Below are 229,919 nucleotides of genomic sequence, written 5' to 3'. Positions count from 1 at the left end.
GCAGGGAGGGCAAAGCACTGGACAGGAGCTCCTGTTGGGTGACTGTGATGAGTCACAAGAGTTTGGTCTCTTGGTTTCATCCTATCTCCCTGGGGAGACGAAAAACTTAGACTACTGGGCACACATGAGGTAAGGGCTCTGGGGGGCAAAGAGATGATGGGCAAACCCTGACACATGGGATGAACACATGTATAGACCTGAGAATTTTGAACTTCCGAGTTTCCTGAGCCTCCTATTCCCCCAGAAACAGTCCTTCTCCTTTGTCTGAGGACACCAGTCCTGTTTGAGGACACACAAAACCCTTTCAATGACTAGACTGGGCCAGGTACTCCTTGAGCTGATGCTAAGTCTGCTTGTTCCTCCCCTCACTCCGTCTCCCCAAACACCTTCATTCTCACCAAGTGTAAATGAGAGTGGAGTCAGGTCTTCCTTCTCATGCTTCAATGTGCCTGGGAATCCTCAAGGGATTCTGTTAAAACACAAATTAAACTCAGTAGGTGTGGGGAGGGGCCTAACAAGCTCCTGACGCTGCTGCTGGGCTCTGGACCATGGGTTGAGCAGCAGAGAGGCAGGCTCAACATAGTCCTGCTGGGGAGGAAGGAGGCAGTCTACCCACCGAGAGGCTTTAGGACCTTGACAAGTTGTCAGCAGGAAGATAGAGGAGCATGTGTGAGGGGATTCTGATGGTGTAAGGCCAAGTGGGGATATGATGCTCAGAAAGGCCTACCCACTGACCCAGTTGGGATGGGAATCATCTGCAGAGCCTGAGTGCCACCTCCAGAGATTCTGATGTAATTATCTGGGATAGGATTTGGGCATTAGGAGTTTTAAATATTCCTCAGAAGAGTCTAATGGGCATCCAGGGCTGGGAACCACTGGTTAAATATGATTAAATGTATTGTCTTTATCAATAGACGACTAGATTGATCCTCAGAGCCTGAACTCAGTGACGGTCTACAGAAGGTCTGGGTGAGCATGTGACTCTGCATTTCTAAGAAAAATCCTGGAGTGGCCGAAGCCAAGTGCTTACCCATTAGAGACAAGTGGACTGCACTTCCATATCCAAACAGGAAGGGTAGCCATCAGAATGTTCGGACAAGTAGCACACGCAGCAATGGCTAACTGATCATGGAGTCACTAAAAATGGAACAGGTGAACAGGTGAGCAGCCTCTCAAGAGATATGTATGTAAGGAAGAAAATTCCATGCCATCTGTCTATGTATCATGTATCTATCATCTATCAACATCATTATCTGTTATTTATCTATATTGACCGGTCTATCTATCTGTGGAAAATTCAAATTCTAAATTGATAGGGAGAGATCCAACTTAATCACCACAGTAGGGACTCATGCCCCAGACCTGGACCTAAGGCCAATTCATAGATCTGTGTCCCTCTATTGATGGGGAGGCTGTCTCCCTTTGAAGAAAGGTGCTGCAGTGAGGCACGGGTGTATACTGTGGGACTTTCTTCAGGCCTTCCCTGGGACCAACACGATGGCCAACCCTCTGGGCATTATTAGATATCGATTTGGAACATATACTGATCCCCAGTGGACACTGTGATCCACTAATAAAGATGGAAGCTTTTGGCACAGTGTTAATGGAGTCTTGGCTCAAGTTCATCTCACGTGGAGACTACGGGAATTTATTCCTAGGGGAATAAATATGCTTAATGTCTTAGCTTGGTGTGCCATAATAAATACTATAGACTGGGTGGCTTAAACAGTAGACATTTATTTCTCATGGTTCCGGCTGGGAATGAAGGACCTATGAGGCTGGGAAGTCTGAGATCCATGTGCCTACAGATTCAGTGTCTGGTGAGGCCTGTCTCCCTGGCTTGCAGAGGTGGCCACCTTCTCAAAGTGTCCTCATGTGGCAGAGAGAGAATCAGCTCTGGTGCCTCTTCCTCTTCTGATAGAGACATTAATCCTGCATGGGAACCCACCTTCATGTCCTCATCCAAACCTAATTATTTCCTAAAGGCCCCATCTCCAAGTACCATTGCACTGGAGGGCAGGACTTCAACATATGAATCTGGGCAGGGGGGAAATACAGCCATTCAGTCTATAACATTTAGCAACTGGCCAAATGCCCATATTGGTGGAAGGAGCCAAGGGAAGCCCTAGAACTGCCCTCTACACCATACCTTGAGAAATAATGAATCAAACCAAAACCTTATCCTAGGGAAACTGAAAAGTTGGGGCACTAGAAGACTTGGGAGATGTCAGGGTGGAGATTTGTACCAGGGGCCCATTTAAAATACATTCATTTAGGTGGTACAAGAGTCAGATGGATCCTAGAGCATGATGTGGGTTTTCACAAACTTGGTCGGAGGTAATGGTGACTAGGGTTCAGATATGACTTTACTGGAGCATAGCTGCTGGCACCAGATTTGTAGCTATTGCCTGGAAAATGCTTTCTTTTCAATTCTGATCAGTAAGGAGACTCATAAGCTTCTGCATTTACATGGCAGGTGGGGAGGTATGCACGGGGGTCCAACCACATGGTCCTCCTTTTCACCAAAGCTGACCTGGTTACTACCACTGCTGAGTGCTGACCTGAGACCAGTGCTGAGTCACCCACGATCCTCGTTGGGGTGAGCTGATGACCTGGTGGCCAGCTAGTTACACCAAGCCTACCCATCACAGAGGAGCAGCACTCTTGTTTTCATAGGAACAAAAACTTTGCCTTCCCTCCCCTGTCCCCCAGTATCTCCGAGCACCACCGTTCTTGTTCTGTAGGATGTCCCAGCCATTACTGTGGTATTCACACTCCATTGCCTCCAACAGTAACACATTTCATGGCGAGCAGGTGCTGCTACCCCTGAAAGAGAAGATCACCAGCTGGTTGTGTGGCTCAACCGTGAAACTGGATACACACAACAGAATTCCATTATATGATGCAAGTTTTCATGGGGACGCTGGGCAAGAGTAGACCACAAGGCACACATATATTGCATAAGCAGGGAGCTCAGACTCTATGGGACCCGTGTGCTCCTTATTCATCTTTCCCTCAGCCCATACCTGTGGCCATCAGGGCCATTTCTTATGGCCGGGTAATGGAGAAGGAGCAGCATGGGCCTGGTTAGTGGAGGGGTCTCCATGCTGTGCTGGCACCAGCTGGAAGTAGTGGCCTTGCGGTGCAATCAAGGCATAGCCCTAAAAGACAATGATGAAGGGAAATCCTCCCGTGGGCACAACTCCACGAAACACATCTAGTTGTCTACCTCATGGTCACCGAAGGCCCAGGTCTCTGTTGATTTATGAGGAATGGCAAAAGGGTTGGCTGGTCTTCCAGCTATGTGGAAAGAGCACAAATAAAAGCCTGGTGACAAGGTGGGTCCTGGGGAGACATTTGTGGGTCTCGTGGGAAGGGCAGAGTGTGAACATATTTGTGTCTGACATAAATATCCATTGGGGGATGTGGGGGCATCCCAATATTCAGCAGTCATGGGTGACCCATCTTATGGATATCAGCTCATCTCTTTCTTCAACCAGTCCAGTGCTTGATTGGATCCATGTCAAAGAGGCCACAGATTTTAAAAATCAAAATTAACGCCCCCCCAAAAATCCACAATAAACAAAACATCAAAGTTTAAAATAACCCCCCCACCAAAAAAAAAAATAAAAAAAATAAAATAAAATAAAACCCAGGACAACACCAAACCATATTGGAGCCTGGGACCAGGAAAGGAACCCCAGCTGGATTACTTTCCTGGGGCTGCTGTGACAAGCTAGGCAGCTTAAAACAAGGTAAATAAATGTATATTCTCCTGGCTCTGGAGGGAGAGCCCAAAATCAAGGTGTCGCAGGGTTGGATCCTGCTGGAGGCTCTGAGGGAGAGTCTGCTCCAGCCTCTGTGCCCTCTGCTGGTTGGTGGCTGGCAGTTCTTGGTGGCCCTGGGCTCGGGACTGCATCAATTCCATCTGTCCTCCTTCTTCACATCACTGTCCCCTCCCTGTATCTCATCCCCTTCTCTTCTCTTCTAAGGACACCTGTTTTGGATTTAGGGCCCATCCTGACCCAAGATGGTCTCATTTCCAGACCTTTTTTTTTTTTAAATATTTTATTTTATTTATTTATTCATGAGAGACACAGAGAGAGAGAGAGGCAGAGACACAGGCAGAGGGAGAAGCAGGCTCCCTGCGGAGAACCCGACATGGGACTCGATCTCAGGACTCCAGGATCACGCCCTGGGCCAAAGGCAGGCACTCAACCACTGAGCCCCCCAGGGATCCCCCTCATTTCCAGACCCTTAATTCAAGTACATCCACCAAGGCACTTTTTCCAAATAAAGTCATAGTCATAGGCTCCAGATAGACCTAGATCTTTTGGGTGGGTGGGGCCACCATTTGACGTACGACATCTGGTTGTCTTAAGCAAACACATCAGGAATATACCTGATGTTGGCTTGTTCACTAATCTGATTTTTTTTTTTTTTACTAATCTGATTTTTAATGGAGAGAATTTCCCTGTTTGATGATTTCTCTTCACTAAGTGGTGATCTTAAATAATTTTTATTTCACTTAAGTGAATATCATTATAATAAATTTTGTTTCAATAGAAACAAACGAGGAGTGTTGTGGCTTTTAATATACCTCATTTTCAGCTTTTCATTATTTTTTTTTAACTACTTTAATGCTCTGGGGGAAAATAACCATATTCAGCCATACAACACACGTATACGGGGTGCACGTGCTTCCTTTCATCTCAGGCTCTAGCCCGGGTTGGCTCAGGTAGGATCACGCAGGTGTGGGCAGCCAGGCTGGTGGCCTGCAAGGGATGAAGGCAAAGACGAGGGGACGGCGTTGAGGTGTCGTTTGGACTAGACTTGAGGCCAGTGCTGCCACGGCCCAGGGCTTCCTCACATTTTTGGTGTCTTTACCGCAGCAGGCACATCTCGGAAGGACTTCCCCGCTTGGCAGCTTGCAGAGGAACGAGGACCTCACCACGGTTAAAGGCCTTAGAGGCTGTGAGAACAGACACAGCTGCCAGGCTGATTCCCGTTGGGGCTGGGTGGCCTCCCCCATCAAACCACCACAGCTGAGGCCCTGACGGGGCCCGAGACAGGCAAGAGCCAAGCCCCAGCGTGTGGGGTCCCCCCAAAACCTCTGTTTGGCCATCCGTCTGGGCTCGGCTTCCTGGGGCACCAGTGATGTCTTACCCTCAGAGCATCACGTAGGTGAGGGGGCCTGAGACATCGCGAGTCACTTGATGATCCTCAGTGGGGAAGGATCACAGGGACTTTTATGTAAATACACGCTGAGAAAATATAACGTGAACAGCTTTCACCTTCGAGCTGCCTCTCTGAGGGATTTGTAAAGGCTGAGCAAAGGCCTCCTTCCTGATTTGACAAACTGGGCCCTAGGTGTCCGCATGAAAAGATCCTGGGAAGAGAAGTATTGTAGGTGGGGCTGGTGATCGGCTCTGGGGCTCCCCAACTCTGGTGAAAGCCAAACTTCTGCGTGGACCCCAGTGCCCCACTGAGAGAGGAGGGGCTCCAAGGACAGGTTTAGCACCCGCGGTTCAAGGGTGGTCCCTTCAACAGACATGTCCACCCTGCGGCTGTGAACATGGCCTTATTTGCAAAAGGGTCTTTGCAGATGTAATTGCAAAGTTGAGGATCTCGGCGTGGGCTCATCCTGGATTTAGGGTGGGCCCCAAATCCGATGGCAGGTGTCCTTATGAGGAGGGGGACCCAGACACACAGGGAGAATGTCACGTGGAGACAGAGCAGAGATTGGAGTCAGGTGTCTGTGAGCCAAAGAGTGTCAAGGATTATAGGGACCCCAGCAGCTGGGAGAGGCCTGGGAACAGAGTCCCCCAACCTCCAGAAGGAGCCAACACTGCCGATACCCTGATTTTGGGCTTTTGGCCCCCAGAGCTGGGGGAAGATGAATCTCTGTCACTGTAAGCTCCCAAGTCTATGGTTATAAGAGCCCAAGGAAACAAATGCAGTGTTTAAAGGATTTCTAGGGGATCCTTGGGTGGCTCAGAGGTTTAGCACCTGCCTTCGACCCAGGGCATGATCCTGGAGTCCCGGGATCGAGTCCCGCATCAGGATCCTTGCATGGAGCTTGCTTCTCCCTCTATCTGTGTCTCTGCCCCACTCTCTCTCTGTGTTTTGCATGAATAAATAAATAAAATCTTAAAAAAAAAATAATGGATTTCTAAAAATCTAACTTTTATTTATGACCTAGAGTATCGGTCCTGTTCAAAGGGGGAAGGAAGGTCTTTTTTTTTATTTAAAGATTTTATTTATTTATTTATTTGACAGAAAGAGAGAGCATGCCCAGGTGAGAGAGAGACAGAGAGAGAGACAGAGAGACAGAGAGACAGAGAGAACGACCAGGGGGCGGGGCAGAGGGAGAGGGAGAAGCAGGCTCCCCGCTGAGCAGGTGCAGACGTAGGGCTCCGTCCCAGGACCCTGGGATCATGACCTGAGCCAAAGGCAGATGCTTCACCGACTGGGCCACCCAGGCGCCCCTAAAGGGGTGGGAAGGTCCTAACTGGAGGGGCCTCTCAGAGACCCAGCCTGGGCATGCGTATGGGGCCGGGTGGGCGAGCGTCGCTGGATGGGGTTGAGCCGTGGCCCCAAATCCCGGACATGGAGGCTGGGAGTGAGCGAGCGCTGCTCCAGGGGCCTCGGGTCCAGGTGCTTCTGCAGAGCCCGTTAGAGGCAGGCCCCGGGCTACGCGGTGCCCCGACCTGCCGGTGCAGCCTCTGCTCCTCCCCCCCGTGGTATTCCACACGCGGCGTCAGGGCTTTAGCTCTTTCTCATTGCAGCCCATATGCTCACACGCATGTAAAAATGGTGTATAAAATCCCGTTGTTTGCATGCTTCGGTAGAAACCGTTTGTAAAAGGCTGCACGCGTGCCGGGGTGGTGCGACTCCCCAGTCCCTCTGGGACGCTCAGCCCCTGAGCCACTTTCCCTGCAGAAGCTGGGGCCACGTGAGCACAGGTGAGCCCCGCAGGTGCCCCTCACGTGGACCTTGGGCTCCGAGCGTGGATGACAAGCAGCGAGGAGAGGGCTCCTTCCCGGGGCAGGAGGCAGCAGCATGGGGTTGCCAGGGCTGTGGGGCGGTGGTGCGCGGCGTCCAGGTGGCAGTCGCAGCTGCGTCCTCCGCAGACCAGGTCTGAGGCTCTGGCTCCTGCTGGCTGCTCGCCTGGCTTCGGCTCGTTTTCCAGGCCTTCCTGCAGCTGGAGCGGGCTGCCCAGTGTCCTTTCAACATCCCTTTCTGGTCACATCAGCCTGGGGCGGCTGGAGTGCAGGGCCTGGCTGATAGGACACGCCGAGCGCCACACCGTGCTGGTGGCCGTCCTGCAGGCTCCTTCGGCCGCACCACTGACCCTGCTTCCCCTACCAGGACAGCCCTGAGCAGCCCACCTACTCAAGGGAGCGCCGGGTGCTCTGTGGGGCTGGCTGTGGGGCCCGCGGCTCCCTGGAGGGGGTGCAGTGACTGGGGGGGCCGGGCGGCATCCCGGGGGTGATGCCCTCTTGCTCGACCTGGCCGCTGGTTAAACAGGTGCATTCACGGTGTGAAAATACATAAGACTAAACACTTAATGATTTGTACATTTAGCTTTAAGCAGGTTATACATCAATAAAGAGTTAAAAATAAAATACAATAAAGGAGGAGATGAATTTGGGGATTGGTGGGGGGAGGACGGAGAGTCGGGTGTGGGTAAACCCTGAACACCTCCTCTCCCTCAGGTCCTTAGCACTGTCACCAGGAAGGCATGGATGAGGAGGGGGGGGGAGAGCAGGAGGAGGGGGAGGGGGGAGAATGAGGGAGGAGGGGGAGGGAGGAGGAGGGAGAGGGAGGAAAGAGGAGGAGGATGAGGGAAGAGGTGAAGGGAGGGAGGAGGAGGGAGGGTGAGGAAGGAGGAGAGGGGAGGAGGGGGAGGGAAGGAGGGGAGGAGAGTGAAGTAGGGTGAGGGAGGAAGGGGGAAGAGAATGAGGCAGGAGAAGAGGGTGAGGAGGGAGGAGGAGGGGACAGGGAGGGGGAGGGAGGAAGGAGGAAGGAGGATGATAAGGAAGGAGGAGGAGGAGGAGGAGGAGGAGGAAGGCCATGGAAACCGCTCAGTCTGTGTGCTCACTGGAGGAGACGTCCCCCGGAGGCTCTGGGGGCGCAGACAGGTGCTGGTGACCCTCGGCCAGTGTCCCCCGGGGAGCGCGTGGACATCTGACTCATTTCCAGTCTCTCCTCCGAATCTGGCCTGGGCCCTGCCCCTCGGTGGGCGGAAGGTGTGATTTCAGGGCGGTGCGGGCATGCAGGGTGGGCGCCCTGCCTGGGGAGCAGGAGCAGGCTCTGGGGGCCTGGGGTTGCTGGCCCCTGACACGGGGCATGAGAGCTGCTGTGAGCCTGCCTCACCCACTGAGGCTGGCGGAGCTGTGGGGGGACGAGCACCCCCAGCCTAAGGACCAAGTGACCCCAGAGGAGGGACCCCATCTTGGAAGCTCACAGGGCAGATGGGTTGGCAGGGGACCTCCAGAGGGACGAGAAGAGCCGGGGGCTCAGGGGACCCTGGTGGGTGGGTGAGGAGCACAGGAGTGTCCAGGGAGGGCCTGGAGCAAAGCCTCAGGGGAGGGGCGGGGGGGGGGGGACCTGCCCGGCTGCTCCCTGGTGGCTGGAAGGGGACAGTTTATGGCCCAGGGAAGGAGCAGCTAAGCCGCTGCCCCTCAGCCAGCCCTGTACCCCTTGCCCAGGAAGACACCTATCTTAGGTGCTGCCTGTCACCAGCGCCCCGGAGCATGTGGCCCCCACCCCTGCCAGCCGGCTCTTCCCAGGGGCGCCCCGAGCCCTGCAGCCGCCGTGCCCACGCCGTCCCCTCTGCCTGTCTGGAGTCCCCCTGCTCAGGGCCTCGCTCTGGCCAGCCCCCTAACCCCGGCCTCCCGGCTCCCATCCCAGCCTGGGGCCCCCACAGCCTGGGTGTTGGGGGGTCCTGGGGTGCTGTCCCGCTGACACCCCTGAGGGGCTCCGAGGCCGGGCAAGATCCCAGCTCGCCTCCTCTGCAGGCTGGGTCGGGAGGCCTCATCCCCCTCGGCCTCCTAGTCTGTGCCCGCCCCCGTGAGGACTGGAGAGACACACTGGGAGGCAGCAGATGCCAGTGGAGGGGGCCTGCGGGGAGAAGCCAGAGGAGCTGGGGCAGGGGAGCCCAAGGGGCAGCAGGGCGCAGGAGGGGTGCGGTCAAGCCGGGGTGGGGGCTGCGGGGTGCTCCCCTGGTGCCTCCCCACCCCCACTCCCACCCCCGCACGCAGGTGGCAGGTTGGCGGTGGGAGATGAGGGGGCCGGAGAGGTGGGCAGAGAGCCCTCTTCCTGAGCCCCCCCCTAGCTCCCGGCCGGCTCCCCACTGCCCTTCAGCTCTTGCTCGGGACACATTTGCAGTTCGGCAGCGGCTGGCTTCTTCCTGCATTTCCTCTCTTGTGCTAAATGTGAGGGTTTGGGCGCTCTCCAGGCTGGCTTTTACACAGAAAACAGAATTCACAAATTGCCTTTCGTTTTGAAAAAGTCATCTCCATTTTATTAAAGTGGAGAATTTGAATAACTAGTTCTTCCTTATATTTAAGTTCAGCTGGTAGTTGGGTACCCGGAAGCGATTCGTTTAAGGAGGATTTTGATTCATACAAGCAAACCGGGAATCTCTCCTATTCCTTAGTTCAGCACAGTGGATTCCCTTGGTGGCGGCTTCAGTTATTTGATTAATAAAGCGGACTCGCCTGTTGGATCCGATTACCTAAGAAATTCACTTTTTAAATACAGACATTCTTGGGGCGCCTGGGTGGCTCAGGGGCTGAGCATCTGCCTTCGGCTCAGGGCGTGACCCCGAGGTCCCAGGATTGAGTCCCACATCGGGCTCCCCGCAGGGAGCCTGCTTCTCCCTCTGCCTGGGTCTCTGCCTCTCTCTGTGTCTTTCATGAATAAATAAAATCTTAAAAAAAAATAAACAGAGATTCTCAAGTTCTTTTCAACGTTCCCATGCTGGAAATAAATTTCGTAAAATTTCTACTTAACATCCCCGGCCTAAATCAGTTACTTCTGTCTTAATTGAAATAAAAAAACCAGGCACAGCCTTTTGCGATTATGAACACAGCAAACTCCAAATATCTGTAAATCCTTTCGTTGTGAACGTATAGATTGTGAGGTTGGTTTTCTTAAAATTTCTGTACACGATTCAAGCACGTCAGCCATTAAGAGGTCCTACGAAGTGATCCCGAGAAAGGTCACTAAGGAGGTGGTGACAAATTCCCATTCTGGGGACAGTCGGGTTGTGTCCCCGTGATGACCAGTGAATTATTTCCGACAGTGCATTTGGGCATGCTGAGCTCCGCTTGTAGTCTATAAAAGGGGTGGTTTCATTTTTTTAAAATTCCCTTATTTTAAGAGTTCTGTGTTGTTTTCATATCCCAAAGGTTTACGTCAGCCTGGCCAGATTCTTCTGTTCGCTCAGGAGCCTTCAGGTCGCACGGTCTCTGCTGCTTCTCCCTTGCAGGTGGCATAGGACCTCCCCATCTCTGGTGCTCGGGAAACCACAATTATGAAAGTTTCCAAATTCACACAAAAGTAGGGAGAACAGGGAGCCCTCTGTCTCCACCTTTAACTTCCAGTAACATAACATATTAAGCACATTTCCGTCCCCACGAACTTCATGGACTCCTGCAGTTCCTTTCCCGACCCTTCTCCTTCCTTAGGGATATTGAAGCCATGCACTGTAGGAATCATCTCTGCCCGTCTCTCCTGGCTTGTTGCTTCTTTTCCCCTATTGGGTTACAACCTCTACAACGAGAGCAAACCATCATGGAAAATCCCGTAGAAGTGCTTGGGAGGAGGAGGGAGGGGACGTGATGGCAGCCAAGTGGAGCCTGGTAGGTCGCGGCCTGAGCACATCTGCGGCCCTTCGGGCAGAGGGCAGGGCTCCAGTGACCTCGTGGGAAATGCACCGCGGGCCTGGTGGGGATCTCGATGGAGCTTCTGGCTCCTGCCTCACCTGCGCACTGACCCGTGGCTCCAGGCGAATCCTCCCTCCACGGGAAGAGTCCTGGGGCCCCAGCCTGGTCAGACTCCCCTGAAGCACACAGGCGGCTCATCGATGTGGGGGCAGGTGCACTGCCGGCCTGGTCAGAGCCCGCGGGACACTCAGACCCAGGTGTCTGCTCTTCCTGCCTGCACCTGCCACGTCGCGCCACACCACAGGACGAGGGATTTTGCAGCAGGAAGGAGCCTGGCTCCCCTCACTCTTTGGTCTCAGATGAACATTGAGGCCTGGAGGCTGTTTGCTCATCAGCCGGCCTGTGGCCACCTGACATCCTCCTCCACCGAGCTGACGTCCATGAGGTCACAGTGGAACACGTTTCCCCGCAGCTCCTTGTCTGAGTGACGCTTGCCTTTTGTAGATCCCCAGGAGCAGCTGCCCCTATACTGTGACTTTAGAGCTCATGTTTCATTGCAGGGACCTTTGAAATATGGGGGAAAGTTGACTCTCAGCCTTTCAGAAGCCACGCTGCCTGTAAGATGAGACAGGCTTGCAAGATTATACAGGACTGCTGCCTATATAAAGATAAAATCAACACCTCAGGCTTGCTTTTGATAAACCTTAAGGAGACCGAAAGACCTTTTCTGAAGATTGTCCTTCACGGCTTGTCCTCCTGCATTTGTCCCATAACAACATCGACCATCAGAGTCTAGGTTCTGGGAGGACAGGGGCTAGGTCAGCCTCAATTGCTGGTGGCCGCCAGCCTCCTGAGCAGTGTCCTCTTGATCAGCTTAGGTTGAAAACTGAATACGTAAGACAATAATTCAGGGGCCTTAGACGTGAAGGATAGCTCTAGTGGAAACCTCGACTCTAAGGGCAGAGGAGAGCCAGTGCCCCTCACGCTGGGAACTTGGGCGTGTGACTGCCAGCATCGCTCACCTGCAGAGGAAAGCAGAGCATGGCTCCGAGGAAGGAGATGCTCGTGGGCTGAGCCTCAGTGCCTCCAAGAACTGACGGTGACCTGCTGTCACTCCATCCCTCTGGTCCCATCTCTGTGGCTGTAAAGGTACTGAGTTTCCTCCCTCTCAGGACCCCTTAGACCCTGTGTCTGTTTGTCCATTTATGATCGGCCATCAGCTAGGCCTGGTCTGGCTGGATCCTTGGGTTTTGGCAATGGGGGGGCCATGATACCAGAAGGGCAGTCAGAGCCACACCTAGGCAAGCCTTCACTGCCTGCTTCACGGTTGACTTTACTATGTAGTAAAAACCACGGGCAGGAAGAGAGCCATGCTGTCAGGGTGCATGGGTGGCCGTAACAAAATCCCATAGACTGGGTGACTCAGCAGTAGACGTTCATTTGCTCACAGTTCCCGAGGCTGGATGTCCAAGACTAACATGACAGCAAATTGGTTTGTGGTGAGAGTGCACCTGGCTTGCAGATGGCCACCGTCTTGCTGTGTCCACACATGGCTTTTCTCCAGTGTCTACACTGTGGCCGGGTCAGGGAGGGACCGAGGAAGCTCTCTGCTGCACTCTCACAAGGACCCTAGTCCTGCGGGATCAGGGCCCCACCATTAGGACCCCATTTAACCTCATTACTTCCTTACTCCAAATACACCCACGGTGGGGTGAAGGCTTCAAACTATAAATTTGGGTGTGGGGAGGGGACACAAGTCAGTCCACAGTTGGTGGTAGTTTAGGAAGGTTTACTGGGCAGCAGAGAAGGGAGCTGTTGGAGAGGAAAAATATTTATTGAGAACCTATTGTGTACCTGGCAGTTTGAGGGGTTTTATATACCTTTTAAAACATCATCCTCATTTACTAGTCTTCTTTTACAAGAAGGGAGACTGAGGCCAAGGAAGTGGAGGAACTGTCTGAAGGCATACAGCTCCTCAGTGGGGAATGAGCTTTGAATCCTGGGTCGTCCTACCGGGGCCTGGTGCTATCAGACAGCTGAGGAACAGGGATTGGAAGGGAAAATGGCAGGGGGCAGAGGCATGAGTTTGGGGATGCTTTAGGTACCCTGGGGCACAAGGGACAGTTTTCAGACCTGTCGAGTTCAAGGTGGGCCACTTTAGGGGTACACTGCAGGATCTGTGAGAAGGCCAGGTCTCACCCACAGAGAGCTGGAGAGAAGCCCGAGGCTGAATCAGTCAGCAGTTGCTGTGTAACAAATATCTGGCTGCGGGAGGAATCTTATGGTCTGAATGTGACTCCCAGAGGACACTCCTTGAGCAGGTGTAAAGGTCTTCATCAGGGGCTGTGAGAGTGGTAAGTGCTGGTGTCCCCACTTCTTTAATAATGTGGACATGTTGGGGTGCTAGCAGAGTGCCAGAGAAGAGGGGATGTTTGGTGGTGGGTTGGAGGGGGGCTGATAGAGGCATCTACAAGGTTCCCTGTCTCAGAGAAAGGAGAGTGCAGGTGCCTGGAATCTATAGAAACAGGGGCTGCAGCATGGGGTGTGGACCTGTACCTCATGTTCATTTAAGGAAGAGTGCCACATCCTTTCAAGCTGTTGGAAAACAATGTGCTCTGAGCACAGGCTTGAGCTTACTCAGGAGAGGGACGGTGGGTTTAAGACAAATTAATCCCCCAAGAAAGCAGAGGCACTTGGCACAGAGCTCTCTCTGAGCCTGAAGGAGTTTCCTATCCTTCCCCCAACACAAAAATGTATTTTCAGACCAACCAACCAACCAAACCACAACCAACCACAACCAACCAACTCACCAACTAACCACAACCAACCAACCCACCAACCAACCACAACCAATCAACCAACTAACCACAACCTGCCAACTGACCACAACCAACCCACCAACCAACCACAACCAACCAACCACAACCAACCAACTAACCAACCAACCAAGCACAACCAACCAAGCACAACCAAGCACAACCAACCAATCAGCCAACCACAACCAATCAATTAACCAACTAACCACAACCAACTCATCAATTACAATCAACCAACTAACCAACCAACCACAACCAACCATAACCTACCAACCAAATAACCACAACCAGCCAACCAAAACCAACCAGCCAACCAACCAACCACAACTAAACAACTAAAACCAACCAGCCAATCAACCAGTCAACCACAACCAACTCATCATTTAAACAATCTATTGTACAGTCTTTCACCCAGAGGTCAGGGTCACAACATAAAATAACTCATTGCTCAGAGACTCATATAACAAAAGGGGACCAGTTCCTCCTGGCAGGACGGTGAGGGCCTCATTCCCCAGGGATGTCTCCTGTCTGACCCTACTTCAGCTGCCATGGCCTCCTTCAGCCATGGTTTCCCCCCACCGAGTGTGGAGGGGTTAAGGGCATCATCCATGTTAGAGATGCAAATTTTGGAGTCAAAGGAGACTGCAGACAGCCTCTCCAGCTCTGTGAGGCCCCAGATGCTTTTCCTACAAGCCACACACCCTTGCCTTGGCCCAGGAATGACTGTTGGGACCATGCTGGTCATGCACAGGCTTCTCCAACCTGCCTGTCCCGCTGGCTTTCCTGTCCTGTGAGTTTACGCAGTCATACCCCCTTTCATTTGTCAGCCGGACTCTTCCCTTATTTCTCTGCTGCAGGCAAGGTGACAGAAGCCCTGCTCCCACCCTTAAGGTGTTAGAACACCTGTGCCTGTACCTGAGGTGACGATTCCAGAGTGGGGCAGCTCTTCATGTTAAGAAATGCCATGTTTTACCTTCAGGCTCTTTTTGCCTTTTAGGACCAGGTTGTTTTGGGATTCCTTGCTTTGGATTGGGTCCTGCGAACCCCACCATGTCGGTGGGGCACTCAGTTGCCCTGGAGTTTCTGTCCTAATGGTCTGAGAGACGGGCACTTCTCCTGCTGGTCATTGCCATCCGTGGTTGGCTGATTTTGTGAATGTTCCACGAGCGCCGGATAGGAGAAGGGAGCTACTCCTGCAGTTCCTCAGGCCCTGGCAATCCTCTTATATTTCTGAGCGGAAGGGGGCGTGACACCTGCTTCCAGGTGAGCTCTCTTCTGTTATTTCTTGCGCAGCAAGAAAACAGGCTTCTCCAATTCCACCCTGCGTGGGGCCCACTTCACAGGGTGCAGGGCAGACTTGGGGTCAAAGGCAGATTGAACAGAATGTAGGCGGGGTGCCCACATTAGTCAGGCTACTTCGGGAGAACAGATGTATTTGTGTTTAAGATAAGGAATCAGCTCACGTGATCATGAGGCCGAGAAGTCCCTAGACTTGCATCTGCAGCTGGAGATCCAAGCGGCAGGTGGTGTGATCCAGGCCGAGTCCAAAGGCCTGAGGCCTGCCAGAGCCCAGGTGGTGTGCGTTCCAGTCGAGGGCAGGAGTCCGACGTCCCCGCTAAATAGCCAAGCAGAGAGCAAGTCTTCCCTCTCCACCCTTTGCTCTGTTTAGGCTCCAACAGACCATACAGGACAGGACCTCCCACACTGGGAGGGGGCACTCTGCTTTATTCAGCTCACCAATTTGAGTTCTCATCTCACCCAGAAACACCAAGAATAATGTTTAGCCAAATACCCCCTGGCCCAGTGCAGTTGACACACATTATTCCTAATGGTGGTTTGAAGCCACCAAAAAGAGAGGCCTTTCCTGCTCACTGGGTCTGAGCCCAGGATCCATCCACTCTGGCCTGTTGAGAACTAGGCACCAGTGTCCTGCACTCAGGCAACAGGGCTGTTAGGGAAGAGGCAGCAGGCCTCTCACTGACCCACATGGGGTTGGGAGAAGATGCTGTGGTAGGCCCCTTGCTTTTTGAAATGTGTGCATGTCAGTTTACAAATGTGTTCACACGCTTGCATGAGCATTGTGGTGACATGAACTCACACGCAGATATGCACACTGTGACCAGGAAGTCATTTAACTCAGGCTCAGTTTCCTAGTCTCAGCAATGGAGATCAATGGGTGCCCATTCTTGATGGAGACCAACAGGTACCCCTTCCCGATGGAAACCAATAGGTATCCTTTCCCTATGGAAACCAACAAGTGCCCCTTCCCTATGGAGACCAACGAGTGGCCTTTCACACTGGAGATCAATGGGTGGCCCTTCACACTGGACACCAACGGATGGCCCTTCACACTGGAGACCACTGAGTGGCCCTTCACACTGGAGACCAATGGGTGGCCCTTCCTGATGGAGAGCAATGGGTGGCCCTTCCCAATGGAGACCACTGAGTGGCCCTTCACACTGGAGACCAACAGATCGCCCTTCCCAATGGAGACCAATGGGTGCCCCTTCTCACTGGAGGCCAATGAGTGGTCTTTCCCAATGGAGACCAACAAGTAGCCCTTCACAATGGAGACCAATGGGTACCTCTTCTTAATGGAGATCAGAGTGTGTCCATTTGAAGATTTGGTGACAGTGCTCTGAGATCAGCTGGATTTTAGCCCCCCTTGCCTGTATGCTGGTACCTTTGTGTGAGGCACAACCTAGCCGGGTCTATACAACAGGCCTGGTTGTGCTGCCATGGAAGACTGGGAGTAGGGTTGGGGGGTAGGGTGGCATCTAGCAATGTGTACTTATATTAAATACAAGCTTGGGGCACCTGGGTGGCCCAGTCGGTTAAGTGTCTGACTCTTGGTTTTGGCTCAGGTCATGATCAGGGTTGTGAGACTGGGCCCCGTGTTGGGCTCTGTGCTCAGTGTGGAGTCTGCTTTGGGCTCTCTCACTCTCCTTCTGCCCCTCCCCTTGTGCACTCTCATGCTCTCTCTGTCTCTCTGTCTCTCTCTCACATAAATAGATAAAATCTTAGAAAAATAAATAGGAGCTTAATAGGTGCTTCTTGAAGGAGGGGTTAGGGGATACTCCCCGACACCAGGTGGTGGCTAGGTGCAGACAAAGCACCAATGGTCAGGATGTCAGCGCTCTACAGGGCACGTGTCAGAGGCACGGCATCCAGACATCAGATCTGGGAGCATGCGAGGCTATCAGCTTCCAGCCATTCTCTGTGAGCCCAAAGGGGACAGGAGCAAATGGGAGCTGGTGCCCGATGTCAGGATGACAGCCAATCTGAGGGAGAAACATTTGTTTCAGGATCAAAAGTCTCCATCGATGCTCTTCCTTTGAGGTCAAGTATTGTAGGGGGAAAGCTAATGACAAAGGAGGTGTGGGTGACCTTGAGAAATGGGGATTGTGGGACCAGCAGGGTATCTGTGCTGGGGACTCTGCCAAGAGACCACATGGTTCAGCTTTCCTCCCCCTCTGGGTCAGCCTGTGACCACTGCCACACTCGTCACGAAGGATGCCCAGTTCTTCATGAATATCATCAATCAAAACAAGACAAAAAATAGAAACAATGAATTAGGGCATGGAGAAGCCATTGCCTGGGACAGAAGGACATACTGCAGTTTTAGCACCAAAAATGGTCTAACTGGGAACAATCAGCGATGTTCCAAATGGAATCCATAATCCAACTCCACATCCAGAGGGTCCAATTGCGTTTTCTACTTGAAGGTCTCCCATCACATGTGCTCAGAAGGCTTTGGCCATCAAAGGGGTAGCAGCTTCTTTGCTCTGTGGCAGAGGCTTGCTGGTCTGTGTGTCACCCACGTAGACTGGGGTAACCGGTCTTGGGATGAGGTTTTTTGTAGGGTCTGTGGAGTGTAGACCACAGTGGGTGTGAAGCAAGCTCCTCTGACTAGGGGGCTGTGGGGCACAACTCCTGCGTCACCATGTTGTTGATCCCAGCTCTGAGAGAGAAAGAGGGAGAGGGAGAGAGGTTTCAGGTTCCTTGTTCTGCAGGTGTCAGAAATACCACTAGGCACCAAATGACTTGGTTAATCTTATGACCAGTATGGGTATCCGTTTTATACAAAATCTCACTTTATATGTTTGTAGATACGAAAAACAGCCATTTTCTTACTTTATTTTAGAAAAGAGGTAATAGCCTCTCACGTGAAATAAGCTAAATAAGTTCGAGAATTTCAGAAGAAGTCAATATTTTAATTGAAGTTCTGAGGAATGTTCTCCAGACCTGGGAAGAAGCTGAGTCCAGGAGAAGACAGTTTGTGAGCACTTGGGATCCTCAGCGTGAGGAAAGTTCTTCCAGCACAGCAGAGGTTCTCAACTCTGGGCGCCCGTGGGTGCCTACTGGGGAGTATTTTAAAATGCTGATGCCCGGGCCCCACTCTAGACCAGAGGAGCCAGAAACTCTGAGAGTGGGGCTGGGAATCTGTATTTTTAAGAAGAACACCTGGGTGGGAGCTGAAAGCCACTGCGTAGAGATTTCTTTCCTTTTTTTTTTTTTAAGGACTTTTATTTATTTATTCATGAGAGACAGAGAGAGAGAGAGAGAGAAGCAGAGACATAGGCAGAGGGAGAAGCAGGCTCCATGCAGGGAGCCGACGTGGGACTCAATCCCGGGTCTCCAGGATCATGACCTGGGTCCAAGGCAGGTGCCAAACCGCTGAGCCACCCCGGGATCCCATGCATAGAGTTTTCTGATTGCTGCGAAGCCAGAGTCAACTGGGTGCAAGAGGTGGGGCTGAGCAGGTGCAGGGGGCAGGGTGGGCGATGCTGGTGAGGAGTGGGGCCCCCTCCGTGGCCAGGCTTGGTGGGAAACCCCCACTCTCTTTGCCCCTTGGTCCAGATTGATGATTGCCCTGCAGGGAGCTGATCAAGTTGACAAACACTAACTGGGCCAACCCCTTCTCCACGCATCTCAGTGCGGACAAGCTCTCATTAGCTCCTCTTCAATATGAGTCATTAGCCAGCTGCCCCTAAATTAGCCTGCGCATATCCACATGCATTTCAGGGAAGTGGTGACTGACAGCTTGTCCCAAAATGGAAAGGCAGATGACAGAAGCTTAATTAAAATAGAATAATCAGTATTTTTAAGACCCCACACTTTGAGGCACAGCTTGCACTGGAAAGGAAGCCGACATGGCCTGGAACCGGAGTGAGCTGCGCTGTAAAATCGTGACTCAGCTGTGCCGAGGGAGAGGCATCATAGCCTCTGGACTTGTCCCTGCTGGCGTCCCCGTCTCCAATCACATTTTAGTGGGCCGCACACACCTGTAGGGCCCGACTACGTCTTACCCACCTCAGTCGTCTTCATGGCTTCCAGCGTGACGGCAGACTCATAACAGGAATTCAGTCAGCGATGTCTGGGGTGTAGAAGATGAAACCAGCCTCTGTGGGGTGAGCGGGAGGCACATGTCCCTGGATGTGGAGAGACTCCTGCTGCCCCAGGATGACCAGGGCGAGGGGCACACGCCAGTTGGCATTTTCAACATGGCAGAGAGCCGTCCTGCGCTGGAAGGGGGGCGCGAGGGAGTGGGGGAAGCCACGTCTTCAAGGTAGACGCCCATGAGCATGTGACGGCGGCTGGGTCCTGAGTCTCAGACCCCTGCGTGGCGCCCTTGTGAAGGATGAGAGCAGAAAGGTGGAGGCGTCATGTGTTCACGCCCTTGCCCCTTCAGCAGTGCTGCTGTGGACACCAGTATGTGCCAGGCACCGAGCTATAACCACAGCTTGTCCCCGTAGAGGCCTCTGTGTAACGTGGACATGAACATTCCAACACCACTGGAGGATCGAGGTGGTATATGAGGGACGTGGGGACTCTGAGGAGAGACAGACCCTGCCTGGGAGGGGGACGGCCCACAGCACGTGGCCATTACTAATCCGGAGGCATTAGGACAAGGATGGGAGAGCTCTTTCTCCTGTCTGGCACTGTGACCACTTAACATCTGGCTGAATGGTGTTGATTTTAGAAGGCCAGTGGGGAGATGGCCCCGGGGTGGGGTGGGGAGGTGCAGGCCTCCGGAGCGTCCAAGCAGAGCTGATACCACGGATCTGCACTCCCAGTTTGTGATGAAGTCGGAAGAAAACATCTTCCTTCTACAGAACAACTCGGAAATGCGGCTAAGTCTCTCGTCCTGGGTAACAAGAACAAATGGGCTTGTCTTGGTTTCCCCGCAGTCAGGCATAGTGTACGCTGCTTGAGGATGGTGAGTGGGTCTCTCGTGACCAATTCGGTCGTGTTTACTCTCTAACCCGTGCCTTGTTTACAGGAAGTTCCTAATAAATTGCTGATGAGCAACGGCTGACTTGCCTGAGCACGCGCGGGCCCTGCGTTGGGACACTTGCTGTCGCCTTGTTAAATGTCCTTGCGTTTTAATGGTCAACGTTTCTTTATTTGTAGCTTTTAATCGCATTTCACTGGAACACTAATACAAAGGACGGTTTAAATTCTTGGATGTGCTCCGACGCGTCCATGTGGGAGATGGTGTGCCTAGAAACAGATGCTTACATTTATTCCTGAGATCTGTTATTTCTACCAGATATCTGCTGCCAGACCAGTGTCTCGTAATCTTCTGGAAGTAGAGACGCAGACCAGATTTTCCACCAGCATTATACGCACCATGAAGGTACTAGAAAGGAGACAGGCGATCTGATTCAAAGGGCACAGCTCCGTACTCGGGCGCCGTTTTCAGGGAGGCTTTGGGTTAATTCTTGTCAACTTGAGTGGCCAATGATTCCACTGGGTGATGGCCGATCCATCGTCACCTCTGCACTCCTTTGGACGAAGACGGGGGCTCTCCAAAATATCTGCTTTGAACGAATCACATTCTTGTTGGGCATGTCTCAGTAGGCCTTCTGCTGTGACAACAGGTCAAGTCTGAGCGTGTCCCCAAGAGAACAACATTGTCCCCTGCTGGCGATGAGGCAATGTGCACGTTTCCCCCGTTTTCAGCAGTCTGAGTCAGTAAATGGGCCCAGTGGAGATTTTTTTTGCTCACGTACACTCCTGATTCTCCACGGGGTCCTGTCTGCACATGACACCCTGCCATCTTGAAGACAACCACGTCAGATAACTTAAAATATGTGTTTTGTCTGGATCCCCGTGACAGGAAGTAGACTAAGCAAAGAGAGGGCTGGTGTCTGTGAGCGTGGGGGACCCTGAGCCCCCATGGGAGGGATTTCGCATCCCTGGAGCGTTGACAAGTGGTCTTGCGGTGGTGAAACCCACTGTAATTTGTGTCTCCTTCCTAATCATTTTGCAAGAGGTGATGCCTGGTGGCAACGATGCGAGCCTGTGTACCAAGACGCACTCGGAAGGTAATGAGCGTGCTGGGGGATGGAATGTTGTGTTGTGACACAGGGGACGGCCAGTGTGGAGAGTAGCTGGGAGCCCTTCTTCCCCCTTTGACAATGGCCGTGGCCCTCTTTCTGATGAGACAGGTAACCCCAAGAAAGCACTTGTGTGACAAAAATCTCTTTAATAAACCACTGAAGAGTAAAAGACGTGGATCATCACCTTTAGGTTGGGCTGCAACCCAGAAATGAAGTTAATTACTCCTGCACGTTGGCGGGACTGTTTGTGGCTGTGAAGAATGGTACAGGCAGGATGCCCAAGTAAGGAGGCGTGATAAAGACCACTGTTTTTGTAATAGTATTTAAAAATCCCATGACAGGTATTCAATAAATGTTCATCGGAAGAATGAATTATAATATTGGGCAGTGAACAGTTATTTTAGATACGAAAATATCATCTTTAAACCTGGACCATGAGATCAGCCCTGTCGAAGGTTCTCCCACCAGTGGTGATGCTCTACTTCAGTATTAATTTAATTCTTTAATGTGGGCAGGCATTGTAGGCTACTAGTGCCTTTTTTTCCTGGCTGACAATCCTCAATTTTCTTTGAGTGCAATTTTCCCTGGCCCTGGGATTAAGTATTTTCTGATCCAAGCCAACCATGGCTTCCTGTCCATGGGTCCCAGTGACCATCTCTACAAGTTTGGATGTGACCGACTTCTGGCCAATGAGATGTACGGAGAGTCAACTGGAGCATTTCTGGGAAAATGTTCTCTCCTTGATAATTCAAAAAATAAATAAATAAAAGGAGAGCTTTGTGAAGATGGCTTTTGCTTCCTTGCCTTTCGTACTGTGGATGCCATGCACAAGCATGTGATGTTGCTGTTGTGGGAGACATTGTGCAACTGTGGGCAGGGCACGCTCATTCTCTGCGCACAGCAGGCTGGAGATGCAGGGGGGAGCCTGGGCTCCGTGATTCTGTGAGTCCTGATGGCTCGTGTGTATGTGTGTGTGTGTGTGTGTGTGTGTGTGTGTTTGATGTCAGGGTTAGCTGCTAAGCTGAGAGCTTATAGGTCACAAATTTGCAAGGCCTCCCTGTGTTAGGCTCACCATCTAGAATGAGCCGGGGACATGGAGACCCCACTAGCCACCTTTTACAAATATTTGCACGTTACAGGAGTGTCTTTGTTCCAGCTTCGAAGACTAAAATCCCACAGCCTGGGCGGGTAAACAGCAAACCCATATTTCTCACAGCTCTGCAGGTGGGACGTCCAAGGGCAAGGTGTCAGGAGTTTCAGTTCTCTCTGGGAGGTCCTGCCCGGCCTGCCCATGGCCACCTTCTCGCTGTGCACACGTGACCTCTTCATTGTGTGCGGGGATGTGAGGGCTCTGGTGTCTCTTCCTCTTCTTATAAAAACACGAATTTCAGCGTGGGGGTCTGCTTCCAAATGTCACCCACATTGGAGGTTATAGCTTCACCAGTGGATGTTGGGTGCATGCAAGCATTAAGCCCATGACAAGGAGGTGGTAGGAAAATGTGGCAAGATCAATATACATCCATCCTGATTTCTGGAAAAATGACTCTGAGCACTCAAGGTGGTGTCTCAGGCTGCGTTCTCAAGAAGCAGAGTCTGAGGTGGGGATTTTTGTGCAGGCGCTGTGTTAAGGGCACGCTCTCAGAAGAGGAAGGAGGAAAGCAGGACAGGCCAGGAGAGCCACGTGGTCTCAGCTGAGGACTGGCTGCAGCCTGACACCCACAGAGGAGCCCAGGAGTGAAAACTGCTCCACACACTTCATCTGCCCTTGAGTTGGGCTGGCTTTGGAACCGTGGGCCAGCCATGGGCCGTGGCTGCAGGGGCAGAGGAGAACCTGACGCAGGGGTGAGGTGAGGCCCCCTTTTGACCGCAGTAGTTCTTTGGAGAAGATGGCACCCTTTGCTATGCCCCTCGCCCTGGGCCAGCAGCCCTCCCTGCCGCTGTTGGATGCGTACACTGTCGCCCTCTTTCCTACTTGCCAGGAAGCCCAGGGCTGAAGCAACACTGTCCACCGTCAGCCCCTTCCTATGGAGGACGTCACCCCACTGACCAACAGGGGCTCACGGACGCATTTCTGGGACACCTAGAAATAATGTCACCAATGGCTATATGACAAAAACTTGTAAATAGCTGCAGTGTATGTGATGCAAAGAGCACTTTCAACTCAGCAGACAAAGTGCAGAGATGGGGCAGTGCCGAAGAATAAGGAATGTGCCTAGGAGTGAATTCATCAACAGATCTGTGAAAACATCTTCCACCTCGCTGGTAAAATCCTGTGCACACAAATTAAAAGAACAATCTGACATCAGGCTTTATGTCTCAAATTGGCAAAGATCAAAGACAAGTTTAAACACATTAAATTTGCAGGTTGCTTAAAAGGCTTCGAGAAGATTCCCCGACATCACCCTTCCGTGCTCGGTGTCTGTTTCACAGAGGGCTTACTTCTCGCTTCGTCTCCATCATTCTGTTCCTTTCACGGCCGCCCTTTTGGGAGCTTTGCCAAGTTGTGTTCAGAAGCCAAACTGTCAGGGCGTGAACTCTTGTCCAGACCCACGGTGGATTATAAATGTCAAATATCCCCTCATCTCTGTGAAGCCCAGAGAAATTCCTTTTGGAAAAAATATTCCAAAGTTTGGTTGCCCCAAAATAGCCCCTTGGTGAATGCAGTTTTCTACTACAGACACTTGGATTAGAGAAAACCCTGTAAAACACGAGAGCAGACTTTTAGAGAGAAATGCCGATAGTGCGGTGCGGCTCAAGGGAAGTGCTGGACTTGGGTCGGGAGCCCCGGCTGGCTAGCTGTGACCTGGAAGGGATTCTGGCTTCTTTTGTGTGTAAAGTGGGGAAAGCCCCATCGATGGTCCAGGGGGTGGGGTGAGGGTCACACTTGGCTAGGTGTAAGGAATTGCGTAGCTCCAAGGTGCCGCGATGAATGATCCTCCACCTTCTTATAACATGTGCTCCTCTCGTGGCCTCAAGAAACTCAGAAAGTGAGCTGTTTTATGGACAAATTGAGTGCAATGGAATTGTCCGTTAATGTAAAGCATAGGCAAGCCGATCCTGCCAGGAAAGAAAATTTGATTTTGATTTTTCTTTAAACTGATAGCAAAAAGGGAAAAAGAAAAGCAGCGCTGTACACAAACATATTTGATTCATCTGAAGCAAAAACTGGAAAGTGGGACTCCAGAGAATCCCAGTCTACAGATGTGTAAGGGGAGGCCCTGCCCTCTGCTACCCCCCATCTCCTATCACTGGTCCCCTTTGATACAACACTGACAACACTGCATTATGGGGCCAACAGAAAGATATCTAGACTTGGAGCTTTCAGAGAGTCCTGTGCATCGGAATTGATGGGAGGGAGGGAGCTTGGAAAAGTAACACCTGAAGAAGGGAACTGAATAGTTAACATGACTCCTCATTAGCCTTCTCCTGTTTTCTCTTTTCCCAAAATAATTTCACCAAGCGTCCTGCAAGTTTTCTCTCTGCTACCTGGCCTAAGATGATAGGGTCACTTGTTACGACAGGTGCATCTTTAAAAACTTCAAATACAACAGGCAGAGTATTCGAGTGCACTAGGCACAGAGGTGTCTTGCCCTCAGCTCTGAGCCGACAAGGCCTGCAAAAGACTTTGAAGTTTTGTTACAGGGAGAACAATGAGATTAATTGGGAACATGGAGAACTTAGTGAGGGACAGGCTGGATGAGACTCTCCAGTGGGTACTGGGGACCCCAGGAAATCACAGGGTGCCTGGAGCCTGGGGCCTTAGGACACAAAGGGTGAATGCTTAAGGCAGAGCCTATTTAACACTTTCCCCTTGGGCCTTCCTCCTGCTGAGTGAAGAGGGGACATGCCACATCTCTTCCCCTGGTGCTTCTCCTCCTGTGTGCACCCCAGATTCCACAGAATGGAAATTCAGGCCATGGCTGGGGCCTCAGGTGCTTCGGACTTGCAATGGGGCTCTTGAGGGTTGTCCTGTCCTGTAGGGGAACATACATTCTGAACTCTAGATAACCTGCTTACAAATGGACTTTGGAATGCAACCTATTCAGAGTTTTAGGTCAGCCTGTACTCAAGCTTCTCAACTTTTTGGAGAGTTTGACTGAGTTTTCTCCCATTTGTATTCAGAGTATAGGACAACATAGTCAGGCTGCCAAAGTGAGCATATTGGAAGCTCTGATCTCTTGGTGTCGGAAGAACGAGTTATTATTAAATTTATGCTGAGAATAACGCATATGGATTTCTGCTTCCAGTAATAGTGAGCTAAGCAGTTTGGACCGACCCTCCCTCTGAGGACAACTAGACATATTTGAACAAAATATCTGAAAAAAGTACTCTGGAATGCTGATGAACAAATCAGACAGTGAAAACATGGGGCCAGCATTAGGGAGAAGATAGGAATTTGAAAGATGAAGATGAGCCCAACATCCAGGGCGTCTGTTCCATTGGGAGCATTTGGAAATTATGGAAGAGGCAGCTGAGAGGAGGAGCAGCACCCTGTGTTGTTCCACAGGGAGAGAGGACAAAATTAAAATCCAAGTTCCTCCAGGTTTGGAGGTCTTAGCAACCCTTCTTCTTTGGTGGGGATCCTGAAGTGTTTCACCTAAAGAAAAAGGTGAACTGGAAATAAACAAGTGCTCACAAAAACTTTAGCCTCCTTTTAAGACATCTGGATGTCCAGGAAAATCTCAGTCCATAAAGTTAGATTAAGATGATTCCAGATTGCTAATACAGCCAGGTGACTGGCAGCCAGAAGAATCCCCAGAGAAGATTTTATCAGTAAATTATTTCTACAATTTCCCCCAAATGCAATGTCCAGCACATAATCTAGAATAAGTAAACACATAAAGAGAAAAGACTGGTGACAAGAACCAGCAGAAACAAAGGACAATAAAATTAGACCTTCAGGGGCTCTCTCTAGATATTGTGATTAGCCAGGCAAAACATTAAAATAGGTGAGAAACGAAAGCTATAAAAAATGACAAAGTATATATGAAATCTCGGAGTACAAATTTGAGAATTGCAACATACAATTATTGAAACTAAAAACTCAATGGATGGGTTGAAATTATATCAGTTAATAAGAAAATCAATGGATTTGAAAGTGGGTTAAAAAAAATATCCAGAATAAAGTATGGAAAGAGATATAAGGATGGAGCATACAAAATAGGGGTTAAAAGGCATAGAGGATGCTGTGAAAGGTGTTATAAATATTTGCTGGAGTCTGAAAAGGAGAGGAAAAAAAGAATTGGAGGAAGCAATATTGCAAAGATATTGGCTAAGAATTTTTTTAATTGAAGAAAGACAAGAGTCAACATTTTTCTCTAAACGTTATTTTCCTGCATCCCACAACATTTGAAATGTAACGATAAAAACTGTTTAAAGCAAAGTTTTGGGGGAAAACCCCCCAAATAATGGGGAAAATGCCATGTAAACACAAAAAGAAAACTAGTGTATATATACGAATATCAGACAAAATTGACTTTAGACATAATGTCTTTAGAGCTGCAAATTTACTAGAGACAGAGATGGAAACTTTGATTCATCAGGAAGATATAGCAATTCTAAATTTGTATGCCCTTAATAATGCGATGCCAAAATATATTTTAAAGACATTCAATAGGGGCAGCCTGGGTGGCTCAGCGGTTTAGCGCGGCCTTCAGCCAAAAGCCTGATCCTGGAGACCCGGGATCAAGGCCCACATCAGGCTCCGTGCATGGAGCCTCCTTCTCCCTCTGCCTGTGTCTCTGCCTCTCTCTCTGTGTGTCTCTCATGAATAAATAAATAAATAAATCTTAAAAAAAATAAAAATAATAAAAATATTCAATAGAACGAAAATAAGTAGAAAAATCCAAATTATAGTGATAGTGGGAGATGTTGACTCACTTCCTTCATTGCTTGTAGACAACATGCAGGAAAATCAGTAATGATACCGAATATTTTAATACAACCAATAAATGACATAATAGATATATATGTGGAACACTGCACCAGAATCTGTTAGATATCCATTCTTTTCAAGCACATGTGAAGTATTTACCAGAATAGACCATGAAGTCAATCTCAACAAGCTTCACAAGCTAAGTCATGCAGAGTATGTTCTTTGGCCAGAATGTAACTAAGCCAGAAAGCAACAGTAAAAGAAAAATAGAAAATCTCTCCCATGTTTGGGATTAAATTCTTCTAAAAGCTTAAAGTTTGGAAGAAACATACCAGTGAAAGCTTTCAAAATATTTTGAATTCAAAGACAACCTTTGGGAAGCAGTTAAATAGCTTGATTCATAGCTTGATTATATACATTAGGAAAGAAGGAAGATGGAAAATTAATGAGTAAGAATTTTCTCAGGAAGTTAGGACGAAAAACAAAGTAGAAAGAAGGAAATAAATAGGAGAGCAAAAATAGTCAAAACAAACGCCAATGTGAAATAGAAAAGACCAACAAAGTCAGAAAACATCGTTGAGGGGACGCCCGGGTGGTTCAGTGGTTGAGCGTCTGCCTTCGGCTCAGGGTGTGATCCCGGGTCCCAGGGATGGAGTCCTGCACCAGGCTCCCCACATGGAGCCTGCTTCTCCCTCTGCCTGTGTCTCTGCCTCTCTCTCTGTGTCTCTCATGAATAAATAAAACCTTTAAAAAGAAAATCATTGAGAAGATTAGTAACATTGATAAAACTCTGAGACTGATCAAAAAAAAAAAAAAGTAATGGCATAGCAACGAATGTCAGAAATAAAGAGGACACTGCCACAGACACAGATGTGAAAGAAAAAGAGAAAAGAGTACTAGGATGATTTTATGAGCAACTTCATGCCAGTAAATCTGAAAATTTAGATGAAATAGAAACACTTCCAGAAAAATAACTTACCAAAATAAACACAATAATAGGTATAAAATGTGAATAGTCTTTATTTTTTAAAGATTTTTTTTATTTATATATTCATGATAGACAGAGAGAGAGAGAGAGAGAGGCAGAGACACAGGCAGAGGGAGAAGCAGGCTCCATGCAGGGAGCCCGACGTGGGACTCGATCCCGGGTCTCCAAGACCACGCCCTGGCCCAAAGGCAGGCGCTACACCGCTGAGCCACCCAGGGATCCCCCAAAATGTGAATAGTCTTACAGCCATTAAAGAAATGGTTAAATCATCTCAATAGATTGAGGGGAGGGGAGTATGAAAAATTTTCAACATTCATGTGTGATTTAGAAAAAAAAAAGTAATTCTGAGCAAGTGAGGCTAGGAGGGAGCTTCCTACGTCTGATAAAGTAGATGCCAAGAACCCTCCAGGGAGCATCAGAATTACAAGTGGTCCTTGGGGACTGGAAATGAGACCATGATGGTGGCTGTCGTCGCGTCTATTAGTATTGTCTGGACGCCCTACCCTGTGCCTTCTGAGAAGTCGGACTCCCTGGGTACTTCCAAGTAACCCCGGTGAATGATCGATGCTGGGGAAGCTGGCCTTGCCCCACCCCCACCCCTCGCCCCGAAACAGGTGCAGTGTCCAGGCCTCCTTGTGGTTGCTGGGGTCACGTGCCTGGCTGTGGCCATGAACCGTGACTCCAAGTGTGTCCGAGCCCTTGTTCCCTGTGGTATGGTTCTTCCAACCTTCAAAGTGGTGGCGATTCCATTAGCTGGGACCCCAGAGGTGGGGGTGTGGAGAAGAGCCCCCAAACTGCCGCAGACGGCATGCGGTGTGAACGAGAAATGAATGTGTTGCTGTGCGTCCGGGGTCACGGCACTGGGACACAGGGCTCGGAAGCATCCCGCGCTTGCAATTAGATGCTCCAGCACGATATGACGCATAGCACTTCCGCGCATGACTCTGGGCCATCACTGGACACGTGATCCCACTCAAGCAGAAGGAGTTCTGGAAATGTTCTCTACAGAAATAAACACGGAGAGGCACCCCGAGGTCCCATTTACCAACTCGTTGGCTCAGATGCCAGGAAGGCTGTCGGCAGCCAGTCTGCAGCCCGCAGCCACTTCAGTGACTGTCTCCGCTTCGGGGAGCCACCAGACCCAAGGTCGAGCCTCCCAGGCACCCGCATTCCGTGGCCAACCATGGCAGGGGCTGAAAGCGTTGACCATTTTGGCCCCCAGTGGGACCTAGAGCTTCCCCTGGAAGCCGGCTGAGGCCGTCTTTAAGCTCTCAGCTCACAGAGAAGGACAGAGAAAGCTGAGTCACAGCCAAGACTCCAACGTCATGACAGTCGAGCTCCAAAGAAGGTTAGATTTCTGACCCCAAGCGCGGCAGGTCTGCTATGCCAAGGCCGGGGCCCTGGTTGGGAGGAAATGGTACCGTGGCGCATGGAATTGGGGCTTTCAGATTGGCGCACCCGAAAATCCTCAATTCCCAACTTCCCCGGGACCCTCTGAGTCTGCACAAGTGGGCCGCCCCTCCCAGGTCAGATGCTAACACTGCTCCCCACCCCCGCGCCCCCCGCCCCGCTTGCTTGAGGACAATGTAAGATGACTCCCTTGTGTTCTCTCAAGCATCAGAATTTCATACCCCAGCGAGGACCTAGGAAGAGACGTCACGGACTTCATCTACTAGGATGGTCCCCGGAAGGCTGGAAAGGCACAGGCCACGCAGAGTGCGACGGGAACCCACGACTGCCACGGCAGGTGGTGGACGAAGTAACCCCTTCTCCAAGACTCAGGACGTGGGCTGGCTGGAATGGACACGCTACATAAACCCCAAAGCCCGCCAGATGGTTAGGTCCCACAGCAAGTCCTGCCGGGGTCACCACTGACCGTGGGCTTGTGAAGTGCATTGCTGGGAGGGGCACCAGCCCCACTGAGACGTCGGTGGTGGCCTCCTCTCCTCGGTGCACCATCTCCCTGCAGGACAGGCCACTGGGACGGGCTCACCATGGGAGGGGCCCCGGGGAACCCGGCTCACGGAGACAGTGGGAATAAAGAAATTAGAACCCCAGGGGCCGCCGTCCGGGCCGAGCTGTCAGAGGACAGCGGGGTGTGATCACTGCGGCGAGCGGGCAGGCTGGCGTGGCGAGCCCATTCGTAGCGCTATGAAGACAGCTAGTGGGATGCAGCACCCGTGGAGGGCGACGAGGGTAGCCCTCAGCTCAGACCAGAGAAGAAACCAGGGTGGGTGATCGGAGGGGGAGGGGGGTGCACCTTGAGTCACGACCCCTTGTCCTGTCTACAAGCCTGGGACCACTGGGACCTCTTGGCTAAAGGGCAGGTTGGATCCCCAGGGGGAAAGGACGACGAAAGACATAGCCGGCGAGCTTGGTGACAACCGTCCCGTTCCTTCCCCAGTGAGACGGATGGGCATTTACTTGGGTAATTACACGCTGGGAAGGGAGGGACACCCAGACATCTTGAAGCCTGCTGGGTCCATGGCTGGTTTGTCCTGGTCCCTCGGGACCCAAGGCCTCCTCATAGGTCCCCATTGAAGCGGGGGTGTGTGGACGCCAGGCAGTAATTGTCGTCTTGCCCAAGCACTGATTTATAATGGGTGCATGGGGTCTGCACCCCTGCCCGCGAGGCCGTGTCCCCCATCCCCAAATTACAGTCTTGACACCCTTGGAGGTAAAAATCAACTGTCACGGGCCGGGGCGGGTGGGGATGACAAATGGAAGCCTCTGAAAACACCCCTGACCTCGGGCAGGATGGGAAATACAAACAAGGTTGCATGTGCCCCCGCGGAGGGTGACGGCGGGAATTAGCTTCTGTGCTTAAGGAGCTGAAGCGTGGGGGTGAGGGGCGGGGGGAGGGGGGTGGGTGGCCGCCCCCGTCACATCTCTGCTTGCTGTGCCACCCTGGCCCTTGCAGAAAGCAGGAGAATCCTGAGAAAGGACGACAGGAGGCCCCACAAGCTACGTCAAGGGGCAGCCTCCACTGTCCCCGGCCCAACAGGTGCAGCCGGTGACCCCCCCCCCCCAGGTCCACCATTTGCCCCCCCCCAGCTGGCCAGCGCCTCCTTTACTCTCCCCACGGGGAAGCAGTCCGCAGTCACCCGGGATGCATGACAATATACCTTTGTGCTGTGCTCAGGCCTGGGCCTCCACGTAGCCCGGGGGTGACCTGGGCATCTCCATAGCACATTGGGCTGTGCTGTGACACTGACGCGACACTGAGGACACGACGCCACAGGGAGATAAGCAAGAAGTGGCAAAGCCCACTGGAAGTGCTGGTAAGACGCCCGAGCTCCAGCAGGTGGGAGACGAGCCCGAAGAAGACTGAGGGAGGGGCCGCGGGTCTACGGGGACTCCCCCCCCCAGGGAAGCACCACGCACTGCATTTTGCGTGTCCTCGATGAAGAGACCAGTGGAGCCCAGGCTGGTGGTGGTGGTGCTAGGCTGGTGCTAAGCCTGGAGGGATGGGGAGGCCACGGCTGCAGGGGCGCCCAGAGCGGGAGGGGGGCCCTGCAGCCCCAGAGAGACCCCAGGTTACCACGGGCATGGGGGGGCGGTAAGAATGCGAGTGGGGGGCATGGCCAGGCCCTCTGTAGGACCGCAGCACCCTGTGCCTTGTGAAGAGCAGCTGCCCATGAGCTGCGGCCCGGGGCGGCTCGGGGCGGGCCCGCTTCTGTCACACTGTTGTGGTGGTCGTCGGGGGTGTGGGGGGGTCAGAGACAGCCCCCCGCAGGTGAGCGTGTCTGCCCCGGGCGGGAGCAGAGGGCCAGCAAGCCATGCGTTGCCCGGCACCCCCCCCCCCCCGTTCCCCCCCGTCGTCCGGGGCACAGGATGGCCTGATGGAGACACTCCACTGGGCTGGGGGAGGAAGGAAAAGCCCCAGCTTGGAGGATGGGGGGCCATTCAACCTGTGGGACCGGCCTCAGGGGTGTGGCGACCCCCCTCCAGCCCCACTCTGTCCTCCTCTAAAGAGCAAGGGGAAGGAGCGGCCTCCCGCGGGCAGGGCTTTGGGGCCCCTGGGCAGCCACACACCGAGCTCCGGGGCTGGAGGCACCTGAGCCCCTGAGCCACCGGCCAGAGGGCGGGACAGGTGTGCAGCGGAGGCCGGGGGTGCACCTGGGGGGCACAGGAGGTGTGGAAATCCTGGGCAGGCAGGTTAAGAGTCCCACAGATGACCTGCCAGGAAGGGGCACCAGCAACCCGGGAGGGAGTGCAGGCTTGGCTGCTGTGGACCATGTCCCAGCCCCGTGGGGTTGCTTGGGATCTGGGGGTGCGGGGTGTGTGCTGAGGCCGCGTCCCCTCCGTGCTGCAGCTCCACCCTCTCCCAGGGCCCCGCCTTCCCTGGGCGGCTGGTCCCAAGGGAACCTCCTGATGCGCGTCCTGCGGGCTGGGCTCCCGCTCAGGGCCTGACTGCCAGGAACCTGCCCTGCCGGGAACCTGCCGGCGACATCCGGAGCCGCCCTGATGCCCGCCTCCGCCCCTCTGCTCCCGACTCCCGCGCCTCACACGTGAAACATGTTCCCTCCCTTGGCACCCGACGTGCCCCACCAGCCCGGCACCATACTCCCAGGCTCTCTGGGTGCCGTGGGGTGGTCCCTGTATTGGGACAGGGGGTGGGGGACGCCCAGGGCTCTGGGGGTGCTGTGGGGTGGTCCCTGCACTTGGGTAGGGGGCAGAGGGACGCCCAGGGCTCTCTGGGTGCTGTGGGGTGGTCCCTGCACTGGGGGGGATGCCTGGGGCTCTCTGGGTGCCATGGGGTGGTCCCTGCACTGGGGCAGGGGGTGGGGGGGATGCCCAGGGGTCCCCACCAGGCCCAGATTGGCTGCCTCTCGAGGTGTCGATGGACGAGAGGAAGAGACACGTTGCTGTCTCCCTGTGCCTCCTGCAAGGTGGGGGCGGGTTGTTGGGGGGCGGCCGTGACCCGCCTGGAGCTGGGCACAGTGACAACACAGAGGCTGCGGGTTTGAGGCCGCCCCGGGGTCCTGGTGGGCGGGCCGTGCTCCCGAGTGGGCCCGAGTCTGCTCCCTGGGAGGTGCCCCAGCCCAGGTCTCTGGGCGCGGCCTTGCCTTTCGGGGCCCTTCCCGCCGGATCTGGGCGTCGGGAACCCCCCTGAAGGCTGGGGGCTGTCGGCCTGCCTGCAGCTCCCACGGGAACGGGCCCGGGGTGATTTCCAGTCCCTCCCAAGGGGCCCCCAAGCGGCCTGCAGGGACCCAGGGGCCATTCGCAGTCGGGGGCGCCCACCGAGGAGCCGCGCGTTCCCGGCCGGGGCCCCGCCGCGTCTCGTCCCCACTGGAGACAAGGGTCCCTTCCACGGCCTGTCTGGCGTCACCTCGTGTGTTCCACGGCTTTGCACTTCCTGCTGGCGAGGCCGCCGTGTAAAATGGCCCGTGGCGGAGCGGCAGGTGCGGGCGGGGGGGCGATCGGGGCGCGCCTCCCAGCGACAGCGCGGGTGTAGACGGGCGTCGCTCGGGGGCACGTGGCGATGCCTCCGGCCGGGGCTTCAGCGTCAACGCACCAACACTGCGCGTGCAACACGTGTCTTTAGGGGGAGGCGCGCATCGACCGGGTTAGGTGTTGACGGATGACCCCGCTGTGACCAGAGGCCCGAAGGCACAGCCTTGGGTTTCCCCCGGGGTGGGGTGGGGTGGGGGGGCTCGCTCTTGGCTAGCTCAGCGTTCTCGCAGACGTTTCCAGAATAGAGCTGCTGCGCACGGCGAGAAGCGACGTCGCCCAGGTGTGCGGCTCCTTCGGGGGTGTCTGCACTGAAGGAGGCGGGAGGAGGCGGTGGGCGGCCCTGGAGCCCGGGAGCTCACCGGGGCCGGGCCCTGCCTCTGCGTCCCCATGTCCCTCCCGAAATGCTGCCGGCGGCCGCGTCCACGTCACCCGTGGGGCCGGGCTGGCGGCACTTGGGCCCTCTCCGTGTGGCCCCCCTGACGTTGGCTCCGCTCCCGCGCAGGCTCTGAGCCCTCGGGCCCTGCTCCCCTTCACCCGCTTGTCGAGCGCATCGCTGTTCTCCGGGCTCAGCTTTGCCGTCTAAACCTCTCCCGGGGCTCCCTCAGCCAAAGGACGCGCACTCCTGGAATCGGGGCCCCCGCCCCCACCCGTGGACTCACAGGCACCAGCTCTGGAACTGCCGCCCCTGCCCTCCCAAGTTGCGGGGTCCGCGCTGGCACCTCGGGGGGCTCCGCTTCCCCTCCGGTGGCTGGCTGCGGGGAAGAGCCCCGGGGGGCCGAGCGCGGGCCCTTAGATGCCCCAGCCCCGAGGGGACGCGTGTCCCCACCGTCAGGGCGCACAGGCCCAACGCGGCAGGGCGCCGGCGACTACAGCCACCGCCTGTGCTCAGCCGGGGGCACGCATGGGGCATCGTTGGCGGGAAGCCCCGAAGGCCCTACAGAGGCCCCAAGACACGAAGGGGGCTCAAAGGGGGGCGGGAATGTGCTCTGGTGCCCAGGGCGGGCGACGAGCCCCCAGAGGGGCGGCCACGGCGTGTCACAACTGTGCCCCGTGGGGCCCACGAGCCGCGCCCTCCACTCGCAGCACCTGGCCGGGGCCTGAAGGCCCTTAGGGCGCCCTCTGCCGCCCGCGCCGGGGCCCCCATTCGGGGAGCGGGTCCTGGATCTCTGTCACAGCTGGATTTGGGAGCCCGAGGAGCGCTAAGGCTTCCTTCCGGCTCCCCACGCTGCATTTGCAAATGATCCGGGAAGCTCCGGGGGGCGGGGGGGGGGGGAAGAGGGGGATCTGTCCTGGGGGGCGTCACGAACACCCTCGGCTTGTCATTGAACTGAAAGCCCTCCAGGAGTTCCCGGACCTGCTCAGAGCCCACCCCCGGGCTCCTCTGAGTCACTGGCACTTGGACGGGTTTCTTGCATTTCATATAATTTGGAGGCATCGATTTATCATTTCCCCTACTTGGTATTCTAGAGACTTCATTTTTCATTTCATGCTGCTGTTTCTAAAAATAAAAGTTACTGGTAACTTGAGTTTCTTACTCATTTCTCTTCCCTTTGACAGCAGGCGATTAGATTTATAAAATCTTGCCGCTGAGGAGATGGGCGGGTGACCAGCCACCCTGGGCTCCTTCTTGGCACTTGTGTCCCCCCCTTCTGCTTAGGTCCAGCTGCTAGGGGACGGCTGGGGGCGGAGGCCAGGCCTTCCCCTCCTGGGATGGGTCACCTGGCTGGACCCGGTCCCTGAGCGCTCCCCGGAGCTGATCCCGGGGGAACCTGCCGTGTGCAGTCGCTTGACTTCTCGGGGCTCCCATGACCTGGCCGGGTGGAGGCGAAGCAGGTGCAGGGGTCACGGACACACTGCTCCAAAACGGGCCCCTTTGGGGTATCGATCATTTTGAATAGAAGTACCTCATGAGCCAGCATGTGCAGGAGGGACCCAGACCCCCGCCCCTCCCCCACCGTGTCCCCTGAAGGAGGAAGTAAAGGTGCTTCACTGTCCCAGGAGGGAGGGGACCCCTCCTTGTCACCAGGGGTGGGGCCTCCAGAGCTCAGAATGCTGTGCAAACAGCCCTGGTCGCTTTTTTGCTAATGCAGTGCCCCAGCCCCCTCTGGCTGGAGTCCCCTACTGCCCGGGGCTCCCAGAGTGGTTTCTTTGTCCCGCCAGTCCCTCTGGGCTGCATGGTCTCCTCCTGGAAGAGCTGTAAAAACCTGTAAAAACTGCCCGCCTCGCTTGCTTCCTGGGCCTCAGTGTCCTTACCAGGCCTGGCGAGCAGGTAATGACACTTCGTCTTCTGTCTCCTGTTAACCTGCCTCAGGTCAGCTCGGTTCCCAGTGCGGTGACCTGAGACCGAGGGAACCCCCTCCCCTCACTAATGAGGCCGGTGACTGCTCCTGATGTGACCCCTATTTTCGTGTCCCTGATGAGAGTGTAAGAGGCGCTAAAGGCCCGTCACCAGGGGGCTCGGGTGGGAGGCAGTTGGAGGTGGCTGCAGGCTGGGGCCCTGGTGGGGGGGTACCCCCTGGCTTCCGTATGGTAACCCGAGTTCCTGCATTCCTCACTAGGGGGAGGGGTGACCCTGCCCGAGCCTGGTCGCTCGCCCTGCCCGTCAGCCTGCAGGCCTCTGGGCTTCTGGGTCGCTGGAAGCAGGACAGGCCGACTGGACAGGCCGAGGGAACAGCCCACACCCCCAGGGAGGTGCTGGGAGGGGTGGGCTGGGGAGTGGGACCCCCTAACGGGGCGGATGCTCCCTGCAGGGGAGCGGCCTTCCCCAGGTCCTTCTGTGGAGCAGCGCCGGGGGCCCTCTGGTGGCGGCAAAGAATCCCGCCTGTGTTGGAACAAAAGGAAACCAATCCCGGGCCCAGCCCTTGCGTGGGAGCAGCCCTGCGTGCCCGCCAGCGCCGGGGGAGGGGGGGGCGGCCCCTGACCTGCCATTAATGGCCTCACCCTGGTCATGCCCATGTCTGCACCCTCCCCGGGGTGTCTGTGTCAGGGGCCGCTGGCCACCCCTGTCCCCACCGCCCTCCATCGGGGCTTCAAGCCCTCTCTGAAGCCAGTGGGCTGTCTCGACCCTCACGCCACCCCTCCCCATCCCTACACCCCTCTGTTTCCCTCCCCTGGCCCTGCTTGTCCGGAGAACCCCAATCCTGGTGGCCTGCCAGCTGCCCTGGGTCTGCTCACCGCGTCACTGAGTTCTTGGCTCAACTACCCCCCCTAACAAAGGCCATCTGGCTTGGAGAACGCTGTGCCCTCTGCAGCGCCCTCACCCCAGTGAGTTGCTGCTAGAGCCTGGCCTCCCTGAACTGGGGTGGGTGCCCCCGCCAGAGCGCAGCCCGTGGGTGCAGGCCCAGGGTCACCCTGTTTGTTGCTGTCTGCACACTCGCTCAGCACTTGGCAACGTGTGTGTGTTGAGGGAATGGATGAATGAAGGGATGGATGGATGGCACCAGTCGACCTGTCAGGTTTGAAATCCTGCCTCCAGGCTCCTGGGAGCTGCCCTCCTGGGGCTTGGGTTTCAAGCACGAGGGGCTATAAAGGAGAGCTTGTAGGGCTGGTGATGCCCCAGGTCACTGAAGGGGGGTACTGGGCTCAGCAGGCCTGCTTGGGGGGAGCCGGGCTCAGTAGACCTGCTTGGGGGGGGGAGCCGGGCTCAGCAGGCCTTCTGGGGGGGAGCCGGGCTCAGCAGGCCTTCTGGGGGGGAGCCGGGCTCAGCAGGCCTTCTGGGGGGGAGCCGGGCTCAGCAGGCCTTCTGGGGGGGAGCCGGGCTCAGCAGGCCCGCTACCACACCGCCTCCTGGAAACACGCACTGCAAACACAGCTTCCCAGGAAACAACAGCCTGCGGGGCAGCTTTCTTCACTTTGTGGTGTTAGCCCCAACTTTTAAAATTAGTTTTGTTACTTCTTCTGATTATAAAAATAAGATACGTCGGCATCCAGACACGTGGACAGTACAGGAAGTCACGTCTACGTCAGGGTTCCCACAGAGAAACAAGCAGTAGGGGTCATGTCCGCATACCACACACACACACACGTGTATACACACAGATACACGTAGACATGCACACACACAGACATATATGCACACACATGCATACACGCCAGTCACACACCACATACATGCACACAGGCATGTATACACACAGACACATAATGCACCCACACACACATATACACAGATGCACACACATGCACACACAGTCACACACCACACACATGCACACACAGACACGCATGCACACACATACACACCACACAATACATGCACATGTACACAATGCACACACACATCGTATACATACACAATACAGACATGCATGCACACATACACACACACCTACACACAGACACACGCAAACCACTCACACACACATGCACTCACTCTCGGGCAGGAGTCAACCCCGCGGTCCACAGGCAGGATCTCTTGTCCGTCAGGAAAACCTCAGTGCTGTGCGCCAGGCCTTTGGGCGGATCGAGGCGCCCCAGCCCGTCGAAGGTAATCTCCAGCAGAGGGGAGATGGCCACACGCCACCAGGTCCTCCAGCCGCGCCTGGGTCAGCGTCGGCCACCTGACGCTGCAGCGCAGCCACGGGTCTAGAAAGTGGTCTGCACGTCAGGGGGCTGGCGAGGGGCAGCCGGCAGGGCACCGTCGCGCAGCCGAGGATGGCGCAGGGTGCAGCCCGTGTGGCCCACGGGACACGGAAAGACGCTCCGCCTGCCTCCCGGGCTAAGTGCAAACCAGTACGGCCAGAGCAATGCTGACTTGTGCGGGCGGGGGGCCCGGGGCTGTTTCGGGGTGCTGCTAATGCTTTATTCCTTGTGCTGGATCCTGGCTCCGTGGCCGCGCAATGATCATCTGTGACCCGCCGGGGCTCCCGGGCCTGGCTCTGGTTCTCTGGGCGGAGAGGACGCACCTGTCTGCGGGGTCAGACAAGGGGATGCCGTGAGCACTGGCCCCCGCGGCTTTCCAACAGGTCACCCGCTTCTCGTGCGTCCACCCGAGCACCTGCGGCTGGCGCAGAAGGCACGGACCAACGCGGGGCTCTCAGTCGCCACTGTTTTGAGGCAAAAGGACATGTTCTGGCCAGGCCTATCTGCCTGTTTTAGGACATGTGCTTAGTTTACTCACAGTAACAAAGCAAGAGTCTAAACCCACCCGTGGGTCGCGCGGTGTGTCCCAGCCCTGCCTGCCAGCCGACGGGCACCCCCGGGAGATCACCAGTCAGTAAGATCCAGAGAGCAGAGGGAGGAAAGGATGTTCAGGACCACGGCGTAGGGGCCTCGGCCTGGGCAGGAAGGGGGCGCACGGACACGTGTGCACGCCGAGAGGCCGTGCGTGGGCACGTCAGCACTGCTCCTGCACGCCGGTCAGCGCCCGAGCTCTCGGAGACCCTTCGTTGGATGGGCCGGAAATCGCCTTCCCGGCGCCCCGTCTCCTGGCCCGTGGAGCCCTGGAAGGAGGCGGATGTGGGTCCGGGAACCAGAAGGATCTACACAGCTGCCTCTGTCCCTTAGCCGGCGCCTCGACCCGCGACACCTGGGGCCTCTCGCCACCCGGTGGCTTTCCGCGCAGGTGCACAGCGGGCACTTACCTCTTACAGGTCACGGCAAGAGACTCCGAACGTGCTGGGAAACGGGCACCGTTGCCTCAGGTTAAACAGGGCGTCCTTCCCCGGGAAGTCAGGGTGAAGTCCGCCTCTGGGCCCGTGTGGGTGGCACATGTCCCCCCCGCCCGTGTGTGCGGCAGCCCCGATGGACGCTCTGCCACCAGGGTTGTGGGGGCGTGGGGGGACGGAGCTGCGGCCAAATCTGGTGGGTGTGGGACGGAGACCCCCAGGCCCATGCGGGACTCGGCCGTGCTTCCTGGGACAGCGTCAGCTCAGCGAGGTCTGCTGGGTCCGTGGACCCGGGACCCGTCACCTGCGAGGAGCGGGCGGGTAATACAACGTGACAGCAGACTTTGATGCCGCTGGGTTTCTTCCTGATACTTAACAAACGAAGGAACCCGCACGTCCATAGAGGAAGTGCTAGTTCTCAGACATTAAGCTCTAGAATTTTAGTGCTAAAAGGTGCCCTGGAGCCAATCTATTTGAAAACCCTCGTTTCAGAGGATCCCTGGGTGGCTCAGCGGTTTAGCGCCTGCCTTTGGGCCAGGGTGTGATCCTGGAGACCCGGGATCGAGTCCCACATCAGGGCTCTCTGCATGGAGCCTGCTTCTCCCTCTGCCCGTGTCTCTGCCTCTCTCTCTCCCTCTCTTTCTCTAACATGAATATAGAAATAAAAACATCTTAAAAAAAAAAAAGAAAACCCTCGTTTCAAATGCGAAGGGCCTGGGGGAGGAGGGGCTGGGGTGGCACTTAGTGGGCACAGGGTGACGAGAAGCTGTAACCAGAGCACTGTGCTTGCAGAACGTCGTGCAGGCGCCAAAAGCCGCCCGAGCACACGCTTTAGCACATTATGTGAATTTTCCCTGCATCTGAAACTATAAAAACGAAGTGCCTGAGGCAGGCACGCGCTGCTCCTTCTGGTGGCCTTAGGACACTGTGGGGTGTGGGCACCACGGCCCGAGACCCCCAGCCTCTTCAGGCTTTGGGCACGGTGACCTGTGACACGTTCAGTGTCTCTGAGCTCGTTGGCCCCAAATGCCATCAGGGGCAGATCAGACATGAATTCCGACTCAGGTTACATCTCCAAAGGGGGGCAGGGGCCTCTGGGGCAGTAACAAGTGAGGGTGCGGCCCAGCCCCCCACCTGTCGGGGCGGCGTGCCCCCTGGTCCTCCTCCCTGCGCACCTTTGGTGGCAATGACCCCACACTGGCTGGCGAAGGGGGTGGCTGAAAGCCGGCCTTGAAGGATGAGCTCAGAGCCCCGAGACTAAGCGTTAGTGGGAGGGGCATCTGGAACATTCTGGGAGCGGGAGCTCACGTGGTGGCACGTAATGTGAAATAGTGTGTCAAGCGTAGTGTCAACGTGGCACCACCGGGGGAAGGGGACGCCAAGGGAACACACCCCCGACACTGGCCCCGGGGGTGTCAGAGACAAGACTGGGACCAGCCCACCCTGCAATCTCCGTTCTAATCTCCGTCTGGGTGGGGTGTCGGTGGGACGGCGTCATTGGCACGTGACCCTGCAGCCGCAAGGGCCCTGCGCCCAGAAGGCCTGGTAACCGCGCTGCAATCCCCATGCGGACGTTCTGAGTAACGTGATCTCGGAGTTGTGGTTTCTAACAGAATGTCGGGTGGGACAGTGGAGCAGGTGCTGGGTCCCCGAGATCCCTCCTCCTGCCGCCTCCTAGAGCAGAAGACACGGTAACACTTTCTATCTCAGTACCTTGAACCGCACCGTGTTCTACCTTCTGAACAAAGGGCCCAGGTTTTCGTTCAGCATTGGGCGCTGGCTGGAGATGAGCCTGCAGCTCCCGGCCCGGCAGGCCCAGGGGTGCCCTGGGAGTCAGGCCACTGCGGCTTCTCAGGGACACTCCCTGTGACACCCTGTGAGTAATTCACAGCGGCTGCTGCAGCCTCTAAGCCCCGTGCCCTGCACCACGCTGGACCCCTGTGCCCCGGTCAGCACCCAGCATGGGCTGCCCGTCCGTGAGCCTCTCTACTGCTCACCTGCCAGCCTGCCAGCTGTGGAGGTTCACGACACGCAGAGACCGGAGCAGGCATTTACAAACTCCTACGGCAACGGGCATGGTGTCTGTTCAGTCTAACAGGTGTTAGGACTTGTGTTTTTCCAGTTCATTTTTTCTGATGATTAGTTTTTATTGGGTCTCATAAAGCAGTTGGAGAGGTGGTTCTGATTCCGGTCTTGGGAGGTGAGCTTCCGGGCACGTTACCTCAGAAGGGCTCTGCTCCTGCTCTCGGCTCTTTCACTGCCTCTATCACAAGCTTGCATTTCAGTGTTTTTTTTTTTTTTTTTAATTTTTTTGGTCGGATTTGAATAGGAAAATCTTAGGGACGTACAGATTCATGGAAGGCAGAGTCACACTTCCATGAGGGTGCAAGCCTGCACGTAACACAGCCCAGCTATTTGCAGAAGGAAATCATCTCGGTTTCTTGCTCAGGGTGAAACAAAGATGGATTCTTCTATTGAAGTCGGATACCTTTTCCTTTAAAAGTGACGATGAGAGCGTCCATTCACGGATCTGCATGCGTTTCAGCGGAACTGCTTTCCACAGTGGCTGTGTGTGTACTCCTCGTTTTCAGATGTCGACTCTGCATCTCGACAGGTGAGCCCGGGGCTCCCAGAGCCGGCTCCGGGGCGCAGAGTGGCCTTTCTCTGTGGGTGGTGGAAGAGTGCCTAACAGAGTCGGGGAAAATGGTCACCCCAAAGCTTCCTGTTGCTGAGCCACAACCGGCGGTGGCTGTGCTGTGGGACGGGGGCAGAAGTGAAGCGGGTCTTCCCAAGGCCTTTTCCGGGCATACAGGGCGGGGTGTTCAGGTCTCAGGGAGAACCTTCTGCGGGGCGGGGAGCAGGGGGGCTCCTGAACGTCACGAGAAAGGATTCTCTGTGCATCAGCGAATGCACGTTTGTGCCCACCTCCTCCCTGTCTGTGTTGAGTCCATGCTGAAACTGGGCACCCAGTACAGGGGCTGGGTGGCCAGCAGGAGGCTGCAGGGGACACAGCAAGGGGCCCTGGGGCCAGGCGGCACCAGGTGCTTACACCCAGGATGGGGAGGGAAGGCAAAAAGGAGTGGCCCCAGCGTGTGGGCTCGAGGTGAAGAGCAAACACAGATGGAAGGAACCAGAAGGAACCAGAACCCTGTTTGCGAAGTGGACCATGTGTTAGAAACTGCAGGATCCACCCAGTGCTGACCCGAACCTCATTCTAGTAGCGGGAACTTTCAAACGTGTACGCCACCTTTGCCATTAAACAAAGCAAGCCTATCTGGGGAGGGCGACGGACACCAGAAGAGCCCTCATCTCTCTGGCCCTCCCTTCTCTGCAGAGCCCGGAGCCGGCGCCTCCGTGGGGACGACAGGGAACCGGGCTGGACTCCTAGCCGTGGCCCTCTGCACTGTGGACGGACGAGGAGCCCGTTGCCCGTTTCTGGGGAGGTCCTCCGAAAGCCTGCACCACACCATGCTTCCAGGTGCAGCCCTGCTTCTCTCGTGCGTCGCAGGGTTTACAAAATACCCAGACTCTGGTTGCCAGGCGTGCGCTCAGCCGGCACCCGAGCAGGGTGGGCTCTGCTTTGCTGGAAACGGCCTCAGCTTCCCCGCAGAACTGCTGAGTGTGTTCTACTGCGAGAAAACCAAGGACACGTAGTGTTGGAAGTTCTTTTTTTAACATAATGGAAACGTGAGCAGACACAGTCAACACGCTGCTTGAGTTTTTTTTTTTTTTTTTTTTTTTTTAAAAACATTTTATTTCAAAGAGCAGATTAAGTATTTTGTTAGGCAACAAGTGGGAAACCAAGTGGCCAGAGGACAGAGTTTGTCTTAATAAATAACAAAATGCGATTTACATTTCTTAAACTTCTAAACCACGTACCACATCTTAAATAAATAAACCCACACTGGTGCTACGTCGCTAAAGAGAGTTCCAGGCGCCTGGTGCGTCGAGAAGTGAAACATGTCGGGGCACCGGGCCCGCCAACCCCCACCACGTCCTCCCTGAGACCTGCAGGGACGAGCAGTGGCAGCCGCCTTGGAGCTCAGACGTCGGGCATGTCCCCGGGCCTTGGCTTCCCGGCTGCTCGCTTCTTGACGCCTGCTTTTCAGGCCCGTGTAGACAGGGAAGTGGTGGGGAAGTGTCCCGGGTGACGTGAGGGCTCTGAGGCCCACCCTGGTTTCAGATCCAGGTGTCAGGGTTCTCCTGTCCCTCCAGAGGCAGGGCTCTGTGCTGGCTGCGTTCTCGTGCCCGTGGGGGTAGCCAGTCCCCACGCAGCTGATTCAGGCAACGCCTGGGAAGGTCCCTGTGGGCGCAGGGCTCACCTGCTCTAACAAACTGCAACACCTGAGAGACGCAGGCTCGCCCAAGCACCACCCGCCAGCCCCCGAGCAGCTGCCGTGTGTCCCAGGCTCCAACTGGGACGACAGTGGAAGTGTGACAGTGGGACGACGACTGTGGCGACAGCATTTCCCACGCACCTTCTTGCCGCTGTCGTGGGCTCCACGGCTCTCCTGAAATAGTACCTGGACTTCTCAAGGTGGCTTTTGGGTCTTTTCCAGGTGTGTGTGCAAAAGGCAAGGGTAAATCATTCTTTCCAACACAGGATCCTTTATTTGAACTTTTCCTTGACAGTTTGTGAAGGACGGGCCCAGCCTCCCTCCAGGGCATGCGAGTGGTCAGTGCTCCTTGGATCTGGAAGGGGATAAAGGAGCAGCTGGTGACACAGCCAGCAAGGGTCACAGGACAGACACGGAGTCTGCCGAACGCACACACCCTCCCAGGGCCAGCCTCTCACCCTTCCACTGGGGTCTTCCGAAGCCACCCGGCCCACCCCGCAGCCCTGGGGGACTGAGGAGGGAAGACAGGAGCGCAAGCAGGGCGCCCGGCTGGCTCTGGGGCTATTTTTGTTCTGACAAAGCTGCAGCTCAAAGACCACAAGGAAGGCAATTTCCCTGACGCTGGTCTCAGGTTCTGAGGAGGGTTATCACGATCGCAGGCGCATTGAGGCATTTATTAGGAGCAATGAGTGTGACCGAGATGTGCAAGGTCAGGGGCAGCGGGTGGGTTTTCTGTCCTCTGTCGGGTTAGGAAAGGCCAGGTGTGGAAGGCAGGTGAGCAGGGCAGCATTAGAGCTGCCCTCTGACATGGTGCGGGGGGCACTTACAGAACTTGGTCCCCGGTCGCTGACCCCGGGCAGCTCAGCTCCTTGTGAATGAGGCGGATCAGGAACTGCACCCAAAACGAAGAGGAGAGGCCGTTACTGTCGGCAGGGAGCCCGCGTCGGGCGAACCGGCGGCGCCCTCGGAAGCCCAGCTGCCACGTGGGGAGCAGGGGGGCTCCTTCTGGACATAAAGGGCTCAGAGGCCCACAGGGCAGCAGGAGCCTGAGGCTCGGGCCCCTGGGTGGGGCTGAGGGCCTGTGAGTCCCGCTGAGGCCGCGCGTCTAGAGGTAAGGCCATTAAGACAGATTTCAGCCTAAAACCTTCCGGATCAAGATAGCCTTGAAATGAAATGAGTCCGATCATAAAATATCCAGATTGGAAACAGAGAGTAAAGACAAGGTGGCCCACGATCACGGAGACACTGGGTGGGGGTACTGGAGAGCCGCACGCCGGACTCTGAAAGCCAGGGGACCACCTCCTGGGCCCGGCACTCGGAGGCTGACCAGGCTGTCTTTGGAGCAGCCGAGTTTCATCTGGAAGCTTCTGGGGGAGCACTTGGCTCCACCGGGACCTTTGCTCGCAGCCCCCGCAGCCGCTGTGGGGGTAACCCAGGGACAGCTCTGCCTCACCTGCCACCTTTCCCTCGAGCTCCTTTACACGCTCACGGGGCCGAGTCCGTCTAGAGTCAGACCAGCGACAAAGCGCCCCTCCGGGTAGCTGGTTTGCGGCTGTGGATCTGGTCTTTCTGCAGGTGGACGCCAGCCCCACAGGAGGCTCCCTTACGAGGCAGCAGGTGCCCTCAGGCCCAGGAGGGCCTAGTGGGCTGACAGAGGCCCAGCACAGGTTAAAACCCACACAGCCCCACAGGACCCAGCCTCAGGCCAGAGCTCGAGGAGACGGGGACATGCATCGTCCTCGCGCTCAAGTTTCAAGGAGGAGCCCAGGATGCCCTCTTAGACGGAGTTCAGGCTAGAGAGAACAGGTGTGTCCCCCACAGAGAAGTGCGGTCGGCTGCTGTGCTCCGTCCTGTGCGCGTACAGTTAGGGGAAACGGGGAACGTGTCAGGTGCTAAGTACGGGGCTGGCGGCGACAGTGACACTTCTGCTGAGCAAGCTGACCCTGGAGTCTGAGCCTCCGGCCCACTAGCATCAGGCTGCTCGGCCGGAGCTGGCAGCTGAGCGATACACATGCCACCAAGTGCCACGTGTGAAGGGTTAGCAGGAGGAGCCCAGGGTTCTGCTAAGCAGATCACAGGAGGGAAGGGGGAGAAAGTGACCAGTGTTTTGCGTGGCATGAAATACACTGCAGTAGCGACGAACCTGCAGATCAAAGGTCGTATGCCAGTGTGTGACCACGTGCTGTGTCTGCAGGCGGGACCAGCCACCCGGCGCCCCCGAGACACGGGTCCGCAGGGGTAAGCCTACGCATGTGACGGCATGGCCACCAGGCGCTGGTCATGCTCCACGGACAGTCCCGCAGGTGCCTGGGTCTGACCCCACAGGTGACCCGCCCGAGTTGTTGGGGTTCCCAGTCTGACTTGGGAGGTGCAACTGGTCTCTGACCAGCAGACAGAAGAGGTATGTCTGGTGTTTGTGCCGCTCCCGACTCCTCCCTGGGTGCGGGACGGCCCCTCTCCTGACACTTCTTCGTCTGGGTCTCTCTCACCTAACCCCGACAGCCGGTTGTTATTCTCCTGCCAGGTATTTTCACATTCCCTTTCTGCCCTTCCTGAACTGTGACGTGTCACGTGTGCTGTCCACTCTGCGAGCCCTGCAGCTGGCGGCCCGGCGCAGGCCGTTCACAGACCCGTTTGGACGTGTACACCCACCTGGGTTCCGCCCGCACAGCCCTGCTTTTCATTCCCGCAAACTGTCAGCTATTTTGTCATCAACCGAGCCCCATCCCATCTCCAGACCCCTCCACCCAGGGGCTCCAGGCAGATCCATTGGGTCTGTCCCGTCCTTGGTCTCTCTCTAATGCTGCCCACCACCCGCCTCTCTGTGCCGCTCCCTGGGGCTTCCTGCTGTCCCCATGAACTCCGTTCCTTCTCTGACATCTTCTGTAGCATCACGTATGCTCATTTTACGTCTATCTGATCCTGTCTTCTTGGACCAACGTGCCAGTGCTGCCTAATAAGCTGCCCACTGGAGCCCTTGAGGGTCCTGGTGTCCAGCTCCCCCTGGTGCAGGCCCGACACCCCACCTCCTCTCCCCGGGGGGCCCAACCCCTGGACCCTCCATTTCTGAGACTGACGACTCGCCCAGCTGCTCCAGCCAGAGCCTTAGCACTTATTTATGCTGCCTGGGTTTGGGGCCTGTGGCTACCCTCCCTTTCCTCAGGGTTGGCTGGGCTTTTAAAAGGAAGCGTGGTACATTTTCCCTGGCATTGGTGAGGGAGAGTTTCCAGTCTCTGAACAGCCCTACGGATGGAAGTCTCCTTGCCACTTAGGTCAAGTGATGTGGGGACTTAACTAAAACCCTAGAACAAATCCTCTGAGGAACAGCCTATGAGTTTCTGTATGAAACGGGGAGCTGTAACAGCCCCAAAATGAAAATACGGGACTTTCATTGGCTCGACAGAGCTGATATTTCCAAACCCTGAAGTCATTCTCCTTGGGTGTTTTCTGGTGAAGCAAGAGGAGGTGCCTGGCCCCAGGTCGGGGTCTCTGTGCACACCAGCCACTCTCAGGTATGCGCTGCATGCCTCTGGCTTGTGCCTGCTCTTTCTGTCCTGCAGCACCCCTGGGTCTTAGTGCAGCTGCCTAGAGAGTTGGGGCTGCCAACAGAAGCACCAGGTACCTGCACCCATCGCCTCTGCTCCTTCTTTCTCATCCCTCTGGGTGCTGGGAGTTGGCAACTTCCCCAGGGGGCTGCTGGATGCAGGAGAAGTGCTGGGGCGACAGGGATCACCTGGTAGGTGGTGGGTTTCAGCTTGCTGTCTCCCCCAGTCCCCTCGATAATCCTGTCTTGGGAGCTGTTGTCATGCCCATTTAACCAACGTGGAGCTGCAGAACAGAGTGGGTGGACGCACACCCACCCACAGACGACGCACAGGGCTGGGGTCCCACGCGAGGGCGCCCCTTGCTCTGTGTGTCGCTACCATGCTGCCTGAAGCTGCAGAGCCACGGTCGGGCCTGCGTCTGCTCTGACGTTTGTTCAGACAACGTTTTGTTCAGACCACAAAGAGGAATCATGAGCGCTCAGGGCAGTCAGGCTCTGCCGCAGGCCAAGCCTCCCTGAGGACCGCGGGTCCCCGGGAGGCAGCACCACCAGTGTTCGGACAACAACCAAGGAGACTTACCAGTAAGGCACAGGCGTCAGCAAACATCAGCATGTAGAACACGTTGTTCCATCCAGACGGGGACAGGAGCCCGGCCAGCAGGGGGCCCAGGGCTGCTCCTGAAAGGGGCAAAGGGACACATGTGAGCTGTGTGAGGAAGACTCTGGAAGGTGGCTGACTGGAGTACCCAGGCCCCACTGAGTACAGACCGGTGCTTAAGGTTAAAGAAACACACTGACACCACAAAAACCCAGGCTGCTGGGGGTGGAAAGCTCACAAATACCCAGTACCGTGCGGGCGTGGCTGGGAAACCTCTTTCTGGAAGCAAATCTAGAAATATGTTCTGACCTTAAAACATTCATCCTTCTGATCCAACAATACCAATTAAAGACTTTATTAAAGAAATCAATCTAATGCACAACCTTAGATATGATTATGTTACGAAACGTACACTTGGTAAAACATGAGTAAGGCTTGTAGGTGCTGATACTGCATCGGTGCTAACGCCCTCGTTCTGATAATCAGGTGCTGTGGTTGCACCGCGGGATCCTTTGTCTTTACGGAACACTCACTGAATACACAGTTCCTGGTGAAGGGGCAGAATTTGCCCCTAAGTGGTTTGGGGGAAAAATATGCACATACACTTTTCTTACGTGTATGTGTAACGTGTTACAAGTATGTGTGTGTGCGCACGAAAAAAGATGATGTGTAGGATATATGAATCTCCTGTTCTATTTGTGCAACTTTCCTGTAAGTCTAAAATTATGTCAAAATGATTTTTGAGACCCTATCAAGATGAAAGAAAGCAAATATTCTTCAAAATGCCCAAAGATCTCCAAGAATGTGGCAGCAGTTTGGGTATTTATTGTCCTAAGAGTGACAGTGAAAGATTATGGCCCGTGCATAGGATGGGTCGTCGTTTCGGCATGGTAAGAAGTATGAAGAATTTACACCCACTTATCCTGACACTTAACCCTGAGAGGTAGGAGTTCTGGGGTCTTTGCCACTTTGTACGTACTAATGTGGTCCCAAGTGTTTACAAGGAGCCCTTACTACTTTTACACCTGAGAAGTGCTTGCGTGTGTTTTAAGTCTCAGAGGAGCTCCCAGATGCACACGGTACACTGCTCACGTGTGCTTATCTGGGCACATCCCAGCACCACAGAATGGGCCACAAATGAATTTAACAACTTATAAGCCCACAAAGAGAAGGGCAGATGGGAGAAGGACCATTCTTGGGAGGATGGACTTTCAAGGGCACAACAAGGGCACGGGCTCCAGTCTTCTTGCTCAGAGAGAGACAGCCAGAGGACTCCTTGTTCACAGGCAGGCCTGTCCACGCACATGAGGCAAGGGGGTGGGGGTGGAAGGAGAGGGAAGGTGGGCAGCAGGTGAGAATTTTTTATGATGAACCATTAGGTCTGTCCCTCCACTCTCTTGATTCCAGGTTTCTCCTCCTCAACATCACTCCAGGGACCCCCCCCACCTCCGGCCACCAATGCTCACAGGACAGCAGCCCCTCAGCCTGGAAATTGTGAACCAGAGGCACTGGGCTCGGGGATCCGGGTGGAGATGAGGCAGCAACTGAGTCAGGGGATGGAGGGAAGGCCACCACTTCCACCAAGCAGGTGCCCACCCTCCCACGTGATGGCTGGTATGCTGGTGTGAGGCTCACACCCCAGCAGGCATTGAGGGGGGTTTCCTCCTCCAGATTCCAGGTGGATCCCACAACTGAGAAGACCAGTGTGGACACGCCATCCCACGCAGAAAGGGTTTCTAATAAGTGCTTGGTGGCTCATTCTTAAATACGAATCTGTGAAGGGCTGGCCACATTTATCTGTGTCTGAGGAAAGCCGCACAGAAGCGGGGAGGAGGGGAAACCACAGGAAATAAACAAACCAGGGAGGAGAAAATACTCAGGAAATTGTAACACCTTTGGAGAACTGTTAGAAAATTAAGTTGAACCATATGATATTCTCACATTTACACCCAAAAACCAGTATCACCAATTTCACGATTCAATCTAACACAAGGTGTACCCAAGAAATAAGGACGGGATGCACCAGGCTTTTCCTCTCCCACAACACCCTGTGCTCGCTCTTCCTTTCCAGCCAGGCCCCACAGAATGGCTCCTGCAAAGAAGAGTGGCAAGGAGGGCCGTCATTGAGGCAGTGACCAGAGAACACACCATCAATGTTCACAAGTGCATCCATGGAACGGTTTCAGGAAGTGTGCCCCCTGTGCCCCCAGGCACTCAAAGAGATCCAGAAATTCGCCACGAAGGAGAGGTGAGCCCCACATGTGCACACTGACACCAGGCTCAACTAAGCTGTCTGAAACAAAGGGATAAGGAATGTTCCATACTGTATCCACATGCGGTTGTCCAGAAAATGTAACATGGATGAAGACTCTCCAAGCAAGCTCTCTACATTGGTTACCTACGTTGCTGTCACCACTTTCAAAAATCAACAGTTAGTCTGGAGGAGAACTAACTGCTGATTGTCAAATAACGGCACAAAATTGCAAAATAAAAATACCCAAAACAAAACAAAAACAAAAACCCCACAAAAAGTGTGATGTACTACGGGGGCAGAAAAACACTAATGTGTGAGAACCAAAGTGAAGGTTGGAAAGTAAAGTCAAGAATATCTCTGAGAAAGCAGAGAAAAGAGAAAAAGACAGTAAAGAAGGGAAAAAGAAAAAAAAAATGGAAGGATTAACCTAGAAAGGTTAACAGATATCTGACTAATCAGTTTTCCAGGAATTAAAACCAGGCAGCAGGAGGGGAGCCTCGTCAAAGAAAACACAGAGCACAATTCTGCAGAGAGGAAGGGCATGTGTCTCCGGGTGGGGTGGGCCCCCCGGGCTCTGGGCACAGAGGATGAAGAAGGCGCCCAGGGGTTCCCGGGGGAAGCAGGCGGAGCGCAGAAATGAAGGCTGGGAGAGGGCGACAATGGCCTTCTCAACGGAGACCATGGAAGCTACAAGACACTGGAATCCTGAGGAAAAAGGACTTTCAGCCTGGGATTCGTATCCGCAAGTTAGAGCAGGATCCAGACCTCGAAGACTCCCAGCCCCCAAGCTCCACCTCCCATGAGCTACTACTCAGGAAGCCACTGGAAGTCTCCTCCACCTAAGAGGAGCAGACACGGAGCTAGAAGATGGGTCCTATGTGGGCACATGGTGGAAGGGGTCGCAGGATTTGGGGGAAGAGGCTCTGGGATGAGGTGCGGGAGCAATGGGGCCAGGGAGTCCCTCACTGCTGACGGTTGTAAGGGGGTGACGGGAAACAAAGGAGCAAGCATGACAGCAAAAAGTGTATTTCTTGGCTCAGAGTGAGCACAGCTAACACCACGCGAGGCACTGACTGAGGAGGATGAGGAAGGGGAGCGGGGCACAAGCGCCGAGCCCCAGCCTCCTTCCTAGGAGGACGGCAGACAGTGTCAGGCCGGGGACTGAGGCTTGTCGACTCGTATGCAAGTCAGACCAGAGGGAACAGCCGACGTGACTGCTTCCAGAACGAGGACTGACATTTTACATAATTAGCTCGCAGGGCTACCTGGTCTCGAAAGTTACATCACGTTTTACTTTGATAAAATGAAAATTAGCTGGAAAGAACTCAGGGCTCTATGTAGCTGCTCCGTGTAGGACATACAGACACCACAAGCCTCGCGTCCCACAGGGAGGGGACTCCAAGCACCCTGGGAACGCACCTAACAGGTGGACCGTGTCACTGGAACTGCATGGCCCTGGTGAGCTGCAAGACGACACTGGCTTGTTTACTACGAGCTGAGCTTTGCCTGCGTCAAAACCAGAATTTACGACACCGAGCAAACGAGTCCAGGTGAACACTCCGTGGGCAAGGTATTTGCGGACCGCTGTGCATTTCAGCTCGAGCCTTCTTCTGTCCAGCGTGGGCAGCACGTACAGGAGAGAAATGGCAGAGGGGCAGCCTGCTCCATCGCCGCTGCTTCCGGGGGCCCGCGGGCGGGGGGCTGGCAAAGCTGCAGGTGCCCCGTGGCCAGCGCGCTGAAGGTCAGTGGCCAGGTTGGAGGTGGTTCCCCTCTGCCGCCCTTCGTGGGGGGACGGTGCTCAGAGCTGTGCCTTGGTTCCTACTGGCGGCTCAGACGCGTTCTCCATCCTCAGCTGGGCACCTCCGCTCCCTCTTGTTTTTTTCGAAGAATATCAGGAAAGATGTGGTTTTCCACCTAACTCAATCGCCCTCCTTGTAAACCGTCACCCTCTGCTATCAAACAGCTCTCGGGGCTGCTGCAGAGGTGCAAGTGAGCTTAAAGAAACGGCTTCATGGTGGCAGTTGGGCTGATGTCCTCTGGGGACAGAAGGTGGTTCAAAGTCACAGATCTCCTGAGAACTGAGCTCCGCCCAGAAGCGTCCTGACTTCCGCCCGCATGTGCCCCAGCCGTGCTACGTGACGGGAGCTGTGCTGCCTCGTACACACCTGCCTCGGGCCCAGCACCACCTCCCTTTCTCTGGACGCGTCCCCAGCCCCTAAGAGGTGGCCCAGGAGGGGAATGTCTCACTTTAAACATTAGAGAGTGGCTTCTAACACTGCCCCCCAAATTCAAAGTCACCCCCAATCCAAAGATGGTGCAAAAGAGGCTCAGGCCTGGCCCCCTTAGAACGGTGACCTTGCCTAGTGCATTTTAGAACAAGCGGCACCTGTCACACGAAGTAAGCTGGGAGCCCTTGGGAACGGCAGCCAGGGCGTGATGGGGCTCCTGTGACCCAGAGGTGGGCGGTCCTATCCCAGCGAGGTGTGGGGAGCTGTGTGAGCTGCGGGGAGCCCAGGCCCCTCTGAGCTGGCCCTTCCCTGTGAACTCAGCAGCCTGGACAGAGGCAGCCTGGCCCCGGCTGCCATCCTGGGGGTCCGAGCAGTCAGGCATTTCGGTTCACACTCCTCTACTGAGTGAGCGCTATGTTCCAGGTGCTTCTCCATGCTGGGATGTCAGCAGAGCACAGAGCAGAGACTCCTGACCTGCAGCAGCTTCTGTTCAGGTCCACGTAGCAGACACGCAGAACATGCTGTGGAGACGAGACACCAGGGAAGAGGCACCTGGAGTGTGGGTGACGTGGGTCCACCTTCCAGACAGCCGAGAGTTCTCATGGAGAGGGTGGTGTGATACCTGAGCCAAGACTCCAAGGGCCAGGCAGGAGGTTCCCCGAGGGGCGCTCCTCGGGCCCAGGACACAGCCCGTGCAAGGGCCCTGCACAGGCACACACTGGTATTTGTGAGCAGCAGCAGGGAGGCCACGTGGCTCTGGAGAGCGGCGGGAAGGACTTCAGATTCTGCATCAGTAAGACAACAGTGGGCGTCCAGGAGTGGACGGTGGCGGTCTCTATCCTGCTAGCACACAGGGCCACGGGCACCACCGAGAGAAACCTCAGCTTCTCACAGTGCTGCAGGACAGCCCCAGGTGCCAGGCTCAGGGGGAACTGTGTTCTTACGGAGCCGCCTGAGTCTGGTAAGGGCTTAGTTCTACAGCTATGACGTTGTCCCACATGCCCAGGTAGCCCTCCCCACCTGGCTTGCCCTCTCTCACCGTCGCCCTGCTGAGGGAGCCTGGGGCAGCAGGTGACCTGGGCTGCAGCTCAACATCCTCCCGGGCAGCCGTGGGCGCCACACCAGCCAACCTCCTGAGCCTCAGCTTCCCACGTCCGGAGAGGGACCAGAATAGGATCACAGGAGCCGGGTGCAGGGCAGGGGCCCTGGCGGGAGCGGTCACAGGGACGTGCTCCTTGCACGAAGGCTCAAGTAAGGTCAAGAATGTTGCCCTCAGCCTTCTAACTTGCCAGTAAGAACACGCTTGTCACTGTATCAGTTCCCATCTGCCTGTCTCTGAGTGAAGGACTTGCTTATTGTGCCACTTTTCTTTCCTCCAGAATATGCTACTGAATGCGCTTCAAGAACGCTAACGAGGGGTGCCTGGGTGGCTCAGTCGGTTAAGCCTCTGACTCCTGGTTTCAGCTCCGGTCATGATCTCATGGGTCCTGGGATCGAGCTCCCATCGGGCTCCCTGCTCAGTGGGAGACTACTTCCCCTCTCTGTCCCTCTCCCTGTTAGTGCTTTCTCTCAAAAATAAATAAATAAATAAATCCCCCCCCCCCCCCATGAGCCTCTTAAAAAAAAAAGGAACCATAATGAGGCTGATAACACCTGAATCTTGTATGCCTGGGGACCTATCAGTGTTCCTGCCCTTTGTGTTTGGTTAAGATCCTGTCCATCTTGAAATGGGAGTGATAAACAGGGGACCAGCGGCCCATGGGCCGAGAGGTAGCTTAGGTGAAAGCCCGAGCACGCGTTCTTTCACACAGAGGCAGAGTATTACCAACGAGTCCCGTCTGTCCTTCCTCTGGAGCCATCCGACCAGCGGACAGACGCCTACGTGGCCACTTCCCCCAGATGTGCGCATGCTTTCCATCTGCTCATATTTTACAAAGCCCAGCCAATCCCTTATTTATAAATTTATAAAAAAAACTTATTTATAAACTTTATTCGTCTTATAAATACGCTGTTCATCTGTTTGTGAATGGGGACTGAACTTTTTGAATATTGAAACCGATCTGAATATTGTATTTTGGAATCATGTTTTTCTACCTGAAATCTTAAAAATATGGTTGATGAAAATTCTATAATGTACTGGAAATGTTATGGTTGCATCACGGTGAGCCGGTGTTCTGCTACGCAGCGTCTAGCCCCTCCACTGAACGTGGGGATGCTGTCCTCACCCTCCCACCCGTGGCCCTCACTCTTTGGCTGCACATATGAGCTCTCCTGTGGTCTGCACATGTCATGGTTCGGTCTCAGAAAAGATTAGGTTTTCACAGTAACAACATCTAGCACTTCTTTTCACATTAAGTAATCTAAACTTGTCAGTAACAATTACCTGAACTCTGTGGCAAGTACATTAATCAAATTGCTCTTAACTGGTTTTTATAATAACTTATTAATATAAATTAGCAACTCCACTGAAATACTAACTGAACCCCAAATAATTATGAATACTATATTTTTCTATTAGTAAAAACTATTAGTATTATTAAGCACATGTAAGTACCGTATTCATGATGTGAGTTTTCCATTTTGTCAAGTTAGATTTCACATATTTATTATGTATGAAGATTAAATTTTGAATTAAGTCCCGTTTGTAAAATTAACTAAGAAAAGGGAGTTTCTGTAAGTCTTCGTTACATTTTCCTTCCCTGTGTCTGTAGAGAACTGTCACATGGCAGCTGCTCTTTCTTCTGAACTCTGCCATTTTTAAGACTCTGATGCCCAAATCCTGTATCAACCTTTGTGTTTTTAAGTTGCAGTGTTGAATTCATTTGTGGACAAAAAAGATATTATAATTATATGATTATACACCATCCAACTAAAAGTAATCTTTGAAAGATTCAACAAAAATCTTTTTTTTTAATTTCCTTATTATTTATTTGTTTATTTTCATTATTTATTTTTAAAGTAAGCTTTACGCCCAACACGGAGCTTGAACCCACAACCCTGAGATCGAGAGTTGCTCTACTAAGCCAGCCAGGTGCTCCAATAATCTTTTTTTTTTTTCTTTTTTTTTTTTTTAGAATAAGCATTATAACAATACTGTAGAGTGTTTCAATGCAGGAAAAAAAAAAAAGACCAGTCAGTGCTGTATTACCAAAGCAACTGAAATCCTTGACATCTGTAAATGAGGATGTGACAATGTGGTTTCCCTTTGACCACAATTAACCTCTTAGAGCTAAAAATATCCACTCACCTACAGAGCCAGTCCCGTCAATGATGGCAGTCACAGTGGCGAGGGCGTGGGAGTTCCCCTTGAGACTTTTGTGTGTGCCCTAGAAGAGAGCAAAGAGCAAACGTGAGCAAAGAGCAAACCTCTTGCACCATCAGTGAGAAACAAGCCTGCGCCTCCTTACAGCAATTTACTCGAATAACTTGGCAAAGCAATTCAAAGCATGGGGTGTTTTCCATCCGAAAAATTAAACTCTGCTCCATTCCAAACTTACTTTGGAAAGATACACAAAGTTTAAGGGTTTTCAACAGTAAGAAATCATCAGAAATATCTGTCCAAACATATTCTGCTTTAAAGAACTCTCAGAATGTTCCCTTAAGCAAATATTTACTCACAGCACACCACACTAGCCAATGTGGAAGATAAAGACACAGATGACACTCGTCCCTGTCCCTGAGCCGTGCCAGCATCAACGCCCACTTCCACATTCCCGTGAGGGGCTTTCCGTGACAACATGCCAGATGGCTCTGCAGTACCCGAAAACCAGTTCACGGCAAATGCCAGGGACGATGGGGAAGAGGGCAGGCCCCAAGGGGCTGATGTGAGGGTCACCAAGTCCTAAATGACAACCCATCAGGAGCTCTGGTTCTCAAAAAGCAATACATGTAAGCTTGAGAGAAAGCAGCACACACTGAGGACAATAAAAGAAAACAATTAACGGGAGATACAGTGCTTGGAAGCCTAAAACTACACAAATAAACCCAGGCCTGTAGCAACAGATGCTCGTGTGTGTGTACACAGAAGTATACAAAATAAAGCACACACACAAAGTGATAATCACCCGTAAGCCACATTTTCTGGAGTCTCTGTTGTCTGATCCCACGGGGCAGATTAGGGGTCTGGTGTGGGGCCTTCTAGAATTTTCTGTGCCTCGTGCAAACAGGAGTGTGGGGACTCCCTCAGCACAAACGGGGGGCCCGCTGCTGGAGGTCTGCGGCCCGGTGGACTCCCCGGCACCCCTCCCTCTGCTCCTCTCTGCTGACCTGTCAGGGCAGGGCCTCTGGCCGTCTTGGGCGTGAAAAGGCCTGGGTGCTGAGGACAGTGCACTGAGCCGCTGGGCAGGTGCCCTGCCCTGAGAGGAGGGGTATAAGGGGTAGGGGGCAGGTGCGGGGCCCACCGTGGTGTGGGGTCCGTAGCCACACGGGCTGGCCGTGGTTTCCCAGCAGGAGAATGAGCGAGTGGTTGGAGAATTCTGGGTCTGGTTCTGGGAGGACTCTAGAGAGGTGCAGGAGGGAAGCCATGTCCCTGCAGGCCAGGAAAGTTCCAGGGGCCTCAGGAGCCCGTCGGGGAGGCCGGACCAGAGGCCTGAGGAGGTGGCCACCCTGCCTACGAGACTACAAGCCACCTCTGGGGGACTGCTTATGAATTTAAACAAGCTTTTAATTTTAGAGTAATCCTGGGTGCACAGACGCGCCCTGCACCCACCTTCCCTGGGTCGCAGCGGATGCTGCTGGCTCTATCTGCCACAATTAAGGCCCAGCATGGATGTGCTAGGATTACCTATCACGTGGGTTCTTATCTAACGTCTACTTTGGTCTCTTTCTGTCCAGGACACCACACGATGTGCGGCCATCACATCCCCTTGGGCTCCCCCTGGCTGTGACAGTCCTCATACGTCCCCAGTTTCTGATGATGCCAAAGCCTGGAGTGGGATGTCCCCACGCTGGGATGTGTGGGATGCTCTGCTCATGATGACACTGGGCTGGGGGTCTGGGAGGGAGGCCACAGGTGACGTGCCATCTCCGTGGGACATGTCCTGGGTGCATGCTGTCACACGCACTGCCACTGTCGGCGCTGACCTTGGTTCCCTAGCGGGGGTGTCTATCAGGTCTCTCCTGCAGACCTTGAGAGACCTCTCCCCTTGAGAGGAAGTCGCTGTGTGCAGCCCACACCTAAGGAGAGTGAGGTGTGTTCCCTTCTCCGAGGATAGAGTACCCACAGAAATTCTTTTATGGAGGGGATTTGTATCTTTTCTCCCATTTATTTAGGGAAAAGACTTTTTAAAGAGGATTTTGTATCTTGGAGCCTGGTTCCCTATAGACAGTGGCATCTGATGACTGTGTCAACTGACCCTCGTGTCAGGTGGATGCGGGTGGCCCTGCCTCCAAGGGGTCCAAGGCCACCTTGTCAGCAGCCCCTTCCTCCGGGAAGAGTGGGTCAGTGGTCCCCGTGGACCCCAAGGCCGACCAGCAGGGGGCCAGGCACAGAGGGTGGCAGCTAGAGGGTAGAGCCGACCCCACTGGGGCTCAGATCTGGGCCTCCAGGGCGGGCTTGGGGGTGCACGTTCACCAGCCCCTGGGGTTAGGCAAGGGTAGCACCGCAGGCTGGCTTCTGACCTGGGGCCTCACATGAGCCCCCTCCCCTGGGCTCGGCACCATCGTGGATGAATGGAGGGGGCAGCGCCGCTCTGCACTGGCTTCAGAAGACTCTTAAAAAAGCATGGCTATCAGTCATAGGCAGAAAGCTGCTTCTACATAGACACGTTTTTTTTTTTTTTTTTTTTTTTAATTTATGATAGTCTCACAGAGAGAGAGAGAGAGAGAGAGGCAGAGACATAGGCAGAGGGAGAAGCAGGCTCCATGCACCAGGAGCCCGATGTGGGATTCGATCCCGGGTCTCCAGGATCGCGCCCTGGGCCAAAGGCAGGCGCCAAACCGCTGCGCCACCCAGGGATCCCCCATAGACACCGTTTTACTAAGAGTGACCACCTCTGTCGAGAACGGCAGAGATGACCTGCGCCTGCCTTGGCTCGGTGCTGAGACGGGTGGCCACTCACCAGGTCGGCGGAGACGGCGGTCGTGATCAGGGCGTACGGCCCGCTGACCAGGGCCCCGCTGAGCAGCAGCATGGCTGTGGGAACCAGAAACCAGAAGGACAGATTTAGTAGTAAACAGTGGCCTCTGGGAGAGCCCCTGAGGCCTCAGCCACTCGTAGGGGAGCAGCCTGGTGCCACGCATGGGTGAGGAGTGGTGACCGCTGGGCCACGCGTGGTGAGCATCTTCCTTTAAACCTGCCTGGGTATGTGTGGAAGTCCTGTCACACTCCCCCGAAGGCTCTGGACGGGTCTGGAGGACCTGGTACTACTCCCATTTCCTTGACCCTCAATGGGCGGCAGCTGTCGACGCCCCAGGAACGAGCGGAACCACGGTGTCCCGAGCTTGGACGTGCCCTGGGGGTGCCAGTGCTCCCTGCCATCATGCCGGCTGTGTGCTAACACCAGCCACAGCCTTCTCTGCCACAGGGAGGGCTCTCTCAGTGCCCGCTGGTGGCAGCCCCCGTGGGGAACCCGGAGACCCAGCCCAGCTCCCGAGGACAGAACACGCTGATTTCTGAAACGCGTGTTTCTACACCGTCCTTCAGGCTCACTCTCCTAACCTAGCCTCTGGTTCACTCTGTGCAGAAGCTTCTGGACCCACGGGTCACAGGAAACCCCATGGTGCTCGCATCAGCAACCTGCCTTCTGGATAACTTCTAACGGGATCCCACACAGCCTGCTTCCTTCCCAATCGGCGCTGCCAGCTTGTTAAGACAGAAACAATATTTACCAAGTGTCAGAGCCATAATCGGATAGTGCTGCTTGCAGGACGTTAAAAATAGCCCTCCAGTGTCATGCAACTGCTCTCAGAATGGCAGCTGACGGATGCCAGCTGGGAGTCCGTCCCCTGCCCGGCCTGTCCTCACCCGCCAAGGGTGCGGGACTCGGGCTGCTGCGGCCCTGCCCGCTGCCTGCCGGGGGCACATGGCTCCTCTGAGGGCCTCCTCCCGGCCCCGGGGCAGGTGGCTTGTGCTCTCAGACCTGCGGATGGGCAGGTCTCACTGCGGGCGCAGGCGTCCCACCAGGGGAGGGACACGGGACTATTTTAGCCATGCCATATGCTCAGTGACACCAGCCAAGTGCCTCTGTGTTGATGTTTTACTTTGTTTCATCAAGCTGTGTAGACGAGCACCGAGTATGGAAGAAGGAAGGCCTCATGGACTCACCGATAGTGGCTTCTAGGCCCATTTTGCTGATGGTGGAGAATATGTAGAGCTGCCACGGGTGTAAAAAGAGAACTGGTTACTCCAGGAAGCTGAAGACTGCCCAGGAGGCTGTCCTTCTGAGAAGCCAGGCCGGGGGTTCTCAGGCAGCCAACCCGAGAGTGAAGATGCCCTGGAGTCCCCAGCCTCCTGCCCCCCATGCAGGTTCTGGTGGCACCTCCCACTCTCTGGGGGGTGGACGGCTGATGGATGGGGCTGGGGGTGGGGCGGCTCTCCCCGGGCTCACTCTGAACAGCCGTCCCCCTCCCTGAACAGATGTAGCTGCTCAAGGAGGTCCTGCGCTGGGGCCACACTGACGCTTCTTCAGCAAAGGTTCTATGAGGGTCTTTGTTGGGCTGCGTCCCAGGCTCCAGGGTGCCTGGCAGCTAGGCCTGTTCTGGGGACACAGCCCAGCAGGGTGGCAGACGGGCAGGTGCTTACGATGGGAGATGATGAGTAACTGCATTAGTCCCATTATTATCGTTACTGTTACACAGCACTGAGTGGGAAACCCTCACATTCACTCCGTGAGGGGGCACTACTGGCGCCCTCGTTTCTCTGATGAGGAAACAGGCCCAGAGAGAGAAGGTCACCCGCCCAAGGACATGTGCCATCAAATGCATGAAAAGCTGGAGTACACAGCGCCACAGTGGGCAGGGTCAGCACGGCCTGGGGAGGTCGGGCATCCTAAAGGCTGAGCAGGGCCTGTATGGGGAGGACAGGGATAGAGCACCTCACAGGGAGCCAGGGATGAGTGAAGAGGTGGCTCATCAACATGCTGAGGCCATGGGAGGTGTCCAGGGGAGTGGGCTGGGAAGGCCCGGAGGGGTTTGGAGGGGTTTGGAGGCTATGGCCAGCATCCAGAAACCATGAGCCATGAACGTGGCTGAGTTCGGGCCAGATATGACCGTGTTTGCTGGTGGGGAGGGTGGCTGCTTCTGGAGACTCGGGGCCCACACAGGGCAGGGGTGCGGCAGGGGCTGGGCTCACCGTCGGGGCCGCCAGCAGCAGCATCAGGCCGCAGGTGGAGGCCCTTTTTTCCAGTCGGTCTGAGATCACACCTGCCAGGATCCCACCTGCAATGCAGAGGGGCGAGTCCAGGGCTGCCTGGGTGCCCAGGGCAAGAGCCCATCCAGAGAAAGCAGACTACACAAGACAGCAGCAAGAAGAGAACCCTCTTCTCCACATCCCTGTCCACGTTCACCATGAGCAGGAGGCGCCTCAGTGAACCAGCCTCATGGGGCTGTAGTCAGAGGTGGGTGACCCGGGGGCATATCCCAGTGAGACAGCAGGGCAAGTCGTGGGTCTGGTTCTAGGCTGGCCCCGAAGCCAAGCCCCTTCACTGCTGGGGCTCTGACATCTGCAGCCTACCCTGAGGCAGGTCCCTGCTTCCAGAGGAACACTGGTTCCAGGTGAGTCAGAGCCGGGACAGGGGACGGTGCCCCGGAGTGACGGCCATATATCCACTCGGGGGATGCAACATTTTGGGGAAACGCGTCCCTCTCAACAGTAAGGCAGCTGAGAGAGAACACAGGCCCAGGTGCACACCTACCCTTGGCAGTTTCCGTCTAAGTACCACAGGGAGGGAGGGACTCACCGAAGATCCCGCCCACGTCAAACAGGGTGGAGAGCTCCCCGGCTTGCCTGGCGTCAAGGTGATCTAACAAAACGACAAGTATCCCTGTGAGCAAGTCGCAGCCACGTAAGACCACACGTGGCACTCTTTTGTTTCCTAAGCATGGCTTACACGGAGGAGCAGCTGAGTCGACTCCACAGTTCACTATGTAGGTGGACGCGCAGAAAAGACGAAAGCCAAACACTCTTTAGCAAGAAATGAGGATTTGCCTGTCTCAGCCTAATTACCATCCCTCTGGTTCAGTGTCCCCCAGGGGTAGCTGTAGGTTGGGCACAGCACAGAAGGTGCTGGTGCAAAGAACTGCCTGGTGCAAAGGGGCTCTGGCACCACGGGAGTGCCACAGGACCCTGAGGTCCTCAATCTGGAAGGGACTGCGCCTCCTCGTACGGCAGAGGAGGAAGCCACGCTGGGCTCTGCGGGGGATTCAGCTTGGCCGGCACAGGAGAAGCGGGCTTCGGGGAGCATCTGGGACCACCGGTCAAATCCAGCCTTTCCTGGTGTCCTCAGTGGCACATTTTTTTGTTTTAATCACTGAGACTGGAAAAGCCAGCAATTCATGACTAGAGTCCTAAAAATGTCACCCCTTCTGCAATCACAGGGAACAGAAGAAAAAAGAAGGTATGATGCTTGTCTACACTTCATGTGGCTTGCCTGCCCTAATGGAGTCACTCGACAGGGAGCAGCTCCTTACTGCCCCCCTCTGTCCCACAGACTCTGCACCCCTAAGGTCAGGGGGCTCCCCTTACTGCCTCAACTGCTGTCCCTATGAAACTCAGCCTTCTTGCCTCAGGCTTATGGCCACCTCTGCTTGTCCTTACCACCACTGGGAACATGCGGTGTCGGGGCCCAGGGCAGGCTGCCCCAAGACAGGCCACTTTGGCATAAGGATTATCTTGAGTGAAGGAGTGCCTGGGTGGTTGTCAGCTATGCATCCGACTCTTGATTTAGGTTCAGGTCATGATCTCAGGGTTGTGAGATCGAGTCCTGTGTCAGGGTCTGCACTTGGTGCAGAGTCTGCTGGAGAGTCTCTCCCCTCTCCCTGCTCACGCTCTCTTTCCATAGAAGCTTCTTGTTGCCTCACTGTCTTTGGAATGCCCCGTCTGTGTGTGTTTCCCGTGTGCACACTATCAAATGTGATTTTCTCCTGGCATCTGTCTCATGGTATTTTGATTTTCAGTCTAGCTCAAAGGACCACAGGGCAGGGGAAGGCCTCCTCCCCGACAGCGGTCTGCACCCTCTGAACCCACATATTCCAAATCTCCCTTTGTCGTCACGTTCTTGGGGACTCCGGTGTCCTTCCCTTCTCCTTGCAATCCCTGTTTTCTGGGCCCAGAGGCTCCAGGGCCCGCCCTGCCTGTCCGCCCCCAGCCATGGCTGCAGCCTCTGCACTCAAGCATCTTTTAAGAATGGCCGGTGCCAGGCAGCCCGGGTGGCTCAGTGGTTTAGCACGGCCTTCAGCCCAGGGTGTGGTCCCAGAGACCTGGGATCAAGTCCCACATCAGGCTCCCTGCATGGAATGGAGCCTGCTTCTCCCTCTGCCTGTGTCATGCCTCTCTCTCTGTGTGTCTCTCATGAATAAATTAAATCTTAAAAAAAAAAAAAAAGAATGGCCGGTGCCCCTCTCATCTTCCTCTCTGTGTCCCACACAGCACAGGGGTGCACGGTGCTCGTGGGCTGGTATGTTCCAACCTATCTACAGCTTCAGCCACAGCCGGACTTAGGATAAGGCCAGCTGTCAGCTGTCCCTAAAACTAGAGCCCATCTCCAAGGAGCAAGTTCCAGGTCAGATTACTCAGCATTTAAAATCTCAGATCCCCGGGCCTCCCCTCCTCATGGGAGGGTGTGACCTGAAGTTCTAGATTGAAATACAGGCTGCCCCAGATAGGAAGAGCCCCACGGAGCCTGCAGCCACAGCTGGAAAGGAACACGGGGTCCCTAAAGCTCCATCAAGGTTATTATCTGAGTTCTTTTTCTGCCTAAATTTTTCTACTAATCTACACTGTTTGTTCCAAAATATGTTTCAAATCATCATGCATCACGGGCACCGTTTCCTTCCCAGACTACAGAAACCTGCACATAAAAGGGAGTCCAGATCACGGCCACTGCACGGACTTCACACCGGTGCTTCCAGCAACAGGTACTCACCCACATTGGTGATGTACAGTGGAAGCCAGAAGAGGAAAGTGTAGCTGACCAACTTCGCAAACAGCAAACACAGAGAGAACTCGATCACACCCTGAAAAAGAGCGAGCCAGTCTTTACCCCAAATGTGTACTCAGCAGGTTTACTTAAAGGTGCAACAGAATTATGAGTTACTCATTCCCCTAAGAACAGCTGGCACCTCTGGGCTTGTGGCACCGGCAGATGCTGCCGGCAGAGGACAGGATGCCGCCCAGGGAAGGGAGAGGACCGGCCCACGGCCACTCCGGCAGCACGTCCTCCCTTTGCAGATTGACACCCAAAGTCTTGATGTCAGATCAGAGTCCCTAAAAGTACGCACTGATTTGGTTCCCGCACCACGTTGCTCTGGAAACTTAGCGGCTAGAGTTCTCAGAGCATGCCTGGAGGGCCACCTGGTCACCGCGCACTTGGTCCTCTCTCCCCTCTTGCCAGAAACTGCTGCAAACAACGCAGCAGCCGACACGCACGGGACAGGCCTTCTGATGGGCCCACACCTGCGCCCGCAGCCTGCCTGCTCCCCACAAAGCAGAGTGCTGGGAAGACTCCAGGGAGAGATGTAGGTCGCAAAAGGGACGCCGGGGCCTGCCATCTGATGGCGACTGTGAGAGTCCTGTGTTCTACTTGAGCTCTACTTTTACAAAGATGTGGCCTCACGGGACAGCCATTCCAGATGTCATTGGGAGGTCTGGGTGAGAAACAGGGTGTGACACTAAGGGTCACGCTATGTGCGCACAGGAACACCCACCAAACTAGGCAGGGAACACAATTCTCAACGTGCGTGATTCTGGAATTACCCGTGTTAGTGTTTCACAGGGGCCAGGCCGGGATGAGCATGCGCGCAGGGCTGACGGCACGAGGACCATGCACCCGGAGCGGTGCCCACTGCTGTCCTGAGTGACCCCGTGTAATCCCCAGAAGAGTATTACACCAGTCACAGAGCCCCACTGCCCACGAGGCAACAGAGGCTCAGAGTGGCTGACACACTTGCCTGGGACACCCAGCGTGCCGGCGGCAGGGCCAGGTCACGATGCCACTTCAGTCTGCAGCGATGTGCACCCCACCTTCTGCCGAGCGGCGCAGGGCAAAGTTACTAGCTGTTATTAACAATTTTAAAAGTAGCTTTTGGGGATCCCTGGGTGGCTCAGCAGTTTATGGCCTGCCTTTGGCCCAGGGTGTGATCCCAGAGTCCCGGGATCGAGTCCTGCATCAGGCTCCCTGCATGGAGCCTGCCTCTCCCTCTGCCTGTGTCTCTGCCTCTCTCTCTGTGTCTCTAACGAATAAATAAAATATATATATATATTTTTAAGTAGCTTTTTATTTAAAAGCAGCCGGCCCACATCCTCAGTGACTCTGGGAGTCCCGGCCTGGCCTTCCACGTTCCCCACTGGCCGGACGCCCAGCTTCATCTGGGTGCTGCCAGTACTTTCTGTTCTCAAGCAGAAGTCTCCGGAGTGCTTTCATTTCTGTGATGTCATTCTAAGGTCCTGGGTGTACTGTTTGTGTTTCCAGCCTCACCCATTCGCCAAAGGGCCTCTGGGCCTGCGCTCCCTCTGCCCTTTCTCTGCCCTTTCTCTGTGAGGGCCCGCACCAGTGGGGCCACTCTCCTCATGTGAGAGATCTGCGGCAGCTCCTTGCATGTCCCACCCGAGGGCAGGAGCCCAGATGTTTCTAGGTGTGGTCTATGAGGCCAGCAACAGCACAGGCCTGGACATCCTACCCCACGGGGGCAGTGTGTGCGATCTCCCCTCTCCACCTGCTTCTGCCCTGGGCTCGGCCTTCATCGCCTGCCATGGCTCGCCGTGTTAGAATACATCTTCCACGTGTCCTTTGGGAGGCCCCCAGATTCTCTGAGGGAGCCTGTGAATTTAATACAAGAAAATCTAAAGCAACGAGAAATGTCACCACTGCCTGTGTAAAAACCTCTGGCTGGACCTCCTTCCCGCCCTGATCCCATACCAGCATGCCGGCCAGCAGGTGCTACGTGAGCCTGTTAGCCCGGAGCTGGGGCCCACTGCCCGACCACGGACCAGCACCCTCATCTTTACACCAGTGCACAAGTGCAGTCTGCAGACCATCGGCTTTGTGTGTCCAGGGGCCTCGGTCTTCTCCCTTGGCTCTGCACGCTCGCCCCCTTACTCCTCCTGTTGGCACCTACAGCTCACACAGACCAGCTCTGTTCTCCTACAAGCGCTTTAAAGGGTAGAGAAGATCGAGTGGCCGCTTGCACACCACAGAGCAGAACTCGGGACAGCACCTCCCAGGGGCTCACCCTCGGGGTCTTCAGGGGCCTGGGAGGGGGAGCACCGGGGAGAAGAGGGGGCCCGGGGCACAGGCTTGCTGCCTCCAGATGTTCCAGTTTTCTGAGTGGAAGTGTGAAGCCCTAGTTGTCTATGAACTCGGTGACCTTCTACATGGAGGCAACCGACTTTGAAAAATTGAAAGCAGTGTGAGGCAAACACAGCCTGCAGCCTTCCCCAGGCCCCAGCCCGCCTGTTGGCAACTTCTGGGTTATGCCGTAGAGTCCTAACCCGGGGATTATCTAACCACGGATTTCTTTTTTTAAGCTCGATCGTCCGCAGCGGGCACAAGGGCCCCTTTCTGAAACCCCTCCCAGGCAGGCGTACTCACGGGGATCTTCAAGGCTCCAGTGAAGCTGATGGCGGCCATGCCGCCCCCGCTGTCGGCGGGGAGGACGACGATGTGGTTCTGGTGGACGGGGTGCTTCCCGTCCGAAAGCAGCAAGCATTGCATCTCGGGGTCCTGGAGGCGAAGCCCATTGGAAAGAGGAAAGAGAGAGAAGGTGTTACCAGGGAGGGCGTCTGGCTGAGCAAGGCCAGAAGTCCCGAGGAGGACGCCGCGCCACTAGGTCTTCGGGGCATCCTGCGTGAGCTTCTCACCAGGTCTTTGCCTTCTAATCCCAAGCACCGAAGTGTCTTTAAGAAATACTAACTAAAAACATGCAAAATCCTTTGACCCAGCCATCTGGAAATCTATTTCTGAAAGATCAAGTGGAAAAATACCAAGAACCATAGGAAAAAACAAATACTTGCAGATTCATTACTTTCAAATGAATTGATACCTAAGTGTAGTTACCAATACACTATTTTAATGAGATATTCTATTTTTTAAATTTTAATTCCTGTATAGTTAACATATAGTTTCAGGTATACAATAAAGTGATTCGTCACATACATACAACGCCCGGTGCTCATCACAACAGGTGCACTCCTTATTAACCACCACCTATTTCCCCGATCTCCCTGCCCACCCCCCCTCTCCTGACCACCAGTGTGTTCTCTAGAGTTAAGAGTCTGTTTCTTGGTTTATCTCTTTTTTCCCCCTTTGCTCTTTTGTTTTCTTTAATTCCACATGGGTGAGGTCAATATGGTATTTTTCTTTCTCTATTTTGCTTAGCATGATACCCTCTAGTTCCATCCATGTTACTGCAGATGGCAAAATGTCATTCTTTTTTTGTGGTTGAATAATATTCCTACACACACACCTCACTTCTCCTTACTCTGTTCATCTACCAATGGATACTTGTGCTGCTTCTATACCTTGGCGACTGTAAATACTGTTATAAACATCATGGTGCATGTATCCTTTTGAATTAGCACATTTGTGTTTTCTGGGGGTAAAGAGTAACGTGATTGCTATACTCTAAGGCAGCTCAATTTTTACCTTTCTGAGGACCCTCCATACTGTTCTCCAGAGCGGCTGCACCAGCTTGCACCCCCACCAATAGTGCAAGAGGGTTCCCCTTTCTCCACATCCTCACCAACACCTGTCGTTTCCTGTCTTGTTAATTTTAGCCGTTCTGACAGGTGTGAGGTGGCTTCTCATTGTGGTTTTGACTTGCATTTCCCTTATGGTGAGTGATGTTGAACATCTTTGCACATGTCCTTTGGCCGTCTGGATGTTGGAGAAATGTCTGTTCATGTCTTCTGCCCAGTTTTTAATTAGATTGCTTTTTGGTATTGAAGTGTGTAAGCTCTTCATACATTTTGGATACTAACCCTTTACCAGATGTGTCATTTACAAATATTTTCTCCCATTCCATAGGTTGCCTTTCAGTTTTGTTGTTTCTTTCTCTGTCTGAAAGTTTTTTATTTTGAGAAGTCTTAATAATTTTTGTTCATTTTTGCTTTTATTTCCCTTGCTTCAGGAGACATATCTAGAAACACGCTGCTATGGCTGAAGTCAGAGACATTACTGCCTATGCTCTCCTCTAGGATTTCTATGGTTTCAGGTCTAGGACAGGTGTTTATAAACACTAAGCAGGCTCTCCAGTGGGTGGCATGCAACCAGATAAAGAGAAAACACAAAACAGATCCTGCTCAGTTAAGAGAAGAGCATCTCTAGCCCAGAGCAGGAATTGCATACAGAAACCCGCCTGGCCCTCTCTGGTTCTGTAAGGCCCTCCTGGGCCACTTGCTGGGCTGGTTGGGAAGCCCCAGATCCGGCCCTTCAGCTATCTAAGCAAGCTTGATCTTTGTTGGAAAGGGCCTCCTGCCCACACCCACTCATCTTTATGCACAGGCTGGAGGGGTAGGGGGCTCCAGCTACCAAATTCCAGTCCTCTGCAGTGTCTGGAGGAGACAAAGGGAAAGTGGGAAGTCACGGTGGGTTTTCCAAAACAAACCAGGGGAACAACGCTGAGTCCTTACAGAGCCAGAGGCCCACTGGGTGGACCAGGTCATGGGATGCTGTGCATCAAGGACCCTATAGGATCTAAGAGCACCTGTGGGAGCCCTTGGTGGGGGGCAGGGCTTCTTCAGCCAGGGCGCCCCACTCCTGGGTGTAGGAGTCAGAGAGCAAAAAGGTTCCATCCACTAAAACACAGACACACACACACACACACACACACACACACACACACACAGGGCAGGGGGAGGGGAAGCATGTAATAATGCACTAACCTAAATGTGATAAGCCCATGCCACACACTGTGCTGCCTGCGGCTATGCTGTGCTGAAAGGTCCCCCCTAGAGATCTGTGGATTCCCACTGTGTGCCTTGGGGAATCACCTCTAGTATTTAAACATCCACTCAGTGCCCATTGTTTGTTGAGCCACAGCCAATCAAAAGATCCTCAGAGAAGCCAAGGATGGGCAATGACTCATGACTACAAAGTGACAAATTCTGACCATCCACAAGCCAATCATCATAAAGACCTGAAGGATGGAAGAGGGTCCTCCTGGCTCCATGAACGCCAGAGCCTCTTCCTCTTCCCTTATGCATTTCCTTTCCTTATGCACTCCTTTATGCACTCCTTTCCTTATGCATTTCCTCATGAAGTTGTTCAGAGTCAGGCCTGGCACAGAAGCGGTGGCGATGAAGGGGCTGGCTGACACTGAACTCTGAGCCTAGGGGATCTGAGCTGGGTCATTCTGGGAAAGGGGACACCAGGATGTCCTGCCGAAATTGGAGGACTCCTTTCTGGTGACCCGGGAGCCACCTCCAGTGAATGAGCCCTTCCTGCCACGTGAGAGATACGGGACCCAAACCAGCTTGGTCATGGGCACGTCAAGGTCAGCCTGTGGTGTGGCCAGGCCTGAAGAAACAAGACTTGCCAGGGCCTGTCAATGTGTAACAGTCTCTCTGGTGATATGTTAGTCAATAGGCTTTTGCAGGACAGGAAGGGGAAGAGGGAAGTTACACTCAGAAGACAGAGCTGGCTGTACTGCTCGTGCTGGGCTGCAACACAGGGCCCGGGGTCTTGCCTCAAAGGAAAAGGTAAGTCTTCAGTAGCAATCGGGGGAGTTACAGCCATTTGGACATTGATTAACTCCTGATGCTGCGGATCCAGTATCTGCGTTCCTCTGAGGTTCCTGTGGGGAGTCCCAAGCCCTGCTGTGAGGGGCAGAGCCCTGAGGACAGAGTCTGTGCTGTGTAAGGAGAGTCTCTCCCTGTGCTTGGTCTCTCCAGCGTCCCAGGAGAAGGCAGCCATCAAGAAGTGAGCCTCACCCCAGGCCCCACCAGTGCCTGGATCTGGGACTTCTTTCCTCCAGAAAGAAACGTGTCCTGTTTAAGACACCCAGTCTAGGGTATTTTTGCCAAGACATCCAATTTTTTAAATGCAAACTCAACAGTGAGGAGAGAGTTGAGCGCATTCCAATTGAATCTCCCTAAATTCCAAGAACCAAGATGTACGAAACATCATTTTTCCCTTTCCTGTTGTATCAACCACCACAAGTAAGTTTCCTTGGGCAGAAAAGAAAAACAAAAGTAAGGAGTCCATTCGGTACACTTATCCTTTAGGCTATTTGACTTAGAAAAGCTTGTAATTTTAAGAAGTCAAACTAAATCCGAGATGCCCCTGTGGCTCAATGCGGCCTGTGAAGCAGAGCCCCATGAAATACTGCTCGGGAGTCTCCTGAAAGGGAAGGGGTGGCAGCGCTGCCTCAGTTTCCTTGTCTGGAACGTGGAAGTGGCAGGTTGGAGGCCTGGGAGATGACTATGTTACTCGCTGGGCCCACCTCCCATGCCCAGCCCTCCCTGTGCATCCTTTGAATCCCTCTGGCCCAGGTCGGTGCAGACCCCGGCCTCTCCTCCTCCACAGCTCTACCCAAGCCACCTGCTAAAGGACGGATCCCAAGACTGGGCCTGCACCAGAGCCTGCTTACCCCCTCCCTCTGGACTCCTCGACTTAGCTGCTGTGGGAAACTGCTGGTTTCCATCTGCACCCCACCCCTGCCCCCCAGAATGGGAGTCCATGGGAGCAAGGGACGCTGCCGCAGATGATCCGGGTGTGACCTGACCTGGGACCCTGAATACTGGAAACAGTCGTAGAATGAGTGCATCACTTTCAAAGTTGACTAGAAACTTAAAGTCCAGCTTGCAGCCCAAAGAAATCGCACGAGGCAGACTCAGACTGTGCAGAGGAACTCCGAGACTCAGGTTTGTCACGAGGCAGGGCTCTGATTTCTGCGCAGCAGCAGGGCTGGTCCAACTCACCAGAGACTTGTTCTTGTCCATGAAGATCTGCTTCTGCAGTCTGACTCTCTGCGTGCCGTTCTCACAACCCTTCGGCTGCGGGGAGACAAAAGGAGAATTGAGCAATCACTGATCCGACAGCCGGCAGCCACAACCAACGGCACCGAAGTGAGGGTGCTCTGTGCTGTCCTCGCAAAACAGCTGCCGAGGGCAAGTAAGACACACAATTAAAATAAAACAAAGGGCTGAGGGGCCTGGGTGGCTCAGTCGGTTAAGTGTCCGACTCTTGGTTTTGGCTCAGGTCATGATCTCAGGGTTGTAGGATCGAGCCCCATGTAGGGCTCTGCGCTCAACGAGGAGTCCACTGTAGAGCCCCTCTCCCCTGCCCCTCCCGCTCCTGCTCCCTCTCTCTCTCTCAAATAAATAAAAATACATAAAACAAAGGGCTAACTGGAGGCTCTAGACCCTCAGATCAAAGATGTTTAAAGAAGATCCTTCCTGGAAGAATGATCCAAGATTGAGGTGAAAGGACTTATGAAGCCGCTAATCGTGGCAACTTCACTTTCATGTCTTCATGAACTTCACCTTCATGGCTTTGACATTTTTGAATGACCCTGAAAGGAAAGGCCTGTAGAAATAATATCGGGCAATATTTTTCTCCAACCTCCTGGGTCAGCAGGTGGATCAGAAGGCAGATTGTGTGCGTGCAGGGGACGCGTGGACATCTCTGAGTGCGGCCGCTGGGCCGGCTGTTAGGGTTAATTCACAGCACAGCTAAACACTAATCCGTTTAAGTTTTGAAACTGAAATTCATGCTCATGGCAGGAAAATAGCTTTTAAACTACTATAAAATATCAACTATGTTTTTTTTTTTAAACGTGGACTGTAACCTTCCTGAAGGCAGTGCTTTTTTTTTTTCTTTTTAAAAAATTTTTATTTATTTATGATAGTCACACAGAGAGAGAGAGAGAGAGAGAGAGAGAGAGGCAGAGACACAGGCAGAGGGAGAAGCAGGCTCCATGCACCAGGAGCCCGACGTGGGATTTGATTCCGGGTCTCCAGGATCGCGCCCTGGGCCAAAGGCAGGTGCTAAACCAGCTGCGCCACCCAGGGATCCCAAGGTAGTGCATTTTCAAAACTGATTCTTCATTTATTTTTTTGAAGAAGGTGCCAGAACCCTTCTTTTCAAATTAATTTTGCTCAAAAGCTCCAAGTGTGAACAAATGGACCAAAACCTCTCCTCCTGCATCATGGCAGGTGCTGTTTGGGGAGCGGCGGCCTGCGGGGAGAGCAAGAGGAGGTCCTGCCCTGGGGCTGCCCTGAGTGGGGAGACCAGCAGAGAGGGGCAAATGAACTTTATGCAGGGAAAAATGGGGAGCTGTGGGGGGGGTGTCAAGTCAGTGACATGCCCTGACTCCTGTTTCAAGAAAGTCTGCCCAGGAGGAGCAAAGGTCAACTGTCTGGGGAGGCTCAGAGGAGAGACTCGGTGCCCCGGGCCCCAGTGGTGGAGGGAACATCCCGCGTGGTGAGGAGGACACTCTGGGTTTGGCCTGCCCACAGTGAGGACAGGGGATCCCCGAATGAGAAGGAATGCTGGGGCTCAGCAAGTCTATGGGGTAGAGAGAGATTATTCCAGTTGTGACTCGTCTGAGACCCTGTGGGGATGGCAGGCGCACAGCGGCATGAGTGACGGGGAGCTCAGCGTGGAGGCCCTGCTGGGACTCCACACAGGGAGGTGCTGGCCACCAGGGCCTCCGTAGATCTCTGCAGGGAGGGTGTGGATGGGTGCTAGGGCATCTGGGGGTCTGGCAGAGATGTGGGGCCAGCAAAGCACTCAGTGTGGCCACGGCTGGACTGTCATGGGAGGCCTGGGACAGCTTGGCATCTGCAGGCCTGAGAAAGGGGGCACTTCATGGGAGAGGGAAAAATCACATCTGAGTGGGAAAAATTGGAGAGGGACACAAACCATGAGAGACTCTTAAGTCTGGGAAACAAAGGGTTGTGGAAGGGGAGGTGGGTGGGGGGATAGGGTGACTGGGTGATGGGCACTGAGGGGGGCACTTGTTGGGATGAGCACTGGGGGTCATACTATGTGGCAAATCGAATTTAAATAAAAAAAATCACATCAGCACCAGCAACAGGCCAAGTGGGACAGGGCCAGAGGCTGACTACATGTGGCCAGATGATGTTGCTGGGCCTGTGATGGTCTGTTTTTTGTTTTTTTAAAGATTTTATTTATTTGTTTGATAGAGACAGAGAGTGCATCAGTAGGTGGAGGGGCAGAGAGAGAGGGAGAAGCAGATGCCCTGCTGAGCAGGGAGCCCATCCCAGGACCCCAGGATCATGACTTGAGCTCACCAACGGAGCCCCCAGGTGCCCTATGGCCGGCTGTTTGGGTGGGACAGTGCAGGCCTGAGGAAAGGAGAGAAGCCCTGCCAGTGCAGTGAGGGAGGGGATGCCCCAGGGGTCTGCTCTAAGGCAAGCGGGGAACCGGGCAGGAGCGAGGGCCACGCAGGTTTCATCCAAGGTGGGGACGCCAGCTGCTGGGAGCAACGCAGGGAAGAGGGAGCGCGGAGACGCAGGAGCAGGTGGACGAAGGAGCAAGTTCCTCGCGGCCACAACAGGGCAGGCCCGGCCTCACGTCAGCCTTCTGGGGACACCGCCACCCAGACTGCACCCCGTTCCCGCTGTGGTCACGATGGGCCCTTCTCCAGCACTGCCTGTATTGTGAGGGCAGGCCCCATGCCCACACTTGTCACCCACAGACACCGCACAGACTGGACCAGGCTGGTGACAGTCCTCAGACACCGGCCGACGGCACACTGTCCCAGAGGACACGAGGAGCCGAGGGGGTCCTTACCGCCACCAGGGAGGAGGAGCAGGCGATGTCCTTCGGATCTGAAACATCAAAGGGGGACAGCGGTGAACCCAGGCCCGGGCGTGTCCACCACCCAAGACATTAAAACGAGACCCATCTGATACTTGACTAAGTGAGCAAGGGTTTCAGGAAAAGACGATGCCCGTGGCAGCACCATGCCACGCACCCCGCACGCCCCTCCTTCAGTCCCCGGGACACACGCTGGGTGAAGGGAGCCCCGGCAAAGGCAGACCATCGTGCGTGTGTAAAGGGCTTTGCACTATGGGAAAGATTTCACACGGGACAAGTACAAATGCGCAGAGGGTGTGTACACGACGATGACGAGCCACAGGAGGTACGTTTAAGGGCAAGGGTGCTCTGAGCCTGCACTGGGTTCTCTCTGGTCGCAGACACCCATGCACGGGAGCCCGGGCTCCAGCAGGCCGGGGAGCCCCAAGGCTACAGGGACGCCTCCTACCGTGAGGCCAGCCGGTGGCGCTGCCACCAGGGGGGTCGCTGCGAGCACAGGGCAGCGCTTGTCAAGGCCGCGTGCACAGAGAAGCCCCTCCTGACCACGGCTGCGGGGAGACGGGTGCATGGTGGGGGAAGGGGGCTCCCCAGAGAGTGCGACATCGGAGCAGAGAGGCCTACTTGGGGGTCCCCCTGCTGAGAGGTACGGGGTGGACGAGGCAAGTCTGGTCTGCACGCCAGAGTGAGGGGGCCACGAGCCCCGTTGACTTCCTCATGGCTCCTTTTGGGGGACCCTATCAGGGGCTCTGGGGTCCCAGGCAGGAAAGAGAAGGGCCTGGAACACAGGGGTGCATCCGCCTCTTCTCCCCTAGATGCTCGGGCCCAGGAGGGAAGGCGAGGAGGCTGGGGGCTGCGGCAGACGCAGAGCGAGGGAGTGAGGAGAGGCTGCGGTTAGGGGCCAGTGCGTGTCCCACCAGCAGCGGCCAGTCGCCCACTTTCCACCGTGTGGCAGGGGGAGGCTCGCACGGGGGAAAGATGGTGGCTGAGAAGTCACGGACGGGTGGTATTTCTCAGATGCTTTTTAAGAAAAGAGTTCCCACGGCCCCAGAGAATACTGTTCAAGTCCCTGGGCTCTAGGGAACCCAGGCTGGAGAAGCAGACTTCAGGAGAACCCACGCTCCCCCCGCAGGAAGACGGCTTTCAAACACATGTCGTCTCTGTGAGAAGAGACAGTGTTTATAACCCATAAAGTTTGTTTTTTAAAAATTATCACCTAAGTGAAAATTTTTTTTTAATTGAATCCATAAGAACACATCCCACGGACCCAGGGGTCCATGGCCAAAGTCTGAATGGGTGACCAGGCACCTGGTTACGCCTCAGCTTCAGCACTTCCTGTGTGACCTACAGCCCCGAGCCTGGAGACTTTGCCCTGGAAATCCACGAGATAACACCGCACTGAGCCTGGCACAGCGTCTGGGACACGGAAGCACTTGCTACGTGCTGGCCGCCTCCCCCCACGAGAATGTCCTCGCGAGGACGTGGAAGAAGGGCCACAGGGCACGTGCTCCCTGATTACTCGGAGAGTCTGAAAGGTGTGTGAACTCCAGTGCAAATAACAAGTAAACCTCAGATCTTAATACAAGAGGGTAGATGCCAACACTCGTGGGAGCACACAGTGGAGACGGGCTCAGAGGAAGACCCCCGGTGGGAAGGCAGAGAAATGCCAGGGTCAGGTGCCCATGAGCCCCATGAGCCTGGCGCTGGGGAGCAGCCCCCGCAGAAGCCAGGGGAGGAGAGCAAGTAGCCAAGGGTGGGGGGAATAGGGACCGCTGATCCCAGGACACGAGCCGTCCAAGGCAGCGCTGGGGGACGCTGGGTGAGGGCAGGGGCCAGGTGACGAGAAAAACCTGGTGGCCCTGGGCTCTGGAGGGAACCTGCATGCATTGAGACACCTGCCCCAGACCGCGAAAAGTGGGAGGAGAAGGTCAGGGGTGGGGGGCCGGGAAGGAGGGAGGAGGCACTGCAGGTGGTGCCCTGAAGGGGGACAGGGGAGCCACTGAGGATCTCGTGTCACCTGGAGCGTCCGTACTACCAATGGCCGGACATACAGACTCTCGGCACAAATCCACCCACAGCCCCGGGAATGTGACTGGGGGTGGGGGTGGTGGGGGGAAGGGGAGACAAGCTCCGAGTCCAGGCCTCACCTCACAGCACCCGCCCCGCCCACCCAGTCTCCCACCAGGGTCAGCACCCTGCCTTTCCCCGCAGGTCAAGGGGAACCCACGGAGCAGAGGCGCAGCGCGGGTGTGCAGGTGCGCATCTGTCCCCCACGCAGTAACAGCGGCCTCCCGGGACAGCCTCACACGTGCGGTCCCCTGGCCTCAAGGCCTGCTGGGCGGGGGAAGCTGAGGGATGGTGCTTCTGCCCCACAGTGACCGGGGCCGAGAGGCAGTGCTCCAGGGTCCCTGTGGGAACTGGATGGGGACCCCAACAAGACAGGGTGGGAAGGCAGCTCCAGGAGACCCTGGGGGGACCCTCCGCCGTGGCCCACCCCGTCGGAAGCCACAGGAGTGGGGCAGCTCGGTGGGAAGGAGGCTCTCGTTCGATCACAGAAGACGAACCGCAGCTTCCTTGTTCCTGGGAGCCGAGCCCTGAGCGGAGGACGAGGCCCTGCCCGGGAAACCAAGCTGATGGGTCTCAGTGCTCAGATCCCGGCCCGGCCGGCAAACAAGCTCACGTCTGTCTCCTGCCACACACCCCATCCCTCACCGCATTTCCTCTTTCCCCCATAACCAATCATCGGTAGAGGAAGAGAAGAAAAGGTACCGTGGATTCTCGACCCGGGGCAGGACACACCTGGGGCCCCCTGCACACGAGCAAAGAGGCGTGCATTGTTCTCCAGGTGACTAATGCCTAAGGGACACGCTGAGCGCCCTGGTGCCAGGAAGCCAGCCTAGAGAACAGGTGCCACCAGGGACCTTGCCTGGAACTCTGGGCCACCCCGGCCCTGCTGACGTGCCACAGCTGGCTATGGTGGTAAGTGGGCTCAACGGTCCCAGCCGTCTCATAGCTCACCTCACAGATGGCCCCCGGAGGACATGGTGACAGTGGGGTGAGCAGCCCTACCCCTCCCTGCTCGCCCTAGTGGACCATGGCCTCCCCTCACAGACGGAGGCTGGCCCGCAGCCTCACATCTGCACGGGTAGACAGCGGTCACTTTAAAATGGAAAGGTTTGCTTCAGCAACAGGGAAAGAGAAGCGAGAAGAGGAGTCAAACAGTCCTTAACGTCCTGGACGAAGCTGGCAGCTCGGAGCACAAAGCTGAAGCTGCCATGAATGCCCGGCACGGATGGCGTAACTGGGCTCCTGGGCATCCCGACCCGGGAGGGAACAGTAGGGAGCCGTCTAGCACTGTGTGGTGTTATTTTGCTTTTAGCCAAATTAAGGAAGCAAATGCCCAATACAACTCCTCAGAGCAGCTCACGGGATTAGAAGAGCAGAGCAGTGCTGGCTTGGGGTAATTGCCAGGAATCTCTGTCCTGCCAGATTTCTATTCTGAAAGTTAATGTCCAATCCAATTAAATCACAAGTTTGGTATTGAGTCTAGAACGGAACAAAGAATCTGATTTTCTGGTAGCACGCTCCCCACCTGCTCAGGATATACGGTCTTGAGTCATGCAATGATTTTATCATGTTGTCTCAGACCTATCTATCAGAAGGCAAACAAGCTGGTGAGATATGAGTTTGTGGGAGCGAGACGGGTGAGCAGGTGCAGCCATGTGGGCTGGGCGCTGCACCCCTGGGGGTGAGCGACGTGGCAGGTCTCGGGGAGACGTGACACTCCCAGCACAAGGCAAACCGTGCACACCTGAGAAAACAGAAAGCCGGCAACACCAGGGGAGAAACAGCTCATGGGAGAAGTCTACACCTGAAGAAGGACGCCTACCTGGCAAGGGGAGAGCCAGGGCGACCCTGGGCCCGCACTGGACGAATGTGGCCCATTCTCTTAGCAACTTGCACCCCGAACCTCTCCTGGGGCGTCCTCCCCAAGGCCGCGTGTACTTACGTTCGATGAGAAACAGAAAGCACACTATCCCCATGGCTGCCACGATGGCCCCGGGAACGATGAAGGACAGGCCCCAGCACGTGGACACCCAGTAGCCAGCAATCAAGGAGCCCAGGATGTTGCCCACCGAGGTGTGGGAATTCCAGACCCCCATAATCAAGCCTCGCCTGTAACACAACACAAGACGGCAAAGGACATTGAGAAGCTTCAGTGGGTCGGCAGGTGTAGGACGGACGGTGCCCAGGATGTGTAAGAGGTGACCTGGAAATCGGCAGGAGTGTGGATGCCGCTCCCGCAAGGCGTTTTTATTTTACCCCAGGCTGAATAACCGCACCTCTCTCCCAGGGCTTGGTGACTTCACGCTTACAGAGAGGAAAGAAACCTTTCCCTGAACGTCGTGGAAGGCCCCAGCTTTAAATTCGTGCTTCCATAATCCAATCATTTGAGGAAATATCTCATTATCAGGACCCACCCGATGAATGAATTGGGAGAACCTGAATGAGGTTCGGGTGATCAGTTCAGGGTCAGCCATGCAGAACGGACAGACTCGCCCCAATCATGACACGGTGGGGGGTGCCTCTCTGGGGAGGAAGTCCCAAGTTCCACAAGTTTCAATCACCTTCCTTCACAAAATAGTGAAAGTGACTTCTTCTGCAGGATGTCTAAAGAATAACTAAAAAGAAGGTGATCTGGATTTCAAAAATAGGGCACCTGGGTGGCTCAGTCGGTTAAAGCGTCTGCCTTCAGCTCAGGTCATGAGATCAAGTCCCCACGTCGGGCTCCCTGCTCAGTAGAAAGTCTGCTTCTCCCTCTGCCCTTCCCTCCTGCTTGTGATCTCTCTCTCTCAAATAAATGAAATCTTAAAAACAAAAACAAAAACCTCAAAAAATAAATGCTACTGGGAGTGGAGCCACCTCTGCTCACCTTCCTTTTCCAAACCAGTTGCTGAGGCAGGTGACGACGCTGGGCCAGCCGGTGGTCTGCACCAGTCCGTTGATGATCTGTGACAGAGGGGAAAGAGGGCTCACCGCTGGCGGAAGAGGGTGTGTGAGCCCCGTCTTCAGGCCAGGCTCCCAAAAGCTCACTCGTCTCTGTTCCTTGCAAGTTTGGGAGCACAGCTGGGACTCCCACTATAAGGCAGCACACACGCTCTGATGTGAGCCTCAACAGCCAAAGATGAGTTTTAAACTACACACACGAGTGTGTGCATGTGTGTGTAATTACAAAAGTAACCGAGTCCAGTGAAACTCGCAGACCACACGTTTCACTTGTATCCTGACCCCCTGTAGGGGGACCGGATGGACCCCGTGCCCAGGGAAAGCATTTCTCCACTTTCCAAGAGTATTCTGAGCTTAGGCTCTAAGTCCAGGGGTCAGGAAGGGCAGCAGGTTGGCTTCAGTCTCAGGAGCGGGGACGGCCAGCTCAGGATGACACGGGAGACCAGGTCCACCAGGGCGCCCCCTCCCACTCGGGAGTCGGGGGGCTGCAGGTCTGGCCCTGGGCTTCAGCCCGGCCTGCCTTCCGTCCAGGAACACGCCGGGACTCCGGCGAACTGTTCATTCCTTCCCTCTAATTTTCCATTTTATTACAAAGTGTGAATCACTGTTGTAATTAAAACAGCCAAACTTTTTCAAGTCCTGTGGCGACATTTTAAAAAGCAAATTACACAGGATTTGCTTTGATGATCTCGGTGCACCCCCCAGGCTATGTGGAGAGCCTCAGAGGCCGAGTCAGTACGTCTTGCACTTGTAGCTGGTACCTCCCCGGGGGCGTGTGGAGCCAGGGCTGCAGGAAGGACGGGGCCCAGCTGGACGGACAGAGCCTCACGGCCTGGCCTCTACTCCCCTCAGAGCCCCGGGAGGCTCTCTCCTTTCCTCCCCGCTGACCACCTGCAGCCCCGTCATCCTGCCAGCAGCTGCAGAGTCCTCCCTCCCTCCTACCCCCGCCACACCTCGAGTCCCCACAACGCGAGAGGTCAAATGCATCATAGGACACCACATCCCAAAGTCTTCCACAGAGGCGGAAGGGCTCCCCACGCTGGGGTGCTGATGGGGGGCGGAGGTTCTTGAAGAGGCAAACTCCTGGGATGAAGGGGGCCTCAGAGCTCCTGCCAGGACGGAGTGGAACAGAAGTGGCACTTCCTATGGAGTGCAGACGGCAGACAGGACACGCTGCTGCCCCCACCCTGCAGCTTCCTCCCGTGGCAGGGGTGGGACCTGCAGCACAAACACCCAGTTGGATTCAACACAGAAACCCTGTCCACGGGGAGCCACGGACCCGGCCCTTACCTGAGTTACCACGTAGAATCCAAAACTGTGGATATTGTAGAAATAGCCCAACCCAAACAGGGCAGTGAAAGCGCCACTGGCCAGCATCCCAAACGTGAGATAATACCGAATGGGCAGGCGTTCCCCTATGATGCCGCTGGGGACGGAGAAAAAAGAAGCCAACGTGAGAAACGAGGAGATCAACACACCCCTGATGTGAAGGGCCCATGATCTCTCCGGATGTTTCCACGCTGTTCTTGGAGTTTCCAGAATTCGAATGCACTGCAGTTTCTAGGAAGATTTCATCACAACTGTCTCCAGTAGAGCACTTATTAACCAGAAATTGGCAACGGGCAACATCTTTTAAGACTTTATTGCTGGTAAGAGCCACTGACTGTCCATAATAAACCTCAAACACTGTGACCTGCATGTGATGGCTGGCAATTAAGATCACCAAAATCTTGGGGCGCCTGGGTGACTCAGTGAGTTGAGCGTCTGACTCTTGGTTTTGGCTCAGGTCATGGGCTCAGGGGTGTGAGACTGAGCCCTTGAGTCTGGCTTCCTGCTTGGTGGGGAGTCGGCTTGTGCCCCCACCCCTCCGCTCTGCCCTGTTCTGTGAAATGGATAAATAAAATCTTAAAAAAAAAAAAAGAACCCACAAACTTGTCCCACTAGTTAATCCTGCTTTTATACAAACAACGTCCAATAAGTGTGCCTAGTGCTTAAAATGTTGATTTTCAGCCTGCAGACACGTGATCATGAAAAGGCCCTAGAGCGGTCACGGGGTCACCTGCGGTCATACGCCAGGCTGGATGGGTCTGCCAGCCGCCCTCCTGCTGCCACCACTGTGACCTGGTTTGAAGACAGTTTTTCTCTAATGTGAGGGCTGACACAGGGGGCTGCTATGCTCCTGTCCCCAGAAATGTCACTCGACGATGAGCTGGCCTCATGGGTAATTCCTTCCCGGAGCTGTCAGGGCGCTCGGATGAGACCGAAGTGGGCTAAGGGCCTGGTCCATGGTGGCTGCTCAATACGGCACACCTCATGCCACACGGAGTAGATGCCTGGCTGCCTGAGGAGTGTCACCATGGAGCAACTTGTCATTGTCACTTAGGAAGTGAACAAAACCCAGAATAATCACAAGTGATTGTGAGCCTTTTATAGTCATTGAAAACTGCTGATCTCCTTTCCTTCCACGTAACCATTCTGGGAGTCAAATAAATATGAAGCGTAATGACACCTGCCTGCCCGGTACTCTGGGAAGTATCCCCCAAATTCTGTCTTTCATCTCAAGAACCAATACATCCACCAGCTTTCCCTTTTGAAGTCCCTAAATAAGGAAGCTCTATCTAGCACCACGCAGATGACTAAAGCGGAGGAAGTAATTTAAAATTAGAAAGAACATTCAGGTCATGTTTTAAGTTGGGTAGAAACTTAACAGGACAGACTCAAGAGCACTCTAGAGCCAAACAAGTGATCCAGTTCAACTTGCTGGCATCAGGGAAGAGAAAACGTGTCTCAGAGGGGCAGGCTGACCTGCCTGATGTCACAGGACAGAGCTCGTGCCCCCGGCCAGGGCTGACAAATGTTCTGCAGTTTTGCTATAGGATATAATGGGCCCACGTTTAGTCTTTACTTCAAAGTTTTTGAAGGAAACGCCTAATGGGATGGACGCCATTCCACCTTACATACGATTCACGCGGAGACAAAAGGTCGTGCCGCACCTGCTGGGAAGGCGTCCGCTGTACACCGAGAGACAATTTTATAATACCCCTCCTGAGCGAGCTGCATGACAAATTACCTTTGTCAAGAAAAAGGCAACAATAAAACCACCTTATTTAAAGGCTTTTTAACCTCAACACTCCCAATACGTTGCATGGGGTCATTCTCTGTGGTGAGGGGCTGTCCTGTGCTGGAGCACGCTCAGTGGCCCTGATCTCTGCCCGCTAGAAGCCAGAAGCACCCCGTTCTGTTGTGACAACCAACCACGCTTCCAGCTACTGCTCAACGTTGCCTAGGGGACAAACTCCCAGCTGAGAACCACACGTAGATACTATTTTCTAGTAACTGAGAAAAACACCTTCCAACCTTTGGGTCTTTTTATCCTATAAGGTTACTGGTGTCCTGTAAGACTGTAGCCTTTGGGGTGTAAAGGTCTGACCTCAAGATGGAATATGGTGGCTAGCTGCCTGGTTGCAACTCCTGCCCTATGAAGCCTGATGCTTACACTGCCTCCTCCTCAGCTGGGCTTGTGTTCTGTTGTGTGCCACACACAGCAGGCTTCCGAATCCATCCTTATTCATTCGTTCAAACACGTTCTGCAGCGCTACGCAAACACAATAAAGCAAAGGGCATCCACTCCCTCAACAGAAACTGCCTGGGGGGGCACCGACCACCCACCAGCTGCCCTGAGCTGGGGTGGGGGGCAGGTCTAGATGATGCCACACTCTGGTTGGATTATCAGGGAAGGAATGAACCACTTACAGGGACCCCCAAGATACTCAAAGTTCTGTAGATCTCTCGGTTTCCTACAAAAGCTTCTTTTGAACCAGCCAGTCACGTGTGCCATTCCCACCTTCCTAGGTCAATTCAGAATGGGGTAATGATCACGTGTAGAGATGCTGGGAACACTCCATGGGCCGGCTCTGTTCTGAGAATCCTATGTGTATTAGCTCATTTAGTCCTCACCATAAACCTGTGAATTAGCTACCATTCTCCCCATTTCACAAATAGGAAACTGAGGCCCACAGAAGGTCAGTAATTTGCCCAAAGCCTTGTGAGCTGGTGCTAGAGTTGGGATTCACTCCCAGCAGCATGCTTCTGGGGTCCACGCCCCAAGTACACGTAGGGCGGTGAGGCGCTCCGTTGAGCCAAGCTGGGCACCCCGGGGCCATCCCCAGCGCACACTGTATAAACAGCTCTGACACTGGCGATCTGGGAGTGTGAACAGACCGCAGCCCCAGAGGCCAGAGGTGAGGATGCGCTCTGTAGAGCATCCTTGGGAGCTGCCAGCATCCTGTCTCTGGTGACCACATCGCGGCAGGGTTCACAGTGCATCTGAAAGCCCACGGCCCTAAGCACCGTCCATGCACGGTCCGCCCTGATCAGCACAATACCTGGGATGCCTCAGTGCGTAGCTTTGGGGTCATGCCTTGACCACCAGAGCAGTCTGCACACGCCGGCTTTCCCTTTGCCCTTGTCTCTGAGAAGAAACGGGAAGGGAAGCAACCTGCAGACACGTTCTGCACCGAAGAGACAGGAACCAGCAAGAGAACCCAAGTGGACCTACCTCAGGTACATGCCAATGGCATATGCGCACAGGAACGAGTAATCCAGGGCCCCGAGCAGCTGCTGGTAGTTATCCTGGTCTACATGGGAAACAAATCAACAGGAAGCGGTGAGTACTGTTTACTTTTCACTCAATCCTGGTTTATGTTCTGGGCCAGGACCATAAAACACAAACACGCGCCCTGTACAGTTGGGCGGTGTGCTCAGGAGGAGGATGGGGTCGTTTCAAGCACAGGAAACGTAGCGGAACATCTTCTGGTTGGCTTCTTGACAAAGGGAAAGAAAGTTGCCACATTTTCAAATACTAAATAAACACTATCTGGGTCAGAGGAAATCCCCACGGCTCACAGGCGGCCTGTGGTGTGTTCAGTTGGCCTCCCGCGTGAGGCTGGCTCCTCCTCTGCAGCCCCTGCCCTGTGCCTCTTGGGGTCCCCCTTCTGTCCACCACGGTGGATGCCCTGCAAACCCTCTCTCAGCTCCAACCCTCTCTCAGCTTCGACACGGACAAAACACAAGGTCTCTTCAGCAGATCTCCCAGGATGAGAATCTGTCAGGTGGCGGCGCAGATGCCACAGATACAGCAGCTGTGGAAGGAGGGCCACTTGACAGGCAACGGCTGTCCCGGGAGAGGCGGTCACACTGGAGCACGTGGTTACTGCGGCTCGGATGGGCCAGGCTGGGAGTCCGGCAGGGCCCCAGCTCTCTGCACACCCCCACCCAGCCGTGGAGGAGCCGGAGGATGGACGCTTCTGGAATCGAGTGCTCCAGGTGGTGGGGAGGATGGAGAACTCACCAAACGGGGCCCAGCTGCAGTCCGTCTCATTGTCTGCTGGCCGGTGGGAGGGGGTGCCACTGGCTTTCTGGCTCTGGCTTTTGAATTCGACCTCCTCCCCGTGCAGGGCAGTGCAGTACCTGTGGAGCTCGCCCTGGGACACCCGCGGGTGTCAGAGGCCAGACAGAGAAAGGGGACTCAGGTGAGGCTCGGCGGGCTCGCAGCAGAAAGCCCTCCTAGGGCAACCATGTCCCGGGGGGTGAGGCCCCTCCTGCAGGACCTGCAGAGTGCCCCCGGGACTGAGGCTTGTCGGACCCTCTGCGACACACACACACACACACACACACACACACACACGGCCCCAAAGATGGTGGCTCTGAGCAGCCACACAGCTGGAAACTGCCTGCCGCTGTCCTGGCACCACCTGCCCACGGTGAAGAATGGTGCCGTCCTGCTAGATTCAGACAAGCAAACACTGCCCAGCAAAGCAAGAGAACAAGCCACAGGTCCACACGACGGTGAGGACCAGTCTCCCCACAACAGAAGCGAAGAGTGCCAATGGCTGGACTCCTATGACCCCGGAGAACAGGCATGGAACCCTCGGTGGCGCTGGTGGGACCAGGAGTCACCTGAAGGAGCACAGTGATGGGGGACAGGGCACACGGGCGCCGGAGCTGGAAGGGAGCCTGACCTTAGGCAAGGTGACGACTTCCAGAGTGAGCATGTAAATATTTGACAGGCTAGACACTTAAGATCTGGGGACACTACTGTGTGCCAATCATACCTCAGTAAAACCACTAAACAGCCGGGGCAGAAGGCCACAGCCCAGCAGGCTGTCCGCGGAGCCGGCAGGCAGGCCAGGGGCACAGGTGCTCCGCGGGAAGGAGCACGAGGCCCGGGAGCTCTCCGGCTGACGGGTGTGGGGGCCCGGGCAAGCTGCTCTCCCCCTGCCTGTGCGCCCGCCTGCAGACAGGGCTGCCCCTCCTCACCCCCAGAACTCCTACGGGGACCCACGGTGCTGGACACCACGTTCCAGCACCGTGCTTGGGACTAGGCGCCCTCGAGGAAAAGTGGCCTTGGCACTGGGGCTTGGAGGTGCCAGGAAGAGTTGCAGGGGTGGTCACGGGGGCCGTGCACAGGGCACAGGGGATGCTCCTTAGGGAGAGGAGCCCCACTTCCAGAAAAGGGCCACGTGACACCGGGGCCCATCTTGTTACAGGGGAGCGTCCATGCACCTGCCAGTCTGCCATTCAGCTCCCTGCCACCCGCTGTGGGTTTTCTGGGTTTTTCACTCCAAGTGGCTCAGAGGAAGCAATCTTCCAGATTGAGGGCAGACAGAAGACATCCTCAAGGTCAGGGAGGTGGTCCTTAGTGGGAGTGAGGGCTCTACGGGGCATTCCTTACCAAGCAGCCACCTGAGAGAGGCAGGGGGCCTGGGGGGCATGAGGAAAGTGGGCACTTTCCAGGATACCAGGAGAGGGTATCCCTCCAGGTTGGGACACAGGACAGGGGGCACAGAGCTCCGCCGTGGTGCAGCGGTTGGGGGGCAGCCAGGAGTCCTGCCTACGGCCCTCCTTTGCTGGCACCCGTTTCTTCAGGAGGGAGTCGCCAAAGAGGTTGATGACTTCCGAACGGCTGCCCTTGCCAGGGCTGTGGTCAGCCTGGTCTGGACACCTCCTGGCTTTGCGTGGACACACGCCGCTGGGACCTGGCACGGCACATGGGACTCAGCCACCTTGTGGTCCTGTGGCTTTGTCGTCAGCACTGGGCGAGCTGCTGGAAATTCAGACTCTGCCCTAAAAATTAGCTGAGGGCTCCGCTTTACAAGCTCAGTTAAGTCTCTGCAAAATAGCTTTCTTGTCTCCGCCTGGGATTACTCAGCCTCCTCTGTCCCCTGCCTGTGCTCCAGGCTCGCCGGTTGGATGTGGCCGCGAACATGGAGGGAGGCTGGCAAGGCCGAGCCCCTCTTCCTGCACGTGTTCCCCATTCCCCTGATTTTATGCGTGGCTCCTCCTGTTCGCCTGCAGAAGTCAGCCTGGGCCCGACCCTGAGCAGCACGGTCCTCCTGGTTCACGTCCCACAGAGAAAGCTCAGGCTGGCTGGGGGAGGACCAGCCTGCTGAGGAGCTTGTGCGGGGGCTTACGTGGGTGCAGGGGAGGCTGCAGACCACTGCTCCACGCAGGGTTTCACATCCTCTCCCATCACGTCATTGTCCCAGGGAGCAACCGTAGCGAGAAATAGAGAACGTTGGAAAGGTCCCTTCTTGTTTCAGGAACAAGCAGAAAAGGGTTTCCGTTTGGTTCGTCCCGTGGTGAGGGGGCTCTGTGCTGGGACCTCGGTGCTAAGGTGCTGGCTTCCTGCCTCCGAGAACGGTGTGGGGACCAGTCTTCCCAGGGCCGCTCGGAGGGTGCAGTCATTGGCAGCCGTGGGCAGGGGGCCCCCCACTCACAGCCAGACCTCAGCCCCCACCAAGCCCCCTCCCCCTGGAAGCATGATCTCCGCCTCTCCGGGCCGCTGGAAGGCTGCACAAAAGCAAGACAAGTCTTCATATTGCTGTGGCACAAAGGGTCCTGGGGATGCTCGTATCGCCACATGCTGGTTTTCAATGACGCTACCATGTTTTCACATTTCAATGAGTTTTACTCCCAAGTCTGGTGTTTGAGGAAAAATTACGGATTAATTAGACCAAGATGAACTGATCAGAAAAATGCTCAGCAGGTGACAGGCTCACATGTCACAGTGTGAATCATTAGGGGGCTAGTCCTTCATCGTCCCAAAAGCAGTCGCCTTTGCCAATTTTTACGGAGTGCTTCGACAGATAACAGGAACTCATCAACACGTGACACCGGGCGGTCATTAAAAGCTGGGCAATCAGAAGACTACGTGGCGTGGAGCACTCAGGGTACACGACCCTCGAGGTCATCTATCACCGTCTGTGTGACCCACGGCGCAACAGCAGCAACAAAATACACAGCAGATGCCACAGGGACTGGAAGGTGGGGTGAGGGCGGAAGGGCATGGTGTCCGCAAGATGGGAGGCCAGAGAACAGCCACGGAGCCACAAACAATGCGGGTGGGGGGCAGGGGGGGGCAGGGTGGGGTGCGGGGTGTTTGTACTTGTCCCCTTCTGCAGATCCATCTGCAGCCCTAGCCCATCCCGCTGTCCCCACCCCAGCACTGGGCAGCGAAAGGGAACCACGTGGGACCAGCGGGCAACAGGGCCCTTCCAAGGCGACACTATTCTACACACATGCTCGTCCTCACAGCCACGAGGCACACACATCCTTACTCGGAGGTACATTTAAGGAAGACTGTTGTTTAAGCTTGGAACCCGAGCAACATCACAGAGCGACTATGTGTGCTCCCTCAGTCATTCCACAACTGGGTGGGCCACCTCCTGGGTCCTCAGGCCCGTCTGGCCCTATGGCTACAGCCACACTGCTGGCTCTGTGACTGAGCACTAAGCCAACCGGGCAGAGACCAGGCAGGGGTCACAACTGTGGAGAGGTGACAGACGGTGGGAAGGGCAGGTCAGAGCGGGATGCAGGCCTTATCAGCAACCCCAGGAGAGGGGTGGTGGATGCACGGTGAGAACTTAGAGTGTGTGCATGCATGTGTGCACATGTGAGTGTACATAATCCACATTGGGGGGGGGGCATGTGTAGTCAGCTTTCTGTGGTTCACCAGGTGGTGGGGGTCCTTTATACTTTTAAAAATCTCTGGGTTACAGGGGCGCCTGGGGTGGCTCAGCGGTTGAGCATCTGCCTTCGGCTCAGGGTGTGATCCCAGGGTCCTGGGATCAAGTCTCACATTAGGCTCCCCACAGGGAGCCTTCTTCTCCCTCTGTGTCTCTCATGAATAAATAAATAAAACCTTAAAAAAAAAAAAAAGAAAGAAAGAAAGCTCTGGGTTACAAAAACTTTTCAAGCATTCTCTGAAAGAAGTCCTGAAAGACAGGAAGTTTGGGTGTCTGTGGTGGTGTGAATGCCTATTTCCCCCAAATTCTTGTGTTGCAACCTGACCTGCAAGGATGGTGGTAGGAGCTAGGGGCCTTTGTGAGGAGAGCAGGTCAGGAGGGATCCTCATGAACGAGGTGAGTGCCCTTGAAGAGGGGACCCCAGAGAGCTCCCATGCCTCCTCCCGCATGAAGACCTAGGAAGGCAGCCAGCTGCAGGCCGGAAGAGAGCAGTGACCAGGACCCCACCATGCCAGCACCCTGGCCCGGGGCGTCCAGCCTCCAGAACTGTGCACCACCCAGTCCATGGGATGCTCAGAGCAGCACGAGTGGGAGGAGGACACACAGCTGGTTGCACCAAGCATGACCTGCATGTGGCAGGTGGTCTGAGGGAACACAGGTGCCATAGGGCAGCAGCGCAAACACACACCCACTACACGGGGGTACAGAACGAGGTAGGGGAGCTTTCTCCTTATTGCTAATTTTTCAAAACTGGAATCATTCCATACAGACTTAGGTACACCTTAACACTTCTTACTCAAAATATACCATTTTGAAATCTTTGTGTCAACTGGTTTGGCTCTAATTCTTGTTTTTCTTCTTTTTTTTTAAATTATTTATTTAGTTACTGATTTATTGTTTTTTTATTTTTATTTTTTTGATTTATTAGTTTTTTAAAGTTTATTTTACTTTATTTTTTGGGGGAACCTCTGTGCCCAACACGGGGCTTGAACTCACAACCCCGGGATTGAGAGTCACGTACACTCTTCTGACTGAGCCAGCCAGGAGCCCCCCTAATTCTTTTAAGTGGTTGCACATGTCAGAATACAGACTGGCCATAATTTACTCAAACTTGCACCTGATTAGGGTCACATAATATGCAGGGTTCCCCCCCCCCTTTGGCTTTTTTTAACGTAAGCCGTGCTACAATGAAGGCACCCATGCAGATTCTAAGAACGGACCCTTTCATTCTCATGGGTGAGAGTCCCAGGGCGGGCTGAAGGGTGCATGTTTTTTACTTTCAGTAGGTGTTCACAGAAGGCTCCTGGGAGGCCTGGAGCCCTGCATCCGGTGCCGCCGGTGACCAGGGCTCATGTGCGGTCAGGTGGGGTGTCAGGCAATCCAGTGCTCCTTCCACTGGCCTTTGTGATCACTCACAAGCTTGCACACGGCTCATCCAGTTTGGCGAGATTCCGAATCCTTGTCTGTGAACCACCTCTCCACCCGCCCTGGCCGTCCTCCTTCCGGTTTACCAACTTCACACCCCTAAGACGGACTTAATTTTGTTCTTGGATTTTTACTTATTTATTACACTTAAATCTTTACTCCAACCATTTTTTAGACAATAAGGATTCAACTTTACTCTTCTAGACAAACAGCCAGCTGTGCTCACGCCCTTTGCTAAAGAACCTACACTTTTCCCACCACCCCCATCAACCAATGCCGAATTTTCTATTCTCTTCCGCTGACCTCTTGGTCTATTCTCATGCAATACCATAAAAAGCAAATTACAATGGCTTAAAAATGCTATCTTTTCCACACTCTCCTTGGTCATTAACTCTTGGACATTTTTCCACATAAATTCTAAGATGATTTTGTTCAGTTAAAGAGGCACTGCTGAGACTTTCCACTGGAGCTGCCTTCTGCTGAAGCATTCACACGGGACGCCGGCCTTTCCAGCCAGCAGCTTTCCCACCCAAAGCCAAGGTGTGCACTGCCAGCTTTCCCAGCTGTCTTCCATCTGCTGCTGAGCTTTTCCTAGCTTCCTCCTTCCAGGCTCTGTGTGTGCAGAGAGGGCTGGGCGCTCACACTCAGCCCGTGGGGGCACACGGCTGCCTGCAGCTCAGGCTCTCCTGAAGCCCCCCGCCTCAGGAGGCGGGGCTGGGGCGGCAGGGGGAAGGGAGGAGGGCTGTGTGCGCACCCCCATGGGCTCCCAGCCTGTTTCCATCGCTGCCACCTTTGCTTCTTTTTGCTACACCAAGATGACGTATGTCATGTCCCTCTCTTTAAATGTCATTAAAGAATATGAACCATTTTATAATTCACAACAACTGGTGATCAATTCCAGGCAAGCAATACAGGCTACAGATAATTCAAAGTATTCCTTGGGTCACCAGAATCGTCCCTAGCTCTAGTTTTATAAATGAGATGCGCTAGAGCACATAAAAGCTTTGCAAGGTGTTATAAAGTTTAAGTTAAAGTACGTAGTGGGACATCCTTATCTATCTTAGGAAACTGTGCGTGCGGCCAATCCACGTCCAAGCACAGCTAAGGTGCAAAGTGTGAAAATCTGTGTGTGGCAGAAAATCCAGCTGTGGGGCTGCGGATGTACTCGGGTGCTTCCAATGCCCTGCAGGCCCCGGGGCACAGAGGTTGGAAGCAAAGTCCCTGCAAAATTCACTGGAGCTGGCACCACCCTGCATGCGGGGACTGGGCTCCCGAGTCCCCAGGCCGCTGTGGGGACTCTGGTAAGTGATGAGCAGGTGTGCTGTGTGGCGCCACGGGCTTCAACAAACCCTGGGACTGAAAGAATGTTTCCAGGGGGGCTGATGGGACCCTGCTTCATCGTGACACCACTCATCGGTAAGCCCCAAGCTCCTTACAGGAGCCGGGAGGGTGCCTGCAACACTGCTACATCCCTTTTTGGCTGAGTGAGGCCCCTCATGATGTCACATCAAATCCAAGTGTCCTGTCCTGCCACAAAGATCCTCCAGTGGCCAGTGGGCCTTCCCCACCCTGCCTGTGTCCCGTCAGAGCCTCTGCCCACCAACCGGGGCCTCAGGGTAAGGGCTCACCCTCCACCTCCTACTCCAGGTGTCCACCCCCCATTCCAAGCTCAATCCTGGAACCCCCCCAGACTCTGCAACCCCTCTTGCTCAGTCAGCCCCACAGCGCTCACTGGGACCTCCAAGAGTCTCTTCCATTTTTATAATTTGCCTTTTCTCGAGCTGTAAGTATGTTTCCCTAACAAGGAAGACGGAGAGTGAGTGGTAATATTTAAATGTAGTGGCTGGGGCACCTGGGTGGCTCTGTGGTTGAGCATCTGCCTTCAGCTCAGGGCATGATCCCGGGGTCCTGGGATCGAGTCCTGCATCGGGGTCCCTGCAGGGAGCCTGCTTCTCCCTCTGTGTCTCTCAAGAATAAATAAATAAAATAAATAAATAAACAAACAAGCAAATAAATAAATAAAATGCCTGTGTCTCTGCCTCTCTCTCTCTGTGTCTCTCAAGAATAAATAAATAAAATCTTTAAAAAAATTAAAAAGAAATAAATGTAGTGGCTGGTCCTTGGGGCGATGTTACAGTTCCTGGTTGGGTGCAGTAAAGCCCACTATCTCTTGTGCCTCTTTCAAAAACCACATTTTTAAAGTTCTGCAAACATTTCCACAGCCATTAAAACTCAGTATATCAAAAACTCGAGGATTCTGCAAGCGACGTGAAAGACATGGAAGCTTCTGGATTACTAAAGACAAAGGAGGAACTGTAGGATTCTTTGCATAGCTGGATGCTGTTTAAGTCCACTGGGTATTCCTGGGGAATGGGGAACATCACACTGTCCGCGGAAGCCGAAGCCTGGCTCGGCATTGCCTGTCCCATTGGCCTGAAGACAGGCGAGAGCAAGCACTCAACCACCAGTGGGAAGGGAGGAAGTGTGGCCACAGAGGTCAGAACTCCAGTGCTAGACCTGGGTCCCGGCCTATGACTAAGTGAGGGAGGGGGCAATTGAGCTGTCAATCAGCAACCTTGGCGCTGGACAATTTCCTTGTTCCTTCAACAATCAAGAGTCAAGCCTGTTGACACTTTATAGGCAAAATGATGTCATTCCACTGAGGGTGAAAGAATTATCCTGCTTCTTCCCCAGTTATAACTGGCTACCACGTAGGATCGTCTAATTTAATCTTCTTTTCTCACAGTGCAGTTAAATGCCTGCCGAGCACTTTCCTCCTCACCCATTGCTCAAACAGAAGCTCAGGGTTCTAAGAATAATAAGTCACCACCACAGCCAGACTTAGGATCAGAGCACAGCAACAGTAGAGGCACTCTGGGGAACGGTTTAAGATTGGATACATTCAGAGGGAAAATTCACAGACGGAATAAATATTTAATTAAGCTTGAGAATTCTGCAACTACCAACTAGTGTCACTGAAAGTATATCACCTCTAAGATGCTGAACCCTAAAAACATCTCCAAGATTTTCATTTCAGAAAAGAGAAACTAACAAAGCAGGATAACCTGCTTCTAAACCATCTGTTTCCTCCATTTATCTCACCGCCCTCCCCTACACCCTCCATATCCTCCCCCACACACTCCCCCCACTCCCAAACCAGCTCCTAAAGGGACCTCTGCCTCCTTACAGAAACTGCGGGCAGGATATGAAACAGGGTTTTTTTTTGTGATTTCTTACCTTAACTATGCTGATAGGCTTTCGGGACAGGTGGAAACTTGCATACAGCAAAAATGTTAAAATAAAAATGAAGGCTCTGTACCTGAAACACAAAGCAGAGGTAGGTAGAGGGTGACGTAAAATAAAATTCATTAAGAATACATTATATTCCCCTTGCCTCCAGAGACATATCTAGAAGCATGTTGTGAGGGCCGTTGTCAGAGACATCAGTGCCTGTGCTCTCTTCCAGGATTTTTATGGTTTCAGGTCTCACATTTAGGTCTTGCATCCATTCTGAGTTTATCTTTTTGTTTGGTGTAAGAAAGTGGTCCAGTTTCATTCTCCTTGCGTGGGGCTGTCCAGTTTTCCCAACATCATTTGTTGAAGAGACTTTTTCCTGTTGCATATTCTTGCCTCCTTTTTTGAAGATTAATTGACTATGTATAATTACGGATTTATTTCTGGGCTCTCCAGTCCATTCCACTGATCTATGCGTCTGCGCCAGTACCATACTGTTCTGATCCCTCCAGCTTTGTAGTGAGCCTTGAAGTCTGGGACTGTGATGCCGCCACTTTTTTCTTTTTCAAGATCGCTTTGGCAATTCAGGGTCTTCCGTGGTTCCATACAAAGGTTAGGATTGTTTGTTCCAGCTCTGTGAGAAATGCTGCTGATATTTTGATAGGGACTGCATTGAATCTAGATTGTTTTGGGGGGTATACACATTTTAATAGTATTTGTTCTTCCAATCCATGAGCATGGGATGTCTTTCCATTTATTTGTGTCTTCTTTGATTTCTTTCATCAGTGTGTTACAGCTTTCAGAGTATAGATTTTTCACCTCTTTGGTTAAGTTTATTTGTAGATACTTTATTGTTTTGGGTATAATTGTAAATGGGATTGTTTTCTTAATTTCACTTTCTGCTGCTTCATTATTAGTGTATAGAGATGCAACGGGTTTCTGGATGTTAATTTTATCTTCCTGGACTTTTCTGAATTTATGTATCAGTTCTAGCAGTTTTTGGAGGAGTCTTTTCAAGTTTTCTATACATAGTATCATGTCATTTGCAGATAGTGAGAGTTTTATTTTCTTCCTTACCAATTTGGATGCCTCATTTCTTTTCGTTATCTGCTGTGGCTAGGACTTCCAGGACTATGTTGAATAACAGTGGTGAGAATGGACATCCTTGTCTTCTTCTTTGCCTTAGGGGAAAAGCTCTCAGTTTTTCCCCCTTAAGTGTGACGTTCACTGTGGGTTTTTCATATAAGGCCTTTATTATGTTGAGGCATATTCCTCTAGACCTACTTTGTTGAGGGTTTTTATCATGAGTGGATGTTATACTTTGCCAAGGGCTTTTTCTGCATCTATTGAAATGATCATATGGTTTTTATAATTTCTCCTATTGATGCAACATATCACATTGATTGTTTTGTGAAAACTGAACTACGCTTGTATCCCAGGAATAAATCCCACTTGATTGTGGGATATGATATTTCTGATATTGTTGGATTTGGTTTGCTAATATTTTGTTGAGGACTTTCACATGTATATTCATGAGATACTGGTCTGAAGAGATAAAAATCCTTAAAGGGAGCACATGAGGTACTTTCTCTGACATCGGCTGTAGTGACATTTTTCTAGGTAGGTCTCCTGAGGCAAGGGAAACAAAGGCAAAAATGAACTATTGAGAGTTCTCAAAATAGAAAGCTTCTGCACAATGAAGGAAACAATCAACAAAACTAAAAGGCAACCTACGGAGTATCATTGCAAATGACATATCTGATAAACAGTTAGTACCCAAATATATGAAGAATTTACACAACTCAACACCAAACAACAAATAATCCAATAGAAAATTAGGCAGAAGACATGAACAGACATTTCTCCAAAGAAGACATACAGATGGCCAACAGACATGTGCAAAGATGCTCAACATCACCTGGCATCAGGGAAATGCAAATCAAAACTACAATGAGAAGCTACCTCACACCTGTCAGAATGGCTAAAATCAACACAAGAAACAACAAGTGTTGTTGAGGATGTGGAGAAAGGGGAACCCTCTTAACGCTGCTGGTGGGAATGCAAGCTGGTGCAGCCACTCTGGAAAAGAGTATGGAGGTTCCTCAAGAAGTTCAAAATAAAACTACCCTACTACCCAATATTGGCACTACTGGGTATTTACTCTCAAAATACAAAAACACAAGTAGATATGTGCAATCCTTACATTTATAGCAGCATTACCTACAGTGGCCAAGATATGGAAGCTGTACAAGTGTCCACCGATAGATGAATGGGTAAAGAGGTGGTATGTATATCCAATGGGGTATTAGCCCTAAAAAGGAATGAAATCTTGCCATTTGCAACGATATGGACGGAGCTAGAGGGTATTATATGCTAAGTGAAACAAGTCAGTCAGAGAAAGACAAATACCATATGATCTCACTTATGTGGAATTTAAGAAACAAAACAAATGAGCAAAGAGGAAAAAAGGAGAGAGAGACAAACCAAGCAATAGACTCCCAACTATAGAGATCACACTAATGGTTACTAGAGGGAAAGTGGGCAGGGGGATGGGTGACCTAGGTGGTGGGGATTAAGGAGTGCACTTTACAGGATGAAAATAAGTAAATAAATAATACACTGTAACTGTATTTTAACTTGTCTTATGCTGTGTATCATTCACTCAGCCCTGTATCAGTTATTAATCCTATTTGTAACATCACCATAATACATTTAAAAAATTTGCCATTTTTGCTTCCTGCAAATTGAAACTATTTAAATATTCATTTAAAAATATCTACAATCAAAGAGAAATTTGGGATGTAGATGAACAGAGTTCGCAAAGTAGACAGAAAGAAACCATTATCTGGTTTGTCACAGAATTAATGGCAAACTTCTTATAAGCCTGTATCCTGGGCATTGAAGATCATATCTATTTTTTACGTTTAGCGTCTGTGCAACTTTTTAGAAGGATGCAAGCAAGGCAGGAATATAACTATGTCACTGACCTCCATGAGAAAGTCAGTGATGCAGACATGCTGCGAACAAGGCCGATGACATAAGAAAGCCTCGCCTAAAGCCCCGCTTGATTCTTGATTTATGTGAAAAGCAGTCCATGAGTAAGACTAATGTGAATCAGAGACTAAAGAAAAGAAGATGCTGTAGCAAGAAGATAAAAGTTCATTCCAGCCTCAAAGTTTGAACCACTCTCTAGAAAAGTATTTCTTAGGGAAGGAAACCTGCCAGCAGGAAGAATATTTGGCAAAAGAGGAGAGCAGGGGCCCCACCAGGAAGGCAAGGCAGGCCCCTCGTTTCAGGAGGCATAGCCCATAACCCTGAAGAGCCTTCCTGGTCCCGGCTTAAAGAGGCCAGTGACTTTCAAACAGAGCGGCCACCGGAGTGGACAGTCACCTATGGCAGAGGTATGGGCGACAGAAGGCACGAGGCAGGGCTCCACCTCACCCCACCTCAGGCATGCACGCTCACCCCACCCGGGCAACAGGGTTCTCTTCTCCAACCTCCACAGAGCGAAGTTCTGGGACTGAGGCAGCCCCAGGACCTCCCAGATCAGAGTCTCAGAGAAGGTTCTGGAGCCCTCAAGGAAGCTACGTGACACCCGTTCACAGGTATATTATCAAGGAGGAGAATCTGAATTTCATCATCAACCAGCTAAGGATTTCGGAAGAGTGGCTCTACTTCAACGGCCTTGGGTTCACACTCTCTGGTCTCTACCTAGACATAAACAGAATATTCTATGCACAAATATTTGATTCTTATTAAATACATTAACAAATTTATTAAATAGACTAAATCCAGAAGTAAAGAGCTCCTCTGTGTCCAGATAATGTCTGCAGATCCCCAGGGGCCCTCATGCCCCCAGTATTCTTAGATGGTAAAGTCTAAGTTTTCGGGCCTTAGTGGCCAACCTGGGCCTCTACTCTCACCTCTGGGCCTCTGTCCCTCTCTTCTAATGGACAGTCCCTACATGGAGGTCTCACCAGCGAGGGCCCAGTGGGGTGAAGGTGGTTTCCCCGACTGCCCTTGTTGGGGGATGCCCCATGAGCACAGGGGCCACGGGGTGGGGGCAGTACATGCTTCTGGACTGAATTGCACTTTCCTCGATGAATCAGCCTCTTTGGGGAGGCTAAGTGCCTACAGGCTGGCAGGGCGCTCTGAGAGAAGCTGTCCCGCAGTCAGAGCAAAGGGTGAACCTACATAGCAAACTAGAATTCTCCTGGACACAGACTCTAAGTCTCCTACTAAACAGGAAGCCCTATCTTCTATTTGGCTGGTGTCAGGGCCGACCCTAGTTTCCCTATTTCTCTGTCCTTCCTTTCTTCCTTTCCTTACCTTGTTTATGTAGGATTAGAGGAAGGTAAGAGCCAGCGGTCCAGGCTGCCTTTTCCCTTCCAGAAGGTTCTGACCACAGCAGTCACATCGATACACCTGTCCTAGAGAGTGAGCAGATATTTCACTTCCGCGGGACTAGCCAGGGTTATGGGACCAGAGGCCTATACAACCCTCCAGACTCGTTTTCCCATGTTGTAATTAATTCTATCCTCGCTTTGTCTTCCTTTATCATTTATGAAGCAGGATTGTGGATAGTATTTATTTCCTATTATCCATTTTGCACTGGGCTAAATCCTGTCTGCCCCCCAGAATTCAAGTCCATCCAAAAACCTCAGAACCATGGAAACCGAGTCCTGTGGATATAATCAGTTAAGTTGAGGTCCTACTGAACCCACGTATGACCTCAGATCACACGAGATCCTAAATCCAATGACTGATGTCCTTATGAAGGCCGTGGGAAGACCTCCACATGACTGCAGAGGCAGAGCCACAATACGGAAGGCCAGGGACTGCCAGCACCCCAGAAGCTGGAAGAGGCAGGAGGGACCCTTCCCTGGAGCCTTCAGAGGTGCACAGCCCTGCCCACACCTGGATCTCTGACTTGCAGCCTGTGCCCTGTGAGGCCCCACCGTGGGTGGTGCTGTCCCAGCAGCCTCAGGACACTAACGTGATCCGATACCTACATGTTTGTTTGGTGTCACATTTAGGTCTGGCAATATAACACGTACGATTACAAATGCGCTACAGAACCCTTCCGCTCCTCGGCATGGCGCTTGCTTTGTGCTTATGTCTAGCGGTAGCCTTGTTCGCATCCGCAAGCACGCTACAAGAACAGCGCTGGGGTTCATGCCAAGATTCTAGCAAAAAAAAGCGCATCTCGGCGATGACAGCACAGGACAGGTGTGCACCCCAGACTCTCCTTAGCCGCGTTCTTGAACATCACACATGTTCCCAGGTGAACAACAGCATGCTTCAATCTGAGAGATGCGGGGCACAGTATCTGTTTCCACATCGGTGTTACTTATTGAAGTCACAGGCAAATGAGGAGGAATAAACGCTTTAGGTGAGAGTACCTGAGCAGTAGGATCCTGCATAAAAATTAGTCCAAAGATGTCCTTAATTGGGGAACAATGAAACCACACACAGCTATGATGTGAGTCCTTTCTGGAGCATCCTAAAGCAGAGACACGATGTCGGTGCCACCAGCACTGACCACCTGGTAAGGGGCTATCTGCCCCTGTCTGTCCCTCAGGGAAGCGACACTTTTTCCCTCTACGTGATTAACAGGGAGTCTGTGGGGACATACTTGGAGCTGACGTGGCTACCCTGTCCTTCCAGACTCCCCCACAGAGTGTGTTCACTGGAGACTGATGTGAAGCTGCGATCCTGAGGGTCATGGAACGGTGGCCCAATGCTGGCCCTGCAGCTCTACTTAGCAGCTGGCATCCTCTGGGGAGGGGCTTCCTCTCTCCCACTCGTGCATGAACTTATTCACAGCAGTGCCAGCTCACGGGGTTCTTATTTTACTCAACAGGCTAATCTGTCACCAGTATCATTTATTTTAAATCTCAAATCACTCCAGATTTAGCCAACGAGAGCCCTTCATGTTCTAGGATCTCCTTATTTTCTGGTACAAAATATTCCTGACTCATCCTACTTTGCCTGATGGCCCAGCCCTGACTTCGGCTCAGTGTCCAAGGACACCTGGCTCCCTGCGTGGGAGATGGCACAAAGAGACCAAGATCCGGCACCCGCTGTGCTCACCGCCGCCAAGGTACTGCGGGAACACCATGGGCCTCTTAGCAGGCAGAGGTAGGGCCTGACTCACACACAACCCACACAACCCCCACAGAGACAGCACACGACACACACGTACACAGCAAACACACCACACACCCCAAACACAACACACACACAAGCACACCAGACACACACAAGCACAGCACACGCCACGCACACATGCAACCACAGGTATCTATTTCTCCGCCCTTCTCTCCAGCTCTCCCTGATAACGTTATTTCCAAGCCAACAGCACCTGGTACATTCAGCCCCTCCTGCACCCACACTCGTAGCTCCTTCACCAGCAGTGAGAAGTTATCTCCCGTTTGTGGTGTTCCCGACAGAAAAGCGTGAGCTGAATCTAATCATGAGGAAATACTAGAAGTCCAAAACAAGGGGCAGTCTACAAAATAAATGGTTTGTACTCTTCAAAAATGTCAAGGTCATGGGCAGCCCGGGTGGCTCAGCGGTTTAGTGCCGCCTTCAGCCCAGGGTGTGATCCTGGAGACCCGGGATCAAGTCCTGCGTCAGGCTTGCTGCATGGAGCCTGCTTCTCCCTCTGCCTGTGTCTCTGTCTGTGTCTCTCTGTCTCTGTCTCTCTCATGAATAAATAAATAAAATCTTTTAAAAAAATGTCAAGGTCATGAGAGACAAAGAAAGGCCAAGAGACAGCTTCAGATTAAAGGAGACCAAACCCACAGGACAACTTGGACACAACATGTGATTGTGGGTGGGGTCCTGGACCAGGGGAAGCTGCACAAGGCATCAGGGCACATCTGCTAGGACTTCTGGATGTGGACTGTGGATTAGATCCCGGTATCACATCCATGCGAAGTTTCCGGATTCTGACCTTCATGCACAGTTACAGGACAGCACCTTATTCATAGCAAATCCACACCAATATATTTAGAAATAAAAGGGCATAATGCCTCCAAGTCGTTCTCAAACGATTCAGGAAAAAAATGTGTGTGTGTGTATACGTACCTCTACATACACACACACACATATATACACACACACGGGGTGGAGGGAGAAGCAAATGAGGCAGAAAGTGAAGGTGTGTCTGCTGGCTGAGCCCTGGCCCCAGCTGGACTAGCCGCATCCAACAGACCCTCGACCCAGGCTTACTCCACCCAAGACTCAGCATCACAGGACAGAGACCAGTGGCCACCCTGGGTCCCAGCCTGCCTCCTGGGGGACATGGGCTGTACGAGAAAGGCCATGGGAGCAGAGCCTCAGGCCCTCTGTCGGGCGCCACACTGGACCCGAAAGTCCTGAGACTTACCCACCTACTGAGGCAGGAAAACTAAAGGGACCCCATAAAAAAACTGCTTTCCCTCCCTTTTTCCTGCTTCTATTTTTGCTAGGACCCACACCCTGCCTTACACAGCTGTTACAGAACAGATAACAGATGTCCTCCTCGTAAACCTCAAGGAGTTAATGATTTCTTTGGAGTCTCCCAGCACAATAGATAACATCTGAGGAGTGACCGGGTGGAGTCGTCATGAACTTTCCCAAGACCACTGAGTCACCAAGACTCCTGGGTCCAGGGCATAAGTGACTTACAGGGGACAGCTAAGCACTTGTCTCTGTTCCGGGATTGCTGATAAGACACAGGCACAGACCATCAATAAAAACCCAGGCCCCGAGCAAACACAAGACTCACTCTTCTCTCCTTTCTGACTCTCCCCAATGCCCGGCCTGTCTCCACACTCTCTGTGTCTTTAATAAACTCTGTCCTTCCTTCCTCTCGGCGGCTCGTGTTTGATTTCTATCTTGCATGAAGCCGAGGGCCTTCCTGGCTGGTCCTGTGGGGGTCCCCCGCACCCCTGGGCACCGCATCCCCTGGGAAATGCAGACTCTCAGGCCCCACCCCAGACCTCCTGACTAACCATTTGCACTTTAACAAGTTCTCGGGTGATGCACATGTATATGAAGTGTGAGATGCCCTGCTTTACCAGTGCCTCAATCTAAAAAAAAAAAAAAAAAAAAAAAAGAAAGAAAGAAAGAAATGTGTGACACACGGTATCTCTGGTCTTTGTGATAGTCTTACAATTTTCTGTTAGTTTGAAAACTGTAACAAAATAGTTACAAAACAGACAAGGAAAGTGAAGGTAAGCACCCACTGGGTGAAAGTAAGTGTCTAGAGCTTGTGGCCGGGTTACTGGTAGACATGAAGTGACAAGAGAACTGCTCTGGAAGGGAGGCAGAGGTCTGGGGTGACATCTGGGGCCCTGGGGGTGCCCACCAACCAGCAGGGGCCTGAGAAGCAGGAAACGGTGTGACGGCCACAGTGGGCTGTCGTGGCAGAGATGAAGGGGTCCAGAAGACGCCACTATGGCAGAGAAACGATTTTGAATAGTTCAACTATTTTGAATAGTTCAACTATTTTGAATAGTTGGAATTATTTTGAAACTATTTGAACTCCAGAAATTTCTCACCTGCCTAAAAGCACAGCCACCTAGAGCTCAAGTGCCATAAAACCCTCCCTGGGGGCAACAAAGGGAGGCGTCTCTTCTTACTGGACATGAGAAGTATCCACCGCACCCCCAACCAGATGCTGCCATAGCACTATCAGATCTCCCATCCAGTCCCCAAAGGGCCCATTTAACCTTCCCAAAAGTCATTTGTTTTCCCATACACGCCCTTCTCCACCTCCTCTTCTCTATTTAAGACGGCATAGAAGCCCTCTGAGTCATGTTCTTCGGCGACCTCCCATACACACATGACCACATCTGTCTTTTCTAGTTTAATTTGCATGCCCCCAAGGAAAGCACATAAGAGGGTAGAGGAAGACTTGTTCCTTCCCAGTAGAGACCAGCAGGGAAGAGCACCCTTTGTGGGGTGGGGCGAGAGGATGGAGAGCCTGGCTCTAGACTGCCCTTGCCCTCTTCTTCCTCGAGGAGCGTGGGACTCCGGAACCTGCTATGGGAAGGGCTGTGAGAGCACGCAAGGAGAGCTTGTGTTCTGGTCTGCCGCTAACCTGTTTAGATTTCATTTTGTCTCAGCACATTCCGCCCCAGCTAAGCCACTTGCTGGGCTCAGTGCTCATATATTTATTTCCTCCACAGCCATTTTAGGATCGTGCCGGTAGCCAGTGGTCGTTTTTTCTGTAGAGACCGTGATGATTACGGAAACTACCAGAGACCAGGAAGAAGTCCAAACACTATCTGTCACTGCCAGAACCAAAGAGGAAGACAACTTAACAACGTTCCCGTCAGTTTCCACCACTGATAAGCCATTCGACGGTCACACGGGGAGGCCAGACATGCACACGCGCTGTATGCTGACGGCCCACATCTACGCACAGCGCTGGGCCAAAGGACCAGGGCGCCAGCACTCACCACTGATCCCGGGAGAATGAGATGATGAAGCGAATGCCGGCAGGGAGTGGAGCCATTTACGCCACACTGACCACGGAGCTCTGGTCAGAAGAGAGGACGCTTCATGGACAGGTTATCACCCTGGCTCTCCAACTATTTCTCTCTGGCCCCTGCAGCTCACACGAACCACAAAGTGCGTCGAGGTGTCCTGCTGGGTCTCGCTTGCCCTCTTCCTTCCGGCAGAGGCTCGGCTCTCTACGAGGAGAAGGAGGGGTGAGAGGTCAGGTGTTCTGACAAGGGCGCGGTTCGAGTGACATCCTGGGCGGGTGTCAGCCAGCCCCGACCAAAGCTGGACTTTCAGCACAACCCGAATTCCCAGCACGAGAGCTACGAAGTAGAAGCAGAGCATCTACCCTCGGGAAGCTTGTTCAAAGATCACAGAAATGACTTCCACATGGAGTTCTGATGACGGATATACAGACCCAGGGTCCACCTCCACCTGGGAGGCATCTACAGACCAACCCATTCGCTCTTGACCGCAATACTCTGCGGAGCCAACGTCAGTATTCACGTGAAGCCAGTATGTGCCCAGTGGTCACGTCCTGTGCTCAGTTACCAGAGTGTGTCCAGGGAACTGCACTTGCTCGATTCCACCCACTGTCGACCGGGCCACCTCCGAGCTGCACGAGCAGAGAAGCACACACATCTGGATGAGGTGGCAGGTCATTAAACCAATCATTTAATCGTGGTCTTGGAACCAAATTGAAATGCACCTAATGTGACGGGAAGGAGCCTGACTGTGTGTCTGCCTCTCCATGTCTCCTCTCCTGTGCCCACCTCAGAGGCCATGGAAAATGACCCCATTCCGAAGTTAGGACTGAAGGCAGAGCAAGACAGGAAGGAAGGGGCGGGGGGAGGTCTGAGATCGTCAAGGATGCCCAGCACACCAGGCAGGCCTGTCCTGTCCCAAAGCCAACCTCGTGGCGTGTTGTCAGTCTATCCTCTATGCTTGGCAACAAGGACTCTTTTGGACCGATGTGTTAGGTAACACGGGACCTGGTGCGTGCAGGGGCATGGCTTGTTGTGTCTTAACACTTACTGAAAATTCACTGGTTTAAAAGAAAGCTACTTTTGGGCAGCCTACGTGGCTCAGTGGTTTAGCACCGCCTTCAGCCCAGGGTGTGATCCTGGAGACCCGGGATCAAGTCCCACATTGGGCTCCTTGTGTGGAGCCTGCTTCTCCCTCTGCCCGTGTCTCTGCCTCTCTCTCTGTCTCTCATTAATAAATAAATAAAATCTTAAAAAAAAAAAAAGAAAGCTACTTTTGAGTAAACGTTAATCTCAGTTTTAAGCAGCTGAAATTTATTTAACGTCTTCAAACAACTTCCTTGGGGTTACGGGCAAGCAAAGCAAACAGTTCAGTGGGAAGGCTCCAGCTAAATTCTTTCGAGCCCGGGCCCTTCACACGCTGCACCTTCTTCAAGGGTCTCCCTGCACGCTTTTAGTCAAAAATTAAAAATCCTTGCTGCGTTTAAATCCCAGGACCCCGGCCCTGATCCCTCCATCTCTCTCAGGGGGCAAGGGAGAGGCTGTGCCTGCTCCAGCCAGAACTACACCTTTGCTTCCTCCAGCCCACCAGCCTGCTGCCGGCCCCCTTCTCCCCGGACCCACCGCAGCTGACCTCGGGCTGTGTGATCCCAGGTTCACCACCAACTGTCTGCTCCCCTGCTTGGCTAAAAAATAGGGATGATAGCACCTATGTTTTAGGGTTCTTATGAAGAGGAAAGGAGCTCATCCCAGGAAAGCCCTTAGCACCAGGCCTGGTGTGTGGAAGATGCTCAGTAAAAGGCTCCATAAGAAGGAGCCACGACTACAAGTGGCTGCCCCATTCCCATGACTTAGGTTCAAACTTAACGCCCAGCAAGTGCTCAAGAGATGTGTTAAACCGATCTCCACAAATGCTTCAAAAAAATGTTTTTGTTCAAAACCTAGCTTTAAAAACTATTTTACTAAAATTCCATTCAAAATGAATGGACTCTCGTTTGGGCCTCAATATGCTTTGAGAAACAGATTTTGTGACAATGACTTCAGAGTAAAGGATCTGATTTAAATTTTATAATGTCTGAAAATGGATGGTCAGAGTCCACTTTCTCCCTCTGTCCAAACACTGCTTATCTAGGCCTGGCGTGTCGAGGAGTATTCTATTGCCATCTGAATCAATCAGTCAATAAATCTCATTTCTGATAAAACCTGTAATTTAAAATAAAATCCAGAAGGCACAGGAAATCAGCAGAGGATTTCCTTTTTTCCTCAGAAAATCTGAATTTTTTTTCTAAATAAATGCTGGTTCTTCCCCTGTAAAATAGGTGAAAGCAAGTGCTATACTTCTCATGGTAAGTGCAGTTCATCTGTGGAAAGGCAGAAATTTTACATGTATGATGTTAAGGGCTCAATTTAATGAGGCTCCTTGCTCAGAGCCCAGGGGGCCCTCTGAGGTCCCCCGTGAGGCATGGTGCTCCCTCCCAACGAGGCCAGGTGGCTCGCCCAGGGGGTTCAGGTCCACCTTCTCTCAGCCCCATCCTCCTTCCCACCTCTTTTCCTCTGGCCTGGCCTGTCCCCTCCCGAAGAGCACAGGAGAACGAGGCAGGGCACTAGCTGGACACCCTGTGTTCGGCATAAAGCCCAATTCCATAGAAAGAAGACATATTCTTTCTGCCAGTTGCTCTTTATAGGCGCCCCTGGAACTCACTCCAGGGGAGAAGTCAGACCCCCGGTGTCACTCTGCCATTAAGGACGATGACCTCAGAACCCTCCCAGACAGCTCTGTCAAAATCTGTTAACTGGCACGTATACCCATCTTCTGAAGGAGCCCAAACCAGGCAACTAGAAAGGAATGACCGGAGGGAAACACGCATGACCGAGCCGCGCCCTCGGGGGTCCGCGGGTGACCGGCCGCCCGAGCAACTTTGAGTCTCCCAGACAAGACAAAGCCCGAAAGAAACTAACGGAACAAGTAAGGGCCTTTCCAGAACGGAGCGCTGCTGTAAATCATCTAAGCAGCCCTGTGCAGACTTTAAATAATCTGCTTAAAGACAAAGTTTTCAGAGTGGATCTTATTCTAAGGCAAAGATGGGGAGGGAGGTGCATGTCCCCCCCCCCCAAAGTTTTTTTTTTTTTTTTTCTGGAAAGAGAGAGAAGGGGGGGCGGGAATGAATACAGCTTCCTTTCCAGAGACAATACTTTCTATGGTTTGCCCTTTCAAGGCTCTATTTCACAGTAAGATCAAGGACAGCGGCCACCACCTCTTGCTGTGGTTTAGACCCCAAAGGCCCGTCCCTCCCGACCTGCAGCTTCCCCACCACCGAGCCCGCCCGAGGTCAAAGGCGACGCTCGCCGGAGAACCTGCAGAGGCGGCCGGACGCACCGTGAGACGCCAAGGTCGGGGTCGTGGCCCGGGAAGGAGCCGGGGGCAGAATCCAACCGGCCACCAACTCAGGCAACTTCCCAGGATTTGTGGTGCCGGGCGGGCGGCCTCGGGATTCCTCCCTCCGCTGCACATGCAAACCCGCGGCCGCGGCCGCCGCCTCCCCGAGCCGCGCTCAGACGCTAGTCGGGAGGGGCCGCGGGGTGCGGGGCCGGGGCCGGGCCGGGCCGGGGCCGGCGGGTCGGAGGCGGCGGCGGGGCTGAGCGGCTGTGCCCGGCCCGCGGCTCCGCGGGCAGCTCCTCCCCGGCGGCACGCCCACGTCCCGGCGGCGGCCCCCGCGGCCCAGCCCGGCGGGGAGGGGCCCGCAGGACCGCTCGGCCCGCCCGGATCCCGGATCCCGGATCCCGCGCCGCCGGCCCCGGAGCCGCGGAGGGAGGCGAGCCGGCCGGGCCGAGGCGCAGGCCCAGCACAAAGGCCGGCGGGCGGGCGGGCGGGCGGGGCGCAGGGACCGGGACCGCCGCGGCAGGTGCGCGCCGAGCCCGAGGAGCCCGCGGAGCCCGCGGAGCCCGAGGAGCCCGAGGAGCCCGCGGAGCCCGCGGAGCCCGAGGAGCCCGAGGAGCCCGCGGAGCCCGAGGAGCCCGAGGCCGGCGGCGCAGGGGGCGCAGGGGTGCGCTCGGCCCCGCTCGGCCCCGCGCCGCCCTCCCCGCCCTCCCCGCGCGCGCCTCACCTGCCGCCCGACCCGCCGCGGGCGCTTCCTGCTCGCGACTTCCTGGGGCGGCGCGCGGAGGCCCCGCCGGCCCGGCCGCCCCTTTCACTGTGCGGCCCGCGGGGCGCCGGCCCGGCCCTCCCCTCCCCCTCCTCCCAGCCGCCCCGCCCCCCCCCTCCCCCGGGCGCGCCCGGGTCCCCAAGGCGCCTCCCGCCGCCGCCGCCACCGCGCCCCGGGGCGACCCCGCTCCGCCCGCGTCCTTGCACCTGCCGGCGCCCTTGGCCCCAGGGTGGTCTCCCCAAGGCCCCCCCCCCCCCCCGGAGGCCGCGCTGCAGAGGGCTCCTGGGACTACGGGCCTTCATGCCGCTGCCCCTCCTCAGGCTCCGAAGCATGGAACTGGAGGAAGTGAAAGGGGCCCGCGGTCGCTGTGCTGAGCCTCTCAGTCACGCCTGTGCGCGCAGGACGCGCAGCTCAGACGCTTGGGCTGGAGGAGCCTGACTCTGGTCACCTGCGCCCCTGGCACCTCGCAGGTGCCCTCACGGACCCTTCCATTCCACCCAGAACAGTTGTTCCCTACCCCGCTCTCACCTCCGGCCCACAACTGACCAAGGGCCCGATTATATTCCTACAGGCACCCCCACAGCGCCCTAACTGGGCCCCGGAGCCCAGCTCCCAGAAGAGCACCTCCCAGGAAGAGCAAAGTGAAGCAGAAAACACATTTTGCAGATGAAATTCCAGGAAGGCGGCTGCCCCTGGTTAACACAATGCTTATGGCTAAAAGCAATCCAAGGCCCCGCGCTAAGTGCCCAGAGGTCTGCAGGGACAGTGGGTCTGGGCACAGCGACCTGCCCCGCCCCACATCTCCCTTGAGCCAGGAGGTTTCCTCCTCCCCTGCCAGGCCTCACAGTTTCCCCTGGGGCCCTGTTCTGTTTCTAGAACACTCTGCTATCCTCACTTGTGTAGAGTGCACCACTTCTCTATTGTTTTTTTGCTGGTTTTTTTGAGAGTGCATGGGGGTGGAGGGGTGGGGGGAAGGGGGGACGGGGTGGGCAGAGGGAGGGAGAGAATTCTAAGCAGACTCTTCCGCTGACCGGGAGCCAGATGCTGTGCGGTGCTCCCTACCACAACCCTGAGACTGAGACCATGAGCCAAAATCAAGAGTTAGACACTTAACTGACAGCCACACGAACGCCCCCATTGGCTTTTGAGAAGTGCTCTCGATGCAGAAAGGAAACCTGACAGCCTCAAGTGGCCCCAAGGTTTAGCCACAGGACACCAGCTGGGCCCCCTCTTCCACCAAGTGAGACAGCCCCAGGCCTCTCAACTTCTCTCTCCCTTTGGCTGGGTCTCTGTGGGCCAGTTCCTTCCTTTCCTGAGTCTCCGTCCTTGGTGATCCCCAGAGCAGCCCAGTCTGGCTCCCATCTCTCCCCCAGCCACCCCTGCTCTGGTTCTCCCACCTACTAGGTAGGTTCTACTAGGGCTCCCGGCCTCTCACGGAAAGTGTGCACCAGCCCCCCACCCCACCTCCAAGCTCTCCCTCAGGCACCCTCTCCACAGCTGCCTCACTGCCCTCCTGAAGCAGCTGGGACCCTGTCCTTCCTGATGGAAACCCTTCCCGATGCCCCCTGGCCCGCAGGAACAAGACCTGGTCCCTTGGTAGCTGGACAAGGCCTGACCCCACTCCTGCGGCTTCCTGCCCAAGCGTCAGGGCAGCTCTGTGGCTTCCAGGAGGCGTGCTTTCTCACACACTGACGTTTCTGCCCTGCCTGCCCCACCTCAGCCTTTCCTCCTGGGCTCAAATATCTCTGTCCTCTCAGGCAGCCCGTACTGCGTTTCCTGGGTGCCGCAGAAACCAGTTTATCCTGACTTGTCACAGTGACTCGGTACTAGTTATTTCTAAATCTAGCTGGAGAGAGATACTCAGGGTCTTGCCCTGACTCAGAAGGCAGTGGCCCCTGTACATGAGCTGCCTCAGAGGAAATGGTGTTTGTATGGCACACTGTGGACAACCAGAGGGGGCCGGGGGGCCTGTATGATATTTGTTGAAAATATTAGTCTTTTAATTTTAAGAGGATTAAAATATGAATCGTTCATAAAGTATTAAGCTTCTATACGATGATAAGAGACACCTAAGGTGTTTACCTAAGGTGACTGGCTGGCTCAGTCAGTGAAGTGTCTGCCTTTTGGCTCAGGTCATGATCCTGGGGTCCTGGGATCGAGTCCTGCACTGGGCTCCCTGCTCAGCAGGGAGCTTGCTTCTCCCTCTCCCCTTGCTTGTGCACTCTCTCTGTCAAATAAATAAATTCAATCTTTAAAAAAAAAAAAAAACTAAAAAAGTAGTAGAGCAAATACCACAATTTTTAAAACTTTCCAAATAAAACAGTTCACATTTGAAACGAGAACCTGTGGTTGCTTCAATGAACATACCAGGTTTGGTGATTAAGGCAGCTGCAGGGAGGCTCAGGACAGAGGGGATAGCTCAGATGTCACCACGGAGACGCTTGCTCTGGGCCACTGATAACTTTTTAAAAAATGTCTTAAGATATTATTAATGTATTTGAGAGAAAGAGAGAGACAGTGCAGGGAGCGGCAGAGAAAGGAGGAGAGAAGAAATCTGAAGCAGATTCCCTGCTGAACTCAGGAGTCCAAAGCGGTGCTTGATCTCACGACCCTGAGATCATGACCCCGAGATGACGACCTGAGCAGAAATCAAGAGTCGGACGCTCCACCGACAGAGCCACCCAGGTGCCCTGGGTAACGTTAGAGCCATTTTTTTTTTTTTACAATCATAAGTTGTACAATAGTAGAAATTATGAAGAATCTAACAGCTCTTCCTTTTCTTTCATTACCACATAGTACGGAAGTTTCTTGTGAGGGTAGAATGACTTCCAATCCAGTGGAACTTTTCAAATCCAGCGTTTCAGAATCATGACGAGGTGTGCAAGGCCAGAAGTGGTGTGTCCTCCGGCTGCCACAGACCCACCCCAGGGTTCCCGGTGGATGAACCCACGGGGGCCCAGCGGGGGCTGTCAGCCGAATGCTCCCGGCCTGGTGGGGCCTCTGCTCTAACCCTAACCCGGAGCTTCTGTGCTTGCTTTGAATTTGTTCTGATGTAACTTCAGTAAAGGGAACAGACCAAGTCAGAGGCACGTTCGTTTTTAGCCAACAGGTGTTTACCGCCTGCCGACAGGGGCCTGCCCCGTGCCAGGCTCAGGAGGCCCGAGTCAGCAAGAGGCCTCAACGGAGCAAAAGACGTAGCAGGAATAGGCCGATCCCCTCAAGATGAGATGCATGTGAGCGGGAGGAAGGGGCTCACATTCACGTCTTGGTGCAGCCGTGACAAAGCCCCTCAAACTGGGCAACTTCCAGGTGTTGCTGGCAATCCTTGGTGCTCCCTGGCTTGTAGATGCACGGCTCCCGTCTGCCTGTGTCATCACACTGGGTCTCCGCGTGTCTGTGTCTCCCCTCCTACCAGGACACCTGTCACACTGGATTGGGGCACACCCTGCTCCAACAGGACCTCGGCTTCATGGCTCGATTACATCTGCGGCCACCCTATTTCCAAATAAGGTCACGTTCTGAGGTACTGAGCAGGACAAGAATTTGTGGGGCGGAGGCGGTGTGGAACCGGCCTGTGCAGGGTGTAGGGAGGGTAACAGGAGCTGAGGCTGCGGCTGGACAGGAGGGGCCCTGGGAAGGGATGTGGCTGCTCTCAGGCGCTGGCCTTACAGGGAGGGTCACCTCATCTAGACCAGCTGATCACAGGAGGGGACATCTCAGGAGCACACAAGGGGTTGGCCAAGAGAAGGGACGCGGTCCATGCAGAGGGAAGTTGGCATGCACGAGAGCCCAGGAAGCAAGGCAGGAGGCTGGTCTAGGAAGCAGTGTCTACCCAGGCCCACGGGGATATGGTCGCCAGGGAGCACGGGCTGGAGAAAGGTCTAGGAGGCCAGAGCAAGGGGGCAAGGAGAAAAAGGAGCCAGGGCTGGCCCCCAGGTGTCAGGCTTGGGCAGCTACGGGAATGATAGTCTCCATGGAGAGGGACACAGAACATACAGACTTGGGGGGGCAGGTGGGAGAGGAATTTATTTGCACTTTGGAGCATTTGTTCCCAGGGGACCTCTCAGTGGAGATGCTGACTGGAGCTGGAGGTGTGGTTTAGAGTTTCTGGAAGAAACCCAGGCTGGTGAGGGAGGCAGCAGGGTATGGACAGCCATGGACGCAGGGAGGAGAAGCTGGCCCAGGCAGGAGGCGGACACTGAAGCCAGGGGTGCCCGCACTTAGGGGCCGGGCAGAGGGAGGAGAGGCTGGAAGCCGCAGACAGAGTAGTGGGAGAGGCCGGAACAGGGCCATGTCCAAGGGCCCAAGGAGGGCGGTTTCCAGGAGGGGATGGAAGGGGCCGCAGAGTCAGGCTGCACAGCAGTCAGGGTTCACAGGCTTTGCCTAGAAAGGGGGGACTGAAGCTTCCATGGGGGCGGGCAGGCCGCTGTGGGGGAGGACTGAGTAGGGAGGAAGAGGAGGCAGCATGAGCAGACGAGCCTTTCAGAAAGGTTGGCCGAGCCTGAGGAGGGCAGAAGGGGGGCACAAAGCTGGGGAGCAGGAAGCAGGCCTTAAACGTCTGGGCATTTTCAAGCAGGTGCAGAAGTTGAGAGAACACTAGGACGGAGCCCCAGGTACCCGTCACTCAATCTCAACTACCAGTATGTGGCCAAGCACGTTTCCTCCGTTCGACCCCCTTCCTGCCCCAGGAATCGCGAACGTTATTTTGTCTGTAAATTTTCGGAATGTATCTCTAAAAGACGTGGTTTTAAACATCACCACAACCCAATCATCACGGCTTGTCCCAACATGAATAATCCTGGAAGAGCATCAAATACCCAGCCTCTGCTCTCGGCCTCCCCGACTGTCCTACGAATGTTCTCGCCCTCTATATGGTTTGTTTTTATTTTTTATTTATTTTTTTAATTTTTTTTATTTTTTTAATTTTTATTTATTTGTGATAGTCACAGAGAGAGAGAGAGAATGAGGCAGAGACACAGGCAGAGGGAGAAGCAGGCTCCATGCACCGGGAGCCCGATGTGGGATTCGATCCTGGGTCTCCAGGATCGCGCCCTGGGCCAAAGGCAGGCGCCAAACCGCTGCGCCACCCAGGGATCCCTATGGTTTGTTTTTAAATGGGGATCCAAGCAGATCACACACATATTGCCCTGATGTGTCCCCCAGCTCTCCCCATCTGGACACCCGCCCTGCGCCTCTCTCTCTGCCCCTGCCACTTTGTTCCCGTGGTTGCAGAGGCCGGGCCATTTGTCCTGCGGTTTCCCACACTCTGTGCGGTGCTGGCTCCGTCTTCACGATGGGATCTAGCATGTTCCTCCCCCCACCCCACCCCGCCCTTCCTGAACTCGGCCGTGAGATCTGGAGGCGCGGTTAGATTTGGGCAGCGAGGACACGGCAGGGGCGATGGAGAGGTCTCGTGCCGAAGTCCATTCTTCACTGGAAGTTAGAATCCCAGAAGTTGTGAAGCGATGTCACAGAAGTGCTGTCCTAATTCCGCGAGTTCTCCTTATTTATTCGTAGCACACCTCCAGAGACAGACCTCTTACCAATTACTTAGCTAACTAATTAGCTGCCTGTGAGGTGCGGTGCAGGCAGGGAAGGCAGGATGAAGGCGGGATTCCTTCATCTGCCACTTGCTAAAATAATATCTTGATTTTTTAGCATTTTTTGAAAGTTATCAGTTTCCTTTCATGTTGTTTTGCCTTTTTTGTTATATGCACTAATGTCATTTGCCCATCTGGCAGGTAAGAGCCTCTTTTTCTTCTCTTTTTAGAGATTTATTTGAGGAAAAGAGAGAGCAGGGGGCAGGGGCAGCGGGAGACAGAGCCTAAACAGACTCTGCGCTGAGCACAGAGTCTGAAGCGGGGCTCAGTCTCCCGACTGTGAGATCCTGATCTGACACCAAGAGTTAGACGCTCAACCGACCGCACCACCCTGGAGCCTCCTCTAATTGGTTCCTGAGACCTTCTGCCTCCACCTGGTGCTTTATTAACATCCTCGCTTTCCAGTGAGACAGGATGTTCTGAGCTCGTCTCACACATGTGCCCAGACCTGGAACCAGGCATCTCTCTGGGGAGGCGCCAGAGAGAGGACAGGGTCGGTGTGCACGGGAAAGAGGGCTGTCAGCTCGAAGGACACACGTCCCTCCAGAGGCAGAAAGACAAGGAGTCCACACCAGAAAAATGAGCCCCGGGATGGAGAAGGGACAATGAAAAGGACATACGTAGACACAGGTCATTTTGTAGGTGAGTGCGCATGAGCTGAGGGTTCTTATCTACGTTCCTTTGGCGCAGAAGGTAAGGTCAGCTGCTCAAAGTGAAGAGGGACCGACCTCTGGTGTTTGAGAAAAATGAAGAGGGTTTAAGGGAATCTGCAGGGAACACAGCCTGGAGGGCAGCAGGTGCTGCTGGCCGTCAGGAGGAGAGTAATGAGATCATTAATTTCTATCAGTGTCCATCTGTGTGTGCGACAGAGTGGGTGTGTCTGTGGCCCGAGTGACACCGATAGAGGACAAAGGTGGGTGGCCCCAACCTGAAGGGTTAGGTTTTGCCCCCAACCCCTGCACCCAGATTTGCATGGAGGAGTCACTCCTTCCCCCTGGTATTGAGAAAGGGGCAACTCGGACACCTTCTGGAAGGTTCGCTTGTTCATGAGAAAGAACCTCCTGTGTGCAAAAGCAGCCCCATGCTCGGAGCTGGGATTGCAACGAGAAGTAAGGTTTAAAGCAAGGACCTTGTGTCCGAGAGCCCGGTGTCTGCAGGGCACCAGGAGGCGAGGCCGGGTGCATCTGGGAGAGGAGCAGACACCTGGGAGGGCCTCCCTGGAGGGAGCTCAGCGAGTCTGGACTTCAGAGCCTGGAAATGCCGCAGCTTAGAAAGCATAAGAGCATTAAGCATCATTCGGGACGTGCTGGGATGTGGGCTCTGCGAGGGCAGAGATTTTTTTACCTGTTTGTCCATGGGGTGAATGCTTGTCACCTAGAATCGAGCCTGGCACACAGGAGCCACCTGATAAACCCTGGCTGCTGAGTCCCTGGTCCCAGGTGTGCGGTGGCTGCTCCAAACCCCCCTCCCCCCCAGAAAGGCACAGCAGGTGGACGTGAATGTGTAATAACTTGTGGTCAAGCCCTGGGCACCAGGGTAAAAGGGAACTACAGAGTCCCTTTCTGCAGCATAGGTGGTTGGTCTGTCATTTTCTTCTAAAAAGAGAACTTGAGGGACGCCTGGGTGGCTCAGTGGTTGGGCATCTGCCTTCAGCTCAGGTCGTGACCCTGGGGTCCTGGGATCGAGTCCCACATCAGGCTTTCTGCATGGAGCCTGCTTCTCCCTCTGCCTGTGTCTCTGCCTCTCTCTCCACGTCTTTCATGAATAAATAAAATGTCTTAAAAAATAAAACACCTTTCAAAAAATAAAAATGGAGTTTGATTTCCCGCCCTTACCCTTAATATAAATCCTGTTAAGGTTTGGTTAAATGGCATAAAGCTAACAGGTTTTAAACCCAAATGTGCCTACAAAGTTCCTATGGATCACATCACTGCCCCCCTCCTGCTGGCAAACTCAGGAGCGTCTGCGAGGGGACAGGTGCTACCAGGTCAGGAGAGGGGACCCAAGTGGCTTGGCTGCCTGTGCCCACAGTCTCCCCACAAGGGTGCTGCCTGAGGTCCTTGCAGCACTTTCTCAGTATGTCACCCTGGAATGCTCCTGAACCTCTTTATGCCTCAGCGTCTCCTCTAACGTAGTGTCGCTGAGCACTTGGCTCCGTAAGACACCGACCGTGTTACCAACAGAACCCGGCCGGGTGCCATCCTCAGGGAGCTCACCGTCCATCTAGTTGGTACGAAACCACAGAGAGCTTCCAGCCACAAAACTCCCCCCGCCCCAAAGCCTTAAACATGTTACAAGTTCTCTGGTTTCAACTTAAACAATCTAAAAACTCTTTTAGAAAAAACATCACGTATTTTGGGGGTATTGTAACTTCTGAGAATCAAACAATACTTCAAACGTACTAAGAAACTAGTCAAAGGAACGCACTGGTGAGATGGAGCTATCTTCACCTAACTGACCTTGCTCAGTAAACGTGGATTTTTACCTTTCTATTCTTCTTCAATGGGGAACCTTTTAGGGTCCCTACACCGAGACTCTGCACCCAGTGCCAGAAACAAATCGCACTGAGCTCGTGGGTGGTCGCCATGCCCGGAGGTGGCAGCCCTGGGCCCAGTGTGGCCCAAAGTGGGTGCCAGCCTGGTTCTGAGTGCCAAGTTTCAGTGTTTGGATGGTGTGGACGCCAGTCCTGGGAAGCCTTCAACCACCAGCCCCGCTTAAAACCTTCCGGGCTCTGTTCCTTGTGGAGGAGGAAGGATTCCTGCAGCTCTCCCGACTACTCTATTTGGTCCCCAACTGCTTGGAGGTTTGCCCTGGCAGCCGGTCATTAAAAACCAGGTCGGGGGAGGAGAGACAGACACACACATCCCGGGGTACCAGAGCCATAAGGAGAGGAGCGGCAGGCACCTAGAGCTGAGGAAGTGCTTCTGTGGCTATCGAACAGTAGGGGTGAATGACGTACCCAGAGAAGACCCTGAAATGGTATCCTCTTAATAACGTAAAGGAGCACAATCTCCTTAAACGACGCTCCCTACATCCTTCAAGTCTGCATTAAACACTTCCATTTGTTCATCAAACTGGATTGAATCAAAATAGTTCTGACATATTCTCAAGATGAAATACAGTTCGATCATTTAACCCCTCCCCCCCCTTTAAACACTTCTGAAGAAGTTCTGGCGTGTCCACCGTGTGATAGTACCTCCTAACGGCAAGCGATAGACGAAACCATTCCAGTTAAATACAAGCATGTATGCATTTAGATGGCCTGGAAGGGGGACGCTCGGGTGGCCCAGTGGTTGAGCGTCTGCCTTCAGCCCAGGGTGTAATCCTGGAGTCCTGGGATCGAGTCCCACATCCCGCTCCCTGCAGGGAGCCTGCTTCTCCCTCTGCCTGTGTCTCTCATGAATAAATAAAAAATCTTTAAAAAAAATAGAAGGCCTGAAAGGATTCATGTCTGAACACCGATAGCAGCCCTCCCAGGAGATGAGGTTACGGGTGTTCTTCACCTTCTTCTTTATACTTCACTGCGTTTTACCAATTTTGCCAAAAGCACTTAGTACTGTTTACTAACCTGAGCCTTAACTTGGGGTCAGGCTCTGTGCTGGGCCGCGGGGCCAAGGCCCTGGGGCACGTGGGGACACGGAAGCACAAGTCACAAGTACGCCAGGAGTGCAGCAGAAGCAGAGGGAAGGGGACGTACCAGGGGCTCGAAGCACATAGGAAAGCGTCCCCCTAGGGGGTTACATCGGGTGAGGTGTGCAAGGAGAACTGCGCACCAGGTAGAGAAACTGAGAGTCGCGTTTCAGAAAGACAATGGCATTCGCTGAGCTAGGACAGTGTCCTGAGGAAAAACGATCTAAGTAATTATATACAGTTAATGTAGGGGAAGAATAAGCCGTGGGGAAAAGTGCTCATCCTCACAAACGATCCAGGAAATACAAAGTAAAGTCACCACGAGATGCTGTTTGCCCATCGAATTAGACAAGAAAAACAACTTACAGCAGGCGAGGGATTGGGGGCATCAATCACTCGGCTGGAGAGCGGCGTGGGCCGGCCATCCTAGGTGGCAACACGGAGAAGCACACATTTAGTCTCCCTGCTTCTCCTGCTGGCCCAGTAACCCTCCACCCCCACGAGGCTGAGTGCTGCACAGTGGATGTGAGGTGGGGACAGAGCTCTTTGCACTCAGGTGTGCCCAGTGATGCTGGTCATCCCTTCATTCGCTTCTTGGTTTCGGGGAGCGGGCTCACGGGTGTTCATCGCGGGTCTCTGCTGCGTCACAGACACAGGGAAACACGCATTCTGTGCAGATCCAGTGCTATGGGGTCAAGGATTTAAAACCCCGAGGTAAGTGTACATGTTCCATTTCTACAGCATGTGGCCTTTCCAGAGCATTTCATTCTCGTGAACTCATTTGATCCTCATGACCTTCCTGTAAGGTGCACAGGGCGAGCCCTACCCTGGGAAACGTCACTCGGCTGGCGGGCTCCTGCCCTGCAGCTGCCTCAGAGAACCTGATGCGTCCTCAGGTGCTGGAAGGTGCAGGCCCTTGTACCGCTTGGGAGGCATCTCCCTCCACCACCACTGACCCTGCAAGGTCTTCTGTACCAGCAGGAGATCCAGCCTCACATCCCCACTAGTAGGGAAGAACGACGTCCCATCTAGAGTAAGGGACCAAGAGAGCCACAGGGGATCAAGATTTAGATACATTTTTTAATAGCGTGGACTAATGCTGACTTTGTCCCAAACGGGTTTGTAAATTTTTCTCATTTCCTCAGAGTCCCTAGTATACAACCCAGGGGTTCAGCACACGCTCAGTGACAACTACTTAACCCGTGTATTCACAGAACCTTCGGAAAATCCAATCTGACTTAAGAATAAAGAAAGGAAGACCCTAAAGCAGATGAAAAAGGAATTAAAAAATGGACACGCTCTACTCTTTTGTCTTTCCCAAGCATCGCCTAAAATCACTGTGCTGCAGCAAAGCGATCCGTGGTGTGCAATGTGAGCAGCGTGTGTTGACCGGACGCTTCCTCTGTGCAGTGCCGGGAGAGGCTGCAGGCTCTTCCCTTGAGCTGCCGGGCTGCGGGCCAACATCAAACGGAGCAGCCGGATTCCCAGGCACCGGTCCCCGCGCGGCCGACTGCCACTGGCCTCCCCGCCTGGCTGGTTGTGTCGTAGTACTGGATGGTTTCATGACCGGAGCGGACGAGGACTGGTGGTGTCCTCCCATGCACCTCACGTGCACCTCGCATGCACCTCGCGTCCACCTGCCGTGCACCTTGCGTTCGCCTGCCGTGCACCTCGCGTCCGCCTGCCGTGCACCTCGCGTTCAGCCTCCCGTGCGCTTTGCCTGTACCTCGCGTCCGCCTCCTGTGTACCTCGCGTCCACCTCCCGTGCACCTCGCATGCACCTCCCGTCCACCTCGCATCCACCTCGCGTGCACCTCGCGTCCACCTCCCGTGTACCTCGCGTCCATCTCACGTCCACCTCGCATGCACCTCGCGTCCACCTCACGTGCACCTCGCGTCCGCCTCGCGTGCACCTCGCGTCCACCTCCCGTGCACCTTGCGTCTGCCTCCCGTGCACCTCGTGTGCACCTCGCATCCACCTCCCGTGCACCTTGCGTCCACGTCCCGTGCACCTCGTGTGCACCTCGCATCCACCTCCTGTGTACCTCACGTCCACCTCCCGTGCACCTTGCATGCACCTCGCGTCCACCTCACTTCCACCTCCTGTGCACCTCGCGTCCACCTCCCGTGCACCTCGCGTCCACCTCCCGTGCACCTCGCGTGCACCTGACATACACCTCTTGTGCACCTCGCGTCCACCTCCCGTGCACCTCGCATCCACCTCCCGTGCACCTCGTGTCCACCTCCTGTGTACCTCGCATGCACCTCGCGTCCACCTGCCGTGCACCTTGCGTTCGCCTGCCGTGCACCTCGCGTCCGCCTGCCGTGCACCTCGCGTTCAGCCTCCCGTGCGCTTTGCCTGTACCTCGCGTCCGCCTCCTGTGTACCTCGCGTCCACCTCCCGTGCACCTCGCATGCACCTCCCGTCCACCTCGCATCCACCTCGCGTGCACCTCGCGTCCACCTCCCGTGTACCTCGCGTCCATCTCACGTCCACCTCGCATGCACCTCGCGTCCACCTCACGTGCACCTCGCGTCCGCCTCGCGTGCACCTCGCGTCCACCTCCCGTGCACCTTGCGTCTGCCTCCCGTGCACCTCGTGTGCACCTCGCATCCACCTCCCGTGCACCTTGCGTCCACGTCCCGTGCACCTCGTGTGCACCTCGCATCCACCTCCTGTGTACCTCACGTCCACCTCCCGTGCACCTTGCATGCACCTCGCGTCCACCTCACTTCCACCTCCCGTGCACCTCGCGTCCACCTCCCGTGCACCTCGCGTCCACCTCCCGTGCACCTCGCGTGCACCTGACATACACCTCTTGTGCACCTCGCGTCCACCTCCCGTGCACCTCGCATCCACCTCCCGTGCACCTCGTGTCCACCTCCTGTGTACCTCGCATGCACCTCGCGTCCACCTCCCGTGCACTTCGCGTCCAACTCCCATCCACCTCGAGTCCTCCGCCCATGCACTTCGCGTCCACCTCCCATCCACCTCGAGTCCTCCGCCCATGCACCTCGCGTCCACCTGCCGTGCACCTCGCGTGCACCTCCCGTGCCCTCCCCCGTGCACCTCCTGTCCACCGCAGGATGGGCGTCTGCGCGCCGGCGGCTTCCTGTGTTGGCCGCCTCGAGCGCGGGAGGCGCAGCTTCACACTGGTCCCGCGCAGGCTGCCCGCCCGCGTCCGTGGCGCCGACGAGCCCGAGTCTTCACGACACCGACGCTCACAAGCGGCCGCCTGGCCGACGCACGTCTGCAGCCGGAGCGCCTTCAGGAAGACCCGGCGACTGAAGGGGCGGAGGATCCCTGAGTCCACAGCGCCCCCGAGGCCTGGCGGAAGGTGCACCGGGAGCGGGCCCCGCCGAGGGCTCCACCGCCGTCCGCACGCCGCAGCCCCGCGGGGCGGCCACTCTCCCTCCACCGTAGACACGCGCCCGCGGATTCGGGGGAGGAAAGCCGCCCGGAGGCCAGCCCGCCCGGCCCGCAGCGCCCGCCGCCGTCACAGCTCCACCCAAGGAGGCCGCAGTGCTGCTTCGAAACGTCCACCTGCTCGGCCCCCTGCACGTGCGGCGGCGCCGGCGCTCGCGTCCCTCACCCGCTGCTGAGCCGAGCCGTCGCCGCCGCCCCAACGAGGCAGATCAGGCCCGGGCGCCCTCTCCGGGGCTCCCCAGGGACAGGCTCGGACGCCGCCGGTCGCCATGGCAACTGCCGCCCCCCAGCCCCCTGCGGCAGGCGGTCAGGGAGGGGTGCAGTGGGGGCAGGCCCGCCCCGCCCCCCCCCCCCCCAGCCATCCCGAGCCGCAGGGGGCCCTCAGCGGCCTGGCCAGCCCGGCCCGGGCTCCCTCCACTCAGCCTCCTCGCAGGAGGGCGGCGGGTCTCCGTCACTCACACTCCGGGAAGGCGCGACGATAAGTTCTTTCTGGGGACACGAACCGGCGGAACTGTAGGCCCCCGCCCGCACTCACGCGACGCCCCGCCGCCTCGGCGCTCCCGCCTTCTCCGAGGGCTGCCTCTGCGCAGGCGTGCACTGGGGGCGGATGGGAAGGGCCGCTGGGCGTGATGGGAAGGGCCCGCTGGGGGTGGTGGGAGGGCTCCCTGGGGGATGATGGGAGGGCTCGCTGGTGGATGATGGGAGGGCTCGCTGGGGGTGATGGGAGGGCTCGCTGGGGGTGATGGGAAGGGCTCGCTGGTGGATGATGGGAGGGCTCGCTGGTGGATGATGGGAGGGCTCGCTGGGGGTGATGGGAGGGCTCTCTGGGAGTGATGGGCTGGCTCGCTGGGGGTGATGGGAGGGCTCGCTGGGGGTGATGGGAAGGGCTCGCTGGTGGATGATGGGAGGGCTCGCTGGGGGTGATGGGAGGGCTCGCTGGGGGTGATGGGAAGGGCCCGCTGGGGGTGATGGGAGGGCTCGCTGGGCATGATGGGAGACCTTGCAGGTGGATGATGGGCAGCATGTCCCTCTAGAGGTCCTTCGGGGGTGAAGAGGATTTCGTCCCTCTTTGCGGGGAAGAAAAGCCTTTCTGGTCGTGGGGAGGGCGCCCTCGCTTGGCCCCTCAAGCCTCCGAGGAGAGGAGGAGGAAGCCTTCGGAGTATGAGAGGCGGCTGTGCCCCCGGCGCTCGGGTCTCCCGGGAGGGAGGGCCCAGGTGCGTCGGGCTCCGTGCCGGCTGCCGGTGCAGCCCTCCTGGGACCGGCCGTGGCCGGGAGCGCCTGCCCTGAGCTGTCCTGCGGGGAGGGGTTCAGGGCAGGTCTGTGCTGCTGCGAGGGACGGGGCCGCCCGTTGTCCCCGTTCTTGCCTTATCTGGACAGTGGAGATGGGAGGGGAGAGCAGCCTGCGTGGGGCATCGGTCAGGTAGGGCTCGGAGGGGCCGGGCACCCGGCCGCCCGCTAGCGTGGGGTCCACGCCAGGCTTTGCTTGGAGCCGCTTCTGGCTTCCTCAGCCTAGAGCTCGAGGGTGCGCCGGGGGCTCAGCGGTGGAGCGCCTGCCCTCGGCCCAGGACGTGGCCCGGGGTCCTGGGATGCGGTCCCCCATCGGGCTCCCTGCAGGGAGCCTGCCTCCCCTCTGCCTGTGTCTCTGTCTCTCTGTCTCTGCGTCTCTCATGAATAAGTAAAATCTTAGAAAAAAAAATAGAGCTCACTGAGCCAGTGGTTCTCTGCTTGGTAGGTGCTTTTAAGGCCACCCCCTGGACACCGCAGCTGCTCCTTGGAGTCAGAGATTTGGAAGGCAGGGGGGTGTCACGAGGAACAGCAATGGCTGTGACCCCGCCGATTCTATGAACCTGAGCAATGACTTCACCCCCCTGGGGCTTCTCTCCCTTAGCTGTACAGTGTGTGTGTGTGTGTGTGTGTGTGTGTGGGGGGGGTGATGGGATGCAACAACACGATCCATATGAAGCTCTTAAAACACTGCAGCACACAGTCAGAACTTAGCAAACCTTAGTTACTGTCATTGATAGACCAAATCATTCTCACGTGCAAAAAAAAAAAAAAAAAAAAAAAAGCTAAGACATACTTGAATTATCATCACTGTTCCAGATTTCTGATCTCTAAAATATTTTTGACATTTTATTATAAAGACATGTTCAGTTGTAGTGAATGTGACGACATTTATAAAGAAGTATAAGGAAGATCATGATCACCCGTGTCCCAAAGACCTCACTCTTCCCCACAAGAAAAACTGTTAAGTTTTGTTACTTACGATCTTTTTTTCTTTGCATCTAACGAATAATGCTAGTTGTAGGTTTTTGGATGTTAATTTGCTTGTATTTTCTTTCTTTCTTTCTTTCTTTCTTTCTTTCTTTCTTTCTTTCTTTCTCTCTTTCTTCCCTTTCTTCTCTTTCTTTCTTTCTTTCTTTCTTTCTTTCTTTCTTTCTTTCTTTCTTTCTTTCTTTCTTTCTTTCTTTCTTTCTTTCTTTCTTTCTTTCTTTCTTTCTTTCTTTCCTTTTTTTGTAAGTGATGCCTAAGATTTGGGCCTGAGATTTGGTTAAGATCATTACCGTCCACTACGTCATTGTTTCCAAGGGAAAGGTTGCAGAGTATGAGTGCTCAGGAAGATCTGGGGGGCTTCCTCTCATGGGTTTGGCATCTGTAAGGTGGTTGGCAAGATCAAACTCTTATTTCCTCGCTACTCCTCCCCTTACCTCCAGGGCAACAACAAACAACATACCTTGGGATGGGTATGGGAGGAACTTTCTATTAATGATACGTGATTTCTTTGTAATATTTTTATTGTTAATATTAGGTAGCTATCATAATAATGCATTGATAAAATATTATCTTTGATTCCTATGGCAGCTCTTTGAGATCAGAAGAGCTTATTCTCCCCAATTTACAAAATAGGAATCCGAAAAAAACCCCAAAAACCAAAAACAAACAAAAAACAAAATAGGAATCCGAAGCTCAGAGGGCAGATGAATTGCCAGAGGTCACCAAGCCCATGGGGCCCAGAATTAGAACTTAGGCATTCTGGCTCTAGGAGAGTAATGTTTTTATTGAACAATGATGACTTTAAGACCCGTTTCCCTCCCATTTAGGTCAATTTTTTGAATACTTAAATATTACGTTTAAAGAAATAAGATGATTGGGTTATTGTTATTGTTCAAGGTTTTAAAATTCAAAAACCAACAATATGTAGATTTGAGAAGACACAGTTATTTGTGTGATTTTCAAAAACACATTAGAAATCAGGGTATACAAATGTACAATGGCCAAACCATATAGAAAAACAGAACTCTGACCCACAAGCCACAGCCTAAGAAACCAACCCATTATCTATAGGAACCGCCCAGGGAGCTGATGTGCTGTAAGTCAGACTTGTAGGAAGTCGGTCTGATCTAGGAGCAAACAACTGCCCTAGAAGCAAACAATAACCCCCATGACAATTGGCCAGGACTTGATTAATAGCTGAGTGGTCTCCACTTCCAGCTTAAGACCAACCAGAGAAGGTTCAGTCTGCTAGCCAATCACCTAGCATGTCCCACTTCTAGTTAGCTGGGCCAACAGCCCCCAGGTGAGGCACACCTGGCGCCTCCCCTCTCTTCCACTGCAAGCTCTGCCCCCCTGTGAATCTCTGCCAAAATGCAAGTGATGGCAGCTGACTCCCTGGCTATAGCAAGCTCTGAATAAATGGCCTTTGCTTGTTCATTTGAGTGGTCTTTATTGACACAAACAAAATAGAGATTCTTTTAAGTACCATTAAAAGAAAGACCTCTACCATGTTTTCATCTCACCAGGGATCTAAAGGCCCAGATGGACTGGATCTCACTGGCTTGGCTGAGCATCTACTGTGTGAAAAACCCTTTTCTAGGTGCTGTGGGGGTTGATGGCTAGCTGGATGGATGGTGGGTGGATGACAAGCAGGTGGATGATGCGTGGAGTTCAAGTCCTTTCCTCCTTGAGACATAGAGGAGACTGGACTCATCATGTTTGAGGTGGAGGAGGGGTGTCAAACCCCGAAGCGAATCAGTGTGGACGCGCCTCTGCTAAGAGGTTAGAGCTGACTCCCTGCGTCAGGAGGGGATGTTTATAAACAAGAGGAAGGCTGTCAGCGGACACGTTTCTCTGGACTGTCCACACTGGTCAGGAGAGCCCAGAAAGGCGAGGAGGAGAGGGCAGGGCCCGCGGAGGGACCCAAGAGGCCAAGGGAGGGGTCGAGAGGGGCAGCACTCAGCGGCGGGCAGAGGGGAGGCCCTGTCCAGAGCTGGCCTCTGTGCGTCTTCTGTGCACCCCCTCTTCACGGCCCTGACCCAAAGGTGCCTCCTCGTTACAGCATCATCCAGCAGCCGACGGCGGGATCCCGGCCAGCCCAGGGTGTCCAGGTCAGAGAGCTGGTGCGTACCAAGTCCGCCCCGAGCCCCGCCCCCTCCCTCTTCCCGGGCGGCGATTGGTGGAGCCCCTCCCGTTGCTATGACAGCACCCGGACGCGGCCAGTGGCTCCCGCTCCAGGCCACGCCCCCCTCCATTCCCGAGTCCCGCCCCCTCCCTCTCCCCGGGCGGCGATTGGTGGAGCCCCTCCCGTTGCTATGACAGCACCCGGACGCGGCCAGTGGCTCCCGCTCCAGGCCACGCCCCCTCTCCATTCCCGAGTCCCGCCCCCTCCCTCTTCCCGAGCAGCGATTGGTGGAGCCCCTCCTGTTGCTATGGCAGCACCCGGACGCGGCCAGTGGCTCCGCCCCGCGCCGGCGGAGGGGGCGGGGCAGGCCGCGTCTCCATGGCGACGGCAGACGCGGCGGTGCAGGCGGCGGGGACCTACAGAGACGCGCTGGTGGCGGCGAGGACCCAGACCCGGGCGAGGCCATGTCGGACCTGGGCTCGGAGGAGCTGGAGGAGGAGGGAGAGAATGATATTGGGGTGAGAGCTGGGTGAGGGGTGGGGGCTCCCCGGGCGCACCCCCGGAGGCCAGTGCGGCCAAAGCAGCGCCCAGTCCTGGAAGCTGGCGGTGAAAGGAGAACAGCTGACGTCTTCTCGCCACATCCCTTGTCGCCGCTGCCTTCCCTCCCGTCTCCTCCCCATCCGCCCTCCCGTGTTCCGAGGCAGCCTCTGGAGCGTCCCCCGCCTGCCATGCCCGCCAGGTGGAGCATCCTCTGCTGCCGCTCCATGCCCGCGGTGTCTGTGGCTGGCAGGGCCACCCCTCCTGCCGGGCGGCGATGAACAGTCATTCCTGCAGCGGAGCTCAGCTCCTCGGGATCAGGGGGACGGAGGACAGCTGCTTGGCCAGCCTTCAAGAGATGCTGAAGGCTGAACGCTTCCCCAAGGCATGCCCTAGAGGCCTGGAAGGACTAATGCTTCTCTGGGAGCTGAGCCAAGTCGTAGGACTCATCCCCTGGTGTAGACAGACAGTGGCGAGGCGGTGCCGGGTGCACCTTATCCAGTGGTGTGAGCTGGGCGCCGTGTGCACATAAACATGTAATCACAGATGAATCACTCTAGCCCAGAGGGTGCCATTTCTTGGCTGACAGTTGGGAACCCCAGCCATGGTGTGTGTGTGTTCAGGGTACAGAGTTGAGATGGTTTCCGAATTATTATTATTATTATTATTATTATTATTATTATTTTATGGTTTCCGAATTAACTGAAAAATCTGTCACCTCTTGCTGTGACCGATGGGTCGGTGCCTGCTGGGGCCTTCTTGGCAGCTCTGTGCGCCCGTCTCCCAGCTTCTGCCCTAGTTACTGCTCAAGACTAGCACCTCTACGAAGCAGAGCCGCCCGGCCGGCGGGCAGAGCCAGAAGCCCGGGATCTGCGTGCTCTCAGGACTGCCAGCCGCTCGTGCTTAAAAAGCAGGACAAACTGCAGTGATTTACACCCCAGAATCCCCTGTGCAACGAGGCCGAGTCTGGGACGTCTCCAGACATTCTCATGCTCCTCTTCCATATCTGTTTCCCCCTCCCATTTATTGATTTCCCGGGGAGCACTTTAAAAAAAAATCACTTGCTCAGGGTCTGCTTCTGGGGGAACCCGACCTACGACATCTGCCCAGGAAGACTTCAAGTTTGTCTCCTAGGATGGCCCTAGTGATTCGTAACTTTTTTGTTGCCCATAAATCCACAGCTGGGGTCGTTTTAAAGGGTTCCCTTCTATTCAGTCACCCCAGTGGCTCAGCATTGGGTGCACTGGGAGGGCTTCTGAGCGAGGGTGGGGGGAAGCTTTTATACATTGTGATTTAGATCTGTAAAGCCACACATTTTTACCTTCTGCTCTGAGCAAGGATTTCTGGGCTAGATCGTGCGAGGCAAGGGCAGACCCCAGAAGCATTTGTTTCCAAAGTCCTAGTGGCGTGTTTGAGCCTGTGTTGCAATAAGTCTTTGCAGATCCAACTCCACGTGAAATCATTACTCTGTGCCCCGGCCCTTTTATTATTTATTCTGTGCACTCTGCGCTCACGACGAGGTGCTTGAGGAATGTTTGTTTTGTGAAGGGTAAGGAGAAAAGAGGTGAATTACAAGCTTGTGTTAGGTTCTTTTTTTTTTATTGACCTACTTTTAAGATATGTAATTATTTCTGTCTTACCGTATTAGTCCATGAGTGTTTGAAACTCTCTTGATAAAGAGTTTAAACTTGATAAGGAGATGAGCTAAGTGGAGTTGGGGACTCTTGAGACAACTGAGCCCCGGTGACTCCTCAGTTCCCCCATGTGGCTTCCCCTCCCCCTGACACCTCCTGAGGCTGAAAGCTGTCCTGACATCTCAGGCACCCAGGAATCCAGGAATCCTTGAAGGAAGAGTTGGGTGGGGGTTTTTTTTTGTTTTTTTTTTGTTTTGTTTTTTTGTTTTTTTTTTTTTCATTTGAAGTCCTGGATTACTGGCGGCAGCAACAGGGAGGTATTTGTGTGGCTTGAGACCTATTCCCCCTGCATGTATTACTTCACATCCGTCCCCATAAAGAACACAATTTGGAATGCCTCTCGTTTTCCACAATTTGTTGGCTTCATTTACAATGTGAAGGATTATCATGATAAATTACCAGCTCAGATACCGGAGACAGCGAGTGAGGCTCCCGCCAGTGACAGGCACTAGGTGTGTCCCCTTGGACCAATGCTTCATGTCGCCCAGGTGTGGTTGCCTACCTCACCTGTAAGATGGGGCTGGGGATTGGGAGGGATTCAATGAAATACTCTTTTATGTAAAGATGCTTAAGACATCCTTAGTGACGAATACACAGTAGCTGTAATTATCCCTGTCTCCTCTGCCCAGGAATACGACGGGGAACGGAATGAGGCAGGCGAACGACACGGACACGGGAAGGCAAGACTGCCCAACGGGGACACGTATGAAGGGAACTACGAGCACGGTAAAAGACACGGCCAGGTCAGAATGGTGCCGCCGGGAGGTAGCTTATTCCAGTCAGTGCGCCAGCGGCGAGCACCGCAGGGCTGAGCACGTATCAGGAATGATATGAATCGTATATAATCAATGTATTTCAGGGGATCTACAAATTTAAAAGCGGCGCTCGGTACATCGGAGAGTACGTTAAAAATAAAAAGCATGGTCACGGCACTTTTATATACCCAGATGGATCAAGATACGAAGGTAAAACGTGCTCACAGAGCAGATTTCTGGGCCGTAAGCTCTTGTTTGGGGACCGAACTTGTCTGTGGATGCTGGGCCGTACGAGGGAGCTCCAAGTTCTCCAGGTCGGTCAGGCACTCTGCAAACACGGGCTGTGCTCCTGTGTTCTCAGGGCTGACGCAGAAACCAGGAAGCCCTGAGACTCACAAATTGGCCCCTGGTGCGGGGGGGGGGGGGGGGGGGGGGGATATGACTCTCCCTCGTGAGCCCATATGCTGAGCAGCAAAAGCAAGGGATGCCCTGGGGGAGCGCAGAGCCTCGTGGAGTCAGGAAACAGGTGCTCTGTGGTGCTCCTGCCCTTGAAGCTGATTTTGCTGTTTCTCTCTCTGACCCACCCTCTCTTCATGAACATGCGTGGTTTCTTTAGACTTGGGGGTTCCTTCGTTGAACGCTTCTGGTCGGGGGAAGATGTTCGGCCTCGTTAAGCTGGCATTCCTCTGCCTGCCACGATTTCTTGCCTGCCAGTGTCATGTCTCAGGAGGATCGTTGTTCCCTGGTTTCCGAGAATGCCCCCTGCTGTCCCCGCACACCGTCATCGCCCGGTGTGACTGCCGTGCTGGTCTGATCCCCATCAGGGGTGAACCTGGGAGGAGAGACAAGTGGGAAGTGGGTGTGAGGCCACCACACAGAACCATGCAGGGTTCTGTGTTCTGGACTTTTCCTGGGAAGAATTTATCCAGTTTGGGTCAGATTTCCCAGGAGGTCTGTGACTGCAACCCTGGAGCTATGGTGACAAGAGGTGGGCCCTCCTGCAGGGAGCCTCCCCACTCGCTGGCCTGGCTCTCTGGTCCGCAGATGAGGATGGTACCCTGGGCACCGTGCCTGGCAGGTGGCGAGCGCTCAGGATGGGCTGCCCGGGCAGCGCCGTGGTAGCGTGGCTTCCTGATGAGGATGTGTCCTTCGGGTGCAAGGCGGAGCTGCCTCTCTGGTTGCTAAATGGAAGTGGAACCAAGGAATTGCAAACCAGGTGTACTGCCAGGGTCCGAGGCCCCGGGGGAGGGTGCCAATGCCGTTGCTGTTAAGAGAAGAAGTTGCGGCTCCTTTTCATCGTTCTCAGAGCAATTATTCCAGAAGGAGCACCATCTGCTTTTTAAATGAACTTCAGACAATTTAATTTAGAGTTTGATTTAATGCCTTCCAGACGGTTATGACCCTAATCTCATTGTTGCCATGTTTTATCTTAGTCTAGATGTCAATACAAGCCGAACAACATGTGCATATATATAAAGGACGCAGGGGCAGCCCGGGTGGCTCAGCGGTTTAGCACCTGCCTTCCACCCAGGGTGTGACCCTGGAGTCCCGGGATCGAGTCCCACGTCGGGCTCCCTGCATGGAGCCTGCTTCTCCCTCTGCCTGTGTCTCTGCCTCTCTCTCTCTCTCTCTTTCTCTGTGTCTCTCATGAATGAATAAATAAAATCTTAAAAAAAAATAAAAAGGATGCTCAGAACAAGGGGTGGAAGGAGTTTTTAACGTGCAGGTTAGCCAACACACAGACCTTTGGAAACAGCCGTGAGTTTTCGCGTCTCCGAGTGGCTCTGTATCTTAAAGGGTGCAGGGTGTGGTCACTACTCAGAGGTTTCTTCTCCCGGGTCAGAAGCCACAATGTTAATTTTAGCTCCCGAGGTGAACCGGAGCTAAAGCTCTAAGTTGACATGAGGCTGACTTCTTTAAAACCCTGTGTTGCCCGGCTGCCATCCTAAGGGACGTGCAGAGTGGTTTCCTGCAGGGTAGCTACTGCGCTCGGCCCCAGCCCGAGGTGTGGGGTGCATTGGTGATCTCCCAGACAGGAGGTGGGCCCGGTGGGGGAGCCCAGGGATGAGCGGACACCCCTGCTGTGAGGGCCCCTTGGGCAGAGGCAGGGAGGCAGGGGTGCTTGGCGGAGCAGGGGATGAGGTTGGAGGGGAGCGGAGGGGGCCAGGCTTCGGAGGGGCATGTGGACCACCTCTGCAGACGGCCAGGTGTGGAGATGGAGGGCCGATGAGGCCTGGGAAAGGAGAGGGAGCACCCCTCTCCAGCACCCCTCTCCCATGTTGGCCCTGTTGCCAGCTGCAAGGGGTGAATGGAGATGAAGATGTTGAGTAAGGACATTGTGGAGAAATAAGATAATAGGATGGCTTGAAGCTGGCTATTCTGGAAGCTCTTGGGGGCAGGAGCCAAAAGAAGGCATGAACACTTGGCCCTTGGGGGTGCTTGTGAAGAGGGCATGGGGTTGGAGCCAGAGAAACCCAGATTTTTGTTTCGGTCCTGCTGTGCGGCCTTGGGCAATGTGCGTGGGTCCCTCTGGTTTTGGGTGTTGTCTCTGTAAAAATGTGTTGCGGTTATTACGTGTCCCAGCGGAGGTGGCCAGTGCAAAGCCCGTCGCTGTTGGGAACCAGCACGGGGGTGATTCCCCACCAGTGTCAGCTCCCGTCTCTCCGTGTCTATAGCTGACCCAGCAGCGGAGGGAGCCAGCAGGGCAGACAGTGACTAACCTGCATGTTAGTGGAAGAGAGCTTCTTGAAAGAGCATTTCATTTTCTTTTTATTTTTTTATTTTTTAAAGATTTTATTTATTTACTTACTTATTCATTTGAGAAAGAGAGAGAGCCCATGTGCATGAGCGGGGGTGAGAGGGCAGAGGGAGAGGGAGAGAGAGTCCCTCTGCCTTCGGCTCAGGGCGTGACCCCAGGGGTCCTGGGATCGAGTCCCTCATCGGGCTCCCTGCAGGGACCCTGCTTCTCACTCTGCCTGCGTCTCTGCTTCTCTCTCTGTGTCTCTCATGAATGAATAAATAAAATCTTTAAAAAAGAAAACAAGAGTCAGATGCTTAACTGACGGAGCCACCCAGATGCCGCAGAGCATTTCATTTTACATGGTCTTTCATCCCCAGAGCTCCAGACCGGGGAGCCCTGGAAGCCCTGGGGACCATGGTGGGGTGAACACCCGTGGGGAGCTTTGTAAGGGGACCGTGCGCCCCTGGGGGAAAACCAACCCGGATCACAGCCAACCGACCTGAACAGAAGTGTATGAGGATTTCTCCTGAACAGAAGTGTTAAAAATCCACGTCTGACGTGCCTGCAGCACGCCTCTTCCTTACCTTTCTAGCTCGTAATGGAGTGTCTATCTGACAACAATTTTGCGATGTCCCTTTCTATGGAGAAAATAGAGAATCCTGTCTTTGATCAAAGACATATCAAATTAGTTTTTAAAAATTATTCACAGTCTAGAAAAGTGTGATTCAGGGTAATAACTTGTTCTTAGCGGTGCCATGTGATTTTTTAAGGATAGTCATCAACTTTGGAAACCTCTATCAAGTTTCTTCCATTTGGGAGCTGTAAGATTGGAGGACGCCCTAAGTCTCCTGGTACAGGGATCAACCTTCAAGAATTGACAACATTCACTAAGCAGATTGCTGTTGTCATTACGGTAGAGGTGTTAGGAATTTTATGGTACCTTTGCCAATTCCAGTGTTTCTTAGGAAGCTTGCAGGAGATTAGCAGGACCCTGCGTGGAGGTGCATAGGCAGGGACCGTCAGGGAGGAGTCCAAGCAGAGGCCGTGGTTGGGAACCGTGCGGCGTCCACGTGCGTGGAGCTGGTGTGCAGGTGGGACACCCGGGGCGTCCAGGCCGGGAAGGTGTGCGGGAGCCAGGTGATGAAGTGGGAAATAGTGTGAGCTGTCGGCAAGAGGCTGAGGAGGGATCATCAAGCTTCGAAGTTGTTACTGGATCACTAAACACATGCAAGCAGCAAGGGTATGGGGTAGGGAGACCAAAGCCTGATCTGAATCCTAGCTCTGCCCGTGGCCAACTGTGATGCCTGCTGGTAGCGCGCACAAGTGACTGTGGCCCACCTGCATACACCTGCCCGGACCTGCCCCCAGTGAGCTCTTGACTCAGCTTCCCTTAACTAGCCCTCCCCCCACCAATGCCATGCCATTGAGCCAGAGGGGCAGGGGGACAGAGGGGAGTCACAGAGGGAGGAGGCAGCAGATGAAGGCCATCTCGTGCCTCTCACCCGGGCCTGCTTTTGTGTCGTCCCTTCCAGGTGAGTGGGCCGATGACCTAAGGCACGGCTATGGTGTGTACTACTACGTCAATAATGATACCTACACTGGAGAGTGGTTTGCTCACCAAAGGTTTGCGTTCTCTCTTCCGTTCTGTAGACCTATTTATGTAATGGGAATAGGATGATGCCTTAGCATGAAGCACAATCATGACAAAAGCCCACTAGCCAGCTTTGCCAGGCAGCTGCACCCCTTCATGGCTTGAAGATGAGCATGCCAGAGGTGACATTGCCAGGCAGGTGCAGACTTGCTGGGACAATACATGGTCCTTGGCTCAAGAGCCCCCATGGCAACGAGCCCACCGAAGAACCCTCCTGGGGACAGGGCCACAGCTCCCAGGAGCACCGCCTCTGACCCCCACACCCCCCGTGGCCTGGCTGATGTGCAGAGAGGCAGTCGCTGTGTGTGGGCACACAGAGCAGGAGCGTGCTCTGGTGGGGCAAAGACAGAGAAGCCAAGTGTAGACACCCTCCATTTAAATGTCTGTCTTACAGACCCGGAAGATTTTCCACTGTGTCGGAACAAAATGCACTCTCCTCTCTGTCTTAACCAGGCACGGGCAAGGCACCTATTTCTACGCAGAGACGGGCAGCAAGTATGTAGGTACCTGGGTGAATGGGCAGCAAGAGGGAGCAGCCGAGCTCATTCACTTGAACCACAGGTACCAGGGCAAGTTCTTGAACAAAAACGTAAGTCAGCGGGAAACAATGTGCGCCAATGAAATGCACGATAGCCTCTCCCCCCAGTCTCTGTAAATATGTGAATGAGGAATACCAAAAATCCAGAGAACCGCCCCCCCAAATACAGAGGGTGGGCAGCCATGCGTCTCCCCAGGTCTCTGATGCTGGCAAAGGGCGGCGTGTAGGGCACTTGCTTCTCTTCTCCGCATGTCAGCGACATCCCCACCCTCCCTGGGCTGCCATCCATCCCGTTGCTATAACGTGGGGGCATCCTGCCTCTCATAGGTGCTCCTCGTCGTAGGTAGATCGGCCGTGAAACATCTGCAGGTTGAGCATGTGTGTGTTTGGACTTTCTTTGCCCTGGGAGGCATGGGGCTGGGGCCCTGGGGAGGCCGACCCACGAGCTTCTTGCTGCAGGCCTGCCCACCCACCCTGGGCGTGGGCTTGGGTGTCACAGGTGTCCAGTCCGCGGTGCCCACGATTGGTCATTTCTGTGTGGCGGGCTCTACGGCTGTGCCAAGCCCTGCCGGGATGCAGAGAAGCCCTGCATAACTCAGCCCCACCTCGCTGGCACTCCTCGTGGCTTCGAGCTGGGGTTGGGCAGAAACTTCCCCTGAAGAGTTTGACGAGCAAATTAGAGGCTTTAGGAGGTGACATGGAGGGGGGCGCTTGGGTAGCTCAGTGGGTTAAGCCTCCGACTCCTGGTTTTGGCTCAGGTTGTGACCTCAGGGTCGTGTGCTCAGCTGTCTCTCCCTCTGCCCCTCCTCCACTTTCACTCTCTCTCTCTTAAATAAATAAATAAATAAATATTAAAAAAAAACAAAACAAAACCCAAGTTGGCATAGCGAATTTTGAACTGATCTAATGAAGTCGCCTCAGACTCTCTTAAAACTCAGTTTCCATTTATGTAGAATTCATGCCCCAATTAACAGATTCTACTCTCAAGTCTTTGTAAAGCAGCACATCCCCCACCCCCAAATCTATAAATTGCACGTGTAATTCCCAGCAAAATTCTCCTGGGGAGCTGTGTGGAGGGAAAGAGAATTTGGCAAAAGTGAATCTGGAAGCACCGATGAAGGCGGCGAGCCTACACTAACCTAGTTCTGCGAGTTAGTGAAAGCTATGCACATGACACGCAGGTACAGTTGACCCCTGAAGAAGGCAGGGGTCAGGGGCGCTGACCCCCGGGCAAAGATCCACATGGGATTTTGACTCCCCTGAAACTTAACTGCTGACGGCATGCCGTCGACTGGAAGCCTTACTGATCACATAAAGAGTCGATTCACACATGCTCTGTATGTTATGGGTATCACACACGTTATTCTTACAATAAAATAAGCCACATACTTTGTATATGTATTATATGCTGAACTCTTATAATAAAGTAAGCTAGAGGAAAGGAAATGTCATTAAGAAAATCATAAGGAAGCCGAGCACCTGGGAGCTCAGGGGTTTAGGCGTCTGCCTTCGGCTCAGGTCATGATCCCAGGGTCCTGGGATCGAGTCCTGCATCGGGCTCCCTGCTCAGCGGGGAGCCTACTTCTCCCTCTCCGTCTGCCCACCCCCCAGCTCGTGCTCTCTCTCTCTCTGTCATATAAATTAATAAAATCTTTAAAAAATTATGAAAAAAAAGAGAAAATCATAAGGAAGAGAAAATAAATTCACAGCACTGGTCTGTATTTATTGAAAAAAAAAAATCTGCCTATAAGTGGACCTGTGCAGTGTAGACCGGAGCTGTTGAAGGGTCGGCTGTCTCCAGGCACCCGGCCCTCCACCGCCCACCTGAGCTCCAGCCTTCCCTTCTCCCCCTGCTTCTTCCCCGCCGTGGCGTGTGACCCCGCCACGTTCTTCTGTGCAGCACGTCTGCACACACATGCAGCACGGGGCTTGTCACTATGTAAATAGGATCACGTTACATCAGGATATGAAAACACAGAGACACCTATCTTTTTGCGCATTTGGAATATTTACGTAGGTTAGATATCGCAATTGCTGAGTCTACAAATATTGACATTTTGAATCATGATTGCTATTGCCAACTGCCCTAAGAAGCTGTGCCAGTTCACATTCTGGCCAATAGACTCCGAGAGCCTCTGTTATACATTCTGCAACGTTGTACATCACTAGTCTTTAATTTTTTTTGCGAATCCAATGGATAAAAAAAAAAAAGCCTGGTTTTAGTGTGCATTTCCTGATTCCTAGTGAAGTCCAGCATCTTTACACACTTCTGCTACTGGTTTGACTTTCTTCCTCAGGGAATTGCCTTTTCAAATCCTTACCGACAAGTTGTTAAAAGACACTTTAAATAAAGCTTGATAATTAAAACTGAGATACCAGGATGGAGAAATACAGATCAGTGAAGCAGATTAGAAAGTCTAGGGACAGATTCACATGCATACGGTGACTCAGCTCCTGAAAAGGGGAGAAGTCGAGGAGTGATGTTCAGACAACTTGATAGCCGTTTTGGGAGAAAAATGAAGTCAGCATTCGTTGTCCATCATTAGATGAAGACACGCACTAGAGGGAGTAAAAGTTTAGATGTAAAAAAAAAAATTACAGATAAAATGCTCATTAACTTTAAAATGAGGAAAGAAAGAGGACTTTATTTTTTTTCAATTATTATTTATTCAATTATTTATTTATTATTTCAATTATTTATTTATTATTATTATTATTTTTGAAAGAGGACTTTCTAAACAGAAGCGTAAAGGAAAACCCAATAGATTTGGGTTGTTTTATTTAGATAAAAAAATCTATATTTTTTAATCTAAAATATCATATTGGGTCATTTGGGTTATTATTTTTAGATAAAAATAATACCTTGTAGATTAGAACACGTTATAAAGAAAATTTAAGACATAAATGACCAATGGGGTTAGGATATTTGTAACGTTACGTATAAATGTATAAAGCACTTGCGTCAATCAATGATTTAGTAGCTTAAAGATGTGACTTAATGATGAGATCCTGTTTTTCATATTTTTTAAAAAATGTAAAGATAGGACAAAATGTTAATGCCCAGGAAAGACAAGGGTTTGAATACAAGGGGCTCTTAAGTGATGTTGTGGGAAGGAAAATTATTAGAGCCTCATTGTCATCAATACATAAAAAAAGAGTGTGTCTATATATTTTGTGTACACATTGTGTGTTTGTGTATGTGCCAGAAATTCCACCTGTGAAAACTTCCCTGAGGAAAATCTCACAAGTGTACATAAGAGGGGACTCCGAATGTGTCTCCTGCAGGGGTCTTGGTCAAAGAATAACACCAGCACACCGAATATTAATGATAGTAAATGGGTAAAATAGATTATAACTCTCAAATGAGAGAAAATACCAGGCTGACAGATTGGTATCATGTACAATGATTTGCAAATATGGGAATTCATTTATGCCACGTTTCTAAGTAAAAATAGAGTGTATGAGTCAGTGTACGTAATTATGGTCCAACCTTTTTTTTAAAAAAAAGATTTTATTTGTTTACTCATGAGAGACACAGAGAGAGGCAGAGACAGACACAGGCAGAGGGAGAAGCAGGGCTCCCTGCAGGGAGCCCAACGTGGGACTCAATCCCAGGACCTCAGGGTCATGGCCCTGAAGGCAGAGGCCCAACTGCTGAGCCACCCAGGTGTCCCATGGTCAAACTTTTATTTAGAAAAATCTATATACTAGAAATAAGGAATAAGGTCTTAAAGAATATGTCACAATATTTTTTTATTTTATTTATTTATTTATGATAGTCACAGAGAGAGAGAGAGAGAGAGAGAGAGAGGCAGAGACATGCGATGGGACAGCTCCAGCACCGGGACGCCTGATGTGGGATTCGATCCCGGGTCTCCAGTATCGCGCCCTGGGCCAAAGGCAGGCGCCAAACCGCTGCGCCACCCAGGGATCCCACAATATTTTTTTTAAAAAGATTTTACTTCTTTGTGTATTTATTTAGAGTGTGGTGGCGAGGGGCAGAGGGAGAAAGAGAGAATCTCAAGCAGACTTCCCGTGAGCACGGAGCTGGGGGGGTGGGGCCCGATCCCATGACCCCGAGATCACGACCTGAGCCAGAATCACGAGTCAGACACTTAACCGACCGAGCCATCCGGGTGCCCCAAGACCATGTCACAGTATTATTAGCACTCCTGTCTAGCTTGTTAGCCTGTGGGTGACATTTTTGTAATGAACGCATCCTTTTTATTGAGATAAAACTAAAGCTTAAATAACAAACCAAACAGGCCCTATACTTGGCAATTCCATCAGCCGTTGGTTCCTAAAAGCTTTCTTTAACACACATGGGATGTCCCCCCTCCCTGACCCTGGGCAGGTGTTTCTGGAGGTGACATCTCCGCAGCATTTTGCGCGCTCCGGTGGGGTGGGGAACGCAAGGAGTGACGCGCTGCTTGGCTTCTCTTTGCTCGTAGCCTGTCGGCCCTGGAAAGTACGTGTTTGACATCGGATGTGAACAGCATGGGGAGTACCGCCTCACGGACGTGGTGAGTGGCGGGGCCACAGGCGGTTCCCTGTATCCGTGGGTCGGAGGGCTGCCTGGGATGTCGAGCCCCCCGATCCGAGGTCACACGGCTCTCGGCAGCCTCCCTGCCGTCATCCTCCTGTGCGCGCGGGCCGTAGTTTAGACCTGGATTTCCAGAACTAAACGGTATCGTTCACGGTTGCTGCTGGAGCCTACACGTAGCTTCGGCCAAGAGGAGCCAGCTGGCCCCGAGTCGGAGGGCTCTGGGCGGCGTCCAGCTCCGGAGTCGGAGGCCGTGGTGCCACCAGGTTTGTCCAGCAACAGCGCTTTAGGTGTGCGGCTTGCGCTGTGCGTGGTTTTTTTGCCTTTTTGTTCCAGCATGTGACGTCAACGTGAATACTCGCTCGGTGCTTCCCGGTTAGTATGAAGGGATCCCGATCTGCAGGCGATGGAGTGAAATAGCTCAGCACCCTCTGCCTCCCCCGGGCCTCCCCGGGCACCTCCTCCCAGGACACCCCCAGGCCCAGGCCTGCCCTCCGCCCCTCCTTTCCTGCTCCCCGTCCTCTTGCATTCCTTTGGTCGCTCTGCCAGGGGCCCTCTGTTCCCCGAAACAGCCTGTGATTCCCCGAGGTCCTCCTCCTCTGCCATGGCCAGAATGGCCCATGGGCTCCCGGTGGCCTGTCCCCTGGCCTTATGCCGCCTGCTTGTCTGCACCGTCCCTTCGGACCAGCTGCCGTGGACTGTGGCGAGGGTCGGTTTCTTAGCTAGCTACCCAATTTGAAGTGGCCAAATGCTTGACTCTGTCGCTAAAAATAGGCCCACCCCACCCCCCAGGATCGTTTCTGCCCGGATCCCGGGACGTGTAGTCTGAGTGAGAGGGGCTCCCAGAGGCCATGCATCTGGAGGAATTTGATGGGTCTCCCCTGCTCGGGTGACTGCTCCCCGCATTCCCCCTCGGGAGGGCTCCGCACACATAGTTGGGAACCGCAAACACGGTCGACTGCTGCGTTGTTAGATTGTGACAGCGCCTAGGGAGTCCTTGCTGGGCTCTCCCTGGGGCTGGCACGCCCCTACTGGGCCCTGAAGCAACCTGCTGGCTACACTTATTGCACTTCCCCCACCCCACCCCCCAAATCTGGCCATTAGGGTCTCGTTAGAGATTGAGCTGCTATTGTGATTTGTGAAGTGACAAGAGCTAAAACAGCAGAGTAGTGGGCAGTTTTAGTCTGACCTGGGCCAAGTTCTTAGAAGTGAGTGTTTCGGGATGCAGGGGAGAGAGTAGAAAGAACATCCTGACACCTAACGGGGGGGATATGGCCATAAGCCCCCAGCACTGCTCCCGTTCAGGAATGAGCCTGCGAAGCACCACATACCCTAAGGACCTAGTTCTGAGCACTGGTGCTTTCCGGGAGGACAACCGGGGTCGTGCTACGCAGATATACCGAGGGTCACACGCACAGAGGAAGTGAGACGGCAGGTGGTCGGGGGGCGGTTCTCCAGGTGTGGTCCTGGGCCTGCAGCATTCCACAGCACCGGGGCACTGGCTAGAAGTGATAGGCCCCCCCGCCCGACATCCAGACGCAGGAGCTCAGACCTGTGTTTCCACAAGTCCCCCGGGGGCTCTGCTGCGGTCCTAGGGCACTGGTGTCCCCTCGTGGGGGACGGAGCTCAGAAACTTTGAAACCGAGTCATCTATTTCTAAGTGACTCAGTGGAAGTAATAGGTGGGTCTCTGTCACTGTCGGACATATGATCCTCGACGTGACAGTGACATCTTCCTTATTTGTGGGATTGATGTTCAGATCTTTGGAATTTGGGGACAGTTATGAGATTGGGGATTAGGCCCCTATGCTGGGCCAAATGGGCACGTGCCGGCTGCTGGCTGTTGCCGAAGTTAGACTCTTACGAAAGATCCCCCAGTTAGAGGTGATCGACTCTCACTCTGCTTTTGTGGGATCTCGTCTTCCCCCCATAATCGTTGATTCTAGGGCGTTAGTTTCCAGGCCCTTCTAAGCTACATGGCCATCCTAGGATGTTTTCAGCCCTTTCTTCAGACCTGGAAAACATGACTGAGCAACTGAAAGCCACACGCAGCCTTGGTCACTGCTTAATGGCTCCAGAAGGCTGGGGATGTCAAGCCTGGATGCCGTTCACGGCATGAGCAGGGAGCGTGTGGGTGCCGCGCGGCGATGCCCGTCCGCGCCTCCTCTTGGTGCTCAAAGACACACCTTCAAGCCCAGATCATACCAGGGACAGCTGACAACTGGGCTGTCACAGTGCCCGAATGTCCCCTCGCTGTGAACATCCCGCGCCGAGATGTTGGTAATTTGACACACATGTTGGTAATTTGACATTTTTAAACTTAAAATAGGAAAGAGGAGAAGAGGAGGAGGAGGAAGAGACGACGATGATGACTCTGGTTCCAAAATGGAAAGCCACCAAAATCACGGAACTGGCTCTGTGGACCCCGACCCTCCCTGAGGAGCATCCACCTGCAGAGGCACCTGGCCCAGAAGAGGTTCTAGGAGCCGAGGGTATGGGCGCTTCTGGGGTATGGGGCACTTCTGAGGTGGGGTGCTGGGCATTTTCTCTTTGTGGGCCGCTAGTAGGTAGGGCTCTGGGAATTAGACTCTGGGCCTGTTTTGTGTGCAGGATATTGTCAGGGTCGGTTGCGGGGGGGCCCTAGGGAGGGGGTCAGAGCCTCGGGGAGGGGGGTGGAAGGAGGGGTGGGCAGTGGGACTGACTGGTTGATGGACAACCTTATTGGTCCCATGGGAAGCCCTGCAGCTAAAAGCCCGCTCACCTTGGTCAGTGATGGGCTGTGGGCGTAAGTTGGGGCCAGGGCTCAGAGCAGCCTGGTGACAAGTCCTTCCTAAGACGTGGCGGTAGCTCTCCATCCCCATCCCACTGGGCCTCCTGAGACGTAGCCCAGGCTCCATGGAGTCCTTGCATCGTGAGTGATTGAAAGCCAACTCAAACTGGCTCAAGTGAAATAATGCTAACTTATTGGGGTTCCTCCAGCTGGAGAGGTCGGGGTGGAGACAGCCCCAGGCAGGGCAGGGCTCTCCGGTCTCTGCATGTGGGCATTCCTTCCCTTTGGAGAGCAATGCTCTTCGACTTTATGCAGTAGAGCTGCCCCACCTGAACCCGTCGCCGAGCCAGGGGACAGCTCTCCAGATCTGGGCTGGACTGGGTGACTTCAAGCAGGGAAGGTGGTCCCCGGAGGGAGGCCTATCAGCAGGAGGGAGGGGCGCTGGCAGTGAGGAAGCAGCCGCCGGAGACCCAGGCCTGCGGGCTACGTGATAGCAGTTCCCGTGGCTTCATCGCAGGTGACGGGGAGCTCATGGAGGAGGGCCAGGCTCTGGCGGACATTTCCGAAGGGGAGACTGACTCCTTGAGGCCTGGGGAGGATGACGGAGATTCCACCAGGGAGGACAGCCGGGAGTACGGCCGGGACGATTACCGATATGACACCACCGACCAGGGTGAGCACGCAAGGGCCGGGGCGGGAGGCAGGTGCACACTGGGAAGGGCTCTTGGATTCTCCTGCCTTTGTCCTCGGCCTCCTTGGACCGTCCCAGGGACTGGGACGAGATCTCAGGGGCTGGCTGAGGACTTGCATGGGGCTGTGGGGATGTTGCTGTCTCAGGCCCTCCGACAAACCCCTTGACTGTAGCGGGGACAACTTGCTGCCCCGCGTGGCCTCTCTCTTCCTGTCATGTGCTAATTATTTCCATTTTTACCAAAAGAACAGCCTCAGGCTGCAGTCTCACTAGAGATTTATAACATGCCTTTTTTTTTTTTTAACCTGATTTTACCATGGTCAGATCACAGGAGTATGATTAGAGGTTAGAGGCCAGCGGTGCTGGGAATCAGCCCCTGTTAAGTGGGCTTGAATGTACCATTAATCTAGAAGCCTCTGCACCTGCAGGTCACAGGCCAGGGATTGACCTTCTGTCTGCTTGGGGCTTCAGGTTCCTAGAATCTTCTAAAACCTTCCAAGTGCTGTGGGTACCACAAGGAAGTTCGGAGAGGGCTTTCTTCTTGAAACCCAGTTTCTTACGTCTGGTTTAAGGCTGGTATCTTGGTGGTGAGGGAACCAGTGGTCTGGGAACAGCTGGCTCCAGACAGTGGTTGCTGGGTCAGGGACCCCGTGCCACTTGGTTTGTCTCTATTGCAAATTAAGAGCAAATCTCTTGTTTGAAGGTTCGTACTCAGCATTGTTTTGAAGATAATATCTGAAATAATCAACTCCTGTAAAACAGGTTACAAACTAAATGCTTTAGGTGCACATAGAATTATGGTTTTGTTGGCCAGTGGTTCTGACTACCCTAGTGGTGCAGCGCAGAAACTCGTGCCGGGAGCTGGGTGGCCTGTGGCTGAGAGCGCAGGGGCCAGACACCAGGCTTTCCCGTTAGCACCCGGATGGCCTCTTTCTCATACTCCCTGCATCCTGCTTCTGTATCATGTGCCCTGAGATCCGTGAGGATGGAGGATGCCTGCATCTGCAGAGCATTTAAATGGCACACGAATGCTCCATACGTGGAGGCGTTGGCTGAGGCGGGGCACTTCCGACAGGTGGAGCTGTGCTTGCCTGGCTGGGGGGAATTGGGAGGCACCAAGGGCCTGATGGGAAGTGAGTGGAGAATCAGTGACTTGACTGCGGTGTGCCTGCTGTGTGCCCACTGTGTTCCTGCTGTGTGCCCACTATGTGCCTGCTGTATGAGCACTATGTGCCTGCTGTGTGTTTGCTGTGTGACTACTATGTGACTGCTGTGTGCCTGCTGTGTGGCCACTGTGTGCCTGCTGTGTGCTCACTACGTGTGTGCCTGGTGACCACTATGTGCCCACTGTGTACCTGCTGTGTGAGCGCTATGTGCCTGCTGTGTGACCACTATGTGCCTGCTGTGTGCCTGCTGTGTGAGTACAGTGTGCCTGCTGTGTGCCCACTATGTGCCTGCTGTATGAGCATTATGTGCCTGCTGTGTGACCACTATGTGACTGCTGTGTGCCTGTTGTGTGCCTGCTGTGTGACTGTTGCTGACTGCTGTGTATAGGAAGGTGCAAGGAGCAACTGGGGCAGCAGCAGAGGTATTTCTGAGAGGACATACCTCAGGCGAGTTGCAAGGCTGGAGTGGTGCGAAGGGAGCAACCAGAGGGAAATCCCCCCAGGGGAGAGTGCAAGTCTGAGGACAGGGGGGGGGGTATGGGGAGCAGGGCAGGTCACTTGGCCAAGAAAGTGAGGAGATAAACCTCTTTCTGATGGACTTTTCTTTGAGGGCTCACCATGGCATTGGACTTGACCCTGAGTGCAGTGAAGGGGGCCAGTGGGGATGGGTGCCTGGGGGCCAGGCAGGCAGGAGGCAGGGGCTCCCTCGGGAGGTGAGGCCTTAGCACCCAGAAGCCATAGGGGTGGGAGCAGAAGGAGGGGACAGGCAGGAGCAGTACTGAGGATGAGAGTCTCTGGGGCCTGGCTGGGAAACTGGGCCGAGTCCACGCCCTCAGGACCAGCTGGCACCTGAGCTGCGGACTCGTGATTCAGCCCCGGGCAAAGGGGCGTTTCCTTTAGCTCCCGGGCTGTGTCCTTGGGGGACACTTGGCTCTGTCTGGAGACTTGGGGGCTGGGCAGGGCAGTGGGCAGAGGGGAGGGACAGTGCTACTGGCACCTTCCAGGTAGGCGCCAACATGTCAGAGTGCCTTAAATGAAAAACGGGCCTAAGTAAACAGTGGGCCTGGGTAGCAAACATCGCATGAGAATCACAAAAACTCAAGATTTAACAGGATTCCTATATTATGTCTGAGGTTCACCCTACTGATCTCTTTTCATCGCCAGCAGTGAGAGTTACAGAGTTTGCTTCACAAGAAAAAAATAACTCTGAATTTCATGATACTTTTGAGATAGTGTCTTATCAGAACGTAGCCAGTCCCTGCCTTTCTTTTCGTTGACGCGAGGGCCGCCCGGTGACGCCTCGCGTTTGTAAAGCTGGTCCTATTTGGACAGCGTGTGCAGGCAAAGGTGCTTACTGAGCTCACTCTCACACGAATATCCTCAGCAGTTTCTTCGGAGAAAGCTTCTTCTTCGGAGAAAGTTTGTTGCTGGTGTCGCAGGATTTGTGACCCCTTAGCCCCGGGGTTCTTGGTCACATCACTTCAGAGAATGAAGGGGTAGACGGGACGAAGAGTGCTGGGCAGCAAAGCAAAGTTTATTGAGCAAGAGTATAAAGCTCCCGGAGAGGGAAGGGGACCCGAGAGAGTTGCCCTTGGAGTTCCTAAGTTGAGGGGTGTTCATGAGCTCTTTTGAGGAGCTATCTCAAACATCAGGGTGTGCTGAGTCGTACCTACCTAAGCTAATGTCCATGTGCTTATGGTTTTATTATTATTATTATTATTATTATTATTATTATTATTATTATTATTATTTTGCTACGTTTGGGGGCTTAGGTCTTAATTGCCCCTTACCTGTGATATTGACAAATGATTTGTGGTTAATTGTCTTATTTTAGGACTTTTGCAGAAGTCACTTCTGCAAAGGCTGCAGAGCAGAATGCTAGTCTGGTCCCGTCTAAGCTACAAAATAGGATGTCGGTGCCGTTTTATCTTAGCTGTCCTGACTCCGTATTTTCTTGTTGGGGACCCTGGCCCTGACTCCCTGACTGCCCAACGAACTCCTAACTCTGGTACCAAAGAAAAACTACGAAAGTCTGTATAAGATAAAATTCAACGTTGTATTTTTTGGCCCCATAAGTGCTTAGTATTTATAATATTATTCATTGCAAAAGATTTGTTAGCACACAGAATTTCAAAAGAGAAAATTCTGGAATATACTCATGGTTCTTTTCTCCCCTTAGGCATTGTTAGTTTTGAAGAAGAGGAAAGTAAACAATCAGAGCTGCCAGAGTGAGGTGAAGGAAGCGGGAATAATAGGAGATCGTATCACAAAAACGCTCTGTTATTTGGCTAGTTTATGCTAATCCATTATTATTCTTTCTTTTTAGTTGTTAAGTAGTGTATGATATGAATAAATTTCTTCCTCATCCTTTGTTTATGGATGAGCCTCTGTGGGTTCCTTAAGCTGGAAGTCTCCAGGTTATTCGGCTGTGGTTGTGCAGCCCTGTTTTCTCCTGGGATAAAGAAAGAGGTCACGTACCCCCCGTACCCCCAACTCTGCGGGAGGTGGCTCATGGGAGTGACCTTCTGGCTGTGCTGGTAGAGTAACTACTGACTAAAGCTTCTCTCAAATCTGCCTCGAGAGAGCTACAAAGACACCCAGAAAGTAATTCTGTTTTTAATGTGCACAGAACACAGCAAGGTAGGTAGACTTTGGGTGGGGCACCTGCGGGGGCTCAGTTGGTTGACTATCTGACTCTTGATTTCAGTTCAGGTCATGATCTCAGGGTCGTGGAACCAAACCTCACGTAAGGCTCTATGCTCAGTATGGAGTCTGCTTATCCCTCTGCTCCTCCCTCCTCAGCTCTCTCTCTTTCTCTCTCTCTCTCTCTCTCTGAGGAAGGAAGGAAGGAAGGAAGGAAGGAAGGAAGGAAAGAAGAAAGGAAGTCTTAAAAAAATAAACTTTAGGCTTGGGAAAGAAACCATCAGCTGCTATTGGAGGGGGCGCTCCTGCCCATTCCTTTGGCTTCAACATCCTAGCGTGGATTTCAGGGGTCCCTGCAGATGGTTGAGGGGCAGGGCTACCCAAGGCATGGCTCTGCTCTGGGGTGCACACCCTTCAGGTCCCCCGATGGGTGGGGGGCTGACACCTAGTCCACACCCACACTGTCTGGGTCCCTCCTGGCTCTCCCAGCACCACTGTGAAGCCACACACTTCTGGAAGAGCCCTTTCCCACGTCTCCCATCTCCCCAGCTTCACATCACCCATCCTCCTCCATCCCCAGAGTCACTTGGAGGGCGGTGTCTTCAGTTCACGCAAAATGCTCTCTGTAGTTGACATGCCCAGCACCATACTCTGCATCTGGTCATTAGGTCCCCAAACATGGGCCCCCTTTAAGAACAATGCGTTATGATCCAGGCCTCTGTACAAAAACGCACAGAGCATTATGAATATAAAATTGCATTAAGACACTCTTTTAGAACTAGAAATTCCAAAAAAAATTTCACACTAAAAAAAAAAAAAGCTGGCAAATCCACAGATAGCACATGTAGAAAACTATTAGAATATTGATATTCTAACACTTGTACTTTTTTTTTGTCAGCATACTCTTGCCTCTTCCTATGACAATAATTTTGCAAGATTTCCCATAGGGAGGGGATCCCTGGGTGGCTCAGGGGTTTAGAGCTGCCTTCAGCCCGGGGCATGATCCTAGAGACCCAGGATCGAGTCCCACATCAGGCTCCCTGCGTGGAGCCTGCTTCTCCCTCTGCCTGTGTCTCTGCCTCTCTCTTTCTCTGTGTGTGTGTGTGTCTCCCATGAATAAATAAATAACATCTTTAAAAAATAAAGATTTCCCATAGGGAGATTAGTGAGGTCATCACAGCTGTTCCTTTAGTGTGGATTATAATTACTGACCTTCGAGGGGGATAAAGCATTGACCTTCACATCCCACATCTCGGGGCTCATGAAACTGCCTCAGGATTGTGCACCACCAACATACAGTCTGATAAAATCCTATTGTGTGTGATTTGCACCAATATTGTACATGCTGCATCATCACGTTCCGGACAGGAGAGAGTCCAACTTTATGTGTCTGGTGATTGAAGTAATATGCACAGAATAGAGCCTGGAGCTGTGCTCCTCAAACTTCAAACCTCGTTCCTCCACTCCCACAGATGTGGGGCTGGCCCCACGGGACAAAGGGAGATGGAGGTCTGACCATACTTAACTTACTTCACCATACTTACGTGTCGGAAGGCTGGGCAAGTCACCAAAATGGGTGGCAGGAGTATTTCTGGGAGCTATTTCCAGAGCAGGTGGCAAGAACTGAGTTACATGTGGAAGTTACTACAAACCAGGAACATACATATATTCTGGAAACCCACACGGTCAAACCCATCCCCAACTCAACTGACAAGGCACGGCCTTGGCGTGTTCCAAAAGTACCATCTCAGGACCCTTGGTGAAGACTAGAACTCTGTCTAGACTCTGTTCTATACATACATACACATAAGAAGGTTTAACTTATAACCCAGGCACCGTAAGAGATTAGCAATAGTAACTAATAACCACGTGGAACAATTATAACAACATAGCATGAGGAAAGTTGCGTGAATGTGGTCTCTGTCGCACGTAATATCTTACTGCACTGAGCTCACCCTTCTTGTGACGGCGGGAGATAATAAGATGCCCGTGCGTCGGGGCGAAGCCAGGTGAATGAGGTACATCCTGTGACCTGGGGTGAGGCTACTTTTGACCTTCCAATGACACGTCATCTGCTTCTGGATGGTGTTTGGCTGTGTCGACACAAGGTGAGCAAACCTTTTAGAATCTCTAAAAGAAAGAAGAGTTTTCTTCGAGCCCAGGTTAGGACAGCTGCCTAGGAAACACGCTCTTTGCACAGAAGAAATGAGAATGGACAGTTTTTACAGGGTTATGTGCTTTTTTTTTTTTTTTTTTCATCCTGTAAACTCTCAAAATTCATAGTTTCGCATACAGGCAGGAATCACGCGTTTTATCGTAAAGGAATGCGGGAGCAGGAGCATCGATAGGTATCTCAAGGACAAGATGGTTTTCCTTTCGCTTATTCACAGAGCAAGTGCACGATGCGTGGGCGGCGCACCGGAAGTCAGGCTTTTAGTTTGAACAAGATGTACGTACAGTCATGCTGACTTCGAAAGAAATCTAAGGGACGCCTGGGTGGCTCAGTGGTTGAGCGTCTGCCTTTGGCTCAGGGCGTGACCCCGGGGTCCTGGGATCGAGTCCTGCATCGGGCTCCCTGCATGGAGCCTGCTTCTCCCTCTGCCTGGGTCTCTGCCTCTGTCTCTCTCTGTGTCTCTTATGAATAAATAAATAAAATCTTTAAAAAAAGAAAGAAAGGAATCTAAGCTGGTGTTAAGCTCAGGCTTCAGAGGGTTTTTCTCTCAACTGCAGTAACTGCTGCAGAACTGGGTAGAACCACGGGGGAGGCGGGCTATGGTAGATGGTACGTTCTGCAGAATCATTTGAGGGTAAGATACGCCCAAGTGTTTCAGGGTATATTTTATGAAAATAGGAACATCCTCGTACGAGATCACCGTGTAAGCAAAATCGGGAAATCCCACACTGATATGATTTGATGGAATTCCCTCACTCCACACATCTTTATTCAGGTTTTGTCAGTCGCGTCCCCCTTGCCCTTTTCAGCTAACGCAAGTGATACTGCGCGTTCATGCACGTGCTTTTGGGGTGTTTACATGTCATGCTTTGTGAAACGTCTGTTCAAATACTGTTCCGGTTTTTAAATGGCTTGTCTTACGTTTTGGATTGTAAAGATCTTTATTCTGGAAATAGGTCCCCCACCAGAGGCGTGTTTTCAGTCATTCACTGGCTCGCCTCGGTTTTCTTGGTCGGAGTCCTTGATGAGCAGAACCTCGAAGTCTGGTCCATCGAATCGGGCAGATGTATCCATAGGATTTGAGTGTCTTCCTTTCTGGGTTTTTCTGCTCCTTAGATTCTGTGCTCATTTTCCGGGGCTGCGGCTGCCCCTTCGGGCCGGGCGGGGGCCGTGGAGGCTGGGATCGCTCTGTGCGGCTGCAGGCTGCGTTCGCAGGAATGGAAGTCCCGCTTACCAGCTTTTCCAGCAGCTCTCTTCTAGAAGCTGGCTGCCCTTTGTTCCCTCTCCACTGGCATCAGGGCCTTGTTTTGTAACTTCTGCGGACTGCATAGCTGTTCCCCAGGAGGGCTGGGTCCAGAAGGAGCTCACCAGGTGCGGAGCCTGCCGTGTGTGTGTGATGTTGGGGACAGCAGACTTCTGTTCGCCAAATGTCTTTGTCTCAAATGAAATGATTATGACATTCCTCTTGACCCCAACGTGGAAATGGTTCATATTCCAGGATTTCCAAGGCCGAAGGCAGTCCCCTGGCCTCCACCAGCCCCGTGGCTTTGTCTCCTTGGCCTTGGTTTCCTCAGAGCTGTTCCCTCCACTGGAGCCGTCCTGGCAGCTACATCCCTGCCCTGCATGATTGCCTTCCTGGGTGAGGAGGCTCTTGGGGCCCCATCTCAGACAAGCTCTTCCACCCGCCCATTCTTCTCTCCACCAACCCAGAGGGATGGCCTGGAGCCTGTCTAAGCACCCTTCTTTCTAACCAGGGATCCGGCCTCTCAGGGCTCTCCTGCCAGGTGCCCAGATGCCAGTTCTTGCTTGCTGATTTGGTTTGGTCTCAGTTCTGGGCCATCCGGGAGCCATCCCGAGCCACCTTGTTAGAACAAGAGATGCTCCTATCACCCAGAAACCCCCAGGAGATCTAGGAGCTTCGTGCCAGGAACCAGGGTCATACACCAAATATCTCCTATCACCTACGACATCACAAGGATTTTAGGATGATAAAAGAACAAAAAGTCAACCAAATTTGAAGGTCTAATGGGCTTTGTTGGAGGATTCACGATCAGGGCTGCATCCCACCTGACAAACGCAAGGGAGCTCCGAGGAGTTGTACAGAATGGAAGGCTTCTGTCGGCAGAAACGGACGGGACAAGGAAGTTATTGGAGAAAGATGAAGAGTCGTTTCAGGCAAGGTCACCTTCCCGCGCGAGGGCCGTGGGTCTCGTCATGCCGGCCGCCCACTAGCGCCGATCAGGGAGTTCCAGGCTGAGGTGGGAAAGCCCACCGCTGGGGAAGGCGGCAACTCTAATCAGCTTGGTATGAAATCTTGGCGGGGCACAGCTATGATTTTGCATAATTTACCTCTTGGTAAGTACAAGGTAAAGGTGACCTATGCTCATCATTTTTATTTTATCAAGACAGAGTCTATAATCAAGCTGAAGCTTTCACTGTGTACTTTGAATTTGGGTTTCTGTTTTACCTGGACTGTCTTGGGGTGGCTTTTCTTTGTCCCCTTGTCCTCGGGTAAGGAGAGCTTCCTAATGTATTTATTGTTATCATGGCCTGTGGAACGACTACTGTCCCCATGGGAATGGAAGTTGTCCTCAGACTGGGATCCGAGCAGGACACAGATGACACTCCCAACACAGGGCAACTCCTGGTGAAGTGTCTCCCCGTGAGACGTGTGAACAGGGTGTAGGAAACTGGCTTAGGTCTGGGATCTGGGAAGGAGTCACCGGTCAGGTTCCTTGTTGGCCGACCAGGGCTTCTCACACCTCAACAGGTCACACGGCGTTTTGCAGGCATCTCCTTCGTGTTCGGGGACCCTGTGAGCAAGGAGACAGCAGCACACGTGCCAGTGCGTCAAGATGCTGTTGCCTTGCTCTCCATGCGCCTTCTCGAGGGGTTCGGCTGGCCTGGTCTCTGGTGGCTGGTGGGGCGGGGGCACTGCTCCCCCTCTGGGATCCCATTATTCCTGCTGAGATCAGAATTTGGTGCCAGCCCTGTGCCCCCCAGCATCCCCTCCAGGCTGCAGAGGACCACCGCCCAGGGCTCTGTAAGGACTCCCCTGCAATCTTCTTGTCCTCTGGGCCCCCGCAGGGGTGAAGCTATGAGTCGCTCCCAAAGAACGGATCCATTTCCATACTTCTGTGTCCCCGAGCCTTTGACTTCTGTCCCAAACGGCAGGCCAGCGCCTCAAAGAGCTTGACCTCATTGACTCTATACAGTCTTTGTTCAGGTCTCAGGTAGTCAACCTGGTAACTTATTACCTGCACCTTCAGGTCTGTAAATCCCAACATGGGAATCCAGGCCAAGGCACCTGTGTCAGACACTTCAGCGAATCTCAGCTCCTTCCATCCCATCTGGTCTGGCACTTGCTCCCGGGTTTCTGCTGGTGGGTGTCCTGAGAACTGGCACCAGATCTGAGGCAGCCTCCCCAGGAGCAGGTGTGGGAAGGCTTTTGGGGGAGGGCAGTGGAGGGAAGCAGAGGAGAGAGGGAGGAGGGAGAGGAGAGGAAGGGAAGAGAGAGGGGAGAGGGGAGGGGATGCCCCTTTGCAGACAGTGGGGCTTCAGGGGAATTTGCTTTTCCAAATCTTCAGCCTCTTCCTCCATTTCTGCTCAAATGTCTCCACTGCGTGTCCACACCTTTCACTCTCTTCCTCCAGTACCCTCCCCTGGAAGTGCTCTGATGGGATGGAGCACCCCATTGGCCCTCGGCTCTGCCTCCTTTAAAATCAATCAGACCCATGCTTGGTCCTCAGCTCCTCTGCCGGGTGACCAGTGGAGGAGCACCGCTGACTCCCCACGCTTGGTCTTGTTTCTGTATCCACGGTTTTGGGTTTCTCTCTCCCTGGGTGTGTGCCTCCATGGCCCCAAGAGGCCCGGTGGCCACACAGTCTGGGTTATTACTAGTTGCTATGGTAACAGAGCCACAGACAGGGGTGCCCCCATCCCTTGCCACCACCAGTGCCACTGTGAGCAAGAGGGGTGCTACGCACGCTGTGGGGGACCTACACCCTCCCCCAAGCAGCAGGGAGATGACCACGTACCCGTTGCACGTGTGAGTAATCCAGGATCTGATAATGGGAGGGACTGTTTCTTGAGCCTCTCTTGTCCGGATGACAAGGTCGCAGCAGGAAGGAGCACACCCAGGTGAGGACAGTTTGGAAGGAACTATTTACAAAGATGAGGGAAACCTCACAAGGGAGCGAGCTGTGGAAATGGATCCCACTGCCCTCCTCCTCCACGCCATCCGCCCTGTGCTCCCCATCAGCCCAGAGGGGTGGGAGCCTGGCTGATGTGTCCAGACGGGTCAGCCTGAGGGCAGAGAGGCGACTGGAAGGCATCCAGCTCGGCCACAGCATATATAGCCCTTGGCACAGAGCCTGGCACAGTGTAGATGCTCCACAACTACAGCTAAAGGAACGTTTCTGGGAGGTAGAGTCTGGGGGGCGGCTGCCAGGTTCGTGAGCCCACCCTGTGCCCGCTGCATCGCTCAGGCCCAGCCCGAGCCGCGCCGTGCGTGCACCCTTGGGGCACCTCTCCACTGCCTGAGCCCTGTCGCTGGATGCACGTCCGTCCAGCGGTCCTCTTCCCCGGCCGTCGGGAGGACGGAATGACCACCAGGTGAAACCGTATCCACGCCCCTAGCTACCCCGTAGTTGGGATTTTACTGAGTAACAAACTGAAGGGAGGTAAGCAGTTTGCTTGGGATGAACCCAGGCAGCCCCACTTGCCAGGGCACCCCTGGGAGTCGCAGCCTGGACGCCCGCCGCTGGGACCTTGGCCCACCCCGGCCCAGTCCTGTGAGAGCGGAGCAGGCCGCCGTGGGCAGAGGCGCGCCCCCCACATCGCCTGTGGGGGAATGATGTGGTTTTTCCCCCACATCTGGATTGGGGCAGCAAGAGCTTGGGCTCAGAGCTCACGGTGCTAGAATGCAGCCTCTGGTCCAGCGGGCCGGTGAGAGGCCTGGGCCTCTGCATTCCTAACAAGCTCCCAGCTGATGCCCAACGGAGCACGAGTGTTTGAGAAGCAAGATAGTGAATGACTTATTTGGGGGTTTCCTTACCTTTCCCCAGGGCTGGTTATAGTTCCCCGGGTAAGGTGCTCTGGGGGCCCCTGCTGCTGAACCAGGGCACACGCTCAGGCCTTGCTCGCCGTGCCCAGATCAAGGACAGCAAAGGGGATCCCTGGGTGGCGCAGCAGGTTTGGCGCCTGCCTTTGGCCCAGGGCGTGATCCTGGAGACCCGGGATCGAATCCCATGTCGGGCTCCCGGTGCATGGAGCCTGCTTCTCTCTCTGCCTCTTTCTCTCTCTCTCTCTGTGTGTGTGACTATCATAAATAAAAAAAAAAAAAAAAAAAAAAAAAAAAAAGGACAGCAAAGCGGTCCAAGGACCCCTGAACCCCTGAGGGCAAATAAGATGCACATGTTCCAAAATCCGTCACTAACCTGGACTGCGCTGCCCTTCTGGGAGGCTTTTGGGGTGGGGGGGGCCCCCGGCAGCTGGCCGGCTCACGGGCATTTCTCCTTTGGGGTTTAGGTTGGTTTTGTGCGGTAGCTTCTTTGGAAACTACTTTGGTTTATTGCACTGAGGGAGTTTTCACCTCCCTAAGGATGGCACGCCATGAAAGATCAATGAGTTCAGGCGAAGAAACACACTTTTGGGGAGAGAAGGAGAAACCGGGTACTTGGAGATCGTTCATTTTCCGAATGTCTTCTTAGAGAGCTTCTTTGTTTGCAGCCTTCGCTATGAAGATGGTGTGTGTGTGTGTGTGTGTGTGTGTGTGTGTGTGTGTGATTCTTAGCTTATTCTGGGGAGCTTAAGTTTTAGGAGCAAATGGTTCTCAACAGCTGGAAGTGGCATTTGCTTGGAAGCAAACTGGGCTGAAATGTTCTGCAGCAACTTGCGAACACCTTTTGACACAGCTGGGTCCCGGTTACACGTGCGATGGAGCGTCTGTAAAATCCCCCAAGTCTCTCATAATTCAGCCGGACGCCCGCCTGCAAATTTGCTCCCAGCGTCCAGCGTGCTGGGTTCGTGGGGTTTCCTGATGTGGCAGAGCCAAGGGGGCTAGTAGAGGCAGAGGCGTCCCGTTGAACAGAGAAGCTGGGGAGACGATCGGGGGGGTTCCCTCCCAGGCATGGTCCAGGCGCCAGAGGCGCGGGCCGGGCAGGGAGCTTGGAGGGACCCCAGGATCGAACCGTCTGTCCAGACCCCAGCCTTTCCCCTGTGACCCGCACCCCCGCCCCAGCTCTGCTTCCCTCCTGGCTCCAGTGTCCCCCGTCGCTCCTCTCCTGACCCTGCCCGGGGCTCACATCTCGCTCCTTCTTCCCCCCTCTTCGCCGGGGAGACTGTGGTTTCCTTGGCAGGAGGCGAGCAGAGCCTGCAGTGCCCGCTGTGGGGGTCCCGGACCGGCCCGCCCCGGCGTCTCCTCCCCAAGGAACAACGCCCGTGCCTGCTGGCAGCCGTGGGCTCTGCTAGCAGCTCACCAAGGCTGATTTCCACATTTCCAAGCATTTTGGGAATCAGTTGTTGAAACGTCGGCGGCGGAGAATCAGCCCTGGAAAGCAGCACACCCCACAAACACGCTCACTGCTCGCTGCTTGGGCCACAACCCTTCCTCGGCTGTCGCCAGGCCCGCAGACGTCCTGCCTAAGGTCACGGCGGGCAAGAGAAAGAATGGGGCCACACTCGGGGCTCCCGAGGCCCGACGCAGCTCCTTTGAACACTTCTCTCGTCGGTGTTCATATACGTTGACCGATGAATGTCTCCTTTGTTAATGGAAACTACTTGTCGGGAGTCCACCCACCCGCGTGCGTGCACCATGTGTGGGCCCGTGGGACGCGTGGGAGGCGCAGGACGGGGACGCCTCTGCGTAGTGTTCAGCTGTGCTGGGATCAGGCCCCGGCCCCGGCCCGAGGACTCTGCAGCCTTCTGATGTTGGAGGCACACTTTCCAGATCTAGAAGCTGGGAGGTGTGTGTGTGTTGCGGGGGTGGGGTGGGGTTGGTCACACGGACAAAAATGCCACCAACAAGGCTCGTCTGTCATCGGATGCCGCAGAACGGCAGGCCCCGCAGACTCTTGCTGGGCTTGGCGCCCCGGCCCCCCACGCGTCCCCACCCAGGCTCGCGTCTGCACCGGCAGCTTCCGAAGGCCGGGTTCGTGTGCCTGGATGTCCCGTGTCCTCATTTCACAGAGCCGTGCCCTTCGGAGCATCACGCCCTCAAGATCGACATACAGCGTGCACACTCCGCAAGGCTGTGAAGGAGTTAGGCCAGCTCCCCCCGCACCCCTGTGCTGTCACGTGCGCCCAAGGGCTGGGACCAGGGCCCAGGGAACTCGTCAGGGGTTTTCGATGGGCACGATTTTGCTCCCCAGGGCGTGTTTGGCAAGATCTGGAGACATTTCTGGTTATTAGTGTTAACTGTCAAAGGGGCATCTTCCTGGGTCAAGGCCAGGGGTGCTGCTGAACACCCCACAGGGCACCCCCCTCCCCCCGCAGCACAGAATTACTGTCCCCAGACGTCCGCAGTGCTGAGGTCTTGAACCCCGGGACACACAGCTGTGCAACGAGTCATGGGCACCCAGGAGGCCTCGGTGAGCATTTTGTGGATTAATGTGGGGCCGTGTCCCCCTTACTGTGCTTGTCCAACCAGACCGGTCTCCTCTGTGCCCCACGATGGCACGTTTCTGTTCTCAGGCGTCTTCCATTCAAACGTCCTGGGCATTTCATGTCCTGATGTCGCTGCCGTGTACATGGGATGTCATCTGTCACCATGTCTCCTGATGATGCTGGTGTACATGAAACCCATCGACGTCTGAGCTTCATCTTGGAGCTCAGGCGCTTACTGGATGCTCTTCTTGTGGTCCTAGGATTTCGGTTGATTTTCTTGGGGCTCCAGGTCTGTGATCCTGGCATCTGCGGGTACTGATGGCTTGCTGTCAGTGTCTAAGCTGCAGGGAGGGGGCTCTGCTCTCTGTGCTCCCCACCTCTACCCTCCGTGGCTCCTTGGACTGAGCTGGGGGCCTGTAGGATGGAGGTGCCAGCTAGGGCTGTCTGTAGGGTTTTGTGAGCCCCTGAAACCAGGTGACAGAGTGGCTCAGGGTGGAGAAGAACCCCTGCCCCCGCTCCGCCCAGCTTGGCCCTGCAGAGGAGACAGCAGCTCTGGGAACACTGGGTGGTGACCCCAGGTGGGTACCTGGTCTTGCTCCCAATGGGCAGGTTGGCAAAGCCTCCATACTCGAGTACTGAGAAAGGCAGTGGGCTCTCTTCCATGAGGAAGCTTGGGGGCTGTGTGACCCCTGAGCACCTGCGAGCCCCTGAGGCTCCCAGAACACCCAGTGGCGGGGGGCAGAGGAGCCCACAGAGCCCAGCAGTAAGGCTCCTCCCCAACGCCGGGAGCAGGAGGGCGCCTGGGGGGCCCGCGTTCCTGCCTTTACTCCTCACACCGACCTAACTCGCCCACGGGAGGTCAGACTTTTATGTTTAATGCTTAAAAATAAGTCCAAAAAGGAAGGAAAACAAGAAAAGGTCAGGAGAGGAAGCGCGTGGAGGTGGGTATTTAACCTGTTGGGTGATGGAGCCGTTGCCGCACACCTTACGCCGAGCTGCACGATGTGGCCGGTGCCCAGCCAGCTGTTCAGAGGCTTGTATTTTGTGGTGTTTATGCCAACGTGTTTAATGCACTGTGTTGTCCTAGGGCTGCTGTGACGAAGGAGCACGACAGGAACGCGTCATCTCACAGTCCGGAGGCTGGAGGTCCGAGACCCAGGCGTGGGCTTCTCCCGAGGCCTCTCTCCCGGGCATGTGACGCCGTCTTCCCCATGTCCTCACTGGTTGTCCCATGCGTGTGTCCTGATCTCTTCTCATAGGGACACCGGTCAGATTGCGTCTGGCCACCCCGCTTCCCCTTACCCACCTCTTAAGAGACCCAGCCTCCAAATAAGGCTACATTCTGAGGAGCTGGGGGTGTGGACTTCAACTTAGGGATTCTGGGGACACACAATTTAACCCATAAAAGTCACCAACGTGGACCAGACCCCCCCCCCAGAAAAAACCCCAAATCTCAAATTTGGTTCTAAAATAATACTTGCTTCAGTGGGAAATTACGATGGTTGTTTCTCAGCACAGAGAGAGGGTGTTTCCAGGCGATGGTGGCCCCAGACCTGCGACCACAGACGTGTCCCCTGGAGGCTCCAGATTCCCCATCAGCCCGGGCTCAGGCTCCCGAATCCTTGGCTGCCTGGCCCCAAGGGCATCCCCCATCCCTTCCATCTTCTGAAAGAGCAGGTGGGGAGTCCGGGAGAGGCCTCCCTCCCTGCGCCACAGGCTCGGGGACACAAATGAGGGGAGGCAAGCAGGTGCCAACCGAGGACAGGTCCTTTCCAGGCCTGGTTTTCAGCCCCAGGGGAGGGAAGCAGAGATGCTGCGCGGCCGGGCGGCCCGAGCGTGTGCAGGCCCGTCAGCAGGGGGCAGGGCAGCCTCACCAGTCTTGGGCCCTGCACGCCCGGAGCCGCCGACCTTTGTTTCTGGGCTTCCCACTTGCTGGAAAAATTGAAAACTTGCACCAACCAGAGATGAACCCCAACCCTCCCTTTCCCCAACGCGGCTCTGATGCTCTGATCGCAGGGCCCCCTCCTTACAGGGAGGCCCATCCTGGGAGCTAAAAGGGACAGGACCGGGCTTTCCCTCCCTTGCGTCAGAATGGAGGGGCTGGTCAGACCCAGAATCACAGAATATAAAGAAAATGGAGCTTCTTGCTCTCCTGACCTTGGCATCTGAGATTCGAACCCATCTCGTCGTCTCTTGCAAGACCCCATCAGCAGCCCAGCAAGGAGGGTGGGCCCCCCTTCATTCCCCGGGGGGGCATGTGACCTCTGCAGCCTCACCCCCCACGGGGTGAACCAGGCACCCGGGGACCACCCCCCACGAAGGGGCCACTATCTAAACTCCACTTGCTTGAAAAAGTGAAGTTTTTATTCATCGTCCTGATTAGTGATGTTGGGGAGAACATGGGAGCCTTGCTCCCCACCTTGCACCTGCTGCAGAAAAGGGGCAGCTGTCCAGGTGCTCGGAGGCAGGTGCGGCCTCCGTGGGAGGGGCTGCCCTCCCCAGCCCCAGGGCCCGTTTGCTTCCTGGCAGCACCTGCTGGGAGGCAGGCAGGGTTATTTCCCTAAGCCTGTGACGTGATGGGGACCAGATGTGGGAGCCTGTGAGTGGGCTGTCCCCTGCTCTCGTTCTGTGTCACCTGCAGACTCCTTTACATTCAGAGCCAGAAACATGACATCACGAGTGAAGTGAAATAAGGGACGGACACTCTGTCTTTCTCCCAGGGTGTGGGACTCCAAAGCCAAGAGCTTTTGCGTGGCCTGTGTGTTCTTTGTAACGTGGCTGCTTCCCCGTCTGGATTCTGGGGTCCACCCTCTCTGCTCCTCATGAGCTCCCTGGACCCCGTGCCCCCAGCCTCGCCTGGGAGACAGCAGGGGGCAAGGCCCGCACTTCCCGCCAGCCTCCATCCTTGCTCTGTGAGCGGCCAGGCACAGGTCAACCACGGTCCCAAACCATGACAATGCAGCCATAGGCCTAGAGCACAGCGGGAGAGGAGGAAGGCCAGTCGGGGGTTCACTGGGCCGTGGTGGGATTTTGTCTGGGACGCATTGGTGGTCGGGACAGGTGTGACCAGCAGGGGGCAGGCGGGGGAGGACGCCACGGGAGAGACTCCCCCATCACCCACCTGGGCCAACTGTCCGAGACTCAGAGGCACCACTGGATTGACGGTATCCAGGCAGGTGTCCCCGTGCTGGTGGGTCTCTCCTGTGAATCAGGGCAGGACATGCTCCCCCCACTTGCAAAGCCACCTCCCTCTCCACTGGACCAAAACGGGGAAAGGGAGAAGCTGGGGCAGGCCTGCACTGAGGGCGCGGGGGTGTCTCACATCCTTATACTGGGGCCCCGGTACAAGCAGCCCAACGTGTGGGGCAAGGGGGATGGAGTTGGCCCCAAAGCCATATCCATCCTTATCCCAGACCTGTGATCGTGTCCCTTACAGGGCAAAGGGGGGGACCGTGCCAATGGGATTCAGCTGTGGATCTAGAGATGGAAGACTGGCCTCCTGTAATCCCAAGAGACCTTACAAAAGGGGGACGGGGTCGGAGGCAGAAGGTCACGTGGTGGTGGAAGCGAAGGGGGTTGGTGCTTGCAGATGCTGCTGCTTCGGAAGGAGGCAGGAGGGCAAGGGGCAAGGGGCCAGACGCCCCCACCTGCCAGGGCCTCTGGGAGGAAGGCAGCCCCCGACCTGTCTTTTCCTGACCCCTCCCCCCCCAGAGCTGTAACAGAACTCAGCTGTGCACGTGTTTTTAAAACTGTGTGTCATCCCTAATGGCTGCTCCGTGGTGATTTGTCCCCGCCGCAATGAGACACTAGTACCAAGGAGCGGACACCGAGCAGCGGTTCCCCGATTTCCAGCAGGGAGGTGGTTTCCTGTTGCATTTTATTGACTTCCATACCCCCTTGGGCCCGTGTGGAGGGAGCCAGAAGGTGATGAGAATAGAACAAGGACATCGACGGGGCACATCCATCCGGTCCCCCGTGGAGGGTCACGGTGGCTCCTTCCCTCCGGGCCACGCGGCAGGTCCCCAGGATACGAGGGCTGCGCTCACAGGGTGACAGTCCACCAGTGGCAGCTGCAACGGTGACCGCCGAAGGCAAACATCCGGGGATCTAAAAGTGCATTTCGTGCATCAACAAATCACATCGAGGGAGCGTCGGACACCGTCGGATGCCGGCACCGCCCGGGCTCCGCCAAGAGCTTGGTGCGCTCACGGCGGCACCGAGCGGAGCGTGGACGCGGCGCCTAGCGGCCCACCAGCCAGTTCCGCCAGTTAAACGCCGAGTTCGAGCCGTGGGTCAGCGTCTTCACGGGAGGGTTCACCAATTCCCATTTGCCTTCCTCTTTATTTTCTTCACAGAAGCACATGCCCAGAGAAGGAATCTAGGACGGAGTTTTTAATCACTTGTTAATATTTCATGGCAGGTCAATCGATTTTACGGTCACTCTAAAGCCACGCGGCAGGTCCTGCTGGGCCAGGAGGCGGGCGTGATGGGTCCACGCTGGCAGTGCTGCCTTAGCCACATGCCCGCGGCTCCCGCAGCCGTCCTGGGGCGGCCCCCTCCCATGGACGGGGAAACGCCTGCCGACGTTATTGTTGGTCGCACTGGGGTGCTGCTGGCAGGGGCAGAGGCCAGGGATCCCGCTAACAGCCTGCAGCGCTCAGGAAGGCCGTGCCCCCCGACACGGAAGCACCTGCCGGAAGCTCAGCAGGGCCCAGGCTGAGAAGCCCAGGCCTGAGGACTGACTTGCTTTCTCAAATTTAGCATCACAGAAAGGTACCGGCATTACGTTCAGAGCCCGGAAAAAAACCAGTAAATGAAACTTCAGACCTCAAGCTCTTCATCTGCAAAATGAAAGTGTTCGTGTAGATTTTTTTTCCTAAGGCTTTTTGTTTGCAGTTTGCATGTTTTGTTTTCTTTTTTTGTCTTCTCTCTTTTGATGCCTGGAAATTCCTTGGTGAGAGAAAGTTTGCAGAAATTCCAGCAAGCAGGGCCGTCCGTGGAGGCTGGTAGTGACTCAGGACGCTCTCTCCTGCTTAGAGAGACTGTGTGTGTGTGCACATGTGTATACATGTATGTGTGTATGCACGCACATGTATGTACAATTATGTGTGCATGTGTGTATGTACATACACGTGCTCAGGTGTGCATGCATGCACTGTGCACATGTGTGAATGTTTGTGTGCACGTGTGTCTATGTGTGTGCATGTGTGTAATGTGTATGCATGCACGTACATGTATGTATGGATGGCTGTGTGCACTTATATATGTGCACATGTGTGTATGTGTGCACGTGGGTATGTATGTGTGCAAGCATGTATGTGCCTGCATGTATACGTGCACACGTGTGAATGTGTCTATGTGTGCACGTGTGTGTGCGTGTGTACATGTGGGGGCAGCACCGTGTGGTAGGCAAGGGACAGTTGTGAACAGTCTGTTTCCACCTGCCCTTGGTTTGAAGGTCGGTGGTTCCCAGGGCCCCTTGGTAAATTTCTGGTACGTGCAGTAAGTCCAGCTTATTTGGAGGTGGGGGTGTGTGGACACCAAACCGTCAGGACAAGAAAGTCGTGGGAATTTGGAAATTCAAGGCTGGCATCTTGAGAAGCGGAGGCCAAGGACTGGGGGAGAGGGTGGAAATCTGGCCACAAAGACTAATGGGGTTTTGCAATAGCACCAGATTTGCCATTCTGTCAGCAACTGGCACATGCAGGGTGGCCGTCATGCAGGTGACCTGAAGCCCCAGGGGACCCTGGGGAAGGGTGCAGGATCAGGAGCGTGCAGCGTGGGAACACACGGAGGGAGACAGTGAGCTCCGCAGGGGCGAGAGCAACACTTGGGGAGCAGATGGTGCGGGGGCCACCAGGAGAACCCCCAGAAAAATCCATCGTCACCCAGCATGGCCTGGAGGCTTGAGCCCTATATTCAGTTGGTGGCCCAGGACCCCGAAGGGCTTGGGAATATCTGGGTCACATTTGGGAAGCCCCACCTTGGAGATACTTTGGAGGGGACTCATGCTTCCACTCAGGGCCAGAGGAAGCTGAACGAGAAGAGGGAAGGTGCATGCAGGTAGGGTGCTCTGACTCACCCCCCACGTGAGGGGGGGCATCGGGCTTTCACTGGCAGGCAGGGCCGGGCTCTGCACAGGCACAGAGCCCGTGTTGGCTGGCGGGGCCTGGGGTCTGTCCCTCTGCAAACAAGCGGTGGCCGCTCATGATCCTGTGACGATGTTGCCCAAGGAACCAGCTCAGGGACCCATGTCCCATCACAGCTGTTGTCTGTACCGCTGCACTCCCAGCCTCAAGATCATCAGTCAATTGATTTAAAAAGGGCAAGGACAGTAGGCTCCGTCTGGCCCTGAGTAGATGCTCAGGGCAGGAGCAGGGGGTGGGGCTGAGCCGCTCGTGTCTCTGCCTTAATTCATCTCTGGGCGATGGTCATCCAGCTGGTGCAAAGTTCCCACTGTCCTCTACATGCGGGTCACCCGTAAGTATCTGCGTAGCCCTGCCCGGCCCGGGGAACGCGGGCTCCTGCAAGGCCTGTGTGTTCCATGGTGGCCTGACTCCGAAGGCAAGAGGGTGTGGCTTCCTCTCTGTCCTCCAGCCCCCGGCCCTCGAGTCCCCAGAACAAGCCAGGCCAGCAGCTGTCCTTTCTCTTGGCGTCCACATGGCTTACTCCTCACTGGACCATTTGTTCAACTACTTCCAGGGATCACCAGGTCTTATTATATATATATATATATTTTTTTTAATTTTTTATATTATGTGGGCAGCAAATGGCCCAAGTTGCCATAATGATGTTAAAGATGATAAACAGCTCCCGTCAGCCCCCTGCTCAGGGCTGCAGAAGAGCAGGTGCGCACGTTCTCAGGAGACAGGGCGGGTGGGGTGGTCCCTGCTGCCCTGGGTGGGCCCGACTCCTGTTTTCACTCTGAGTAGGAAGCACGATGACCCTGTGTGCTCGGGGTGCCGGACTTCCTGGGCCAAAGAGGAAGGGGGCAGGCACGTACCTTTCTCACTAGCTGGGCGAAGTCTCCACTGTCCCGGGGCGGCAGCCCAAGGAGCGGGCGCGTGCAGGAGTCCAGCGCCGAGCCGTGGCTCACAATCAGGATGACGCCCACTGGAGAGAGAGAACACCTTGGGGTCACACGAGGCACATGGAGTGCCTTTTTCTTTTTGTTTTCTTTTTTTTATAAAAAAAACGAGGGTCCCCAGAGTTGTCAGGGGAAACACCTTGTGGCACACAAAGCCTTGAGAGGCCCCGGGTAGGAGGCAGTGTGGCAGGCAGTCTGGGGCGTAGTCTGGGGCACATCACATCCTCGGGCACGGTCTGGGGGTGTCGGCGCCTGCCGTGAGCTTCAGGGGTGGGACTGCACCGAGATCTAGGCTGCTGCCTCTTGCAGGACGCAGCGGTGGCTGCTGGCCGGGCCGGGTCCCTTAGCTAGACAGTGGGCAGCCAGGTGGCCACCATGAGCCTGCTGATGCCTCACGCTTGAGTCCACGGGTGGAGCGAGTCTCCGGCCGGGGGGACCCACTGGATCCACCTGGGGGACGGGGTCGGGGCCGGGCCTCCACGGCAGGCTAGGGTGGACGCAGAACAATCCGTTCACGCTGCCTGCCTCCTAACTCGACTCCAAGTTCTCCAACGTGGCCAAAGCCCTGATGTGTTTTCCTGTTCATTCCTGTAGCCTCGGCCTCCGAAGTCACGGTGCGGTGGCCAAGATGCCGTCTGGGGCGGGGACGCACAGCTTGGACCAGCTTGGACTCTCAGTGACTTGGGCAGGCGGGCTTCAGCCTTCCGGGCTTCCGAGTCACGAGGGTCACTGTCTGCTCAGGGCGGTGCGCAGTTAGCAGGTGACGTCTGGGAAGGGCCCCCTGCGCGGGGACCCGTAGGTGTTGGCTTTCACCCTCCAGCCCACCTCAGTTTTCCATTCCCCCTCCGCCGCCTGCCACACCGGTCCCCCTCCCGCCTTGCTCACGCGCTCCCCTCTGGGGCGCTGTTTGCTTCCAAATCCTGCTCGTCCTCCCCGTCGGGCACGGGGGCCAGAGGGGCCGTGTTCCCCGCGCAGGTGAGCAGCACCCACACGGGGCCCCGCGGGCGCCGGAGCTGCTAGAGCAGATCCCCGCGCGTGTTCCGGAAGGCTTGCCCCTCTAGGGGGTCCTCAGGGGGGCAGAGCATCCTGGGGACACCAAATCTCAGCTCAGGACAGGCTTGGAGTCATCAGCTGGAGGGTGTCGGGCCGAGGCGAGGCCCCGGCCAGGCGGGGACGGCTCTGGCATCATCTTTGTCCTGTGGTGCCTCGACGTGGTCACGGGGATGAACGGGACGTTGGTAACCAACCAAATGCCACTGAGATGTGGTTTCCGATAGTAGCCTTCCCAGGGTGCCAGCCAGGCAAAATTGGGGGCGCCGGCTACGGCGAGGTTCGGGTGCCTCCCCGCAGGGAGTCTGGGAGCGCGTCCCCCAGGGGTGCCAGCGGCTCTCCGGGGAGGCCAGGTGCTCTGCTGTCCCTGAGAGCCCAGACGGTCGCCCCCTGCCAACGACACCTCCGCCTGCATCTTGGGGTGAGGGGTGGGCAGGGGAGGCGGGCCCGGCGGCCTCTTACCGCCTACCAGACGCTTCTTCACGTTCTTCAAAATTCCTAATATTCCAGATGTTGTGCTCCTTTTCCTAACAATAAATATTCGGACTCCCCGAGGGGAGTGCGTGCGCCCCCTCCACGTAGGTTTTCCCCATGGTGTTGCATCTGCTGTCCGACTCATCGCTGACCAACCAGACACGCTTGCCAACTTACATTTTTTTAAGGGTTAGTTTTCAACTTTTTTTTTTTTTTTACTATGGACACTTCCGAAGATCCCCAGAGAGGCCCGAAGGTGGGCCCGAGGCATCCTGGAGCCGCACGCTGTGACATTCGCGCGTCGCCCACCATCCAAGTGCGCCCCTGCCCTGGCCCTTCCACATGAGGACTGCCCCCCCCCCAACACCTAACAGGATCCACTCGGTTTCTTGGGTATTCCCACACTCAGATTCCACATTGAAATTTTTCTGATGGTCCCAACCATCTGCGCGTACCGACGCCCTGTGCCAAGCGGCATTCAAACACGACCTGACACCTGGCTCTTCCATCCTTAGGCTCTCATTCCCTAGGAAGCAGATGTGCGTGGTTTGTGCTGACCCACTGTCCCGGGTCCCGTCGGCTCTCAGTCTTGGAATCGGGTCCCCGGGGCGGCACGGGACATGTGTCTACGCGCCCCGCTCCTGCAGAGGCCGCCACGCAACACGGTCGGGGCGGGGGGCGAGGAGGAGGTGGGGGGCATTCCTAGGTGCGTAAAATGGGCCAGTGCCTGGGGGGGGGGTTGCTGGCCCTGCCGGGGACGGGGAGGCACTTACCGTCCCGTGGGCAGGTGCTGATGATGTGCTGTACGCTCACCGCGCACCTGTCCACATACTCGTCGTAGCTCTCGGCTGGCAGGAGGGAGGCGAGAGGAAACGCAGGCCTGAGGAGGAGAGAGAGGAGCCTGCCACGCCGTGGCCCGCGTGCCCGCGGCCCCTGGAGAAGGAGAAGCCCGGCCCGGGGGCCCCACCTCGAGGCAGGGTGTGCAGCCGGGCGGCGTGTCCCCAACCCGCAAAGCGCCGGCGTCCGATCTCCAGCAGCGCCCTCCCCGAGTGCCAGGAGGGTTTTGTGATGGCAAAGAGTCGGCGACGGGCAGAGGATGAGGGAACTTGGCTCCCTGACCGCACCCCAGCCAGGCTCCTGGAGCCCGCGTCTCCCGGGCCCGCGGCTGGGCTTCCGTGTCCAACCGTGTAGACTCAGTAGCAAGACTCCAGCGAACACCGTGAAACCGGAGCCCCCCTCCCCATGGTATGGGCTCCCCCCCTCCATACCTGAGCAACCCCCCCGCCGTGCCCCGCCACCCCCAGGTGATGTCCCGGCACTCCCTGCACTCTGGCCTGCCTTCTGCAAGCTGCTGCTGGGGCAGTTTATGGAGCGATCCCCCCGCAATACCTTTGCACCCCCCACCCCGCTCTTCTGCTAACACCCCCACTCGTCCTCGTTATGCTGCAGCCGGTCCCATTCTGCTCCCCCGTGCAGCGCCCTCCCCTCCAATACAGGCTTCCTTACCATCTTTAACAAGTGGTGTGAATATGCCTTCTTGAACGAGACCCAGAGAAGCACCCCCGCCCCGGGCAGAAAGCGAGGGGACGGCTTACCTATAATCCGTGCTCACGTTGAAATCCGCCTCTTTCAGCTCATCCAGGGTCATGAGGGTCGGGGTGGTTTTGCCGGACTCCCACTTTGTCCACTCAAAGATTCCGGGTTCCACTCTTATCTTAATTTTTTTCTCCAGTTTGAGCTCTGTGGCCAACAGAATACGAGTGTTTGTCACCTTCCAAGTTCAGTTTGCTTTTCACGTGAGTCTCTTCTTATACCCATTTAAAAAAAAAGTGGGTTTTTTTGGGGGGTGAGGGGGCACCTGGGTGGGTCAGTCAGTTAAGCATCTGACTCTTTTTTTTAAAAAAAATTATTTATTTATTCATGACAGGCACAGAGAGAGGCAGAGACACAGGCAGAGGGAGAAGCAGGCTCCATGCAGGGGGCCCGACGTGGGACTCGATCCCGGGTCTCCAGGATCACGCCCTGAACCAAAGGGAGATGCTCAACCATGGAGCCACCCAGGGATCCCAAGCATCTCACTCTTGATTTTGGCTCAGGTCATGGTCTCAGGGTCATGAGACTGAGCCCCACATTGTGCTCCACACTCGGGGGTGGGGGTCCGCTTGAGATTCTCTCTCTCTGCCCCTCCCTCTCCCCAAATAAATAAATAAATCTTTTTTAAAAAGTGGCATTTTTTTTCTTTCTTGGCAAGTATTGTTCTGTGATTACTCACAGCCAAGCTATTTATTTATGTATTTTTTTGACTTTTAAATTTTATTTATTTATTTAGCCATGCTATTTCTGAGTCAAAACCCACCGGGCTGTTGGAAGGTATCCGAGGAGCGGTGATGCCTGTCCGTCAGGAAGGGACCAGGACTGCGAGCCACCACCAGCGCTGGGCTCACCCTGGTGCTCACCTTGATGGTCCAATACAACTCTACAGCCAGACCAGCACCGGGTCCGGTCCTCGGCCAAAAGCGAGAGCACACCACATTGGCCAACCCAATAATCCATGGAAAATATTGGGGAGCACATTAGTCACATTGAGGCACCACTTTGACAAACAGCCCAGACTGTGCAGAAGGCGAAGGTCCCTCGGGACACCTGACTTCTCCCAGCTACCCCTCCTGAGCATTTCATACCTCGACTAGGAGAAGACCTGTGATGTAAGGCCAGCTCTGTGAGCAGGGCCTATGAGGAAGACCTGAATGTTTTCATTTCAAGTGGAGCAAATGTCATTAAGCTCAACTGTTGGGAATAAAATCTGTTCCCAAATTGCATCCCAGGTCCGTGGAGCAGGTTCCTTTGCCAGACAGAGCACGCTTAGGTAGGGAGCTCCATGGTCTAACTGGACTCCTGAGCTCTCTCTAGCCTGTGGAGCACCCGTGTCCACCGTGAATAGGTCACGTGAAGGAACAGTGGGAGAAGTTCCCAGATGGATGTGGCCACCCCTTCTGGGGAGCCACCTTGCAGCCAGAGTGGGTCATGCTTTGGGAAACGGTCCATCCGGACGGCCACTGACACAGCGTTGAAATTAAGGGTAGCAGGTTAGCATCTCACACGTCCTGATGCTTCCAGGACCCGGGAAGAAGGCTGAGCGCCCTCCTCTTTCTGAAAGGACGTGGGCTTTACAAGCTGGTGACTCCCTTGGGCATCATGACAACAACAAGGACTCAGAGTCCATCGGGGATCCTATTAGAGGCGTTGACGTCATCCCCATCAGGGAATATTTCTAGGAGCTTCTCATCGCACTTCTCAAGCCCGCCCGTCATGAGATCCAGCTGTCCACCTGCCCCCCACATCTGTGCCCGCAGGAAAGCCCCAGGCCCAGCTGGTGGGTGGGTCTCCATGTAAAGTCGTGCTCGCTGACCTCGGTGGGCCCTTCGTCGGGCCACCCGGTGGCCATCCTCCATCTCTCCACCGTGACCTGATAGGTATGTCATAGCACCTCGGCGCCCCAAACCTCCAGAAGGCCTTCCCATCCTCACTTCCGGCTGCTGGCCCGACTCCCTCTGCCTCTGAGGAAGTGGAGAGAAGCCCCCTCCCCACCTTTGCACACCTGCTGCGTCTGTGTCCACCTGCTTTGCCTTCCGTCCCACCGTTGTGGAGCAGTGGCCTGTGCTACTGCCCTGTGAACTACACCACGCCCCCCCCTTCCCCACACAAGAGGGCAGGGCAGGGGTCCAGCAGGAGGTGCAGAACCAAGGCCCCCAGAACAGGCTGCCCTTCTCTGGCAAGAAATGTCTTTTTTCCTGAAGGCCGAAGCTGCAGGAGGCCTGCCGGTGGCTTCCCAATGGACACCAGCCTTTGATGGTGCTGGGCAGCTCCCAGTAGCCGATCCCCTTGCCCTGGCAAGAGCCATGGGCTTTGGCCTCAGAAGGCACCATAGCCATTCCCAGAACTCTGGGTTCTGACTGCCCCTCCTCAGATTTTTTTTTTTTTTAACACATATGGCAGATGCAGGCCCAAGGTGGACAGCGTGATGACAGGCTCCTGGCACTCAGTTACAATCCTGGCATTCCAGAAAGGTTGACAGGCTCAGTGCCTGCCAACAGCTCCTGGAGGGCTGCTCCATGACCCTCTTGTGCCCTACATGGCCACACGTCGCCACTCATCCAAATCTTACCCCATTCACTCCCCTCTGCCCGTGGAGAATAACCACAAGGTCAAGGCTACATGAGAGCTCCCTGCAGTTCTCACCGACCTTCCAGGATGTGCTTGGCTGTCTGCACACAGCGGAGGGCTGGGGAGGTGAAGACGGAGGTGACTCTGATGCCACTGTCCAGTAGTGCTTCCCCTGGAAAACAGCAGGTGGGGAAACACCTCTTCATAACTGTAGCCTCCCATGGGTGGCTCATACCTGCGGTAGGCAGGACCTTAAGTGGCCCCAGGAGTCCCACCCCCTGGTGTGCACAACCCCGTCAGCCCCTTGAGTGTGGCTGGAAGCTGTGAATGAGATGAAGTGGCACTGCTGGGTCTGCATTGTGTCATTTGGCAGGAGGGGGTTGTCACCATTCAGGTGAGCTCATTAAAAGCAGAGATTTTCCTCAGGCTGTCACAGAAGAGAAGCCAGAGAGATTCAGAAGTACAGGGATTTGAGGGGTGCCTGGGTGGCTCAGTCAATTAGGAATCTGACTCTTGATTTCGGCTCAAGTCATGATGTCAGGGTCATGAGATCGAGCCCCGTGTCAGGGGCTCCATACTCAGCAGGGAGTCTGCTTAAGATTCTATCTCTCCCTCTCCTTCTCCAAAGGAAAAAAAATACGGGTATCCGACATGCAAGAGATTCCCTATTGCTGGCCTCAGAGATGGAGGGGGCAGGCAGCAGGGAACGTGGAGGGTACCGGGTGCCGGGTGCTGAGTGCTGCCCTTTGCCGACAGCCGGCAGGGGAATGAGACCTTCAGTCCTACAGCCCCACAGAACAGGATCCCCCCCGACAACCTTTTGGGAGAAACTGGAAGTGCTTCCAGGAGCCTCCAGATGGTAGCTCAGCCCAGCTGACAGCTGGCTCTCAGGCTGGGAGATCCCGAGTGGACAACCCAGCCACGCCGTGCCCAGGCTCCCACCCTACAGAGCTGTGAGCCGACAGGTAGGTGCTGTTTTAAGGTTGTGGTAATCGGTGCTGCAGCAACGGGGAACTCAGACTACTCGAGGCTCATGGAAGGACAAGCTTGGAGGCCACATTCCATGTCACAAAATTAGAGGGCCCTATTCTTGGGAAAGAAGGGGATCTTCTTAGTAGGATATATGCACGGAGCCAAGGGCAGTGTGGCTGTAGAGGAAGCTGTCACGGGCTGGCCTGTGTTGCCACAAATTCACATGCTGGGGTCCTCCCCGTGTGACCTTCTTCGGTGTCTTCCTAATGGTGGTCAAGTTGCAGTGAGGTCCCTAGGGGGACTCTAATCCACACACCAAGGTGAAGGGCCTGGAGCGGATGCCCTCACGGCCTCAGGAGCAACTTGGACTTCCAGAACCTCGAGAGAATAAATCTCTGCTGGTGAAGCCGCTCCCCTTTGGCACTCTGTTAAGGAACCAAGGAGAGGCCGACCACCATCCGCAGGGACACGGGGGCGCAGGTCCTGGGCTCCATCAGCAGGCCCGTGCAGGCCCACACACCTTCCTCTCTTCCTCATTCATTAAAGGAAGCCTGGATGAATTCATTGGCTTCTTTGGCCCAAAAAGCCGCTCATGTGGAACCAGAAGCCCAGACATAAAGCACAAGCCCAAACTGACAGATTTTGAAATAAAATCAAAGAGAGGATGTGCTTTTTAAATTTTTAAACTGACATCCATAGTGTACGCAGTGGTCGTTGGTTTTTCTCCCCACTCTCGTTCCTTCCGTGCCTGTCCTTTGTTCCTCCTGACTTCCCTTGGGTCCAATCCCTGCACTTCCACTCGCTGGCTACGTGACCTGGGGCAACTGACTTAACCTCTCTGTGCCTCAGCGTCCTCATCAGCAGAGTGGGGATGAAGCTAACACTGGCCTCTGTGGGCCTGTCGCCAGGGCCCGGTAGGCATTGGTGATGATCGTCGCTGTGATCACTGTTACCACCTCCCCGCTAGCATGACCCCCACACATACCCGCCATCCTGGACTGGAAAATCCCACACGATGATAACGGAGGGTCATTTTCAAAATCTTTGATACCGTTGCTCCTTCTGGGCAGACTGTAGGGGAAGTTCAGGTCTGGTCGGTAGTATTTCCCTGCAGCATAAATAAACACCGGGCGTTCAGATCCGTGCATCAACCTAGGGCACATTTAAACCCCCATAAGATCCAGACCTATATCGTAAGCAGGACTATCGCTTTCACTTAAATTGTTGTCAACTGTGTGTGTGTGTGTGTGTGTTTAAAGGTTTTATTTATTTATTTATTCATGAGACACACGGAGAGAGAGGCAGAGACACAGGCAGAGGGAGAAGCAGGCTCCACGCAGGGAGCCCGACGTGGGACTCGATCCCAGGACCCTGGGATCACACCCTGGGCCCAAGGCAGATGCTCAACTGCTGAGCCACTCAGGCGTCCCTCAACTGTGTTTTTTCTCGCATGTGCTCTGTGAGGTGGATTCAACTGGTGAGATATTGGTGCTTTCCTGAGCACACGTTTCTTCAAATACAGAAAACACAGGTTTTAGCCTCCGGAAACACGACGCCCTCTTTGTCCCCTGGTGACGCCTCCCAAAGACTCACTCAATACAATTTTTCCTGATTAAGAATGGAGTGTCTCCATTACTGATTTAGCTTAACTTGACAGGAATCCCAAGTTGCCATTAATTGCGGAGGCGAAATTCTAATGACCCCCAGAGCCGACAGTGTGTCATATTGTCTCCGGGGACCGAGTACACAGGGCCGGGATGCTCCTGCGTTGTGCGTTATTGAGCCGATTGCTGAGGCACACCTGGAAATCAGGAGCCTCTGCAGGGACTCCCCCCCCCCCCCCCCCCCATCTAGAGGCTGCAGAGGTTCACTCTGTGTTTGACCTTGAGCTCCACGACGTGACAGTCTGGTGCAAATCCTGGCACCATCAGTTACTAGTTGTGTGATTAGAGGCAACTGACTGAATCTCCCTTATCAGTGAAGAGGGGAAATGATAAGGCTGTTACAATGAATCACTGTGATAATGCCCGGACCCTAGGGCCTAGCTCAGGGGAAGTGGTCAACAAGTGGTAAGCCTGAGCTCACCGTTATTATCCATCACCCCTGCAGAGGACGCTATACTATGTCCAGCTCTCACGTCCTCCCAAGCAATCCCAAGCCTCCTGGCGGCCAGCAGATTCTAGCAACCGAGTCATCTTTTTCTGAGACCTGCTGTATATCCGGGGAAGGCCCTGTCGCATGCCCCGCCTGGAGCATGCCAGCCCAGCCCTTCACGAACACAGGGAGGCAGCCTGCTACTTTGAACGCCTTGGTTTTTCTAGTCCATGCACGATTTTCCTGAAAGCTCCCTCCCTGGAACTTCCATTGGCAGAGATGTTGTTCGAAGAAAGGCCTTCATTAAATGCCAAAATATACATCGTGTTTGCTGGGAAAAGTGATTTTTTTTTTCCAAGAGAAGGTCAGTCAACTGTGTGATATTCTCAAAGGCATCTATGATCCACAAAAGGTGAACCAGTGCCATGTGGGTATCTTGTTCTCATTGACTCTATCCATGAGAGGCAGAGAAAGCCCAGAAGAAAACAAGGACCTGGAGCAACGTTAGATTCTGATGGTGTAGAGCTTACAGGTGTGGGGGGTGACCTGGCCATGCAAGGTGTGGGTACGTGGCCCAGAAGTGAGCAGAAATGAGGAGGCTCAGAGGAGAGGCTGGAAGCACCCCCAAACATCCCATTGTAATGGATTAAACATGTGATATGTAGGATTCGGACAAATTAGGCTGTCAGTATTCACTGCATCAAGGGCAGCTTTGACTGGTACAAAGAGCCACCAAGAGCCTCTTTCAAGCTGGGATTCTCTGTTACCTTAAAATATCTCCCCTGGAGGTGACTCAGTCTTTTGTCTGAAGGACCAATATTCTTCCTCTTTCCATGACGTCCCATAACTGCTTCGGGGGCTGGTTGTTTCATGTGGGTTCTCACCCCACCACCACACGCACGCTGACGTGAGGTGCCATTTCAGTCTGCGGTTTCAACCATTGTCCTACAAGAAAGTTTCTTCTAACTGCATGTGTGAATGCCAGTTCACCTCATATCCACCTCTTGTCCTATTGTTTCTATCCTGAGCCTTTGTGTCTCTGATTGATCTTGTTTTACAGAGACAACCAGAGCATCACTTCATGGGTCCTTGCAGATACGTTTGGTCATGATGTAATCTTTTTAAAAAAAATATTTTTATTTACTTATTTATTATCTCCAACAACTATGCTTTATATTTTATTTTATTTTATTTATTTTTATTTTATTATTGAGGTATTGACATACAATGTTATATTACTTTCAGGTGAACAACATAATGATCTAACAATTAGCTACATTACTCAGTGCTCACTAAGATAAGTATAGTCACCATTAGTCATTCTACAACATTATTATAATATTGTTGGCTATATTTTCTATGCTGCAGCATTTATCTCCATGACTTTTTTGTTTTATACCTGGAAGTTTATGCCTCTTAATCCCCTTCCTATGGTATTTGTCTTTGACTGGCTTATTTCATTTAGCATTATACTTTCTAGCTCTATCCATGTTGCTGCGAATGGCAAGAATTCATTCCTTTTTATGGCTGAATTCATAGGTATACCTGCACCCCAATGTTTATAGCTGTATCTACAATAGCCAAATTATGCAAGGAGACAAGAGTTCATTGACTGGTGAATGGATAAGGAAGTGGGATATATATAAAACATGGGATATATATATTACTCCAGCCCTCAAAAAGAATGAAATCTTGCCATTTGCAGTGACACGGATGGAGCTAGAGTATTGTGCTGTTAGAGAAAGATATACCGTATGACTTCACTCTCACATTTAATTTAAGAAACAAAACAAAGGAGCAAAGGGAAGAAAACAGAGAGATGCAAACCAACCAACAGACTCTTTGCTATAGAGAACAATCTGTTTGTTACACAGCCTGTTTCCACAGGGAAACACTACCAAAAGTAAACTATTAGGACTACATCATGGTGAAATTTTCTGCACAGCAAAGGAAACAACCAACAGAATTAAAAGCATCCTACTGAGTGAGAGAAGGGATTTGCAAATGATATATCCAATAGAATAGGTATCCAAATATCTAAGAACTTCTAGAACTCAACACAAAAAGACCCAAGTTAAAAAATGGGCAAAAGACATGAACAGACATTTATCCAAAGAAGACATCCAGATGGCCAACAGACACATGAAAAGATGCTCAACATCACTCATCAGCAGGGACATTCAAAGTAAAATCACAATGAGATACCACCTCACACCTGTCAGAATGGCTAACGTCAAAAACTCAACAAACAATCGTTGGCAAGGATGCATAGAAATAGGAACCCTCATGCACTCTTGTTGGGAACGCAAACTGGTGGAAGTTTCACTGCTACTGTGAAAGACAGTATGGATGTTCCTCACAAAATAAAAAATAGAACTACCTATGATCCAGTAATTGCTCTACTGAGTATTTATTTATCTCCAAAACACAAAAACACTAAGTTGAGGGGATACATGCACCCTAATGTTTATTGCAGCATTATTTACAACAACCAAATTATGGCAGCAGCCTAACTATCCATTGATAGGTGAATGGATAAAGATGAAGTGGTATCATACATATTTTTATTTATTTATTCATGAGAGACACAGCAAGAGAGAGAGGCAGAGACATAGGCTGAGGGAGAAGCAGGCTCCATGTAGGGAGCCCGACGTGGGACTCGATCCCGGGTCTCCAGGATCATGCCCTGGGCCAAAGGTAGACACTCAACCTCTGAGCTACCCAGGCGTCCCGGTCATGATGTAATCTGCTCAGAATTTTCCTGCTGTGGGCTGAGCACCTGGCAATGGTTTTCCCTAAGCATTTCCCCTTCTTCTCGGCCTACTGGGCTCTGGGAGGAATTCCAAAAGAGCTGAGCTAGCCCAGCTACTGCGAATCTCACTATGCTCATTCAGTATCTTCATTTATACAGTTAGCTATGGCTTAGAAATAGTGGCGTGCTGGGCTTTCCATTAAGGGAAGTGCATTGGCACAGATGTGGCTCATTGGTAGAGACGGCTTGTGGGTTCGCTGTATTCACAAGCACGGTCCCTACTGAGTTCTCGGCATCCGGGGGGTGAAGTTGCATGTTCAGAATATGTCCGTGAGTTGAGTGGGACAGTTAAATATTGTAGACAAGTGACCGCAGCAGTGCAGCAATGAGCCTGGGAGATAGGGTCGTGCCAGCAGGTGAGTTCAGAGACTGCAGGGCACAGTGACATGCTCTCAATGCTGCTCTCACAAACCACTACCACTATGTGTGCATCCAGAATAAAGGTGACCGTCCGTGCGTCACACCAGCAGGCTGCTTCCTATCGGTAACCATTCTTCCATCTTCCACAAAGCATTTGCAGTAAGGTGCTTACAGACGGCGTACACACTCAGCGCACATGGACAACGCCCGTGGCGAAAGATGGAGCACGTACCCCTCCCACATACATTAGCTCTGCGGAGTCGCTCTCAAGAATGGTGCCATGGGAGATCCGGCTCAGGAGGCCGAGAAGGGGTGCCATTTGTTAGATCCATCTACTTCCTGGGTTTAGACTCTTCCAGGACGTTACCTACCGTCAGGAGTGGAGCACTGCTGTAGCCACGACTTCCCGAAGATTTGATCCACTCTCTCCCCGTGGCGCACCACCAGAACGCTCCTCCTCGCTATCGTGGCCTGAGGTGGTGGAAGGAAAGACATGTGCAATTTTACATCTGCATTTTTCGACTTAATTCAGTGGGCACCTCCCCCTCACCATCCGACAGGTGGCCTAGAAACGGGATCTCTTCCTTCCTTCCTCAGTGGCTACAGCCCATTTCACCAAAGGAATTGCAATGAAAGAAGATTAGGAATTGCAGGTGGAACTCTCTTTCATTTCTAGCAACTTTGTATTTCCTGGGCATCATGACACTACCAAGGAAATGACAGGCGATAGGAACATCCCATAGCATACAGAGTCCATCAACTTTTCTACCTTTCTGTTTCTTCCAAGTCCTTACCGCTGTCCTAGTCCCTCCATGCTGCTGTAACAGAACACTACAGACTGGGTCTCGTAAATGACAGACGTTATTTCTTACAGTTCTAAAGACTGGAAATCTGAGATTAGGGTGTTGACATGATTGGGCGAGGGGCCTCTTCTGGGCCAACTTCTTGCTGGGTCTTTACAGGGTAGAAGGGGCAAGGGACCTCTGTGGGGTCCCTGTATAAGGGCACTAATCCCATCATGGGGGCTCTACCCTCCTGGTCCCCACCTCCTAATGCTAGTACACTGCTGGTTAGGATCTCAAAATATGAATTTTGGGGGGACACAAAACATTCATCCCTCCATGGTGATGTCTTGGAACATTTTCTATTTCTATACACATTTATTGTTGTATAATAGATATTACATATTTTCTCTCTCTATAGATACTGCTGTTCGTATCCTGGGGCCCAGAATACTGGGAGCAAGCATATCAGAGGCTGGGACACAAGCTTCAGCTCACAGACTCCCCACTTAGAGAGCTTCAGGGCTCACCGGGACCAAAGGACAAACATGGAAAGATGAGTCATAGAGGAGGATGAGAGACAGCTGACGGTACCTGTCACAGGAGGTGGGCTGGGAGGACTTCAGGTGGGACGTGGAACTTGGTCATGCCTGGAGCCAAGGTCACCAGGGAAGGACAGACCAAGGTCACCAAGATGGACAGGCCAAGGTCAGCGGGATGGATGGTCACAGTAAGCAGGGGTGGGCTGGCCAAGCTCACCAAGGAGGGCTGGAATGGGAAGGGCATCTGGGCAGGAGGGAGCTCTAGCTGGTGCTCTGCTTGTCCTTGCCCAGCTCCTTTTCCTCAGGTGGACCCTTTTCTCCCGCTCCCCACCCCTGGCCTCACAGCTCTTTGAGGCCGGGCTTAGGGTGAAAATGAAGGAGCTGATATTTTGTCCGTCTTTGCTGCTGAGTGAGGTAAGAAAGGGAGGTGGCAAGACATGGCCCTCCTCAGCATGGAACCCCATCTGCCTGCTTTCTCCCGCACTTCCCCGAGTTTGTTGGCAGGATAAGGTGGGACATCACCTGCCTCATGGTGTTCGTGGGGCCAACATCCCCCGTAGCTCCACAGCCATCTGGGCGAGTCAGTCTCCAGCGGCTTAACCCACTCATTGTTCTTGGTGGGTCTGACCACATGCCGACGTGTGCCTGAAATGTGCTTCTCAGGCTGTGGGACCTTCCAAGTCCCCATGCACAGTTTCTCGGGGCCTTGGGGCCGATTCTCCAAAATGGACATACGGTCAAGGCAAAGCAAATCTTCTGATGGTCCCTTAATACGGTGTGCAGATGCTTGGTTCCGGAGGCAAACACACACCTTCTAGGGTAGAGCTCCAAAGGGAAGTTTGTCTTGTTGTCTTCTAATAGCAAAGTATGGTCGATGCTTATGGGCACCAGGATGCCTTTCCCCAGGAGAACGAACATTAAAATATCTCATCCCCTGCCCCTGTCAAGGGCCGATCTGCAAGCAGATTGCAGGGCACGCATGGGCTCCCAGGCCTAGTCTGCTTACTGACGGTCTCCACGTACCGTCGATGCTTTGGGCTGAGGTTTTGAATTTAGAACATTTTCTTCCCTGGAGGAGCTGAGAGCATTTGAATTTTGAAATGCAAAGCCCTCTTTGCAACAGGAATATTCAGATAAAGTGCAAGGTCCACGAGGGAGTGGAATGGCCTAGCTCCTGGGGTCTAGGGGACACCAGGTCTGCATTGCCTCTTAGCACATGAGGTGCCCGGGGCTGCTGTAGCAAAGCAGAAGACATGGGTTCGTTCGCAGATTGGAGGCCAGTATTCCAAAATCACGGTGTCAGCAGGGCCACCCCCCCCTAAGGTTCTAGGGAGCGATCCCTCCTGGCTTCCTCAGCTCCTGGAGCCTCAGCAGTCCTTGGCCTTGGGGGAGACACTGCAGTCTGTGCCCCGACGCTCACAAGGCCTCCTCCTCCGTGTATCTGTGTGCTTGCTTCTTCCGTCTGGATCAGACACCCTGTTTGTCTCTGTAAGCGGCAGCTGTGATTGGATTTAGGGCCCGTGGGATACTCCCCATCAGGACCCTTAGCTCAGCCCCACAGGCAAAGACACTTCTTCCTGCTAAGAGAACACGCGCAGGTTCCAGGGACTGGGTAGGACTTCATGTTTGGGGCCATTCTTCAGCCTGCTAGTGCCCGTGTCTCAAAGCGGATGCCAGCTTTATTTTCCTAGCACATGGAGGAGGGGGCTCACACCAGGCGAGGAGGGTCCGGCTCGCGGGGAGATGTCTGCTAGGCTTTCACCCACTTAAAGCTGCAGCGAGGGATCCCTGGGTGGCGCAGTGGTTTAGCGCCTGCCTTTGGCCCAGGGCGCGATCCTGGAGATCCGGGATCGAATCCCACGTCAGGCTCCCGGTGCATGGAGCCTGCTTCTCCCTCTGCCTGTGTCTCTGCCTCTCTCTCTCTCTCTGTGACTATCATAAATAAATAAAAATTAAAAAAAAAAATAAAAATAAAGCTGCAGCGAGTTCAGACTCTGGCTGAGCTATGACCCTTCCCTTCCAGCTTCCTGTCCTCCGTCTGGAAAGGGGGGGGCACAGCCTCAGGGAGCCCCAACCCAGTCTATGCCTGCTCTCCTGAACCCCACTACGGGGAGCGAGTCCAGCCTCCGCCGTGCCTTCCAGAGTCTGGCCAGTCCGTGTAGGGGAGCCCCGTTTTTGTCTGTCTCGGGCTCCCGGCCAGCAGCTGCTGTGCCCAGGCTGTTCCCTCCAACTGAAGGCCTGTCTAATGGGGATGCTCCATGGCCTTCCCAGCACCCAGTATCCTATGCTCAGTGCTCTTCTGGACCAAGCCCCCCCCCCGCCAGGAGGGGCTGGTGGCTTCTTGGGGAACAAGGGTGAGCTCTGGATTTAGGGGGATTCACTCATGAGCCCCCGTCAGGGCCTTCATTAGGTCATTCCGTGATTCGTCCAGTGAGATTTACCAACCAGGCCCAGAGCCAGGTGCTGGGGACTCAGGGGGGCGTCAGACATCACGGCCCTGCCCTCCGCACAGGAACAGACCCTCAGCACTGGGGGCCAGGCCTGCTGTGGGCGCCTTGTCCCATGGAATCCTCCAACAGCCAAGTTCGGGGGTGCTTAGGTGTCTGAGCGCCCCACACAAGCTTCTCGTCTCCTCCATAAGTCTCAGTCTCCGGACCTGTAAAATGGGGAGTAACATCTCCCACGCAGCTGGGGGTGGCAAGGATGAAGTCCTAACTCGATGTGGGGGCAGAGGAGGCAGGATGTGGAGGTGCCGCTGGGGAAACTACGCAGGTCCGAGAGGCATCTCCCCTGAAGTGGGCGGTGGTCAGGGGCTAGTTGCAGGAGCTGCCCTGCCCCCTGGGGTTCCTGGGTAAGCGGCCCGAGGGCCAGCCTGCCCATCACCCTGACAGTGCCAGGGATTCCGTGTCACCTGTTCGCCTCTGGGGAGGGACTGTCTTCTCCGTGGAGGCCCTGCGGGGAGGCTTCACTCCTGGATGTGCCCCTCGCAGGTGGCGGGGCTCACGTGTCCCTGCTGGGCCCCTGAGCCTGGCCCTGTGGCGGCTGGCCCTCCGGGTTACCAAGTACCAGCCCCTTCCTCTCTCTGAGCACTGACTTGAGAGACCCCCATCTTTCAGTGCCCTGGGGGAGGCGAACCCCTCAGGGTCACACAGCTGGCCCATGAGAGATTGGTGCAGGAGTCTGGGATTCTGGGCAGGGCTGTGTCCCCGCATCTTCCCTGCCCCTGTCCTGGCGCCGTGACCCCCCGAGTTACAGGCACATGCTGCATGTTCTTGCGATGCCCAGGAGGCTGCCTGCAGGGGCCCACAGCATGGGGCGGCCTCCCCTCTGCCCAGGGTGGACAGAGCAGCGCGGCCAGGCCCTCAGCACTGCAGGGCATGGCTCTTGCCGAGCCACCCGGGGCTGGGGCTGTACCCGAGGGGCCGAGTCTACCACGGAGTTAATATAAAGTGTGGTTTCCCTTCGTTCATCTTACAAAACAGAGAATTCCATCACCTGTAAGGCCTGGATGCTGCTAATGCCCCTTGGCATCTGTGAAGCGTGGAGTTCCCCGTTTCGCCGGCCGCTGGCCTCACCGTCCTTTCTGGAGATCAGGTCCATGGCCAGGCTGAAGGTGTATGTCCTGTGGGAGAAGAAACTAGTGTGCTGTTGTCTTCAAGACATTGGGAAGCAACCGTCTGCATCTGGTCATGCGTGTGCGTGGGAACACACATGACGAGATGGGCAGGGAAGGTCACTGTTGGGGACAAAACGCAGCAGTGTGTTCGAAGAGCCCAGTGCTCAGCACATAACAACTCCTGAGTAAATCTCGTTATGGGCTGAACCATGGCCCCTCGACATCTAGAGTCTTGGCCCCAGGACCTCAGAGTATGAATACTGGAAACAGGGTCTTTAAAGAGGTAATTAAGGTAAGATGAGGCCAGCAGGGTGGCCCAATTCAATCTTATAAGGAGAGTAGGAGGCACAGAGGAACACCAAGGATGCTGGCCCCGAGGAAAGACCATGAAAAGGCACCAGGAAGGTGGCCGACTACTCACCAAGGAGAGGCCTCTGGAGAAACTAGCCCTGCCCACACCCCGATCTTGGACTTGCAGCCTGAGACCTTGAGAGGAGAGATGTCTGTTGTTTAAGCCCCTGGCTGGGGTACATGGTCCAGTAACCCAGGCAAACTAGTGCACCATCCTTGTAGGTTCACCTCCTAAGACAGCAAAGGCGTGAAGATGGATGTGGCTGGGATACAAGAGTGAAGGAGCCGTGAAAAGAGACATTAAGATGTAGGGAAACACACAGGAAGGGGGGTGCCTCTCGTGCATGCTGGGGAAAACAGTACCCAAGGAGCTGCAGGTGGTGAGGAAACTGCCACTTGTTCAATGAACCAAGAATGATGCCACGAGGTGGGCACAGAATCAGGGGACCTGGAGAGGATGGAGGGGAAAGATCTTAGCTAACTAGAGTAGTATGAACTCCAGGACAGGAGGGCGGTCATGGCAGGTGCTCCAAGTGAGTGTGTCTGGAAGGAACAGGGAGAGGGGCCAGAGGAGGAGAGGGAACAGTCACTACATCCTCCAAGAACAAGCAAATGGCTAAGTATCCCAGGGGAAATTCATTTCATGAAAGGGGAGATCATCTTTATAAGTTCTACTTTAAAATGATCTGTAACCAACACCCAAAAAACAAAAAATCCAGTTAAAAATGGGCAGAAGACGTGAACGGACGTTTCTCCAAAGAAGACATCCAGATGGCCAACAGACACATGAAGAGTTGCTCAGCATCACTCATCATCTGGGAAACGCAAATCAAAACCACCATGAGATCCCACGTCCCACCTGTCAGACTGGCTAAAATCAACACCACAAGAAACAAGTGTTGATGAGGGTGTAGAGAAAGGGGAGCCCTCGTGCACTGTGGATGGGGACGCAAGCTGGTGCAGCCGCTCTGGAAAACAGTAGGGAGGTTCTTCAGAAGCTTAAAAATAGAACTACCCAACGACCCAACAATTGCATTGCTAGGTATTTACCCAAAGGATACAAAAATTCGGATTCAAAGGGGCCCGTGCACCCCAATGGTTATAGCAGCATTATTTACAATAGCCAAGACATGGAAGCGGCCCAAGTGTCCATCGACGGATGAGTAGATAAAGAAGATGTGGTCTATACATACAAGGGACTATTATCCAGGCATGAAAAAGAACAAAATATTGCCAACGACATGGCTGGAGCTACAGAGTATTATTCTGAACGAAATAAGTCAGTCAGAGAAAGATAAATACCGTGTGGCCTCACTCATGTGGGGAATTTTAGAAAACAAACAAGCAAAGAGAAAAAGAGAGAAACAAATCAAGAAACAGACTCTTAACAGAAGAAAACAAACTGCTGATCACCAGAGGGAAGGTGGGTGAGGGATGGGTTAAATGGGGTTTTTTTTGTTGTTTCTAATTGCTGAGGAAAGTTCCACCGTACACATAGACCACATCTTCTTTATCCATCATCTGTCGATGGACACCGAGGCTCCTTCCACAGTTTGGCTATTGTGGACATTGCTGCTAGAAACATCGGGGTGCAGGTGTCCCTGCGTTTCATTCCATCTGAATCTTTGGGGTAAATCCCCAACAGTGCAATTGCTGGCAGGTCTATTTTTATCTCCTTGAGGATCCTCCACACAGTTTTCCAGAGTGGCTGCACCAGTTCACATTCCCACCAACAGTGCAAGAGGTGGGACCCGCATCCTCCGCATCCTCTCCAACATTTGTGGTTTCCTGCCTTGTTAATTTGCCCCATTCTCACTGGTGTGAGGTGGTATCTCATTGTGGTTCTGATTTGTATTTCCCTGATGGCAAGTGATGTGGAGCATTTTCTCATGTGCATGTTGGCCATGTCTATGTCTTCCTCCGTGAGATTTCTGTTCGTGTCTTTTGCCCATTTCATGATTGGATTGTTTGTTTCTTTGGTGTTGAGTTTAATAAGTTCTTTATAGATCTTGGAAACTAGCCCTTTATCTAATACGTCATTTGCAAATATCTTCTCCCATTCTGTAGGTTGTCTTTGAGTTTTGTTGACTGTATCCTTTGCTGTGCAAAAGCTTCTTATCTTGATGAAGTCCCAGTAGTTCATTTTTGCTTTTGTTTCTTTTGCCTTCGTGGATGAATCTTGCAAGAAGTTACTGTGGCCAAGTTCAAAAAGGGTGTTGCCTGTGTTCTCCTCTAGGATTTTGATGGAATCTTGTCTCACATTTAGATCTTTCATCCATTTTGAGTTTATCTTTGTGTCTGGTGCAAGAGAGTGGTCTAGTTTCATTCTTCTGCATGTGGATGTCCAATGTTCCCAGCACCATCTATTGAAGAGACTGTCTTTCTTCCAGTGGATGGTCTTTCCTCCTTTATCGAATATTAGTTGACCATAAAGTTGAGGGTCCACTTCTGGGTTCTCTATCCTGTTCCATTGATCTAAGTGTCTGTTTTTGTGCCAGGACCACACTGTCTTGATGACCACAACCTTGTAGTACAACCTGAAATCTGGCATTGTGATGCCCCCAGATATGGTTTTCTTTTTTAAAATCCCCCTGGCTATTCAGGGTCTTTTCTGGTTCCACACAAATCTTAAGATGATTTGTTCCAACTCTCTGAAGAAAGTCCATGGTATTTTGATAGGGATTGCATTAAATGTGTAAATTGCCCTGGGTAGCATTGACATTTTCACAATATTAATTTTCCCAATCCATGAGCATGGAACTGGAGGGTATTATGCTGAGTGAAATAAGTCAATCAGAGAAGGACAAACATTATATGGTCTCATTCATTTGGGGAATATAAAAAATAGTGAAAGGGAATAAAGGGGGAAGGAGAGAAAATGAGTGGGAAATATCAGAGAGGGAGACAGAACATGAGAGACTCCTAACTCTGGGAAACGAACAAGGGGTGGTGGAAAGGGAGGTGGGCGGGGGGTGGGGGGAAATGGGTGATGGGCACTGAGGGGGGCGCTTGATGGGATGAGCACTGGGAGTTATGCTATATGTTGGCAAATTGAACTCCAATTTAAAAAAAAGGAAAAAATAAATGTTTTTTTTTTTTTTACTTATGATGAAAAAATTTAAAAATACATAAAAATCTTTAAAAATCTACCATCGGAGCAAAGGAGCAGTAGCTAGACAGGGAAAAATAAAGGGTTTGTTTGTTTGAGTCTGTTTTTAAGATAACTGCATGCTGCCAGTGGGAACGATGGGGGGAAGTCAGGAATGGCAGATGGTGCTGGCGCGGAGCCCTTGGAGGGCATGGGATGCCCGGGGGCTGGGCTGTGAGGCACTGTGGGCCGGTGGCCCTGGGCGGGAGCTCAGACCACACAGCACAGTCTGATGGGGGAGAGGGGCACGTGGCCCGAGGCTGCAGGTGGGCGGCCTGGTGGCCGGAGCTGGTTGGGCAACCTTCTGACTTCACCTGTCACAGTGGACGGGACTGATGAATCCGGTAGGTGGCGTCTTGGTGAAGTGCAAACATCTCACACAAATCCACTGGAGGGCAGAAGCTCCCAGGCCATAGCTGGTGGGAGGATCGGAAGGGGAGGTAATGCGCTCACACTCACCGGGGTGACTGGTAAGGGCACACTGCCCTCACTCCTGCGTTTTGTCTTGTTTTTAAAGATTTTATTTATTTATTCATGAGAGACACATAGAGAGAGAGGCAGAGACACAGGCAGAAGGAGAAGCAGGCTCCCTGCGGGGACCCTGATGCGGGACTCGATCCCGGGACCCCAGGATCACGACCTGAGCCAAAGGCAGGTGCTCAACGACTGAGCCACCCAGGCGTCCCTCACTCTGTGTTCTGAAGAGCATTATTCTCCTCCTGCTCTTCCAATAGTAGGCTACTTTATGGTTTTCAACACCCAGAAACCTTAAATTCTAAGCATTTGATAGTCACTATTAAAGACCGATCTGTCAAGTGTCTGAAGAAGACTCCTTCCGTCACTTCTATGCTTTCAAAGCTCTCCTCAGTCCAGAAATCAGAAATAAATTCACTTCAAGTGCCTTCCACTTTATATGATTTTCTGTTTCCATTTAATTCCTGGGTTGAGTTCCATATATGAGGTGAGGCCACCCCCAGGACCCCTCATTGATACCCTTTCCTCTCCCTCTGATGCGTCAGCAGGTGTGAAGAGGCCAGGCCTCCCGCTCTGGTATCAGCTCTGCTCCACGGATCTGCTTTCCCTCCTTCTCCCAAGCCAGGACCGTATCATCGGTTTATAACAGCTTTTTTAATATGTGTAGGGTAGCCAGCTCCTCTCGTTACTTTTTTTTACTTTTCAAGGTTTCTTGAGTTTCTCTCCCATTCATTCTTCCATATACACTTTTCGATCATCCAGTGAAGTTTCAGCAAATGATCCTATTGAGATTTTTCTGGAATTTCATTAAACCTGAAGGCTCATGAGGAATTGATACCAATCATGATTCATGATTCGTCTTCCTCTATCATAGATGCGGTGTGTTTCTGCACCCTCGGCCCGTGTGTGAATGTTTGCATTTCCCCCCAGGGACCTCATGTCCTCCATTCCCCCACAACTACCGCTAGTCCCCACGTGTCCATGCTGAGACCTGACCAAAGCCAGAGCGGGGGGCGGGGGCTCCTTGGGAGCGTTTCCCCTGCACCCCAGCTCCGGCCACCAGCCTTCCACCACCACCGCCCCGGACCGTTTGTGCCCATGTGGTGTTTCAACTGGCGAACACACTTCTCAAAATTGTGCAGTTCTGCAAGTTGTACCTTCTATTTTCAGGTTGTTGCCCTCCTGTTTTGTTCTGGAAACTCCCATTGGAGCTAGATCCTTTGCTTACATACTCTCAGGGTCAGAGGCAAGCTCCCAAGAGGTGAGGGCTGAAGTTGGCCGTAAGTGGACGGAGAGCACAGGTATCCATGCCCAAACCATTGACAGCTCCCTCCTCCCATCGCCGAGGCCCCATTTACGGTCTCCAATTGACAAAGGAAACGTCGGTGGGTTTCCTCTTCCTGAGGATGAGGCGGGGCCTGCACCCTGCTCGTGCCTCCCCACGTGTGCACAGCAGAGCCTCCTTATCTATAAATAACATCTGTGAAGCCTGCAGTTGGAGAGAAAACCAAATTGTTTTTTTCGCTTGTCTTTCAAATGAAATATAATCAAGATTACAATGAGAGGTGAAAGGAAAGAACTTGGCATTTAAATATTTCTGATCTTCTCTTGGGAGAACTACTTAATGGTCAACCCAGACCACAGAAGTAGATGGGTTGACATTCTCCCTGGCTTTTAAAAGGGGCGTAGCTGCAGCCTGTGGGGCTGTATGGACCACATTCCCTATTAGATTCCTGGGGCAGCCGTAACAAGGCACCACAGACTGGGCGGCTGAAATGACAGACATTTATTGTCCCCGTCCTAGGGTCCAAGTTCTGGGATCCAGGAGTGGACAGGGTTGGTTCTTCCCGAGGTCCTGCTGGGCCCGTGGACACTGTCCTCTCCCCCTGTCCTCATGCCGTCCCCCTCTGTGTGCATCTGTGTCTTGATCTCATAGAGACACTGGTCAGATTGCATCAGGTCCACCCTGGTGACCTCCTCCTCCCTTAATCACCTCTGTAAAGACCCCATCTCTACTGTCCCATTCTGGGGCGCTGGGAGCCAGGACTTCAACACAGGAATCTGAGGCAGATAGAATTCAGCCCACAATAGCACCTTTATTACATCCGAGGTACTTGCCACCAACGCGCTCTGTGGTTTTGGAAATTACTGGGTGGATATGGCTTCAGTGTTGAAAATCCTCTCATCTTGGCCAGAAGACAAACTGTTCTCCAAGCTCTAACACTCCCGGCCTCTCCGCTCTTTGTTCTGGATTATGTGACATACATTTTCTATGTGGAGCGTTGAGAGCCACTTTGATTCCTGAAGACACTCCCCCATCGTATCAAGCTGGTCACCTCTCGTCTCCTTCAAGGTCACCAACAGGTTTCGGGGTGTGATTTTGTCGTGCAGTGATTCCAAAGACTCCCAGGACCGTAGCAAGAAGGCTGAAGTTGAATTGGTGACGGGCGGTGGATGTTTCAGTGGCCAAGCAGAACCGCATGGCTGCAAATTCATACCTGGAAAGGTGTGCCCTCTGGCAGGTAGGGGCTGCTCCAGGGTAGGTGCACATCTGTTCTTGGGCACATCCGTAAGGCCAGCAGGTGACACATGCCAAGTACCAGTCCTGCAGCCCACGCAGGGGGAGGTATGTACCTGTGTGTCCACAAGCTAGCTTTTGGATGGTGCCACCAGACCACATTTCCCTCTACTCAACAGATTAGTGATTTGTCCAGTCATTCAAGGATCATCTTCTAATTTAAATAGACTTCGGTGTTTAATAAGGTACACTTTTGGCAGTTCTAAGCGACTTTGCCAGAATGACAGAGTCTGACAGCAGTGCTAGGGATCTGCCATCGGGCCTGTAATCACATGTCACAGTGTGTCAGCATGTCTTGCCCTCCTCCAGGGAGGATGGGGATGCTTCCAAAACATGGCCAGTCAGACACCCCACGGGGGAGCCCACTACTTAGCTTTCTCTCTTTTTGTTGCAATTTTTCTTAGTGTTTATTAATTCATAAGGAAAACTTGTCTTTAGGAAGAATAGTCCCAGAAATGTCAGGCTTAATTGGTTATGTTGGTCACAGGTGGTTGACTGATTGCGAAGCAAAACATATGATGGCCACACACTTGTCTTCTACAGAGTCTTCACTGTGTAGTTCTAGAAACATCTGGGTTTGCCAATTGCCCCATGGCAGTGAGGCTCTCCCATCCTGAGCGGGGAGTGGAAGACCTGTCCCGCTCCTCCTGGAACTCAGACAGCGGTGGGGGCGTGACCAGCATTTCCCAATTTGCTTAAAGCATTGATGAGACCTGGTGATGGACGGAGCTGGTTCTCAAGGAAAACAGGTGCTTCCTTAGTTGTGTGACACCATCCGGCCTCCCCACTTTCCCGGGCCGGAGCGTTCTCCGCTCTCCAGGTCAGGGGGCTGTATTGGATTAGCTCTGCAGTCCCACGGGGCACCAGTGTGACTTCGAGGTAGCCCACAGGACCCATGGCCATGTCCACCCTGGCAAAATAGTGCTTCTCCCAAATGACTGGTCTACTGCATCTGGAATGGCCGAGATCATTTGGTGGAAACCGTATCCCTTTCTGCATCGGGTGTGGGACGGCGGGGATCTCCCGGCATGCATGGCGTGTGCAACCCCAGCTCTGGATTTGACTGACTTCTCCCATTTATTCTCTCTCTGACCCAATGTGTTTCTATTCTTTTATTTAAGTTTAAAATGGGGTGAATTTATATTTTGAATAAGTAATGCACACATATGGTTCAAATATTTACAAATCACGGGAGGTAGAGAGCAAAGTCTCCTTCCCAAGTCTTCTTCCTTCTCCCAGACCTTCCCCTAACCCCCAGGGGACCTCTGTTAGAAGTTTCTAGAGATGCTCCTTTCCAGGGAACTTTTAGACACAGGCATGCATAGAAATACATATCACACACATACATGTGCAGACAGTTGTGTTCCACTTCACCCTTCCCCGCAAATAGTTCTGTGCTACACACAGTTCAGCAACCTGTCTTGGATTTTTTCATATCAGCACATAAAATATGATATGAATTTTATTCATTTGACCTTTTTTTAAGCACTGCGAGTATTCTATATGGATGTATCACAACTTATTTCACTAATACCTTATTTCATAATTTCATGATCCCTTTTACCGACAGTTTAGGTCATGGTGGAAAGCACACGCGCACCTTTTCCCAGTTATCCCATCAAACGCTAAGCTGCGTGCTGCTGTGCAGAGATTTCGCAGATGCTCTTAAAGACCCTGGTCATCTGGCTTTAAGTTAATCAAAAGGGAGATTATCTTGTATGGGCCTGACTTATTCAGTTGGAAGGTCTTTAAAAAAAGGCTTACGGCTTCTCTGACCCTAAGAGGTTCCAAGTAGCATCTGTGTCTGCAACTGCTCCCTGTCTGCCTGGGGTGTCCGTCCTGATTGTCACACCGAGACAAGCACTTCGATCACCATGGTTTCCAGAGGTTATGTGGTTTCCATGGTTTCCTTCACTCCCTCCCTTCTTGCCTGCCTGCCCCTGTGGAGCTAACTCCAAGAGTCACACACGGCACTGCCTTGTAATAAATCCTTAAATGGATGAGTATATGTGCGGTGCGTAACATATACATGTATCATAACATAAATAATATGACATAAATAGAAACTATTATATTATCAATACATAATTTTCATGTATTAACTATAAAATATATATGTATAAATATATTTATATTACATATGTACAAAACATATACAATAATACATGTACATTTATACATATATAATATATATATAAATTACTATTCTGTTCTACTTCTCTGGCTAAACCTTAACTGAATTTGGGGGACCTTTAGCATGTAGTGGCGAAAAGCTGAGTGACATTGTTGGTGGAAAGCAGAAGCTAGAAGCAGTGCAGTTGGTCGTGTAGCACAGAATATCTCCAAGCACAGTGTTAAAAGCGTGGCCCGTTTTCTTCTTGTTGCTCATAGTGACGCATGTGAGGAGAGAGATTAATTGAGGGAAGAGAATTGGACAAAAGGAACCAATACCTGATAATTCCAATCAACCTCAGCCTCTCCAGATGATGCTAAAAATGCTCAAGTGAAGAGATTCTCCAGCTGAACGTGAAGAAGCAAGCCACCAGGAGGCCTATAGCTTCTAGGAAATGAGTTTTGCCAACACCATGTGAGCTCAGGAGAGGACCCCGAGCTTCAGATGAGACCCTAGCCCTGGCCCAAATCTGGGAGACCCCAAGCTGAGGCATGCTCAGACTCCCGATGCATGAAAACTAGGAGATATTGAATGTGCGTTGCTTTAGCTGATAAGTTCATGGTCGTCTGCGTAGAGCAATAGACTTCACAGTTGACACACTGAGCAGGAGGAAAATAAAGCCAAGTTTAGGATCTCTGAGTATGATCTCTTATGTCCATAATAAGGAAGTTGTTTTTGTAGTCATTTTGGGATTATGATGTCAAAAGACAAAGAGAGTAATTCATGTTTTCTGAACACCATCCTCAGAAAACCATGAATTGACCAAGATATGTACTGTATACCTGCAGGGATAATGTCGCCAGCATGGAGAAAGCAATTTTTTACCAACGATGGAATGATCTAGAAGCATACAAATAAGGCAACCACTGTTTTCAGAAGGACATTCTTGGGCATTAACTCAGGGAGAGATGTCTGGGGTGTCGCTGGAGGCAGCACTCACCTGTGCTTAACCCAGGTGTCAGACTCGCTGGCTTGCTCTGTGTAGTTCTCGGGTAGGAAGCCCCGGCAGCCCGTCCGCTGGGAGATCCCAATCACCCAGCCCTTGCTGGCTTCCTCCTGCTGAGTGGGGTCCACGAAGATGTAGTCGCCGGGACTTAGTGTCAGCTCGTCCACGTTCTGAGGTTTGTACTGGAAGAGGGCCCTGAGGGTCTGGAAAAGAGGCAAGTGTTTTCCTGTCTCAAGCAAGGACTTGTGCGGAGAAAGATGGTATCAGGAGAAGGATGACAGGGGCCTCTTGCCTCTAGGCTTCCGTGATGAGTTCTAAGACTCCAAGGCACTGTCCCGGCCTTTGGTGATAAATGGTGACAGAGGGTACCCGAACGTGGCACAGGATTCTTGGGATAGGTTTGGAAATGAATTCTGGTGTCTACCTATCTGTTATCTATCTATCTCTTATCACTATTTACTTATCTCTAATATGAAAAATCTTAGAGCATAATTAGACTTTCACATCCACCTTCCTTGGCATGAGTTTATTTATGATTTCTCATACAACATGGAACACGGTGGATTCATTCATACTAATTCCACGGGCCTGAAAGGAGCCCGGCACACTTTCTATTTAAGCCAATCAATGTAGGAAGTCCTGCAATAAGGCTTCATTGAAATCATCATTTAAACGAATTAATCAGCGATACGATACATTCGTAGATTTTTGCAGTAGTCCGTTTTTTATTGCCAGAATTGCTACCATTCTTTTTTCAATTTTTTTTGTGTGTGTGTCTGCACTCATATGTAAAAGAACGAGAGTTCCAAATTGCACAGATGAGAAAATGATTTAAAAAACCCAACCAAAAAAAAAAAAAAAAAGACCCCAACCATAAATGGTCTTCGTTTTCCTGAAATGCCTCCAGAGGAGGGCTCCTGGGGGTAAGCTCTCCGTCGGGTGGGCAACCATTGGTTCCCATGGGGAGGCGGCTCTGGCTGAGGCTCCCAGGCCCGGGTTTGCTCACCTGGTAGTGCACGAAGCGCATGTCTCGGGAGTAAAGTGCGGCAGTCCACTGGCAGCTGAGGCTTGGGTGGATGGCTCTGGCCAGCTGCTCCAGGGTCCTCTGGTGGTGGGGGTAGAACTTGTGGGCCAGGGTCAGGTGCAGCTGCTTGGTGCAAGGCTTCACGGTGCAGTCTGTGAAGTCCGGGGAACACAGGGTTGAAGGGCGCTCTTACCCACACCGCTAGCTCTGCTCCTAGGACAGCCCCACAGCCCGGGTGGAGGGGCAAGGCCTTTCTGCATGGTGCCTCCTGCCTCTGCCCTCTCCTTCCCCCTGGGCACCGGGGCTTTGTTGGTAAGGCCAGGACGCCCTCCAGACTGCACCATCTCCTGAGTTCAGCTTATAGGGGAAGTGGTGGGGTACTGCAGATTTTACAAGGAGTAGGGAAGAGGAGGGGTAGAGATATGGGTTGGGGTGTTTGGAGCCTATCGATTGGCAAGCTAGTTGCCCAAACAGTTGGTTAAAGTGGACGCAGTGGACAGTTTCTCCTTCAATCCCCGGGGTGTGCACATCTCTCAGCCCTCAGAGTCAGCCACGCAGAGTCAGGCCCTCTCCATCAGTGGGTTCGGGTTCAGCCACAGAGTCTCAGGAAGAAAGCACCACAGGCCGCTCAACTGTGTCAAACATGACAGGATCGCTAGTATTTTGCTCACTTTGGTGAAGCAGGAAGCCCTCGGAGTGGCCAACCCTGGTCTTTTTGGGTGGCCTCTGCCCTGGTGGCCCCGGCCCTCCCGGTCCTCATTCCAGGGCCCTGGCGTCAGCCAGGATCTGCTTTCAACTGGGCCACAAAGGAGTTTATGTTCTGGGGAGGCGGCGATGGACAGGAGCACCCAGACTGTGGTATCACATAGGCCTCCTCTGCTCCTTCTGGAACGGTGACCTTGGGAGCATCTCGATCTGACTCAGCTTTCGTTTTGACAGTAACAGCTTGGAGACAGTGACAGCCACCTGCTGGGGCTGCATCGAAACCATTCCCTTAATTCGCGTCCCCGGGGAGTCATTTAGTCAATACCAGCTACCTGCCACCTCTCCCGGGGGCAGCACACACAAGCAGGTAGGATGTGTTCTCCCCTGGAAAACATCACGATGTTGCCATTGCTTCCTGGACCCACCTGGTGTCTCCCCTACACGAGCCTTTTAGCAGCAACTAAGAAACTGTCGAGGGGAGAAGCCGAAGTTGCGATGGTGTGTGGGTGGTGCGGAAATTCCTTTCTTAGGTGTTTCAGCACCGCGGTGGGGAGGACGGCCTTGCCACGTGAGTCAGCGTGGCCTGGGAAAGACCCATGCTAATTGTCATCGGTGTGATCAGTGAACCACACACCGCTTCTGAATGGGCCCTCATCTGCTCTCCGCAGCCCCTGCCTACGGGGGCGTTCCACTGGGTGGGGACAGAGGGGGACACACTTTGCCCTGAGAGGGGCCCAGGATACGCTGAAGCCCATGGGCCCTTCCCCAACCCTCGGGGTCGGGCCCAGGGCAAGGCAAGGCACTCCACGTCACAGCCGCTCTGTTGGAGCGCAGGGCTGGTCGGTGAGGACCCCAGGGGGACCGGATGAGACAGGACTGGACCCCTGTTCCAGCTCCGACCACTGCTTAGAGGACACTGTCTCTTTTCTGGGTCTCTTTTCACAAATGGCCACGGACGAGGGGGACTTGAACCAGCAGAAATGCATTCTCTCACAGCCAGGAGGCCAGACCTCTGAAATCCAGGGGTGGCCTGGGCCGGCCTCCCTCTGAAGCCTCCGGGCAGGGTCCTTCCTGCCGTGTCGGGCTCCCAGGGCTCCTGGTGCTCCTTGCCTCGTGGCCACGTCCCCACATCTCTGCTGCCCTCCTCCCATGGCCTCCTCCCCGTGCCTCTGGGTGTCCTCTCCTCTCTCAGAGGGACCCCAGTCACTGAATGTAGCGCCCGCCCAACTCCCATCTGGCCACATTTTAACTAATCATGCCTGCAGAGACTTTTCCCAAATAAAGTCTTTTTCTAAGGTTCTGGGTGGACAGGAATTTTAGGGAACTCCTTTACCCCATGACAGTGACCTCTGGCCGACATGCTACTTACTCTTCACAGGCCTCAGTGTCTTCATTTTAAGAATAGGGCATGCGAGACCCATTTTTTTGGGGGGTTGCAAAGCATAAGAGAGGTGCCGTGCCTGTTCTGGGGCCACAGGGCAGGGCTGGATGAGACCGCGCTGTCCTCTGGAGGCAAGGAGGTCAAAGAGCCATCACTTGACTCTTGTTTCTATAAAAGACGCCAATCTGCAAAGGCTCAGGGTAAGCTGATAATCATGCAGCAAATAGGACCCCAGAGTCCAGAGGCCAGGCTCCAAGTGGAAATCCAGGATGCAGGGACCTCCTCACATGGCCAGATCTGCGTCCAGGCACATCTGAAACCAGGGGTCACGACACTGAGCACCTCCGTGTGCCAGGACCGACGGGGAGCTCCACAGAAACAGGCAGTGATGTTTGAAGGCCCAGAGGCCTCGCCACCGTGCAGAGAGACAGGAGCGACTCCAGGGGCTGATGCGGCCCGAGGAAGCCCTAGCGCTGACCAGAGACTCGGGAGGAGCTCTCGTCCTCTGAGGTCCCTCCTGCGGGTCCCGCCAGAGCCCGACTCCCCACCAGCGCAGGTCCAGGGGGGGATGGGAGGGATGCAGATGCTCCCAGTGAATCTAGACCGTCCTTCCCCAAGAGGTGAAGGAGAAAAGACTCGCTCCTCCCTAAACATTAGCAACAACCACCTAGGACTTGCGTTTTCCACACAGCACTGGCCCCAGGAGGGGATCTGCCCAAGGTGGGTGTGGGGCTGGGGGCGGCCCCGATCCCCCAACATGGGCACCCGCCTGCAATCCACTGTCTTCATGTGGCCACTCGAAGCCCCTGGAGGGACAGTTGCCCAGGCAGCTGGAACGTGCCAAATGTTTGCAAAAACCACACTGATGGAGACAAAGGTATTCCCACTTAGGGAAAAGGTGTCCACGGGGTCTCAGAGTCTGCGTTCCTTTTGAGGGCCGTCCCGGCTCATTAGGTTTAGCTCCGGCTGAACTGTTCAGCCTCAGACTAAGGCCCCGTCCGAGGAGCTGGCTGCAAAGGGAGCGGTGGGGGTGGAATCGCCCCCGACCGGGGCGCATGTGTGCAAGCGAGGAGCAGCTTGCACCCCTTCCCTGCAGCTGGGCTTCTGCCCCAGGAGCAAGCACGGCCCCGGACACAGAGTGATGGGTCCCTATTAACCGTGCTCCTCGTGTGCACCTGGCCAGGGTCGCCACCCACCTGCTAAGACAGATGCTTCCGTGGCGAACATCATGGCGAATTCCCGGATGACGTCCGCAGGGCTGTCGCTCACGAAGAAGCCTAGATAGCTGATGGAAGAGTAGAGGACCAGAGGGACCGTCGGGGGGAAGGAACCCAGGATCCTGTCCCCAGCTTTCTTTAGAGCCTCATACAGACATTCCACCTTGTGGTCTTCACACTGAGGGAGAAGAGAGACAGAGGACGTGCGACGGTTAGCGTAGTTGATAAGAAACCAGGCAGCCAACTGGGCCTGTTTTGGGTCACGATGCCGGAATATGACTTATCTCATCCAACTGTTTGGGGTCATGGAGATTTGTTCTACACCCGGTGCTCAGTTTCTTTCTTTCTTTTCCTTTCTTTTTTTTTTTTTTAAGATTTTATTTATTTATTCATGATAGACACAGAGAGAGAGAGAGAGGCAGAGACACAGGCAGAGGGAGAAGCAGGCTCCTTGCAGGGAGCCCGATGTGGGACTCGATCCCGGGTCTCCAGGATCACGCCCTGGGCTGAAGGCAGGTGCTAAACCACTGAGCCCCCCAGGGATCCTGCGGTGCTCAGTTTCTTAGACATTCACATCAAATTCCTTTTGGAATGGAATATCCTTTAAGTGTCTAGGCTGGAAGTCTCTTGTCACCCTCGCTAACTCCCTTCCCTCTGTGTCATGTCTAGTCGACCCACAGCTGTGGTCAACCCACATGTGGCATCATGTGGCCTCTGGAGGTTTCCCTGAACCACGGGCATGCAGTGCTCAGAGCTCATGGCAAGGACGGCAGTGGCCGAAGCCCCCGGCATCCGGCCACACTCCCGCAGTGGCCGAGCCCGTCACGGCCCCTGACGCTGGTTTCCATGGAGGTGACTCGGGGCCCCCAGGCTCCCTGTCAGCCCTCTGTCCTTCTCCTTCCTTCACAGGTGCTTCTCCCCAAATAAATCTCTTGCAATCGCACTTGGGGTCGCACGTCTAACTCCACCTCGGGGTCTGCTCCTTGGGAGAGCGTGAACCAATGCAGGCTCCCAACCGGTCTCCCCGCTGCCCCCCAATTCACTGCACACATTTTAGCCTGACCGCTCTACCTAATGCTGTGTCCCTGCCATGCCACCCCCCACCCCAAAGCGGCAGGTGCGCCCCCGGTCACCTGCAGAGTTCTGTCTACACCCGCTCAGCCTGAGTGCCAGCTCTGTCCAAGCCACTTCCTGGGCTTGGAGACCTTCCTCCATGTGGAAGACTCACGTGAAGCCACAGTGAACCCCAGACCCGTGCCCTCCCACTCCCCACCCCCACCCCGGCAGGAAATCAGCGCCAGCCCTGCTCTTCCCTCTGAATTTCCCACGGCTCCTTTCATCCTCTGAGGAGTCAACCACCTTCTAGTTTTCATATGCATTTTTACGTCCCTTCGTCTGCCTATTGCATCTCTGCGGCCCTCGCGGGGCCTGGGAAAGCGCGTGATGCGTGGAGGGTATAACCTTGAACCTGAGTGTGCACACTGTGATCACGCGGCCGCAGGTACATGGTCTGGAAGCGCCGAGTCGGACTGAAGCAGAGCTGCGGTGGGACCTCTGCCCGTGGAGGCTGAATGTTTTCCTTCTGCAGCATCAAGGGCAGAGACCCAGTCCCTCTGGCACCCATCTGCCAGGAAGGGCGCCCGGCCAGCCGAGGCGGCGTTGGACGTGGGCCGGGGGTTAGTGGGACGGCCGACGTGGGAAGGGGAGGGTGTGTGTGCGCATATCTAAGTCGTGTCTGTGTGGACGTGTGGGTGCCGGGTGCTGGGTGCAGCCCCGGGGGCTTGGGAAGAGGAGCTGGAGGCCCGGGTGCCCCCCCCCGCCCGGCTGCCGCGATGAAGCACGCCCGTTTCTGAGGCTGTTTTCATCGCTGCCTTTGGCTGCCTTCTTCCCCTGATGAGCTCCCAGGACAAGCCGGAAAGGAGTTTCTGACCGGCACAAGTGCTGTTGCTGGAGGGTGACCAGCTCACCCCAGTTTGCCCGGGATTTTCCTAGTTTTGGCACCGAAAAGCTCTGTGCCTTGGGACCGCGTCCCCCCAGCTCCCGGGGTGGGGGGAGGTGTGCTGGGAACAGCCCGTGCAGAGGCTTGCGGCCCCTTCCCATGCACGCTGTGGAGCCTGAGACGGACTCGTCCTTGGGCCCCGTGGGATTCCTGAATCGGGTGGAACCCTAAGAGCCTGGGGACAGCAGAGGGGGGCCGGCCGGGGTGTGTCCTCCCCTGGTTCCTCTGGTGGGGAGCCACAGAGGAAGTGGCAGCCTGTCCCTCCCCGCCTCCCTCCCTCTCGTGCCTGCGTCTTCTCCTCTGAGCCGGCCCAGGTCCCTCTTGCCCTCCCGGGACCCCCGTGAGGCTGCCTGTTGGACCGTTTTCTGAGTCAGGGCCGGTTCCTGAAGCAGGGAAAGTCCTGCATCCGTGACGGGCCAGCAGTGAAAGTTCTCCAGCTCATCCAGCCCACGGTTCTGAAACACCTGCTCCGAGGCCCTGTGCTAGTCTGAGGGCACGGAAGCAAGGGCAGCATCTACCTTCTCGGGAGGGATTCAGTCTCGTGAGGGGCGCAGGGCGGCACCAGACACATGGGCGGAGCCGTGGACAGTGCCACCAGAGATACTAGCAAACAGGTGGGTGGTGGGAGCGCAGAGGGCGGCGGGGGAGACAACCGGGGGGGGGGGATAAGTGAGCGGGGCTCTGAGGGATGCATAGGAGTCGCCCAGCTGAGGCCGAGGAGAAACGTGAAGGGTGTCCCACACCAGGAGGCCCGCTGGTGTGACAACTGCAGCCCCCACCTCCCACACCGGTGACAACTGATCACGTGGCTCCCCTGGGTCACATCCAGCGTCGCTGGACATCACGGGGAAGTGCCTCCGGCGGCGTGTCGGTGAGCACTAGGGGCTCGCGGGCCCGACTCACCGTGAAGAAGTCACAGAGCGTGATGTGCGGGAAGACCTCGTGAGCCCGGTTCTTGGCGCACTGGCGCTTGCTGTCTTTCCAGAACTCTTCGAGTTTCTCCAGCAGGGGCCCCGTGGGGCAGAGGAAAAGAGCGTACTCCTGGGGGATGGGATCGTCCAGAGAGGGGTCATTGCGATGACAGCGCAGCCTGCAAGAGAACAGGCCGCTTTCAGCCGGCGCCCCGACGGCAGGGCCGTCCCCGCGTGGAGAGGGCAGCGAGCAGAAGAGGCCGCGCTGTGCATGGGCGGTGTCCACGCTGCACAAAGTCACTGCCGGCCCCTCTCGGCAAGGCTCAGCGGGCCCGGGGCCGGTGTGGCCGCGGAGCAGCGCTGGGTCCCCCTCCACCCCGTCCCCCCGGGGCTCTGCCCCACGTTAGTGTGATTCCCGGGCCAAAGACAAAGACAGTGAGAGAAGGTGACCTGGTCTTCAGACCATCTCTGGGGAGCCAGCTATCTCGGTAGTGGTGGAAAAAATTTTTTTAAAAGATTTTATTTATTCGTTTGAAAGAGAGAGACAGAAAGAGCCCAAGCAGGGGGAGAAGCAGACAGAGAAGGAGCAGCAGACTCCCCGCCGAGCTGGGAGCCCAACGTGGGGCTCGAGCCCAGGACCCTGAGATCACGACCTGAACCGAAGGCAGACGCTTACCCATCTGGGCCACCCAGGCGCCCCAGAGTTGAAAAAAATCTGTAGAAAACACTCACACTTCATTTTATCTGACTTCAAACTGAGTGTAAAAGTCAAAACTCCAAAAAAAAAAAAAAAAAAAAAAACCCTAAAAACCCAAAACATAGACAAAACATAGGTAGTTATTATATATTTTCCTCTGTATTCAGAAGGTTATTTTAAGGACAAGGAGAAATGTTATACGACCTCAAATTCAAGCTCATTCTCACTGATGGAAGAAACAAGAATGAAGACAACCACAAGGCGTCATTTTCTCGCCCGTCAGATGAGAACGATGTGTTTGAAACGAAAAAAAAAAAAAAAAAAAGGTTATGCTCAACTGTGTCAAAGGTGCAGCGGGTTCGTGCAACGTCTGTATAAAAGCAAATTGCCAGGAGGCGCCAAGAGCTTTTGGATACCCTTCCCGTCCAAACCGACAATTCCGCTTCCAGAAATTTCTCCAAAGGCGAAAACAAGTAACACGGCACATCTGACGTGCTTTATGGCAGGGTTATTTGTAACAGGTGAAAGACGCAGAGACGAGATAAGTGACAGTAGGTTTATTTATCATCTGTTCACTGGGAGTCATGGGTTTTTTATTTTTTTATTTTTTAAATTTTTTTTTGGGGGGGGAGTCATGGTTTTGAAGAATTTCTGGGGATGCAGGGAAGTGTCCGAGTTATTTTTTGTTTGTTTTTTTTTTTTTTTTGTTTGGTTGGTTTTTAATGGATTTAATAGGTGCCAGTAAACCATAATGACCAGTGGCATTGTACACATTCTTTTTCTATGTATTTTTTTAAATTGGAGTTTGATTTGCCAGCGCGGATGGAACTGGAGGGTACCCACCCACCCGAGTTGTAATCCTGAGTTTAGCGGGCGGCCCGCAGCCCCTTGAGGCAGGAGCTGTGCTGGAGGGAGTCGCCCTAAGAGTGAAACACCATCAGAGGGCGCTCTGACCCTTCATCCTGAGCACTCCCTCCCATGTAGACGCATCCTTCCCCATCCTTCCCCATCCTTCCCCATCCTTCCCCATCCTTCCTTCCCCATCATTCCCCATCCTAGCCCCAACCTTCTCCACCCTAGCCCCAACCTTCCCCATCCTTCCCCGATGAGCCCGGATAAGCCAGAAAGGAATCTCTGACTGTCACAAATGCTGTTGCTGGGGGGTGACCGGTTTCTCCCAGAAACTTAAGCAACGAACCCATAGATGACACTTGGCGCGTGTTTTATATAAACCATTAGCCATTGCTTAACTCATGCTGCAGATTGCTGGGGCCACGCCAGGGTCCTGCAGATTTATCCATGCTGATGGGTGGGCACCCGGCTAAGGGAGTCCGAGCGACCCTTCCAAGGGCCCTGCGAGCTCCTCCCCCGTGTGCGAGGTATCTTACTCATCCATTCCACTGGTCAGATGCTTAAATTGGTTTCTTTTTGCCCAATTTCATAGCACGGGAATCGCGAGCTTTGTCTAGGTCCCTAAGGCACAGACCTGGCCGTGGAAGTGCCGGCTGGGCCGCCGCGTGGATCACACCGGGACTGCAGCCAGGGCAGGGAGAGACCGCCCCTTGTCTTCACCCACGTGGACGCTTGAAGTTGCCTTTGGGTTCTACTGGCATCTTACTTGGCACTTCCCCTGATTGGCTAGGGTTGGCCCACTCCAGGTGGAGCCTAGGGGACCCCACCGTCTCCCCGGTGCCTCGGTGGGACTTGTGGTCTGCGCAGCTGAGTTGGAACTAGAAGGAAGCCACCACGGCCCTCGAGGCTGTGGGTTTCATTTGAAATTCAAATTTGGCAACTGACTTTAGACTTAGCCCAGCCCGGAGGATTCTGGGCATTTCCCTTTGTCTGGTAGAGGGATTGCCTATCCTGCCACTGGCCTAGCGTTTTGGGGTGAAGAAGGGGATTTCCAGGGAGGACACGCTGGCCACTCAAAGCCCCACAATCAGTGGTTGCCATCCTGCTCCGGGAGGGTGCCCCAGTGGGTCAAGGCCTGGGTTTTATTGTTTGATTTTCACTGCGGTTTTCCAGAGCAGAGCGTGAGGGGACTTCCCACCTAGGGACAGAGTGACGGCAGCATGGCACTTTCAGGCGGGCCTGGGGGGTTCAGGAGTGGGGTGATCGCAGAGCACAAAGCCGAGGCCTGCAGGAGTGGGCGGCTTGCAGGCTGGCTGACGGATAGCAGAGCCCCCTGGAACCCCGAGTTCCACCCCCGGCCCCCCCCCCCACCTGGCACCTGAGGCCTCAGAGGGCATCCAGGACCAACCAGTAAACTCTCTCCCCATCATAGGTAGCCTGAGACAGTGGCAACCTCTATTTTCTATCTTTCCTATTTACTCAACAGATCGCGTGGATTTCTTTCTTCCTTGAGAGTCACGTTTGGATAAACTCAGATTTTTAAGTGCAGAAAGGCTTGTTCACAGTTCGATCTCTCTCCTCTGTCTCCCATTTTAAATGCGGGTTCTTTTTCTTCCTTCCCTTTGGTGCCTGGCCGCCCGGCGTGTGTGGGGTGCTGCCCGTGGCCACCCCGCCGAGCTCTCAGAGCCAAGTACTCAGCACCCCTGCGGAGACTGCCCTACTCACCAATCTGATGCCTCTTCCGCTGTCTTTCTTCCAGTGGCTGCCAACGCCTTCAGCCTGCAGGAGAGCAGAACGAGAGGAGCATTCAGGGGCGCCCGGGGGGCTCAGCGGTGGAGCGGCTGCCTTCGGCCCAGGGCGTGATCCCCGGGGTCGAGGATGGGGTCCCACATCGGGCTCCCTGTGTGGAGCCTGCTTCTCCCTCTGCCTGTGACTCTGCCTCTCTCTCTCTCTCTCTCATGAATAAATAAATAAAAAAATCTTAAAAAAAAAAAAGAAAGAGAGGAGCATTCAAGAGCCCTGGCTTCCATTCTCTGGGGAAGCAGAGGAGAGGCAGGGGCAGCCCTGCAGCACAGGACACCTGTGTGTGTGTGTGTGTGTGTGTGTGTGTGTGTGTGTGTGTGTAGGGGGTGCCTACGAGGGCCTGGACTGCTACACTTTGCAGCTGGGTGCACTGCCCAGGCCTCAGTCTCCATGTGGCATCACTGTGATTTCTGAAAACGCCAACCTGCTCACACCTCCTCTGCTCATTCTCCTTCAGGGGCTCCCACTCCCGTCCTGGGCACCGGCTCCCACCACACCTGCCATCTTGCCAGCCCCTCCACCCTGCGCTAAAGCCAGGGGACCCCACTCTTGCATCCTCAGGTTGGCTGTGAAGGGCCAAATCCCTGGCCTGCACACGCGCCCTCCTACCAAAATGCAGCCCCGTGCCAACATGCCCTCGGAGAAATGACCCCGATCCTTCCAAGCATGGCTCACATGCCCTTCCTCCAGGGAAACGTCCCCAACCACACGTTCAGTCACTGGGCTTCATCTCTATAAACCTGCGTCTGTTTGCCTCCTCCACCAGCCTGCAAGGTCCGTGAGGTCCAACGGTGTCGTACTCGCCATTATAACCCAGGATGTATAGACACTGAATTAAATTTAGCTGAATGGGACCAAATTGGATGGGATGGAATAGGGCTAAGGTAACTCGCTCAGGAGTTCAGCCTGGAAGTAGCTGGAGTTGAAGAGCAAACCGACAGGGTGCTGTCCTGTGCTGCTGTTGGCGAATGCCGACGGGGATGATACTAGACCACAAGGAATTCTGAGCCTGAGTCTCCATCCAACGTCAGTAGCGTAATAAGGGATGGGGTTTAGTGGGGCCAAGAGTGGGGTCCTGCCCTGCCACTGCCTGTGCTCTCTGGCTTCCGTGACCCTGGCTGGGGTCTGGCACATGGTTCCACTGCTGATTTCAACCAGTGTCTTATCAACATAAAGGTGACAACGTTCTGAGTTGGGTTAGAAAAGAAAAGAGTGCAGCTTCCAAGCGATTTCAGCCAATTTCAAGGGTTTTGTTATAATGTTTAGGGAAACTTTGGTCCCTTCTCCAATCCAAAGTCACTTAAAGGGACTTCTGATGCATTTTCCCACGTGAATCAGCCTGAGAAAAATTAGGACCGCATGTCCCTATCATAGCTTGTTTTTTTTTGGGGGGGGACTTCTCTCTCTGACACAGTGGCTCCTAAGGTTAACATTTTCTATATGGGAACCTTTGCCTTGGGTAAGCAGGACTGGGTCAACACAGTTCTGGCACCTTCTTAACCATCTCTTTCAATGATCAGACAATGAAGAGATTTCCCCTACAGATAAATGGTTTCTCGGCATCATTTAGAAATACATTCCTGTTGGTAGTTCTTTCAACAGCTCCCCTCCACTTAGAGTTTAAGGTACCCCGGGTGTCATCTCAGTCACTGAACTGCAGAGAGGATACACCCAGGCCCAAGCTCCTCCAAATCCTAAAGATGGGGGTGCCCCAGTAGCACACGGCTTCCCAAGTTTTACAAATTTCAGGATCCCTCTACCAACCAACCAGCCAGCCAGCCAGCCCAGTTTGTCTTTAAAGAGCAAAGAACATGTCATTTATAAAAAGTAGAAAAGGGCCTTATTTTGCGACAGTATCTAACACTGCGAGATGCCCCTCTCCGGCAGGAAGTAAGTGCTCTGAGCTGCCTGTAGTTCTGCAGCACAGGCCAGAAGGGTTGAGACACACACCCAGGGGCCAGCGGCGGGACAGTACTCACGCGGTGTGTGCCGGGAAGCCCATTCCCAGCAGGGTGTCCAGGAGTGAGGGGGTGCTGCGGCCCTTGTGCTTGTTGGAGACCTTTGCGTAGAGCTGAGTCTCCCCCGCTGCCATCTCTTCCTGCCTCTGTGGACAGAAATGAATAGATAAAACCAGAGAGAGAGAAAGAGACAGGCGAGGCTGTCTGAGGGTGTCAAGAAAAACCTCAAGCCCTTTTGATCTTTCTGACAAAAGCTAATATCCTGTTTGCATGAGATGTTGGTTTTCAGAATTCTTTTTTTTCGGGGTGCTGGGGGGTATAGCATCCACTAGCCCTGTTTCCACATGAGGTTTAAGGTCCAGAGGTCCAACACACTTACCAGAAGAGCAAAGATTGGAAAGACCGACAATACTAAATTTTGACAGGCTGTGGAATAATTGGAACTCTTATTCGTTGCTCAGCCATTTTGGATAACATTTGGACAGTTTCTTATATAGTTCAGCATAAATTTGCTATATGACTGATTTATTCTTAGCTGTCTCCCAAGGAGAAATGAAAATGTGTGACCATGATTTGTATATGAATGTTCGTAATAGCTTTATTCACAGGAGACCAAAACCAGAAAGAATCCAAATAAATATTCCAAATAAATCCAAATAAATTTATTTAAATAAATAAATCCAAATTTAAATAAATAAATAATCCAAATAAATCCACTGGTGAATGCATACATAAATTATGGTGTATTTGATCAATGATTTAGCCCTCATTGATGACAAATACACACTACTGTTTCATGAGACAGCATGGATGAATTCAAGCAGTATTATTTTGATTAAAAGAAGCCAGAATCAAGATAATACACACTGTATGATTCTATTTCAATGAAATTCTATTTTTAAAAAGATTTTATTTATTTACTCATGAGAGAGAAGGCAGAGGGAGAAGCAGGCTCCAGACAGGGATCCTAATGTGGGACTTGATCCCAGGACCCCAGGATCATGCCTTGAGCTGAAGGCAGATGCTCAACCTCTGAGCCATCCAGAGGTCCCTTACAAGAAATTCTAAAATGAGGTAAAACTAAACTATAGAGATAGAAAACAGATAAGTTGCTGCCTGAGGCCAAGTTCTGAGGGAGTTTTGGGGGTGGTGGAAATGTTCTATATCCTGATATGGGTGTACAGTTCTTCAAAATTGACTAAATCAAACACTCATATTGGGTGCATTTTAAAGTGTGTAAACTAAGCTTCAATAAAATTTATTTTTAGAAAGGAAAGGGAAGGAATACTTAGAACAATCATAACAGTGTGCTAATTTTCAACAAAAACAGGCCTGCTGGGATTTTGTTGGGGATTATATTGAATCTATAGGTCAGTTTTAATAATATCAAGTCTTCGGAGCACCTGGGTGGCTCAGTGGTTGAGCATCTGCCTTTGGATCAGGTCGTAATCCCAGGGTCCTGAGATCGAGTCCCGCATCAGGCTCCCTACGTGGAGCCTGCTTCTCCCTCTGCCTGTGTCTCTGCCTCTCTCTCTGTATCTCTTATGAATAAATAAATACAATCTAAAAACAAAACCAAAAAAACAATATCGAGTCTTCCATTCCATGAACATGGTATATCTCTCTATTTACTTTCTCTCAGTAGTGTTTTGTAGTTTCACAGTCTTGTATTTCTGTCATTAAGTTTATTTCTATGTGTTGCTATAGCTTAAAAATAATTTCTATTTCCATTTGTTGCTGATATATAGAAATGCAATTGATTCTTATATATTGACATCATAGCCCTCTTGGCACAGTGGGCAGTGCATCAGTCTCATATATATTGACATCACATCCAATAATCTGGCCGAGATCACTTATTAACTCTATTATTTTGTAGATTCTTTTTGATTTTCTTTTTTTTTTAAATATATTTTTTTAAATTTTTATTTATTTGTGATAGTCACAGAGAGAGAGAGAGAGAATGAGGCAGAGACACAGGCAGAGGGAGAAGCAGGCTCCATGCACCGGGACCCTGACGTGGGATTCGATCCCGGGTCTCCAGGATCGCGCCCTGGGCCAAAGGCAGGCGCCAAACCGCTGCGCCACCCAGGGATCCCCTCTTTTTGATTTTCTATGTACATCATCATGTGCTCTTCAAATAATGTCAGGTTCTCCTTTCCTTTCCAATAATTGTGAGCTTTATTTCCTCTCCTTGCCATATAGTGACAAAGGCCTCCAGTGCCATGTTGGATAAAAGTTTATGATAGGTACCCTTTATCAGATTGAATAATTTTTTTCACTACTAATTCACTGAAGTGTTTTAAAAAAATAATGGGTATTGAATTTTATCAAAAGCTTTTTCTGCATCTATTGAGATGATCATAGTGTTTTCCTTCTTATTCAGTGAATGAGGTAGCTTATGCCAGTGGGCTTTTGAATGTTAAATCAATCTTGTGTTTCTAAGATAAAACCTTGGTAATTATATGTTATGTTTTATATATATTAATGTGTTAATACTTTGTTTAGAATTTTTTGCTCTGTGTTTGTGAATTAGCTTGGCCTGTTTTTCCTTTCTTATAATTTCCTTCTCAGGTTTTGGTGTCAGTAGAGTGATCAGCTCATTTTGGTATTCTTGAGACTTCCTGGTTACAGCACGGTAAGATCTCCTTCCAGGACACCCCTCAGCCTTTGGCAAATGAGGATAGTTGGTCTCCCTAAGAGTCAAGTGTTATTCTGATCTCAGATATGAATTGGGAAATATTTCCTCTTCCCTGATTCTCTGAGTTTTTGTAAGATTGGTATAACTTTTTGCTTTAATGTTCAAAAAAGATTTGTCAGTAAAGTCTCCTGGGCCTAGAATTTTCTTGGAAAGTTTTAAACTATAGATTTAATTAATTTAACAGCTACAGGAGTATTCTTCTTGTGTCGGTTTCATTAAGTTGTTTTTCAAGGAACTTGATCATTTTTTCTAAGTTGTTAAATTTCCTGGCATAGAGTTGCCAGATTTTCTTTCAATTCTGTTGCATAATTTTCTGTGTAGAAGTCTTGCATATTAGTTGTTGTTAGGTATTTGATAATTTTTGATGCCACTGTAAGTTATCTTTTTAAAATGTCATATTCATACTCTTTGTTGCTGGTAATTCAAATGCTATTGATTCACATTATTTTACATTTGAACTTATATCTAAATGTCTTGTTTGACTTGCTTATTAATTCTAATAATTAATCTCTAGAATTTAAAAAATAATTCTAGATACAAAAAGAATTGTGTCTATAAATAATATTTTTATTTATTTTTTACCAGTACATATTCTTTACTTTAAAATTTTTTCTTTCTCTTTTTTCTTTCTTTCTTTTTTCTTTCTCTTCTTTTTTCTCCTCCTCTTCTTTCTTCTTCCCTTTTTCTCCTTCTTCTTCCTCTTCCTTTTCCTCTTCTTCTTTTATTGCACTGGCTTGACTCCAAATGTTGAACAGAAATGGTATATATCTATATAGTGCATGTCCTTGTGGTGTTCTCCATTTCAGAGTAAAATGCTTCCATATTTCATCTTTAAATGTAAGTTTATTGTGTTTTTAAATATCTTTTTCTTTGAGGAATTAAAAAAATGAAATAATTTCATAACCAAATGAATTAAATATCTTAAAATTGAAAGCCTCAAAATATAAAACGCATTGTTACCTAGAAGAAAAAAAAAGTAGATTTTGGGTCTGAGATACAGCCTCTACTCAAATACATCTTTCTTTTCTCAATAGTAAACCACTTTTGGAGCAATTGTGCTTATAAGATATTAAAATATGAATTTTTAAAAAAAATCTTATTTAGCAAACCAGAAAATGTCAAATCATCTCTTTTCCTTATTTTTAAAAGTTATCTCCCAAGACCATCAGTGACAGATGAAAGTTTCTTAAGTTGCACGTTTTCCTGTGGGTGATGCCCAAAGCTTTCCTGCTCTCACTAATGGGATCAAGGTGGAGACTGAGACCATGCTTGGAACTCAATCTGTGTGCAAATAGTTATGAAAACTTCACAGCTCCTAGAGGACCCATCAGGGTAAGGTGCCCCTCAGATCTCCAAGCCAAGACCATGCAAGACACTGCCTTGGTGAATATCAGATGCCAGCCCTAGATATGCTGATTTCTATTTCTTTAAAGTTTTATTTTGAGATTGATGGAATTGATTTGTAGGTAAATTTTCTGAGAGGCTACTATATGGTGGTGGAAGTTTAACCACCATGATCGGTCATCTGCTATAACCTGGCAAATTGACCTCATTTGACACACAAGCCAAGATACTAACATGGTAATATATTAATATGACATATGTGAATTCATGATTGCTTCTGGTCTTCTTCATGTCTACTCAGTATTGTTCCACCACCTTAGTTTATGATCAGCTCATCTATATACCTAGAGCCTCATCACACACTCATCACAGTGCCAGGGGCTTTGAGAATACATTCTAGACTGCCCTCTGAGATTGGTAATCCACCAGAGCACCACCTACAGCACTGTGGTGCAAACAAAGGAATATCCCTGTCTTTGAGGGCAAATGTTTGTTCCAGAACTAGAGAGAGTAGTTAGGAAAGATGTAAAGGAAGGGTGTAGGAGCTTGAAGGATTCCTGGTCTTAAATCCAAAAACATTGAGAGGTGTGTGGGCAGGTGCTGGGAGGCAGGAAAACGAGACTGAGTTAAATCACAATTGGCTGAATATATCTCTCTGGCTATTGTTGCCATTGGCAAATCCTGCCAACTCTATCTTTAAAATCATTTCCAAATCCAGCTTTTGCTCTCTATTTGTACCACCAGCATCTTGGTCTAAGTCACCGCCATTATGGCCCCGGTTTTCAGTAGCGTCCTCCTGCCTTTCTGTGAATTCACCTCTGTCGCTACACTGTACACATGCATAGATCCAACTTTGCCCTATTCAGCTCTTTGGTGGCTTTCCATCACATAAAAACCAAACCAGCGTCCTTCCAGTGGCGCAGGTCTTCCATGATCTGCCGATCTCCAAGCACATAGGCTTTCTGGGGCTCCCCAAACATCCACAGCTCATGTTCTCCAGGCCTTTGGAGTCTATGGTCTTGTGCTTGGAACAATCTCTCCTCTTAGCTCATAAGACCTACTTTATCCCACCACTGAGGTTTCCACTAAAATACCACTCTTTCCTAGAAGTCTTCCTCCACCACCCTGTCTGATCACTTGCTGATCCCTCTCCTTCATCTCTTTCCAGCATTTGTCATCAGCTGAGACCACAGGTGAGTGCTTTGTCCCCTCTGCCATCTGCTCTGAGTCTAGATGCCTGGCTCATGGCAGATGGCCCATAAATATTTGGTGAATAAACGAATGCATGATTCACATCTAGCTCTACTCCACTAGACTTCCAAAGGGGCTCAGTCCCCTGCCCATGGCAGCAGGGCTATGTTCTCTCCTGATAAAACATCTTAAAGCTGTATTGTGTGCAGAAACCCCTTGAGACGTAGAGGCCCCTCACCGAATGGAGTGTGAAGTGTCTCTATAGAGTGCTCACTGTGAGAACACCTTCAGGTTCCCTCCCTTTTGTCTGCAGAGCAGCTGTGAGTCTAAACTCAGACTCAGTCACATGGAAGGATAGAAACCCCTGCCAAAGCGTTTTGCCTGCCCCTCTTGATGTGCTTGCTCAGCACCGGGCAGGACCTATCTGTTCTTTTATAAAAGGAGCGTCTGTGTTCCGAAAACTCTCTTATGCAAAGTTTCTGAAAAGGTTTGCTTACCTTACTTACTAATTAAAGGCAAGTCACATTTTTCCCCTCCCTGGACTCTGCAGTCATACAACCGATGGCCACTTGATAGCCACATCCAGATCGAGTTACAAAGATAACCTGCGATAATGCCATTTGCTGTGATGATTGAGTCGACAAGGCTGAGTGACTTGGTGCAAGTATTTCCCGATTGGACGAACCTGTTGGCAGCCTGCTTACCATCACGCTTGCTTTTATAATGAAAAAGGAAATTATTTCTGCTTTTAATGATGGCGGCCCCAGAAATGGTGAGTAAAGTGGGTGGGGGAGACACAACGCTTCTGAAAGAGAATTTCTCAACGTTGCTCAGTGTTGTGAAACCGGCCACCGATGGCTTGTTTGGGAAGGGACTTCCGTGTCTAGGTTCAAGGTTTCAGAAAGCATTTTACCACTTGTTCTTATTCTGATCATAAAGTTAAGCTGCATAATTTGCCACCTGCTGATAGTACGAGGCAGGTATCAGCAAGAATCAAAAGCAAAAATGCCTGATGTGGATTTATTAGTTTTCTAAGACGCTCTCCAGAGCCACTCCTGAGATGGAAACGAAATAAATATTTTTAGTGTAGAGTTCCTGCTTCGATTTTCCTAAGGCCACATGAAACAGCATGAAGACAGAGTTTGCGTTAAATGGCTTAATAGTTTCTTTTTGAATCTCAAACACCACAGCCAGTGAGCAGAAATCTAAAATGGTTGATTTAAGTATCTATGTTTATGTGCCTGTTGGAACCACCTCTGAGACTGATGCCTGGGAAGGTGAGCCGGGATTGAGTTGGGAACATTCCGCCATTTCCTTGCTCACTCCGCCCCTCATAGAGTTGCAGGAATGACTTCCAGAGGCTTCTGACCTCTCTGGCTTTGTGATAGGTGGAATTTTCTTGGAGGAAACAGAGCCCTAGTGTAGCTGCTGCAAGCCAGCGTCCCCAGCCGCTCCTCCCTTTGCCATGTGGGGGACCGGGCACCCAGAGGGCAGGGATACTTTCATCCTTAACTAGGTCATGCCCGGCCGAGCCAGGGAAGCACGGTGTTTACGGGAAACTACAAATATTGTGGGTGAGTGTCCCCTCCCTGGTGCCATCTACATTTTGGGGGCATGGACATTATGTGAGTATAAAAAACTTCTTATGGTTATGATAGGTGTCCCACAGGTGTAGGCAAAGGATTGAGTTTATGTAGGACAAAGAACAATGACAAAAAAGAGAAGGAAAGTGCTTTGAAAGGGATTTATCTTCTGAAAAACAATGATGTAGTAATTTCTAATCATAAAAGGGCACGTCTCTAAAGATGGCTAGTCAATTGATTTTAAGATTGATAGAATACAGAGTGAAGAAGTCATTAATTTAAGCAGAATTAAGTTCGTAGTTTTTCATTAACTCTGAAAGTTTCTCTGTTACTGGCTGAGGCTCACAAAAAAAATTGTGTCTCATTGGATGAATAGTTTTACTGAATGCGCTTGATGTGGATGGTCAGATGTCAAAGATTTAACACGACAAAGATGCATTTGACGCTAAAATTGTAAATAGAGAAGCAAGTGCTTCTTTCTGTTCTTCCTGGCGAAGGAGGTGGAGGTGGAGGTGGAGCCGAATCTCAGAGGTCCTGAAATAGTCACCATGGGGGAAAATGACCCGCCTGCAGCTGAGGCCCCTTTCTCCTTCAGATCGCTTTTTGGACTTGACGATTTGAAAATAAGTCCTGTCGTACCAGGTAGGTGGAACCAGGTGTGATTTCTGGGGAAGTACCTCGCCAGGATTTCTCACACCCAAAAGCTGGATGCTTGCACTTCCTTGGGTTTATAGAACCCTGGAGAGGAGGGGACACTAGAGAGGGCATCACCTCGGTCAGGCCCTTGCCAACACCCGGAGACAGAAGTTAGCATTCTCCGGATGGATGTTTTCAGAAATTGAGGCTCCAGTTGTCCCGCCAGAAAAATCTCTGAGCCCCCCAGCAAATCCTGAGAACCAGTACCTATCAGCTCTTCCAGGAAACTAAAAGTGTTCGGGCATTGCTGGGCATTGCTGGGTGTTGCCAAAGGTATTTGCTGCCTAGATTAAAACCGAACAGCAGGAGACAGGAACTGCTCTGAGCGACAAGGAAAGTTGGTTTTGTAAATAGGTCTCAAATACAGAACTTGCCACAGTGAGATGTGGCTTGCTGGTCCCGGGTGCAGTCAGGAATGTTGACATCTGGGGCTGGGAAGGGAGACACCTGGGGGCTCTGGCTGAGGTTCCAGAAAGCATGGAGTGGGGGCTGTCCTGTGATTCCTTTTAAAGCCTCTGGGCAATTGAGGTTGGATGGTAGTGGAGAAGATAGGAGGTGGGGGGAACAGGTTTCAAGTAAGGGTAAGGATACATAATTCAAAAATACAGCTCAAAAAATGAGCATAAATGTTAATTTTAAAAGTACCTTCTTATCACCTGACCCCCAAGATTTACCTGGCTTTTATGTTGGCCTTCATTCTCTTCCTGTTGTTGCCCGCAAGTGCGCATTCACGTACAGTGTAGGTATAGACAGGTGTTTCCCCATGTGCTACTTCGTTTTTATAAATGCTCTTTGTTTATAACATCATGACATCCTATCAAGTAGATGTTCAATTTACATAGTTCTTTAAATCATCATTTGACAAATAATTATTTCTAATATTTCTATAGTACAAATAAGATGAGCATGAGTAATGCTATGCATATTTGCCTCTGCTAATTTTGCTTATTTTTTCATAATTGATTTCTAGTAGTGAGAATTTAGTAGTGCTTTACATAAATAAGCAATTGTATTGTTCATCATAAAAATTTAGAAAATACAGTTAATCAAAAAGATTTTTTAAAGTCACCCACGATTTTACCGTTATTCAGAGGTAGCCCTCTTTGTGCTTTAGTATTGGATTTCTTGTCTTTTTCTGATATACATATCTGCATTTTCCTTTGGAAGTGGCATATACTATGTTGAAGCTTTTTTTGTTTTCAAGTGAAATAATATCATGTTCTTCTTTCCACGGTGTTAAATGATTAAATATTCTTTAAGGATTGGCAAACTATGGCCATGGACCAAATATGGCCCACAACTTGGTTTTATAAATAAAGTTTTATTGGGACACAGATACATTCATTTATTCACCTATTGTCTACAGCTGCCTTCATGGCACAGTAAAGTTGAGCAGTTGCAACAGAGACCATAAGGCCCATAAAATTTAAAATATTTACTATCCGGTCCTTTACAGAGGAGGTTTGCCCGCCCCCTTTCCCTATCATGGAACCAACTCTATTCATTTGTCCTGTTACCTCTTCCTTCTGATGTGCATTCGGGCTGTTTCCCATGCATCAGTATGATACATGCCACCTCTCCAAGTGTCCATGTAGGTAGAAATGCATGTGCATCAATGAAGACATCTTAAGATAAATTCCTGGGAAGTGGTTTTACTAGGTCAAAAGAAAAATTCCGCCCATGTTTAAGGCTTTTGGTTTGTATTTCCAATCTGACTCTCAAAAAGCTTACACAATGTATATATTGACTGCAAGTGGAAATCCATTTCCCTTCGCTCTGGACTGCAGTGAGGGTGCTATAATAGCAATCACCAGGGATCCCTGGGTGGCGCAGCGGTTTAGCGCCTGCCTTTGGCCCAGGGCGCGATCCTGGAGACCCTGGATTGAATCCCACGTCGGGCTCCAGGTGCATGGAGCCTGCTTCTCCCTCTGCCTGTGTCTCTGCCTCTCTCTCTCTCTCTCTCTCTCTCTGTGACTATCATAAATAAATAAAAATTAAAAAAAATCTTTAAAAAAAAATAGCAATCATCATAAATATTGCAAGGTCGGTATGAAGTTACATTTGATTTGCAGTTTTTCAAATTTCCAGAGAGGTTGAAGCTTTTTCTTCATGCTTGTTGATCATTTGCATTTCTTTTTGGGGGAGGTGCTATGCATTTTGCTTTGTACTCCAGGCACGCCCTCAAAGACAGGACAAGGAGGTGGAGTGAGGCCACAGTAGTGTCCATAGGGCACCATGGTGGAGGAGCTGTAAAGGGGCAACTGTGAACAGATACGAAGCTTCTAACTGAGCAGCAATCTTTGAGTCTATAATTAGGATGAATTTTCTAAATCTAACTCTTAGACCCAGAGCAACTAGAATGATAAGAGGTCATCCTTGGGGTTCCTGCTGATTTTTAAAGTGTAAGTGGAGAGTGGGCTCTCATAAGGGGAAGTTATTAATTTGGTGCAGGTTTCTGGGGGTGGGGAAGGCTGAGGAGAGTCTGCTCTGCTAACTCAAGACCACAAACTGGTTGTCCTAAAAGGAATTGGTCTCCTATGCTGAGATAATACAACCTCCATTATCGTGATATCATTCATCCATCCAATCATCCATCCAATCATCCATCCATTCATCCATCCATTCATCCATCCATTCATCCACTCAATTTACTGATACAGTGGACCCTTGAATAACATAGAAGTAGAATTGAGTTGATGACTCCCCACCTAGCCCAAAATCCACTTATAACCTTTGGCTCCCCCAAAACTTAACTACTAATAGTCTACCATTGACCAGAAGCCTTGATGATCACAGCAACTCACTTAAGAAGTATGTAGCATGGTACATGTATTATATACACTGTGTTAGTGCAATAAAGTAAACTAGAGAAAAGAAAATGTTATTGAGAAAATCCTAAGGAAGAGATAATACATTTGAGGTACCACACTATAAAAAAATCCACCTGTAAGTGGACCCACACAGTTCAAACTTGTGTTGTTCAAGGGTCAGCTATATTCATCAAGGAACCCTGCATGCCAGGTGTTGGTCTAGGCCCTGAGAACACAGCTGCAGAGCAAACCACCTGCTCATCAAGACAGCGACCTTGCCCTCTGCCTCCCCTCCTTGTTCTGTATCCTTCAGGCCATGGAGTGTGTGCCTTTCCTTGTTCCCCTCAACCGCTTCCTTCTCCCCCTTCCCCATTCCTTCTCTTACTCTTCTCCTCCTATCCCATCTCTTCCACTCCCATTTTTGTCTTCAAATTCCCTCTCTCTCTTTTTTTTTTTAATTTTTTAAGATTTTATTTATTCATGAGAGACACACAGAGAGAGGCGGAGACACAGGCAGAAGGAGAAGCAGGCTCCCTGAGGGGAGCTCAATGTGGGACTCGATCCCGGGACCCCAAGATCACACCCTGAGCTGAAGGCAGATGCTCAACCACGGAGCCACCCGGGTGCCCACATTCTCTCTCTTTTTAAAGGATCCTTGAATGATATTGACCATTTTATAAGCACACTCTGTAGTGCCAGAGGGTGAAGCTCTGGGTTTCCAAAGACACGCAGGAGAGATCTTTGTGGCCTTTCCATGGGAAACCTCTCAGCTCAACATCTCTAGGACTGGGGTGTGAGAGGACCGGACAGTCTTGTCTTGAGTAACCGTGCGCCATGCAGAAGGCTGTCTCCCCTTCCCGCATTCCCACCCTCCTCAGTGTGAGTGGGGACAACTTCGGCTCAGATGTATTTTCAGGATCACTGAGGTAATGTGCATGGAGTGGCCTGTTCTCCTCGGAATCAAGGTGCCGATGGAGATTCTCCCGGTTGCCCAGAGAGGCTTGTCCTTCTGGGCATCATACCACTGGGGTGGCACATCCTCTTTTCCATCCAATGTACCTGGTTCTTTAGGCAAGAACTGGGACAGGTCTGGGGTTTACCCTACTTGCAAACTAACCAGTCAGTGCCCAGTGTGCTGGACGCTCCTAGAAGACAGGAGGCTCTCAGGTCGGACACGGAGGACGTTGTTACCCATGGCACAAGGGGCGCATATATCCTGCTCCAGTCAGTCACTAATGCCCGCCAAGTCCCACAATGGCGATGTCAACAGCCCAGGGATATGCCGAGTGCCCAGAGCATCTGTATCACACTAAGGAACCCAGGACCAAGGCAACTCGAATCCGTTATAATGCACTGTGAGCAGATCTGCACACGCTTTGTCCCCGAGGAAGACGTAGTATTTGTTAAGCCAGACAGTGAGTAAACCTGCTCCTTGGTCTGGAGAGAGACCTCGTCTCTCTCTTCTCAGGCTGCTCGCCCTGCCAGCCTCCTCAGAGAGATGGTCTGGGACAAGGCTGGAGGTGTCGCTGTGCACGAGGCTCTGGAAGAAGGGGCTACTACATCATCTGGTGACCCTCTCAGAGGTCCCAGCTCTCCCTCTCCTCAGAGCATCCGGTGTGGCTTTTCCACGTCACCGTCCTCCATGGGGGAAGCGTTTCTGGGGACCTGGGCTCCACCTGCCTTCTGTCCTGAGTTTCTTAGGGCTGCGGAGACAAAGTGCGACAAACTAGGTGGCTTAGAACGACACAGGTCTATTGTCTCATGGTTTTGGAAGTCTGAAGCCCAGGGGCCAGCAGGCCCGTGTTCTCTCCGAAACCCACGAGGACGCTTTCCTTGCCTCTTCCCAGCTTCTGGTGTTTGAGGATAACCTTTGGGGCTCCTTGGCCGACTTCGAGGTTTGTCACCCAAATCTCTGGCTGCATCTTCGCCTGCTGTCCTGCCTGTGTCCCTTGGCACCATTCCCTTCTATGCACGTCTGTTTCTGTGTTCACGTGCCCCCTTTTCAAAGGACACCAGTCAGATTAGATTAGACCCACATCATTACTTTATTTTATTATTATTTTTTAAGATTTTATTTATTTATTCCTGAGAGACACACAGAGAGAGGTAGAGACACAGGCAGAGGGAGAGGCAGGCTCCCTGCAGGGAGCCCGATGTGGGACTCGATCCCAGGACCCCGGGGTCACAACCAGAGCCAAAGGCAGAGACGCTCGACCCCTGAGCCACCCAGGCGCCCCGATGACTTTGTTTTAACTTGATGGCCTCTGTAAAAACTCTATTTCCAGATATGACAATAGTCTGGGGTGCTAGGGTCCAAATGCCCGCATACTGCAAGGGGGGCGGGGACACACTTCGGTCAGTAACACCATCCCTTAACCCGGGATGGACACAACGGGGTCAGGAGTGGAGACCATGGGGCCGGGCCTCTGGAGAATGTGTCCCCAGATCAGTGGCCTTTGTTCTAAGCTAAGGTGACTTTCTTTGGGCCAGAACATTCTCTGCTTTGAGGGGAGGGGGAACGGATAGCTGCATTTTAAGTTTTATTTTCGTTCGGATCGGCTGCTCTGTGGCTTTTTGCTCTTTCCCCCACCTTTGGGTTTTCAGACGCAGACGCGGTTGCGGCACAGATACTGTCTCTGCTGCCTCTGAAGTTCTTCGCCATCATCGTCATTGGGATCATCGCCTTGATACTAGCGCTGGCCATTGGTCTGGGCAGTGAGTACGATGCATTATTTAGCGGGCTCTCGAATGCCTATTCGGGCCTTGAAACTTTGATGAGCCCCCGGCTCGCGTGGGTGGGGCGCTGCCACCCAGCCTTGAAGAGTGGGGGCGACAGCCTTGGGGGCTTGCTGGCTCCGAGTGCTCGGCCCGCACGAGCCCGAGCCAGCCCGGGGCCCAGGAGGGGCTGTTGGCCACGCTCGGGGCTTTGTCACCAAGGAACCTGCCCAGTTAGAAGTGTCGAGAGGCAGCTGATGAAATAGGATTCCGCGGGCGGGAGGGGGCGAGGGGCCCGGAGGAGAAGACAAGGAGGCCATTCATGCCAGGCCAGGCGAACCTGCTATTTTTAAAAATGAGGCTCATGCGGCTTTTGAGAAAGTGAGTCATTTGGACGCGCTCTGATAGGGAACAGTATCTCAGCTTCTCTTTCAAATACGCGCCCCACCTGCTCGGCTGTGCGGTCCGCGGTCCCTTCTCTTCTCGCCCAGAGTTGGAGACAACAGGGGGGACGTGGGGGCCCCCGAGTCGTCCTCACGGAGCTCCTTGCTCAGCTGGCTCAGCCAGGCGGGCTGCAGCCATGCGCTTTCTCTCTTGACCTCGAGTCCTGTGGTTCAAGGCCGCAGGGCGAGACTAAGTGGGGGTGCCGCAGCCCCCACGCTCTGGAATTCGGAACAGAAACTAGGCTGAGGCAGACGGGCTGCAGTTTCGAAGCAGGTTTCATTACTGATGGCCAAGCTCAGGGCCACGTGGCCAGCGGATGGTTGTTGGTGCTGTGCCCTGAAGAAGCCAGCCCTTCCTTGACGCGCGTGTCCTCCCCTCTCCTCAGTCCACTTCGATTGCTCCGGAAAGTACAAGTGTCGCACGTCTTTTAAGTGCATTGAACTGACGGCTCGATGTGACGGGGTCTCAGACTGCAGGGACGGGGAGGACGAGTACCGGTGCGGTAAGGCCACGCTCCTCGCTGCAGAGGGACGGCCCAACCCTGACCTTGCCCATCTGCAGAGTGGGTCCAGATCCACTGGGTGCCAGCGTCAGGTCACGTCCTTAACTGGGATCCACGTGACATGCGTCCCCAGGGGTTGTGGAGCCGGGAGCAAGGGGAGGGCTATCTCTTGGGGCCCAAATGCAGTTTGGGGAGATCACAAGAACCGTAAGAAGAGGGTGCGGGGGGCACAGGGCGGGGATCCAGGCAGGAAGAGCTGCCTCCGGGTGGGGGTGCTGGGGGCGAGGTCTCGGGGTCCCCTGGCCGCTAACGAGCTGCTCTTCCCATGCGCCGGCCAGTCCGCGTGAGCGGCCAAAACGCGGTGCTCCAGGTGTTCGCAGCTGCTGCCTGGAGGACCGTGTGCTCTGACGACTGGAGAGGCCACCACGCCAACGTCGCCTGTGCCCAGCTGGGGTTTCCGAGGTAATTTACAGAACATTGACGCTGATGGGTGAAGTGTTCAGTGGGGGCGACCACGGGGACGGGGAGCTGCCTTTCAGCCGCCTCGCTCCACAGGGGCGCACACCAGGCCCCCAGGCCCCGCCGACGCTGAGTGGTTTGACCCAGGCCACACGGGACGGGGCACGTTTGGGGACAGGGCCCCAGATGCACACATGAAGCACGGAACTTCTGAGCCGAGACCAGGCCCCCAGGTCCTCAGGCACCTGCCCCCTGCCCCCCGCCTGGTGTTGGGGCCACGTGGACGTGCCCGCACACTCCCTAGGAGCCCAAAGAGCCAAGTCTGGAAAGTCAGCCGTTTAGTGAAAACAGTCACTTCCAACGGCTGTTTGGCGACATGCAGAAGGGCCAGCTCCTGTGGCGGGCGCCTCGCTCTTCCACATTTGGTTTTGTCTGTGTGACATTTGTGCTGAGGGGACGAGTTTCTCTCCTTGTCTCTCCGAGCCCTCCTCCGACCCCGGCACCACCATCCTCCGTGGCCGCCCCACAGGGCACTCCAACCCCCTCTGCCCTTGCCCCCGGGGTTGGAAGCAGGCCGGCCGCCTGAGTTCCCACGCTCCTGCGTGCTGGCCCCCGAGTCCCCGCGTCCTGGGCCCACTTCCCTGACTCGGGCGTTGCAGCCTAAAGCCCTGGAGCCCAGGGAGCCTGGTTCGTGTGTGGTGCTCCTCAGCTGCCGCCTCCAGCAACTGTGACACCCCAGTGTCCCAGCCTGTGTCCCCCAGACCGTGACCTTCTCACCTTGTGACAACCCGGGTGCCAGAGCCAGCTGCAGCTCAGCTCTGTGACAACAGCCACGTCACCCCACAAGTGCCTCCCAGGACAATGCAGCCTTCACCCCTCACGGACAGGGGGGCGGTCACACTGCTCACGTGTGAGCACACATACCACAGTGCACACACACCACACATGTCCACTGATACCACATACATACCACACGCACACACACCATAAATGTGCGTAGGTACCACGCCCACACCACAGTACACACACATACTGCACACTTAGCACACATGCACGCCAAATTTGCACACATACAACACACATTCCCATACACCACATGCACACACACCTCACACACATGCCATATGCACATGCACATACACACCATGTGTGCCACACAGCACACCCACACCATACACACTCCACCCCCCATGCACACACACACACACACATACACCGTGCATGCCACATACCACGTACAAACACACACAGACATGCACATACACTGCATCACATACCACACTGCACACACACATCACCCATACACCCCATCACACAGTGCACACACATTCACACAGTGCACACACATGCACACGCTCATGCACACACCACCACCACTGCAGACAGCGGAAAGCTTCCCCATGCAGGTCTGTTCCCTATGGAGGCGCTTCCGTGGCCTCCCAGGGGCGTCCCTCCCACCTCCCGGCCCCCCTCCCTCCCCTCCTGGAGTGCCTCCGCCGGCCCCCGAACCCCAAGGCCCCCCTCTACCATGCAGAAGGGCCCAGAGACCCCTTTCCCTCAGCTCCCCGGCCAGCCAGCCATGGTGAGATGGTCCTTCCTACCCATAGCGAGAGCCGTCAGGGGAAGGGAGCCCAGCCAATGCTACTTTCCCAGACTGCCCCTCGGCACAGCCCGTCTCCTTCGCTGTGCACCTGTTCTGCCCTCAGTTCCCAGATTCGCTTCCGTATCTTTCTGCCTTTCCTTCCTGCTTCTGTCCCTAGAGCCCGTCTTTGTTCTTCTCTGCTCAGCCGCGTCCCACGTCAGCCATCTGTGATGACAGAGAGAGGGGAGGCTGTCAAGCCGGACGGCCTGGGTTCGAATCTCCGTGTCGGCACCCCAGTTCCTTGACTCAGGCCTCAGAAACGGAGATAATAGTCGCGCCCACTTTTAGGGGTGGCGTGAAGTTCCGGTAGACACAGGCACATCCTGGGAGAGCTGGTAGCCGTGCTGGGTCCCGCCACCTGGACGCTGGGTGCTTGATGGGGATCCCGGGGTGGCTCTTGGGGGCCCCTTGCATCTCACAGACCGGCTGTGGCCAGCCTGCCTGCATCAGCCTCTCCGTGTCAGGTCAGGAGCTCACCACCCAGTGCCTGCCCCGTCGGCCACGGGGCCTCCTCGGGAGGCCTGGGAGCTCATTGCCCTCCAAACTCAAACCCGACTCACCTTCGCATTCCACACATAGTCCTGGCAGCCCGCAGCGCTTGCATCACCAGGTGCAATGCTGTTTGATCAACCGATGAGTGAAGCAGGCCGGCTGCTTCGGGTTTTGTCTGCTCCGTGGGAAAAGGGAGGGGGGTGGCCCTTCATTTACTACCCTCCACCTCACAACCCTGCAAACATTTGATTATTTTTTTTAAAAAAAGATCACATCTTTACCATGCTTCTCCAGAAAACCTGCTTCCCGGCACTTTAAACGTTTGCAGGCACCTGGGGCGCCCTGAGCCTCTTCCCTCCGTGCTCATCTCTCTCCGATGGGAGCCTGCACCGGCTCTCGCTTTCGATCTCCCCACCCGTGGCTCTCTTGGGTGCTCGGCATCCCCACTCAGGTCCCACCCGAAAATACTCCGCCTGCTTCCATGTTCTGCTGTCTCTGGGGCTGGCTGCGTCAAGGGGGGCTACTTGGCTACCCCAGGAAGTGGTCCTCCCCGGCACAAGGCCAGAGCCTGCGGGGGGGGGGTGCAGGGGCCGTGGGGCGGGGGTCCCAGACATTGTGAGATTTGGAATGCCTTCCTAAGCTAGCAAAGCTGTGGATGGTTTTGCGGGGGTTGGGGTGGGAAGTGACCCCCACCCCCAGTATGATCCATGCGGTATCCTGACTGGAGCACTGGTTGATTTGAACCGGGCCTCGTTTCCCATGTGCTTGCAGCTACGTGAGCTCAGACACCCTCAGGGTGGACTTGCTCGAGCAGCAGCTCCAGGAGGACTTTGCCTCCGTCAATCACCTCTTGCCCGATGACAAAGTGACTGCTCTGCACCACTCGGTGTATGTGAGGTATGTGCGGCCAGGTGGCGCTGCCGTCTGCGCTGTGTCAAGTCACCTGCTGGCTCCCCCGAGCTGTGCGCAGCCCCGCGAGGACACAGGAGACGTGAGAGTGTTTCTCCAAGTACAAGGCGAGGCCTAGCGGCCTCAGGGAGACTGGCTGGAGCCCCGGCTGGGGTGTAAGACCCCACCCCAAAGCAGGCAAATAGGGCCCGACGGGGAGGGGTGTAAGGAGGACCATCTCGGGCCAGCCGCTCTGGTCACGGGCACCAGGTGTGTGCGGAGCAGCGCAGGGGGACAGGGAACGAGGCAGAGGAGGCTCAGAAGCTCGAGTATTCTCTGTCTGCCATTCGGATTCCACATTTCCCTGGCAACTCTTGAGAAAGGTTAAAAAGTGAGATACCTGTAAATGACCATACCTGCAGCCTAGCGGGTCCCCTGCCTGGTCCCCTTCCTGGTCCCCTCCCTGGTCCCCTTCCTGGTCCCTCCCTAGTCCCTTCCCTGGTCCCCTGCCTGGTCCCTCCCTGGTCCCTCCCTGGTCTCCTCCCTGGTCCCTCCCTGGTCCCCTCCCTGGTCCCTCCCTGGTCCCCTCCCTGGTCCCCACCCTGGTCCCTCCCTGTTCCCTCCCTAGCCCCCTCCCTCGTCCCTCCCTTGTCCCTCCTTGGTCCCTCCCTGGCCCTCTCCCTGGTCCCTTCCTTGTCCCCTGCCTGGTCCCCTGCCTGGTCCCCTCCCTGGTCCCCTCCCTGGTCCCCTCCCTGTACAGCCAGGCAACTCCATACGCTCTTGCTGGTACTCTGGACCAAATCCCAGGAGCACGTTCTCCGCTCTGGGAAACATCAGCTTGTCGGCCAGTCCATCACATAATCGACAGTCACCCCGGGACCCACAGGCAATTCATGGGGACAGCTCATCTCTTAGATCCTTAAACCTTGGTCTGGTGACATCCCCTTTTCCTTGCATGAGCGGACTGCAGCGCGGGAGGTAGGGAAAGTCACAAGGGGACATGGGTGGATGGTGAGGAAGGCACCCTGGCTCCCACCCACGCAAGGGCGAGCGCGTGTCGTCCCTGGAGCAATCACAGCTCCGCTCTGGAGAGGGGGTGACCCAGGCTGCAAGGACCTGGTGCCAGGAGAGGCTGCCTCGCTGTCCTCGAGGGGCCAGCGGGGAACACCGGGCTGAAGCCGACCTGCAAACGACAGCAGCGTGTGCTCGTGTGAGAGAGCTCCTCCCGCGTCTCCTCTCATTAGCCGTCCGAAGCGTGGGGATGCTCATCACCTGTCACACGCACAATACTTCCTGCAGCCAAATGGTTCCGTATCAATGTGTCACCTCATACACATGTTTGTTTGTTTACTTTAATATGGACTAAAATTGCAATCTGTAATCAAGAGCAGGGGAACAGGGTCTTTTTCCCCTTTTACCCCAAGATTAAGTTTTTAAAAAGGGCTCATTTCGCAGGCCTCTGGCATTTACACAAGCCTCCTCTTTTCGTCCTTAGGGAGGGATGTGCCTCCGGTCGGGTGGTTACCTTGAAGTGCACAGGTAAGGGACCTACACGGCAGGCATAAGTGGAAACTAGCGCTCGCTCACAGACTCCTGTCTCCCCTCACCCCCCCACCCTCCTAAGACTGCTCCGGGTCCCCTCCTCCTGGGCGCCAGGTGGGAACTCTGCGGACCCCACCTGGAGGAGAGGAGGGCGGTGCCCATCCGCCTCAGCTGTTGGGTGGGGAGAGGCAGCCCAGAGCAACTTCTCAGCAGTGGACGGGACTGCGGGCACGATGCCCCGTCACCCACGGCCGCTCCAGCAGCCCAACTCACGCCCTCTCCTCCCCGCCGCCCCCTTCCCACCCACCTGCACAGGCTGGTCGGTGCCCCAGGCTCCCCGCCCCGCGGCAGGCGCCCCCGGCATCGGGGAGGGTTCAAGCCACAAGGGTTGGGTCTGGAGAAGTCAGGCAGGTGCACGCCAGCCCCGATTTGCTCAGGAGAGGGCTGCAGAAGGCTCCCGTGCTCCTGGAAGAGCCGGGGTCACTGCGGGGTCCTGGGCGTCACCGGGAGGGGTGCTGCCAGCACCAGCTCTTCCCACCGCACCCCCTCATCTTGGTGGCCTGCTCCCCGCTCTCGCCCTGTGGGCCCCTCCTGCCTCTCTTTCGGGGCTGGGAGCTCCGTGGGGGCAGCGGGATGTCAGGGAGAGGGGAGGGGGCCTGTGGCTGTGACAGCAGCTTCCCCAGAAAGGTCTGTGGGATTCAAGCCCCAGCCCTGCTCCCCTCTCTCTGCAGCCTGCGGTCTGCGAATGGGCTACAGCTCGCGCATCGTGGGTGGAAACGCGTCCTCGCTCACGCAGTGGCCCTGGCAGGCCAGCCTGCAGTTCCAGGGCTACCACTTGTGCGGGGGCTCCGTCATCACACCCGTGTGGGTTGTCACGGCTGCCCACTGCGTCTATGAGTGAGTGCTCCTCGCCCGCACGCCCCGGTCTCACTGAGCCACCATAGGATGGGGTGATTTCAGGGCTCGGCAGCAGGTCCAGAAAGCAGGCAAGCCGACCGGGTTGTCACAACGCAGTGTCCAATGGACGGGACCCGCCCCAGCCCTCACCGTGGCCCCTCACTGTCCCTGCTGGCTGTGCCTGGGGACCCTGAGCTCATTCTAAGGATTTCAGACCTGCAGCTCTTACAGAGAGAGTAGAAAGTTTGGAAGGAAACCCTCGTGCTGGAGGAAAACCGCCAACCTCCGTGTCGCTGAGCACGTTGCGGCCAAGAGGGCGAGAGGGACACAGGCTGGCGGGGGGGGGGGGGGGGGGGGGCGATGTGTCGCAGGGGAGGTGAGCACAGGAAAGAAACCACAGAAAGTCTTCCAAACACAGAGAATTCTCCCGGTTTTGTTTTCCGGTTTGGTTGCTGTGTGTTAGAGGACGGGCCCGACAGACGCTGAGTCCCGGGGGTGCAGGCGTCGAGGCTTCCCTGGCGGATGGACACACGGGGTGGGCCTGAGCTTCGGGGCCGAGCATGAGCAAGCAGGGAGCACCGTCGCCTCCGCCACCTGCGGGCCCCGGGTCTCCGGACCCCACATCCCCGGCCCAGGTCCGTGGGTTAAAGCGTTCGGGGCAGTCCTACTTGTTCTCTCCGACTTCTCATTTCAGCCTGTACGTCCCCAAGTCGTGGACCGTCCAGGTGGGGCTGGTTTCCCTGCTGGACAGCCCAGCCCCTTCCCATCTGGTGGAAAAAATCATCTACCACAGCAAGTATAAGCCCAAGAGGCTGGGCAACGACATTGCCCTCATGAAGCTGGCCGGGCCCGTCCCCTTCAACGGTACGTCTGCGGTCTTGGCTGCGCCGTTGCTTTCAGTTGTTTCGAGGGAGTTTGTAATCGCCTGTGGAGCCTTTCTATGACAGCCGCCTTGTGGTCCTTGCCAGGTCGTTCCAGGAGTTCATTCATTTTCCCCGCTGGCCACGGTTGATGATCTTTTCTCGTGAAACTTGTGATTTTCCTGGTTCTTGATCTAATGAGCAATTTTCAACAGCGTCCTGCACTGTGGGCTATCACAGCGTTGGGGATGCGGGGTCCACACACCTCTTCAACTTCGGCAGGTGGTCACCCCGGCCAGGTTCACTGCACGTGACTGGCCTACTCCTGTGGGCTGTGCTGAAGGTGTCTTTTGATTTTAGAGACTTCGCGGTTCTACTTTGGCCGACTGGTCTGGTGCCCCTGGGGCTCCCACTCGTGCCACTTGCTTCCTGCTGGAGCCGCCTGGAGATAAGAGGGACTTCCCCAGGCCAGGCCACGGGTGCCTCAAGGTGGCGGAAGGGGGTCTCTGAGCTCTTCCCCGCCGTCCCGGAGCTTGTTGAGATGAGGCCCCCAGCAAGGGCTGCCCAACCAGCCCCGCGTCTCAGTCTTGGCCTGGAGAGAGGGCACTTCCCCGGTCAGCCAGCTGGTTGTAGTGGGGTCGTCCTCGTGGCCACTTCTTTACCGGGCATCGTCAGCTCCCTGAAGCACTCTGGAAGTCTCTCCGCGGCGGCTGCTGAGTTCGGCAGGCCACGTTTCCAGGCGGGGAATACCTAGTCCTAACCTCTGAAAGTCACAGAAACACCCGAACACACAGGGTAGAACTTTCGAAAGTCTTGCAGACGCCAACCAAGGATTAGGGACCCACTCCTACATACATTAGAGCCCCTCCTCCTTCCCCAGCGCTCAGCCCGGGCCCGGGACCACCGTGTTGCTCATCACACCGCACATCTCATTCTCTACGTGTAATGCTCTGAAACAAATATTCCTGGAGACGCAAAGAGAAATTGTAACGGCGGCGTTCTTGTATCTTGATTGATGATACTCACTTAAGAAAAACGAGGTGCCGACACCTGCACTTTGAGAAAAATTAGCGAGTGCTCTTACGAGCTCTCTGCCTTTCCATTACTGTCCTGGGCGGAAAAGCTTAGTGCATCTCGAGCGTATTCACGGGACAGCCTCACGGCAGCCGTGATGCTGTCTCTGCTGGGGGTGACGGGACGCGTGTGACACAGCCTGCAGGGACAGGCAAGCTTCTTGCCCCCAGATGCACCGGGAGGGACCGTAATAGTCACGGAGGGATGTTTCCCAAGCCAACGTGCCCATGGTCCAGACCAGGAGTGGGCAGGTTAGGGCCCCGGGTCAGATCTGGCCCTTTGACTGTTTTTGTACATAAAGTTTCAGTGGGAACAGCTAGATCCGTTTGGGTACCGCCGTCTGTGGCTGCTTTCACGCCACTGAGGCGGCTGGTCTACACGGCCCATAAAGCCTCAGGTGTTAGCTATTCCGCGTGTCATGGAGGAAATGCCGCTCCCTGGCCCAGACCCAGTCACATTGCCACCGGCTAGGGTCGTTTAAAGGTTGACGGCTCTGCCCTGAGCTAGGAGCTTTCAGACCGACCAAGGCCTTGACGTTCCTTTGGGAGATGGCCTGAGCTCCCCAGAGAGGCGGACGCTGGGGAGACTCATGGTCTTCGTGGGCTGGGGCTGGCACTGAATTTAGGGTTGCTGTCTCCCCTTGCGACAGAGAGGATCCAGCCCGTCTGCCTACCCAACTCCGAAGAAAACTTTCCTGATGGAAAAATGTGCTGGACGTCCGGCTGGGGGGCCACGGAGGACGGAGGTCAGTCAATCATCTGAAATCAAGGTTCTGGGTCCAGGGAACCCAGAGCTGAGAGGCCGGGATGGACGCCCACGTGGCACGCTCCCGCCATCTCCGGGTCGTGGCGTCTCCCGTGCTCTCAGCAGTCTAGTTGTGGGTCAGGGTCACGGTTCCGTTTGTCTTGGGACGTGAAAATGGCAGACTCTGTTGGGAGAGAAATGAATTGAAAAGGAGGACCAGGGCAGCCCGGGTGGCTCAGCGGTTTAGCGCCGCCTTCGGCCCAGGGTGTGATCCTGGAGACCCGGGATCGAGTCCTGCGTCCGGCTCCCTGCATGGAGCCAGCTTCTCCCTCTGCCTGTGTCTCTGCCTCTCTCTCTCTAATAAATGAATAAATAATGTTTTTTTTTATTTAAAAAAAAAGAAAAGGAGGACCAGGAACACCCCTTGTTGGGGAGACCGTCCCCGAGTCATCAGGCGGTTCCCCTCCCTGCTCCCCACCACGCTCATAAAGCACGCAGGGAGTCCGTGGAGAACCCCTCCCAAGGCTTATCCAGAAGGGAGACATCTGTCACTGGTGAGGGATTTTCCTCTTGTGCGACTTTGGAAGACGTGTGATTTCATCAGAGGGCAGATGCATGGAAACTCACTGCTCTAGTCGTATCAGACATAGTCACCGTCGTGAGGACAGCGCATGCTAGCTGTCCTTCCATCGGGGTGGCACATGCATGTGCTCACACTCATAGGTTTTCCACCAATTGCTCTCGTTCTGGCAGGAGTTTCTTGGGGTCAGCGGCAGGGGGTGGGGGCTGTTACAACAAAGCTCTGTAAACAGAGAGGCTTGGACAGCAGAGACTCATCGCCTCCCAGCTCTGGAGGCCGAAGTCTGAGATCGAGGTGTCGTGGGGCCGGTTGAGGCTCTGAGGGTGAAGAACCTGCCCCGGCCTCTCTTCCAGCCTCTCTTCCAGCCCCTGCTGGCTGTAAACCATCCTTGGCGTCCTTGGCTCGTAGATTAATCACACTGCTCCAGTCTCTGCCCCATCTTCCTGCGCCCGCCGCCAACCCCGTGCCTCAAATCTCTCTCCCCTTTCTCTTAGATGGACGCCAGTCTTTGGACCTAAAGCCCACCCTAAATCCAGGACGATCTCACCTTGAGATTCTTATCCTATTACATCTACAAAGACCCTACTCCAAAGAAAGGCACATTCTTCTTCTTCTTCTTCTTTTTCTTTTTTGTTTTTTTTAAAGATTTTATTTATTTATTCATGAGTGATACAGAGAAAGGCAGAGATGCAGGCAGAGGGAGAAGCAGGATTTTTGCAAGGGAGCCCGATGGGGGACTGGATCCCGGGACCCCGGGGTCGCAACTTGAGCCCAAGGCAGATGTTCAACCGCTGAGCCACTCAGGTGTCCCAGAAGGGCACATTCTGAGGTTGCAAGTGAACATGGCTTTTGGGGGTGCAATTCACCCCAATTCACAGGAAGTTCAGTATTTTCCGCCTGAGGTTTATTAGTTGAGTCTGCCCCTCCCTGAGCGTCCAAGGCCCCCAGGGCCTACCCAGATCCCAAGGGTCCGTCCTCTTCCGCAGCGCGGGGTCTCATCCCCGTGGCTTGCCACGTCCTCCTGCCCATAATGGAAGCCTCCTCCGCAGACACGTCGAGCTGCGTTTCACCAGGTACCAGGTGCCGAGCTGGACGTCTCCAGGCCACCCTGTCTGCTCCTCGCAGCAGCCCTTCGGCGAGGAGGAGACGGGCTGAGGGCGGCTCACACGACTGGCTGGTGGGAGGTCTGGAATGCCGCGTCCACGCTCCCCCCACAGCCGTACTCACGCTGTTTCTCACGATGTGTGGCCTCAGAAGACTATTTCATTACTTTGCTAGAGCCTGGGGTTACATTTAGCGCCCCTCCCCCCTCCTGCCTGGGTAGCCCAGGATCGTGTGTCCCCGTCTCAGGGCCCTTCTGCCGTGGGAGGTGACATAGACACAGGGATTGAGAAGTGGACGCCTTTGGGAGGACACTTTTGTGCTGACCACACGACGGTTCTCCCCGACAGCTGTGTGTGATCTTCACGGGACTCAGTTTCCCTTCTGTAACCTGGACTGTTCTGAGGATCGAGCAGGCCCGTGTGGGTCGAGTGGTCCCCCAGGATCACCCGGGGGAGGTCCCTGCTGGCTACCGCTGCCCCACCTCCTCCTGCACCGGCCACTTTAGGGAAGACGGTGCCCGGTGCACGCCCCTGGGTTCCCAGCAGGGCCCCTCACTGTCGTTGCTCTGACACAGGCGACGCCTCCCCTGACCTCAACCATGCAGCTGTGCCTTTAATCTCCAACAAGATCTGCAACCACAGAGATGTGTACGGCGGCATCATCTCGCCCTCCATGCTCTGTGCCGGCTACCTGAAGGGCGGTGTGGACAGCTGTCAGGTAGGGGCCCTTGGTGACCTCTGGGGGCCACAGCGGCGGGCGAGGCTCGGGTACGGTGACCCAGCCTGTGGGATAGGCCGCTGCCAGCATTTCCCTGTGACTGACTGAAAAGCAAATTTACAGGGTGTGGGGAAGACGTTTGCTCAAGATATCACTCCCTTCCCTGGCCATCGGCCAAGTTTACCCGGCGCTCCCATTCTGCCGGGTCCCGGTGGCAGGAGGGGTCCCCAGGGTGCTCCCCACCCCAGCCCTGGTTCTCGGGGTTTGCAGGGGGCAGCAGGGGCAGCAGGCAGGTGGGAACCTGTGAACCAGGGCCTCCAGAGCCACAGCGAGCCAGGCTCCAGCCCGGCCAGGCAGGCCCCTCCCCTGGAGCTCTCCGCGGGCTGTGTCCAGCCGCCTTGACCTTCGCGGCTTCAGTGCATCTAGAATCTGGCAGGGGATGCCCCTCTGACAGCTGGGGGAGACCGTCCCGGGGGGACCAAGGACTCTAGCGTTGGGAGTGCCAGCGTCAGTTCTTGGAGGCCGGGGGTGTGAGCATCCCCACACTGAGTTTTGTGATACAAGGCGGGGGGGATCCTGGCTCTAAGACAAGGACACCCCCCACCTCAGTGCCTCTGTCTTTGCCATCCAGGGAGACAGCGGGGGGCCGCTGGTGTGCCAGGAGAGGAGGGTGTGGAAGTTGGTGGGAGCCACGAGCTTTGGCATCGGCTGTGCCGACGTGAACAAGCCTGGAGTCTACACGCGCATCACCTCCTTCCTGGACTGGATTCACGAGCAGATGGAGGTGGGTGCGGCTCACGCTGGTCCCTGTCCTCCGCCAGGTGGGGGAGGGAATGACCCCCCTCCAGCATCCTTTTCCGCAGCCCCAGTGCTGCTGGGCAGAGCCAGGGGTCGGTGCAGCAGGCAGCGCCCTGTGGCCTCTGGGCGTCGGAGTGAGCCCCACAGGCGAGGCCCTGCGTGGGTGTGATCCTAGGGGTGGGTGCACACATGGGCGGTGGCCATGGCCGGAGGTGTGAAGGACAAACTTCTTCCACGGAGTGAAGAACAGAAGAGGGGTGGCCGAGGATGAGCCCCTGGGGACGGATGAGTCCAGTGGGCACGTGTGGACAAGGTGCAGACAGCGGGTGAGGGGCTGGACCTACAGGCACCCGCCACCCACTGGAGAATTGGGACCTGCTGAGAGTCAGGGATGGGCTGGAGAGTCTCTGACCTCGGGGGGCCTGGGCAGCTCTGTGCTTTGGGGGAGCCTCCCTGCAGGGGTGGGAGGTGGGTCTGTGGGGCCGACTTGGCAGGAGAGGGGAGTGCCACAGGCAGACAGGAGGGACGTCCGCCCCTGGGGAGCGGGCCTGAGGGGCTGGGGGGACCCGACGCACGGGAGTCTCAGTAGCACAGCTTCTACCTTGTGGACACCCCGCAACTGTTTGCTGATGTCATCTCTGACTCTGTGCCCACATCATGCCTCGGGCTAGCTTCAAAGAACTTGAGTTTTTCCTTTTATTTTTAAAATTAAGGGCAAATATATGCACCATGAAATGAACCATTTTAAAGCGGACAATCCAGGGGCTTAACATCTTCACCTCGATGCTGGATGTTTGGTGTTCTGGAAGTTTCCGGGCTTGCACCGCAGCCTCATTGAGCAGTCGAGTGTCTCCCCCATCCCTCCATGCCCGCTCCTCCCTCCCCCCCACCCTCCCCCCCAGTCTCCAGCAACCTGCTTGTGTCCCTAGATCACAGGCCTTTCACAATGCTCCTTTAACTGGAAACAATTGCCTGAGAAAGCCAGCCAACGCCTGATGTGCCCTGGGCAGTCATTTCCACTTCCTCTGGGAGTTATTGCTTTGGAAGCAAGAGAACAGAGGTTTGCAAGAGCAGCCCCCCTGGTCACAGTGGCCTTGATGGCCTGGTGAGGGGGACCCCAGGGTGCAGATGGGGCCGCACATGGGCGTGGGGGACAGAAGGTGGGAAGGGGGGTCACCCACAGAGCCACAGAGATGCTCCCTCCAGGGAGCTGCACTCAGCCACCAATGGTCCATGCCACCAAGCTAGTTGTCACCAAAGTCAAGCTTGAAACAGGTGCCGATCCTAGAAGCCAACTCCTAGTCTTCAGGCTACGGAGGAGGGCTGGGGCCTGGTGGGGTCAGGCTTCCAAAATCCCTCTGGGATCCTCCAGCAATGGAGCTGGGTGATGTCTCGGCCCATTTCCCTCGGCACTGGCCTGGGTGGCAGGTCCCGGGACTGTCCCCATATTACGGGCGAGGACTCCTACACAAGGTCCCCCGCAGCTAGTGACAGCAGAGTGCGACTCGGGCCCCACACCCACCGTGGGCGTGCACAGGACTGTCCCTGGCAGGCCGCGCACACTGACTGTTCCCGGGACCCTTCTCTATAGTCTGATCAGGGGCTGTGGGGTGAGGGCCCTGGCACGTGGTCTCCAAGGGAAGACACTTCCAGACATCGTGCTGGCCCCGTGGCTCCCTGGGAGGGCCTTGCAAAGGGCTTCCGCCCTCCTCTGCCCCGACGAGCACATTCATGAGTGATGCATGGACGGCGCTGGACGGCCCCGCGGAGGTCTGAGACACCTTTGTCACCAGCTGCCTCGGGCCCACGGGGCTAGTCTCGCCCTCCTCAGGGGTCCCGGAGACGGGGCAGGGAGAGATCCAGAAGAAGCTTCCCTCCCCACGGGAGGTTTTCCAGAGGGGCTGCAGTTTCAGCTGTGTCTTTGAATATGCCCACGGGCCCTCCAAGGGCCCACACAGGCCGAGGGGAATGGGCCCGGTTGTCATCTCTGCTCTCCTCCCCGTCATCTGTACGGGGGCGTGAAACAGATCTGTTCTTTATTTTTTAATTTTTTTTTTTTTAATTTAAATTCAGTTTGCCATCCTGTAGCGCCCAGTGCTCCTTACATCCCGGGCCCTCCCCAGTGCCCGTCACACCTGTTCGGACTCAGAACTGGGACTCAGGAGCGCGACCCTAGGGCTGGGAGAGTCACGGGGGAGCCGGGGAAAGTGTCTGGGGTCAGGGACATGCGGCTTGGGGAGCTGTCTCACCCGCAGCGACCAGCCCACAGTCACTCGGGGCAAAATGCAGGCGCCGGCTGGGCCTCAGCGCTGGAGGCCGGCTTGATGTGCTGGAGAAGGTAACGGCTGCGTTTCCATTTCTAGAGGGACCTGAAAACCTGAGGAGCAGGGGTCGGGCCGCCGCCTTGAGTTCCTGCCGCGATGGAGACACCCGGTCCTTCCACGGGCGGGTCCCCGGGCGGGAACTTGCAACAGGAGCGAGGGCCTCGGTGTTCTTCCTTCTGGCACCCCCCGCAGAGCCAAAAGAAGGAGCACCGGCTCTGTCCTTGCGACCTGAACACCCTGCCTCAGCACCTCCACAAGCCGCCAGCCGGGGTGGTGGGTGAAAACGGCCTGCTGCTCCTTTGTGACCTTCACCCAGAACAGAAGCACGAACACACCTTCGGGTGCTACGTCGTCCCACGTGTCCATTCGGTTTTCTCTGCACGGGGCATTTGCCACTACGGATGGGACAGGCGAATCCCATACAAACACCCCAGGCGCTCAGTGGGGCTGCGCCGGCCCGGAGCCGCAGGGGTGGGGGTGGGGCATGCGGGGGGATGTCACCTTCTGCTCCTTTGTATCCCCAGGTGCCCAAAGCAACCCAGAACTTTCTACTTCCAAGATCCGTTTCCCCCCGTGGGAGCTCAGTCTACAAGTGCTTAGCCATGAGGTTTATTTCTCTTCTTTCTTCGTAGCATGTGGTGCTTGGTGCATTATTTGTCGTTGCTTCCAAAGGACACGGGCTCTCTTGACGCGTCCGTCGATCAGAGCTTGTCTGACTGCATCGTGCGCCTTGATTGCTTGTTGGAACAGGTTTCTCAGCTGAGCAGAGTTGTACTTAAAGCCTCAGAAGCAGAGTTAGATAAGAAGGTACTAGAAGAAGACAGGGCCACCTGGTCCCACCCAAGGGGTGCCGAAGGCGGCGTGGACACTCAGGTGTCCTCCAGAGGCTTCCCTGCCTCTCTGCGCGGCCCTGTTAACCTGGCCATGCGCCTGAGGCGTTAGAGACCCCTCCCGGTGACCCCCACACCCGCTGTGGCCCCCAAGCGCACACACAACAGGGGAAGAGTTAGCTTGCAGGCCAGCACTGCCCAGGGGCACTTAGCACAAATGAAGTTGCTTAGTTGGGCCGGTCGAAGGGACGATGGTGAGTTTCAAAGAGCGAGCAGGTGCCTGGGGAGGGAGAGGCTGCGGGGAGCCCCCGGGATGCGCAGGGAGAGAGGGGAGACCCAAGGCACGGTGGCCGCTTGGCAATGATGTCACCCCCCCCACAGACGGCTCGGACTCGCCACGCGGATGTCCACGTGTCAGAAAGTGACAAGACCGTTTTGCTCCTAGGTGGTTGTGCCCAGGCCTCCTCGGAAGTAGAGGTAGCTCATGTGTGGGTGATCTAAGTGTGAGCAAATGAAGGCTTCTGTGCGTGACACACCTCAGCTGAGAGCACTTGGCCGTGGGGCCGGCACACGAGCATTGCTGGCTGTCGTGAACGCGTTCTTCCTTAATTACTATTGAATGTGTTAGGAAATATTTGCTGTCTTATAATCTCTCAAAAGGTCTTGAGTAATGCTAATGGCAGGCAATTAATCAGCGTGGACCGTGTGCCTGGCACCACTCTACCACATTTCCTGTGTGCACTGCTTTATCGTCGCCACGACCCTGTGAGACAGGAATTCTCATTAGTCCCGTCCCACAGATACAGACACTCGGGTGTGAGCGGGATTGACGCTCCTGGGCCCACAGGTCAGGCCGGCGGGCATCAGGGGTTTGTCCCGGGCACATCATATCAGCAGGAATTAATGCAATTAACTATCTGCAAAGCCCCGCTCGCAGGCATCTGAATCTAAAGAGACTTCGCCCCACCAGTGTGAACCCACTGGAAACGTATCAATCATTCAAAGTCAACTGCTCCCTCCCCTGGAAATGTTTGGTCTTATTGGAGGCCTTCGGTGGCTCCAGCTGCGGGTTCATGGGTGGAGCTCTTTGCCATTTTGTTCCTTTTCTTCCTTGAATATGGCTTCGCATCTATGTCATGCCCCACAGCCAGGCTAGACTGGGAGCCAGGAGACAAAGTCCTGGCTGGAGCCTTGCTAACCTGCAGCCAGAGAAACAGCCAGGCGGACATGCCACGGGTGAGGAGTGGACCCACGGAAGCAAGTGTGGGGCATGTGTGTCATGGGTTAGCGATGAGGAGAGCCTTCACCTGCACCCGGATGTCCAGGACGGTGCCATGGGGATGGCTCCTTCTCTCTTCGGTCCTTCAGGTTTGATATGGCTAGATTTTAACATTTCAAAAAGCATTACAGAAGACCTAACATCATTCAGAATGTTTGGAAAAATGAGCATTATAAACCGGTCAGCCACCTAAATGCCAAGTTGGCCACAAAAATGGTGAACACGTGCCTCCCTCTTCCAAGAGGAGGGGTTCTGGATCCCAGGTTGCTCCCGGAAGTCTGATTTCTCCATCTCGCACGTGCAGAATTTGTCCACAGTGGGGCAGGAAACACAAATGAGGGGTGGGTGTGCAAACCTTTGCCCGGGACCCCGTGCTGGGCAAGGAGGGTTCAGGTGTGGGCGCAGCTGCCAGGGCCTCCAAGCCCAAGAGCCGGCTCAGCTGCAAGATGCCCAGAAGGACAACCCCGGGGGCTGGGCGCGTGTGAGGACTCCTTCCAGGGGGGCAGATGCCGATTCCCAGTCGGGCCGCCAGCAGCGGAGAGGCACAGGGTCTCCCCAGTGACACAGAGATGGAGTAATGACCAACCAAACAGACTTGCTACTGTGAAATCCTAAGCACAGGCTTCAAATCAATCTCTTTAGACAAATCTACTCATTGGGCCACCTCCCCCTTTCCCCCCTGACCCAGGGTGAGAGAAAGAGAAACCCTCCCTAAGCGTGCTGCCACCGTGATGGCGATGGCTTGGGGCATGAGGTCCCGTGTCTGTGCAGGCCGCCGGTCGAGCTCAGCGCTAAGATCGGTGGCTAAGCGGCTAGCCACTTCTGGGGACACCTGCGTTCCAGGTCACTTGCCCCTTCTGGGGTGCCTAGATGCTCTGGATATCCCCCCAGAGTCAGAGACCTACAGAGAGGTCATTCTTTGGGCTCCCATACTGCGTGGTGTGTGCATGCGTGCGTGTGTATTAGTTTGTGTGTGATTACACATGTATGGTGACACAGGCACAGGAAATCACTTGTTTCTGAGCCCAACTCTCTTTTCTAACTGGGGGCAGGGTCGTCTGTCCCCAGTGCATGCCCAGCACCCCCCTCCCCAACGTCATGCGCACAGGCCACACGAACAGACGGGTAACAGTGCTGAACGGACTTCATCTGAACCCCACCGCCCCACACACCAGCACATCCCCGGCTTGGGGGGCGGCGAGAACCAACCTGAAGAGGCATTCATGGTCCAAAATAGTGATTTACCCAAAAGATCCTCACAGTCTGTCCCTTGAAAGTACAAACACTGCTACTTGGTGTGTGAAACTTGAAACCCGCCACGTCGCGGTCCCTACCTGGTGCTCCGCTCTGCCTTGGAGGGATCAACGTCGTAAAAACTACGTCTTAAAAAGTCTTGTTCACAGAAGAGAGGGCAACGTGATGTCAGTAAGGGACGAGAAATCACAAAACGGAGGATTTTGGTAAAGAAGGAGGGAGCGATAGCGCCAGGTCTTTAAATCTACCCACGCAGCACTGACTTCACGGACACACTTTCTCCATCAGGTTCTTTCTGACTCTCCCCCTCCTTCCCTTTCATCCTATGTGCCTGCTGCAAGCTTCCACCTTCCCTGCTTTCTCTGGGACGCAGGGGAGCTGAGGGGTGCTGTCCCCCTGCGCATGCGCCTGCATCTGCCGCCCCTCCCCACGCGGCACCTGCACCTGTGCCTGCACCTGCCGAGCTCCGTCACTGTACCGCACACACCCCGCCCCGCCGTGGTCCCCAACACAGAATCTCAACTT

The 229,919-nt window shown here is 53.8% G+C and overlaps 4 protein-coding genes and 1 long non-coding RNA gene across 16 annotated transcripts; 3 read left to right on the top strand and 2 right to left on the bottom strand.

Moving 5' to 3' along the window:
- Positions 1-43,133: 43,133 nt before the first annotated feature.
- On the bottom strand, positions 43,134-118,435 carry SLC37A1 (solute carrier family 37 member 1). 5 transcript variants are annotated; one of them, XM_038581566.1, is made up of 20 exons: positions 118,310-118,435; positions 101,025-101,258; positions 91,576-91,657; positions 83,238-83,370; positions 82,446-82,524; positions 79,178-79,313; positions 77,814-77,890; positions 76,890-77,056; positions 72,857-72,894; positions 70,018-70,092; positions 65,690-65,821; positions 63,026-63,116; positions 60,842-60,904; positions 60,235-60,320; positions 59,209-59,257; positions 58,004-58,077; positions 55,192-55,270; positions 47,445-47,542; positions 44,148-44,212; positions 43,134-43,675 (listed from the first exon to the last, which is right to left on the bottom strand). In XM_038581566.1, exons 2-20 carry the CDS (start codon positions 101,078-101,080, stop codon positions 43,660-43,662), a joined length of 1,596 nt encoding a protein of 531 aa, XP_038437494.1. In that variant the 5' UTR covers positions 101,081-101,258; positions 118,310-118,435; the 3' UTR covers positions 43,134-43,659. The 5 variants fall into 5 exon arrangements, with proteins under 5 accessions (XP_038437494.1, XP_038437496.1, XP_038437495.1 ...); XM_038581568.1 differs by having other exon boundaries at positions 118,386-118,408; XM_038581567.1 differs by lacking the exon at positions 118,310-118,435 and adding an exon at positions 106,779-106,880.
- Positions 118,436-122,638: 4,203 nt separating this feature from the next.
- Positions 122,639-154,164, top strand: RSPH1 (radial spoke head component 1). 7 transcript variants are annotated; one of them, XM_038581562.1, is made up of 9 exons: positions 122,639-122,767; positions 125,110-125,223; positions 125,340-125,445; positions 129,508-129,598; positions 130,080-130,215; positions 134,616-134,687; positions 137,036-137,198; positions 137,994-138,149; positions 152,842-154,164. In XM_038581562.1, the coding sequence occupies exons 1-9, from the start codon at positions 122,714-122,716 to the stop codon at positions 152,850-152,852; spliced, it is 903 nt and encodes a 300-aa protein (XP_038437490.1). In that variant the 5' UTR covers positions 122,639-122,713; the 3' UTR covers positions 152,853-154,164. The 7 variants fall into 7 exon arrangements, 5 of the variants coding, with proteins under 5 accessions (XP_038437490.1, XP_038437487.1, XP_038437489.1 ...); XM_038581559.1 differs by lacking the exon at positions 152,842-154,164 and adding an exon at positions 146,920-147,257; XM_038581561.1 differs by lacking the exon at positions 152,842-154,164 and adding an exon at positions 144,367-144,519.
- A 1,427-nt stretch (positions 154,165-155,591) lies between these two features.
- On the bottom strand, positions 155,592-198,061 carry UBASH3A (ubiquitin associated and SH3 domain containing A). The gene is given in 14 exon segments (NM_001290121.1): positions 155,592-156,132; positions 158,758-158,867; positions 161,139-161,245; positions 161,961-162,105; positions 164,609-164,701; positions 166,487-166,609; positions 171,139-171,238; positions 175,587-175,713; positions 185,372-185,580; positions 186,384-186,553; positions 189,684-189,882; positions 192,607-192,793; positions 195,889-195,942; positions 197,946-198,061. Coding segments are annotated over 14 exon segments (1,875 nt in total). The 5' UTR covers positions 198,059-198,061; the 3' UTR covers positions 155,592-155,994.
- LOC119867076 lies at positions 161,130-162,317 on the top strand. Its single transcript, XR_005382437.1, has 3 exons — positions 161,130-161,610; positions 162,098-162,161; positions 162,293-162,317. It is a non-coding gene; the product is annotated as an uncharacterized LOC119867076 (long non-coding RNA).
- Positions 198,062-203,719: 5,658 nt separating the features above from the next.
- Positions 203,720-227,561, top strand: TMPRSS3 (transmembrane serine protease 3). 2 transcript variants are annotated; one of them, XM_038581557.1, is made up of 13 exons: positions 203,720-203,932; positions 205,241-205,385; positions 210,854-210,964; positions 211,794-211,910; positions 212,249-212,372; positions 215,275-215,400; positions 216,887-216,930; positions 217,665-217,830; positions 218,525-218,694; positions 220,414-220,509; positions 222,767-222,909; positions 223,541-223,693; positions 226,071-227,561. In XM_038581557.1, the coding sequence occupies exons 1-13, from the start codon at positions 203,912-203,914 to the stop codon at positions 226,086-226,088; spliced, it is 1,434 nt and encodes a 477-aa protein (XP_038437485.1). In that variant the 5' UTR covers positions 203,720-203,911; the 3' UTR covers positions 226,089-227,561. The 2 variants fall into 2 exon arrangements, with proteins under 2 accessions (XP_038437485.1, XP_038437486.1); XM_038581558.1 differs by lacking the exon at positions 203,720-203,932 and adding an exon at positions 204,592-204,734.
- Positions 227,562-229,919: the final 2,358 nt, after the last annotated feature.

The sequence above is a fragment of the Canis lupus genome, chromosome 31, assembly GCF_011100685.1.
Source record: "Canis lupus familiaris isolate Mischka breed German Shepherd chromosome 31, alternate assembly UU_Cfam_GSD_1.0, whole genome shotgun sequence".
In the NCBI taxonomy this organism is placed as follows: Eukaryota; Metazoa; Chordata; class Mammalia; order Carnivora; family Canidae; genus Canis; species Canis lupus.
This window is presented reverse-complemented; position numbering and strand designations above follow the sequence as displayed.

Bases quoted from the DNA above. Each gene is read 5' to 3' on its own strand.
- SLC37A1 (XM_038581566.1), bottom strand. From the start codon at position 101,080: ATGGCTCCACTCCCTGCCGGCATTCGCTTCATCATCTCATTCTCCCGG. The intron at 82,525-83,237 runs GTGAGTTCTCCA...TTTCCCATGTAG, and splicing joins CTGCAGCTGGGCCCCGTTTG to ACCAGGATAACTACCAGCAG. The intron at 44,213-47,444 runs GTAAGTCTCCTT...TTTTGGGTGCAG, and splicing joins CTGACGCCTGTGCCTTACTG to TTCCTGATCCGCCTCATTCA.
- RSPH1 (XM_038581559.1), top strand. From the start codon at position 122,714: ATGTCGGACCTGGGCTCGGAGGAGCTGGAGGAGGAGGGAGAGAATGAT. The intron at 134,688-137,035 runs GTGAGTGGCGGG...AACTTAAAATAG, and splicing joins AGTACCGCCTCACGGACGTG to GAAAGAGGAGAAGAGGAGGA. The intron at 137,199-137,993 runs GTATGGGCGCTT...GCTTCATCGCAG, and splicing joins AGAGGTTCTAGGAGCCGAGG to GTGACGGGGAGCTCATGGAG.
- TMPRSS3 (XM_038581557.1), top strand. From the start codon at position 203,912: ATGATGGCGGCCCCAGAAATG. The intron at 212,373-215,274 runs GTAATTTACAGA...ATGTGCTTGCAG, and splicing joins GCCCAGCTGGGGTTTCCGAG to CTACGTGAGCTCAGACACCC. The intron at 217,831-218,524 runs GTGAGTGCTCCT...TTCTCATTTCAG, and splicing joins GCTGCCCACTGCGTCTATGA to CCTGTACGTCCCCAAGTCGT.